This window comes from Coturnix japonica, chromosome 4 (assembly GCF_054131305.1).
Source record: "Coturnix japonica strain WE chromosome 4, WE-NBRP24, whole genome shotgun sequence".
Lineage (NCBI taxonomy): Eukaryota > Metazoa > Chordata > Aves > Galliformes > Phasianidae > Coturnix > Coturnix japonica.
The window spans coordinates 29,088,058-29,376,415 of record NC_140666.1 but is presented as its reverse complement, the minus strand read 5'-3'; the positions used below and the strand labels follow the sequence as shown (position 1 = coordinate 29,376,415).

Sequence of the window (288,358 nt, the reverse complement as noted above, 5' to 3'; positions counted from 1 at the left end):
TGGTGAAAGTGCAAGGAGGAGGCACAAAGCTCAACAACTTTTTTCTTGTATCTGCCTACAGGATGCAAGCAGTGTGCAGATGTTATAACAGTGCTGCTTGCGCAGTCAAGACTGAAGGATGTTGTAAAACCTTGAATTTAAGCCCTGGTAAAATATTAACATAATTGTAAACAAGATTAACTACTGTAAGAAATGTAGCTCAGTAATGGTATGAGTAAGAGTTTTAAAATTCAGATCTATACTGACAAAAGGAGTAACTATTAGACAGTTATGTCAGCAAGAAACAAACCTGTACAGGTGCAGTTACATGAGAAGTGATCCTTTTGAAGGATCTGTCTGATTGCTTTATGAGTTATTCTGTGTACTCTTGATTTCTAAGATACAGATATTGTTCAATGTAAAATCCTTGTCTGAAAAACACAAATAGCATTCATACACAATAAAGCATCAGTCACCTTTAATTGTGTTAGCTACATGTTAATTAAAGTGGATTTCTAATCTATCAAATTTTAATATTCTGATTATTCTATTATTTCAAAATATAATGTCTTTTTGAAGTATTATGCACTTACCCATCTTTTTGACTAAGTCGAAGAGTCACCTAGTCCTACCAGAGGTGAGATTACACCTGTGTGTCTTGTGAAAAATGTCTTATTGACTGTCCATATGCCTGCTTTTCCTGTGCAACAGGTAACACTTATGCATCTGCCTAAATTTAAAAATGAATTCAAAACTTACAGCTTTTTCCATATGCAGAGTCAAATTCTTCCTTTATCCCATATGTCAATAAAGGTGATGAATCCTTAATGAACTTCCTAATAGATAGTAGTTATATACAATTAAAGAAGAGTTCTAATTTCTCAGTTTGCTACAGTTGATAAGATTTTTTGATACAATAGCCTATGAGTCAGAAGCTAAATTGATATATTTTGTATAGTGGTGTATCTTTTGTATTCATTTATTTAAGTGATATTTTGACATCAATCATAAATCTTGGACATTTGGCATAGCAAGAGAACATTGATCTGAACAGCCATACATAAAAGAAAAAATGCAGAGATTTTGATGATGGTTAAAGAGGAAAAAACAAACAAAAAGAATGAACTCAGAAGCAACTGGTGCATTTGGCATTATCAAACAACAGGGAAAATGTATTTGTTTAATTATCCATTTTAATTAACATGTAGCTAATAAAATTAGAGGTGACCAATGCTTTAGTGTGTATAAATGTTATTTGTGTGGGGAGTCATCTTCCAGTTCAGCAAAACAAAGCATTCATAATTAACCTGACTTTCTCACGTGAATGTCATCAGTGAAAGCAGACCATAGGGAGCTGGATAGATAGGAGGAAAATAAATGGGGCAGGTGCGGGAAGAAATGTTTGTGGTAACAAAATAACGACAAAGGTTAGTTAATACCTTAACAGAGATATTGGACCAGCCTTCACCATTACTGAGTGTTTAAACAGAAACTGTTATAATTACCACACTCGAGAAACAGCTGTTGACATTTTAGTGAAGACTAGCAAAACTCCAGATGTTTTTGATCAATTTTGATGGCTTTAGAAATCCAATTAACTTGGAAAAAATAAGGAAGTTCAAAACGATTCAGAGTCAGAGCTGGTTTTCAGTATTTGTATAATGCTCCTTTGAGTATATTTTTCAATAAAATTGTAGAGAAAGTAATTTAATGACTGGATTCTCCAGAATTTTTATTTTCTTGAGAACTTAAGAAAGTGGATCTGTCAGACTGATATGGCTTGGATTTCATCAGCAGATTCCTCCACAAAAACGTTTGTTGATGTGAGATGACTGAAAAAATGAGGAACTAACAAGTAAGGAGTAGATATGGCCATATTACGTGGCCATAGAAAAGATGAAAGAAAAATGTGAGACTGAAAATTAAAAGAAAAAAATCAGTGTTTCTTGAAGAAAGGCTTTGTAACTTCAGAGGTTAGACAAAGGCAGAATTGAGATTAGAATAAGAGTTATGTGGAAGCTGGTGAGAATGAAAGCCATCATTGTAAGTGTTACTTTTTCCCCCTTTTTTGCTCTTTTTAAAAGATCTGTATGCAGTTTTCTAGTCTAGTTTGCTAATTGGCAGTAAAAAGAAATTGGCATGTTCCTAGCATTTTGATAGGAATGATAAAATGAAATTATAGAAAAATAAGAATATGGGAATGGTAGAAATAGAAAGCAGACACATATTTTACATACCAACATGCCTGTTCTGTTGCTGGGGAGTATGCTGGCAATAGAGTGGAAATGTCCTTCATGACAGTGCTTGTATTTAATGTGGGTTCCTAATGTTTTTGCAGAGGCACCCCCCTAACATACTGACGCTGCTGTCATAGCTGTTCACTTCTGAAACTGATCTGTGGACTTGACCCTGTGGATAATGCACTCAACCCAATAAGGCCTTAGAAAATCAGCAAAGGCACTCTACAAACTGAAAGAAAAAGAATAAATCTATTTTAATTAAAATCTAGCTCTTTAACAGGCAGAAATTATTTGGTATCATAAAAGGGTTTGACTCAATCAAATAAAGTGCAAGGGTCAAAAAATGACTTATGGAAGTACCACGTTTACAGTTCCATTCTAGTTATTGTTCTTATTACCGATGAGTAACTACATAGGCCAAGCTAAGTAAATACAATCTTTGTAAGATATTAACTTTAGAGCTTTGTGTTAATGTAGTGGAACATAAATAATTTGTTTCAGTTATATTTCTAGTTTTTAGTTTTTTACAGCTATCACATAGTAAAAGTAAGCCACAACACCACTTCTTTAGGAAGACTTGTGTGAATATGGACTTCTTTGCTTTAAATTAATATATACTGAACAAATGGCAACATTATTAATTAATTTACAGTATTTTACTGTGTATAAATTATATACATTAGGAATTTATAAGTATAATGTTATAAATAAATAATAAATTTATAACATATATATTTTAGTGTGCTTGCTATAAACATATTCCTCACTTTTTATTACATAAAAATACAGTAATAAGATTCAGGCTGCATATTAAAAGTGAGTTCACATTACAGAGGAAGATTGTACTAGAATGGTCTAGACTAGGACTAGAGTGGTTGTACTAGAATGGTGTACTAGAACCATCATCATTAAAGAAATTCAATATGATGGCAGCTGCTGCTGTTTCCATAACCTCTGCTAACTGTTATTTAGTTCTGCTTTTTGGCAGGTGTTTCAGCTTTCTGAATATTGAAAAACTGACTTCTTACCATGGCATCAGTTGCTGTAAGGTAGCCAAGTTTGCTAACTTCTAAATGCCATCAGCTGGTTTGGAGAATTACTGCCTGCAGAGTCATGTGCTGTAATGGGTTGGGCACCCTAGTAAAGGAGTAAACTTATTTGAGTCTGCTTGGTGGATTATACAGTGCAGGTATAATGATGAGCTTGAGAACTTAAGGCTGAACTGAAGCAGAAAAACAGATAAGATAGAGGGGGAAAAAAGGGTGTGAAAGGAACTTCTGGAGAAATGCAAAGAAGGCAACTTTAAAGAAAGTTGTTAAAGGTATAAGTAAGAGATAGCATGCATGTATCAGTGGGGATAAGGATAGCCTTCGGGCTTGTCTATCTGCAGGTCCCCAGTTATCTTGGTACATCTGGAGTTCAGAGTGGGTACATTCAAAGCTACCGTTTGTTGAATCCTGTTCAATTAAATTAATTTGTGCTCAATACTTAGCAAAATATGACTTCAAAGCGAGTGCATTAGATGTTAACAGTTATTTAAAAAATAGAATATTATAGAGAAGAGCTCAAACTTTCTCTGTTGACCGTGCTGTTCTTGCAATTAATGTTTGAGTAATGCTTATATTTGCTTATTACCTCAGTAAAGAAATAAGACACCAATGTTAGTGAGTCAGCAAAGCACATAAAATTGTTTTTGCTAAGTCAAACAAGAAGTATTGCTATAGCATTGTTTAAAAAAAAAAAAAGTATTTTTAACCTAAAACTGTTAACTGTTGTTAGGTTAACTGTTTGTTAACCTAAAACTGTTCTGTTTAGGGATGCTTTCTGTTTGTAGTAATTGCCAGGGGCATGTACCTTTTGTACCTAATTATATTTGCTTTTTCTTCCTGTTCTCTGGAGCTTGTAACTGATATTTTTAATGTGTCCATCTGTCTATAACTTTGCTGTCTACAAATCACTCTGTTATCACAAGTAAAATAATTCTACAGAATTAATTTCTAAGTGACACTGATAACTTCACAGTAATAGAGTGAAATTTTGCTTCCATTGATGACCTGCAGAAGCAAACTTAAATGTATTTTTTTTACATATATCAACTTGAGAGCCTCATAAATTACAGTATAGAAGAGTCAAATGTCAAAGCTTGAAGGTTTTTATATTAAATTCTGTTATATGTGTGCTGAGGATATGATTATAATTTCTGTCAGAAAGGCATTTTTGTGCAAGAATGTGATGATAAATAATTGCTATGTGTTCTATTACAAAGGAAAGACATATCCAACGTAAAATCTGAAGAAACAGAAAACATTGTGGAAAGGGAGCAGGGCTTCCCTTTAAGTAGTTTAGACAAGTGCAACTCCAAAATCTGAAAGAAAAGTCTTGCCAAATTTGAGCCCAAGGCTTGCAAATAATCTCTGTCTGTGAAATTCTGCACTCTGTATAAAGCAAGTGCAGGATTAGCAAGCAAATCCAAAAGTTATCCGTAGGAGAATGCCATCCTCCTCTGTCAAATGTCTGCCTTTAAATGGGAAAGAGATCCTGCTGCTGGCAGCCCCAGGAATACAAACCAGTACAACCATCACACACAAGCTGCAGAGTAGGGGTCAGCTCTGGTCTGGTAAATGCTGGTGTACATGAGGGCATGATGTATCCCAAGAGTGGACAGTGCGGCTGGTCCCAAGCTGAGTGCCAGTAGCACTCAGGCTGCCAGGCTCTTTGCAGCAAATATGCTGGTAGAAGACAAGGATTTCTTTAGTACAAGCAAAGGAACAGTATTACAGCACTGTATCCTTTAATCTAAGTGACTGGTTTGGTTGTTTTGCACGTTTTTTTTTCCAGCGTTGTATTGATTTTATATTAATAAATATTGAATTTTATGTGTATTTATTTGTATCAAAGGTTTACAATTTTTTTCTTTCTTTTAAAACAGTGAATTGAATAGGAGACAGAACAGTTTTCTTTCAGGAACATTCAGTATTTCAAGGCAGGCTGAACAGGATATGACTTCCCCAACATTTCATTTAATGACACTAACAGAAGTGTCATGTCAAAATACATATTTATTTTTGTCAATAAAAAATCTAATTTTATAATAATTGAAGTCTCGGGGAAGAAAGAGCATCAAGATGATGATGAAAATCTAAATATTTTGTTTTCATTCAGAATCTGAACCTAAAAAGTTAGTTGAAATATCCAGATGCTCATCTGTTTGATCTTATTTCCTTTTCCTTGTTAGCAATAATTAAAAAGCCTTTCTGATTCCAAACCTTTCTAAGAAGCATATGGATATCTTAGTTTCTGGATAGCTGTATTTCAAGCAGAGTTTTCTGTTGACTCAGTCAGCTTCCCCAAGGGAAGCTTGACTATTTTTAATAAGGTAATTGAACAGCCAAAAACTGAACAGCAGTAATATTTCAAACCTGATATTTAACATTGTTCAAGTTTTCTATCTCCAGTGTAAATTTTTGATTCATCTTGTTTTGATATCTTTATCACCCTCATTGCACTGTGTTAACCATGTGCTTTCCAACCAGTAACTGTTGTTCATCCTCAACCTTTTCCTGAGGTGAATGGTGCACATAGCAGAGTTAGAGTAGGGCTGTCTGTTATCTCTCTAGACATGTTGTTAACACATTCCTCTTTAGAGATCTTGTATTAGGGAAGTAATTTTTGATAAGATCTTTGGTCCCATACACTATCTCTTGGGCTGCATTAAGCAGAGGAGACTAAAACCAAAACTTGGGAATCGCGAAAAGAAATATTTATGAAGTTCTGAAGATTTGATTTTCATTCATTTCTAAATACACCTGTTATTTATATCTGTGGCCATATCAGACAACACACATATTATGTGTGAGATGTTAAAAGGCATCACTTTCCAATCCAAGTCAGTGCTAATTATTCATTAATATTGAAAGGATTGAATATAAAACTAATTTTTTGCAGCATGCTGAAAAAGATTTTGTGGGCACTTAATTTAACCCTTTTAATGAAGACTCGTTACTCATTATTTTATCAAAACCAGGATGTTTTATAGTGTGTTTCATCAGGAAATCTGTATACTACAAAAAACTCAAACAATTTTTTTTTCCCCCCTTTTTAAAGAGAAATTAGCAAATACTGAAATGCTAACCTGATAATTTATTAGGGGAATAAAATCAAGCAAACCAGAAAAATGAAGTAAAGGGTTTTTTTTTCCAACCTATCTCATCTGGCTATTTAATTATATGGTCTGTATTTGTAACAGTTATCTTTGCATTTCTAAATCAGATGACTCCATACTTACTAGCATGAGTGGGAAGGCCGTGTTGCAGATTGCACTTAGGTTCCTCTTTTTGCTTTGTTGTTGCACAGATGTCAAGAACTTGATTTTTCTCACAAACTTGGAAACTTAGGACATTTTGCAGCAAGGCAAACTCTACAAGTATTTGAACATTTGCATAATGCACGTTTACAGATATGTTTTCATAACCACATGCTTGTTTATTTGTGAAAATCATGCACTGCTAGTATGTAAAAAGTGGTATTGGAATTAGTAAGTAGACATGTTGTTTTTCATGTTTTTTGTAACACTAACATGATTGGATAGACATAGATGGGGTAAAAAAAAATGAAGTAAGATTTATATGATCAAGCTCCTAATTTCAGTGGTATGGAAAAGGGATGAAGTTGCTGGAATTGGCCAGTGATGAATCCTTTTGTGTTGGCAAAGGACAGTGGAGATAACATATCTGCTTCCTGCAGCCTCTGCTGACAGCCCCAGCAGCTTTCCTCTGATAGATCTATAGGCAAGCAATGCCTTTTTACCATATCTGAACAGTATGACATCTGCCAACCTCTAGCTCCCTGTTCTTCCATTATAGCTCTCTGGATAAGCACACCTTTCAAGTACCCTCATATACTTCTGCTGAAGGACAAAAATTTAGTGTTCAGTTTTGTCAAATAGAAGACAGTGAAGAAAGCTCTTTGTGTGATTTAAAATGTCTAATAAGAATTTCTGAAAATTATTTGGACTTGGATAACAAATGGGATGTGCTTAATGATTTGAACTTACACTGCATGTGTGCTTCTTGCATTGAACACCTCTTTTTCTATACCTCGTTAGCACATCAATACTGAATTTGCAACTGTCTCCAATTCTGTGAAAGATTAAGGAAATATTTTGGAAGTTAATTTTATACTTAGTATGATCCAGTCTCTAGATATCACTATTTTGATAATTTAAATTGTGCTTGCAAATGAATAAGAAGGGAGCACTATGATGTATATGTTCCTGAGTGCTTACAAAATAATTGTACAAAAATGATTTCGTATAAAGGATCATCTACTCTTGCATTTACTATTAGGCAGGAGAGTGTCTCAGGAGTGATAAGTAAAGTAACAGTTGACATAAACATCCACTTTGTAATTTTCTCAGAATTCCAGAGCAATCTGCAATTACTGCTATAACAGTCTTGTACTTTGACGGGCTGCTATCTCAACAGGAAGTAACGAGAGTGTTTTCCTCAGCTGAAGGCTTAAAAGCCTTCCCCTCAATACTCAAAAATCAATCTATGGTGTTTTAATGCAAACATACAGTATTTGTCTTTATGCAGCTTGGGACAACCTATCAGTTTGTGCTTTCTTGCTTTCTGCTAAGCCTAACAGAGGGAAACATGCATGTTCAAGTTAGTGAAACAAAATCAGAAGCAGCACCCAATTATATTCTACCTGTGCCTCCATGTTTTGCATGTAGTCTATTGGAGTGCTTGGCTGCACTAAGACTTTGCAGCCATTAGAAATGTAATTCAAATAGCAGGGCTCCAGCTTGGCGCCAGCTTTTACTGTGCTGCTGCATCTCAGATGGCTGTCTGCTCTCTTCTGTCTGAGAAAATAATAAATAATCTATACAAAAGTAAATAGATGATGATGTTTTGACATAGTTTCTACAGTAAAGTCGATTTTCAAGGTACTTTTTCAATTCACAGATAAAATTACGTGCAGTAAGATTTTTAGAGTGGTTCCTTTAGAACTAAAATGGGAACTTAAAAGTAAGCTAAAATGGGAAATGGTAGAAGAGTACTTCAGAGCTTTCTGGTGAGAAAATTTTCAGTTCTGCTGTGAGGAATAACTTTATGGAGCTGATGAAATTCTTTTTTCCTCCTTGAAAATCACATCATCTTAGTATTAACTCATTTGAAGGCAGTACCTCAGTCTACTGTCTCTAGGATGGGTGTCCCTGGTTAAGAATACAAAGTATTTTTTTGTTCTGTACCAGGTTGCTTAGAATCAGCCTTTGACTATGCCATTGTTTTTTGGCAGTATGTAAGTTTGTGAACAGCTGTTCTCAAGTTTTAAGTACAAGAGGATTAAAATTTTGTTTAAAATCTCTGATGTACATCTCAAGAACTAAAGGTTTGCAACCGCTTCTATTGAACCAGACCCAGCATGATTTTTACAAAAACAAGGTCAAACATCCCACAAGTTTTACATTTTTGTAGCTCTCTTTTTTTATGTTTGATAAAAACATTTAAAAATAAAATAAGTTTTGTTTCTTATATATTGATTCTCCTTCTCAGGAGACATTCAAGACACACCTGGACGCTTGCTTATGCGATCTGTTATGGCAGGGGGTTCGGACTGGGTGATCGATCTCTGGAGATCCCTTCCGACACCTATAATTCTGTGATTTACCTTATAATAATATATATATTGTATGTGGCTCAAGATAATTCCTCTTTAATTCCTCAGTGTGGCACAGGCAAACCAAGATGTTGGACATTCATGCAGAGCTCATTAACAGTGGCTACATGATACAAGTCACTCTGAGATGTCCATATGCATCTCTTCTCAGTCTGGCATTTGCACTAGCACTGTGTACCATATGCAGTACCTGTGACTGCAGATGGCCAAACCAAAGTTGGTTGGGATAGAAAAGCTTGATGTTACCTGAGCATCGACGTGTGGTGATCAGCTGAAAGGGACTCATATATTCAAGAATCCTTTTCTCTGCAGTACGTAATTTCCATTTTCATTTAGTTTAAATTTCATTCAGTGGATGAAACTTGGTTTTGCAGTTGTCTGTTAGAGAGTCAGTTTTTTTCCTTGGGTTTAACGTTTGAAAGGAAAAAGTAGGAAATACTAGAAAAAATGTTTATTCGGGATTATTGAATTTCTTAATGCCTACAGACCTTGCTGCATTTGTTTTTCTTGATCTTTACTTAAGGAATGAAATTAAGTTAGACAAACACGGTGATTTTTTTTCTATTTGACTGAAATCAGACAATGACATTTTAATTATTTCCAAAGAGGGAAGAGACAATTTGGTTTTAATCAGAGGGTGTATTTGTTGAAGATTTTGTTGAAGTTATTCTGAAAGGCACATTAAGAGGAGATGTGAATGAAAAAAAAATAAAATAGAAGCAGTTGTTGAAGAGTTCTATCCATACTTAAACACTTTGTCATTCTTCCAAACCAAAAAGGTTGCTTAAAATACTTCATAAATTCAATTTTGTGTATTACTAGAACATTCCTGTTATTGACAACAGGTTCTCTTACTTCCTGACCACCTGGATTTTCAGATTTTTTTTTTAAGGTTTAATATTATTCTCATAAATGTCTTATTAACGGAAGAATACTCAAAATGTTTATGTTGACAGTCATGTCCTTACATGTGTTTTCCTTCCCAACTTCCAGACTGAATGTCTTGGTAATAGAACAGGCGCAAAGATCCTCAGCTTCTTATACAATATGCAGCCTGGCTTCAATCCCTTTGACATTCACTAACTTCTTAACAAAGCGTCTGTACTTAGAAAGCAGCCCTCCAGCCTAGTATTTAAGAGAGATTCCACATTCAGTACGTTATCACCAGGGGGAGCCGTTGTCAATATCATATTCCGACACTCTGTGTATGATTTTACAGAGCTACTTCAATCGTTCAAGAGAAATGTTAAGTTCTGTGCACCCACAGAGAAAATTACTGGGGAGGAAGTTCTGGAAATCTTAGAGAATAGGTGATGGGGGTGAGGACATAACCCTCACACAGTACAATAAGAAAGAGTAAAACTTCCAGCAAACTTGCAGTTTCCCAGCACCATCAGAACTACAAAAGTAGTGCAGAGAGAAGATGCTCAGGGATGAAGGATGTTAAATCTTATATTCTTACTGTCTTGCAGCAATAGATTTTTATACTGCTTCCATACTTCTTCAAATACAGAATTTTGATAATCACAGATGTAAATGGAGGAGGTCCCAACAGGAAATTAAACAAAGAATGTTTTTTTTTGTCTGGATGTGCATATAAAAATATCTCAGTACTCTTATATTACTCAGTATAATATATATAATATCTCAGTACTCAGTATATTACAAACAATGTGAATATATATTTATTATACTTCTCAGTATTTACAGGATTGCTTAACCTAGTAATAATCTTCAGGGAACTCTTCCTTTTTATTAAAACACACATGATAATAATTTAAGTCTTATCTATTTTGTTTCCAAGCTAAATGTAACTCTCTCACTAGCATCTGCTATTGGATAAAATCAAAATAGCCATAATAACCTGTTCTTTTTTTTCCCATGTTGTTTCATATGTATATTCAAACAAATGAATATAATGATTTTATATTTACAAACAGTATCCTGATTATTTAACACTACCCATTCCTTGCAGAGCATAGAATATGCAATTTAATTGCTCGGTTCAATAAGCTGTGTCTTTAAATGTTATTTTACAGTAAAAGGGATGGACTGCTATCAGTTCAGAGCTATTACTTGTCTTCTCTTATGGTTCTCTTTAGCATTAGCCTCATTGCTTTTAAAACTTCTTGCACTGTCTCCTGCAGAGGTGTGTTTGTAGAATCTGTCTTCTCTCCATCCACTTTACTTCTTTGTTCTCCACCTGCTGTTATGTTTAGCCCCTTGTTTTCTGACTTTCCAGAGGTAGAGTAGCTGCAGTTTATAGTTTGAAGCTTGTTTCAAACTTTGTAGTTTAAAATGTGGTTTGAATGTTGGTAGAGAAGTACTTTTGTGAAGGAGATCTTTGTAAAACAATAATCCAAGGAAGTACACTCTGCCAATGCTCTTAAAGAAAACCAAGTTTTCTTCCAAATATTTTGGCTACTGTAAGGAATGTTTCACAGCTCGATGTTTACGTTGAACCATTTTTTATTACCTTTTCTATACAAAACAAGTGTTTCTAAGTTACGAGGCAGGAAAATAGGCCGATTTATTATGGTTGATGGGAAGAGCTCAAGATATTTGCCAGATCTGTAGAGAGGCTGCTATTCAAGGAATCTTTAAGGTCTACTGCCCTTGATAGCTTACCTGAAGGGTTTCTAGGACCAGATGTCTTTCCTAAGCTTTCTAAACCAGTCTGTTGACTTCAGAATCCCACCTCTTGAAAATAACTTGAGCTCTAAGCAGACTGATTCGCAGAATTTATGTCTCCTGAAAACCTGAAGAAAACCATAATTCAACTGGCAGGAGGCACAGCATTTCTTCTGTGTGAAAGATTATCATGGATGCCACAGTTTATCATCACAGTAGTTATATGTAGCCTTCAAAATGCAAAAGTTAGGATCTATTAATTTATAACTTAAGAATCTTCATTTCTCCTTTTGTCTCCATGCCTAGAAATTGATTGTCTTAGCAAAGTAATTGATTATAAAAGAAACCAAATTTAGCCATCTCCACAGTTTTTCTTATGATATCTACTATAAACGATGCGGCCTGAAATTTCTAAGACAACAGTTTCCATGTTGACTCAGGAGAACTCAACTTTTCAAGCAAGGAATTGTAGCAAATTGTTAGGAAAATACCATCATTCTCTTGTGCATTAGCTGCTTGTAAAAATGATGTGTCCTGTGACTCAAGAATGTATAGTGTAAATGTGCCTGTGTTTATGCCTAACTATGCCTAACTTTTGTTACATATTCCAATAGATTTTTATGTTTGCTGTTAAAGATCCATCTAGCAAGGTCACTCATCTTCCACTCTGAGAGACTTTGTCCCCAGCCCCCTTTAATGTAAAATCCTTTTTCAAGTGTTCCATCTAATCCAGAGAAGATAACTTTCAAACTAGAAGAGCACCTTCTGAGACAGGTTATGTGTGAACTGACTTTTCATGTAGGAAATAGCCTTGGAAGCATGGTTGAGCATTTAAGTAGGTTTGAACTGAGCTCCCTAGATTATTTCTTTTTCTAATAGTTACTCTCATTTTCCTGTTGTTAAGGAGATTTTCAAGGAGTGCAAGCAAAGCCTTTGTACTGGGAAATCATAGTGAAAACCTTTATGAGAGATGAAGAGCTTTCATTGTATGGGGATTACCTTTATGTCAGTAGGTAGTTAGTGATTTTCATTTTTAAAACTAAAATGAGATCAGACATCTGTGCTGCATGGGAGCAAGCTGAAAAAAGGAAATATCAAGCAGATCAGTTCATTGGCTTGCATAAACTAACTCTTTTTTTATCCTGTTTGTGTCTTTTATTCTTTTAATGTACAAAATATATTTTGGGTAGCTTCCATATTTTAAACAGAAATCAAAGTGGAAAAAGAGAATGTAGTTGTGGAAGAGCCATAGGAATACCACATTGCTCCATTAATTTTCTACAATGCATTTTGCATGTCTTGCATTTTTTCACGACTTCTGGGAAATAGAAGCCCCAGATAATATTAAAATGTGCATATGACTTCCATAATTTCTCAATTTTTAATAATTTCTTTCAACTCTCAAAAGTGTCTCATTTATACTTGAAACTGTCAGTCCTGAGCACCAGTTTGAGTGCTGGGATTGTGATCTGTGACACGTTTGGCTTGTCCACAAGGGTCCATCTTACATCTGAAATTTACTAATTTGTAGGAGTGATACATCAAAGAGAAGAAAAGGGTAGTGTTTTACGTATTAAACCTGTTTCGAGTTTGCATTTCACCCAAGTTCGATAAATATTCTTTGGAATCGTTTTCTGTAGATTACATACTGGGGTGCAATAAAACTTTGACATTTGAGCTGTTTATGAGCTAGTAAATCAAATGAGGCCTAAGCTGATAAAAGTTCAACATATGTGATTAACCCATTATAGTATGATACATTTGTGGTTGTCCAGATCTTTCTTTCATCAGGAACTGTATTTTATAAAGGACTTTTAAAAAAGGATCACTTACTGAGGAGCAGAATTTATATCTGGAGGGGCACAAAAAGACTGTACAAGCCAATTTTCTTGGTTATTTCTCAGTCCTGATAGTAGATTCAGGATGAAAATCTTTCTTTTGTGTTTAAATCTCATTAAATAGAAGCATTTCATGGCTGAAAGTACTGTCCTTTCAGGGAAGATGTGCTTGACCTCAGCTGAATTAGAGATTTATGAAATATTTTTTTTGAAATTCTTTATGTTGTTGACTGGAGAATAATCTGTAAGTGGAGAGACTGAGAAAGGTGTTGTAAGCTGCAGCACTGTGGAATCTTTATCACATGGCTTTGATATCATAGAATCATAGAATCCATAGAGTTGGAAAGGGCCTCTGAGGGCCATCCAGACCAACTCGCCTGCAATAAACAGGGACACCACAGCTAGAAAATGGTCATTGATCTAACCTTCTTTCTATATCAGAGAAGGAACAACAGTCCTAAAAACTGAAAGGCATTGTAGGTGTGAAGTAGAGGAGGAAGCAGACAGAAGTCAGCTAGCAATACTGCTTGGAATGCAGCAGACAAGGAGGGTCAAGACAGGGGGAACAAAGACTGTTGCTGGGAGGCTTTAGTGCTTCAACAGTGTTTTGCAACATCAATTTCTTTGTCCATTGTGGAAGAAAGCACTGGAGGGCTATCTTTCATCAATACTGCTTACAGAATCATTCAATCTTGGCATTGTGATCTTTACTGAAAGAAAAAAGTAAAATATGGCTATTACGACCTTTAATTCTCTTGAATTTCCATACATGATAATGTATTTTTCAAATGAAGTAGAAGAAAAGATAGTAAGTGATTGTGAGATGCTTGGATATTTCACTCTATTTAAAGAAAATAAACAACAAAACTATTGGTCTGGAGTGAGAGTTTATATGAGAATCACAAAATCATCTGGGCTGCAGAAGACCTCCACAGGTTCAATGATGGTTGGACCTACTGAGTCCCATACCTTGTCCCACAGCCACACAGCTCTTTGAATACCTCCAGAGATGAGGGCTTCACCACTTTCCTGGTCAGCTAGTTCCAATACTTTACCAGTATCTCCATAAGGAAATTCTTGCTAATACACAACCTAATCCTCCTCTGGCACAACTTGAGACCATTTTCTCCCTTGTCATCTGAGAAAAGACCAACATCCTCCTCGATACAGCTTCCTTTTAGGTACTTACAGAGAGCAATAAGGTCTCTCCTTCACCATAGTTCAGTCACCTTTTATATAAGAGATGTAAAAATAGTGCTTTTGATTTTTGAATGCTTTAATGTCAGGTTAAAAATGAATGAAAGAAAGAAAAAAGAAAATGTTCCACGGAAAAAAAAGAATTCCATTTTCTTATGTCTCACATAAGGTATCTGAGGAAACGATTTTCTCACCAAGATGTACTTAATCATTACCCTGACACTTCTGAATTGATGGAAATAGTGCAAAAATCATCAATAATGGAGCACACTTGCAGCTGATCCATTGCTGATGCTACTGAGGAGATACTATAAGGCACTTTATTTCTATGTGAGGAAAATGGTGGGATGTTAATATGAGTATAATTGACAATTTAAAATGAAATAAATAACAAATTTCTTTCTATGTACAATAGATTATCAAGTTTTAAAATATTAACAACAAAACAACTTTGTTTTTCTTTTCACACTTTCACACAACAACAAACTGAGGGCATCGGCTTCATTGTTTAATATTCATTCTAAGGCAAGAAAATTTAGTGATACAATTTTTGTTACTACTTGCAGGAAGTGATGCTGTTAGCCCCTGTTCGGGTGTCATGATAAGTTTACTTTTATATTTCCAAAATTATCATGTTTAGTAAAGAAAGGCTGAAGAATTAAATTAGCTGAATTTAGAATAGCAGTGCCTTCATTTAGAGAGAAAATCCATTTGGTGGAAAATGAAAAAAAAATTGACATTCTCAAGGAGATACTGAAAACAAGTAAATATTGAATTGTATGCCACTTTAGCTAGACTTCTTGGGTATGACTTTACACTTCCTACTTCTTTTCTACAAAATATGCACTGCCTCCCAACTAGTGTTCATAAGGTGGGAGTATTTGGATGTAAAATCTGATCTTTTTGCGTGGTAACTTGAGGTAGAATTGCAACATTAACACACCGTCAGGTAATTTTTCAGACAGCTTTGTGAATTGTCCTTACTAGCAAATTCTTTTTGCAATTGTCCAGAGCACAGACAGATATGGAATAGGCAACTACAGCTAAATGGCTAACTATGGATAAATTTTCTGTTCCTTTTACTTCTCCTCAAGTGTCGGACTTTTTAACCTGTATAACTATTGCACTGAGGGTTTACTTGTTTGGAATAAAAACATTTCCTAGGGGTTTATATTCAGAGGAGCACAGGCTGGGTTTGAGTGGTATTTCAACTGTCCTTACTTAGAAGGACCTGAGTGCCATTACCATTAAACTTGCTCTTCAGTGCTGTGCCTCTGCAAAAGGGACAGAGCCAAGCAGCGGCTGGAGTTCTCGGTCACAAAGTGGCTCTCAGTTTTCCTAAGAAAGTTTATCTCCTGCTTAGAACCAAGACTAGGATAAGGCTTTCCCCTCTTGTCCCAGGAAATTTATGATGAAGGAATTAAAAACTAGAAGAAGAAATATGAAGGAAGTGACCCTTCAGCCTCAAGGTGAACCTATTATCTCAGTGGTTGGTCTGTGTCCCAGCCCCTGTTATGAAGGGGAGAGCTGTTTGCCTCCTACCTCTTTGAACTTTGATCTGAATCAAATGGGAGATGCCTGCTTCACTGGTTCCTAAGGTGCAGAGCAGGGCTTTTTGGCAGAGCTTGCTGTGGCTCTCTTTTGGCCATGTCTTTCAGATTCCTTCCAGAGCATGGAGTTAGCCGTGTACACAAAAGTTTTTCTTTGTGAATGAATTGGGTACTGACACCTGATCTATGGAGGTGTGGAGAGGTGAAGAAAATGAGATTTTGAAGCTGCCTCTGCTGCCGCTGCTTTGTTTACTGGTACTTAAAATTTCCACTCTCAATAGAATCTGTAGCAAAAGAGAAAACAAAAGTCTTAAACTAAGAATTATAACTATATTTACTCAAGTCTGTTTATCATTTCTTTATGATCTGTACAACCTTCTATTTGAATGAATGCCTTTTATACTGATTTAGCACTGAAGCACACAAGGAGAGCTCATGCGATCCATTCCATTGATTTGGCTCTGCTGGAGAAATGCACACTGAGAAAAGTAATGAATAGGTTGAGCTGATAACTTCTGAGTTTCCTAAGCTATGATTATCAGCTTAGATAGAATCTGACTTCTTAGATTCACATAATATGACAACATTTGCCAGAACAGAGGTCTATATTGTGTTTTGGAAAGCATCAATATTTTTCAGGAAGGATACAATTGTGCCATTTACGGAATAATGAAACCGTAGAACCATAATATGTTATCCCACACACAAAAAAGAAAGAAAAATGGTTATGCTACTAATAGAAATATTTTATATCTATGCCTGTGTGGAGGAGTTTTGAGTGTGGGGGAGATGACAGAAACATAATACAGATGTTCAGCTGAAGGGCAATGACCAAAAGAAAGGAAGATCACAGATATATAACACAAAGATTAATAGTAGTGTAAAGATGGAAAGGTCTAACTATTGTTATTATAGTCAAACAGAAAGCATTTTTCTTTCAGGCTTCTCCTTTTCTGAACACAGAGAGAGTAAGTCTTTTCCTAGCCACTGCCACACAGGATAAAAAATTCTTTTTATCAACTTCAGATCCAACTGATATATCCCTTGCAAACTTACTCCTTGTTTGTGTTCTCAGACGACAACACCACAGTGCACAAAATTCTTTTCCAAAAGAATGACTTTTGGAGAGATCAAGTGGGAGATGCCTTTTGCAAGCTGAGATCAGCTCAGCTTTCTGATTCTAGGTCAGAATCAAGGGGTGTTTTTGTTTGAATAAAATAAAAGAAAATATCATTGTGAAAAGGTCTCCTATTGAAAATTTATTGTTTTGCAAGTTATTAATAATTTAAAATTTAAATGTACTGGCTCAATCAAGTTTAAATAATACCTGTCAGGAAAAAGAAAAAAATATTTTGATGGTGAACTAGATATTTGTTTGACTTGTTTTGAGTGGTCTGTTACGTTTATTTACCTGAAGTGAGGGGACAAATTGTATTTGCCCCATAAGCTATAGATCATAACTCTTAAAAATATATTCATGCATCTGCACCTTGTAAGTTATGTTTTTTATATTCATTTGGATATGTTCTTTGAGTACAAAAGACTTGTGCATGAGGACCAAATAAAAAAGCCTGAAAAACATTTCAGTATTCCTGTGTAAATCAGATAGTCATAGTATCATAACTTGAATGTTGAATTGCATTTTTACTTTTTTTTTTTTTTTTAATTTCCTCTTGTTTTTACTGAAGTAGATATTCTAAATTACCTACCTCTTTCCATTACACAGAGTCAGAAGAGTTCTCCTCTGATGACAACGAATTTAATTGAAGGAATACAATTGCATTAGGCATAGATAATGTAAGATTTCAATCTCTTAAACTGTAAAAGACCAGCCATATTTGATTTTGTGGTCTGTACTTCTGGAGTAACATATCGATCACATATTACTGTAACTCCACTCATTTGAGTAATAACAACAGATGAAAGGGGGATTTTAATTGTGGCTGGGTCTCTGAACTTTCTGACTGAGGAACTAAAGTAAAAATTCTTCACACCCCTATACTGAATTGCATTTTCATTTTAGATTCCAAGAGGACAATTTTCATCATAGTAAAGAGAGTGGCTGCTGATCCAGGCCAGTACGTGGTAAGCCCATTAGAAATCCTTTCAAGCTATCTGTTGAAAAATATAAATATATATTTTATTATATAATGTTTATTTTTGTTATGTAATATATTCAGAGATTCTCAAGAAATTAGAATTTTATGAAGTAGTACCTAAGGTGCTACAATAATTCCCAGAGACAGATACACACTACACTGAGCTTAGGTATCCAGGATAAGACCAGATGAATCTTACACCCCAGAGCAAATGAGCCTTTGAGAGATGTTTTTAATTGTCTCCTCTGGCATTAATATACTAGAGTCAAAATTTTATATTCTTTTGTTTTCAACAAAAAACCCACTAATCAACAGCAACACAAAAAGTCACTCAAACACGATTTTTGTTATCACCAGTTGCAAGTGGACCACATGTATGAGATCTGCTCCAAAACTCATGTTTCCCATTTTATTTTGTTGGCTCAAGATGTCAGAGGCAGATATTAGTGATATGGCAATACCACTAGCATCCAACAGTACTCCATTACTTTTTGTTACTGTGGGATAGATGGCAGCAGAGTAGTTAGGAATTAGAGTAGTATGGTTTGATTGTGGTTGAACTTGATTTTGAAGGATCTTTCCAACCTGAACTGTTCTATGACTATGATTCGATGATTCCAAAATTCAGATTTTCTTTTGTGAGTTATGTTATGATCACTTGCTTGAAAGGAAATACACTTCTGTCCTCCGCAGTCACTCCTAAATTCCTAGTGGGATCTTGTATACAATCTGAAGTCAGAATAAAGGAACAGTGGATCTCTTGCTGTTGATCCACATAACTACCACCATTATTTTCTTGGGCTACAGAAAAAAACACAGCTTGCACTTTAGTCAAGACTGAAGTGCTAGACAAAACAGATGTGTAGGATGTCAAGTCTGAGACATGATGATAAGTGGGTCTATGTGCATGTATATTTCTATATATATAAAACAAAATAGTTTTAGAGTATATTGCATGTATGTACAGGCAAAAAGGACACAACCTAAACAGACACCACAGTTAAGACAATGCTTAGTCTTGAGAGATGAGGATATTTAGTTAGGGTTAGCGATGGTGTTCAGGGCCAATTGCTGTTCTGACCTGGTTCAGCAGTGTTTTGACTGGAATACAAGCTCACAGAGGCTGGGAGCACAGCTATATTCAAGGATGGCACATCTGGATTTCTGTGAAAGTCCTGTGTGAGGATAGTGACAGGACATCATTACAGTGTGCCGTACTTTAGGTTTTAGTAGTGCTATTCTGTCATGAGTGTTTAATTCAAAAATATCATTTAAAAAATCTCCAAAAAATAACCTCAATGGGAAGAGGAAACTGAACAAAACAAGAGAAAGGAAGTCTGAGATGATGAAGAAAGAACCATATTCTTCTGAGTAATCTTGTCAACTCTTGTTTGCAAGATAATGAAGAACTTTTTCCTAAATACTTCAAGTTCTTTTTTTTTTTAATCTTTTTTTTTTTTTTTCTTTTGAAGATTTAAAATATCAAGAAAAATCAGAAATTGGTAAGATACCATAAGATTCACAGAATTCCTTCTGACACTTCTATGGAGGAAAATAGTTCATTCAAAATATTTATTTTGGCTCTGACAGCACAATTTTTTATTGTAATAGTATAGTTATTTTTGGGTGGTCCCTCACAACATCAAATAATGTTCACAAAAGCAGGCACTTTTTATTGATGGCAGCTTTCCAAATAGGAATTCAGTGCTTGGAGAGCTTGTTATGAAGTGGTAGGCTGCACAATAACAGAGCAGAGTCAAACAGGTTTTCACACCTAGCTGCAGAATAAATCTGTAAGTTATTCTCTAACAGATGTGAATCAGATGCTGTCAAACTAGCCAGTGGATACTTCTTTAATTCTTATGTTTTTCATTAGACTAGATTTTATTAACGGTGTCTTAATCTGTGAGGGAGAGTCTGCTATCTGGGATTGCTTTTTCCTGATGTTAATTATGTATGGAGTGTAAATGGCACATCAGTGACATCCAGTGGCAGCATGTATTTTTCACAGAAGTGCTACTCTGATGCATCTTGAGAAGTGAATCCTTTCAATTTCCCTCCATTTTCTTGAGAAAGAGTCTGGGGAATTCAGTACATGCACACTGGGTTCCTTGTCCACATGCCTGCAAAACCCCCTGACAGTGTGACCCCCTGACAGCAGGGAGAGGGATCTCACATTTCTCTGTAGGAAACAGAAAAAGCCTCATGAGAGCTTTGCAACTCTGACAACACTGCAGATAGAACTGAAAGACCAGCATCAGTCAGCTGCTGTACAGGAACAGGGCACTGAACATTTTTTTAAGCCAATGGGTGCTGTGAAATCATGCCGTCTGTGCCTACTGGATAAAACCAAAATTACTTCATGAGAAGGACTGGGAGATCATACAAATCATATTTCATTGCCTTTTTAATATTTCAATATAAAAATTGTTTGTGTGTTTGTGTGTGTATGCAACAACTGAATTATTGCATCATGAAAAATATCAATGCAAACAGTACAGAAATATTTCCTCCTTTTTCTTTTTTTCTCCAAAATGAAATTTCAGTGATAGAAATACTATCTAACCATTTTAGCAGTGTCTTCTAGCTTGAACAGTAGGTGGACAGCCAGTCATTACAGGATCATTTGGCCGAAAGTAAAGAATGAGCAAGATTTAGTCTCAATTATCTGCAACTATTAGCTAAAAGAATAAGCCATCTTTACTTAGATGGTAACCTTGTGTCATCCTATGTGATTTTTTCAAAATTACTTGAGCAGAATAATTTACCAGAACATTACTGTCAAGCAAAAGAGAGACACGAGATTTACAGGCGCAAGGGAAGCAATGAACTATGCTAGAGCTAAGAAGTTATTTGACAATATATGTGGCAGAATGTTTTTCCTTAACAGAAGCATTTCTTAAATTGACAATCTAATCTTGAATGTTGAGCCTAATAGTTCATTATTCCAACATATGCTATTATTTTTAATACATAAAATTTAAATAGCTTCATTTGTCATACAGTGATACCTATTGTAAGTGCAAGATATGGCTGTATTTCTATCAGACTTCCTTTCATTGCGATACAAGATTTTAATTGTAGGCTCTTCTGAATTCCTGATTTCTTGTTGAGAGGAAATGAAGAGTAGAACAAGGAAAAGTCAAACTAAGTTATTATACTTGAAACAGTCACTCATTTTCAATTAGCACTAATTGAAAGCAGTGGCAGGAAATATATTTAATGCAAAATATGCATTTGAATGTTTTATTGGAAAGGTTTCCTCCTGGATACTGTTCTTGTTCTGTGTCAAGTTCATTCCAATCTTAGAAAGTAAACAGTGTGAAAAAATATTTAAGTGTAGTAAATTTCCAATGCAAAGTGTTGCACTGGAATGTTGACAAGTCAACATATTTCAAGAAAGCATAGATTTTGACACAATTTTAAAGGGGATTAAACTAAAAGAAATGATTCTGTAGCAGAAATACTAAGACATGGCCTGAGCCAGTGATGGAGCACCTGGTGGGAGGGCAGGGCCAACCCAGGGGAGCTCAGGTGTGTGCAGTGCAGCTGAGTGACTTCCCAGACCTCATCTAAGGGTTGTCTGAGATCTCTACCTGTGGCCTTCTGGAGGTAAGTGGTTTTTCTTGCTTTGTTTCTGTGTTTCTGACTGCTGCATGTGGGCTTGTTTTCATTTATAGTAGCCTTGGATTGTGCCACCCTGCTACTTTTGCTGTAATTTCTGTCACATTATAGCATTACATATTGTGATTTAATGTTTTCAAATTGAAATGTGGATTTTTGTTAATATATTTTCACTTGAGTAGAGTTGTTTGATTTTTTTTTATTTATTTATTTATTTTAATAAGTTTGAACACTTTTGGTATTAAAAACCCAACAGTTTTAGAATTCCTAGAATTTCTTTCTTCAGAAACTTGTTTTAGAAAAAAAACATAGTTCATAGTTGGGCGGGAGGGGGCAAAGAATGTCTTAAATTGTTGTGAAGCAAATCCTATAAGTTTCAACAGCTCTTTTATGCGATCAACATGCAGACTCCTTGTTTTCATAAAAGGATGCTGAAAACCCATTTATGGAACAAGCTCTACTTCACTAGGTGGGTTCAAGGTAGTACAAAAGATAGCTGCAACGTGGAAGAGAAGGTGAAAGAATGAGAACACAATAAAGGACAGGATAGTTTTACTGTGTTTCATCTGTTATTCTTGTCAATACCAGGAAGGAAGCAAGCTCATGAAAGTTAAGCAACTTTCTGATTTCTCAAGAGAATTCATGGTCACATTTGTTCCATTCTTGTACTATGAAGATGGATTCTCCTATTCTTCTGTGACAAATGACTATTTCTGTCTATTTATAGGGAAAGCAGGTGCAGTCAGAAGAAAAATTCCATGTTGTAGCTGCATTTGACAGGTGTTTTGTTTTACTCAGGTTTGTGTGGAGCAGCAAGGAAATAGTACCTGATACATCTATATGGATAGGAAGTCATGTGAGGATCCAGAAGAAGAGAGAAAAGTAGGAAAAAAACCAATTAATTCTGATAGATCCCTTTTTGAGGAAGCTTTTTCAGGGAGCAAAAAACTCATTAAAGTACTTGTGAATGTGTGTTAGTCCATACTTATCTCCCTAGAGCAAAGAACTCTCTATATTTTTTTCAGGTGCAGGGAGATTCTCCCAATGACTCTCCTGACTGATTCATAGATATTACTACAAATGCTTAGCATTTGACATTTTTACTTTTCATAGGCTGTCACTAGGGTTTCTCTACTTTTCTCCCTGCAATCTTCTGAATTGATCTATATCCTAAAAATTAAATAAATAAATATTTTTTTTTTTTTTAAAAAAAAGGAATTTTAAAGGGCTCATTACTACAACAATTTAGTTGTGAATGCTCAGAATATAGAAATTCAACTTTTTGTTTCAACTTCTTCACACTTGAGCTCATCTGGGCTTTCTGGCCTAAAGGAAAAGAGCTATTATTGGTCATTTCTTTGTAGAAAGCAATAAACACCTTCACTCATGTATTACAGCTGAATTCCTTGCACTTTCTAATGTGAAAACAAGCTAACTCTCTTCAACTGCCCCCAGTAAAGGTATTTGTCTACATTGCTTCTAGAGCAAGTGGGAACCAATTTTAACTCCTCTTTACCATTTTTTTTTTTAATGCTTTTTTTTTTTTTTTTTCCTGTTCCATATGGTGATCAATATATTGTGATCCTGTCCTTTGTCACAGAAAGGTAAAAGCTGGAATAGCATAGACACTTTTGTTTGAAGCTTGGTTTAAGCTGGATCTGCAATCCTGCAATCTGTAAGCCTTTTAGAGATAACAAAAGTGGCTAAATGATGAAATTTGGCTTCACTGAATGCACCTGCTGTAGTAATAGCTAGAAGTAGGAAAAATCATAGAATTGCATTTAGATTTACCTATTCTATTTCTTCAGTAGCCAGAAAACATGTGGTACTTGGAGTGAGAGAAGATTATTTTGCTTTCTGAAGGAATTCTTTAGGTAGAATGCTTGATACTTAGTAGTACACTGTCATATGATTTACTTTTTGCCTTGTCTAGATTTTCTAATGCTTTTTAGATATAGGCTGTAAAAGTAAAGTATTTTCTAAACTGAAACTATAATACAAACAAATGCATGCTTTGAGGAAATAATAATGGAAAAATATTTCTTATCATGGGAAAAGGTAGATCATTTCTTAAAAAAATAAATATACAGGTCTTGATTTCCAGAGAGGCTGGAGTGTTTCTGTTAATTTTGAATAATGCTAGATAAAGTCTCCCTGTTGGTTTAAGGGAACATTTCTATAGGAAATGATAAAATGTGTATCTGTAAAATAGAGGTCACAGAGAAGTGGAAGTCAAACCTAAGTTATTTAAGAAATCTCATTTCTATTTATTTATAGCTCTTTTCTTTCTAAGTCTTAAGTGAATAATAGATTTGGGAACTTATTTGCATTTTTCTCCATCTAATTTTCATTTGTCTGTCCATGGTTGTGGTGAAAGGTCACTTCTTTGCTGAGTTTCTAAAATAAATGTTCCACCGTACTTCATAAACCTGAAGTTTAACAGATTATTCTGTAATTTACTTCCTCTCTTCTAATGTTCAGGTTTTTGGAAATAAAGTTGAGGTTAGAAGCATCAGGAAATACTGGCTTTTGCATTGAGTATTCACATGGAATGCTTGAATGTAACATGAATTTCTAGACTCATTCTTCCTCTATTTCAAAAGAGTAGCTGTGATATATGGAAAAGTAGTTTCTCATCTCTCTGTACTGCCCTTTGTACTAATAATCAGAAGACAGTAAGAGTGGGAGGAAAAAAGTTTTTGATGCAGCCAACCATATTTTTCCTTATTTGAGACTGTCAATATTCCTTGGGTAATGCTTATGTCACTAAATAGTCCTAAGTAGTTTGCTTTCTAGTAATAGAATTAGATCATAGACATAGATCCAAAATATTTTGAGATGGCAATTTTGGTGAACCTAAGTTGGGTATCTTGAGAATAAGTCCCTGGGGCAAAAACTAAGTAGATGCTTTGAGACTTAAAAACTTTGACTTGCTGACCTTGACCCATATGTTGTGAATATGAGTGCCTCTCCTAACTTAGCTTACCTTTGGTAAAACAGGCTTTGTAAAGGCAGATCTGTGAGTTTAATGTTTCAAGGTATGATGTGTGTAGGCTTCCTTGTAGCTAGGATGGTATTATAATTTAAATTTAAAATAACTGTTAAACATTTAAAACCATTTTCTTTGTTGCTCGCTATGATATCCCTTCTAGTCCCACCAAAGCGTGGCAAAATCCCATTGACTTCAATGGTATCAAGAGGAAGCCCTGTGATTGTTCTAAAAAACATTAGAAATATCTTACATTAATATGGCATCTTTAATTCTACAGTTCCCACAGAGCTTTTCTGAACAAAACTGTTCTTTTAAAAAGGCATGAACAGAGCAACATGATGATATGTAACCTGCAGAGCTGGAAAGAATTAAACTCTATGTGGCCGTGACAGTATAATAGTGCTCACAGCTAGTAATGTGCAGTAGATTCTGCTACTGCTACCCTAATAAAAAATGATGGTCATCTCCCCTAAGCGCACAATGCCATAGCAGAGCAACACAGTCCTTCTGTGTGCTATGAGGAGACCACCACTGCATTAACCAAGCAGCCACAGGTACATCAGTAATTGTGCTGTGGATAGAGCATCATCTCTCAGCTAGTGCTATGTACTTACACGTTTGCAGTTTCTATAAGCTTCTTAAGGACTGTAGCATATTTGAAGGCACATGAGCATGTGGTGAGGTATATTCAGAAGGGGCCAAAGTTCCTAATGCTCTGCAGAATTACAAGGAAAATCAGTGTGTTAACTTTCACTGAGAGAGAGTAATATCTTGTACAAAAATAAATTGAAAATGGTGAATAAAATAACAGAAATATTTCCTAGAGAATAAACTTCTTGAAGTTTTTTTTTTTTTTTTTGGTATAATTAGTAACTTTTTGATTGCAGTAGAGAAATGTACATTTCTTAAAACTGTTAGTATTTTGACATTCTTTTTTTGTTTTTATGTAAATTGTCACATGCAAGTATGAAATACTGAAAGGAAAACAGTCCCTTTATAAGTATTATCTGCATGCAGAAGGTTAATTAATGATTATTTGATTACTAATGCTGCTATCAGATCCATTGATAGACCATCAAAGTGCTTACGGGCAATATTAAGCTGAAGTTAGTCTCTGTGCGTCAGTTAAGAAGCAAAATGTAATGTAATTAGGCAAAATGTTCATTTAGTAATTTCAATTGTTTGTATTATCCTTGCATGCTGTTTCTGGATAACATTCCTACAACAAAATTAGGATCTCTAGGGAGATCTCCTTGCTGCCTTCTGTACTTAAAGGGAGTTTATAAATAGGAGGGAGACTGACTTTTTACATGTGCAGTTATAGGACAGGGGGAACTAAATAGGTTTAAACTAGAAGAGGGGAGCTTTAAAATTTAAGGGGAAAGTTTTTACTCAGTGGGTAATGTGGCTCAGGAACAGGCTGCTCAGAGAAGCTGTGGATGCCCCATCTGTGGAGGTGTTCGAGGCCAGGTTGGATGGACAGCCTAATCTGACGTGTGGCAGCCCTACCCATGGCAGAGGATTGGAACTGGGTGGGCTTTACAGTCCCTTCCAACTCAAGCCATTCTATGATTCTACGAAAACAGACATGGATGATTTTCTATATTTGTTACTTGGACAGATCCATCTATGAGTCACTGTAATCCTACTTGTGATTATCTCAGAATGTAAAGCTTGTTTTTAATAGGGATATTATGGACTTTATCAAGGGGCTTGTAATTTCTGTGAAATAGCAGGTATTCTGAATAGCATTTCCCAAACAAAGGTCAACTAGATAATGCAAATAATAGATTGCATTTCTACATACATCATTTCTTCTGGGGTAATCCCTCCCATGAAAAGTCAGAGCTACTAATAGAATAGTAAAACATCTGTTATATTTTTGTTATAAGAAGCTGCCAGAAACTTACCCCAAACCCAAATGTTGCTCTTGGCTCAAAATGGTCTCAGAGGGAGTTAGTTAAAATAGCAGAACTCTTAAATTATTCTGAAACTGATTTATACACAAATCTTTGCAGCTGGGAACGCAGGTCTCTATGGCAAGAGTTGATTTGTGTGTAATTAGTTCTTCAACTAGCTTTCTGAATGAAATGGGCTAATTTTTCCTCAGTCTGAAGTGGATGTTCATGAAAATACAGTCGGGGAGGGATTGGGGGGGGATTGGGGGGGGGAGGAATAAAATCCCACTTTTAAAATAGAAGAGCAGGAAAACAAATAGCCTTCAAAACTCACATGGTAGAAAGTCTTTTCTGAGAAGCCTGTTGATTTCTTTTAAAAACGCCAATTTGTCATTGCAGTAGATGTTAAGTATACTGTAAATAAAGTTTGTTATATTGACGTGTAGCTTAGAAAAGGTCATAATAAATTATTACCTGGAAGGGCTTTGATACCTGTCCCTAGTTTGTACTTTGACTTGAATTTTTTTGTCAGTTTAAAGCCTGAAGTCAAAATAGAGCTCAACATGTCGTCTCCTGAGAGACAAAGCTAAATGTGTGTGGTTGTCATTCAGGAAGTGTTCTTCAAAATGGCAGTATTCATATCAGAATCTGTGCTGCTGACTTTTGGAGTGAGTTTTCAGACAGACTCATGTTTGCTGATGCAGTCCAAATATCCTGAATGTTTCTAATACGTATTTCTTAGTCTTGTCTACTAATTCATGCTGTATGAGCATGAGGACTAGGAGAAACAAGTTCTTTACCAGCTACCCCAAATGAAACAGCATGCTCCATTAATGTAAGTTTGTCTCTAGGCTCATCATGTTGTCTGAGTATTGAGAATGGTATTTACTTTTGGAAGTTGGGTGGAAAGTATCCTTATGTTTTTGCTGAATTGAAACCTTTTGAAAAAGGTTGACACTTGAAGAATACAAACTAGGATTATGTTGACAAATTTATTCCTGGCTTGTCCTCACTAAGTTTCTTTTTATATCATTTTATCATGTATTTGTGTGGCTTTTGTATAAACACTGATTGAAACAAAATCAAAATAGAATGGCTGTCTAGTGATTTTACTGTAGTGTTACATCACACTAAGTCTTAAGCCCTAAAGTTAAATCAGCAATATGCTTTCACCCTATTAAGAATAAACTGGGATGAAGTATTGTCACCATGTGTAACACAAGCCTTATCTGTCATATTAAATATCTCATAATTTGCCTTTGAATTCTATGAAAAAACCTCTTACAATGTAGCAGATTATTTGATTCCACAATGTGCTTAATTTTTAGTGTGTGCACAGATTAATGCCTACTCAGCAAAGCAAAGCTCTTTTCTAGAGGTTCATGTAGCCAAAACACCTAACAGTCAAGTGCATGAGGTTGAATGTGCTTTAGTATTTTGTTCAGGAACACACAGACCTAAGCACTCCAACTAAGGATTTAAGGACAACAGATAAATGCTATTCTTTGGTAAGACTGGCAAATATGGTGCCTACAAATAGGGGAATAGAAGGGAGTGCTCTGAAGAAAAATGGTGTGGAGGAAGACAAGATGGGCACCCTGACTGTTCTGTTTTTATGGCAGCACGTAGTTCATTTTCACATTAAACTTCCTATTAAATGGATGATAAGAGGCAGCTTACAAACTGTTACAATGTATTAAACCAACTAAACCACACTGGAAGCCTCATAGTTTTGCTTTCTAAAATGTAAACTGTAATGACAGAGTGATTAGGTAATATAATCACTCCAGGCACATCTTAAAGCACAAATCAGAATAGATGAGATATTACAAATCCCATCAGCAACACCATGCTAAGTCAATTGCAGGGTGAAAATTTTAATTGAAAGTGAGGGCAATACATAGGCTTTATTGAAAAATGAGTGAACTTATGTTTTGACCTGTCTAGTTGTAATCCATTGTTTTAATGTCTCATTATTCTTCCACAGGGGACATCGAATGTTTTTATGCTGCCATCGCTTCCAATAGATAAAACTGCAGTCATTCATTTGGAAGGTTTTATTCCTTTGTTTTGATTGATACTTTCTCCAGTAGCCTCCAAATCTGACATATGCTTCAAATGTGAATCTTTTTCATGGTGAATTCTTACATAAAAGTTACAAAATGTGAGTTCTATTTAAACACTGAATATGTTGTCTGGCTAACCTCAGAAGGTATTAACAGAGCGTTAAATGGGAAGTGTGATTTGGTGGCCAGAGTAGAATCTATCATCTTGACTCTTTTCTTTGAAATGTAGTGAACAGCCTGTTCTTGCTAGAGCTGAAATGTCTAAATCTTGGCACGCTGCTGGAGAGAAAGAAATCAATGTGCATTTACTAATAGCCCTCCTGTTAGCTGTCATGTGAAGTACCTTATGTCCACTTCAATACAAGTACATTGGTCGAGCTACATATGCAATAGCTAGACTAGTAATAGGAGGAGAAATAACAAATTAGAAGAAAAGCAATGGGGAAGGTGTGCACAGAGTAGCAAAATGTTAAATCAAGTTTAGAATGACCCAGACTACTGTTACCATTATCTTTTTAGTAGCCCCCTTCACATTTATCTCCTTTCTAAACTTCTTCACTACTAAGCACATTCTATACTTCCACAGTCTTAGTACATCTAGCTTTCCTTCTGTAGTCATCTTAGTTCTTGCTTCTCCCCACTTAACAATGACAGCCTGCTTCCCTTTGAAGCTCCTCTTGTTCCTTCTTGTTTCCTTTTAACCCTAATTGTTTCGTACCTTTTTCTGCTATCATTTTCCAAATGTTCCTCCATGTTTCCTCTTACTTTTCTCATTTCCCTTTCTCTGGACTCTTTTCACCCTCTTCCTCACTCTTTTTTTTTTTTTTTCCTCTGCTCTTTTATAATGGGTCTTACTTCTTTTCTGACTACTTCACCAAGCTTCTGCCTCTTTTCCCATCTTCTATTTATCTCCTTTATTCTTTACCAACCCATAAATGTTGTTTTTCCTTGTGCTATTCTGTCGTGAGAGTTGCTTGTTCTCCTCCTCTTTTCTTCAGCAGAAAATGCCACTGAAATATGGGACAGTATTTATCAGCACAGTAGTGTTGCAGATCTGATCTCTAAGTAGTCATTTCCATTTTAGCATACGCAGCTTTTTACTACTAATTCCTTTGAAGTGTGAAATCTGCTCTTGTAAAATGCTAGAGTATTGCACTGCAAGGGAAAAGGACTGTCTGTAGAGGAATTTTAACTTGCTAAATCAAAATCACAACATCAAAATACATAAATAATTATTTATACTAATTGTCACTCTACCTTATCTAGGAAATAATTCTTAAACAATTGTGCCTGGCATCCTTTTTGATATGCAATAGCTGTAAAACATTATCGGTGTCAAGAACTGTACATGCTCATGTCATTTATTTCAGTGGAGCTGAAAATGCTGGGAACAAAGGTCTACAGCAGTTACAAATCTTCATCCAATTAACACCAAGTTTGAAGTATGTTGTGCATGAGAGAAACTGTGCAGCCTTGTTTCTCACAACTCATAAGCAAACAAGGAAGAATTTGTAGTTGAGTGGAAAAAACCCACCCATATCTCTAATGTTTTGGAATTGACTAGGCTTGTATCCGATGGTTTGCAGACATTCTTTGTGTGCATTAGAACTGAGCATTCATAGAATTTTAAGTGCATTGCAGCAGTTTGCTAAATATTTGTTGTAGCAACATTTTCCTTCCTTCTATTTAAAAAAGAACTGCCAGCAACCATAATCTAGGCGTTCTGACTCATCTTATATGTTTGCAGAGACTAAAAGGTTGCAGCGTTCTAGGAACATATGCTGAGAATTTTATCATCTGCTCCTAGTTTTCCTCTTTCCTATGTCCGTTTACTTCTAAATGTCCTTTTATCTGTATGAAGCATGGTAAACCTCTGTTAAACAGGCTGTGGAAAACTATAATATTCACTTTCCAACTGGTTGGAAGTGGTTACTGCCAAATGCATACATGGGAACAGATCCTTATGTCTGCCTGTGGAAAGAGTAGGGGACATCTTGGTTTATCACATCTTTGCACGTGAGATGCATTGATTGAGAAAGCAATCTGTGCTGAGGAGGAATGTGTCTGGATGAGTTTCATGTCCAATTGCTGCACTGAGCAGCAAAGCAGCTTCACATTTCTGCCATTCCCTGCTCAGTAGCCTGTTGGGGTTTATCTTGTTTTAATGGCACCAGCAGTATCTGGTTAGGAAACGAAGAGGTAAAGAGACAAGAACAAATCTGCTAATTTCTGTTAAATTTAATAGGAAAGTGAATTTGAGTGCAATGACAGAATTGAAGGTGGAGGCTGTCCCATTCCTTAGTGCCAGCTTCATCTTTAGCAACATCTAGATGTAATACAGTAAACTTGGTGTCTTATGAATATCATGTGTTCCAGGGAATTCAGATTGAGGTGGATCAATTCCAGAAGTCCAATGCAATTTTGAAAAAAAAGAAATATATATGTGTATATATATATGTGTATGTATGTGTGTGTGTATATATATATATACACACACATACACACACACATATAAATATATCCTACTTAAGTAATTCAGTTTTTTACTCATACTGTTTCCCAAAAGTTCTGCTCATGAAGCGAAATTAAAATGTCACAAAATGTTCCTCTGCTTTCTCTGTGGATATTTTGTGCTCTAAGATGGAGGACTAAATCCCTTTTTCCCTTCATCTGCTGCAAAGATGCAAGAACACCCTGAAGTTCAGGTTGTTTCCACACATTCTTGTAGGAATGAGGACTTAAAACTCCACAAACTCTTCTAGGCTCAAAAAAGGATCTGTTTGTGTACATGTATATGTATCCTCTGAGAAAGGAATTTGAATGAAATATTAAAATGGGTTATTTTTATTTGCACTGAATAGAAAAGCCGTCTAAGGCATGTTTTCCTGTTTTACACTGCATATATTTGAGACTTCCAGTGATTTCTATGGAACAAGGTATTGACTTTGGTCTATTCTTGTCATTAAAAACTTAGTACCTTTTGGGCATGATTTCAACTTTTATCCTCCTTTTGAAATACCCTCCATGCGTTTTTTCAAGTGCCTTCTGCTATATGCTAGATAATACACAGCATTATGAATCTAATGACTTCATCTGCCCTTTCTTTCCTGCTGGAAGTAGGAGACAGAATTGTTTTCTTATTTCCTAACTTATGGTTGATGTACCATTTTGAGAAAGTTGCAGTTATTATAGGAAACACAGTAACTGTAAAAAATAAATAAATAAATAAAAATGCATTGCTACATTCTCCTTGAACTTAGCAAGTAATATAACCTAGATATGCTGAGAGCACTGTTTTTCTTGCTAGCTTATATTTAGAATGGAGAAGAATTGGAATTATAGAAAACGCATGTGAAGTTCTAGCTAAAAACTGAAAGATACAGAATTTTTCATCTGTGCAGAATGGATTCTCTCTTCTGCTTTCCATAATGAATCATTACATTGCTTTGCTGCTTTTTTTAATTTCACAAGATCCCACACAAGCTTGGAAAAATAACCATGAAGGTGGGGGGGGGGGGGGAAGGGAGGGGGAAACAGGCAATTTAAATGACATATCCAGGGCTTATTTTCCAACTCCTTTTGCTGTGAAATCCCGGTGAGAAAAATATGTACGAGCAGTTGTCTATAAATCTTATGCTAAATAGCTGTTAAACAAGAGAAGGAAAATCTTATGCTAGAGAACATGCAAAGATCCATAAGAAAATACTTGTCTCTGGGGGGTAGGCATTCAAAATTTTTACAAGACTCAAGGAATCTTTCTAAAGTTATGAGGTATCTACAGATAGAAGTACCTTCTTGGAGCATCCAGACAGCTGCTAGGCAGCAGATCATAAATTAAAGAATGCATAGATTTTCAGTCCTCACACCATTTTTATGTCTGGCAGAATAACTCTATCTGTTATATCTACTTTCTACCCATGGAGATTTATTAAGGTGAAAAGCACTGTATCTTTATTGACATTATAGCAGAGTACACTTACTATATATATGGCCTATCTATAGCAGTTTATATTTGCGCAGGAGGCTTACACAGTGTATTTTATCTTGACTTGTGTGATAAATTTTGGAAGTCTTCAAGAATAATGATCCAGAAAATGTGTTTTCCCCACAGGCTCTAATATTTTTTTAGCTAGCGGCTTCAATATCCCATAAATGGTACACATTTTTAGCTGGTATAAAGCATTTTATTTTTTTTTAAACTGACTGCTAATGGCAAGTTAATTCATTACTAGATTGATCCATCTTGCATGCTTTTTTTTCTTGAAGTTTTAGGAATTGATTGTGATATTTTACCAGTGGCTCTGAAAACGGAACACAACCGAATCACAGTCCATTGAATGAGTCATTAAGGGGGCAGCACCAAAATTAATCACAATTTTGAAGATGCTGTTCTGCAACAACAAGGTTGTTTTCTAGGAAAGAATTGATTATTCCTCTTGTGCTTTATTATATGTTGTGCATAAAATCATTGGCCACAGCTGTACCCATTCTTTCTCTTTTTTTCTGCCTTGAAAATGACCACTGAAATAACGAATTTTGAAAGCAAAGGATACTTGGAACTGCTATTGAAAACAGAAGAAAACAAAACCAGTAAAGCTTGTATGGATGTTAATATGAGGTGGTTATTATGGTTACAGGACTTGAATAAGATATGGTTTTATTTTTTGTTTTTTGTTTTTTTAATTATTTGAAGTACTTTATTTGATAAGGAAACAAAATTCCCCATCTTTTACAACTTTTCGTCATGCCTTTTCATAGAAAATATACTTATCTTGCTGATCCTATTTTGTAGGAGTTATTTAGCATGAAATAAAGAAAATCAGAGAAGTCATTGCATAGGAAAAAAATGAACAAATGAGGAAAAAAGGAAACTAAAACTTTTATTTCTCATACAGCTATTTTAACTGCTGATGTAGTTAAATCTGTTTCAAGAAAACCTTTTGTGTGTTTGCCCTCTGTACACACTCCAAATATAACTCTTCTTTGGTATCACTTTTATTGATATTTTTGTCATATAAAGCACAGTTGTACTGGGAAAAAAAAAAATAAAATACCAAAAATATCTTGAAGGAATTCAACTTTTGCAGCTAGACAAATGTGCTTCCTGTATTTTTTTTCCAATGTACTTCTCTTTTGAGAAAATGGGAGTGTTAAACAGTAATAACAAAAAAGCCTTATGGAATAGCTGTCTCTGGAATTATGGTTGAATACTTTGGCCCGAGTTAAGTATTGCTCTAATATGTCTACAAAAACCAGCTTCTCTGAAATGTTGCTACCCACCAAATACAGCAATCTAGGAAATAATTTTTGCTTGTTGTTTTCACCCGAATGCTTTTAGGGATAGAATGAGAGCAGAAGATCACAGAAGTCTCCAAAATTCTTATTTATAAATTCAGTTGGTAAGAGAAAAAACTGAGTTCCAGGCCTATTCCAAGCTACACTCCCCACACTTCTCCAGCATATGTTATAGTGAGAGTAAGTCGAAGATAGACCTTTACGTGGATGTTTTATTTTGAAAAGTGATTTGGTGTGAATTTTTTTCTAGAAATGTAATACCTGGTCTTTCCAACATTTTATTTTCAAAACATATGTTCTTAAGCTTTATTACTTTTCAGTTGTTAATTTCCTCCTACTATGCTATTGCACTTTTGCCTTTTCTGCAAATTCAAACAGCATTGATGGTCACACCAGCCCTCTTCAGCCATAAACTGTTCAAAACTCCTATTTCAGAGAATGGTTCTTCAAATACTTGTTATCCATAATGCATTTTTTGTCTCCTTCTACATATACATCTGTTAATTAAAAAAAAAAAAAAAAAAAAAAAAAAGAGCAAAGATGTCGGTATAAGGGTAATTAAACTACAGATACATTTGTATACTTTCAGATGTAGCAGAAACATAAAACAAAACCACACAGGAAAAAATATGGATATATATATAGGTTTTTTTTCTTTATCTTCCCTACTGCTTCACCTGGAAAGTGGTGGAGTCTCCATCCTTGGCAGTATTTAAAAGAGGTGAGAATGTGGCACTTAGGGATGGTGTTTAGTGAAGAGGCTCTATAGGTCAGGTTGATGGTAGGAGCTGATGTTCCCGGAAGTCTTTTCCAACCTAGATGATTCTGTGATTCCTATCAGCTGTCACTATCATGGTCCTTACATATTACAGCTATACCTTCTTGATATCCCAAGGGTTTAAATAATATCCAAGTTTTTAAATAAGTGTCATGGATGTATGCAAATGCTCTTTAATCAGAACTGGTTTATAAGGTGTTATTTATCAAAGTTTCTTTCAAGTTGTTCATGTTTCACATGTCTAAGAAAATTGCCTACAGATCTGAATTTTGATGTTGGACTCTTTTTTAAGGAAACAAAGGTTTTAAATGTATGACAAATTGAACATACACAATGTGTGCAAATCTGTGATCTGTTCTTAGATCTGATTCTAAATTTGTGCATTTGTATACCAGTAATTAATAGCAGAGGCCTCTCTGAGGCCATGATTACTTCATGAAAGTACAAATAGTTACCTACATCTGAATCAGTGGCACATATGCTGAGATACAAAAAAAACCCCACATAAGTTATCAGACCTCTTCACAGACTAAAGTTATGATCAAAGCCAAGGAGGAGGTCATATTTACTGGATATTGGTTGCTTTCTGGACATTTTAAAATGTAGTGTTTTGAAAAAATAGAATGTCTAGGCTGACATTCTGTAGGACTACTGGGAAATGTGCTGCAAGCTCAAAACTATTTCATATGAATTTCTACTAATTTCTGATTTCTTCATTTTTGAGTTATGCTTTTCCTTCTTTCGTACATTTTATAAGTATTGAGGTTAAAGTTTACTACTGACTGTTACAAGAAAATATGTTAAAAACCATTAAAAAATTTGAGAATTACTTTACAAAATAATCAATTATTCTGTTCTAGCTCTTACTGTATTATTTACTATTTCTTTTGTTTCTCCAAATGATTGGTGTTTTATTTTCTGACCACTATTTATCACTTCTGCATTTGCTACTTCATTCTGTGCTTTATACACTTACAGCTAACAAAAACCCTTTTTAAGACTTGCCGACAGAAGGAGCATAGACAGAGTGTTGTGGCAGGAGCCTCAGCCCACCTGACCTGACCTGGCTATCTTGAGAGGTTTCTTGCTAGATAAGGCTTTGTGCCTGTGACTCTGTGTAACCTTTTTGTGGTTAATTTTCCTCCTTGTTCATGTGGACACCTATGATGATGCCAGGGGAGAGCTTGTGCTTGTAATGAGGGACTATAAACCCCTGGACAGGGAGGAGAGGTGGAGAGAATCCATCTTGTTTAGGTGGAGAAAACTGAGGGGAAATGGGGAGCATTTACTTGCAGCTACTCAGTGTGTACAAGGTCAGCAAGATGGAGCCAGACCCTTCACAGTGGTGGACATATGTTAAGAAAGGGTTTATGCAGTCTCTGTTCTGGAAAGCTTTCAAGGCTTGTGTGCATAAAGCCCTGAGCCACCTCACCTGCACCTATAGTTCATGCTTTTTTGAGTGGAAGGTTGTGCTAGAGAGGTTCTTCTTGCTACCTACAGTGCTACAATCCAACTGTGAGCCTATGTACCATGTAGCAGTAGTAACTGAAATGAGATCTGTGGAATGCAGTAGGATAGAGATGATCTGGCATGTCAAGTTATGTTAGCTTCATTTGTCTTGTGTTGTCATATCACAATGAGCCATAACAAGATACGACTAAGACAAACCAATACAGTAGCTACGATTCACCTCACAACGTGACACATTTGATGAAATGTATGAAATCTGACTGGTTTTCTGAAAAGTGAGAAGCATGTTTATAACAGCTTCTAAATTCCTTCATAAACGATTTAATGTAATAAACTGAAAATAAAACAAGACTTTGTATTTTTTGCAGAACTAATGTTGCAGCTATCCCAGTGTAACAGGTTTTCAGTCCTGGTTTAGCTGCCATGAAGCTTCTGTCAACATTTCCACTAAACTATTAAGAATACTATAATTCATACATTTTATTCTGGCTAGAAAAAGAGACACTTCTCAACTAGTAAAAGATTCCTCTTAACTCTACAAGCAAAGTGCTAAGTAAACTAACATTTGGACTCCCATAGGGAAAAAATTATTGCCAACTTTACCAATTTCACAGAAATATAGTTTGGGTGTAATGTCGGACCTATTGAATCAATGTTACTCATGTTCCCAGAGTTGTAAAGGTAGGGCACAGTACAGTTCCTGAAAGCAACCTTGAAAATGGAGTATTGAATAATTTTAATTTGTTTTACTTAATAAAATTGTAAAGAAAGCAAGAGCTGAGGTTTTTACATTACATTTAAGTTTGCTTTGCTTAGGGGAATTAAAATTCTAACCAATATAGTGAAGCCTGTGTTTCTCATCTGTGGGGAGAAGGAAGCATGAGATCTCAGTTCATGACTGATTTAAGCAGATCTAATGACTTGAATGCTCATAGCTTTCAGCATGATAAGCTGAACAGGTGGTGTACAAATATCGTCTGGTCAGCTTAGGAAGTACTAACCACAGCACGAACACACTCTCCTTTCTGACATTAGATGGCTGAGGGGCTTTGGCATGTAAAAAAGATGATGATTCTATGTTCCTGTCCCCTTGCTGGAATCAAAATTGAGTTGTGCATACTGGAAAGACTAGAAGGCTTATCTAGAGACTGATAGATAGATCTTTTGTGTCTGTTTTGATAGAATGAAATATCTTTTTCTTTCCACGAGCTATGATAATATGGCATTTCCCTAAAAATTTTACTTTGCTGTGTGATAATGTATAGACATATATGGAGGGGTGTGGTGTTGGAATGTAAGGGATGTAATATTGGAGCTATTCAGACAGGATTGTGAATATAACAGTCAGAATTATCTGTAGCTCCAAGAAGCAGTTCTGATGATTCAAAAAAACAGCGCATATACAAGCACATTGTATCCTATATGCATAAGGCATTTAAGATACAGATATTTCAGCTAAAACAGATCAGTGTACCTGGGTCTTATATGGATGGACAGAAGATAAAATAAGTCTTGGAACAATTCAAAACTGTGTTTGGAATTCCTCTATTCATTCCCTTGTTCCAATTTGGAGTTTTAAAACATACAAAACAGAGAGTTTATGGCAGTTTATCCTTCTATGATACCTGAGTTTATAGGGAGTATGTTATCTAGAAACTGACTGGATTCTTACCAAAGCCAGAGCATACCATGTCATGCTTTGTGTAGGAATGATGAGTGTGTGGCAGATGCATGTTTTTCATATTCATTACAGTTCCACCAGCCTCAAACAATTCTTTGACAATCTCAGTGCACCCACTCACACCTTCACAATACCATGTTGATACATAACATGATTAATTAGTATATGCTTGTGTAAGTACCAGAAATGCTAAAGCTCACTTCTTTCCTAGGAGGGAGCCTGTAATACACTAGGAAGACTATCATATCTTGGATGATAATATAGCTGTCTGAATGTTGGGTAGGTAGTGAAGGGACAAGGGAGAACAGTTTTAAGCTCAAGGATTAGATTGGATGTGAGGGGGAAGCTCTTCACAGAGAGAGTGGTGAGGTGCTGACACAGGCTGCTCAGAAAGGCTGTGGATGCCCTGTCCCTGGAGGTATGAATACCAGGTTGGATGCAGTCCTGGGCAGCCTTGTCTACTGCCAAATCTGGAAGCTGGTGGCCCTCCCTGTGGCAGAGGGATTGGAATTTGATAACCACTGGGATCCCTTCCAACTCACACCAGTCTATGATTCTATGAATCATTAATGAAGTACCATGTGATTGTAGACTGTATTTCCATGTTTCTCTGCGATTTGGAATTTTGTTGGAAAATCAAAATGTGATGCAGCTTTGGTCTTATTCATAAGCCTGGTGAGAAGTCCAGATTTCTGTAATATGCACTGAAGTGCCCCAGTCATTTACAGGAACAGAAACAGAATGACTCTTCCCGTGACAGCTGGTAAGCAGATTATGATGGTCTCTGGAGGCTGAAAGCCTTGTTTGCTGTCAATGGCCAACCTGTGCAGGCAACCCAAGGCAGGAACAGCTATCCTACACTTGTGTCTCCCATTTTGAAGCAGAGAAAAATCAAGAGGCTGTAAAACTGCAGGGATATGGATCAGTGAAACTTCCACAGGATAAGCAATGAAAATTTGTTAAAAATTCCTATTCTTTACTTCAGTATTTCTCAGAATCGTATACTTTTCAGTCACTGCATTCATTAATCCTGACAAATACTGGAGTTGATCTGCTGGTGTTAATTAGCATGGGGTGGGTAAGCATTTGATGCATGTTAGGTTTTTTGTGTTTATATAATTATGAAAGATTTTTCTAGATCAGTGCATTCACACTAGGGAGCTTAAAGAGTCAACAACAAGGCTGGTGATAATTCAACCCATCGTTCATGAAACTGAATCATACTTATTCTTCTTCAAGGCAACTCCCCTTCCCCCCTATATTTTTCTAATCAGCCAGTTTAGAACAACACTGGAGAGATATTTTCAGGAAATCTCAGATAAGGTGAGTAATAAATTAAAACACTTCAGATATGCTGTTGTTATGACAATGGAAAGGAAAATAAAAATCTCCCAAATCCTTACATATTTTTTGCTTATAAAACTTTCTGAATACTTTCAAAGCTTAATTCAGAACTGAAATTGTCAGCAAGTCTTAAGGTCACCATTAAATGTTGATATTTGGAAAGTGTTTGGGGAGGAGACTCCTGTATACTCTCAACTCTAGGTATGGAGCTTTTCTAGTAAATGCTGCTATATTTATTCTAAAAGACTGAGATCCTAGTCACAGAGATTGCCGGACACCATAATTGAAAACTGATGGGGATGGTTCATAAGGAAGGCAAGTGTGCTGTGGACATTTGTGGGAAGTTGTTTGAAATATTTGCTGTACGCCTTCAAGACTAAAAATATGTTGGTTATCATGTGTTCTGCACTAGGTTCATCAAAGCACCATACTGACTTCAAGTTAATGAAATGCTTTTCTTGCTTAATGATTATCTCCTTTAAGACACTGTGACTTGCATGATTTGGCTTATTGAAAAGTTCTATTGGTCCTTGATGACCTAGCACTATAGAGGGAAACAAGTCTATACCCTCAGTCTCACTGCAAAAGTCCATGAGTCTGTGGAAAATGTACTGTCAAGATTTTCCAGATAGAAAACACTCAAATCTCACTTAAATGTCTAATAGTTAAATACTGAAATGTACATTAATTCTCAAAATTGAAAATATCTGTGAATATTTAATAATATTCTCATTATTTAAATTTTAATATAAATAAAAAGGGAAATTCACAATAGCCCATAATTGCTGGAATGTGTACAGATGTCAGAGTTAAATCCCTTTTCTACCTGTTTTATAGTAAACAGCTTAAGAGTGAATTTTGCATTTTTCAGGTAAGTGTCTATCTGTTTGCAAGGTGTTTGTTGTTCTTTCTGTATGTAACAAAGGAGTCTTTGAAAGGACGAATTCTTACTTTGATATGGAACAAACTGTAAACCAAATCAGCCAAACTTATGATTCCCTCTGTAGAAGAACCACTGCCAAAGTTACTCCTGTGGACTCTGTTGCCTTTTCAGTTTCTCTTTACACAGATGTTTCCAGGTTCACTCCCAAGATGCTGGCAGTTCAGTGCTATATTCTCCCCTGTTACTGGAGGGACTTGTACTGCTGAATCCTATGTGCTGGCTGCAACTGATCACTCTGTACTTGTGCACTGGCCTCCCCTCTGGCTGCAGCACACCCAGTGCCAGATGCTAGGTTTTGTCTCTTGCACTTGGAACTATTGAAAGCATTCAGTTCAGCTACCAGATATTAGGAAATGGGAAAGCAGTATCTGGAAGACTTCTACCCTTTGTGAAATTTTATTTAAATTGACTGTTGGGTTTTTGGAATTTCATGGATTTCTGTGTGAAAAGGTTTTGTAATGGCAAAAAATCTATATCTTTGCTTACCTTTTTTATCTGTGCCCTATGCAGTAGGTCTGTTCTGAGACATTCCCCTGAGTGATGGAAACATGAGGACAGTGTTGGAAGATTGTTTTCTTAATCCTACATACTCTGTGGTACATTTTTTGTTAACAAAAAGTTACTGTTGAAAAGCTTATGAAAAAATAAGCACAATTCTCATCATTCATGGGAAGTGTGATCTGGTGGTAGGGGAGGCTGGGGAAGGGGATTTTCCAACATGTACACTTGGACCATCTCAAAAGCTAAGAGTTTCCTTTAATAGATGATGCAGTAGTCCTTCCATGGAGTAGTAGTCATGGCAACTCAATTGCACAGGACTTCTAAAAGCATAGAGCTGAATGAATTAATGCAAGACATCTCTATACAGTTGTTAAGAGCATGAAGACAAGAATTTATTTTTATGTTTCAAAATTAAGATTCTAGTACAAGGGCTTTTCTGAAAGTATTGGTCCATGACATCAGAGGTGAATGTTTGTGGGATGGCTGTAGAGTTTGAACCTCCCTGCCAGTATCCCATTACATTTTGTTGCTGTGTGACAGATGGCAGTGGGAGGGCAGTCTGACCAAATGGCATCTGACATGGAAGTCTGTCTGAAGCAAAGGTATATCACTGAGTTCCTCCATGTGAGAAAAATTGCACACATTAACATTCATCCATATTAGCTGAATGTTTATGAGAACAACCAGTGGGTGTGAGCACAGTGGTGTGGTCAGTGGTCACTTTCATCAGTGACAACAGTAAAAGTATTTCACCTCCTTTGGTGCAGATTTTTATGAGTGTAGCATGCAGGCCACAATGCTGATGAAAATGCAGAGGTAGTGGTGGTGGCTATGTTAGAAAATAGTGTTTGTAGCTGAGAATTTGCTCTGTCAAATGGTGTTCTTGTTTGCTTCTTCTTTGTTTCCGTGGTTTCCATGGAAATAAATATGAAGCATTAGTTTTGGAGGTACCTACATATTTTAAATGCTATATTAGACATATGAAGAGAAGTTATCATATGTTACTCTAACAATATTTTAAAATGTTCCTGGTAATGTATATTCTGACATTTGTTCTGTCAGAACTTGATTTAGTTTAAACTGTGTTTAGACCTGTCATGCAATGGAAAAAGGAATTGTATTTGCAAGTTACTGAACTCAGTTATCTGCCTATGACTATTGTGACTCTGTCTCAGGATGTGTCTCTGGTAGCCACTGTTCTGTATTGTCCAGAACATCTGTGATGTAAGCTTTCTGTAACATAGACCTTTTATTTGTCCGTAAGATGCTCTTCCATATGAACAGAAAATGCCCTTAGTCTTGGCACAAGCCAAGAATCTGAATAAGAAACGTGCCTCATTTCTGATTTCAAGAGTTGTCATTAAAAAGCAGCTCAGAGGTAATCACACAAAGTAGTTTTATTTTTCATGGTAATGTAAATTTATGTAGCGTGAACAGGGAAAAAGAAACAGTATGAATTTGGTAGTTCTGATAACCCTTTCTGTTACCTGTCTAATTTTTTCCTGATTACCTCCTGCGTAGAACAGAAAAACCCTTCTGTATTTTATTTAACACTGACAGTTCCCACTGATGGAAACAAAATTGCAGTCCCCTGAACAGTATCCACATTTCAGTGTAAAGACAATAAGTCAAATCCGTGAGGATGAATTGTATTTCTATGAGACATTCTACATATCTTTAACTCTCTTGGGGTCAAGGAGTCATTGCATCTTCAGTGCTTAATTATCTTTATAATCTAAAAGCAATTTAAGAAGAATGTTACATCATTTATTGCTTGAAGAAGCAAACAAAATACACAATTTTATGCCTCGTCTACCTGAAAATTTTCTTGAAGTTATTCCTTGTAATGGGCCAAAGACCACTCACTGTTTAAAATCCCTGGCTTCTATTTTTGCTTCCTTAATAGTCTTCAGAATGTTATTACTCAAATCTTGAAGTAGAGAACAATAAGGAATAATTTATTGTTTGAACCCCTCTGGTTACAAGCAAAGGATTGGAACTATCAGTATTCTATCATCTTTCATCTGTGTCAAATGTCCAATAAGGATGTTTCTGTTCATATCTCTTTTCCATACATATATCCATTACATTTTCAATTTACTTCCTCGGAACTTTATGAGAAGAGGAGGAGGAACTCACGTATGCAAGCAGTGGCTGCGTGGAGTATCTGTATTGGAAATGTAAGATCTCACTTCTCTGCATAAATACAAAATTATTCTTCATTTTGGAAAGTGTGATTTCTAGGGATAAAAAGGCTGTGGTCAGTGTCAAGCTGTGTCGTCTTCTTTGTAAGAGCAGATGTAATGTTAAATCACTTGCTTTGACTATTTTAACATGTTCTATACAATGGTGCTTGTAGGATTCCCACCAAGTTATTCAGGAAAGGAAAATTTGCAGGGAGGTTTGTGGAAAAACTGCTGAGCTTCTCCAAAATGAATCTGGTTTAAATATATATATATATATATATATATATATACGTACTAACCAACAGAAAACAAGCTTGGAACTGGGTTGTAAGTTACAAAAAATATTTGATATGTGCTCATCTGTTTACCAAATACAGGCACTTCAGAGTTCCTCTTGAATTCAGATCAGAACCTGCAGAAATATCAGAGAAGGGGAGTTTCCTTAAAGTCTTTACCTGAACAACGCTGGTCACTGTTTGGTAAGCAGCAGAAATTGACTTCTTTATAAATATTTACATTGTAATATCACGGAAGTCTCCCACATAGCAGCTTATGGTAGACATTGAAATGTATTTCTTGTCCTTGATATTTTACAGACTAAGTACCAGATTGTGCAGTCAGATCCATACCACCTGAACCAGACTTTTGGCACAGAGGGTTTTGTGCAGTTAAAGCAGTGTGTGCCTGTGTGGATCTGATTACAGAGTCTGTGGATCTGATTACAGGGTCCATGGCTCTGAAAGTGATAAAAGCCAAATCATCTTTCACATGCAGTGCCTGGATATCAGGGCAGGACAGGAGGCACTCTCTGTAGGATGGTGGCACGGCCTGTGGGCATGGAGGTAACCCTTTGACCATCTGCTTCAAACTTAGAATAGTTACTGTGACTACAGAAGCTACAATTTTATTTTGAGTCTTTGTTATAAGAGGCTGCAATTCATTTTAACCTGCACTGTGCTAATGCAAGTCGCGTCTTAGCACTGACCTGACGTTTACAAATTCTTTTCTAACCCTACCTGATTTCATTCTTTTTTAATCAACTGTGAATGAAACATTTTGATTTGATAGAAAATGTGGCAGTGCATTGGTGAAGCTATGCCTGATAAAATGATTTACATGGAGTGAAATCCCAGCAGGGTTCAAGCTTTTATCAGTTTGGTTTTGATAAAATATGATTTTCTATGTCTCCCTTGATTTTTCCATCACAATGAAAAATATAGATCTTGAATTTGCTAGCTGGACCCTTTACTCAGACTGTGCCAAGGACTTTATCTACCACTATGATTGAAAGTTCTTCCTTTCTGCCTTAGGGCTTCTATGCATAATTTTGACAGCTTGTACTTTATCAAAGAAATTATGTCAATAGTTAAAACCACTGCTTCCCTTATTTGCTTGTGAGTTTTGAATATCAAATTCCAAGAGGAAAAGAAAAGCAATGCGAAGAAAGCTTTCAAGGGAATGTAAAACCAAAGGGAGGAGGTATGTGCTTTTATTTCAGGTCTTCGCTAGCTTTGCTCTGCAATGCTGCTTTGCCTTTTGGTTATAGTTTTTTAAGCTTCCTTGGAGCTGTGCTGATGCAATCTTCTCAACACTCTTCATGTTTTCCTTGTTTCCATCAAAGGAAGAGAATAATTATTATGCTTCACATCTGAGTTGGCTTAAATCTGCCAGATGCTCCATCCATCTCCTTTTTAGTGGGTCCTTCTCCCTAGCCTCCTTGCTCTTGACTCCCTCGTTACAAAGTTGCTAGTGAGGCTAGAAGTAATGGTTTTAAGCCTAAAATATTTTCCTTGGTCTGGAACCACACACACCATGGTACTGTTACTGGTGTGATTAATGTGCACCAAAGAACAGCAGGAAAATGCATGTTTTAAGCTGGTTCTTAAGATGGTACCTTTTGAGGAGGCATTGATTAAGGCACTGAATTTTCACTCATTTTATTGGAACATTTCCTTCTGAAACAAGGAAATGCTCCCGAATTTGAGTGGTTCCTATTCTCAAGTAGATTCATGACCTGGCAGCCAGCAGGGTAGTTCAGACAATGTATAATTTGCCTGTGAAAAGATGGCCTGGCTACTGCAAGTATTCTCACGACAGCACAGTGGTTTGTGCGAGTTAATTTACTGCATCGTTCAGAACACAAACACTGAAGAGAAAATTTGTTTCTCTGAAGTTCTAGCCGGCCATTGACTAGCTGCTTGATGCCCGAGCTTGTAAGGTTTACATGTATGAGGTCTTGACTTTCAAACTGTGCTTCAAAAGCAGCTTAATGAGGAGGAGTTTGTGGGAGAAGGCTAATATGGATGTTAAGAGATGTTCTTTAATGTAACAGTTTTATTCTTATTACTTTTTTTTTTTTTTTTTTCCCTATAGTGCACCTGTTTTATGAAATAGCTGCAGTGACACTGCACAGTTACTGCTCCTGATTTGGTGATCAGGAGTGATTTTAAAAGTTTTCAGGTCACTCTTGGCCTGGAATTTTAAAAAAGTTGGATCAAAACTCCAAAAAAGCTTAAATGAATTTAAGGGAAGACTGAAAGTTATGTGGTAGTAATAACTTTTCTTCATTTATTGAAATAACTGTAAAGAGTATATAATGATTTTCGTATTCAACCAGAACTACTAACACCAAAGACAGTTCTGTGTATGAATCACATGTAACAGTATGTTCCTTATATGTATGTTTATACACTAACGAAAAGAACGATGTACAGAAGGCAGCTGCACAATTAGAACAACTGTTCTGCCCTTTGCCAGATAACAACAGATGTAAACTCAAAGGGAAGAGATGAATACTTGCAGATAGAGACTCACAAAATCTTTCAAAGTCCACTTTTAAACTTGTCCCATTTCCTTAGACATGTGTCTGTTAAATCAGATACCTACTGAGGAATTTATAATAACAAAAAATGCCTGTGACTTTGTTTCATTTTTGCAGTTTTTTTCCCAAAAGAGATCTTTGAATACATTTATGTTGAAGGAGTAGTGATGGGAAAGAGAAAGAGGGTGTCAAGTCTTCCTAGGTGCAGTCTTAAGAATGCTTTCTCTTTGTATAAAGCTGCATAAAGTAGGCTACATATCTTAAGATTTTTTTTCTTTCTTACATGCAGGTCTGGCATATTTTTTTGTTTACTATTCTCCCAGGCATGTGGGAAGTTCTGATTATAGTAACATTAAGCTGTTTAATTCCCTTTCTCACTTATAGATACCATAACAGAAACATTTTTTGCACCATCCAAAGTCTATTAGAAAGCTGTGGAATTTTCTGCAATCTGACTGCCCATGCAGGTATGTTCCATATTTCTCTGTGTATTGGTAGCATGTATGCTCATGTACATTTCTTGGTTTTTAATGCCACAAAGCAAATTTTAAGAGCAATTTCTACTAAAGAACTCAAATTGATATTGGAAATCAATATTTGAAGCATTTTTTAGTTTTATTGTTTTATTTTCTTTTTCTTGTAGTCATTTTTAATATCCTGTTGCATTTCCAGCCTGCATGTCCTGAGTTTTCTTTTCAACATTGTACATAATTTCTGACTTGTTATAATTCAGGGTTAGTTGTTGGTAAACACTAACTATGCTTTTTTTGCTGATGCAGTATGTAGTTTTTAGTAGGAGGACAATCCTCTGACAGAATCACCTGCTCCTTGAATGACTCCTGTATAGGGACAAGAGGGAGAGAGAAATTCCTCGCACAAAAGAAGCTAATCTGTTGTGACAGCTGTCACTGTAGCAGTGCAAACCACACCACTTCAAAGCTGAGATGCTATTTCCCATCAGCATCACTATCTGTGCTGCTGGGCTTTCTCTGGTCACTCCACAGGGAGAGGATAAATACCTGAATTCTCAAATATTTTCTATTATTTAAGCTTCCTTCTGGCTTAGGTGAAGATATGGTGCAAAGCTGTTATCTGCAGTCCTCTTTCAATGACGTAGCAGGTCAGTTTGCAAGGTTAGTCTGTTAGCTAGTGATAAAGGCTGTCTCTGGGCAGGCAAATGAATGACAAGTCCAGGACATAAACACTAGTAATGAAAAAAATTTAACCGAATAGATGACGATAATAGTGTACATTCAACCATCTAATTCAAAGCACTCCCATTATGACACAGTTGCTATTTCCATTCTTATTTCTTGGAGGAGAAAAAGCACATATATTTGTTAGCAATTGGGTCTTTGGATGATTCTCCCCATCTTCAAAATTGTGCAAATATGGCATATACTGTACAAACTGTCTAATTTGTGCAGTGATCCTGGCTCTTTTTGTCTTCTTGTGTAACAACGTTATCAAATGAGAAGCGAATAATGCAAAACACCTGAACTGCAAACAGTGCAGTGAGCACATATCACAGCATCTTGCACACTTTTCATCCACAAGCTTCTACTTGTAAAGCACAAGAAATTGGGAGAGACACTGGGTGCCTGTCTCTGCTCTGAAATAAATCAAATCTCTGAACATTGCTGGTAGCATAAAAATAGATTAATTATGGAAAATGGAAAATTGTGATTGAATCTTAGCTAGATGTGTGGCTGAACATTTCCCTGATGTTTGTCAGACCTAGATATTTTACACCATCATTTTTCAGCATTTTCAGATCTATTATGAGTAGACTAGGTATTCTAGGACACCGGAGATAGACATGGAGGGGAAGAAATAAGCAAAGGAAAAACTCTGATTTGGAGTTAATTACTAAAACTTACAAATGTAGAAGTAGGTCAGTATGACTAACACAATTCTTACACTGCAGAGAGTGAAAAAAACTTCAATGGCAATAGATATGGAAATCTAAGATGATCTGAATTAGCTTCTGTGAGACATACTATTAAGTAGAGCAAATATTTAAAAAACACACACCACTTCATGCAGTGAAAATCAGTATGTATAATGCAGGCATTGTGAAATTATTAGTTCCTAGTGTTATTTCAGTTCCTAGTGGAAAAACTGTGTAGATGGTATGTACTGCCCAGTTCTTGAGACACTCAGGCTATCTGACTTTATAAGTCTCCATGTAATAGTCTTTGTTGTATCCAGCCTTGGGTCAAGGATTTCAGTACCCTACTTGTGTGTGTTGGCTTGAGTATTCCTACACCCAGTTCCTCCCATCCTTTCAGTTCTAGTGGAAGCATGGAAAACAACTAGTGTCTCCGTACTTGCTCAATAAGTGTGCAGCTGCAGCTCCAAGAATTTGATGGAAAAGTCCATCTACGCTTGTTGGAGCTGCCTGTGTTAGTCTGCTCAGAGATGTTACTTGGAATCTGGGTCATAGTTATTTTTTCATCAGATTAATGATGACTGTGAAATCAGTCACCAGATGATACGTATTATAAATAAAAATATTTTCTTGTATCAAATGTTAAGAATCTAACTTTCCTGGATTATTGATACAGGAAAACATACTTAGGGATATAGAGACTGACTTCCTGTGCAAAAACCAAGTATCTAAGGTCAAGCAGTTTCTCTATGTTGGCCATTCTGTACAGAACTGTTTGTTTCACTTTGCCTATATTGTGGTTTAAATAATACACTTTGAACTGTGTTTTTTCAGATTATTTATATTGAAAATATGTTGGTTTTGAATTTTATTTCTTAATGGTGAAAAAAAATAGCTAAGAACAAAGTGATAATTTTCTTCTATACCACTGTTTTCTTCAAATCCAAAGGATTCTGCAGTTAGAAGTGTAACATGATTATTCATGTTCACTGGAATACGTGCTGTGATCAAAATACAGTCTTGGAAATGCATACAGGATTGGACTGAAGAATGTGTGCCTGTTACAGGAGTGGTAGGCTGGAAAACATCCTTCAGTAATGACTTGCTTTCATTTATTAAATATAGCTGTCTACTCCACATTTTGATCTTTTTTGTGAAGACAGATGATTGAGTTATCTTGAGCAAATATGTCATGCAAAACGCCCCACTGACAGTATGCTAAGTGTATGTAGAGCCTGTATATTTTGATTGCTTTTGACTTTGAATCAAAAGCTTCTCTTGCCTAGTGGATGAAACAAGTTCTTCATAGAAAATAGGCTGTGTCCCATTCCACAGCAAGGAGCAGGCCCTCCCTTTGGCCTGATGAGGGCAGAGTTCCTACCTACAGTGTATCCAGGGATAAAGATTTCCTTCTGCTACCTGGTCCGATCACTGTGCTGATCTTGGACGTCTGAAGGGAGAACACAAATCTGATCTCAGAAAACTTTATACAGTACACCCTACTTCAAGTTTCTAGCACTGGTTTAATGTAATTTCTTCAGGAGATCAAATCTAACAACAACAGCAACAAAAAATCCACCCAAAATATAGTGAGGAAAAGAAGATATGATTATTAATTAATTTATTTCCCTATGACAGCATAAGATTCAAAACACAATCACGGTTTCATATAAGTTGTTTGTATGTTGTTTGCACTTTTGCTATTTAGACTGCTTTATAGAGTGGCAGAGTATTATTGCTGCTTAATCTAGAATTCTAATCATGGCAGTAGTACAAGTAATCAGTAGTTGGTGATGAAAGCAAATGCATTTTTCTGGATTTGTTGGGGCAGTTTTGTCAGTAGCTATTGTTCACTGAGCAAGACCTATGTTATTAAAAACTGATTCACTGGGGTATTTTCCAGGTACAAAGATGAAGTTTGAGTTAATTAAAGTGCATAAGGAAATGCAGAGAGGGAAGCAAATGAAAGTTTCTGCTGAAAAATATGCTTCCCTAACCTGCTAATGTGTTGTTCAGAAGCAGAGCTTCTAACAAGTTTAGCTGCAAATGTTACGTTCCCCCGGATTAGTTACTGTTTTCATGGTGTACTGTATCAGCTATTTTCTGGTTATAATTTAATAAAGGTAATTATTTCATGAAGGTATTATAAACATAATTACACCTAGGTTAATTTTAAAATACTGATATACTGCTATTTTCAGAATCAGTAAATTTTAATTTGCAACATTGGAATTGAAATTACATGGAATTCATTTTATAAATTAATGTACTAACTAAAGTGCAAAAATCACCTCTCATTTCTGTAAAAATATATCTGTTAGTTATCAGTATCTCCTTTCTGTTTTCCAAATTATGCAGTGTAAGTTTCTGCTGCAGCTTGTGTATCAGTGTAGCTTGCAGATATTTCTTAGCTTACACTTAAACCTTGCCAAAAGAAACAGATTCTACAATGTGAATGTTTTGAAGCAATTCTTAGTTTAAGAATAATATAAGTTATGCAGGCTTTAGTTCCTAGCTCTTAACTAAGATATGAATATGTGATAAAATTAAGATGCTTAGCTTGGTATCCTTTCTTGTTTCAGGTTCTAAGGGACCCTAGACAAAGGATATTGTATCTATCAACATTTTGTGTTTTCTATGCACAGTTTTTTCCCTGGATCTTATTGAGCTGATTGAGATAACTGTATGATCCTAAAAAAGAATGAGAATGTTTTCTCTGTTGTAATGAATGAGATAGAAATAAAGGAAGGAGTATGGGCTCATGAGCTTGGAATCATTTCTTCTTGGCAGGAGGTGGGCTGTCTGCTACTAGCAGTCATCAGAGGGTTTTTCCCGAAAGGCTCTGGTGATCAGTGTGACTTGGGAATTTAGAGGATAGCATTTCCTCTGTTCTCCTAGATAAGAAGCTTTCTTTGTATGGATTTGTCTGCTGTATATTTTTTATGTGAGAGATGTGATCTGAATGTCTGTATAGCAAATAAAGTAGCTATCCACATGCACTGAATTCACAAGAAGTACCGAAACAAGTTTTTAAAGAGATCTGAGGCCATGTATGGTTGTTATTGTACACAGATTTTTAGTAAAGTCTCTTAAGTCTTACTGTAAGAGCTTTGATTGTGTTTTCTGTTTGGCACCAACATGTGATTTGTAGCATCCTTGACATATGCACAAGAAGTTACTTAATTTTTTATTATCTTTTTTGCACAGATAAAACATGTTTAATCTTCATTTTCAGTTTTTACAGGTTTCTTTTCAGACACCAATCTAGTCTCATGCTGATTCAATTGTGTGAAAACACCTGATATGAATGACTGAGTTTGCTTCTTTCTGTCAATCAGATCTTGTCCTTGGTAGGAAAATCAGAGAGAAAAACCCAGGACAATGAAATATCACTTTAAAAACAAAACCAGAAAACAGAGCTTAGTCATTAAAGCCAGAGGTGCACAATACCAAAATCTTCTGTAAATTTACTGTAAAAGCTCAATGAAAAACTTGGTCCTCCATTCTGTGGAAAAGCAACTTCATACTCTGCCTGCATGTCTTTCAGAAGAAATCTAAGAAGTCATCTTTTTGTATATGAATGATGCAAAGGCACCAACTCACACAAGCATCCTTTTTTTCCTCTGAGATTCTCAAGTTTTATATAGATTGCAGATAAGGAGATACATTCCCTTCATGTATAGATTTACAGTTAGGGAAATATTTAAATGATACATTGCCTGGCTTCTGGCTTCTCTTTGAAACATTTTCTTTGCTTCGTTTAAGAAGTACCTACCTCATTTCAAACTCATTAACTTTTAGATTAATTTTGTTTAGAATAACAGAGTTAGAATGTTGGCATCTTTGCAGTACAACCTCATGTAGACGAACAATTTCCACCAATTTCTTAGGCTTTTTGTTTCTGCCCTCCCCCCACCCCCCCACCTTGTTTGTTTTTTAAACTTGCCAAGTGCTCCTACTTTCATTTTAGTTAGTTTTGGCAGACAGAGCTTACCAACTATCATTCTACCATCATCGTTTTTGGCAGTAATAAAAGCCTTGCCAGTGCTTTTATACCAATAGTTCCAGTATTTCAGCATTTACTGGCTAGCAGCTGTCATAAAGTATGTTCCAGAAACCTGCAAGTGAATTATTTTGATTTACTGTCTTGGCCCAGTGTGGATGATGCCTACTATGTCAGAACTGACAGATGTGTAGGAGAAGGCAGTAAATGATCTTGACAGAGAGTTTAGAGCTCTCTGTTGGATAGAGATACAACATTTTTGTTCCACGTTGGGTAGGAGCCCAGCAGGAACTTAATACTCTTATTAAGAAACAAGTGAGTTTCATTCTGATAATCCTATTGTTGACCCTAACAATGGCAGCGAATTTTCTCTATTGGTTTTAATTCTGACATTAATGGACTCATCAGAGACTTTACAGTAGAGTGGATTTCCTAGAATTTTTTAATTGTTTTAAAGTTAGGATGGGAAAAACTTTCCAGAACGAAGAAGAGATAAACATTTCTCTGTGAGAATGCCAAGAAAAAAGACTGTTTCCAGAATCTGATGTGATGACATTAGTTTCCAGATAGTTCAGCACTCTTGGATTTAAAACTTTTTCATATTATATGCAATTTCATTTGCAGTCCCTTATGACAAAGTACTTACAAGTTGTTCATATTAAGTATATGCTCTTTAGCAGATATAACAACTTCTGAAGCTGGTGAGCCAAGGGTAACAACTCAGGGAGCTCCTTCTTACATGCAAATGCCCGGTAGTACTGAGAATTTGATCACTATGAAAATTCAGATTTGCTGCAATGAGCTTATTTGCAACCATCTTGTTAGGCAGCCTTTTTGCTGATGTCTGTGACAGTTAAGGCAGTTCTGTACAGCTTCGATCCTGGATAGAACTCAAGAAATTCTAGACTGGCTCTAGTTCTCAAATACCAGTCTATGCACCATGGGCAGACATAAGGGAAAGGGGCTTAGCAGTAGAGCTACCTACTACCAAATTCCAGTGCTTAGATCTGTATTATTCTTTGTGCTGCACCTATCTGGAAACATATTCAAATTTGGCAGACAGAAGATGAAGCATTTCCAACTCTGAAGCAGGCACTTTCAACCAGAAACAAATATTGGTCAAAAATGAGACCCTAGGACATAAATAGATCAGAAAGCTGCTATGATTTTTGTAGTGGGGAGATTTATTTATTTTTTTTACTTATTACAAGAAGGTGTAATCTTTACAGCTGAATGTACGTTAATGGTTTTGCAACAACCATGGCAGCTAGTGCTGTAATTTAATACTTCAGTCACGTAAGTCTGAAGTTGATTACTAAAATCAAATGCTATTGAGTTATTTGGATTCATGTACATAAAGTTGTTTATACAAATATGCATTCTATTATAGCCTTAAGAGATACCAGGGCAGAAAATCTGTAGCTTGCAACACCCCTTACATCTGGGAGTTTTCATGCTGGAGGAAAAAGTCTTTCACTACTTCTCAAAACAAGAGAATACAAAATTCAAACCCCTGAAATGTTCCAAAAGAATTGAAAGGCAGAAATAACAGAGTTAATAGGTATACATTTATGTTACTACATAAAAATTATGTAAGATTCTTATAGGAATGACTTACATTAAATCATTACCCATTATGTGTTGGCTGATGCATTTGTGGAGGCAGGGATGGGGAAAGAGAGTAAGGCTGTGAAACTATAGCACAGAATTAAAAAGCAACTCTGTATTTGCAGTTATTTTGAGATCAGATAGAGTAGATGCCTCAGAACAGTTTAATTTTTTTGTGTGTGTGACATTTTTTGATGGCATACACTAATAGAAAGCAGTTATGAAAGTGTTTGAAAATCAAAGTGATTGCTGAGCTAGCCATAAACAGTTTTACTGTCAGAACAGTTTGAAGATATTTCAGTTGATGTAAGAATTAAACTCAAGAGTTGATTTACAGTCTAGCTCATAGTATTTATTTCATGAGACTTGAAATAAAGTACAAAGGCCAAAAGTTTATTTCTAGAGAATCTGATTTGTCATCTGAAGAAGGTCTGAAGTGGATGGAGGAAGTAAATAATCTGTATCCTCAGGTCAAAAAGGGGTCTTCCTCTTAGGTGTATGAGAGTAATTTGGCATCTCATACAACTACTGTTAGAACTCTGACCTACATATTTTCTGTCAGTGGGCCTAAGAGAACCATGTGGAGAAGTTCATAAGCAATCTGTGTTCCGCCAGCTGCCATGTGTGCTGTGTTAGAGAACTATTCTCATAAAGCTAAATGACAGTAGCTATAAAAACTTGGTAGCTTTGTATCAGGAAGACCACTGCATTTAACAGATAGAGGATTTGCTCTCCTTTGCTCTGGATAGTAACTTTCAACAACTGGGTTTTTCGGATGTGTATTTCTATGTTTTGGGGATGGGACAAACAAATAAAGTGTCCATTTCCCAAAAGAGTGCTTATCAAATCACAGGTTCCCAACTTTTGGCATAGATTGGAATTCTAATTTTTTGGCAAAAGGAATCCCTGTAAAAATGTCAACAAAATGATGTGTGTGTTGAATAAGTTGGTTATCTGACTATATGCACCTATTTCTCTCAAGGATGTATTGTGAGAAAAAGATTTTCTGTCATCTGTAGTTTCTCAGTAAAATTGTCAGAAAATTACATAAATTGGTTACAGATTACTCCAAAGTGATTGATACAAATGCTGCGGATTCCAATCAGTAAATGTCGAAACCTGGACCAATTGGAAATGAGCTAAACAAAGTTAATTACCAGCCTCATTAACTGGGGTGATTTGGGGAGGATTGTGTCCTTGGCAATGAAGTTTGTGAATAATTAGCATGATGAATGGACCTGATGGAAAACAGTGCTTTGACCACTTTGTATTGTATGTTGGCTATTGTGGTAGTAGCTGATGCCTCTTTTTGTGGTTTCAGATTGATCTGTGCACTAACAATCAAATGATTAATAGCTCTGTGTGAGGTATCTGACACTTTTATTTGATTCAAGACCATTAAATAAACACAGATAAGCAGCAGTTTTGAGGAAAATAAACCAGTACAAAGATGTTTTGCAGTGGAGTATATTGTTCAAAACAGTGGCAACACCTCACAGGAGGACCAGAGAAGCTTATTGAAGAGGAGTAGTATAGTTTTGGTTGACATGAAACACTAGCTGAAAACCTGGCATTTAGTTAAGGAATCTTACATGCTGACATAGGATGTTCTAGTTACATGGATAGCCATGGGGGGCTCTTTATTCCTCCAGCTGCTTCCTGAGCTCGTACTTTTGTACATGTTCAAAGCAAAGGAACCTAACCTTGTACCCTTGTGATTTGGGGATAAAGCTTGATGTGCTGTAATAGGAAATCCAGTTTTGATGGTCTGTCTGTAGAGCCTGATAGAGTGTCTGTCAGTTATCTGAGGATCTTGTGTCTTTCGTCTGAATGACAGCCCATTATTCATCCTTTCTGCTAGGTTCATTGGCACAGGAAAACACTGACACTGCATGCACGTCCTGGAGCAAAAGCAACAAGAAAGAATGTAGAAATGTAGACAGAGTGGTAGATCTGAGTATTGTTCCACCATGCAATTATGTTACTCCCTTCCCCTGCACAGCCCATTTCCCCCCCCCCCCCCCCCCCCAAAAAAAAACCCCAAAAAAACCCAAAAAACCAAAAACAAACAAAAACAAAAAAAACAAAAAAACAGAAGAGTCTTAAATGTAATTCATTGGCCAAAATGATACTCATCCTCCTCCAGACCATCTGCAACATCTCAGATTCAGGCTGCTTTGAGTAACAAAACCTGAATTGACTATCTCATCCAGTACTTGTTTTAACCCTTGTAAATTGTGACAAATTATCTTACCTCTGCAGGTTAAAATGATAAAAAGCTTAAAAACTGGATTTTAAGGTAGGAAAGGAAGAGAAAAAGTACTATGCTGGAGTTTCAGTTGGTTGAATAGAATAGTAAATGCACTGTAGTTGTGAATGTTTTTGTGAGAATTTTGTTTTTCAGCACATGTTTTTAATTTACTTCTGACTTCTAGATATGAACTAGGGGACACTAAGTAGCTAACATGAGCCAAGCATTAATCAACAGAGATGTTTTTTATACTGGTATTGGAACTGATCACTGATGATAACTTGGAATGAATTGTTGGTTTCCCAGTATTAAGAGTTTAAATGTACTGTAGTATCTTTCCATAGGCCATGATTGACTTTAAAATTTGTAACACTTTTATTACTATAGCATTAAAGATTCTGAAGAAAAAAGACAATGACACAAGGACACCGTAGCTAATATATTAAGTAGAGCTATTCATGGAAATTTGTAAAAGGCATGTGTATGGGAAATTGGTAATCACAGCCTGAACCTCTGATTAATCGACTGAGGCAAGTGTTGGGTCAGCTGTGGGAGCACAGGTGAGAGTAATTTAGCTGTGCTCCCAGAAGGGGTGGAGCTTGATGCCACCTCCTCTAGACCTCATTTAAGGGCTGACCACCACTAAGGCCGCATCTCTTGGAGACTGCTCCTCAGTGGAGATTGCCTCAGCATTTCCTGGTGAAGGCATCCATATTGGTGAGTCTTTCCTTATAAATAACCTTTTGAATATCTGTTATCATCTTTGTTACCATCTTTGTATCCTTTTACCTTACAGCATGCTACTAAATAAGAGTTCTGTATCTTTGAAAACAATCAAATTGCATGAATTAAACCCAAAGATACAGTAACATTTAGTAAAAATTTTGAACATTTTTGAATGAGGCTGATGGAGATTCTAGGGATAGTCCAAGGAGTGCTATACTTGTAAAACTATGTATGCCATTTATGTACCAAATTGATTCTGATGTGGCAATGAAAGGCATTGCACACAGCAGCTGAAGCACAATCTGGAAGACAGAGACAAAGGTTCTGTAGTTCTTTACAAAGTATGTTATAGTGGAAATGCTAAGTCATGGCCTGAAATAGTGATGGAACACTGGGAAGACAGGGCCAACATAGGGGAGCTCTGGATCCACCCCTTCCCAGATCTCATTTAAGTGTTGCCAATGGAGGTGAGGGTATCTTGCTGGAGATCCCTGCCTACCAGAGGCCTTCCAAAGGTAAGTAGTTTTTCTCTTTGTTTCTGTGTTCATAACTGCTGCGTTTGGGCTTCTTGTTTACTGCAACTTAGTATTTTGTCTCCCTGCTATTATCACTGCACTTTCCATCACATTATAACATTACATATGACTTAATCTTTGGTACCAAATACATGTAATAGTAAATTATATTTTATATTATAATTGATATAAATTATATAAACAGATACTGTAGGCATGGCAGGTTTTCAGTTGTAGGTGCTATGGCTACATATAAAACACCCACTTCAAGGTATTCTTACCAATGGAAGAGTTGGATCCTGATGGCCAGTTCTCTATCTCTTTGTTTTAGAAGATTTTTTTGTACTCCAGGGATTTTGGTGCTAACCATTGATCATTGTTTTATTCAGCAGGTTTAATGCTTTGTTTCTTCACATGAAAATTTGATTTTTTCTTCAGGAGCTCTGTATTAATTGCTGAACTAAGCATTATTTCAGATGTTCAAGATAAAGAACTAGTATTTATGGATAAGCTGCATTTGACACCGCAAGACAGTGTAGGGCAGTGGCACCACACAGAAGTATTTATGTGGAGAAGTGAAACAACTGCTTTCTCCCCAGTGTTTGTACCGTTGGTAGAAGCTTACACTTCTGTTTCTTTCTTGCTCTCAGGTGCTATTATTTTTGTCTAGTTATTTCTCATTTAATATGGACATTGTTGGCACAGACCTTGTGTTTACTGGTTATAGTCAGATCAGTAGCCACAGGTTTTGGCATTAATGGTATACTCCATCATTTCAATCTGAAGGAGCTCTCACAGGATTATATGTACAAGCAGCAAACTGATAAACTAGAAAATGCCAACCCAGGCTTTCACTTCTGTTTGAGACTGAGTTACCACACTGACATGCAATATGGAAATATCGGCTAGATGTGTAGAAGCATCCAAGTAGAGAAAATGAAAGACTATTTTAATATTCATATCTCCCATCCCACACTCTTTCAGAATATTGGGTAAAGAGCCAAAGTGTTGGAGATGTAATCTTTACAGTAGCCAAGGTACAGACCTTCACATTTAGCAGAAGTACATTACAGTCCAAAATTTGGACCTGTGGGGAAATGGTTCTTTGCACATATTTGTTAGAGTGCACAGTATATGTAATAATAAGGAAAAAAAAAGCCAGAATTGAAAACTTAAGGACATGGGGCATCAGATATATATGACAAAATGAAATAGCCATCTTTAGTGGATGATTATATTTTCTGTACATCTCATGTAGGTATGCAGTACAGTTTATTTTGTGTCTGTCCAGGTATTGGCTTCTCTTATGGACCAGTTTGCATAGTCACCACTCCAATTTTTTTTTTTTCCAGTGGCTTTGTGCATTTTGAATTTTTACATATAGTGGCAGAGTTTTAGTGTTTATTTTTTTTCTACAAGTGCACAGTCCTTTTTGGCAGATGACATTTATGGACTTAAATACGAATCATTGTGTAGCCTTATAAGCAAAAATTGCTTATTTTGTAACAATAAAAGGCAAATGTTCAACATTCTTGAAGGTTAGGCTCTTCCAAAGCTACTTTTAGTCACCTACTACTTCACTTACAGAGTCAGCATCTACATTCAATGAATAATTTAGGTTTTCCCCAGCTTGCTTCTTGAGAAAATGATATAACGTAATACATAGTTCAGAGTGAATGCTAGATGCCTCTGTTTTTCTCTTCAAATGTTATGCTTTCTTTCTTTCTAACAGTGTATGTTTTATACTGAAGTAAAAAATCAGGAATGTAAATTTGACTATGTGCTGCATATAGAATAGCAACGTAACACTTGCTAATTTCTCCCATGTTGGGAGGTTTTTGTATAGATTCCCACTACTCTCAAGTTGCAAGTCATTTGCATCACAAATAATAGATTGAAACTACATTAAGCAATAGTTACTTAGAATAGACACCCTGCAAAATCTCATGGTGCAAATAAAATTAATTAGTTCTTGTCACCACTGTGCTCTACAGTATCAAGACAGAGTAGAAGATTGGACTGCAAGGGGCGATGTTTCCTTCGGAAGAAAAGCATCCTAGTCCTTGGACCAGAAACAATGCTTTCTGTATTGATAAGATTTAATTCAGATATCTAGGTTCTGGAAGTTCTTTAATTTAATATGAGACATTGTAATTCGCTTCTGACAAAATAACCGTAGTATGGTAATTACACAGATGAATGAAAAGGAAGTAACTTTCTCTGTAATTGAGTCAGTATAGTCTTTATCAATTTCCATGCTTCTTATCTGTCTGATTTTTTTTTTTTTTTTTTTTAAAGATGTAAAAGAGCGAATCACAGTTTTCAGGATGGGACCTTGAGTTATGCGTATTTTAATGTATGGATCTAGCATTTTAAATTCTTCCCTGTGGTCTCATCTCTGTGCAAATACATTCAGAGAAAGAAGGAGTTTGCTCCTGTAGGTTTTTGTTTTTATGCTTACAATAAATGTACGATATGACAGAGAAGCTTTAAACAAACCAATGTGCAAATATTTTCTGGCAGAATATTTTTCATATGCAGTTACATGCCAGTTCCTTTTGAAAAGATGACTGTAATGTGATTGTGTTAATTTTCTGCATCAGTTATTTCTGAGACTGTTTAATGGATAGTACGTGTAGCAGTTGAGAGGTGTATATGTAAAGTAGAATGTTCTTCCTTCACTAAAAGAGAAACACCATCATTCGTATTTAATGAATGACTGCCTTGTTTCTTTTTCAAAGCAGGAACTTTCTGTTGAGTATTTAAGAAAGCTTGTCCTTTTAGTCACTGCCTGACATGTTCATTTGGAGTCAAGCTGATCTTCTTGTTTTAGGCTTATTGCCTAGCCCTTTTTATCTGCATTGTGTCATAATTCTGGTTTACTCAGGCCTGTCTAGATAGCATTTGGATAAATGAATGATGTGTGCAGCTCTTAAGGTGTGCCTGAGAGTAAGTACTGCTCCCTTTTCTACCTAGTGGATCAGTCATGACTGGGGGACTGCTGGTCTCTCTGAACTGCTGTGTTCCCCTACATTGAGGCCACTGGCAAGTCTTGTCACCCAAACCTCATTTATTTGTGAAGAATGGTTTCGGCTTACAACAAAGAAATAAATAACAACTTAAAAAAATAAAATCAAGCAAGGCAATTTTGAAAACAATTCTTTGTTGTAAATGAAGAAATCTGGTTGATAAATAGTGAGTAGTGCAACCAAAAATTAAACGAGTTTGAGTCAAGAATAGCATTCACAGTCTCAGACACTCCATAGCCTGAAAATACCCTGATAAATTTGTAATGAAGTGTTTATTAAATGTCTGATGTTTCTTCCTAATTAAATATTACTGCTTCATTGTTTGATTAGATCTCAGATCTGTTTTTGACAAAATGTAAATGCTGCTAATTAGTTAATAATACTGTCAGTTATTAATGAGTTAGTTAGAAAGCAGAGAAAGAAATTAGCAACAATACAATAGTTAACATTTGCTGTGCAAAATAAAAAATATTCAGTTTGGGTTGGAATCTCCTTTTAAGCTGTTCTTACATTTTCAAAAACAACCATTTTTCCATTCTCCAGTTTTGTACAATTTTAAAAAAAAATCTGTGTTGAAACATAGAAAATATCCCATATTAATAATAGAATTCATTGTACATTAAAGGAAAAATGTTCTAATGAAAAACCATCTATTTGCTTTGAAGCAGTGATCAAACATGCTAGAAATGGGTGGTAATAAACAGTGAAAGCTTATCACTTCATCACTTCATGAAAGAATTAATTTATTTTAGCAATTAGTCATCTCAGGGGGCAGCTGTAACTCATTTCTTAAGATATTTTTATTTAAATATAAATTGGTTAGAGAATGATAAGATATTTTGTCTGTGCACTCATATATTCCTCATCCATAGGCAATACACAGAACAAATGTAGTTGGTTTTTTTTTTCTCTTAAATTGTTTAGGAATTGGCTGTGGTTTTTGGCACCAGAATGTACAATTTCTGGTCTAGATTGTTTTAAAACTGTTGTGGGCTGACAATGGCCAGCAGTTAGCCATACGTGTGCTTGCTTATGCAATCCTCCTAGTCAGAAGAATGGTGAGAGATAACAGAACAAAAGCAAGAAATCTTGTGCGTTGAAATAAAAACAATTTAATAAGTGCAGGAAAGAGGGGAAAAAAACACAAATGATGCAAAGGCATCACTGCTTCCCACAAGCAGACCAATTCCAAGACAGTCTCCAAGCAACAGCCACCTTGGAAATCGAACCCCTCTACTCCTCTGCACAAGGTAGAGAAAGGTATGTGAAATGTGTTGCTAGCCTTTGAAATGGTTGCAAACTATTAGAACTAGTTGATTTCAATCAGCATTATATCTGGTCATGGATATGTTATGTATTAATCGAAGATCAAAAGTCAATGCTTGATCCTTTTGTACAAGTAGCAATAGCATTTGATTTCTTAATAGAAGATTTTACATACGTGACAAGAGTAAATGTAGCTTGTTGGTAAATAGATGACAATTGGAAAAAAAAATCCTTTAAGACAGATTATTCTATAGTTTTTAAAAGATTCTTACAACTTCCTAAGAAGAATTTGGTACTCGTCACTAGCTGAATTTAAAAGAACTGTGTTGCAAGGTTTTATGGTAGTTGCTTTACTGTAACACATAATGTTTGTTTGTTTTTAAAAAATTCATTATGAGTGGCTGAGTATCTCTTGGGTTTAGATGTAAATTAATGAAAAATCATTTATTTTCATATCGTTTTCCAGAAAGGGGCAAGAGACAGCTTTTACTAGGCCTGCAAGGCAACATACTAAGGGAGTGCTCATTATAGCTGCTTGTATGCTACAAAACCAGTTGTATATTTTCCAAGTTAAAAGTATAAAGTTAACTGCCATTTCTGATATTAATCTTTTTTCTTTATCTTGCACATTACATTACAGTATAAATGCATTTTTGCTACTTAAACTCTGATGTGTCAGATTCTATAAATGTGGTCCTTTTTTAACTTCTAAGGTCTTAAAGTATCAAGTATATCACCCCACTCAAAATTGCTTGCCCTACCTCCAGCAAAAATCCAGACAGCAGGTGACCCTCTTGGCTGAGTATTGATACTGCTCACTCTTCTGCTCACTGTAGAAATGGCATGAATGAGGACAGTTGGTCTAAGTAGGAAGGGGTACCTAGGGGTCAAGCCTTGCCCCTGACTGCGTCAATTCTATATTGTATAGAGTTACATGGTAGTAAATTTTAAAATGAATAGAATTATTGTTGTATGAAAAGTAAATTAATGTTCTGTTAATTTAGAGATAAGTCAAGTAAAGCATTATTTACCTCACTTCTGATTCCTGTTTATCCACAGAAAAATCAGCTAAATCTCCAGGCCTACTGTCATCTCAAATAAGGGAAAAGCAGAACTTGTATTTTTTTTCCTACACAAGACTTTTTCTCTGAGAAAGCAATTTGAATTTTGTTCAATTTTGAGTTCTGAGTTATGATGGCAATTTTTCAAGTTGAAGTCTTGGCTTTGACGCCAAGATTTTGCTTTACGTACCCTGAAAGAACTAAAATTTTGGCTTGATTTATGAAATCTCAAAATTGTATGAATCTGACTTAGGACTGTGAGTCACTTTTTTTCCCCTTGTATTCCAAGTAATGAATAACTTCTTCTGAAGGTCTTGTGTACTGGTATTATAGATAGCATTTAAGGATCAAAAGGCATTCATGCTGCATAAGAGAGCTGTAAGACCTTTCAAACAGTGGTGGAGCCTGGTTTCTTTATTGATACTGGATCAAACACAAGAACTCTGTTCAATCTTACAGCAAGCATTTCTGTACTGGCAGTCAGGTTTCCTCTTTTTTTTTTTTAATTTTAACCATGCATTTTGGTTATTGTTAAAGTAGTTAACAAATGAGGTTAAGAATCAGGCTAAAAACTGGGCAATTTGAGGGGAGGAAGGTGTATAGAGACTAGTGATGCAGTTTGCTCATGTGGACTAAATCGCAGAAGCTAAATACTAAGTGGAGTGCCAGGATCCTTGAAATAAACATTGCCTGAAAAGGGTCAAAATTGGTGGATGGTGTCATGTTTCAAGCAAGAAGAGGACCTTCATTTGTGAATGTTAGCTATCTGAAGGCAAACTTCTGCTTCTCAGAGGAAACTATGTTATATAAATATCATGAAAGTGTGACCCAATGAATTAGAAGTATTTAATCACGTGAGGTAGCTTTGCATTCTGCAAAAGGGCTCCATCTACTTTCCTTTTTTCAAGTAAATTTCCCAGATAAAGTATTCCCAGGGGACTCATCCTTTCAAAGAGTAGTCTGCCACTACATAACTTAAAATTTCAAGCCTTCAGGTACTTATTTAGAGCATATATACATATATATATACATAAAACAATGCAGATTTCATCTTCGTCTCTTCATTTTAAGTTTTTCCTCTTCATGGAATTTGAATAAGAAGCTGTCATCTTCTAGAACAATTACGTGCATTGTTTTATATTTGTCTTTTACTTCATAAAATCTGAGACAACATAAATAGGGTGACTAGAAGTAGCGTGTTCATATTTTTTTATTCCTTTTTAATGTCTTAAAGGGTTATGATAGAATGAAAGTCTACACAAAGAAAAATATTTGAGAGAATGTTTTAACATTTGAATTTGGTTCAACGGATAAGTTCCCACACAATTTACCACAGTTTTTAATGAATGTAGAAGCTTCCCACTCTTATAAAGTGTTACATTAATTAAGGGGTCTGTTGGACAACTAATTTCCTCCATAAAAGCTGCTAGGAGGTGATGGGTTCTCATGAGTGTGAGAGTGGTATGATGTGAAGCATGCTAATATTTCTAACTAGAGACAAAGACTATTACTTACTTACAATAATGTGAGCTTGACTGTTTAGTATACTTGTATAAATTGTCTTCCCACCTTTCAGGTGTTGGGAAAGAAATACAAGATTTCCATGACACAAAAGTTGTACCCATATCTATTATCACTTGAAGTGTTTGTGGAAAATGTCAACTCTGTTGACAACCATGCAATCAAAACAAATAATGCTAAGAGCATGAGGCATTTTCTCAAAATCAGTATCTGTGAATATCAGTTACCATGCAAAGTAGTATAACAAAGCCAACAAGCATTTAAGCAACTAATGTTTGTTTCTCAAGATGTATTAAGCACATGGGCAGGCAGAAGACTGGCTGCAAATACTTAAAACAGCATGTGCTATGAAATACAAAGTAAGTTTATCTACTTGCCTAGTGAAAAAAAAAAAAAAGCTGTAATTTATGCCATGACTGTAATACCTGCAAAATTGGTTCTACATGGTCTTTTTCAAGACAAAAAATGGTGAATACTTCAGCCAAAGGCTCTCCCTCTTGCTGTAATGCTATTGATAGTATTTTTTATTTTGTCCATGTAGTTTCAAAAGTTCAATTTTGATTCTCCAAGATGGAGCTTCACATTGTGTAGGATGTAATCAAACAGAAAGTGTAGCATTGTTAAGAAGCCTTTCCTTCAAGGAAAACTTAATTACTGTGTCTCAGAGCAGTGAGGTGGTAGATCTGGAACCTTACTGCTCAGCTCTGAGGAAGAGTTCTTCTTAATCACACTGAATTCATGATACATCTTTGTGAGCATCCTGCATTGACTTGTATTGCACAATTAGGCCTCTGTATGATGTTAGATGTAGTTACATATTTTGAAACAGATTTTTTTCTTATTGGATTGCGTTGGGCTATGTAATGCTCAACACAAACTAAATACAAACTACAATATAAACACCATATGAAAGTTAGTTCCTGAGATCTAAAGCAATGGCTTCTCTTTCTAGAGAAAATGGAGCTACCACAAACTTGCAGAGTGACCAAAGCTCATTGAAACTATGTATGTATAAATGCAGTTACTGTAAGATCCTTCTGCAGAATTTCTTTTGTTAAGCTTTTGCTTTCTACTGAGAGACAAATGACTGTGATGCCTGAACTAGATCTTTAGGTACTGCCACATTTAAAAAATAAACAACAACAACAAAACAGAAAAGCAACAGAGAGAAAATATAGAGAAGTTTGGTTGCAGTGACAGTTCTTTGAATTAAAACACACGTGTGCTGGTTCATTTTGAATTAACTTGAGAAATAAGAATTTGTTTCCAAGAAGCTTGCATAAATTATGTATCTACATCTTTTGAATCCTGACTGATTGCTATTAGTTCCTAAAATGTATCTTTTAATGACTTTCTGAAGTATCATTAGTGCATTAAGAAAAACTGTAGAACTTAAGACTGGGTAATCTTTGGATCCCATTAAAAACCACATCTTCTTGCTTGAGCCCTTGTTCCTAGAAAATGTAAAAGTTAGAGTTCTTCCTACAAACCTGCAAAACAGGAAATAGCTTTGCTGTTATATCACCCTTTCTGTCACCTGTTGTTCACAATACTTGCTTGGCCATTTATCTCAACAGGTCTTTGGGATACAGAGTTCATATCAGGTCACCTGCCAAAAAATTTTCCCATGACAAGTAAGTAAAAATCTCAGTTGATTCAAACAGTTTCATTACTTGGGGAGGAGGAGAAGGCTAGAAGAGCATGTTTAACCAAAAGTAATAAAATACATTTCTTTGTAACTTCTAATTATTTTTTGAATAAAGTGGAAAGTACATGAGGGTAAACACGGTGAGGGTAAACTTGTGCTCTCTTCACAAATTACTAAACCATAATAATATTTCCAAGAATATCAAGAATATTGTCTCAGTCACAGTAAAAAGGTTCTGATGATGAAGCTAAAGAATCAGACACTGAAACATCTGATTGAGGAGAGTATGTTTAGGCTTCAGAAACTTGAACAAAGCTGGATTCAAGTTTCTGACAAACTCAGCATCCTATCTGTGGCCTTCAGTAAAATTCAGAAAAATTGGCAGCCATCCTCTCACAGTCTTAATTTCATTGAACAGTGCCTGCTGTTGTCTTTAACCACCATAGTCTCCCAGTTTTTATAAATACTAAAAATTCCTTTGGAAGACTAAAACATAGCACCTGTCCCATCCTTTCCAAATATAACCTTTGCCTGCCCCTCAAGCTCTTATTACTTTCGCCGCTGCCAGAAGATAGAATCATAGAATGCCTTAGGTTGGAAGGGACCTTAAAGGTTATTGAGCTCCAGCCCCCTGCTGTAGGCAAGGTTGCCATGGCGCATCAAGTGCCATAGAACAACCTCTATCTGCTGATAACATCTTCTGTTTTCCATGTGAACTTGTGAAGAGAAAGCAGTGTGAGAATCTGTGAACTGAATTCAACTGAACATGTGTTTTTTCTTCTGTTGTTATTACAAGCTGTACAAATTTGCAAAGCTGGATACTACTGATTACTGGGGTTTTTTTTGTTTGTTTGTTTTTTCTTCCAAAGGCTTTTGACTTATTTTGTTGGACTGTTGTCATGTATTGAAATAATATGAATTAATAGTGGCTAACTGTGGATTAAGCAGAACACATACTGTTTGGTTTTTTTTGCTAAAACTTTGATATGCTGTTCACATTAACCAAAAGGGAAGCATGTTAAATAATTCAAGTTACATGAAATGTCTCAGTCTAGAAAATTTACAGTTTAGGGCAACAAAAAGTATGGAGGCGCACGAAGTTCCAGCAGCACAGCCTAACCAAGCAACTTTTAATATCTACTCCAACACAACTGGCTGTAAATGTGAGTCGGCATTTAACTAGGTAAAGCATTTTAGTCCTGCTTATCCCTGTGAGCAAAGCATGATATATGAATGTCTTTCTGTGGGTATTTGAAGCCACAGTTGTCATCTTTATGCTTTGAGGAATAGTGATTCGTTCTGTGAAAATGAAAAACACGTTTCTTTTGTCTTAATATCCAGCTTACCTGAGGCTTTTGCCTTGATTTGCAAGGTAAGATCATTGTGTTTGTTCTTTAGTATGTGCACATTCAGCCTCCTAGATTTACTTACATGAGTGACATTACTGCAATCAGGCAACAAGTGTGGGTCAGGCTGACTTTTCAGATAAGTTGTTATTTTTTTGTGTGTGTTGTGTTTTGAAAATGATTGTCTCCCACAGACGGTGAGTGAGTCTTGTGTGGTATAGGAGGAAAACTGATCTTTAGACATTAATAGTAACTGGAGATAGAATTCAATGAAGAAACACATCTGAGCACATTTAAATAGGTTATGGACTGAACTTTCTTTTTTGTATCCTGCAAATTCAGCAGGGTTTTTCTTTTAATGTAGACTTGTGTTGTTAGGCTTGACTAAATCTTCATCAGCAAGTAAAGGTGACATAAATTTTTAATTAAGTGAAACTTCAATTAATTACTTTTAATCCACTTCTTGTGCTTGGAAAAGAGCCAGTGCAGTTTGTATGCATGTACACATGTGCAAGTTCACATTCATACATACTCCCAGAATTATGCTATCTACCTCAATCTTCATTTATGTAAGCAGTTGTATATTCAGTCATCAATGATTAATTCACTATCTTAATAATTATATTTAAATGGTTTTCATAGTGTGAAATAAGAAGTGATTCCTGTTATCTCTCAAATTTAGAGATGTTAGTAAGCCACAACATGAATTCTGGATGGTAGTTTTCAAGCTTTGGTCATTACTTTCTTAAAAAGAAGAATGAGGCATGAGAGAACATATTACAGAGTTACGTCATCAACGAGGTATGTTGAGACTGATGATTTTACTGATGCTAGGAAGAAAGACCCCTGTTAATTAAGAACAACAAACTGTTGTAATTAATTGTAATTAAGAACCTATCAATTATAAGTTCAGTATCAAAATGAAAAGCAGCATAGAAGACCAGTTTATTCATATATCTATGCCAGCATGCTGACTAGGAAAGAAAATCTGAAAAGATGACACACTGGAAATAAAATAGGCCATTTGATAATGGCCCATTGCCAGTACAGCTAGAATATCCACTTCATGGGATATTTGAGCATCTTTAACTCATGTGGAAATGTGGAAACTAGAAAGCAACCAAGTGAACAAGATCAGAAGTACTTTGCCCATCTGTGCACAGTACAGCAGTTCTAATTCAAATAAAGTTCACTGGGCCAGACTTAGACACTGGAATCAGTCTTCCATGCCTGAATGAATGGGAAGCTGGAGCATCCCAATAGAGAGTTAATTCTGTCAATGTGAGCGCTTGAGAGAACAATGCAGTTGCAGCAATTGCAGATGGAATTTGGGTATGCATTTGTTTAGCATCTCTAGCATAATGCCAGCCTATAAAGAGATATGAAGGTTCCTGTACAGCCATTAATTTATTGTTTCAAGAGGGGAAAAAAAAACCTATTGATGAGATTTGAGTAGGATGTGGTTGTAAAACACATTTTTATAGTGATGGAAAATGCCTGTACTGATTTAATAATAAGAATGAAGTTTATATTGCTGCTATGGTAGGTTGCTGTTAAGCAGCTGGCGAACATATACAACAGGCCATATCCTTGATACTTAGAGGAACAAAATACGAAGCTTGGAAGCCACTTAAAGAATAGCACAAGAAATGAGACAACCTTGTTTTTGTTCTAAATACTGTTTGGATGGCACGGGGTGGATTCGGATTATTATCACCAGAGTCTGAAACACTAATTAAGAGAAGCACAAGGAACAAACAGAAGAACTTTTTGTGTTGAATTGCTATTTAAAAACTGAGAGAAGAGAAAAACTTGATATGTGTGTACGTACTATTCTTGGGGAGCATAACAGGTAAAAATAAGATGCCAAGATAAATATGGTCCTGCTTTTTGGATGATTAAGAACTCCTCATACAGGGACACAGGTATCAGAATTGGGGATGAAGATGCAGTGTTGCAGGTCCTGTGAAATTGTAACAGATTTTTTTTTTTAGTGTCCACATGTTGTCATTTGAGAAGAAGGGAACACCACCACAGGGCAATACTGTGAATCCAGGATGCTTCCTGGATAGCTTCTCTGGTCCTTTTTTAAAAACGTAGCAATTCTTTGTATGAATAAGAACTTAAGCATATTTTAATTATAGTATCACAGAGTTTTTAACTGCTTATGAATGTGCCTTTGTCTCTTATAGCTTCTAAATCCCACATTCCTCTATGCATGGAAGCTAATTTTGCAACTAGAGAAGCTGCAGATAGAAGACTTATCATGATTTCCTGTCCAGGGATACTACTGATAATTAATTACTCCATTTATACAAAGAACACTGTAGTATTGAGCAAACAGTACATTTCAATCCATTGTGTTCTTTTCTATTCCTATGATGTCCCTTTTCTGATACACTTTGACTCTCTAAGGTACTGAACACTATGTAGAAGGCAAACGTGCATATTGCCATAACTTAGTATGGCAAACTAAACATGACACAGATTTGATATTAGCACAACAAAGTAACTCACTTCTTTTCATAACAGAACTTGTGATTTAGTACACAGCAAATATTTCCTGTACAAGATATCCCTTAGTCCTCGGTTTGAAATGCTTTCATTTACAACAGATCAAGGTGTTTGGCTTTCAGCAGACACTTGCAGAGTGAAGAAAAACAATGTCTGCATTCTACAAAGTTAACAAAACCTGATGCTACTAACAGCTTAATATATCAGTAGTCTATGGAACAGCATATTGCTACTCTGTGTTGCTTTAAGATGAAGGAATGAGGGAAAGGAATATGTTTGTCTTAGGATGAAATGGCAAAAATGCATAACTGGAAACAAAATGCAGAGGGTTAACTCAAGAAAAGGATACTAAACACGTACTTTGCGTTGGAAATACTTTGAGTAGTTATCTCCCCATTCCAAGGAAAATGGTGAGCACACCCATCAATCATTGACAGGCGTAACGTTATGGTATTGGTTACATATATGGAGAGACCACTTGCATGATTTGTCCAGCTGTCTTGTTGATGGCAAATACATTCAAGGTGAGAAAGTTAAGGCACTTCTTTTTAACTTGGTTAGTTCAGACAATGGAAAATATGAATTTCTGTTGCTGAATGTAAAGTAGGAAACATAACTTGAATTCTCCTAACTTGGTTGAGCTTTTTACACAGAGGAGAGAAAACAACAAGGAAAATAACATCTGTCGTTTCTCTATTGTATCTGACTGGTAATTCCTGAAATATCTCTACCTTTCTGTCTTCTCTGTTACTACCTCCTTATTCTGAATGCATATGAACTCATTTCTTATAGTCTAGCAGCAAAGCAAAAAGCAGGCTAGGGAAGAGCTTCAGTAAAACAGGAATAAATGGCTGTCTGGCTTCTGTGTCGTGTTTATATATTATTCTAATATATATCTTTTATCCAGTCTTTGAGATGCATATTTCTAGCATTGTTGCACCATGGTTACCTTTTATTCAGATTCTAGTGTCGATTCAGACATGCAAAATGAAGTATCTTGAAATGAAGAAAATCTGCAGTGAAGAAGTAATTACAGTGGAAATGTAATTATTACATATTAATTATTGCTATGCCAATTCTTAATAAGAAAGAAGTAACAAAGAAGACAGGTATCACAGAATCGCAGAATGACCCGGGTTGGAAGGGACCTCAAGGATCCTGTAGTTCCAACCCCCCTGCCTAGCAGGGCCACCAAACATACACATTTACTAGATCAGGTTGCCCAGGGCCCCGTCCAACCTGGTCATGAACACCTCCAAGGAAAGGTAGAACTATTTCAAGAATGACCATACAGATACAATTGCCATACCAGTTTTTAAAATGCAAGTAATATACATTGCAGCTGAGCTGTAACGAACTATGAGGAACTACTGACTTATCTGTCTTATTTTGAGCCTTTCTGCTATAAAGTACAGGTAGTTAGCAAGACACCTGTTTTTGACTTAGTGAAACTATGTCAGCAGTAAGAAAGGAAAGCAGTGCATTCAATAATACCATCAGTCTTTGTCAGGAAGATAATTGCTTCTACTTGTGTGCTTCACAGATGGCTTGAGTCAGTGTAACCACATTTCTGCTGGAGGCTTTCTCTCTCCCAGACCCACAGGCTAAGTTGCTGTCCTGAGGTGAGTTCCTGTGCAGCAGTCTGAGCACTGGTGATTGGTGGCAGTTGGGGAGGGGAGGCAGAGATGTAATTTTATAAGCATCCGGCTTTGTTGGCAGCCTGGTAGATAGACTTAACTTGCTTAGTTCATCAGCCATCTATTCATTAATGTGAACACCAGGAGGCTTATGAATACCTGAAAGGAACAGTTCGTTCTTTTGGTTGTAGCACTTTACTCAGGCTTGAACTGGCAGTGTAACCACATCCTGACAGCATGGTAAAGTCTCAAGTCATTAAGTTACTGACTGTTGAATAGGAGAGTGGTATTGTTTCTATCTTTCATTTCATGGATTGAGTCTGCATATCCTGATTTAAATTTGGTAATAGCATTGGGAAATCTAACTTGCTCTCATAAGTCAATTTGAATCTCATTACAAAAATTATCATGAGGTACTCATTGTAAGACTTCCTACTTTAATTCCCTTTCATAGTCGTAGATTATAATTTGCCTTAAATGATGTGCATAGCACAATTCTTTCTTTCCTCCCTTTTGCTTGCCGATGTTCTCCATGTTAAACGTGCTGTGCTTTTGTTTTTTAACCTGTAATTTGACATACGTTTGCATGTGAATTTTGTGACATGTACCTGTAGAAATGTTTGTTGTCTTATTGCTCTCAGAATTAAGAGAGCGTTGTAAATGCAATATTCATCTCTGATATATGGGAGGAGAACTTGTAAGAGTTTAGCTGCATATCTAAACACTATGATCTTGAACCCATAAAGCTACTGTTCAAGACCTTGGTCAGCACAAACTCTTCCATAATTTTACAATCTCCTTAAAAGCCCATGTGTGCCAGTTTGCAAGAATGCTGAACCTTGATGTCTGAAGCAAAAACGTTCAGGTATGGTAAGTGACAAATGCAGGCATCTTTTGGTTTTAGTAAAGTGCTCAGTTGTGCAGTTCTTGGTCTTCATAAGGAAGCAGTGTAACTGCAGTTGGAGTTGTTATTTGGTTGAGTGTACAGCCGTGGCTCACTTACACTAACTCACAGAAATCCAAAAACATTTGCAGCTCTGTCTAAGCTAGTATTTTCCCAGTGTTAACTCATCCAGTGTAGCAATTACAGCAAGCCTTTTCCACTGCAGACTGATGTTCTGCTGAGAAATCCACTGAGAGGAAATCAGTCTGCCATGTTAAATTGAGACAGTTCTTTATATGAACTTATCTCAAGGAATTATTTAGTCCACATCTTCTTATTTCTTCAGTTAAATGTTATTGACCAAACATCGCTTAGTCTTATGCTTGTGGCTGCTTCACTGTTCACTTAATAGCAGTTGACTTTGTGGATTCAGGGTATTTTTTGTCTTTTAAATTTCGTGCTTCATTTAATGAAATCATGGTAGTGTCATATTAAGCTGAAATGGCACTGGAACCATGAGTTCAGTAGCCATTACCAAAACCAAACAATTAGTCCACTTATCTGATGCAACTAGCATAGGCTTCAGGCTGCCTCTGCCCAGGGCTTCTGGATCCCAAATGAGAAGGATTTTTGGTTGTTGGCTTTTTTCTACTGATCCAGCATTCATCATTCAGAGAGATAACAGCAAACAATGCCTGAACACTTCCTTTGGAAGGGAGGAAATGATTGATAGGTTTTGATGCCGTGAATGGTAATGCCGAGCAGCAATAGTTAAGGCTGATGTGGCTTCATTTTCAATTATGCTTTCAAAGTATACATTTTCTGATATAAACTTGATTAGGTGAAGTCCACGATAAAGTAAAACAAGATATAAAGTTTGAATACAAGTGAAAATGTATCTCCATATAGCTGAAAATTAAATAATTTTAAACTAATGCCAGCAGGCGCTGACAGTTTTGAATGCTTTATTTCCTTTTCACTGCTCATCAGAAAAGGAGATGTATAACAAGCAGATACAACTTTAGAAAACCTGACACATTTTGATCTTTGGATGACGTCCCAGAAAAACACCAGAGTGAGTTGAAGCTGTTAGAAGGAGCTGTCTGGGTGCGAGTCTCCTCAGAGTGCTTCTGTCATGTGAAGGCAGCTCTCAGTCCTGCCTGTCTGTGTCTTTGACCAGAGAGCTGTGTGCGCCCCATCCCTGGAGGTGCGCAAGGCCAGGCTGGATGGGGCAGGACAGCCTAAGCTAAATGGTGTGTGTATATGGGTGGGGGCAGCATGGCAGGCGGTTGGAACCGGGTGGGCTTTAAGGTGCCTTCTACCCTAAGCCATGCTGTTGTTTTCTGTGGACTTCTTGCAGGAAGCCTGTGGTTTGTACCACTGTTTTCCACGCCGCAGCTCAGCCCGAGGATGGCTTTCTCAGCGGGAGGCTCGAGAGCACCTGGAGCTGCCCAGGGCGCCGCTTCGAGCCGAGACTCCTTCCTAGCACGCGCCGCGTCCGACCCGTTCCCCCTCGGCTCCGCGCGGTTCTCTCCCTCCGAGCACGCCCCGTTCCGAGGGTCGAGCGGCGGGCGGGGCCGCGGCAGGTGCGGGGCGGTCGGATGACGTAACGGGGCGGGCCGGGCCGGCGGCCGCTCGGCGGCGGGCCGGGGCGGACGGCGGAGCGCGGGTGGTGGTCGTGCCCGCTGGTAGGCTGCCGGTGAGTGGGCGTCTGCGGGCCGCGCCGCGGAACTCGGGGCTTCGGCGGGCGCTCGCAGGGGGCGGCGGCTCCTATAGCATCCACACCGTCGGGCAGAACGGGCAGGGTGCGGGGCTGAGGGTTCCGCCTGGCTGCTGCCCCGCGGTGCCGAGCGTCCCGCTGCGAGCGCGATGAGAGCGGGGGGCACCGTCCTTTGTTCGTTGTCAGCTCTCCTGCGGCGCTGCTCCGCGTGCGTGCGGGGAGGGCGGCAGCAGCAGCACCACCCTGGTAAAACGGGAGCGCAAAACCTGTAAAATCGCGAAGAAAGGCGTTCGGAGTTGCGCTGCTGTCAGTGTGCCGCCGTGCTGTAGGTAGCCCGGATTTCTCGTCATCCTAAATTTGTCTTCACTTGCCGTGTGTCCCGTGCGCTCTGCCCGCACTTCGGGGGATATCGGCGCTGGACGCCGTCTCTCCCGGCCCTCCCGTTCGCCGTGCCGGCACGCTGGCAGCCCGAGTGGCCGCCCCGAGCGCAGTGTGAATCGGCCGGGTAGCACGAGGGGCAGCGCACTGCCTTGGATTTCCTCTTTTCTGCTCGTGGTGCTGCGGAGATCAATCGTCCCGCTCCACGTGGAGGTGCCGATAACAGTTGCAGCGCGTTTTCTCAAATCCCTCCGGTAATTACGGGAATTGATGTACGTAACTGATGTATCGCCTAGGAGAAAGCTTATCTTGCGTGGCATTTGCTTTTTAATACGGAACAGCTAATGTGGACACAGCCACAGTACTTCATTAAAAAGTTGGGAGCTAATTAGCTGTTTCTTGCAGCCAGAGTTCCAGATTTTAATTAGAGTTCCTGTCTCCAAGTTTAAACTGATTAAAGCTAAGCCAAAGCCGCTTCGGTTCTTTCTCAGTGTTTGTTTAAAAACGATTGAAAAAGGAAGAAGTAATTTTCAGCTCTTTGAACTTCGTGTTGGAAAAACAAACCCTTCTGTTTGGGGACTGTCCCTGGCTGTGCTGGCCTGCGTGTTGTGTGGTTGGTGTTATGGGGAGGAAGGAAGCTAATGATGGTGGCAAAGTGTGTAGCTTTGTGGCTTGCAGGACATTGCAAGTTTCAGTTGGAAAACCATCGTTTGAAAAAGAAAACTACCAAAGGTAGCACTGGGTACTTAGGAGTCGTATGGGTGCATTTCTCAGCACACAAGGTGTGTGTTTGGAGATGCAGTGATGATGCTTCTAGTAATACTAAAAACTTTCCTGCCGACTAATTCCTGACCAAAAAGTTCACCCACGTATAAATGAAGCTGTCTGAATGATTAAATATTGCTCTCTTTACTTCCTCATTCATCTGATGTGCGTACTTACGTCTATTCTGTTGAGGAGCTGTTATTTGCTCCAGAATTTTTTAAAAACATCCCTATATGGCTCATTCATGAGTACCCTGCTATGTTTTTAACAACTTTTCTACCCCTTTGAGGTGTCTGAGAGACTTGCACATTGCTAATTCCTGAGGGAGCTGTTATGCCGATGAAGCTTACGTAGCTGGTTTATTCTGAATATTTCACAGTTCTCTTGATATCTTCATAGGAAGAGCTTAATATGTCTTTTTCACACTATCTGCTGCAATGATGCTTTGCAGTGGGTGTGTTAAAACATTAGAAATATATATATATATATGTTTGGAAATTGCATGCTAAGTGATTGAGGTCCTTCTAAGGTGCATGGATGGGTCAAGCAACAAGTGCCTTAAGCTCTCCTCTATGGGACAGCTGAGCTCAAATCTGTGAGCTTGCTTCACATTTGTGTTCAACCCAGTCGGCTAAGTAATATTCATCTGATGATAGAAACTGCTCCTTACTTCTAGCATTTAAATTATTTTATTATTGTTATTTAGTAGTAACCAGCTTTTGTGCTTTATTTTGAATGCCTGTGTAGAACCTCCTACAAGGACAGACAAAGAGACCTGGGGCTCTTCAGCCTGAGGAAGAGAAGGCTCTGGAGGACCTTATAGCAGCCTTCCAGTACCTTAAGGAGGCTTATAGGAAAGCTGGGGAGGGACTTTTTAGAAGGGAATGTAGTGTCAGGACGAGGAGAAATGGCTTTAAACTGGAAGAGGGTAGACTAAAACTAGATATTGGGAAGATATTCTTTCCTGTGAGGGTGGTGAAACACTGGAGCAGGTTGCCCAGTGAGACTGGGGATGCCTCCTCCTTGGAGGCATTCAAGGCCAGGCTGGATGGGGCTGTGAGCAACCTTATCTAGTGAGAGGTGTTACTGCCCTTAAAGGGCCCTTACAACACAAACCATTCTATCATTCTAATTTGGCATTGCAAGGTATTGACAATCAAGGTGTTTGGATGTTGTGGTGTAGACTTCATTAGCTGGTAAGCCCAGGTATGTGATATAGGAACAAAATTGCCTAAATGAGCATTACTACACTTCCACTGTGTAGAGCAGGGGAACTGGAAGTTTCTGTAGCATGCCCAGTCTCACAAGATTGGTCAAGCCAGGAGCTGCTTCATATGCTTTTGTTTTTGCAAGCTCTGGATATCTGCCTGTGCTCTTGGTTGTTTTTTCCTTTTCTAGCTATTGCTGGCTGCTGCTGCTGCCGCAGCATGTTGCTACCAGGTGCTCCTCTTCCGTTTTTGTTGCTTTTTGGTTTACTACCTTAGCACTTCATGGTTCTCAAGTTGAATTTTTTTTTTTGTTTGGTGTCCTTATATATATTATTCATTCTTTTATCCAGTAGATTCACTGTCGTGTAGTGTATGTGACAATGAAATTATGTGCCTTTATAGTAATATCCCTAAACAGAGAAACACCTTATGTGAAATGAAATCCAGAATAAGCTTGTTTTCTAGTAGCAGCACTAATTCAAATAATGAGTTAATAGAGGAACCTAAGCCTTTTATGGGATGAGAACAACCTGGTTAATTACCAGAGTTAATGAGGTGTGATCCTTTGAAATGAGTAGAGTGATCACAGGCCAAAAAAAAAACAAAAAAAAAACCACCAAAAAAGCAACAACAACAAAGAAAACCACCAACAAAAAAAACCCCAACTCCACAACTAGAGAGTATTTTTTCCAAATCATTGGCAATTGAAAAATTGATTTTCTTCCAGGCAGATGTGAGGTGTTATAGCAGTTCTCATCACATTCTTTGTAAAAGAATAAAATGCCTGTTAAAGAGCAGACTGTGTGATACAAACAATCAAACCAATGTGAAATGGTCAAAATAAGGAACTTGTTTTGTGTAACTGTCCTGTTGGCTCGCTGTCTTTTCTTCCAAAGTCGTTGGCAACCAAACAATCACTGAAATGTGGATCTCATTAGTTGGAGCGCTGTTATTTGCAAGGAGAAGGGAGTTTGATAATTCTGCACACTCCGTGTTGTACTACACCTCCCCAGAGTATTTCTCTGCTACTCATAAATTCATCCAGGTTGTCCTGCTAAATGACCAAGGCATGCAAGGGAATTTAAGGTGATTGCTCTGTACCATGATACTGTACTGGATATGAGTGTGTAAATTAGGTCCTGTGCTGTCAGTGTGAGACTGAGGGATTCGTCACTGTCGAGCAGTGGAAGAGTATAAGGTTAACTTAAGAGGAGATGACTATTGAGTGAAAAACAAATTTCTGATTTGCTAGTGGATATGATGCTATATTTATAGCTCTTTTATAGTCTTAGAAAATTAATGTGGTGGGTTTTTTTTTGGTTTTTTTTTGTTTTTTTTTGTTTTTTACATGAGGAGTACGGTATTTAAGGTGTTGAGTGTGTTTCTGGTAGTTGATTATAGAATCATAGAATGACCTGGGTTGAAAAGGACCACAATGATCATCTAGTTTCAACCCTCCTGCTATGTGCAGGGTCACCAACCACCAGACCAGGCTGCCCAGAGCCACATCCAATCTGGCATTGAATGCCTCTAGGGATGGGACATCCACAGGCTCCTTGGGCAACCTGTTCCAGTCCATCACCACTCTCTGTGTGAGAAAATTCCTTCTGAAATCTAACCTAAATGTCTCCTGTGGACCCATTCCAAGAGCTCTGTATCCTTCTTGTGCTGTGGACCCCGTGCCTGGATGCAGTAGTCCTGATGGGGCTTCACAAGAGCTGAGTAGAGGGGGACAATCACCTCCCTCTTCCTGCTGGCCACTCCTCTTTTAATGCAGTATATGAAGAGTTCTGCAGTTCCTGCCTGTGTGATGTCCCATGGGAGTTGCTTGTCTGCTGGAGATTTCTTCACAAGCATACGATCTGGAACAGGTCTGTGGCTTCCCAGGGTCTGTGAGCATGCCTGCTCTGGGATGTACTGTGAGGTGTAGCACCACAGGAAGCCTTTGATGCTCTCTGGAACAGACTGGGGCAGCTTGGAGTGTACTGTCAGGAGCCCGCTGGCTGTGCCGTGTGCTCGGGGTGTGCCTACACAGGCAGCTCTGAGGATATGGTGAGGGTCAGTGGTTCTGTCTGAACTAGGGGAACCATTAATGGTGAGAAGTAGTCTATTTTGAGGGTGGGGGAAAGGATGGTCAGGGACTGTAGCATGAACAAAAGGTTCAAATAGGAAATATTGATTAATATGTTGAGTCATCTGTAACACTGATGTAGCCTGACCCAAGGTAGATAGATGCCTGACCTCAGGGACAAAATATTGGCATGAGATCAAGTAGCAATAAAGTAAGGACAACAAACACTGCTGGAGCTGTCCTCTGGCAGAGGGATGGTGTACATATGTTGTGTGGTTAGAATTCTAAGGCAGAGAGTGAGCTCAGTTTAAGGCACTGTAGGACTTGATAACTGATAAAAGTAGTACTGGGAAAATAATCTTGCTCATGGAGAGCAGCGTAAATCCTGGTATGTTGCTAGAAGTGATTGGCTAGCTGCCTTTTGCATAGCAAATGAATGGAGGTGAAATCCAGCTCTCTAGCTATCAGGCCAAGCCGAGTGCAGTGAGCTCTGTTGCTCAGCTGTTTGAGGACCTTGTTGCCATCACTTGGAATAAGAAAAAGTCTTGTGCAAGAGTAGGCTGTGGAGTGAGTCCTCTTTGTTAGCAGCTACTTCGGTGTGTAGCAGAACTGAATTTGATAATGCTGTCCTGATTCTGGGCGCTCTTGGGAAGGGGTTGGGTATGGTCCCCATGGGAAGACCTGTCATGCATGCTTCAGCAATCTCAATATGTCAAATTCTCATCAGGCTGCGTGACCAGATGTCTGTCCTTGCAGTGTGATCCATTTACACAGGCAGAGTCCTGTCCCAGCTGCTGGCAAGCAACGTGCTGTTTCACTTCTTTACTGTTTCAGAGCAAAAAGTGTCTTAAGGTTTTTTTTTGTTGTTTTTTTGGAGAGAAACCCAAAGTGTTGATCCTGAGTACCAAACCCTTTGAAGGATGTATGCTGTCTCCTTGCAGTGCTGTCATCTTTTCCTTAAAGCCCTTCCACTAGATGCAGCTGAACACAGGTTGGGCAATGTGAGATAATTGTTTCTCTGGGGAGTGATGATAATTTCAGTGAAGTGCAGAAAATTCCTCTACGTAATAATAGTATCAAATTGTCCTCCTCTGTACTAGCTCTACATATGGCTAAGCAGTAGTAAAAGGGTCAGCTGATGGTTATGAGTTTTTATGTAGATGTGCTTTACTACAAGGCTGGTAACGATTTTCAGTCCTCTGATGTTATCTTGAAAATGCATTTGCCTTGTGTAGTACTCTTTTAAAATCATATAGGCTAGTAAATGCCCTAACAGAAAAAATGCAATAGTGAATTTGCTAAAAAGCCAAATTAATTTAATCTCTGCTTACCCCTTGAATGCTGGTCTTCCCAGTCAGATAGATGCAGTATTCTGTGGAGCTGGAAGAGAGCGGTTGACTGTTCGTATAAGGCAGAATGCTTCAAAAATTTAAAAGCTTTCTGATAAACTCCTGCTAAAGAACTTAGATTTGCAACCACATGGAGATTTACTAAGGCTGTAGCTTGAGGTAGAACAAAGCCTGGGAACTGAATTTGTGGAAAGAGAAGTGTGTGAAAGTGGTCTCCTTTCTGTAGCCACACACAGGGAAAGAGGGAATAGAGAAATAGTTAATCTTAGGATATTTTCTTGGTGGGTTTGTTACATGTGTGGTCTCTCTCTTTATGAAAAAATCTGTTTTCTGAATTTTTTGACTCTTTTGAACTACGTTTGTAGTAATAGTCTGTAGATTTTTATTCTGTGCTCCTATGAAAAAAAAAATTGACTACAAACCCTGTTCACTCAGTAAGTGTTTGAAAATAACCATGTTTTATTTAAGTGCAGAGAAGAGTGCCTCAATTGTATGTGTTTCTCTTTGAAGAAAAGCAAAAGGTGACGCTACAGAGAATGAATTTTGGCAAGCAGGAAGAAAGCTGAAGAAAAATGACAGACTGTATAAGGGGCAGTTTTTATCCCTGCTGAAAAGGATGTTGAAGAATTTAGAGGAAATGATAAAAAGAATTTCATGAAGAGGAAGATGAATGTAAGATTATAGAAAATGGAGAAAAGCCTAAGCAAGCTGGAGGAAAACAGACCTTCAAAAACTGAGGTGGGGGTAGGGTGGAAGTGAAAAGGAGGGGAGGAAATATCTGTGATAAGAGAAAACTGATATGAAGTGAGTGAAGTGATCTGAGTGGGTAATAGTGGAAAAAGAACAGAATTGAGTTATAGAATGAAAGATGATGATCATTGTATATGGAATGGGAGAAGAAAAATCTCATTTTAAGTATGCGTTACGTTCAACTTTTCAAAAGACTTGTGCTAGGCGTAAATGCCAAATTGGAGCCAGGAGCTGGAAAGAGGCGAGGCAGCCACAGCTGTGCGCATGCGCGTCTCTGTTCCTCCTCTATTTCTCACAATTACTCCTCCCCAAATCATGTAAAACCACCCCTTTCCTGCCTTTCATTCATTTTATATCCCACAGTAACCCCTGTACAATTCCCTAATGCTCTTCCCTGTCATCTTATAATATGTCCCGTACCCCTCAGTCTAGAAGTTGCTCTGACACTGGCTTATCCTACTCGGTTTTGCTTCTGGAAGGGGTCTGGATACGATGTCCCCCCTCTTTTCCCAGCCTTTGCTTTGGGTTCTTTCCCATCTCTGCTCTCTGCTGGCCTTGTGAAGGTAGGCTTTTGGTAGGCCTGGGAGGAGCTGGGCAGGGTCTTGTTTGTGCTTTCTTCCTGCCAGTGAGCTCTCTGTGCTCTTTTGCCAGGCTGTGGATGAACTTCTTTGAATATAACTTAATGCTATGCAGCCATCTTCATGTTCATTTTTTCTACGGTTATTTCGAAGAACAAGCTTGTGATGAAACTACTTTGTTAAATAATATATAGGAGAGAAATTTTGAAGTGACATAGCAGCTGCCTGCTGCCTCGTCTGGATTTATGCTGTGGCATACAATATGTATTGTATGACCTGCTGAGTCTAATGAAATTAGATTTATATTTTAAATGTGAAAGGTGTTATTTCTCAGCTAAAAGTCTAGTCAGTAGCAATAAGTTGCAATGCATGTTAAGATCTACTTAAAACATCTGTGAGGAGTCCAGGTAATGATGATATATATGAAACAAAACCTGAAGGATTGATTATGGCTGCAACTAACGGGATGTGGCTGATTGGAGTCCCCTTTGCCTCAGCTGTGATTATATAGTGGTTTATGTAGCTGGACTTAAATACATTCTCAACCTTTTTGATGCATCATGTTGTTAGGTGGGATCTTGGCTTCTTGGGATACAAGGGAAAGTTGACAGGAGGAATGTGCGCTCTGTAAATGTATAGAGATGAACATAAGGAAAGAGTTACAAAAGGCATTACTAATGGGAGAGAGCAAAGAACATACAGACTGAATAAATTTACACTAGAAATCAGAATAAGGTTTCTAATTTACCAACCAGCGTTACAGTTGCAGCAGTGGATTTCAAAACATCTCTTACTGCATTAAAGAAGAGCCCAAGAAATTTAAGATTTTTCCTTTGTGAAGATGATAAAATGCCTGCCAGAGCAAGGAACTAAATCTGTGGAGCAAGGCAACTCTTTTCTGTATTATTTTTCTAAAATGAAATTCACTTGACGTGAATGCGTCAATATAAAGAAAGCAGAATTGAAGTATATGGTCCAAAGATGAGTACATTTGACAGCACGTCTGGTTCTTTCTCTCTGGTATAGAGAGAATGGAAGTGATATGAAGAGAATTTTTGCAAACAGAAACAGTGTTTCCAAAACAACAAAGCAAAAGCAATTTGGAGGTAACAGGATTTTCTACTGAAAGGCAATGGAGATTAAACCTATGAAAATATGAAATTGATATAAAAAACTAGAAACTGGCTAAATAGTCTAAAATAGTATTGTGGAAAAACTTCTGAAATAGTTGAAAAAAGAACTTTGTATAGTCTTATGTGATAAATCATGCATGCTCTCCTTTTACCCTAATAATCTGTTTACAGTTACATTTCTTTGACGTAAGACACTGGTCATTGTTACCTGTACTTTTTGCTAGGTATTAGGTGTGCAGTGTGATGTGTATCAGTCTATGAGCAGAAATTGTTGCTGTTCGCAGCGAGGTTAGAGAACTGATCTGGGAGAAGAAGATAAACATAAAATTGCTGGAAAGTTACATGCACCAATGCTTTATGATGGGGCCTTGAAACAAAATATTTTTGTTCTTGTGCAATGAATGCACTTCTCCCCCTGCTAAGGAGACTTATCCATTTGTGTAAGACAGTAGACATTGAAAACCACCTGTTCTTGTACTGTGAAGTCTTAGACTTTATTAGCTAAAACCACTGTAATTTTTCATGACTGAGGCAAAGCAGGACTCTGAAAATATGGATGTGAGTCACTTGAGCTGTGGGAGATCAGGGGTTTGCAAAGCCTTGCTAGGATGGGATCCAGAGTCCCAGCTGGAAAAGTGAGATGTACTTGAAAAGAAAGTTAAAAAAAAAAAAAAAAAAAAAAGATGTGGCTGGGAATGATTCAGATGAAGAGGGGAAGTGACAAGGAGGTGGTTCAGCAGAGTGTAGGCTCAGCAACACCTGTACCATTTGAGTGGGGGAGGCAAGTGTACCTGTTTGCTGTTGGCATGGATCAACAGTCCCATTGATCTGGGCTGTTGATGGCACAGGTAGTGACACCTTGGCACTTGGAATAGCACAGCAAACCTCTGCTGCTCTGCAGGTTTTTTGAATGCCTGTGAGTATGCATTGCAACTGTGCTGGTCTTTCTTCCCCTTCTCTCTGCAGAAGTATTGCGTGAGATTCTGATGTGCTGGGGATAAATCAGAGTTTTAGACATTTTTATCAGTAGAGCTCTAACCTTATTTTATTGTGCATGGTGAATGAGCAGGGATTACTAGGGGAGAAATGTAGTTTGTAGGTAGCTAAGCGTTGCTCAGGAGATAAAGCTTATATCCTTTCTGCTCACGTAGGTCTTGTTTAATATTGCCCGGAGTATATGCAGATGTCTTTTCACTGTATATTCTTCTCATTTTCTGGATACCCAATGAAGAAGTCAAGATTTAATCAGCAGAAGATAGAGTTAGATGCTTGCAACGAAGTTGAAGGAATTTTAGTGCTTGTTTGCTGTAGGCACAACACTAGCTCTGCCTATTAGTATCTGGGGATTTTCTGAGCCAGGTGTCATGCCTGTGTATTAAAGTAACCCTCAGTATTCTTTAGGAGATTGTGCTATGGAGGATGGCTTTTGGTTCAGTAAAGGTAATGTAAAGAAGAATTCTACTCTTAATAATTTAGCCTCAGACTTCTCATACTAACATGGAGTAGTATGAAACTGACTCCAGTTCTCCTTCTGCTTTACTTTGTAGCAGCTGTGGCCTTTGGAGGACCTTTGCAGCTGTGTGAGCTTCATTTTTATTCTCTTGATACAGCTAACATAAAGCTGGAAAGTTCTCCATGCCTTAGTGCTGTATTGGGTATGCAGTTTCATGTTAGTACTTCACATATTCTATTGCCTGATTACTTGTGCAACCATTGCATGTCCTGCTGCATTACTTAAAAATGCAGAGTGAGGATGTAATGCATTACTAGAAATAGGCAACAAAGTAGCCTGTCTTTTTTTGAAATATATTATTTTTCCATTTCACTTGTAATTGAATAAGAATTGAAGCCTATTTTTGGATCTCTAAATTATAGCGATTCTCCCGCTCCCGAAGCGTCAAAAACTCTGTTACTGCAAGGCCAATAAATTACACTCTTCTGTGTGAACAAACTAGCTAGAATTGCAACAGGCAGTTTTGTTTTGTGAATAATAGGAGAGTTTCTTAATTTCCTCAAATAATATATCAGATATCTCACAACATGCTAATTGAAAATCTCAGAAAGTTTTCTTTTCCTCCGTGTTATAAACATAAAGGAAAAATAGTAGTAAAGATTCTGTTTAGAGTATAATGAATATCCAGTACATTATTTGCACCCTAGATACCTTTATGTCACTTGCAAAGTTGAGAGATGTCAACATTGATGGAGACACTAGGTAGTGTTTAACTGCCTATAAGAGGAACTGTTAACCTGAATGGTCCTTCAGCATTATAGGAATAAAAAATGGCATAAAATAAATAATTGGTTGAGATTTACAGGGATGAGGACAAAAAGATAATATCTACTTATTTGCCTAGGCTGAAAAATGATAAGTTTAAAGAAGATGCATCTTCCCTAGATGAGTGCATTTAACTTAAATTTCATGATCTTATTTTCCCTTTCATATTAAAACAAACAATTAAAATTATCCTATCATCATTCATCCTTTTATTTTTCCTTGGTAAGATAATTCCTGTAGCCTGTGTTGCATTAGATAATGCTCAGCAGTGCTTACTATAGGCTGGGAAGTTTAATAAAATATTTACACCAACATTTAATTACAGGACCTAACTTTTAAGATTTAACAGACCACCTGCTCAGCATCTCCAATAGAGCAATTCTGTTTTCACAAATCAGTGTTGTTATTCATGGCCAAGGAAACACCCTGGGTAGAGCTCCCAAAAAACTGTTTTCTCATCCAGTTCTGCTCAGCCTTTAAAAAAGAATTCCTTGAGAAATCATCAGGCTTCCCCAGGAAAAAGAAGTGTGGGGGTGGGGAGTAGAAGGGAAATGAGGAGAAAGTATTCAAGAGAAGCATCTCAGCTTAGAATCCTAGAACATTTGCTCTTAATGCAGTAGACTCAAGGTCGAACCTGTAACAGCTCTGCCTTATTATAATTGCTGGCTAGTTTAACACAAGAGTTTTTCACCTGGTATTCAGAGCTGTCTGTGCTTAGCTGTTATATCAAAAGCAAGATGATGCTCAGTTGGTGTGACTGAATCCAGCTTGCTGGCTCTGTTTCATGAGCCTTATTATCAGCTAGTGCTCATCCTGGATTTTCATGTTTTTCTGCGCTAAGGTGGCATGTGTTAAACTGAAGGGGAAAGCAGAGAAAGTTAGCACTCCTGTATCATCAGCCCACATAATTCTTTCTGTGAGACTGCAGAGATTAGGTTTTTCTGCTGTTAGTGGGATGTGCAGATGCTTAAATGTTGAATATAGAGGCTCTTCGGGCTTCTGTCTTCGCATTCCAGAATCAGGAATTCATACACGCGTGTGTGTGTTTATATCTTCTTTTTACATTGTGGGATGTATGGGAAATTGGTAATCACAACCTGAACCTCTGATTAATCAGCTGAGGCAAGTGTCGGGTCAGCTGTGGGAGCACAGGTGAGAGTAATTTAGCTGTGCTTCCAGAAAGGTAGAGTTTGACTCCTAGACCTCATTTAAGGGCTGACCACCACTAAGGCAGCATCTCTTGGAGATTGCCTCAGTGTTTCCCAGCAGACTGAATGCTTCCGAACAAGTGAGTTTTTCCTGTAAATAACCTTTTGGATATTTACTACTATCTTTTCATTATTGTCACTGTACATGGGACCTTGCTGGGTATCAGGAACCTGTATTTGTTAAACTACTGTAATTTAAATTACACATGGTCCTATTTGATTATTCCTGGAACATAATCCTGTGCTGGCATGCAGTTGTTGAAAAGTAAGTGCTTTAGTATTTAGTCTCTATTTGGAACTGGAAAAGAAAACTGCCTTGTCCAGTGCTCTTTGAACCTTGAGCAGGTCAGTTTAACCCATTTTATTTATTTATTTTTTCCCCAGGATTAATATCACACACATGCTGTTGTAAATAACTTAATAAAATATGCATAGAATGCTACTTGTTGACATCTGTCGGTGGCTCTATAGTTGTACGCTGTTGTGTTTTTACTGAAGAATAACATAATAAAAGGCAAAGAAGGCAGTAAGGGAAGTTTTCAGATTCTTGCAGCTCTCCACATCAGCAAAATAACTGGTCTGCATAGCAGATTCTGGTGAAGTTTTTTTGAGGTTGCTTTTGTTCCTTCTTGTAGACAGTCAATATTCTGTAGAAAGACTATTTCAAGAAGAGCTGTTTTAAAAAAAATCATTAATTAGCCACCATGCTTCTAATATGCTGGTGTACTCCAGCAGTTTTTTAGCCCTGCCTCTTTGCAAACCTGTGAGAATATATTCAGATTGCTTTTTTTTTTTTCTTTTCTTTTTTCTTTTCTTTGGTCATATGCCTTTCCCTGAAACATTATAGTTGTGGTTGCAGATATTGTTAAGTTTCAGAGCTAAAGGAATTGCCAAATACAGTGGGCAGCAGTTCTTTGCTTCCAGGCTCACAGAGCTGGTATGGCTCTTCTTGCTGTCCGTTTAAGAGTACATGAAATAAATGTCACCTGTTGTTATGACAAGAAATATCACTGCCTTAACTGTTGGGATTTTTCTTCTAACTATAGAAATCCAGGAGCAGACAAGCATATCAAAATAATTTTTAATGTAACTGTTCCAGTAAGTACTCAGTCTGAAATAAATAGATAGATGCATCTTTCAAGTATAGCATCAGATGGTGATTAAGTGCAACATTTTGTCTTGCAGGGGTTTGAGATGCTTGTTAGACACGGTTGTTGCACTACCATTTTTGCATTTTAAAATTGTTCCCATCTTTCTTCAGCCTATGACAGTGGCATGGCTTATCCTCCATAATTGTGTCTTGAGCGAGATGAGATCCTCCAGGTTATGCAGTGAGTGCTGTTTCAGTGGCGTTCACACAATGCATACCTATCTGTGGGTTCTTCTGTCCAAACAGGCAATGAGGAGAGTACTGTAGAGGAGTTCCACAACTGAAAGAGTCTGACGAGTTAAATTACCAAATACATGCCATTGACTAACAAACTGTAGATGCGGAATTAGGAGCCTAGAAGTGGTGAATTTTTATCTGAACTGCTACAAGCTCCTTCTGTTGTGAACATTTTCCTGTAGAATGAAAGGAATTGTTCTCAAATAGATCTTAAAAGCTTCTTTTTTCACAGATAAGGGATATAATGTTATCCACCTTTTAGGTCCATGTTTTGTATGCTGAGGCAACCAAGAAGGTGATTTCCTCTATTTTAGTATGCTGGTAGTTGTCACCATATAGTTACCCCTAACTGTTATATAGCTACTTTGTTAGTACCACATACAGTAGTAACTATATGATAGTAGCTACCGCTGGGGAAAGACATCTGTCATACTCTGCAGGAGGGTGCAAACCTTGGTTAGTACTAGAAATTTGCTTCTCTCTGTGGACAATTGTAGCATCCTCACTAGACAGATATACCAAGTTTTACTCAGCTTTGAGAGTGGACAGACTGGGACAAGCTCCCACAGCTTGCAGGACATGAACTGAATATTCATTGTTGTACACTTGATACTGAAAAAGTGAATGTGCTGCCACAGCTCTCATTACCACAATGTCAAGATTTCAAGTTGAAACAACTTGCTTCTCATTTTTGGCATAGCATCCTAAATGTTGGGAATCTAGCCATTTTTTCCAGCGTTAAGTCAGCATTTTATGCTTAGTGTTTGTATTTTTCCTGTTACAAATGTTATAGGATTGCAGAATTGGCAGGTACTGCAAGTACTCCAAAATTACAAATAGAGGCCTTTTCAGCTAGCAAAAGGTTTGACAATTGTATGATTTTCTGCCAGGCATCATTGCAAGCATCCAATTAAGGAAGTTTCTGTGACAAGAATGCCCTGTTGTATCATTTTTTATATGGGTTGGAAATCACTTTTTTGACACCCCACCTTGTAAAGAAAGCAGAAACTAATGGTTAGTTCAGAGCTTTGTTGGAAAGTCTAGTTCGGACTGTTGGTCTAGTTGCCTTTCTCAGTATCACTGCTTGTTTACTTAATTGGCAACCTGAAAATGGATTTAACATTCAGTGTGACTTACCTATTTCTACTGCTAACTTGTTTCTCTGTTTGAAAAGTTTTCATAATTAATAATAATAAAACAATATTGGCTCAGAAGGAATCTGTCTCCCTCAATCGTATGTTTGTTTTTCTGGTTTTATTAGTTTATGTACTAAATCATAAGTTTTTTTTGAGAATGTGAGTTCTCAGAGTAGAGGTGTTAAACATGAGGTTTGATAGCTGTTGAAAGTATGTGCAGTATATAAATTGTAATGTATATGTACAGCTGTGTGGAACCTTTGAGCAGAAGGACTTGGACAGCAACTCAGAGAAAAGTAGGGAGAATTATGTGAAACTGACTGTACTGAGCCTCTTAGCATTGTTATTCATTTCTTGCGGCAAGTAGTTTTTAAGCTAGTTTGGTGATAGAGGTTCATTCCTCTATGTTAAGTTGTATGTTGGATAGGGTTTGCTGTGCTACTTTTATATTCCACTGAAATGCTTTTTCAGCTGATAGCTTTGTAACTCTGAAATTCTGAAATGTGTCTTCAAATAATACTTACTGCTATTGTTCACACATTTAGTAATAATAAAAATGTTTTAGGGGGTTTATAAGTCCTCTTGGCAATTCCCATTGGGTAGTGCATTCCATTCTTACAGTTCATGCAAAATTTCTGCAGTCAGTTGATTCAACCTACACTTAACTTTAAAAAGTCAGTTCAGTTGTTGAGGAAGACTTGATACTCAGAGCTGGAAACCAGACTCTTTCATTACCCATGGGACATAGCAATGCACCTACAAACTCCTTCAAGCAGCTTCAGTACCTCAGTGCTTTTGGGATTGAGCTGCATGAGCTGGGATCTTAATTTTTGATAGTCAAAAGATTTTGGCTTCTTTAATGAGATTTCTAAGGAATTTGTGTGGTTTGTGATGGCTGGACTTTAGTAAATCCTTTTTAGAGATTTGTTAAAGGGTTGACATGAATGATATAGTAATGGAGGAGTGTGTTCGAATATCAGCAGCGGCAGAAGGGTTAAATGAAAGACTTGTGTCACTGATGAAGAACAGTGCTCCAGGATACTATTCCCAGTGGTAAAATTCAGAGATGTGTTAGTTATGTCAAGGCAAGAAGACTTGTGCTCAGACTAGACTGCTTGGCAGATGACTCACCAGGGGAAGCTTGTCATGTATAGTGTTTCTTTTTCTGCTAACCCAAGAGCAGGATAGAGTATATACAGTATTTTTTTCAAAATGAGGAAAAACAGGGATAGTGGCTTGGCCTAAGATTTATGGAGATTGAAGTAAGTAGGATTGTGAGGGAGGTGACTAGCCTGTAACAGCTGCTTGTTCTTAATCACAACAAAAGATCTGTCCAAACACCAGTTGGGTGTTGCCAGTCAAGAAGTGCAGAGATACGGTGCAGACTTGAGAGCTGAGCCTGTTGACCTCTTTGTCATATTGGTGATTTTGGTCAGACCACCTGAGCATATGCCATTTGTGTGTGTATATGTGAGGCTGTAAGCAGATAAGTAGGATATTTGTAAATATGTATATGTAAATATATTTGTAAATATGTGTCCTCCCCTTTCATAAGAGCTGGCAAAAGAAGAAATTAAGCCATTGGTCATCCCCAGATGGGAGCAGCTTGCAGTTTCCATGCCAACCTAAGAACTGTCAGTAGGATAAGGTGTTGCCAGAGGGAGAAATGGGCTAAACTAGTTTAGAGTTTTGAAATATCTTGTGGGACAAGATTCCTAAAAAGTAGATGAAAAACAAGTTGGAGGCAAAGGAAAAAGACAGGATATAGAACATTTGCTACCGAGTATCCTATTAGGCATTTTGTGTTTAGCATCAGCATACATTTGTAGTTTTATTTTAATACATCGGTATTAATATATTTTTCTAAATTGGGAATGTTAATATATATGAATACAAATATTATTTTGTTACACTTTCCTATTTGTTGTTTTTTATGTAAGTGCTTTTAAAAAGGATGCATAGGATCCTTAAAGGCATCAACTTCCTTAGATTTGATGAACAAACCCTGCAAAGCCTTTGTCCATAGTCATTTCTGCACCAAAAATGTGATACTATTACTATCATGGTTGCCTCTATTTGCTAGAGGTGTGTTATTGCTGATGGTAATTTCAGGCTAGATGGTAAGGAGGAAAAACAGGAAACAGATAGGGGACAGCAAGAAGCAGCTGTTTTGTAGAGTTGAGACAGGCAAAAGCCAGGTGAGCACGAGGCATTTTGTAAGCCTGAAGAATAGCCATGTGGCACACTCTGTGTTTTGTGAACTGTGTTTTCAGCCTGAAAACAGGCATCAAGATAAACTTACTTCTGTCTATATGTGAATTGTGTTCAATACATGTTCAAATGTACTCACAAACAGGTGGGAAGGGTGCATAAGAGAAGAATTGATTTACTATCTAGGAGAGATTTCAGGTTATTTTCAGTATTTAAAGCAGTTTGTTATTTGCAGTATTTTGTATGCTCATTTGATGTTTAGTAGAATACAACATGGAAGTTCTTGTGCTTAGAACCTGTTGTTTCCTAGAGTCTTGCATTAAGATAACAGCAGAGTTCTGGGGGAAAATTTTGGGACTGAGCTTCTTTAGAGAGCTGTGTGGAACTGTAAGAATAGTAGAAGTAGCAATGTACCTGGTTGCGTTATGTGTACCTATAGTTTCACTGAAAAAGAGCCTACATGGTTAAATTGAGGAGCACTTCTAAAACAAAATCAATACTGTCCTTAAAATATTTTCTGCTGTTTTTCTTACTAGAAGCCCATAGAGTAATTCTCAGCTTTTGTTTTGTTTTGACTTATAAAACAAAATAAAAAATTGTAGTTGATTAAACCTCCTTGATAATATCCTGATTTTTTTCAGACTCAATTACTTCTGACATCTTTTCCTCACTGCTTATGTAGCAAATGTAGTTTGTTCAGTTGTGCTCTTTCTGAATTTTGGCGTCTGGAAGACAGTGTGGTAATTTAACTGTGTTGATACTTTATTTGAATTTTATTTTGTGTATAGAGATGCTCTGGATTTCTTAATTGCTCAGGGAGAGTGCAGTTGAATCCATTTGCTGGGTGTAATGAGAAATTCATGCGTTATTTCATGCTGGCAAGGTGAAGCTGTTGTCTTGAGTTTTCCTATTGAGCAAATGGTGCTTTGAGCATCTACCTTTGACTTAAACTGAGATTGAACAACATGACCCAAATGGTGGGTATGATTCCATATGAAACAGATTAAACTGGATCAAAAATTTTGTCATCCTGAATCTATTTAGTGCAAGTTGACCTTGCAACCATTATTTTCCTTCCTGTTTCTAAGCAACAGGAAACTTTTCTGCATGATGACTATTTAATATCCAAATCTGTTCTTGAAGTTTTTGTACCTAAAGGGGAACAGATGGTTTAAGGATATTTTGTTTGTAGCAGTAGAAAAAGGAAATAGCTATAGGTTTTTTTTCCACCCTGATTTTATACCCTATTGTCCTGTGCATACCATTATAGAGCATCTTGTTGATAGCAGCTAAGAACTTCTGTTAGGAACAGGGAAAAAATAGCAGTCTTCAGATGCTGCAAGTTTCTTTTCTCTATATGATGCAAAACAGTGGTTATATTTGTACAATCATGATTGTGTCCCTTATACAAAGTGCTAAAAATGCGTAATTGCATTCTCTAAGTGTTGAGCTCTACCTTAGTAAATGAAAAAAGCATTATCTCCAATGTAATACCTGTGAATTTTTATTTGGCATTGCTTACTCTCAGAGTCATGTGGGTTTTTTTCCTCCTTTATTATGGATTCCAGAGTCTCTTTATAGTTCAGGAAAAATAATGTCTGAAAGGTTATTTTTATGTGACATGGCATTCATGGAAAATATCATTTAAGTTATTATATATATACTGAAATGGGAAGGTTTGAAATGCTATGTTGTGATTATTTTATTATGGGTTTAGTGAAGAACTAATTCTGTTTATTTTTCTACTGTCATGAACCTAAATTCCAAAGAAGCAGGCTGAATATTTGTGGAGATTGGATATTCTTGGTCTTTTCCTCTGTGAATTTAAAATAAGTACATGAACCTTGATTCTTATTAGTGCTGTAGTCTGCAAGGGACTCAGCAAGAAGACCTGTTCTTTTCTAATTGTTCCTCAGAGTGCTGAATGGCATGCTCGCCTTGTAGCTTTTGAAGATCTTTGTGCAAAGAAAGTTAGGTACCACATTACTAAGTAGCTGTCCTAATAATAGGCCTGTTATGATGCTTGTGAACACCTGACAGTAAATTCATCTGGCTGGCTGTGATTGCTGATTTATCATGGAGATGCTTCATTCTCTGTAAGGCCTGGTTAACAGGCAGAGACATGAGTTATGCTAAAATGCTGCTGTGAGGTATGTTTAAACAAATGACGTGTTCGGCACTATGGCATGGTTCTCTTAAGCAAATCATATGATAACTTTTTTTAACTTTGTTTACTCACAGTGATGAGCAGAGTTTGAAGGAGCTTGTTCTTGATCCCCGAAGAGCCCTGTTATACACTATTTGCAACCTTATTTTAGGAGCTAGCTTAGAAATTTTTGTTTCGTGTGACAGAACATGTCATCTTTATTTAATTCCATGGAAGTAACATCCTTCTAACTTGATTTTTTAGATGTATTATTTTTAATATATATTTTCAAGTGGAAGTGAACTGTGAAACTTTACAATCTATTCTTCATCTCCAGGGAGAAGCTCCTCCATTTTGTTGTGCCTCTTTTTCTTGAATTTTAACTGGTAGTTCTGAATGAGAGCCCAGTTTTGATGTAGGAACATCACATGTCTCCCAGTGAATGCTTCCAAGCACTGAGTTTCTTCTAAGGGTCAGAGTATCTGAATCCAGAGACAAGTGAAATATGTCTTGAAAAATTGTCAAGGTGTCTATAAAACTCCTGAAAGAAGAAGGAATGAAGGTGAGAAAAGGTTAAAGTGGGAGATGTTTTCTTCTGACACCTTTATTGGAATTTTTAAAGAAGAATGACAGGAGAAGTGAAGCTTCCTGTAAAACTTGTGCTGAGTTCATTCTTTATGAATGCTTTAATGCACAGTACTCAGCAGATCTGGATAGCACAAGTGGCAGGGTATGTCTGCTCATCTGTTACGTTGCCATTCACTAATATGAGGGCTTCTCTGAAAGTAATGCCTCCTACTGTATGAATGTTGGTTCATGTTGGTGATATGGAAGGAGAGGCTGAACCTTCTCACCAATATCCCTTTACCTTTTGTTGCTGTGCAACAGATGGCATTTGATGGGCAGGCTGACTAAATGGTGTCTAATGTGGAGCAGCGTATGACACCTAGGTGTGTCGCTGAATTCCTCCACATGGAAAAAATGGCACCCACTGACATCCATTGGTGCTTGCTGAATGTTTATGGAGACCAAACACTGGATATGAGCACAGTGAGGCATGCGGTGTTGCATTTCAGCAGTGGCAGCAGTGGGTCACCTCCACTAGTGCTTCATGAGTACAGTATGCAGGCTCTTGTTCATCATTGGTGAACATGCCAATGGTGTCTATGCTGAAAAAGTATTTTCTAGCTGCTAACTTGCTCGATTAAAAAGTATTTTTGTGCTTTTCATATCTGTGGTAGTTTCCATGGAATTCAGCAGGAGGCGTTACTTTTGGAGCAACTTCAGATACATTTCACAGTAGTTTAACTGGATTGCAGAGGTTACTGAAGGAGATTAGGATTCTAAGTGGGTCAGTGCCTGTATTAGGTAAGAATTTACTGTGACTTCTATGAGTAGTGTTAGGATAGTCTACTAATGAAGTCAAATCCATAATATTTTGAAAACTGAGTAAATCAGCAAGTTTGAGCTGTTTTTGTCAATGTATGTGACAAAATAATTGAGTGTTGAGAAGGTACTTAAGTTTTGGAGCATGCTGGTGAGGAAACGCTGATCACTTAACTTTTCATCACAGCCTAGTACTTAATGTTGTATCAGATTCTAAATGTGCTTCTAAGGCACGAGATTAGTTTTCTATATGCACAGGGCCCTTCTGTCAGTTTTTCAAGTGCTGTTGCTCTTTAGTATTATGATAAAATATACACTGAGAGATATCAGCCCCATTGGTGTACAGTTGAATCTAGATCAGTTAACCTTACCAAAATGATCAAGAAAGAAAGAATGTGGGTTGATGGGACTGTTACACCTAGAATCCGTTAATTTTCTTCTCATGCATAATATAGCAGTTTTAATGCATAAGGTAGCACTTTCTTGCTTTGCTTATTTTAGATTTCTTAATCAGGAATATAACCTACTCCTACTGTCCTCAATAAAAATAACCTGATGGCGTCACAGTTGGCTTCTTGAAAGCTGTTTACAGTATGTAATCCATTGTAATATAACTCATCTGTCACGTTCTTTTACTAACATATGTCAGCATCTGTTAACTGGTTCTCAGTAGACGTCATTGTAATGGACTTCAGGTTCCTTAGTTCATAGTTCATCTTTGTGCATCAGCCAGACAAGGATTATTTTGGTCTTGGTGAGCATTTTGCCCAAGAAGAAAAAATCTAGCACTAGCGAATAATTAAAAAAAAATATGTATTTCATTGATGCATTTCTGCTGAATTCATGTTGGAGACAAGTTTGAGTATATTCTACTACATTTGAACTCTGTGTATGTAAATATCATTTTACAAAGCTGTTTGTTATGCCATTTGTTTTGTAATTTCGTTTTGAAGCTGCCTCCTGGTTTCTCTTTTCATTCTTATGTCATTGCGGCATTTGCAGGGAGATAAGCTCATGTAGTCTTTTGGTCTTATTCACGTGTGTTTGTCTTCTGTTCATGCATGGCTGTATTTTCAGGAAAATGGAAAATTGCATTCCAGATAAATGCAGATTGCCTATAAAGTTAGATGTGGCAAGCATTTGTTTTAGTACAAATGCATATGAGTGGGCCATTGAGTATGGAAAGGCAGCATTTTCCTGCTGTGAAATTTAATCATAGTGTTAGAAGTATGTAATGCTCTGTGGGAAAGAAGTTTTTATAATTCAGAAGCCCCCCAAAAGCTTCATGTCTGAAGTGTACCTGTGTTATCCACTGTTGTCTATACTTTCAAAACTTCTGTATCTTGCAGATGTAAATGCAGTGTGTCTGGTGAGGCTGTATGAAATAAAGCTGATTTCCTTAGATTTCAGGCATTCTATTCCAGCTATGAGAAAACTGAGGTATTTGTAGCAGCTTAGTAGAGTTTTAGAACTAATGCAAAAACCTTTAGTCACACCCTTGTTTTTCTCCCTGCATAAGATTAAATAGATTGTGGTTTACAAGAAAGTTTATTTTCCTAATAAGAAAGAGAACAAACACCAAAACTCAAACACCAAACAAAAAGCCAAAGGTCCCCAAACCTAATTCATCAAACGTTCCAATTTTTCTTCATATTTCTTAATCTTCAGTGAGTTGTCTTCATTTTCTTATTTCTTCTGGGGAAGAGGGCAAATCCAGTGCCTCTGGCAATATGTTTTTGGTTTTGTTTGGCTGTCATTTTGCAGCAGTTGCTCAGCTGTCTTCTGTGAACACCCGCAACAATTTAAATTCTTTAAGCATGTCAGAATTCATGCAGACCCACACAGAAACTTTGGGTATGGTGTGTCACCTAATCCTTCTTCTTGGTTTGGCTCCAACTTCCTTGAGATTGTATTTCTCTCTTCTCAGTGAATAATGATGGCAGGGACAATAAGATAAATGTGTGGGTTCTTGGCTCATGATAGCAATTGATCAGTTGCCCTCTGGGATATTAGCCTGTACATAATGGGTTGATTTTTATTTATTTATTTTTACAATTAAAAAGCTTAAAGTTTGGAACATTTAAAAATTAGTGTAGTCTCCTTCTTCCTCATAGCATTGTGATGTGCTTTGTGAAGCCTACAGAATGTATGGGAAATGTGTTAAGAAACATATTCAACATATAACAAATCATAGAATAATTCTAGTTGAAGAGCATCTGTGGTGGGTTGACCATAGCCAACAGCCAAATACCAACCCAGCATCTTGCTCATTCCCCTCTCCCATGGAATAAAGATACAACAGAAGGAAAGAATTGCTTGAGATAATGATTACTTAATAGAGAAAACAAAAGCCTTGTGCTCAAATAAAGCACAAAAATAAATGAATTCTCTACTTCACAAAGGCAGACAGATGTCTGGGCACTTCTTGGAAGGCAGGGTCTCAGCATGTGTAGCTGTTACTTTGAAGAGGAACATTGTAACCACAAATGTCTCAATTCCTTCTCCTCCTCCCCCTGAGATTTCACTGCTGAGCATCATCTCATGGTCAGTGGTGTGTTGGCTGTGGACCCCTCTCATCACCAGCCTGCATTGGTCCTGTGCTGGCTCTGTTTTGCCATAGCTAAAGTTCAGTTGTGCTGCCAGTGCTGTTTTGGCCACAAACATGACACCAGAAGTGCTGCTGTGAAGAACTTTTCCAGACTGGCTAGCCCCATATAGTCACCAGCTAGCATAATTCCAGACTGTTTCCATACTATCTGGAAATGATCTGCTGCAACTGCCTTCCCAGAGCAGAGCCAAAGGGACGTTATAGGCTGTGTCCACTTGTTCTGAATGTTTTCGAGGGTATTTTCAGTTTTTCAGAGCATTCTGTTCCAGTTTTAATGACTCCTGCATTTGAGATTTTTTTTTTTTCCTTATATCTAATCTGAATTTATTTTGCTGTGTTTAACATCTGTTGTCTTCTTTCCAGTTGGACTTGATGATCTTGAACTTGGACTATTGTGATTTTCACAGTAATTTCCTTTTGCTGAACTTTTCCCAGCAAGTCTGTTTGTTTTAACATAGTAGAATACAGCGAGAGGGATTGAACAGTCTGTTCTCTCAGTCTCTGCTTAATGTATCCTGGATGCACGTAGCCTCAAACCATTTTGTTGTCTCTGCGCTGTAGGAATTTTTTGATCACTAGTATAAAATATGACATTGAGTGCTGAAGATGTGGCCTTACAGATGAGAGGGATAATAATATCCTTGCTTTACTTGATGATATCACTGTAGCTGGTGCAGTCTGGGTCTGGTATGCCCTTAGCATTCAGTTCTACAGGGTTGCAGTTTTGATTCAGTTTCAAGTTGCCTGCCAGACCATGCCTGCTTATTTTTGATTAGTTAGCCCCAATGCTACACTGGGCTGTTTTTTTGTTTTGTTTGTTTTTTGTTTTTTCCTTACCCCTCCCTCCCCCCTCCATTTCCAGTATTCTGTGGTCACCTACTGTTGGTGATGTTTCTGTCAGCCCATTTCTTTATTCTGTTGAGTTCCTTCTGAGCCAGAGCCATATTCTCTAGTATGAGCCCCTTGTGTGTATTGGTGGCCAACTTGCCAAACTATGTTCATCCCACCACCTCCAAATCAGTAATAACGATGCTAAATGCCATTGTTTTAGTGATACTGCTCATCCTGTGCTCTTACGGACAAGCAACTGGAGGGGGTGTAGGGAAAGGGGATTTTGAGGTTTTGAGACTGCAGTTTGTTGTGCTCTTTGAATGCAGTCTGTTTCAAAACAAATGGCAGCTTAAAGGTTTAGATGTCATTTGGGTTTAATTTGTAATCAAATGGCTGAAATAAATCTGCAGTACTCGTTCTGCTGGGAGATATTTATTGCCTGGGGTAAGGGCAGTTGATTGCAATATGGTTACTAGTGAGGAGGTGGAAGAGGGCTGTGAAAGTCTGATGGCAATGGAACATCTTTCTGGGACAAGTGAGTGTTCTGGTTATGGCTCTTCACCTGTTATCTGAGCTTTAGAATCATAGAATTACTCAGGTTGGAAAAGACCTCAAAGATCATCAAGTCCAACCTCAGCCTAACCATAGTACCCTAACTAACTCTGCTGAATCATATCTTTGAGCACTGCATCCAAACAGCTCTTGAAAACATCCAGGGATGCTTTAGCAAGTCTCTGTGCTTCCAGTATTTGTGTTGTATATACTTTGCTTAGTTTCAGCAGAGATATAAGAATAGGTAAAATACTTAGGTTCAGCCTGAACAAATTCAACTTCTACCTACTTAAGTTAGCCAATGACAGCAGAGGATTTTGACATGGAGTGAATTAAGGAGAAGGTTGGAATTGTGGTACTTTGTAACTTTGTTTCCTACATTCTGTTTCTCTACAGAAACTTTGTGTAATATTTTGAGACAGTTACCTACTCACCTTAGAAAGCCCCAGATAACCTACAGCAAGTTGGAGCATAATGGGTATTAAATTGTAAGGTTAAACGTTTTGTAAAGTAGTTCAAATTTTGTCTGTGCTCAGAATTTTATTACTGAAAATTGGACAACTCTTAAAGAATTTCTTTAAGAGGCACTCCAGATCACCCACAAGCTGTGAAAGATGCTGCATGACTGGTAGATCATCTTTCAAATATGAACCTACTGCTGTCAGAAATTCCATTTTTAACTATGTGCAGTATAAAAATAGTTTCTGTATTTCACCTCTACTTGGCACAATTTAGCTTGCGGCTAAAAACAGTTTGTTTAGGGCTCCAAGCTATTGTTAGAGATGGAATTGCAGGAGTGCTGCAGTTACTCTGATTACTGGTACCATTTAATACAGAGAAAAATACTGGGAATTAATCCTTGAATTTCTTAAAACCAACAACAAATGAAAATACTGTAACAAAATCAGTATGTAACTGAAAACACAAGCTCTTAAACTTTCTTTTCAGAAGTCACTGCAGTGTATACACAGTTGTGATCTTTGCAGCCTGTTAGTAGGCTGCTTTTCTCCATGTGAAAGTATTGGAGAATTGTAAAGTTGAGTTAGAAGGTATGATAAGAATGAGCAAACTTGGTCATTCTTTTAAAGTCTACTTGCTTATATCTGTGTTGGTGTGTTTTCCTACATGCTGTTTGTGCTGTACATACAATACAAGAACGCAATTTAATTTTCAGAATAAGAAAGATCAGTAAAAGTAGGCCTCTAGTGAATTAATTGATTTGCAAGTGTTGTACTGACAGGAAGTTTAAGTTGTTTCTCATTTTCCTATGTGTAATTGAGTTTTGATATCTTTCCTAAATTGTTAAAGGTTCTGATCTGTTTTCCGAAGCCCTTATTAAAGCAAGGGTTCTGTGTATTGATGGTAGGGGAGTTTTGCTGATTCCCAATAGAATATAGCAGTAGAGTAGGATAAAGCAGTTGCAATAAAACATTTGTAAAATTTAATTGCCTTTAGTGTTGATTAAATCAAATTTGATGCACTAGCAGAATCAGCTGAGTTTTAATTATGTCCTTTTAAACAAGGTTTTTTTTTGTTGTTTTGCGTGCTGCTTTTTGCCAGACTATATAGAATAAATGAAATAGTTGAAAATGTTTTCTTACTTCCTTTGTCACTCTTATTAAAGCTGTGTGTTTATTAGTGCTTTTCCTCCTGTAAGTTCTGTGTGGCTTACCAACCACTTCACAGTAGTTTTGGTGAGTTTGATGGCTTAGATGGTCTTCAAAGTTGAAGAAATTATTTAACAAGCAGAAATATGCCATTTCTTTATACAAACAATTTTATTAGTGTATCTTTCAACACTTCATTTATTTATATATATATACACACACAAATATATATATATTTGTAACCATTTTTCAGAAAGCAGAGAAATCTTACTTTCAGTAGTTCATAAAGAGCTTTTCAGTGTTAACTCTAAGCTAGTTTGAGCACCTAAAAATAAAGACATTGACAGAAATTTTCTGAAGTTCTGAGGTTACTTAAAAGCACGCAACCTGTTGAAAACTGATGAGCTCTATTTTCCTAAATCAAAATAAAGTTGTCTTTTGAGTTGTATGCTGAAGATAGAGCTGAAAATTCTTGAGTGGTTTAATTAGTGTAACTGATATAAAGAGTGAAATTAAAGAGCAGAATGAATTTTTGGTAGGATATTTTGGAAAGTTCACAAGTATTTTTTGAGGAGACCCTGTACTGGTTGTAAAGTATTGGCAAATATTGTCTCTGCAGTTCTGTATCTGTGACTACCTCAGAGTTTCACTGTTGGTTGCTAACTGTACTTAAGTAGGAGTCTGAGAAATACAGCATTGGTATTTTCAACTAATTTGCATATTTGCACTCTGAAACACATTGCTTATTTAAATTTTGAGTTACACAGCTGTAATATTGACTGACCCCAGGTATATTTTTTCCCTTTCTAATGACTTAATCTCTCCATATAGTCATTATTAGCCTAGTAAGTTCTTCCTTTACTACCACGGCAAAAACAAGTGGAAACGTACGACAGATTTGACATCTCCTCATTGGACACCAGCATCTGGAACACTGTTGTTACAGCTACTGATTGCTCTGATGCTTTGTTAGAAGGTTGAGGACAACTTTTCTTTGCTGTATTTCTAAACTGTAAATGTCTTCCTGAAGATAACATTTCTCTCAAGTCATAGCAATTATATTAAGTTGCTGTGCATGCAGCAATTCATTTAAGTCATTTGATTTCTTGTTGGGTAGTGAATGCTGTAATCTTATTTACAAAGTAGTGTGCAGCTTTCACATTTCTCTTGCAGATGTTTTCAGAATTACAGAATAAATCTCTTCTTGATTCATCTGTTGAGGGACCAATGGATCCATGAGTATAGAATTTAGTGAAAACCCAGGTAGTATGTGTTTTTGTTTGTGTATGTACAGATTTTTATTTGCCAGAATTTTTAATCAAAGACATCTTTTCCTAAATCTTTGAGTGAAATAAAACTTGACTTCTAGAGGTCTACCAGGTAAGCCTTCAGTTGCTGCCTCGCATTGTGTTTGTCCAACCTTTATATGAAATCTGTGTGGGGAAATCTGCAACCTCATGCAATCAAAAAGAAAAAGACAAAACCTCTCAAAGAAACCTGTCAGATTTAGTGTGTTTGTTCGATTATTTTCTCTTTCCTCTTCCCTGCTTGTTTCTTTTATGTCATGTTTCCAGCAGTGCAAACTATTGCACTTGATGTTTCTCTTTCCTTTCTGTTCTCACTGCCCATGAAGCTTGTTTCCCTGTAGTGTTAACTCCTTCCCCAGACAATTTCTTGGCTTTTCCCTCCTGATTTTAGATATGCTTTGCTCTATCCTGTGTTTCTTCTATAGTATTAATTTTGAGTGATGTTTTTGTTTGAAAGTTAGTTGCTGTCTTTAGTTACAAGCTGCATATCTTCTTCTCTGTAAGTGTGCCAGAGATGTAATTTGGGGTTGGGAGGGGGAGGGCTCTCCAAGCACTTGTGCCGATGCATGCTGTAATTTTCTGAGATTATTACAATGTGAATATACAGAGTTGTCAAACATATGACTAATTTTTCCCTGCAGAGTATTTGTTGTGTTTTGGCATTTAGAGGCCTATTATTCATATGTGTGTAATGTGATATAGCTAAGTTCATAGTGTTGCTAATTTACTTCAGCATAGTTTTTGGGAAAGTTTAGATTTTCTTATTATTCATTTGTTAACACTTGTCTGATGGGAGGATGTGAAGGATTGACATGGAGGCAGAGGTAGGCTTTGCTACTGTGTGTATTGAGCATTAAACAGTGGTTGCATTTCAGTGCAAGCGCTTGAAATTAAAGCAAAAGGTTTATGCTATTTCTTGATTTATAATAGAAATTTTGTGAAATGAAAATTTTTTTGATCTGCTATGTATGGAACTGGTGGATTTACTTTTTGAGAAGAAGTTGCATTTGAGTCCACTGTTGATCCAAGCATGTGGTTGGACTTGATGAGCTGGGAGGTCTTTTCTATCCCATGTGATCCTGTGATTTTTTTTTTTTTCTTCTCCATCATGGCTTCAGTTTTATTTTGTTCTAAGAATGAATTCTGTCGTTCATTGTTACAGTGTAGTTTTACAACTAGCTAGAAAACAGACTACCTTTTGGCTTTTTCTAAAAGGTGTTTAAGATATATGTCTGGACTGTATACTTGGAAAGCGTGTAACAGACAAATAATGTAGCTTGCATCTCTTTCCTTGTCTTTATTGAATTGATTCTTTAATGTTTCTTTTTTAGTCACTGTTAACTGTAACTTGTTCCTGTGATTTCAAAGGAATATGGGGAGAGCGATCTTGAATGCTGCTCCAAGTTGTTAAAAATTTGTTGATGTTATGATGAGAGTCAAATGATAGTCTTCTTCCTTCCTTCACTTGTGAAGCAGGAAATAATACCTGAGATATTTAAAAACATAAAAAAAAAATAAAATTAGAAAGCTATATTTTATAGCAGGAAAAAGTTTAGAACTGACTCTGTAGCATCCTATCTGTTTCATTCACCTTTTTGTCGTGTTTCTTTAAGGCTTTCTGGTAAATAGGATATTGGTTTTATCTTACAGGAACAAAATGCTGCTATGTGAGCAGCTGTAGAGTGCTTTAGTCATATACCATCTGCATTTCACAAACTACATAAGAGAAAATCAAGTTGCTGTAAAATATTTTACAGTTACAGCCAATCCCTTATAAACTACCTATGGAAAAGGTCAAAACCTATTTCATAGACATTCTTTTCATGCTGCTGCAAATTGATTTAATAAGTTCATTTAAAACTGGTTTGAATATGACGATATTTGGGAGGGTGGTGATGGGAAAGAGAGTCATAAGACAGTGAGAAGGATATACCATTGACAAAAAGTTATCCTTTTCTAAAGTTTGCTAAGTATTAGCTGTGAGGTGCATTTGTCTATTTCTGCTGTCTTGAAAACTGTACTTCTAAGTTACCGTAACTCTAATTTGCATGGAAATAGTCTTGCAGGTTGTGTTCCTGGAGACATGCTGTCTGCATCTCTGTAGTGTTTAAGGGAAAAAAAAAAACACCAAACCAACTACTAGTCTTTTTTATTACATTGTTATTGGAAGCAGACTTGCAGTTGAAGATGAAACAGGCCGTGCTTTCGCTAAAGATTAATTTTGTTTTCTCATACAGACAGTGGGTTCTCCTAGAGTTTAGACAAGCTCTTTAAAACTGCTCTGTGGATAGAGAAAACCGAGTAGATGAAATAAAGCATTCTTACCCTTTCATGTAATCTAAAAAGAAAGTATCTGCTGGCAATATATTTTATACAAAAATCAATGCGTAGAGTTGTGGAAGAATAAATTGATGTCTAATTACCTAATGCCACAGACGGAGAACAGAAAGAGCTTGTTCTTTTAATTTACCTTGTGTTTTAGTACTAGAAAGCTGCAGTACTTGTTATCGATATGTGGTAATTCAGAACAGAACAATATTCACATGCTCTAATGACTTCTTGTTTCCTGTTAGTTCAAGTTGTGGAAACTTTCAAAGGTTAATGAAGCATTAGGCCAGGGAAATTATCTTCGAGGGTTTCACTGTGTTGACTACCAATTGTCAGTAATCCATGCTTGGCATTTTTATTGTTTATTGTCTTCCAGTTTATTTTGTTCTGGTTGTACTGTTTTCAAAAAGAAACTTTGAGTTTCCTTGGTGATGGAATGTATAAGTAGAACAATATCTGATGCTGTGTCCTGCTGCTGGGTTCTACAGACATCAAACATTGTATCGCAGATGCTCCTCCAGTGTGCAAGTGGTTAATGCAAGACATTTTTGAATTATTTTTTCCAATAAACTCTGTAACTCTGAAATGCTGCTGTAGGCTAAAGAAGTTGACAACTGAATGCTAACATTTTTTGGAAAAATAAGGATTAGGACTCTTAGGAGTAATTTTAAATTAGTTTTTTTAAATTCAGTTCAGTAAATAGTTTTCAAAATAATGGATACAACATTTATTAAAAAATAAAAAATAAAATCAAGTATCGGTGGATTAGGAGAATATTTGGATATCTAACTTAGGAGGAGCTGTGGGCCAGAGTGCCCTTTCTTGGGGATGCTGCTCCCCTCCTTGTGTAGCTTCTTCAGGATCTCTGGGCTAATTACAGTGAGCTGTGCAACAAAAGGCAGTGTGGTTTGCTTCATTGAAGGTCTGCTCAAAATAAGAGTTGTTATATTTCCATTCTGGCAACTATCACGTAAGTTTTCTGGATCAGGACTTGCCAATTACTTGTAAGAATAAAATTATCTTTGAAGTTTCTCTGGACACAGCAAATGAGTTGTTCTGCTTTGCTGCTTTCTTTGAGTCTGTTTCTTTCTCTGATTTCTCGTCAGCATTCTTAGCCTGGACTGGGCTGATGTTACCTGCCCTATTCCCAATTATGTTCAGTAGTTACACTGCTGACTGGAAAGATTACTGTCTCCATACAGTTACCTTATTCTGCCTTAATCGATTCACACATACTCAGGTATCAAATTCAGTTGTGACTAGTGTGTTGACTACTCCTAACTTCTTAGTGTGATAAATAAAATAGTTTAGAATTTGCTGGCAGGCAGTCTCTGTTCTGTGACAAGTTGGAAATTTTCCTCTAAATGAAGTTATGGAGCAATGAGCTGCTGTGTGTGCATGCTGCTAAGCTGGTGCTCTTTCTGTGTTTTGCAAAGGAGGAGCAGCAGTCATCTTCAGGTCTTTGCATGGAGTACTCCAAGTGCAATTGTGTAGCGAAAACACTGTTATGTATGGAGATACAGCTTCACACAATGGTTACTGGCCTGCAGTGGAGCACTCAAAGCTAGGTACTCCCACAGCTCTGGATGGGCTGGAGGCTTTCGTGGACCAGGGCAATGCTTACTTCAGTTCAGATCTTCATACTGACTTACAGAGCATTTCTATCCATTTGGGAAACACTCGTGTCTGGATTCCATTTACCTGATGGTTAATGAATTCTCTAGAATAGTAAGTGCTTAAAGATAGCATGTAGTAATGCAACAGAAGCCCAAAGTCTTGCTTTATTATGCATGAAAAAAATGTTAAGTTTGTTGATCTACATCTTGTGCTAGGTTGTTTTTTTTTTTTTTTTTTCTAATTTCCTGGAATCTGTCACGTGCTCTTTGAAATGTGTGAGTTAATCAAGCTCTCAATGGAGTTCTCACAGTCTAATTATGGTCTGTTTTGTGTTAATAAACTGGTTTGCTATAGTGCTTTAAGCAGCTGACCTGTGTTAGACAAACTGGCTGAAAAGTTCACAGGAATTGGCTGATTTGTTTTTCTTTGCTTACTTACAGGCTTTCTGTTAAACAAAAATGTAAAAGAGATCATACTGAGAGTTACTGTTCTCTTGGTGGCCACTAGCTGTCTTTATATTAGTAAAAAATTTCTTAAAATATGAGTGAAAGTACTGTAGGGAAGGACTGAGAAACACTTAAGTTTTACTTTTTGGATGCTTGTGTGTAACAACAAAAATAAAAGGAAACTTTATTGCACTGCTCCGTCTTCCTGCTTTTGCATTGCTTTTTAACAGTTGAAAGAACTGTGTTTATTTCCATGGAAGGACAAATACTGAGGGCCTGTCTTTTCAGTAGCATCTAATTCACTTTAGGTTTCAATTTCATTTTTTCTCCACTGGTCGAGCTTCTTCAAAGGATTTATTCTCAGACAACAAAGATTCTGTCAGGTAGGTACTTGTACTCTTGACCACTCCATCATCCCTATTGTTTATGTCTGGAACATTACACAGGTAAGATGTATTCTGCAGCTACTTCCAGATTCAGCTGCCAAAATTTTTTCCTGCCCTGCCTCCCACGCTGTTTTTTCCTGGCATTGTTACTGTGACAAAATGTCACAAATCTTCAGTAGTAGCCAATAGGGAGAAGAAAGTTGTTATGGAAAACTCTAGTGGTTTCTCAGAAACTTCACATTTGTTTTCTCATAATCAATGTTAGACCTTCCTAGAAATTGTAAATGCTAATTTTTGAAAGCTAACACTAGTGTTAATCAAACATTAATTATTTAATGTTGTAAAATTTCTAGTTATTGTGTGGTGATTTGGATTAATGGCCCAATGAAACAATTGAAATTGACTATAACATTCATCATAATAGTCTAATTTGCCATGTTAGAAATGGAGAATGTGTATTTGCGTGTGTCTGTGGGGAGGGGGATGGGGGAAGGCCACGATTTTAAAATTAATTAAAAATTGAAAATCTTAATTTTTTTTTTATTCTTTCAAACTATTCCATTAACTTTATAGTACTATACTCCAAAGAAAAGTAATTTGCTTTGAAATCACATGGGAAGAAGGTAGTGAGGAGTATGGTTGTTGGAGTCACTGACTGTGGTGTGTGTGTATGAAGTCATTCTAGGGTCTTCAGATGTGGGAGGAAGTGGCCGTGGAAGTTTTGGGAGCCTCATTTCACACTGTGCTTAGGATGATGTGGAAGTGTTCACTTCATCTCTCCATAATACTGGAATAGAAGTGATGAAAGCTGAGCCTAAGCCTGAGAATTGGGTAGTTCTGACAGTGTGGTTGTCTATTGAGAATGTGTAGATGGAGATATTTAAGGACTCAAATCAATACTACATGGTTAGACAGCCGAGAAAAAGCCTTAATTTTTATTTTTGGCATTATTGCCTGTGGGACAAACTGCTGAGAAGTTCACGCTGTGCATTCTCGAGATGAATGATGCAAGAAGGCTGATAGAAGTAACTCAAGCTTCTGATTTGGTGTAGTCCAATTGCTGCAAGTTTCAGAGCATTCAGCCAATGGGGGAATTAGTTCTTCCATCATTTTAGCTGCATGAGTAAAAGTATTAACTTCACTGCTGTATGGTTCAGTAGCTAGTATCAAAACTATAAAAGCATTGAACTGAAATGGGGGAAGTGTGGTTTGTGTGCAGCATGGGAAGTGGTGCAATGACATCAAGCTGCAGAACTATCTGGGTAGGGTCTAATTCCATATGATATCCCTTAAATACGTGAATACTACTGCTTCTTGTAAATGGCATTTCTTTGTAGCTCTGTTTTCTAGTAAGTTGTGTGTGAATATTTGAGCTTTGTGTTGTTCTTCATAAACTTAAATAAAATCTTACAGTGTGAAAAAAATTATAGTGCGTTAATCACCCTGCAGTCAGTTTTGTTCCTCCTTTTGTTAAAATCAGATATGAAAGCCAATTAGTTTTGAATATTTCCAAGCTAGATGCTTAGTTGCCACTATTTTTAAAAATGTGAGAATGCAAAAAGCAAAGAGGCCTGAATATCAGAAAAATAAGGAGCAGATAATGCTACAACAATTCAATCAAGGTATATTATGTATGTTATGAGAAGGAAAAGTGCTGATTTTCAGAGAAAACCCTACCCTTCTAAAGATAAGGATGATAGGCTTGAAATAAAAGAATCATGTAGTTGGATGTGGTTAACTTTATGATATGTAATCTTTGTGATGTACCATATTTTCATGGAGGTGACTGGAAATTTTTTCCAGTTCTTCTGTTTAGGTGTCATATATTCTATGTACTATTTTTAGTGTTCTAAGCTAATGAAGATCTCTGTATTTTTGCCCGAAAAGTGTTGATATAGAACTTTCTGAAAATATGCGTAATAAATAGCAATAATAAAATTAACAATTGGAAGCTCCAATGATAATGAAGAAAATAGAAAACTCAGATCTGTTCAATATAATTTTAATTCAAATAAAATGGTTTGATATTAGTGAACGTTGCATTGTGCAAGAGTTCCTGGGAAATCACTGGTTACAAATCAGAATTGTAGGTCATTATTGATTTACTGTCTAGTTAATGGAGCAGACTTATGTACATACTAAAAAACATTGCTCAGTATTTAAAAAAAAGTACTTGTAAACTCATCTTGAGAGCAGTAATGCTCCAACCAGATTGATGTTTCTTCTCCAATTATGCAATTTATAATCTTTATTTTTTCTACTTTCTGAATTTTTTCATGATTGCTTCTTTAAAAAAAGTAGTGCATCCTGAAAGGTGTAAATTGTGTTCTTAATAGAGAAATAAATAGATATTTACCTGGCTTTTTTGACATCTAAATTAGTCGTGACAGAAGCAGTTCTAAAAGTTTGGTAGTGTTCAGAAAACACAAACTGCTAATTGTTTGGCTTCTTAGGAAATCCTGAAATATACTGCAGTTAGTTATGAGTGGAACTGAATCCTTCTCCATTTTCGTTGCACATAGATCTATTAAATCTTCTCAGTGGTGTAAGTAGACATTGGTGGAAGCTATTTATGGCTTAATCAAGAATAAGTAATTGTTTTCCTAAAACGAGTGGGAGACTAAATACTAGCGTGCTTGTAGCTTAATCAAAACAATTGGTGGGCCACTTTTCCTGTACTGAATTTGGTGGGTTTGTTTATTTGACCAGTCATTTCAAATCACAGTAACCTTTGGTGCATGCAGCCTCCTACATTTACACGGTAAACTGGAACTGTTATTATACAGATGTTTTGGAGGTAATTAAGTTCGTCTATAGTCTCGGTCATATTAGTACTATCATGAGAAGCTATATACATTCGTAGAAGGAAATCAGTGTTTGTGTAAATGTTTACACCTATGCTATCAGTTTCAGTTTTCTAATTTCCTGTTCTGATTTGTAACTGTTCTATTTAATTTATACATAATGTATTGAAAGAACATAAGAACGTGTCTGGGCACATAGGACCATATTTTAATTTCAGTGACTATCAAAATGATGATAGCTTTCAGCATCCATAGGAGCAAACATTATCTGAAAACAAATATCTTAGGCTTTAAATGTTGTTTTGATATATCACAGAGAGATGTACCACAACTGTACGAGGAATGCTAATAACATTGCTGGCCCAAATCTAACCTAAGAAAGTTCTTCACAGGTTCAATGAGCTGCTGATTGGGTCAGAGGGAATGATAACTACCTTACAGTTTGTAGTGTGATTTCATAGTAGTTATGATCCTTTGAATGAGCTCTGGAAGGGTTTCAAAGTGTTTTGACTCAGTTTATACATTAAACACATTTGGTCTGGGCAATTAATGTTGCGCCTTTAGTGCAAGATGACTGCTCTGTACATATTCTAAGTATTACTTAGAGAAATGAGTGGCAGATGTGTATCCTGTCTGCCTAGAGCACCAGCAGGCAGATTTTCTGGCCTCCATACTAGAGTGTGGTGTCTTTTTTTTTCAAATACAAGAGTGCATGTATATTTTGAATGGAATTAGAATGCATATAATGCTATGACATATTTTACTTTAAAACTTCTTATGTCATGTGACTGACAAACCTCTTTGTGTGTTTAAAATGTGTAGTTATGCGTCCATAACTACCAGTATTTGAGAAGAAAGATGAATTGAAGGAGGAAAGCAGGGGAGAATGTAGGTAGCAAGAGGCTAATTTTTACAGTGTTAACTTTAAATGTCAAGGATTTTATCTAGCTGTCAGAAAGTTTTTCTTCAGAGTAAAGTCAATATTAAATTTTGACAAGTCTTTAGATCGGGGATTGGGAAGAAAACAAAAAGGATGAATCAGAAACTTATTCTGTTCAAGAAGTCTCTAGTAGTCTACTTCATTGTGTTACTTAATTCCTGCAAATCATAATGTGCATATGAAGTAAGTGAGTTTACATCAATAGTTTATGTAGATGCTTTAAAGTTTCTCAAAGTAGTCATTTTTCATGGTAGGATTATTAACGTGTTCTCCATATGTGTATGGCTTTTGTTCAACCAGTAATTGATGGGTGAATGGATTTTAAATCCTTACCAAGATGAAAAAGAGACATCATGTATATTAGCATATTATTGATATATATGCTCTTATGGTTATTCATTTGTTACAACATCGTGTTTTCCTGCTCCTGTATAGCAGTTCTGAGTTTTGAAATACGTTGTCCTTGTATGAAGTCTGTGTGTTGGCTTCATGTGTATAATGTTGTTATACAAATATCATTAATTATAGAAGCACCTTCTAACTTTTAAAATATGCTTTCCCAAGAGATTAGAGGTTAGGTTACTTAGCACATCTGGAATTGATTTACATTTGCAATGCTAACTTGATTCAATTTGTTTGGCTTAATAGAGATGAATGTTAGTGGTTCAGTCTCCAGTTGTAGCAATTAGTAATTTTATAAAGGTGCAGTAAGGATTAGCAAGCTTTTTAGTAAAAATGAGATATCTGAAAGTAAAAGTGTTGATTATTATTATGTATTGAGGGTTGAATTTTTTGTGCTCCAACATTTCTGTACCCAAAATAGAAAAGAACACTGAAAGACAGCAAATAGCAGTAGGTTTCTGTCGCCAGAAACTAGCTTCATTTGTCATTTGGTCCCAGAGGAGCTGACCTATGTAGTGTTCACGGTAGGATTGTGAATGAAGGTTTCTGGCCACCCGCTCTCCATCATTTTTATCTCTGTATGATTCTCAGAATGTGCACTGGATGAAACAACTTGAACAAGGAACCAAAATGAGCTTTTAGGTTATGGAATCTTAATGTAAGAGGGGGCTTTTCTTAAGGTCCTCCTAACTGTAACAAATTATGGTACAATTAAAGGCTGAAAAGCTGTGCAAACAATATGTAATTATTCACTTTAATTGAAGCTGATGTACCCAAGAAGTTAAACATTTAAATACAGTGGAAATTAAAGGTCCCTTTCTGTTACCAGTGCCCTACATATAAAAATTTCAAAGGAAACCAATATTTTTAAAAGTAATTTAAGTTTCTTATAAAGGCTTTTTTTTTCTTTTTTTTTTTTCCTTCATCCAGGCAGCTTTGTAATATTTTATATCAATGAATAAGTGATATATTCTAAGGTTAGAACATAAGGATTTTTGTGCTGTGATTTTTTAAAAAATTTTTTTTATTTATTTATTTTTTCCATTGATGTCTCTACTTAGAGCGTAAAGAACAGTATTCTTTATCCTCAAGGGCATTTTCAATATTTTTATAAATGCGTTCATTCTGGATGATCAGGGGCATGGAAACTTATCTTTGAGAATGTGCATGTGAAGCTACAGCTGTTTGATGGTCGATAGTACTTGTGAAATGAGGTCATTCAGTTGGGATGACAAGTGCTGTTTTGGTTTCATTTAAAAATTGTATTGGGCAATTTTTTGTCTCTCTGGTATCCAAATGAATGCCTAAAATTTTGTCTAATATGTCAAAATGTGTTTTTGACCAAAATTCTGCAGTGACCATGAAAATTTTCCTGATTAAAGCCTTACAATTGGTATTCTGGCTTGAAGTAACTGTGTTTTGAGTTAACCCAGCAGGCAGCTCAACACCACACAGCCCCTCACTTTCTGCCCCTGCAGCGGGATAAGGGAGAGAATCATAAAGATAAAAGTGTGAGAACCCGTGGGACTGAGACTTAAGACAGCTCTCTATGTAAAGCAAAAGCTGCTCATGCAAGCAAATCAAAACCAGGAATTCATGTCCTTCCCATCAGGAGGCAGATGTTCAGCCACCCTGAGGAAAGCAGAGCTTGTCACATATAATGGTTTCTTGGGAAGTCATGCGCCATCACTTGGACTGTCTTTTCTTATCCTTCTTTCCTTCAATTTGGATTGCTGAATGTGACACCATACAGTATGGGATGTCCCTGTGGTTAGTCTGGGTCAGCTGTTCTGGTTCTTTTCCTTCCCAGCAACTTGTTTACCCCCAGTGCCTCACAGGCAGGGTGATATGAGCTGAAATGACCTTGCCTCTGTGCAAAACTGTTCTGGAGCAACTGAACATCAGTGTGCTGTTGCCATTATTTTTTATCCTAAACCCATACATTCACATTAGCTACTAGGGAGAAAAATAGTTATATCCCAGCCAAAATCAGGACAAACTTATATTTTCCAGTAAGATTTAATTAGAGTGGGGAAATTCTCAGTGTTTTGGAATTTAAAGTATAATTAATATTGTTGATTAGAATTGGTATAGAGTGAGCACATGCTTAAATCATGTGTACTTTAAAGCAGAAAAATATCTTTTCCCCATCTGTTTGAATTATTTGGTTTCATATTTTTCAAATGCATATGTCAAAATAGGATCCCATAGAATTTTTTTACTTGAGCAAGTCAATGCTTCTTAAATGCAAAATATGTTGCAATACATTTTAATTAATAATCTCCTTTTAGACAAGCAGTCCATCTTGCCCAGCATCTACATGTGATTGTTGTGGATGCCTATTGGGAAGACTGTTTGTAGCAAGTCAAATGTAGCCCTTTTCTGGTACAGTTTGTCAATAAGATTTTGGCATCTTTTACTTATACAACGCGCACTGAGAGACTCGCATTCAAATCATCATGTCTAGTAATGATCAGCTTATTTATCCTTCATGTGTTACGATTTATCCATGCTTTTGAACTCTTGGAGTTGTTGAGCATGTTTTTTTTCCTCACGGCGGTAACACAATGTGATTATGTCATATGTGAAATTAAAGAATTATGTTCGTTTTTAACCTGTTATCCAGTAATTTGCTGGGAAGCTTACTTGCTGTCATGCTCTGAAGGGTACTGCAGCCTTACAGGTGGCTGCCATTGTATTTTCCTGTGAAGACAGCAGTTGGCTGTGTGATGACTGGCCCTGCAGCCAGGCTAAAGGAGCAGAGAAGGCGTAGTGATGATCAGTGGGTGTGGAGGGAAGGTACTGTTGAAGGGAACTGGGGAGGAGGGTTAATGGCTTGTGGAGGCATCAGGAGTCTGTGGAGGTCCTGCTGATGCCTTCCTGAAGGTGAGGGAAGCAGCCATAGGATGGACAAAGGTTGCTCTAGGGAAATTTTTTGTCTAGGAGGACTTACGTATTGGGACATCAGATTGCTTTAATGGATCAGGATCAGAAATGCACAGTGAGGCTCCTCAGCTTCTCCTCTAGTACCAGAAGTTGTTGTGATACAAGCCCAAAAGAGTGGAGGAATTTGTAACTCTGTTTATGTTGTAGCAAGGGGAAAAAAACCTGTCCCTGAAAAGAACACATGGGAGAGGAGAAAGAAGGAAGCCTGTTAAACTTAAAAACATGAGAAAAGGAAATTGTCCAAGAAAATGGGATTAGTGGTTTTAAAGACTTGTCATTTAGTTATTCTTCAAAATGGCAGAAAGTGGACACACCATTTGCAGGCTGAAGAGGGGTGGACTGGAACAGCATATAAATTTGCTGTGGTTGCATTTCATTTAACTGCAGCACAGTCTCTTTCAGGGAAAGTGCTTGGGCAGGGGGATTTTTCCCTTTGTAGTAATGCCCTCCTTTGCTGGCATCACCAAGAGAGCTGAACTGCTGTTTTGTAATCAGCAAAGCAGGAGAATTGTAAAGCACATCACATTTGAAAAGGTAATCTTACATGCAAGGAAATCAGCTTGTAGTTGCTGCTACATCCTGTGGATTGTCTTTATTTGTAGTCGTTATGTTTTCTAGTTCATAAAGGTTTACTGAGTTGGTGACTTGCACAGAGCTTAATGATGAGTGTTGTATTTTGGAAAGAGGAAGAAACTACGTGGGAGAAATATTTTCCCCCATTAAAAAAAGTTCTGAAATCAGTAGTTTGTTCAAACTGTACTTAAGTTTCTGAAATGTTGGGTCCACAGACTACTACTAAAGTTTCTAATATTTTTCTTTGTCATATAATTAGCTCCGCCTACAGTTTTAAGATGGCAATCCTTGGCTGGCAGTACCAGCTCCTCCTCACCTCTCTTTAATCACACTTCCTATTTATTTATTTTTTTCTTCAAGAATGTGTCTTGATTCATATTCACAAGCTGTTTGTTATGTTTCAAGCGTGAAAATTGTTTGTGGGTGTCATACTTTCTTTTATTGTGTGCCTGTATCAGAAATCATCTGTCATCTGATTTCACCTTCAATTTAGTCGGCACAGTATCTCAATTTAGAGAAAATTGGACTCCATTATGAAATACAATCCAATAAGATTATGGTTTTATGGTAATGTATGTAATTTATCATTCTTCTTATTATGCAACAGAATGTAGAGTAATGTTTTGACTTATTCTTTTAAAATTGCTTTGGAACTTTAAAATGATGATACTACTTTGATGTGCTCTTTTCATTTTCTCTTCCAGAATTTGATGGAGAGAGAGAGTAGTTTGAATTTCCTGGATAACATTATAAGGCATTCTCTAAATAGTTTTGTTACTATGATACAGGTAAACAAGGGATACAGTATTTGAGCAAGAAATTAGAATGGGGGTGTTTATTCAGTAATAACATGAAGATCATTGAATTAAGTTGTATTTCATCTATTTTTATTCAGCAAAATTTGGTACTTTGCAGTGTAGTTTTTAAAGATTCCTTGTCTTTGAGCAGATTTAATGGTAAAATGGTAAAATTTGCAAAAGATGTAAAACAAAGCAAACTTCCTTTCTCAGAACAGAATAGCAATTTAGGAGATATGGAACTATAATAGCAGTTCTGAGATGGTAAGAATTTGGAACTGGGGCCTTATGGACCTGCAGATCCTCAAGGATTACATGACCTGGGATTATAATTAATAATAATAACGAGATTGTCAGTTGTTGAAGTGAATTTTGAAGACAGTAATGTCCATAAAGAATGGGATTGCAGTTAATGTCATCCCTGAGAAGCTACATTCTGGACCCAGTAGGTCTAGGTAGAAATTTTCATCAACCATAGTACTAGTATGCGTATTTCCTGAGAGGCTGAATTCTGTCCATTTGGATTTGCAGTTTCTCCTTGAAACACTATACCTGTGCTAGTGTCAATGAGTTCCTCTTCTCTAGAAGGGTAAGGGCTGAATTTCTCATGGCTGTTGGTTAACTGAAAACCTCCCTGCAAAATAGGCAGCTCCCTTCCATTTTAGAAATGTGGTTTGCAATGAATGCCAAATGTAAAGGTTCTCTCTGCTGTTGTTGGTGATCAGTTTTACTTCATATGTCTGCTTTATTCCATTACCAGAGTACACTGATACGTCCCTCTCTACTCTGCTCTTGTGAGGCCCCATCTGGAGTACTGTGTCCAGGTGTGGAGCCCTCAGTACAAAAAAGATATGGAGATTTTGGAAAGGATCCAGAGGAGGGCCACAAAGATGATCAGGGGGCTGGAGCACCTCCCCTATGAGGACAGGCTGAGGGAGTTGGGTTTGTTCAGCCTGGAAAAGAGAAGGTTGCGAGGTGACCTCATTGCAGCCTTTCAGTACCTGAAGGGAACTTACTCCCAGGAGGGGAGTAAACTCTTCGAAAGGGCTGATAATAGCAGGACTAGGGGAAATGGTTTTAAGTTGAAGGAGGGAAGATTTAGGTTGGATGTTAGGGGAAAGTTCTTTACTAGAAGGGTGGTTAGGTCCTGGAACAGGCTGCCAAGTGAGGTTGTGGATGCCCCGTCCTTGGAGGTGTTCAAGACCAGGTTGGACAGGGCCCTGGGCAACCTGATCTAGTAAATGTGTATGTTTGGTGACCCTGCTAGGCAGGGGGGTTGGAACTACATGATCCTTGAGGTCCCTTCCAACCCGGGTAATTCTGTGATTCTGTGATTTACATACTCAGTTGTATTTAGCTTATGGTTTTGTTTTTGTTTTTTTCTTGAAGGGCTGTAATCAATATGTAATAATTTGAGGTTAGGCTGAAACTAATTATTTCATTCTTTGTCAGTTCTATTTGTTGCTTCTTTATGTAAGAGAAGGGGAACCCCAGGAATTCTGTATGAGCAAAGTTTAAGTCTAACTTAGGAAAATGAATTCTTAAAATGCTACGTTAATTGTTTTCAGGCATTGATAGTCTTGACCTCTGCAGAAATTGCTGCTGATAATCATGTACTGTGCAGTGTCCTGAATATATATGGTATATATGTGTGTATATATATATATGTATACAGCTATATATGTGTGTGTATATGTATATATGTATATGTAATGAATTAGATGAAAAGTGGTATTCTTTAAATCCTCATGTAGTGAACTCTGTGATGATGGTGTGAAAGCCATTAATTTTTTGGAGGAGCTCTTTTCATTATATGGAACAGCACAAACAAGGATTTGCAGGTGGGCTCTGATGATCACGGCCATTGCCTTGTGAAGGCAGGAGACCAGACAGCAGGATATTCACTTTGTGAGATGTGCTGCAGAGAAGGACAACAGCAGTGGGAGTGAATGCTTGTCAGATCTCCTCAGTACATCAGCAAGAATAGTTTGACAGGGTAAAAGTGAAGATATTGCTGAATGTTTCTGGAAGATTTTTATTTTGTTTGAAAAAAACAACAAGCAGAATTCAGTCTTAATCTCATTCAGATTGTTTTTAATTTTTTCCTTAATATATGCATTTCAGAGTATAGTGCCATGGCATACTTCTGCAGTAGTAGTCTTTCTTTGCTCTAAGCGTGTTTATTCCCTGAAAAAATGTTTGATTCTTTTGCTTTCTTGTACTAAATGCTGTCCCTGCCAGGATGGAGAGCAAATGGGCAGTAAGAAAGATATTTACTCAGATAGGTGGAATTAATTTTCAGTAACAGAGGTGAGCTGCGTAATATGATGCAGTGCATGCTCATGTACTGCAGCCAAGCTTTTTGCTAATTAACGTTGGAGCTGTTCTCTTGATCAGTAATTAACCTTATCCCTGAGTCTATTCTCCTTTAATAAAAGGAAGCTGAAATTTTCATTGCCAATCTTTTTTTGTTGTTGTTGTTTTAACTTTCAATTAATTTATACAGATTGTTTTGTTCGTATCCTCTTTTTTGGTACGGCAAATTATTTATCAGTTCATTGCTTTGCCAGTTTTTCAGCAATAGACTTTTTTTTTTTTAATTTGAAAATCATAAGATGTAAATACAGCTTTAATAGTGTCTTTCAATGTAATGGATTAAAAAAAAAAGAAGATTCAGGGGAAACTGGTACAAGCAAAGTTATAATTCTTTGTGCTATTTTTCTTTGCTTATCTAATGACAGCTTCTTCTGTGGAATACAGAAGCTTTTATGTCTCTCTGCAGCTGTATCATGTGATTGCTACTTTAAGCATATTTCTTGATAAATTTTCAATATTGAGAAATAGCTTTTGGTCTAGTAGAAAGGACTAAAGAATCTGTAAATGCCAAGTCAATTTACTGAGCATTTTTCTTTTTCTACAACCTGCTTTTATTTTAACCCAGGTGGGTAGTTTTGTCATAACTATTCTATTCTGGGGTCTTAAGTTTGATTTATTCTGAAGTTTGTTAAGTTTTTGTAATGGGCCAAGACCTCAAGAAACGGAAAGGTATAAAAACAAAACCAAGACAAAATGTAATCAGAAAACCCTGAAGTCACACCTCCACCTCTCGTGAATAACAAAATAGGAAGGAGGAGGAGGAGGACTTTCCCTGCTTGGAAGTCTTGCAGTAGAGACACGAATTGTAATACAGATTGAGAAGAGAGAACAAAGTGACAAGATGATGTTATTGATTTATTTTTTAATAAAAAGCAAAAAATCATTCAGTGATTTGACTGCTTTAACCTTATATGTTGTGATACCTTTGCTGTGGTTTCATGACTTGTTTGCAAAGTGTGTGGTATCTGGTTGAATCTCTTGTTCACTTACACAGGGAAACCATGGGGACTTAGACGCTGGAGGAAGTTCTCTACCTCTTGATGAAAAACTGTATCATTTGGTTGCCTCTGTGAATTCATTCCCAGTTAGCTTGTATTCAGTCATTCTAGTGCCATTTTTTCCTCCTACTGTTCTTTCTCTTCAGGGCTTTTAATTGCCTGTTGTTCTGCCTGTTGTTTCTCTCAAATTGTTTAATTAGTTTACTGTTGAAAAAATGGTTATAACCAATATAGGATATTATTCTCTCTCTCTGTTCTCTCTCTTTTCTCTCTATGTATATATTCATTTATTTTTTAAGTAAGCCTCAGTACATTTCTGTTCCAGTGAAGTTCTTGGTTTCTGAAAATGGTTGCTCAGAAAAATGCGTAACATTTATTGTGTTGTTTGTTATGCCATGTTTGATGATATTGAATTCCTTTTCTGACAAACTAAAAAAACCTTACTATTCTCACCTTATCCAGTCTTACTTTGAACATATCCAGGGATAGGGCATCTCCAGCCTCACTAAGCAGTCTGTGCCAGCACCTCACTACTCTCTCAGTGCAAAACATTTCCATGGCTGCTTGTTAAGTCTTGGTCTTATATACTGAAAATGAGTAACTGAAGGCTCAGTTTGGTCTTCTGTTATACAGGATTATCACGTTTCTCCTAAAATATGTATTGGGCTTTTCTGTGAGAGTTTCTCTCTTCTTTAGAAAGGCAATCAACAGCAGACTTGAGCAGGGATTTCCCAACTAACTTTGGAGAAAAAAACAAACCAAAAACCACTGAAGGAAATGTGCTAAGCACTGCTGATGGCCCTCAGCTCTGCAAGCAACTGCTTCCATTTATTTGAGATATCTTAGGATCTATGACAGAACTCTTCAGCTGCAGCCATTTGAATTTTAAATTACTTGTCAGCATGCTCAGAATTAGCTACATAATCAGACATACTTTTAGAGAAATGTATGAATGCTAACATGCAGATATTTTTTGCATATACCACTGCGCAGTGTTTAGGTTCCCCAACTGGAATCTCCTTACGATGATAATATAATTTTAGCTGTAATGGTGCTGCTGAAGACGTCTCACTAAGGATTGATTTGTTAAAGCTATATTAATAATAATGGTCCTCCTTTAATTGAAAGGGGCTGTTTAGTTCCCATCTGTGTACATGCCTGTGTTTTCCTGCTCTTTTGAACAAGAAGATACTGTAGGTTCTCATAGGAGTATTTCTATTTGCAGAAGACTGGAATTCTAGCATAAACTAGTTCAAAGACTGATGTAATTTCCCTCTTTCTATGTAGTCTTGTTTACAAGTATCTTCCATTGAGATACTGATATTTACTCTATTTTTCTGTCCTGATAAAGAGCTTGTGTGTCTGAAGTTTCTCTGTGGGTTCACTTGCTCCCCATAGGTGTAATCAAAATATTTTCCTCCTGCAAACTTTGTTTCTTAATAAAACACATTACTTGTTTTGGTAGGGTACTGATTTAGCGGTGTTGTTTTGGAAAGCATGACAGCAGACAGTAGAAAAATGTAAGCTTTGGGTGTGTTCAGTTGATTAGATTAATAGTTTTTTTGACAGACACCTAGTAATTAGAATTGCAAGTGATCTTTATTTTGCATTTTAATTAAGTTTTATTTCAGTTATTTGCTGAGAAGGTTTTCATAAGCTGTTGTCATAACTGTATTTCATACAGGAATGTACATCCTGGCCTTGTGGGCTTTCATGTGTAGAAGTTTTTGAATGTGTTTTACTGAAATTGTCTCTAAGATCTGGGTGCTGTGTATATATATAGTAAATTGATTTAAGAATCAATTTAAGCAGGGGGAAATAAACTCAGATTGTATGTAGATGGTCATCCTGTCCTATTACAATTTCTAGTGCTGTTTAATTACGTGAGTACAGTAACTGTGTTAATTCTACCCATGGTTATAATGAAATCTTCCACTAAAGCATTGTACTTCAGTTTATCCCCTCAGTCCCTGGGTTCTTAGGTAAGACAGATGGGCAACCTTTTGCTGTTACTCCTTTTCCTTGAAACGCTTGGTATGAGAACATTCCACTGATGCTGTTCGGTGACACTGATTAGAAGCTTATTTCTTTCTGGACCACTGATTTGTCTTGTTTAAAAAACAAATCTGAACAAACAAATGAAAAAGAAAAAAAGAAAAAACAAAACAAAAAACCAAACCACAGTTTGTAGGACTTGTTTCTCTGACCTGCTTTTCCTTAAACCTTGATGCGAGCAATAAGTAGATGCGAAGACCATTTTTATTGTGAAGGAACTGAGTTCATACATGTGTCCCTCCATGTTCCCCAGGGAGTATTAAGGTATTTACGTCTCTGTTAACCTCCTCTGTCAAGTTATGGCATGGCTTTTGCAAATGTATTTTTCTTATTCTTTTTTGAATTGCACATGTAGTACATCCCTATGCTCATGGATGCAGAAGAGAGGCATAATACAATGCATGCTGTAATGCTCTTACCCTGAGTCAATTTGTGATTTGCTTTCTTGACATACCAGGTTTTCTTTCACATTACATTTGAGAATATTAGTAAATTTGACCGTATGGTGTACACAAAATTGTATGGCTCACAATATACGCATTTGTGAGCACTACATGTGAACAAAAATCATGAATTATTTATGACTATCACTCATTTGAAATTCATATGTTGAAAGAGAGGTAAGGAGCCAGGTGCCTCTGAGCTGTGAGCAGGCGGCAGTCCGTTTTAATTTCTCGTTTGGTGCAAAGTGCAGAAGGTTAAGTGATCACAAAGACCTGTCTTGCATGCCTCAGGCTCTTCAGTTCTTTTAATGAACTCTTTCACTGTTGTTCTTTCTCATTTTGATTTATTTTGCTTTTCAGAAGTCATGGTGGTGGTGAGAGTATACAGTGAGTTTAGGGTGTAAAACATTGAGGAGCCTTTCTACTTTAGCAGTCCTTAGAACAAAAAGAAAACAGATTAACCTAGAAATCTGGCATTTAATTTGAGTTACTGTAGGAGCTGAGTGTAAGAAGTTATGAAGAACAGTGCTGGCAAAGAAGCATCTCTTCCGAAGTGTAAGAAATAATTCTAGCCTTTTCTTAAGGAAATCCCCGAGTTTCAGAGATTCAGAGTGTGGAATCTGACCTGAAGAAGCTGAGTCAACGGGGTGCATGCAGGACTCCTTAATCTGGAGTAAAAGGTTGGCTCTCATATACATCTTCAATAATCATTTTACTTTTTTTTCCCCTCTTACTTACTCATATCTAGATATGAAAGCAGTGGCATTAAGGAATGATCCTTTGGGTATGTGTGCTAATGGCTTCACATCTGTTTCTTTATTGTCTTTCAGCATTCTTTAGTTTGTTACTAACTTATAGGGGGAAGCCTGAACGTGAATTTAAATACAGCCATTAAACAGTGGAGAGATGTGTTGTCATCACAGACAGTACATATTTGCACCATTACTCAGAAAGCACTCAGTTTTCACCAACCAACGTGATTATTTTTATTTAAAGAAAGCAAATAAGAAAAAGTGTAACTGTATAAAAATGAAACTGTAACTGAGTCAGTTGACTACAGAGCATATAATACTGCTTGACAGCAAATAACCACATGCTCACAGGGGTACGGTAGGTGTTTAATTTAAGTTCTACTTTTGGATGTAAAAATCTATCACTTTTCTTAACAACAGAAGTGAAAAGGTATGACAAAATTTCTGGAAAGCTGACAATCAAAGGAGGCTGACAGGAATGTTTTCACTACAGCATCACTTGTCAAAAGGAGTAGTCTTTGCTTACACTAGTGTTTTCCTTTAGCTCTGCATTATCAGATGCTATCTGATGCTACTTAATAAACAACAATAACAACAAAAAGACATTTAATAATGTGATAAAATTCCAACCAACATTTTTACGAGATCTTAGTGTGCATACATATATTTTAGTAAAGTGTGAAATGAATGTATTATTAAGGAGTAACCCAGGAGAAGGTAACGGTCAGAGTGGTTCATGTTGCATCTCTCCTTACTACCAGCTTGCTCTTATGACTAGCTACATCAGTTTGTCATTAAGTCATCTGATCTGCACAGTTCATTGGTAGATGTGTGGCACAGTAGAAGTAAAATGTTTTAGGCTCTCAGGATGCTCCTTATTTGTATTGTAGATTATGAGTGACAGCCCTTAGTTATTCTTCCATTGTGACGGAGATTTATCCCTGCTAAACTGAAAGCTAAAGTGAATAATAGAACAGAAGCCCAACTAGTTAACATGAATATTATTTTGCAGTCAAATACAGCATTTTCTGACAGTTGAAAGTCTCCTGAAATATTTGGAAGTTGCAGCCAGTTAGTGGCAGAGAATATCAAAACTGGACAAGAGATTATATGGCTGCTTCTATTGGTTTTCTTTCTGCTTTTTATGATACATGACAACACAAGTGTTTGTTTTCATGTCACTAAAATGTCACGGTGCTCTTTTTTTTTTTTTTTTTCCTTTAGTCATTAACTGATGCTGCATCTATTCTGGCAGATATATCCATCTCTGGTTCAGGTTGGTTTTAGTATGTAGCTGTGATTTATGACTTAATTTTCAAACTTCTTTTCACCCTTTTCGGTTCATTTAGGTGTGCGATTCTTTTTATCATCATCTGAATATAACCTAAGCATTTTATTTTTTTATTATTATTTTTTAATTTCAAAGTTAAATCTTCTTGTTCCTGGAAGCTTCCCTTTGGCCTGTTTCCTTTTAGCTTTTAATCAAGCCTTTCTTGATAAGTGATATGCACTTACGACTTTGTTTTCAATACGGCACCTTCTGGTGATGTCCATAAGGTCTGTACGGATTCAATTCTTTTAGCAATTCATAATGTGTTCATTTTAATAGGCTGTTTTCTTTGTGTCATATTTCTCTTGGAAGTTGCACATAAGTCTGGTGAATTTTCCGGCTTTTGTATATCCTGTATCCATTTGTGTTATTAGTGTGCCTTTTCAACAGGCACATTCTGAACAAGACCCTCCATGCTATTCAATAATAAGTTTCTAATAGTTTCCCTAATCACCTGTCCATGATGTGATTTTGTGTCCCAATGCAACACTTGCTCATCATTTATGGGTCTCTCTCATTACAGTTGTATTTCAGTCCCTCGTTACCTCTTGACTCTCTTATTATGCCATGATTGGTCAGTGCCAGCATTCTATTAATGAAACTGATAAAACAGACCTTCTTTGTGCTCTTACATTTAGGTCCAGAAACACAGATTTACTGAAATCCTCATTCTCTCCGATGTTCAGTCAGAGACCAAGTATTACATTGGAACTTGACAGCTGAGGCCGTCTACTTACAAAACTTCGCTCAACTTAATACCCTGTTGTCATCCAATTGAAATAGCAATTTACCAAGTCCCAGGTCTTTTATTATGGGTCTGACAAGTGTGGAATTTCACAAGAAAAGGGCAGTACAAAATACTTCAAGTTTGTTACTATTCCGTTAATGTGTATTTTCAGTTTTCTTAACCCAAACTGTTACCATCTTCAGAGCTCTTTATTGTAATTGCATACTTATAGATTCTTGTTGTATTATGGAAATTAACAGGACTTCCTGTCTCTTTTTATTCAGATATCTGATGGTTTCCACACACTAGTTAACTCTTCATTTATTTGCTCAGATTACTGTCCGTTCAGAATGCCGTATTACGTCTAGTAATAGTTGACTGGTATTTTAATGCTAATCCATACTATTCAGCTTCTGGGATCAATTACTTATTGTTGTGGGACTAGAGAAATCAACGGTGTTATATTATAATATATATACTACATTATAACTATTTAAAACTAAAGAAAAAAATATGTTTGATTCCAAGAATAGAATGTTATTGTATTGCTGGCTACTTACTTTCAATATATATATGAAAGTTAGTTGTTTTTTTCTCTTTTTTACTGGGATCCATTTAAAGTGATAATATCGATGGTAATGATGAAAACATCTGAATAAGCTATTATGGTTCAAAACATTGAGCTTTTATATATTACTCCATAAAAACAGTATTTGCTCAACTAAAATTAGCTCCATGGCAACAGTTACTTTTTTCTTTGTATTTTTTATTGTTTCCTACATGTCTGGTGAAATTTTCAGGGTTTATGCATGAAAATGTTTTTCACATCAGGCTTTGTAAATGACTTGCATGGAAGTGCCACTTATTAAGTAATTCCGAAAGAAATCTGCTGAATTAATTGTACTTCAAATTAGACAGCTAATTCCACTCGTTGCAGAGACAATTTTTGCATTAAATGTGGAGTTACTTTGCTGTCTTAAATGAGGAAAAATGTAACCTTAAAGCAAGACAGGGAAGCATCCATCCTAATTTTTATCACAAACTATGTGAATATTTCAAAGCATAGAAACATTTTTTAAACTGCAAACATGCAAGTGAAGTGGTGGTAGGTGCTCTTAGAAAGCAAATTAAAAAAAAAAAAAGAAAAAGAAAATTCATCATTGTCTTTCTCCTGATGTAGAGATTGTAATAGTCTGATGAATCTGAAAAGCGTAATTGTTTCCTGACATCATACACATGATTTGAGATTATTCCAAGAACTAATGATTTTTAAAGTTTGAGAAGAGTGTCTATAATCACCATAGCAATCTGAATTCTTAATTAGACTAGTCCCTTGGGTCCTATACTCTATGTTTATGAATGTAATCAACCAGACACAAAAAAATACCAAAACAAAACCAAAACCCAAACTTTTATAGATACTGTCTTTATTTATTTATTTTAATTTACAAAGGAATAAGAAGTGACACACCTGGGGGGTCTTGGTTCTGTGATAATTAAAACATGCATCTGAGGGAGCAAAGGAAAAAGAAGCTATGCCTGAGATCAAATATTGGTTAACTATTGAACTGATATGCAGTGACTTTTATTTTGCTGAGCATTTATCAACTCACAGTAAACAATACGTGAGGTTTTGGTTTTGTTATGATGTTCTATGACACATCTATTCAGGACTTGAAGATTTTGAGCTCTGTATTTGGTATCGGAGACAAGCTCTCTACTGCAGGTATTTAAACTTTGAATTATGCTCTGGTTGTTATGTAGACAAATTGCCATAGGAGTTCAGGAGCTAACATCTGTCTGTGGTTTATTCATGCAGTTTATTTCTTTAGGGAGGAAGTTTGTGTGGTGGCCTTCTTGTCATAGATACAGAAGATGTAGTTTTCGGTTGTGTGCTGTGCTTGAACTGAAAGGTTGAGTTCATAAATGCCTGTAAGAGAGTTGTGATGATTTCTGTGGTAGGTCAGGAGTCCTATACAACTAGAGAACTCTGGTTTTACACAGATAACCTTTTCCTAGTGGCAGGCAATTCTGTTTTGCTTCTGCAGAGAAGCTGTTCTGTTAATTTATTCCTGAGTTTTTTTACAGGCTTATCTCTATACTTACACTCAGCCAGTGGCCACCTGAGGTTGTGGACTGAACCCTGACACTTGATACTATTTCAGATAAAGAGCAGAATACAAAATACAAAATTATTGTCTCAGAAAAATTAACTTTATTGTAAATATTTAGAAGAGAGAGAGACTTACAAGGTTACTTGTTTCTAACCCTGGATAAAAAATGGTGCTTTGGAAGCTCTTCGGTGTGAGCTATGAGTTCTTCTTTAATAAAGCCACCTGATGGCAGACTAAGAATTAGAGGTATTTCATTAACTTGGTGAGATCTGCTATTGTATGATGCCTGTTCCAGATCAGGATTTAGCCCCACGACAATGAGAAGCAGTATGCATACATGCGTGGATGTACTTAGTCACTCTTATTCTGTACATCTCCAGGACATTGAGTGGACTGTCTTGGAAGCCAGAAGCATACTTTTGCATATAGATCCTTTTTCTGTTATCATTCCTGGTAGGCTTGCCTGGGTGTTAACTGTTAGTGGTGGGTTTTAATTTTTTTCCCCTCTTTTTTTCCTCTTCCCCTTAAGGTCTGGTTTTCAGCTAGGACCAATAACAAGGTGATCATTTCCTTTTTCAGTTCAGTAAAATTTCAAATGAAATGTAATAAGAAGGCAATCTTCAGCATCTACAGATGATGTGGAAAAATACACTTGATAATGGGGACATTTATTTAAGTGCTACACAGTGATGGAGCTTTTAGATGCTGAGCTTTAAGATGCAGAACTTGATATCTGAAGCAATAACAAAAGTGCCAGTTTCTGCTATGGGATCTTTAACAGCATGCTAGTCATCATGTAATGCTTCTTTGAGGCAGAATCTATTGGAAGAACATCACAAAGTAGCAAAGAACACATGCTATTGAGATACAAGGAAGGAACCTGTAGCAAGTGGATGTTTCTCATAAGGATTTATTCAAACTTTTCCAAAATTGCCCATGTTTTTGACCTAATCAGTGAAGAGTCAGCATGTATGAAGGACAGCTGGTGGTGTTTGCAGCTTTCGGTAGGTTCTGTATCCTGTTCTGCTGGAAGGGGAATCAGCTGGAGCTGTGCAAAAGAGGGCTGCTTTTCTCCAGGTGCTATGAATTGGTTGAGTATGGATCTTGGGAAGGAAAGGGGACACAGTAACCACCTTGCAGATTCACCTGGAGAGTCATTTTGCTAGTGGTGGATGGTGCAGGAAGTGAGAGACTGTCACTTACCTTTCAGAAGACTTAAAACAGAAGTTATGATGGGCTTTTGAGTAACAAAGCGAAGTGTATTTTTGCAGGGACAAGTTGCAGTGTGCACAGATGGGAATATGGGAGGTTCCCTCTAAACACCAAGCAACACTTCTGTGCTGTGCAGGTGCTGAAGCCCTGGCACAGGCTGCCCAGAGAGGCTGTGGATTCTCCTCCTTGGAGATCTTCCAAAGCCACCCAGACTTGGGCCTGGGCAGCTGCTGTGGGTGACCTGGCTGGGGTTGGGCCTGATGGACCCAGAGAGCCCTTCAACTGCAGTCAGTCTGTGATTGTCTGGCAAATGTATGTTAGAAGTTTTCTAGAGGAATTACAGTTTTCATAAGCATTAGGTCAGTAATATCACAAGGACCCTTTTTTTGTTTATTGTTATTATTTCCCTAGTGTCACTTTCTTCCTTGTGCCTAGAAGAATTGTTGGAGCAACCTATTGGTGACTGAAAGCATTTGAAGAGACATAGGTTAAAATGAATTCAGCAAATTGAAAAGAAACTAATCACGATTTTCAGTGAGGAAAGAAAATCTAACTGGATTCAGAGATAGGAGGAAGATGTTTCAGAAAGAGGCAGAATATCTCCCTGCAACTCTATGAGGAATGAGTTTCTTAAATGGGAGATAGTATTTTGGAGTATGTAGTGTGTGTAATAATTCCCCATGTGGTACTTCCATGTGACAGCTTGCTGGATATCCCCTGACAGCAAGGTATTGTTAAGTATCAAATTCATGAGCTATGCAGAGCTGAATTTCCTTCATTTAAATAGTAGTTTAAGTGCTGGTTGAATATTCACAAAGCATTGAAACTCAACGTAAAAGAAGGTTACGGATGTATAACATACCATTTAAATTTTAAAAGTCTTTTCATAAGCATGAAATATGAAAGGAGAGGTACTACTAACTTCACAGAGGATTACAAGTGCTGAGAATACCTTCTTAAATTTGGAGTAAAATGCATGATCTTTTTTGTGTAGTAATGAGGGTGGATGGAACTTAATTGTGGGAGATATCAAGGACGAAACTTACCAGGAGTGGGAAAACAGCTGATAGTTCGAATAATTCACACACTAAAATCCAAGTATGAAATTGTTTTTGAAAGGTGGCTGAGAAATTGCAGAATATTGGCTCCTATAAACGCTCTATTTTTAATCTAAGGTATGTTTGTGTGCTTCAGCACAAATGCAAGGGAGGGACTGAAGTTTTGTTTGAAAATAGTTGGGCATCCGTGGTACTGATGAATCTGATGAATATAAGAATTGTCCTTTTAAAATAGCTAATAATGAAAATATATGAGTTCATTTGCTCATAAAGTCTGACACTGTGCAACAACAAAGTGGATTGCAGCAAAGTATTGAATAGGCACAATAATTCTCGCTGTGGGAGAGAAACCTCAAGCAGGTTCTGCTTTAAGCCGGAGCTTTTAGTTCTTAGCAGAATCACAGAAGAGTTGAGGTTGGATGCAGACTCTGGAGATCCCAGACAGACTAAGAAACAAGTGTGTATACTGCAAAGGGCTGAATTCTCACAGATGGCTTTTGGTCTGTTATTTTAAGGCTAGAACTGGCATGAAATTTTCAAGTACATTCACATAAGAACAGACTTTTAGGAGAGCAAGTGCAGGATGATGTTGCTCCACATATAAAAGATCACAGAATTTCACAAGATTAATATCAAAATAACCTTCTCCCATTGTTCTCCTTAATACTGTTGAGCTACTGATATTCTGACTATGATTTCCAAATTGTTATTATGCTAATAGGTGGATGGCATTCACATAATTTTGTTAGATACCTTTGCCTCAGCATTGTATCAATGTAACCTGCATGGGTTCTAAATTCGGTGACTTAACCTGTTCTGGGCATAGCATCTGTCTTTTAGATTATCATCACTGTGACCTTTGTCATCTCTAAAGCTTAGGAAAATGGTTGCTATTGGTGTATTTTATGCTTCTGAGTCAAGTTCTCATTCACCTGGATGTGTAGCAACTCAGTGGGGGACATGAATCTGTAAGAGCTGTAAGTTCTGCTTACTCTGGTGTGACTTAGGAAACAGCTTATGATTTTTCTTTTTCTTTTTTTTTTTTATTTTTTATTTTTATTTGGAAAGAGTAACCTGGTTACATTTGGTTCCAGTTCATGCTTTAAATCCACTTGAATTAAAATTACTTGTCTAAATGATCAGAATACAATCGAGAGTCACACCATGGTTTTAGTTCCTATACTTTCATTGTGACAGAACTGCAAAAGAAATATTCCCTCTTCAAAACAAGCTTTTGTCTGAATGCTTGTTGGCACCTGCCAATCTTTCTGTGAAATTTCATGGCAGAATTTATTTGCAAATCCTGAAATATTCTGCAAGCTCAGAGCCTTTGGGGTTTTATTGAATGTGAGATCATTACTTAGTCTATGGCCATGTAAAATGGTAGCCATGACAACTGCAGCATGTTGGAATGGAGGTGAGCAGGGAGGCTGCTGTGAAAACAGTTGTATCCTCTCACATAGAAAACAACTTCTCCAGGCGTCCTCTGGTAAAGTTATTATCAGGTTGTTTTATTCTTAGGGTCTTCTGTTGTTTTCTAATGTCATGGAAAATTGAACTTTCCAAGACTAGTCCTCTTCCAAGTTTAATCAGTACCACAGGTTTTAGAGAAACCTACTTCATAATTTAAGCATGCTAGAATATTCTTAGGGCTTTAAAGGCATTAAACTCTTAGAATTTAATGCAGCAAAACCCAAAGCTATGAGAATACTTGGCTTTGCATGCTGGGATTTCTTTAGTTTTATTTAATAAACTGGAAAGATCAATTAAAAAACAGGAGGAATAATTGCCTTTGAATTTTGAAAAAACCAAGTATGGAATAATGCTAAGCTAACAAAAATAAGAACATTCAAAGAAAGTGGAATATTCTTACATGAAGCTCGTGGGAGTCAAAAAGGTCTTCTGTTTCTCAAGATATTCAGAGATGGACAGTTTGCAAAAAGTGTCATTGGATTCTGTAGCAACATACAAGTCTTCTGAGAATGCCTGCACCAATTCCTATTGTATCAGATTTCCAGTTTTTCTGAGCTTTGTTTTCAACTCTCCACCCATAGTTAATTTCTATTCCTACAGCTTGATTTAATTTCTTGTGAGATGTCCTAGCGGTGCTGCTTCCATGTATAAGTGTTTTGCAAAAAAGTTCTGGGTGAGGAAAGTGCTGATATATAGAATCATAGAATCACCGATGTTGGAAAACACCTCCAAGGTCATCCAGTCCAACCATGTGTTGCTCTCTTCTCCAAATATTATTGTTCAAATATTAATATGATGCTGCTTTTATTTTTTTATTTTTGGTGGTAGTATAGGACAAAAGATTTAATTCTATTTTATATCTACATTTTCCTTCAAGTGTATTCTTGTGTTTCATGCCAACACCCATTATTTGCTCCAGGTTATACAGGAGTGTATCTTCATGGACTGCATGTAGAAGCAACAACTGATTTTTCAAATACAACTTTGTGTAATGCTGGGTGAATTTAGAAGCTTTTTTAATGTTCAAGAATTACATCATAAATGGAACATACTTGATAGCAAATAGATCTACTAACGAAGCTTTCTTTCCTTGCATATGGGGAAACTGTTGGGCACAGCCTGAACCTCTGATTAACCATCTGAGTCAAGCAGCAAGTCAGCTGTGGGAGCACAGGTGAAGGTAGTTCAGCTGCAGTCCCAGAAGGGGTGGAGCTTGGCTCCACTTCTCCTACATCTCACTTAAGGGATGACCACCACTAAGGCAGGATCTGTTTTTGGAGATAGCTCCTGTCTGGAGTTTACTGTGAGCCTCAATGTTGGTGAGCATTTATCGTTAATCCTCTTTCTACTATATAACCTCTGTTTATCCATTGACTTCATAACTGTAGAATTGTAACAATATGCCTTGGCAGACATTTCACTTCTGTCTGAGTCATGCTTGATTCTACTTAATGCAGATGTGAATGGAAGTGTAAAATGAATATAGCAGAATTTGATCTTGACAACTCAACAGCTGAGGTAGCAATGAAAATTTTTAGTTAAGGAATGTGTTATCTAATACATCGAAGACTTGAGGAGTGCTTAATTTTTAAGTTAGTGGCCCACACAGTATATTTTAATGCTGCTGATTCCGACTTCCTTGCTGAAAAATATAGCACCTGCTAGGTCCCAGGTATAAATGCTGGCCAGGAAGGCTCAAGCAATGCCACTAGGGCCAGTTCTTGTGTAACTGGTGTCGGGACTAAGCTGACGCTGAAGTGTCCCATGATAGAAACCACTGTATCCAAATATGATCTGATAAAGCTAGCCTAGTCTTCTGCAACACTTACCTTCTTTCAAAGTTGCCACACAGAAGAGGAATCCCATATTTTGCAGTGCAAATACTTGTCTTCCAGATACCTTCAACTTAGTCTGCTGCTGGAACAGGTAGTTTTGCTGTGAGGTCTGATTTTAGAAATGTGTGATTCCTGATGCTGACCAAGGTTTAAAAGAGAATTTGAATTTATCTTTTGATGTCTTTATAAAATTTTGGTTTCTTTTGCTGTTGTGCATAAGGAATAAGAATGCGGAAACTGCTTCTAAACTAAACACTTGTCACAATAATCTTTCTTTATCATATATATATATATTAAAAAATCTTTGGCTTTGATTTTATGGTAGCATTGAATTCCAGATTGAAACCAGCTAATGGATTTCACAGAGAAAAGGCATAGTTACTATGGCTACACAGCACCCTGAAAGCTTAAAAGGACAAAGGATAAATGAATACGGTAGGGGCTGCTTAGCCACTTCTGGAATAGATTCTAATAATTTAAAGGCTTTTATAGTCTTTCTGATACCGTCAGAGAAAGTAAGATGTTAGTCCTTAAAGATTTCACTTTTTATTCTTAGTTTAGATCATTACTTTTGAAGTAGCATATTTGAAAATTATTTTTCAAAACGTTCTCATCTTTTAGCCAGTTATATATAGTTCAAATTCATCTGTTGCATGTAATGAAGCTGGCTAGTCCTTATAATTTTATCACTGATATTTTTTACTATGGTACATTAAAATTAGTAGAAATCCAATCTTCGTGTGGAGAAGCAAAACAAAATAATTGAAGCTTGATCAAAACATGTAGCTGTGCACAAAGGACTAGCACTATAATTTTGGCTAAAATACTTGTCTTAAATGTGTAAGAGTAAAAGTAAGTTGAATGTAGTAAAGGATAATAGAACACATTAACTTAATGCAGTTAAGAAATTAAATTATTTTAGCATTTCCTTGGTGGCTGATAACAAGTCACTGCTACTTGCTTTTGCTCAAGAAATAAACTGTGGGTAGAAGTTGTCAGTAATTGCCTTCAATGTTCTTTGGCTGATTTAGTAGTAAAAAATCAGTGGGAAGGTGGCAAGTAGCCTTGCCTAAACAAGATTTTGCTTTTGTTGAGAGAGAGATTTCATGTAGTGCTCTTCTTGCAGGCCAGGAGCTTTTGGATTTATTTTACATTTATCTGCCTAGCAATGTTTGCATGTATTTATAAAGCCAACAGGACTTTCAGTTTATGCAGTAGACAAGTGGGGTGGTTCTCCTGTTGCAGATCTCTTCTGTGGTCTGTAGAGATGCCAGATTTGCTATGTAGTACGCAGTATTATTCATGTTCAAGAAAGGGAAAGAAGCCTTTCCATGGAAGAACATCGGAACTCCAGTACAGAGAACTTCACTGGGAAAACCAGAGTTCTGTATTAATCTGTAAAGTCTGTTTGGTTCAGATTCAGAGATGTGCAAATGAGAATGTCTGGGGAAAACTGAGAATAATGCAGGTAAAGGTATAGGTGAAAAGAATACATACTTAAAAATGTTGTCAGAGTTTGATCCTGTTGTTCACTTTGGTTTTGAGAGTGCATATACATATGTAGGGTATTATTAAAGTAGCTCCAAGTTACAAATACAGAACAATGGTGTAGAAGTAAGACAGAATCTATGATTACAGATAAACTCACCAGAGGTCCTGTTCCTTGCTGCTTCTGATCGCTTTGATTTGACAAACCTAAAGTACAAATATTAGACCTTAGGAAAATTCTGCTTTTGTGAAAGCTGTAAATTAATGAATTCAACAAGACTGTTTCAGCCTCACCATGAATGCACAGAACCCATGTACACAAAACTATCTTATGGTATTTAGCGTTGGTGGTGGTGGTGGTGTTTTCTTGTTTTTTGAGTTTTTCAAATGTTTTCACTTAAAAATCAATCTTGTATATGTTTACTACTACTTAAAATTGAGCAGGGTTTCTCTAGACAGCTTCTCCATTGAAATTTCAGTTATTTATGGGAAATTAACATTAATTGTATTAAATAAGTGTGAAATGTATTGCAGAGATTTTATTTTTATTTCTTTGATCATTGTAAACATGAAGATGGGGAAAAAAAATCGGATCACTGATACTTTGTAGATGATGTTTGTTGTCCCAGAGTAGGCAGAAATAGTGGGGTTTTGATTCTAAATCTTACATCTTACTAAGTGTATTCTTACTCTTTAAATCTTTGAATTGTATGCATAATTTGCTTTTCTATATGTAAAGATTTTGAAATTTTAATCAAGAAAAAGCTATCAACAGGTCACCAGTTATTTTCTCTCCTGCCCTTGCCAAATACGGCTTAAATGTCATTCTGTACAGAAATAGCTTGCTAATGCAGAACAAAAGCCCTAATTGCAGGGGTTATGTTCATGGGTGTTTCTTTCATTCATGTGTGCTTTTTCTTTGGTGAAGGACTGCATTTATTTCTTATTTAGTTAAGTACTGCAGAAAAAAAAAAGATGGTGCTTGAAATTCAGAAGTGGATCAGTTAGAGTGCTTCAGTGGAAGACTGGGACTGTGATATTTGATGTTGCTATGGGAAACTGCTTTGTGAGAACATTTGCAGAGCAGATGGACCAAGATAGATAAAACAGATACAGGTATTGAATAGAGATTGTGTAATGTTCTGTGAAACAACAGGAAAACATGAGTTGAAATCTGTGTAACATAGTTCCTTGATTCACCTTTCTTTTAATGGATATGCTGCTAGATAAAATTTGAAAACACAGCTCTTTAGAGCAAACTTGCTGTGTTTTTCTTTAAATCGTATAGTATATTTTCATGGTATTTTATTTTATGCCATTGAATTGAAACAACTGCTTGATGTGGATTGTTCAGCAGTGAAGGTTTCTCAAAGTTTTGGGCTTTTTAATGTGTCAAAGAAAATGGGAGAGTTTATCCACCCTATCTTTTGTTGTATGCAAAAACAGTCACATCCTGACTTTATTGCTGTTATAAATCCTTCTGTACAAGCCTTGGAAGTTACATCAGTACACAAACACTATGGAATGGAAAAACTTTTTATTTCAGATGTTAAAATTTTTGTAGCTTAACATACTCTTGGCTATTGAGAACTCTAATGTATCCTTGCACGCTTGCCTTATTTCCATGTTCATAAATAAATAAGTAAAATGAATACCTATCCTGTTTAAAAGTGAAATGTGTTTGGAATTGTTGGACGCAGTATTGGTTTCCCTAGCAACGTGGTACCCAAAGCTACCCATGTGATGGCATATGTGCAGTGTGCTTTTGTAAGAGCATATATGTGCAGAAATACTTTGTTGATCTAACATATATTCTCTTTGTTCTCTCTAGCAATGAATGAAATAGTCAAGTGCTATTTAATTCATCTCTTAGAAAAATGTAGAATTTGAATATTTTTAGTATCTATACCTTCTCAAACACTGGAAGGCAGGCTTGTTAAAAAAAAAAAAAGTGAAAAAAAAACCCTGTTCTCCTGAGAATTTATAATTTCAATTGCTGAATTTTTATGTAAATAATACATTGACAATTGAAAATAATAATTATATGTGTGTATATATATAAAAACTTTTAAGCTTTAGTGTATTCTTGATGAGTTATAAAACTTATTCCATGGGTTGATTTCTGCACGCATGCTGAAGCTGTTTGTTAGGTTATGCAAATGCAAACTTGTGACTGCACAAATAACCATCAGTGTTTTTCATTTGTGATTTTATTAAGAACTACCATACCACTGAATACTGTATAATTGATTCATATTTCTGGAGCATATCTTAAATCTTTTGAGAGTGGAAAGAGTAATGTTTGTTTGTGGGGGTATTTCTTATTATTCAACAAAATACATCTGATATGTTTGTTGTTAATCCATTTTAAATACTGCTGCTGAATATCTTCTTGAAGATATGTACTGCTGTATTTTCTGCTTTTTAAACATAGGAAGAATGAGGGAAGTTTGAGGCAGAAATTGTAGAGCCCTTGTTGTACAGTGAAATGGACCTAAATTATCAAAATTTCTTCTGTTACTTCTTCAAAACTCTTTCTGTGAGCCCAGTGTGTTTATAGTTATGCAGCTGCACCTAGACCTTTTACAGTACTTGTTTTTGTTTTCTGAGCTGTGAACATTAGTGGACAGGCCCTTCAGACTTCTTGTTTGAACATGCTGGTGTTTCCCAGAAGAGAGGTGGGAGAACTTTCCCAACATTTCTGCCTGGTAGGCATTTCCTTAAGTACATGGGTGCTCTCATGCTTGTCTGGAATAATTGAGAGAGAAAACTGCCACAGCCATGAAGTCAGTGCTTGCTGCTTTACTGATCTCCCCTGATGTCACTGTTTGTCTCACATGAAAGCAGGGGTGATAGTCCACAGCAGCCTTTCCATGACACCTTCTCTTCTCAGGAAGAAGCCATCTTCTCCAGGCCACAGGTTGGAGGCCAGCTAGGGGTCTTAGCATGGAGTTGTCTGTTGTGAGCACCCAGTGCTTGCTCCTGTATGGCTTGCGTTTGTTTAGCTAGTCTGGGTTTTATTTGTTCCCCTTTGAAGACAGCTAGTTCAGTTAAATCTTTATTATATTTCACTCTTTGTTTGGCAAGCAAATATGTGTAAAAACATTACTAGTGAACGAATTATGTATTTCAGTCTTTTTGTTTTATTAAGCTTTATTTATCTTTATTTACTTAATGATGTTTTGCAAGCACTATATATAGGTGTCTGTAAAAAGGCTTCTTCCACTAGTATGGCTAATAAATGGAAATATCACGTACAGTCTTCCTGTGCTTAGGGAGATCAAAAATAATCTCACATCAATCTGAGAGTCTACAGAAATATGAGTGGGAACCAGTATCTAGCATAGGAAATGATAAATGTTGTTTAAAACTTATGTTCAAGTCCAGAAGTGTTGTGTTAGAATTATTTGTACATAGGTTGCTTAGAAGGTAATGCTGCCTATTTCCTTGAAAACTACAACAGATACAGGACAGTATGATAGAGCAAATTCACTTCTACAAAATACTATCTTTCAACAAAGTCACCACCGTTATCTGTGCATTTTTCCACTAGCGATGTACAAGAGCCTGCATGACATGTTCTTGAAGAAACACACCACCCACCCTCTGCTTCACTGTTGCTCACATTTACAGTTTGGTCTCCATTGGTGTTCAGCAAGTGTCAGTGAATGTCTGTGGGTGCTATTTTTAACTCATGGAGGAATTCAGTGGCACCCATTTGCTTCAGATGCACTTCTGTGTCAGAAGTGATTTTGTCAGACTGCCCCTCTGCTGCCATCTGTCACATTGGTGGGAATGTTCAACCTTTGTTGCTGTATCACCACTAATGGCCTCTGGCATCATTGGCCAACATAATAAAATCAGAGGCACTACTTTCAGATTAGCCTTATATGATCTGAAAGACACTAGTATTTTTTCCAAAGTGTCACAGCATGATTTAAGGCAGTTTACATACATGATGTGATATTTCAACATAATATAGCTAGTTTCATATGACTTGTTTCTGTTTATTCTAGGAAATGAAACCAGGAAGTAACGTGAAGGGCCATGTGAAGCTCCTGCATAGCAGAAATTTGCTAGAAGATTGCTTTACCTGTAAGTTCTGCTTTTCCATTGTTAAATGCTGAGTTACATTCATATTTCTGGAAAAAAAGCATTTATTTTGGCATTTTGATTTGCAGCTTGATTGTGAAGAAAACCCTACCCAAATGTCTTGTGTTGAATCTGTGCCATTATTAATTGACTGCATTTCAGCAATATCACCATAGGGCAAATAGACAGATTTTTCTGTTCAGAATTTGAATGGAATGATTAAATTTTTCATGTTTTATCAGTACACATTATGCTTGCAGTGTAATGTACGCTAGGCTGCAGTAACTTAATTTTCAGAAACTCCAAATGAAAGATAGAAAATGCCTGAATTTGTATGAAAGCACAAAGCTTTGCAGTTGAAAAGTTATTTAGCAAAGATTGCCTTTGCAGATAGATGCCTGTAGTTAACTCAAGCCTGTTCTGATATGGTCGTATTTTCCCTGAGTTATTAAATGATATGATAGCACCACTTCCAGTCTTGCTATTTGTAGAAAATAATTTTCTTTGAGCTATGGAGAAATCATTTAATGTTTTATACATTACTTAACAAAATCCACTTAATGTAAACTTTTGTTTTCATCTTGAGTTTAGTTGCCCACATAGAAGTATTTCAACATACGAAAGAAGTGAACTTGGCCTCACAACGCTACTGCAAGGAAAATATTAGAAATTCCGTTTTACACAAAGAAACAAAAGCATTTGACTGAGTATGGATTTTTTTGCATTGATTGAGCTGAGAACAGAATTCAGAAGTTCTTAGCCTCAATCAAGAGTTATTATTCAGAAATAAATTATGCCATTGGGAAGTGAGATGGCTCATGCCAAAAAAGTACATCTTGAAGGAAATTGAGACTTAACAGAAAAAGTTAGCAATCTGGAATTTAAATACCATGTTAATTATAATCATTGTTTATGTAATTATTATAATTTAACCAAGCATAATCTAATAAGACATCAAAAACGGTGGGAGGGAAAGTAGCTAATAGTGTTTCAGAATTGGTAGTGTCTACTTAATACAACAAAAGTAATTGTCTTAATTCTTTTTTTTCAGTCTAGCACTCCCTTTGAAAGTAATGGCAGCTCCTACAGCTGGGGGCATCGTGTAGGGAATGCAGTTTAGTTGTGGGTTATGTTAAACCTAAAGCCTGCAACTTCTAGCCTTCCACAATTCAAATTTATGAAGTGTCAGAAAATGCTTTGATATTTATTTGTATTTTTCTTGAAAAAATTCTTGTCCTAGTGTGTCTTTATCATTCTATTATAGCTGTTGAAACAACCACAAATTAAATGCAGATGCAAAGATATCTGTTAGAGATATTAGAATCTGAATTCTGTTTTTTTATGTTTTAAAGTAAAAATTGAATGCTTTTTTCTTCATTCTATTAAAATTCACGCATTACTGGGAAACTTCAACCATTAGTCTTTTGGTTTCCTAAGTATATTGCCATCTTAAGAATGTCCTTTTGGTTTCATTGAAGAATCTGGAAGGGATATTCCAGGACATTTCTAGGAAACTTTTCACAATGAAGTCAGTGAAGAGAGAAGGGAAACTGCTGCTCTGATCATGCTGCCTTAATAACTGAATTTGTCTAATGTTCAGTATTGTTCACTAGATTTAATTGCTTAGCACTTCTTGGGCGAGTGGATTTCCAGTGTAACAGAGTTAAAATTTACTATAGCTTACTTTAACATCTCCTTTGAATTTCTCTATTCATCTCTTCACATCTAAGAAATATAATAAGATATTTTATATGTGTATCTATGTAAGTGAGCATCAATTATTTTATGTAGATGTAGGTTCTCTGGAAGTAAGGCAGTGGGACATGGGTATTGAATTGGGTTGAACAAGTCTTAGGTGAGAATATGCAGGAAAGCTGCTGGCAGGGTGCTAAAGCTGAGGGCTAAGTTGTATGCTGAACACTGTAAAGCAGACATGCAGCCTTCCAGACATAAAATGCATTTTTGGAAGTCCTGGAAATATCTGAATTTCCATCTCAAATATCTGAATGCATAGAACTGATGTATTATTTTAAAATTCAATATTAATAGGAAAGGCAAATGCATTTCAGTGATTTTTTTAATCTGGAATTCTTTTACAAGATAGCTGTTGGAAGATATTAAATGTGGATATGACCTTTTTCTCTAGCAGTGCATTATTGTCCATTACAGTGTATTCGAGTTGCTTAAATGTGAGTCTGTTCCATTACTTTTTCAAGACACTGACTAGAAAGAGATGTTAGAGCTGACTGGGTCTGTGTGCTGATTTATTAGCTGAGCAGTTTTTCTCATTCTGCTTTTCTTAGCTTTGCATGCATGTAAGTAACATCAGCTACTTATTTATGCTTTAGGTTTTGTATTGAGCTTAATATGCCCGCAGCCTCACTTTTAAAAGTAGCTTGGGTGTGTTGAACGGTTCAAGTTAGGTGATGTGGATCTGTGCTGTTAAAATTTTAGGAACTTGCCACAAAAGGGAAAACAGAATCTGGCTGTAAACAGAATTAAAGTAATTACTTTTTTCATTTCAAATATTAGTTGTCTGTTACTATATAGTGATAGACAGTTCTGAGGTCTGGATAGAGAGCTGGTAATATGCATGCAGATGTATTTTCTTCTCTGCCTTAAGAACTGAACCCGTATCTACTCCTACCAAATGCCTGTGAACTGGTGTGTGTTATGGTTGAATCATCACGTGCACAAAATTCTAGCAAAGTATAAGCATTCCTAAAGTAGAACAAAGGTGTTGTAGTCCTAAACTCCATTACCATCGCTTTTGCTGTTGCACAAACCATTGTCCTCTGTGTGTAACTTCACTTCAGCAAGAGTGTTGAAGGTATTTGTATGCTTAATGTAAAGATCCTTCATATGGTACTGTTCTTATGTAGAGTAGCAGGTTTCTTTGAAGACTGGAGATTTGAGAATTACAGTGGGCTGCAGTGCGGGTAAGGATGGCAAAAAACAAGCTTGTACTCCTTATTCATGTGGGCAAAGGAGCTGTGTTTTGTAGGAAGTGCTGCTACAGCTTGTGCTTCTGAAACCTGCTGCACTGGGAATTAGTGCTTGGTACTAGTGACCATTTCTCCATCTTTAATCTGCACACTTAGCGCTTGTGCATTCTGATGCCCTGGCAAGTGTGAGCAAAGGTTACACTCCATCTCCTTGCTGGCGCACTGACGTATTCTTCTGTGCAGCTGGATTTTATTTAGGTGTTATGGAAAGGAAGATGTACTTCTGTCTCTGATATATTTATATTGAAATGCTGTTAGAAATTTAATTTCTTCAAAGATTGTCTATTTGTGCAACTCTGACTGTGGGCATTTAAAATGCTAAAGATCGTGTTGAGAATTTCTGCAGACAATTCGTACGGAATAACCTGAACAGGAAGAGGCTTGTAAGTAGTGGTTAGATAAATGCACTAGCAGTTTTCTAAGACTGACATCAGTCAGTACAGGCTTTTGGTTAAGCTTTGGATGTACCGTTTTTGTTAAGTCTGCCTGCTTTGACAGCATGGTTCATAGAAAGACTGGGAAGAAGAGGAAAAGGGTTCTGGAGACTGACTGTTGATTTAATAAGGGCCAAGTAAAAAACGTAATAATGCAGTTTCTGTTTGGAACAACTTCTGACTGATACTATAGGCAGACCAGAAGGAATAGCGTTCCTTATTTAATCAATTAAATCTTGCTTGGAGAGCTGTAGATAAGCAATTCTGGTTCTGTTTTCTTTGAATTCTCTTTTGAATTGGTTGTCAATAAGTTAATGAAGCTATGGCAGCATTCTGTTTTTTCACAGATGGCTGGACTGGTTTATTTCAAGTCCTTCCATACATCTCTTTCTTGGTGCTAAATCTGTTTGCTTCTTGTTAAAGAAATTGTGAACAATATCACACAGGCATGTCTCAAAGCAGCATCTATCTATGCGGCTTTGTTCTCAAGGCTGCAACTGATTCTAGAATTCACGTATTCAACCATCATATTGATATAAAAAGAGAAAAGACAACATGGGGGAAAGGAAAAGGGTATTATGTATTCCGAGCACAAGTTGCTGGAAGAGAGAGAAATTAAACATTATCAAACATGAGGTAGTTCCAAGTTCTTTGTCTTAAGTCTTTTTGCCAGGAATAATACCATAGTAACTGTTAATTGTGATACTGATTAAAGTATTTATCATACATTTATTGTATCTGGTAGTAACTCAAATGAGTTAATCAGTATTGTAAAACTGCCTTTCATTAAATACAGACGAGTAACAATACGACTTGCTGATATTGTAGATCGTAGTGGCAATTAATTCATTATGATCACTTTTGTAGCTGTTATATTTTAATTCCAAGGGAAATTTGCATAATTCCTGTTAATGCTAGTTGATGAACAAATAAAAAAACAATCTTTTTCTACTTTGCATAACCCTCAGCTGGGTCTTCTATGTTTAGCCAGTGACTATTAACATGTCTGTCCTTTGAAATATTGAATCTGTTGATATCTTAACAAGCTGTATGTAAAATAAATAGTAGCACAGAATGTACTTGTACTTTGCTTACAGAAACATGGCAATTTCTAAACATGACAGCCATTCATTTTGATAGAACTTTAAGAGCCCAAATGTTCTGATTACATAGATGAGATTGTAAATCATTGCTGTCCATGAAAGGCGCCTTTTCTGATGCAAGATGAGTTCATCATTTTCTCTAAATACCTCTCTTCCTTGATCTCTGGAGCACTTGTTTTCCCCCCCACCATTCTTCTTATGCCTTGTGAAAAAAGCTTTGAAACACCTCTTCTTGTTTCTACTGAGAATACAGGATTGGCTTGCTTGCTTGGAGATTTTGTGGAGAGTCCAGTGCATCCTACACAGAAGGTGAAACTGACCACATGAAAAATCAAAAATATAGTATCAAAATCAGTAGAAAGACTTTAAATTGTATATGGTAGTAGTGAAGAGATGAGTAGAAGATTGTGATAGATATTCACTGTAGAAGAATGTGAGTCCCTGGGAGTATATTAATTTCAAGGAGTGTCTGCATAGCTCTGATCAAAGTTTCAGTGATTGTTAGAGATTAATCTTCCTCTGCTCTCCCCATGCCTTCCTTTTGTCTTTCTCAACTAAACTTGTATTTGAACTATGATTGCATATGCTACCTGACTTACGCTTTTGTGTCTGCTACTGTGAATGTATTCTGGGTGATACCAGTTTTAATTATAGTGTTTTTGCATACTCTAATGATCTTCCTGATCGTCAGATAGTATCTTACAGAATAGGGAGAATAAAATTACTGCAGAGTTCTTTCATCCTTTCCTTAAGTACTTAGGTTTTTTTGTTGTTGTTTTTTAATAAAGGATCTACTGAGGAAAGTTGGTATTTCTAAACTGATAATATTAGGAAATACAGCACCTGTTCCTGTTGTTGCTTGTTAAATTACTCTGCTGAGAGATAATTTCACGCCTTTTTAGAATCAGATGGACACAGCTACAATTTGCTGAAGGTGAAATAATGGCACAAGCTTAGGAAAAAAATTGCTTTATTTAAAACATTTGATACCAGTTTCCACCAGCAGCATTGAAAACTGCAGTCAAGAGAAATGTCCTACAGTTTCAGTGGGATGATGTGCGACAAAAGTATCAGTGCAACTAAGTAAAAATATATATTCTTTGGGTCAGCATGCAGCCTTAGCTTTGCTTGAGATGCAAACTTCCTACACCTGGTGTAGTGTCAGAATGCGCATACAGTTATTAAAACAGTGCTAGTGAGTTTGTAAACAGCATTTATGAGCCACTAGCCATGGCTTCGTTAGCTTCTGAACATAAGGAAAGCTGGAGAATTTTGCAGCCTGCCTAGCCATTCGATGATTGCCAGACATGTGCTTTTCTCCTGCTTTGCTGTTCTGCTGTGCACGCTGTGAAAAAAAGAACTCAGGTTCAGCTTTTATTGTTGTTGGACTCAGACATATACCAGAATAACAGTAAATTGTACTGCATTTGTCCCCATGCATCAGTCAGGATTATTGATGCAAATGTTTCTGCTCATGGTGCTGGAGACATACAGATCTTTGCAAATGTGCCTTTGTTCCTCATGCACATTGTGTGATGCTGGAGATAGGGAGTGGACGTGAGGGGAGGAGGAAGTTTTTCTCAAAAATAATAATACAGTGCAAAGGGAGGTATTTCTAAGTTTCCAAACTACAGTGACATATGATAGAAATGACATTTGTCCATCTTAGCTTTTAGCTGAGGTTTATATCTGAGAGGTTCCCTTATTTTCCAGTATTGTAGCAGCTGTTTTCTTCCTGTATGCTGATGTGGCATTGTGGATGTCAGTCTTAGGAAATAGATTTCCACCTCGAGACCATAATGCTGTTGACTTTCCTTGCCTTCCTCAAATCCCACGGGAATAATTATAAGCATTACCTTAATGTAGTGGGCCAAAGCCTCCACAGTTTTTCTGCTCTGATTGACGAAAGAATGATCTAAAGAGTATTTATTTCTGCTGCCACTAATGCAGCTTCCTGGAGAAAGTATGATTTCTTGGCTTTAACTTGAATGGGAGAGGCAAATTCATGCTCTGTAACTATTTTGGTTGCACTTTATCGTTGCAGTCTATTAAAAAAGAAAGAAAGAAAAAAGACTGCACTGCATGAGTCATAAGAATTTACTAGCTTGAATTCAGAGTTAAAATGTTCAGAGGTGCTTTTGCTCCACAAATAACTAGTTCTCCATAGATGTCGGGTCTGTGTGTCTGGAATCTTTTCTGATTCTTTTGTGTATTCATTGTAAAAACACTGCTTTTCTACTGTGCAGTAATCTCTGGTGGGTGGCTTGTACGTTCAGATGCAGTATGACTTCTGTACTTGTCAGATTTTAATGTAGCAGTTTTTTGTTGTTGTTTTTTTTTTTTTTTTACAAGTCTTTGTAATATTTCAAAGTGGCCATGACTATGAACGGGAGGTTTATTTAAGCAGAAAATAAGCTAAAGAAGAACATGTGAAATAACTGTTCAACTGATGAGAGGGCAGTGTAAATACCAATGTTTCCTGTATGTTTTTATTTATTACTATTTATTAACTTCTGTTGCCCACAGCTTCCTTTCAACCATGAAATATTAACTGTTAGCAACTTTTTTCCCCCTTGAGTAGCCTGGCAGCACATATAACACATATAGTACATATTATATAGAGGTAGGCACAAGATCTTGGGAAAACAAGGTTTTGTGTAAGATTGCCACCTCCTAATCTGACATAGCATAGTCCCAGGCCTTCCTTCTGAAATCTTATACATATGTAAATGCAGCGGAAGATCTGAACTGAGAGGGAAAACTGCCAGATATGTCAATCCTGTCCTAGCTCAGTGGCCTTTATGGCTGGTTATAAAGTGGCCTTTATGGCTGGTTGTGGATTGGGCTGGGAACGGTCTTCTGCACAGGTAAACTCTACTGAGACTCTCAGGCAGTGGAGCCGCAGGCTCATACTTTTTATTTATTTTTTTAATGAGCTGAAGGAAAGAGAAATCCCTTGCTTGTTACATCTTGTTATATCAATACCACATGTGAAGGCATGGTGGTTGCATTGCTGCAAGACAGCTTTTGAAAAGATTAATGAAGAGATGATGTCTCTGCCACTAGTAGTGTTTGTGGTAGAGGATTACATTCTGGTAGAATTTTCCTACAGTGATGATTCCTTTATAACATTAAAGTTTGCTCTGTTATTTAAAACAGAAGACTATTAGGAATTGCAGAATGAAGAAGTGACATCTTGGGAGGCAGGGAAGAGGGCAGATGAGAAATGCCTTGAGCAAATGTCAGGTAAAGTCTTGGTCAAGCAGGTTACTGATGGGGCAGTGTCAGGCGAGCATGCCAGCTCTGTTTAAATACAGCTGAATATCTGAGATAGGGAAGACTTAATGCAGAAGCAGAATTTTAAAGGGAGAAACAAATAAAAAGGAAGTTGCTCTTTTTTTCTGGGGAAAAAAAAAATATATAATTTTCAATTTATTTTTTTTTTTTAACAATTGACTTAAAGCAGTTTTTAAAGTTGTGCTCTAACAGGGTCACCATGAGTAGTAGTTTGGTTATTTGAGATTTGAGCTGTGTGTTTCAGTACATCTGTAGTAATATTTTATAATTATTAATTGGAATGGTACTATATTAAAATCTTGGAAACAGGCAGATGTGAAACTGTACAGATGAGTGTATTCTTAACCAATAATAATTAATTATTGTTTTATAAACTCTCAGAAGTCTGTCTAGGACCTAAATTTGGACTTTGCTAATATTTCTGAGAAACTCTGCTTTTAACTGAATGTGTAATCATTTGCTGACTCATAATGTCATTGTGGCCTTAAATGCAACCTGCAACTGAATTCTTTTATGTATTATGAGAATTCCATCCTTTAACAATTCATGATTTATTTTAATTTTTATTATTTTTTGTCTTCACAGTTTCATTTAAGAGGCCTTTGCTTTCCTGGTTTTCATCCTGACGAATTTCATCTACTTCTCTGTGCCATTCATTGCTGTATTTGTTTTTGTTTTTTTTTTCTTGTTCTTATTCATCTCCCACAGTTAAATTATCTGTCCTTCTCATCTATATTTATACAGATGAAATTCATGGTTTCTAGCTTCTAACTATGTAAGTGAGCCTAACAGATAGAGTTCATAGAGAATCTTAGTGACTGTGACAGTTGTCTATGTGAAACAGTTTCCTCAAAAACAATGGAGTGAGAGCTTGACAGATTTTTTTGTTTCATTTGAGATTTTTGAGTAATTTTTGCCCATTTATCTTCTCTAGTTTCTCTTCCTTCTGTTAATTATGCAGAGCTTTGATGCAATCCCGTTAGGTTGTATCTGCAGTACACTTTAATGTGATTCATAGCTGTGGTCTGCCCAATAGCCCAATACCTATGATTAATTGTGGTCTCTGATTGGAAAAAAGACTGCTGTTTGCAGACATAAGTTGAACACTGTTATTATTGCAAGAAGTGGGAGGTGGAAAGGGTTGTAAATATTCTAATTTGCTAAATATGACATGCATGTAAAGAAATAGTCTTTTCCTGTGGGAGTGCCTGCTGTCTAAATGTACAAAAAATGCATGGGCTGAAAGTCATGTTTTACTATGCTGGCATTTCTTTTGTACTTATGAACTTACTTCCTCCATCCATTTATCTCTTGTATCAGGATTGAAAGAATGTTTCTTGAATAGTAGCTTGTAAAGAAAATTGCTATGGAGTGGTGATTCACTGCAAAGAAATCATAACAGGTGGCTCTTGAAAGCAGGCAGTCATACGTGTGTGATACGTAGTCATCCAGCTTGTTGAGTAAACAGGTCCGTGTAATTCATTCTTTGCAGCTTTTTGTTTTCCATCGTTTACCTCCGAAGACTTGTGCTCAGGGGGTGGTGGGGAATTTCAACACTTCTCTAAAGGAAACAGTTCCCAAAATTGCAGTGGCAGGGCAACTGTGGATCTTATCTAAAAACAGATTTGTACCTGCTTTTAGCTGAATCTGGGAGTGGGCTCCGCAGCCTGCAGATGGAAAGGGAAAATTTTGTCTGTACAACTTGAATGTACTGAAAGTCTTGACCCACTGCAACTAATAGCTGTGCCTTTGGTGCTACTAGTAGCTACACCTTGGGTGACCCAATCTCATGGCAGTGCATTTTTAAGTTAGTAGGTCAGCCCTGTCTCCAGGCTGTGAATAAGATTTCATTCTTCACTGAGTAATAGCTGAGAACAAAACTGCTTCATTCATTTCTTCATGTCACAAAGGCATCTGGTTTGTAGTATTTCTGGTAAATGCATGTTACTGTATTGTTATTATAAGTCTTATTCTCTGTGGTGTTGCTTCGGGTTTCCTTAGTACCAGCAAGGACCCTTTATTTTTTTTCTTCATGTGTGTCTGAGATGAGAATTTTGGTGGGATAAGAGTAATGGCTTTTCATTTTAGTTAGTTGAAACTTACTGTTTACATTGGAAAAGCCAGTGTGAGGAGATGTGGGTTATAAAATATCTTGATAGGCAGCTGAGGGTTATTGGAGGAGGTGAGCAAGAGATAATTAAGAGAAAATTCTAAAAGCGAATAATGAAATTGATTTATTTTTTTTTTAAGGAAATGATTCTTCAAGTATCATATGTATGAAGTTTATCAGTGGGCGATTAGAAAAAATAATAACCAGAACAAGTTGTGCCTTGTTAGTTTTTGTGAATACTTAAAGGTTACGCGCTTAGTTCAAGATGGTTTGAGACACGTCTGGGAAATATTGAAATGTTGTGCGTTGCATCCTTGCCTGATGGCCCCGCTCTGCTTCAAACTATTGTTTGACTGAAATGGAAATCTTGTTAGTGTGAGGAATCATTTGGTTTTAGCTTAAAAAGTTTTTTTTTAGGTTTCTGTTACATTGAATGAACTGGTTCATTGATGTCATTAAGCATGTTTGATATCTAATGTATCCTTTTTTTATGGTAAGACCAAAATTCAACTTAATAATGAGGAAAACTCAAAGAGGAGTTAAGAAAATCTTCCAAGGATATTTGGAAAGTGATAATGCTTTTATTTATTTATTCATTTTAATACTACAGCTAGCATTTGTTTCTTATTTGGTGCTTATTAAATGAACACCGTATCATCTAATAGCAATAGTGTACAAAGCTTTTGTTCATTTCAGTTATGTTGTATTTGCCACTGGTATATTCAAGGCTTTAAAATGAACACTTATGTGTATATGCCTCATTAGTCAAAGCACCACACTTTGAAGAAATGGGTTTTTCACACATTAGCTGGAGTCCCTGTGATGTGGTCTGATGTCTGTATGTAGTGCCTACTTTGAGACAGAAGATGTTTCTGTGTGTCTGCCATACAGATAATCATTGTGGTCCTTTCCAGTCTGTTCTATGGCTCTATGATTGCTGGCCCATGTTGAATCTTTCATCAACTGTCATACCGAAATCCTCAAATGAGAGTAACTCAGGGTTGCTCTCAAGCCATTCTCTGCCCAATCTGTGTCTGTCTTGGGACTGCCCCTACCCAGATGCAGGACCTTGCACTTGGCCTTGCTAAACTTCATGAGGTTGGTGTGGGCCTACCTTTCAAGCCTGACCAGGTCACTCTGGATAGCATCCCTTCCCTCTAGTGTGTCAGCTGCACTGCTCAGCTTGCTGTAGTCTGCAAAATTGCTGAGCATGTGCTTCATCCAGATGTGAGTTTCTACTGTCCAGTTTCCAGATTTCTGCTTAACCTTGATGCTGTCATTGTGAGCTACTGGAAAACAACCTTATTTTCCTGATTTCTTTTACATGGTATAAGTTGCATCAGAGCCATTGCTACTGCATGGAAATCGCTCTTCTGTAATTTGAAGGACTGTTAAATTAAAGCTACTCTTTAGGGATGTTGTCATCTTACACTTGTGAACAAGGACAAATTTTAGCCTGTAATGAACACAAAATGTTCATGTGAAGAAAACAATCTGAAGAATTTTGTTTTCTGTTGTCTTGTTCTATTAACTGCTTCCTGACCAGAGACTTTAGAGGTTTTTTAAGTGTTATTTTGTACCCTAGATTCCTAGTGAGTCTTAGAACTGTTCTGCTTTGTGATAATGACTAATGTGGTAAGATATTATACATTACAAAATAACCTATTTAAAGGATGTGCTGTGAATAAACTGGCAAAGAGGGCAAACTAGTCAATCTCACTTATTTTAATACGATCTTGAAAATGAATTTCAATAGTTTTCAAGACAGAGATTGACAAATCTGACCCTTCTTAAATTAAAATTCTTCATGACCACTTCTAACTGCCGTTAAAAAAGAAAAGAAAAAAAGCAATTTTTTGTTGAGATGCTATGTTTGTTTTGTCTAATAGTGTTCTTTGGAAGGATGTCTTCAGCAAGTGTAGTGGATAGTAGCTTTTTTCCTTATTGATGTGGGCAAATGATGAAAAATCCTGCTCAGCAAAGACAAAGCAGCTGAGCAGGGAAGCTTGCCTCTCTGAAGTGCTTAGTGAAACTTAAAGAATGTGACTTTTCAGATTGTTTTTTACCCTAGTGCTGAGGTATTGGTGTAATTAAAGAGCAAAGTGGTTTTCTTGTGTTGTCTTCATGCAGGAGTTCACAATAAAAACAGTACTTTTGTATGTTATTGAAGAGTATTCAGTCTTAAATTGAATCTTGAACGAAAAACAAATGTAGTAGTTCATCTTCGTCTGTGAAAGCAAATGTCCAGGTAGAGGTAAGATAAAAGTATAATTACATTACTCTTTTAATGCTTAAAAAGCCAATAATGGGTATGTGAACAAATAACGTGACTTAAGTCTGTGGGAGAGTTGTGCTATTTAGTGGCTGGAGAGCTGTGTGGGGAGAAGGGAGGTGGAGGTGTTAGTGAGCAGCTGGCAGAATATGAGCCAGCAGTGTGCCCAGATGGCCAATAAGACCAATGGCATCCTGGCTTGTATCAGAAATAGTGTGGACAGCAGGAACAGGGAAGTAATCATCACAGTACTTGGCGCTGATAAGGCTGCATCTTAAGTACTGTGTTCATTTTTGGGGCCCTCACTACAAGGAAGCCATTGAGACCCTGGAGTGTGTCCAGAGTAGAGTAATGGAGCTGTGCTCAGTCTGAAGCGCAGTCCTTATGGGGAGTGGCTGAGGGAACTGGGATTGTTCAGTCTGGAGAAGAGGATGCTTAGGGAAGACCTTGTTCTCTACTACGACCTGAAAGGAGCCTCTTGTACCAAGTAACAGCAAATAGGACAAGAGGCAATGACCTCAAGTTGCTGTGAGTTTTAGGTTGAATATGAAGAAAAGTTGTTTCTCAGAAAGAGTGGTGAGGCTTTGGCACAGGCTGTTAAAGGAGGCGGTGGAGTCACCATCCCTGGAGGTGTTCAAGAACCATAAAGATGTGGTGCTTAGTGACGTGGTTTAGTGGGCACAGTAGTAGTGATGGATTGATGATTGGACTAGATGATTAGAGAGACCTTTTCCAAACAGAGTCGCAGACAGTTGTCTGACTATTTATGTTGAAAGGTGCTTTTACTTTAGGAAGTAATCTTATTGTTCATATCCATCCCCCTGCCCATGCTCATTGTTGTATCTCTGACTCCATAGGAAAGTAACAGGCTCTTGCAAAACTCTTGGTTTGTTGACAGTGAACATCATATGACAACCTGTAGTAGTTCCTACTTCAGTGTGCCTCTTCAGCAAATGCTAACAGATCTTACAATGACATCACATCAGACCTGTCAGTAGAAGTTTGAGGAATTTGTTTTCTGAATCTGAGTCCCTTAAAAGTAAGATGAAACAACTCTGTTATGGTAGTAAACTCATGCAGCGTTCATCTAGAAGTAACAAATAATTACAGAGTTATGTAAGTATCATAAAAATTATATTTTCTTAGAACAAAATATCCTTTTATTGTTATGCAGCTTAGCTTTTGGTATATATTTATGACTTTTATGTAAAACTAACCTTCTTGTCTTTTGGCTTGTCATTTATAATGCTTTAGAATTCTTTTCTTTTCTGGAGAAAATAAAGAGAAACTAAGAAGAAAAGGCTTGCCTATGTCAGCATGTGCAGTAGCATGCCTCTAGTGTGTGTTTCTAATTCTAATTATCGTATTTAATCAGAAATGTCTTCCATTTGTTAAAGAAACAATCTCTTCTGTTTTTGTTAGGCTTCTCAGGAATGTAGTTTCAGCCAGGGAATGTGCTTTGTTTTGAACTCAGTCAGCAGCCCTTAGAAAAACTGTTTAATTAACTTTTTGCCAATGTCAATATAATTCTATTATCCTCCGAAGGCTGGATGGGCTCCCTCTGGTGGCTCATTTGCATTGAAGTTCTTCACTTTAGTTACGGATCTGTGTACTCAGGCAAACGAGGCTGCTGACCCTATGTATCAGTCAGACATCAGTTCCTTGTGGGCTTACTTTTTAATTGAAAAACATCAGTAATTTCCTTACATAATGAAACACCAGCATTTAAATTCACAGCATTTTCAATTTGTTAGCAAAAGAAATAAGGAGATACTGGGTAACAAAGTAAGCAAATAATACTGAATTTATCTCCTTCAAAGTATAAATTGCATAGTAGGCAGCAATAATCTAGGAGTGGTACTGACTTATGATGGGTCAGTTTAGTCTTAAATTTACAAAATATTTGGAGATTAAAGACAATTTTTCAAGAATATGAAGTCCACATTTTAAAAATTATTTAATCCTATACCGGAAATACAATTACATGTGAAATGAATCTCAGTTTTAGAACTTAATCTGTTTTATAGCATTACAGAGAAGCATAATACATCTCGCATGCAGTTGTTTTATGATGATGAAGCTAGGAGATTTTGTGGGTCAGAAACACCAGTGAGTTCAAAGTGAATTTTCCACCTCTGTAATGTAAATTTCCACAGGTCTTTTTGAACTCCATGCTGTTTTAATTTAATGGTGTCTTTATCATAATGGAATGAGCCATCCTCTCTCTGAAGCAGCAGGAGGAGCCTCAAAGCCAGACAACACACAGGCTGGACGTAAGGGTGAAAACTTCCTCATATAGAAGATTTCTTTTATTGAGCTATTTTCAATAAAAGCTGATTATGGAATTGAATATCAAAAACAGAAAGCAGAGAAATGATGGTTTTTATAATATGAATATTTAGTCAGGGTTAAAGCTCTATCCAGACATTTATGAAGAAGGAGGGCTGGAGGAAGGGGTCACTGCAAAATGAGAATAGGTGGAAATGGCAGTATTTTAAGTTATAAGAAATAATTATAAAATAAAGGAAAAAATGCAGAGTAATAAGCAATAAGCACCTGTGGGAAGTTGACAAAATATAAAGGGTGCTTTTAATGAATATTCTTTTGATATTTATAGTTGTCTTGCATTTATTTCAAGTCCCTTGAGCATTCTGGTACTTGAAGTTGACAAAGCAGTTAATGCTCAGCAAATATGAAAGATGTTATCTAAAAATAAACTTTTAATATTTGCTCAGTTAGATCTGGTTGTAAGGTTTTAGTTTTGCTCACTAATTGTGAGTGTCTTTGTCCTTTGTCAAACAGCAACAGAGAGAATATTGATATCATAATCACAGATATCCTGTGCACCTGAAAATGCATTTAAAAACAAACAAAAAAATCCCAATACTAGAAGCATCTTTGGTCTTAAAATCTTAATATATGTAGCCAGTAGCAGATGCAGGTGGGATAGCAAATAGAAACTTCTTGTTGTGCATTTTTTTTTTAAGATGTCTCTCACTGTGTCAGTGTCACCAGCTTCAGGACGCTGATAATTATCTCAGAGAGTAGTGAAAAGTCTAATGTTTGAGGAAATTACTGGTAAAGTTTGTTCACACAAATAAGAGTTTGGAATAACTTGCTCTGTGCACTGTAGTGCATCTTTACAGCTGATGGTAATTAGCATTTTGTAATCATCCTCTGGATGTTCTTACTCATCTGGACTAATGGCTGCTACCATCCTTTTTTTTTTCCCTCTTCTACCAGAGCTGTGGCCTAATGCTACTGATCATGTTTCTAATGCTCGTATCTCAATTTTCAAGGTCTTCCCACAGGTCACTGGCCCTGTGTCGAGTGATAGCTTTGAATCTTGGCCAAGAACTTAACGTCCAGTGTTTCTAAGTAACCCCGTTACTTTTGAGCTTGCTGGTCTCAGTTTTGCAGCATTTGACCTAAGTCTAAGCAGATGGATTCCATTTCAGTGATTCTGTCATAACCATTTTGAGTGCTTTCTGAGAACTAAGCTAAATTACGTTTTACAAGAGTGTAATTAAGAAGTTACCTAATGAAGAACCAAACATACTGCTATGAGTGGCAGTATCTGTATTTACGCTCTACTCTTCAGTATTTTTAATTTTTTTTTCTGTCATAAGCGTAACCCAACTACATGGTAGTCACTTGCCAGGCAGCTGGGCTCATGTGCGAAGAGTTCTGTGTGTTGACCATGGCAAAACCAAGAATATAGAGTCATACAATAAAATTTTATGAAATAACATTGTCTTTCTTTTTATACTGCTAAGGCTCACTAGTGCTCCTAGGGAGTGCTATGGTTGTGAGAGCAGTGCTCATCATGAAGGTGGGGCTACCTGAACTGGAGAGGTGATAGGACAGACCTCTATGGACATATACACAAGTTTGCTGCCACAAGTTAGGTCTGTCTGTGTAGTGAGTAGCTACACATCACTGAAGTATAGTAGCTTCTTGAGTGCTTTTTATTTTATGATATACATTGATTAGAGAAGGAGTCTCCCATTCAAAGTACAAGTTTGTCATTTAACTTTTCAGGGTTTTTTTTTTGAGGCATAGTAACATGTAGACGAATATTTCAAGATGTTGCTATACTTTGTGAAAGTGATAGGCTTTTTAGACAGCTGGTACTTTGGAGAAACTTCTGTGCAAGTCTTCCCTTGTTTCCTGGAGTCACTGTGCCAAGATGAAGGGATAGTGTTCTTTGTTTTATTCAGATAAGATGAACTTACAGTGCTAACACTATCTTAATGCAGGTATCCATTTGAAAGATTTTTCTGTTACAGTACAAATCAGTTACTGCTTTTAATTCAACTATCGAGCAGACACAAAAATAATTGATTTTAAGAGCTAGGAGCAGCAATCTGTTTCAATTTATCATTGTTCTGTTGTTACATATCTCACTTTTATTAAATCTAGCCTGCAGCTGTAACTTAAATAAACTTTTTGATTCTTTGGTTACAGTATGCTTACGGAGCATTTTGGAGAAAAAAGAATGCCAGAAACTTATGAAGTCTGCTGAATAGGTTGTCTTCTGAGGAGTCTCAAAATTTATGTGCGTGTTGCTTTTAGTACATTTTTGATGTGTTGCTATTAACTGGAAAGGTTTCTGCAGCGAGTCCTGACAATTTGTTGAATGGTGTTCCTGTACTGTGTTGCCTTAAGTTTTACATTATTTTCTAAAACCGCTTTATGTACTTATAGAAAAAGTGTAAATGATGAACGAATTCATCATATCACAAGCCTTGACAAATAGAAATGTAGAAATCTCTAATAGGGAAACATCCAGAGCTAGTTGTTCCCTGCAAAGCAGAAGAGATGGAACAGTCTCAGCTGCTCCTTTTGATATTAACATTTGAAGTTATGTATTTTCTGTGCAGATGTGTGAGAGCAACTGGCAGGCAGTACCTGTGGTAGTCTGTGACTTGAGGGAGGCTGATGTACTGAATACACATTATTTCAAGTGCATGTCATTTGTAGGTGTCTGCCTTTAGCATAGCAATGGTAGGAGGCAAAGGCAACAGTGAATCTCAATGCAGCTTTTAGTCCCTGATTCTACTTGTTTATGGCCCCTCTCTCGTTACTGCTTACTGTCATATACATTTTTATTTCCCTTAGTGTTATCTACAATGCAATTTGAACCACTCCTGGTCATAATTACCAAAATAAAATAATGTATGCACCTCTTAAAAACTGAAGCCATCTGCAGCCTTTCAGGACCAAGATCATATAAATCTTCATGAAAGTCATGGGGCACTGCCAGTTTCTTTGGTGCAGGCACTTAATGAATTTCTAATGTAAGTTCTGTAAGTGCGTTTATACTCTTGTTCTCAAATTTACTTACAGGAAACTGTGCTGATAGTGTAAATTTTGTTTAATTGCTGGAATTAATACATATATGTATTTCACCCTAGCAACAGTCTGCTGGTTTGTTTACTTCAAGAGGCAGATGGTAATAATCCAGTCTCTTGTCAGCTATTCTTTCTTGATTTGCTTTTAAAATTTGTGTCCATGTTTGCCATGTTCTTAGTTGAAGAAAAAGATCAATGCTTAGTAATGCTGTTAGTGAAATGATATGTGATACTGCATATTTCTGTACAGGTATTCATACAAAAAAAAAATCTAATCACATTTATTTGTTTTAATGAATTGCTTCTTTAATACTTTCAGCACAATGTATTCATATTACACCAAGTATTACTTCTCAGCACTTAACTCAGTTATGATCCTAAAGGTGGACTGGAAGGGCAGCTACGTAGGTGTCTGGTGACATAGGATCATAGATTTATAGGATTGACATGATGGCTAAATTCAAGTCTTGGCATATCAACTCAATGTGGTGTTTGTGAAGTGACTTCTGATAGGACATCTTGCAACCATTTGATGATCTAACTTGCAAAGATGTCAATTTCTATTCACTTTGTTTAAACAGCTTCTAAATTGTGCTTTTTATGAGGCTTCTCTTGTACAAGAGTTTTGCGTAAAGCTCTCATTCCTGGGGCATCTCTGCTGGAAGCTAGCACACAGTATGATGGTTAAGACTTACTGGTCAGACAGTAGAGAAGAACAAGTGTTCCCTTTCAGGAAAATTAGAACAATTAAAAATAATCTCCTCCGTTATATTTTGCTGAAGATATCTTTCATGTTTGCCCTAATACCAGGATTAGCTTTTCACTGCAGTAGGTTTTAGCTTTTATTTTCATTCTTTTTAACTCTGAGGGATGGGAGATCTAAGGCAATTTTTCATTTATCTGAGAATTTCATTTGGTTCTGATGTGATGTAATTTGAAGATGCTGTGAAGCCCAAGGGTTTGGTTTACACTGGTCTTGTTTGGTCTGTTTTAGATACCCACTACCTGCATTTTTAATTTAGGTGATAGAAACTTTTGCTTGTGACAGAACATCATCCTGGCTGATCATTATCTGGTGTAGGTATCCACTTCCACAGGTACTGCGATGATCAGACTTGCTTCTCTGTACCTAAGGTGCAAATGTGGGACAGACATAAAGTTACAACAGGTACCATGAATAAATGTTTCTAATAAAGATGAGATTATTTTCTTTCTCCTCTCAAAACTTAATGTAAGAGAAAATGCTGTGTTGAGGAGGGGAAACCACACTATTTATTTGAGTGAAAATGATCTCCTTTCTGTCTTCCTCTTTCTAGTATGACAGTAAATTTTAAATTGATCATACGTGTAGAAATTACTTAATTCTGAGTTTTCTGTAAAAGAGAAAAGAAAAATATTCTCTTTAGAGAATGTTATTGGAAATACTTACATTTGTGTGTGTTTAGTAATAAATACATGTGTATGATTACATTTTTTGTATGTAAGCTTAAGTCATGGCTGTGTGCTGATAGAGTGTTGTTAGGCTGTAATGCTGTAGACAGGATTCTTTTTGTTAGCCTCTATTTATAGATTCTAAATGTACCTCTTCTGCTAGATTGTCATTTGATGGTTGGACTAGATGATCTTGATGGTCTTTTCCAACCATAATGATTTGATCATTCTTTAACAGTTCTTATCATTAACTGTCTGCAGTTATATGCTTGACCCTTCTGTAATTTTGTCATCTGTGCAGATCAGAGGTGGGATCTCAGTTGATTTGATGCACTTGTTAGCGTGAGACAAAAATGAAATGATACCATTGCAGAAACTGTTTTACAGACAGTTTTGTACTTCATACAGTGATCTAGAAATGCTGTGCATCTGCCAGCCTCTTTTGATAAAACCACACTATTTGTTGTTTCCTTAAATAAACTTGTGATGAGAATAACTGAGATGGTAGAGTTATACTTATTGTAAATTTCTTATTAATAAAGTAATGGTACTATAGTTGTGGTGGGTCATATATGTTCAAGAGGCCCTTGATGGCAGTGGAGATAGAGAGACTAGCTGTCAGAGATGTTTGAAGTGTGTGGGGAACATTCTAATATGTATGGAAATCTTTGAGGGAGCATTATCTCCCTGCTTAGGTATTAAAGGGAGCACAGTATACATGGTGTAACTTTTCTGCACTATTTCTGGGGACCATGCATCTTATTGCTAGATTTCAAAACTATTGTCTATAAGTTTCTACCTTTTCTTACATCTTGCATTCATAGCAAATGTTCATTTGTGATTACTTATACGCAGTCTACTATACCAACATCTAAGGACTTCTATAGTCCTTCTTCTATAGTTGTTAGTGGCATAGTTAGGTTCATTGGGAGGGAAAGGGGCCACTAGACTTAGTAATTTTAAAAAGAACTAAGCACATCACACCCTTTAAGGTCTTTATTCTGACTAACTCAGAAAGACATAGATGAGATTACAGAGATTACTGGCTAACCTAGAAATCTGATTTGAACCTCACATTTAGATGATTTAAAATGGAGAATTATTGGCACAGTATTAAAAGGCAGATTGACTTTTTAAAACTTTGCTAGACATGAAAACACATTAACAGAAAGGTCGTTTTGATACCTCAACATGCCTAGTTTTTGACCAGTGATTTTATCAAATAGGTAGATAATTAGCATGACAAAGCAGAGCCAAGTTCAAGGATTCTTAATCCTCTTGTTCCTCAGAGGAAAGAAAAGAGTTTATCTGTAGCTTTAAAACTGTTTGTTACGCTAAGAGGGAGTTTCATTTACATTATAGTACAGTTTAAGATCAATAGTTAAACTTTTCCATTCTGTGATATGGCATTTCTTGTTTTTGAAGGCTGTCAAAGATACAGTTGCTTTAATAATTGGGTACTTTTATTTTCTTTCACCCGATTTATATTTAAAATTCAGAAAAATCTCCTTTCGTTAACATGCATTCAGGCTAACTTGGACATTAACTGCAAATCAATGTCATTAATATGAATATATACATCAACAGTGCTTTAACTTCTCCCCATGTTTCTCTAAGAAAAACCTAAGCTGTTTGTGTGCAGTAATTACTTGGGAGAATTAAAAATCGTAGAGTGATAGAATTGCTTGGGTTGGAAAAGACCTTAAAGATCATGAAGTCCAACCACAGTTTAACCATACTACCCTAACAACCCTCCTTTAAATCACGTCCCTGAGCACCGCCTCCAAATGGTTTTTAAACACATTCAAGGATGGTGACTCGACCATGCAAATGCATGAAAACACAACTGTATAAGGCTGGAATTGAAGATGATTTATCCCAAGACAGAGAAATACTTTTTTCTTAATTGACAACATATTACAACATAGTTGGTGTTTACTCTGTTTATTTTTCCTTGCTTTCATTCCTGTGTTATTTATACAGTGCTATGAATTGGTTTTCTGATCTTAAATATATCTTCACTTTTTCTAAAATTAAAATCAGTTTTGCATGAATTTGTAATTTTTATCAAGACTAGTTGATATGTTAAGAGGTACAAACATTATAAAAACTTGTCTTCTTATCTACTTTTGCTACTCTGCACCTTGGATATTCTTCTGTATTTCTGGGGAAGAGGAGGTGGTGAATTGGTTTTTCAGGGGGTTTTGCTTTTTATAACAGCTGTTGGGTGGGTAAAGTTCATGTAAACTAAGTGTTCAGTGCAGGTGAATGCTGTAAAGATGCGGGTCTGCCTTTGGCTCCCATACCAAGCTTGCTTCTGGGATGTCTCAGGAAAACAAGAGCCCAGCAAAGGGTTAACATTTTACTATCAGCTTCAGAAAGGCACATTTGCAATTGCTCCCAGTCTTGTCTTCATTTTTACACCTCATTCACTCACTGCTGCTCTTCACTCAAGGCAGATCCTTTGACCTAAGCAGATTATTGTAGACGCATGAAGGACACAGCAAGCTCTCGGTGCTTTTGAAGGAGGAGATTTTGGCTCCAAAATAGGGCACTAAGCTTTTCAGCCTTATGCTGCTTTACCTAGTCAGCACAACGCGGTGCCTCTGGGTGCTTAGCGGACTCCTGTGGAATCAGATGGGAAACAAAAGCAGAAGTGGCAGCCGCTGCAAATGTGGGAGTCTGTGCCATTAAAGGGAAGCGATTGCTAATAAGGGCCTGCGAGACCTAGGTTTCCTTGGTTTCCATGACAGTTATTAGGTAACACAGAAATTGAATCGTCTCCCACAATGCTTTTGAGGGCTAGGGGGGAAAGGGGTGCTCTAGGGACACGACAGAGGAGTTACAACTTACAGCAACTCATCACTCTGAGAATGTGAAACTCTGGATTATTACACCTTCTTTGCTTGCTGTTCCTCATCTGTGTTTTCAGTTTGCTTTGCTTTACATTTTTTGAAGGAAGACCCTGGCATATGCTACACAGTTTCTCAAATAATATTTTCCCGTTTTTATTTAGAGCTGAGCTTGGCAAAGCAAGGATATGAACAATTATACAGGTGGGCTACTCAGGGGGAGTGAAGATATAAGGCATCCAATCAGGTATTGGCAACCTGCAGCACTGTAGAAATGCCCCTCCAACAGATTTCTGTAGTTCCAGCGCGGGAGACTGCCAGCAATGGGAGAAGTTCAATGGGCAGAAACAAAGAGAAGAGCAAGGAAGTCGAGGTAAGAGAGAGGCTTTACTTTGGTACGGTAGAAAAAGTCTGCCTTTTGTAGCCAATGTTTCTGGCTGCTCAGCAGGATGCATTGTGCTGTAGCTGCAGCCTGCTTTAGCACGCTGAATCAAGCTCCTCTGAGAACATCTCAGCTTTATGAGAAAAAGGAGCATGCTGGAAGAAAATAAAAGAAGTTACAAACTGCACTGGGGAGTGGGGAGGTTTTAACATTTTTGTTTCTGTGCATGTAGTCCACTACTGCTGACAGTCATTGTTCCTTAAAGGTTTCAAGTAGCAGTTGCTTTATTACTGGTTAGATGAAAAAGTAGCTTTAATAAGACTCCTATCTCTGCTTAAAAACAGCAAAATACCATGTTAAAGCCTGCCTTTCTGATGCATGTATAATTCATAGCAAATATAGGCATGAGCTCAGCGACTTACTCGTTATTATCATTTAAAAAGCATCAGTGTTTTTTGATTCATAAACATATGAGTGTTCCTTCAGTAAGTATTGTGTGCTGTTGTTCCAATTAAGAAATTGTAGGTTCATATTACATTAATGGTTAAAATAGAAAGTACAGAAAAGCCAGTGCCATTTTCTAATGGTACTTTTACAGGTAGAAATTTCTTTTTCTCTGCATAGTTTGAACATACAAGACCAAAAAGAATCTCCAACAAAACCAAACATCCCTCCCCACACCCCTGAAAAAACAAGCAGCTTGTTTCTATATGTAGCAGTAGATGTACATAACAGGCATCTGCTGTTTCTTGACTCTGGTATTTTTTTTATTTATTTATTTTCTCCCTGCTGCTGTATGGAAAGTAAGAAACTGCAAAAAATAAAAAATAAAAAAAAATATTTTTTTTAAGTATTATCTTGTGTGATTAGGTGGTAAGCTGCATCCCTGTGTTTTAACTTATCGTATGGTGTGTTTGACCTTTGTTGCGTTCAACACGATTGATACTCCTAGCATGTTTGATTGCAGAAGAATATTGGTAAGCTTGCAGACTTTTCATTTAGCATGCCTTCCCACCCCCCCCTTAAAATATTTGGCTCCTACAAGTTCATGGATTGTGGTTATGCTGTTTGTTTGAACACCTATGTATAAACGTTGTCCTTCTCTGGAAGTAGCCCCAGTTACTTATTGATAGTACTGATATCAGAATGAATTGTTTCTCCATATCTCTGTTCTGAAACAGAAAGCTTTTGCTTTATCTTTTTTCTTCTAGTGATTGGTTAAGGGTCAGGGTTCAAGTGGCAACTGTGCTTTGTATTAAGACTTGACATTTGAAAAACAGAAGCATAAAACATAGCCTTAAGAATGCATGCAAAAATATAAAACATGCTCATGGTTTAAAATTGTTCTCTGACATTGTGGCTTTGGCTTGATCAGTAGACTCATCTGGGGAATACATGCAACATGTGTACAGATCAGATAGGTGTGGTAGTTAATTTAGCATGTGTAGGGGGGAATTGTGGAGCATCTGAATCAGAAGAATAATTTCATATACTTTTATTCATTCCCCCCACTCCCCAAGGACTAGGTTCATTAATTTCATTAATACTTAAATATCTCAGTGTACAGTTGTACAATAGTACAATCAATAGGTAAACAGAGATTTAAACAGATGTTTCATTAAGAAAGTTTATCGTGAAGAAAAGATAATCCATAATAAATGGAAGTGCTCACCGATGTTGAAGGCTTGCTGTAAACTCCACAAAGGAGTGATCTCCAGAGGAAGACATCCTGCCTTACTGGTATTTGGCCCTTAAATGAGATCTGGGAGAGGTGGAGCCAAGCTCCACCCGTTGCAGCTGAATTACCTTCACCTGTGCTCCTGCAGCTGACTCATTGCTTGTCTTAGGTGGTCAGTCAGAGGTTCAGGTTGTGGTCAGCAGTTTCCCATGCACTTAGAAAAAACCCAAGAGTCTTTTCTCAAATATTTTACATAGCAAAAAAATAGCAAAATGGCCTGGTTGGCTAAGCTCGTGGAAGTTTTCTTCCTTTTAGAAGAACAATATTAAATAACAAACACCCAGCTTCCAGTTTGCCAAAGTGACCTCTGCTGGCAGAGCTCTATCCTACTGCACAAAATCATGTTCCTCCCTTATGACTATCAGTTACAGAGTGATGGACAGGGTAGCGGAAGTATTATACTGTTTTTCACATAAAACCTACGCCTTCAGTAAATTATGAAGATAAAGTTGGTTTTGTGGATGTGCTTTTGGAATAGTGAACAAGGCTTCTTACTGTTCTGAAAGAATTTCTCAAGCCTATTTAAATAGTCTTCTATCCCTGCCTTTCTTGCACAGCATGCTTCTCACAAAGGAAAACTTCCTTGCTTATACTCTGCGTTTCTTTGTGTTGTTGGATATACTGCTTTTCAGTTGCTCTGTGTTCATGTTATTCACTGATCCTGTTTGTGTGAGTACCTGCTTCCTCCGCCTTTCCACTAGTAGGGATCCTGAAGTGAAAAAACTAGAGAAAGAAATTAAATGATCATCCTAGGGTGGTGAGAGCATCGTCATGTGGAAAACTGAAGTATTTTCCAATTGCTAGGATAGCAGTTTTTAGGATTGTGTGCTAATTACTATTACTGCTTGGGAGTTTTACATGAGATATCCCTACAACAGTTTTAACTGTAAAGATGTGTTCATCTTCTGTCTAATTGCAAAGCACTTTGCAGAGAATGGTTCACCAGGTTCACAGTGAATTTCATAGATTTGATTGACTTAAGAACCTCTGTTGCATATGATTCATGATGCAGCTGATTTTATAATGCTCTTCTGTAATTACAGTTGCTTGCATACATGCTTTATCTGAAAGTTTTCACAAGGGGCTTCACACTTTTACCAACAGTCGCCAAATGTTGAGAATGCTAAGTGCAATATTTGTTATGGGCCACTTCATTATTAATTATGGGCCATAGGTGCTTATTATGAAAAAATGATGAAGATTAAGAATGCCAATATGATAATAATGGCTACATGGAGCTTCTAAAAGTAGTCCTTCTATACTACATACCTTGTTTGAGAAAAAACTTTTAACTAGGGTTAAAGCTAATATTTTCCCTAAATCTTATAAACCAGTTAAGAGATGTTGACTTGATTTTGAGAGAGCAGTGGTAGCTCAGTGTTCTTAATGAGAATATATATTTTTTAATAGGTACTCTCACATGATACTTGCTTAACTTCAAGCAGATGTAATGACAGATAACATTATAAAAGACATTTTCTTGCATGCTACAAGAAAATACTTATACATCCCTATGAAATTAGTTTCGTGGCAATTGTGAAGTGCAGCGGTATTTGATACTCAAAACCTGTCTATAATTGGAGAAAAATAGTATGGTTTTACACATCTTCCTTTTGTTTTATTGTCTTATAACTTAAAGTCGAACAACGCAATGGATTTTTTAGATAGGGAAGCACACTGTTTTGTGCAGTTAAATTTGTAAATGACTTTGATTACATTATCAGAAAGTAAAATCAGAGTGATTTGCCAGAATTTCACTGATATCAGTGCTACTATATTTTCATTCATTTTCTTTTTTTTCATGTCTTGAGGACACCGAATAAATATCTTATAATTCTAGGAAATTAATGAAGTAATTTTTAATACGGATAATAGATGTTTGTGGTTTTGGTGATGATTGCCTTACATTCGGCTCTTTAATTTTCATAATTATAATTTAACAGTTGAATAGGTATGGTCATCTATTACCTAACACACAGTAATGTTGTTACAGGAAGTGTAGGGATGTTTGTTTTCAAGTATAGTTGTGTCTAAAGCACCATGTAATTCTTGTCTTTAGGAGATTTAGTTTTCATTCAAGTAGAGATGTTGAGGAAGGTGGGGAGTCACGACTTGAACTCCAGCATACGAATCTGCTTGCTGACACATACTTTGACATACTTTTTTTTTTTTCTGTGTTTGAATATAATGCACCTATTACTCGTGATTTTAAATACAATATATGACAAAATCTCTGACCATGTGTTTGACAGTATTTTGTGGTATTCTCAAGAGACATAGGATGTTATTCTTCTTTTCTTGACGTGACCACTGTTTGGACAACCATACTCCACTTGCCTGGAAATCCACCTGTATCTGCAATTATAACACACTTAATGCTTCCTTTTCTGTAATGCTGTGATGATAGCTCTTTGCTGTTTTTAACAGATTGAAATATTCCCCAGAAAAGTATAGTTCTAAGTCTATTCGTAAGGTCCTTCAGATGCTTTAAAGAAGAAATTAGCTATGCCTTCTGACATAGCTAATTCAGGAGCTGTTATTACTTTTAACTGGCAATTTCATGACAGTAAGAGAAAAGAAGTGTTACTTCACACAGGCTAGGTTTGTTCTACTAATTTGGGGTCCTTTTATCTTTTTTAAATTTCTTCTGCTGTCAGTAAGAAAACAGGAGTTTTCTTGGTGTGCTTGTAGTAGCTTACTGTAAGATACTGCCAGTTCTTTACAGTCTGCTCTTCCTAATAAGATTACATAAATGATACTGATTGCATAGAATGATTGTCAGGCCTTCTTTTCATTTAAAAAAAAAAAAAAAAAAAAAAAGATGGTAAGCGTATTTCAGCAACTTGAGTTGCTGTGTATCGACTGTGTGTCAAATAGCAGTATTGATTTTAAAATTGGTCTTCTCACTGATAAAGGTCTAGAAGCTTAAGATTTCATATCTCTGTAACTTGTTTCCTGAACGTTTATAGACAGTACTTAGAATCTGCTGACAAATGTGTTCTGGTGCTGATGAATTTTGTCTATAAGAAAGTTGGATGCTCATAATTCTTTTTATCTTTGAAATTCCCAGTTCCAATAAATTGAAAATACAAGAAGTGTGAGTGCACTTTCCCCTCTCCTTCTCAAAAACTGTTTTCAGTTCCAAACACTAGGCTTCAGTCTTCATTTCACTTGGATTTCCTTCTAATGTTACTTTGAGATTTTATGAAGGAAGCATTTGCCATATTAAAAAGTTAATGTAATTTTCTTCCTGCCAAATATTTGTTGTTGTTTTTTAAATAAATAAATAGGAAACCTCAACAAACCAACCAAATAAAAAAATCTGACATCGTTTGCAATTAGCAATTGTTGTCCTGTCTTCAGATATAACCTTCCATTCACTTGAGTTTCATGACTGAATTAGAGTTCCTCAGTTGTGTTGAAGTAGTAGTTGGTTTACTAAATCAATTCCTGTTTCTAAGTCTGGTAGCTGAATGGGGTTATCTGGAATTGGAAACAAATCAGAAAGCAAAAACACTGATAATTTGCTCCAGGTACGATTCATGCTGACTTTTATTATGAACTGTTGCAGATGATGCAATTCAAACAAAAGTTATCTGGGATAGGGCTTAGTAATCAATAAAACCTGTGTTCCAAGTCTCCTTTTAGAGGAATACTCTCAAATCTAAAGAGCATTTTAGCATGCAGCTGTTGTGGTCATGTATAGCCACAAAATCTTGTTCTCATTAAAGGCACCTTACTGATGTGGAGATTCAGATGATTTCAATTATTCATTTAGTTAAGGAACATCAGGAAGGCTGAGAGACTGTGAGTGTACTTCCACCTTAGCAAAACTTGTGATGCCAGTACTACAGGTATATCCATTTTGTCTAAGCCTTGCTATCTGAACAAGAAAAATTTTAAGGAAAAATTCTGAAAGTTCTGGCTTCTTTAAGAATGTAGTCCATCAACATATAGATTTGTATAAAAATATTTTTATGCTTATATTTATTCTTCTTGATGATGGACAAAATAATACTGAATTTGACTAATTTCTAAGGTAGATCAGATTTTCTGTCACAAGATTTGAATTGAGCTCATTTTAACAGTGAAAGTGAAAAATCCTTTTCTATGTAGCACAGACAAAGCTTTCTCCTTTAGTTTTGAATTGGACTTTGTTTGAATGGAGTTCGGTCTGCTGTGTTCTGCATGCATGTGACTCTGTGCTGGACTTCAGCACAAGGGACAGCGCCCCTGGCCTCCTCTCTCCCATTTCTTAGCTCTTGGTTGATAGGTTCATGTGAAAGCTTTATTATTTGGGGAGGTTCTTTCTTGAGTTTTGTATTACTTTGGTTAAATGAGAACAGGCAACGTTATGTATTGAGGAGTGGAATGTTCTAGATTGGAATTATTTAAATAAGAAGCTGGTTCTTAATATACTTTGAAGTAGTAGTAGGTCTCTGCACTGTTTTCTAGGCTTTGCAAGAGTCGTGATCATTACCTTAAATTGTGGCAGCAGTAACAGTCTGCAGCCAATGGAAGCACTTCCTTGTTCAGAGTGTGGTTGTAGACTGCATCCATATTGTGTAATAAAACCTTTCAGTCATTACCATTAAATCTGTACCTTTAATCAAGCACTTTTATTATCCAAATTTGACCAGCTATACCATCTTGAGTTTATAGAAAGGTGAGAATGTTTTAACAACAGTAATTAGAAAAATGTCTCTTAAATTCAGACAATTCATCTACTTGTTCTATATTTTACATCACTGTCATGCTGAAACATTTTAAAGCAGTTGTAGTGTAATGCCACCTTGATTTTAAAGTTTTGTTTCTCTTCTTTGATTTTTTTTCTTGTTGCATCCTTGATTTTAAAAGCAAACAAACAAAAAACAACCCATACATGCTAGTTATGGTCATTTTTCTCAGAAAATGATGTTCTGCAGAACCTTAAAAGGAAGCTTCTCCAGTCTACTCTGTACCATTACTGAAGCAACCTGTTGCCCTGCTTTCACTGGTTTGTAGGTCATAAAGAAGATACATATTACATTTCACCATCTTGTTACCTGTTACAGTTCTAAGCAAGAAAATTTAAGTCAGGGCACAACTTAAATTTCAAGAACCTGCACCAAGTGCAGTTCAGGTTGGATGTTAGGAAAAATTTCTTCTCAGAAAGAATGGTGTATTATGGGCTGATTAGAGAAGTGGTGGAGTTGTTGTCTCTGGGGATTTTCAAGAAAATAGATATGGCACTGAGTGATGTGGTTTAGAGAAGGAAGCAAAGTAGTGGAGTGTGCTATATCCCATGATAGATATAGCCAGGGAAGGTTGCGATTGGACAGTGTACAAGGACCAAACAAATGTTGGTTCGGTTGCTAACGAGGGATGTAGTGCTGCATGAGAGAGTGGAATGCATGGAATGGTGTCTGCATGGGAGTTGTGAAGGCTCTCTTACTCCCTCTCCCAGGCTTTTGATCAATTCCAGCCTGTTGCATAGAATACAGGAAATGTGGTATAGGTGTGGGTGTGAATGGGTCTTCCCAAGCCCCGTGTCAGGGCTATCACACTTTGAGATATGCGGTGCCAGGAAGGCGTGTTAAGAGCCTTGAAAACTGTTGTTTCTGCCTACAGTGCAGAAAGGAGGCCACAGCAAACATAGAGATGATACTGCTGTGAGCTCAGCCTAATGGCATGCCTTGCCTAAAGTGTGCTTAGAGTCTTGTTAGTGAGTAATCCCCACTGTAAGCTAATGTCTGCAGGTAACACTGTCTGGCTCTCCTAAGCTGTAATGATTATTTGAGTCATTCCTGGCTCTTTGCTGAATTTATTAAAAAGTCTGCTACAATGAAAAAACAAACAAACAAAAAATATATATCCAAAAACTATAATATATGTGTAAATGGTCACAGATTGCATTATCAAGCTAATTGCAAGACAATAGATTTTCAGAGAAATTTGACATTTATTCTTAGGAACACTCCCCTTAGAATGAGCTTAACTTTCTTTATTCTGAGATTTTGTAATCAAAGCATCTGTTACCAGTAAGGCAAATGGAAAATTTTGAATTATTTGGAAAAATGACAACAACAAAAACACCACAAACCACAGCAAGAAAATGTTGTTTTTATTCTGCAGCGGAGTAACCTTATGAAAGCTTGATTTCACTTTGGAGGAAGTTACAATGAGGAAAAAACACATTTTCTATGACCTGCTGTGAAGTTACAGTGCAAAGTTTCTTTTCCTGTTTTTTCTGTGGCCTTACTAATTGTTCCATCCTCCAATTACTGGTTAGAAACACTAAAAGTTGGAATACTTTAAGAAAGAAAATATCACAGAAAAAAAATACAGATTTTTTTTAAGGTTTCCTAACTCAGCTTACTCTGGCAAGTTTCAGTGAATTCTTTAACTGTGGAAGTTCACTACTCCATTCAGTGTCTCTCCTGCAGTTGATAGCTTGATCTAGAAGGGGAATGTGCCATGGGGTAGATTTGGGACTGACTAAACTGATCTAACTGCAATCCAATGTGTGCTGTAGAAGAGGTGGGTATATAAACATCTAAATGCTAACAGGTGTTTCTGTCGATGTCAACTGTCTTTTTTGGGATAGGTACAAAAAGAATATTGAAGTGCAAATCCCTCAGCAGGAAAGTAATATAAGCATTCAACTGACATATTTAGGTTAAAGGTACATGAATATAAATACAGAAATATAAAGATATATATACAGAAATATAAAAGATAGATGAATATTCCTAATATTGAATATTAATGCTTGTGTTGCTGGTCTTTCTGGAGAAATGATCCACCATGTGCTTTAGCTGGGTGCTAGTTAATTTCAGATGAGATTTAAGATGATTTAAGAAATTAGTGAGGCACTGAGCATTTGTTATTTTGTTCAATTTGAATCCTAGTTGATATTTTAACTAAACCCATCTTAGCTGAAGGTAGACTGAGGTTTTCTTTCTGAGTAGGAAGGTTAAGGAGTTGTGTTGGGCTGTAGGAGACAGGTCAGTACAATACTTCAGATCTGCATATACTGAAATACCCACATTACCTAGGTTCATCTTTTGACTTCTCAATCTAAAATTTTTTTTTAATTTTTTTTTCCTCCCATTTTTTTTCCTCTAGTGGGTTTTATCTGCTTTACATCATTGGTATCTTGACTTCATCAATGCGACCAATCATTTCAGGTTATTAAGTGATGTGTAAAGGAAGTGCTTTGGCTGTAAAATGAGTTCTGAAAAAAAAGTGTTAAATTTATTATGTGCTAAGAATATCATTTTGGTGTGGCATATAGATTGCTTTTCTATCTATTTGAGCTTCTTGTAGGGTCTTGTCCTTTATGATAATCCCAAAAGGGTTTTATTTTATACCTCCATGCAGCTACCTGGTGATAAAACTTCAAATTGCAGCTGTCAGAGATTAAATAAAAGCACCTATAGAGTAATCATTGGTCTGTACAAATACTGTTGTGAGTGACAGTGTCTGAGAAATTTTGAAGAATTTGAACCACTTGAATAGTCCTGCCCAAGTTTATTACAACTTTTGATTTAAAAAGCAAAAAACAAAAAGGTTTTGCATAAACTGGGGAATGGTGATTGTTTTAGGATAAAGGATGTGTTTTACTTTGTGCATGAAACAATATGGTGCTTTTACCAGATGTCCTCATAAAGTTAGTTATAATTCATATAGTGTTAAGGCCTCCAAAAAACACATTATGAAACATTGGCCTTCACTTCTGCACCTGAAAATAATGTCTAACGAGCTATGATTTGTCATGCATGTAAAATTGTGGGTATAAAAACAGTAGAGCGTGTCGTAATGAAAATCAATTCTAAACACTTTGAGCACTTGATAAATGTGCCATAAAATTCACCTTACACAAAAGGAAAAAAAATGAACAAAATGTGTAAAGTTAAAAATTCCCCCTCTGGTGAGCTAAGCAGCTCCTGGAAGGTACCCCTTGACATCAGTGGCCATAATGAGTGTATGTTACTGTACGCTTGTACAACTTTAATGGCATTTGGAACTAAAAATCTGTGGCTCAAAGGTACCAGATTAGTGAATTATATGTGTATATGCCTGCAAGTCCCCAAAGTCTGAATTGAGTACATAGAAGTCTATGCCATGTATAGTAATTATCTAATATAGTTACTTTTTCATGCTATTGTGGACATTTGAACATATTTCTGCAATGGCATTTAGCTTTTATATATATATGATAAAACTGTAATTTCAAGCAAGTCTGAATTGTGTATAACAATTAAAAAATAGCTCAATTAATAATTAAGGCTAGATCAAAAACCCTATTTCAAACAAAAAAAATGTTGAAGCTTGTGATCAAGCATTTTAGTATACCTGCATTGTTTTTACCTAGGGCACATGGAATTGATGTGTGGGAAATTATTTGCAAAGATTTAAGTCAAATTATTACATATTGCTCATTCTGCTTACATGTTCCTTGTGGTTGCTTAAAGCCTTTACCTATTTGGCTTTTAGAAACTAAACTTTCTAATACCTAATACTCTCTTACTTTTCAATTCTGGAGTAAGAGATTCACAAAGTAAAAGAACTTATATTAAATCTAAAATATTACATAGCTGTTAAATACAGAGATGAAATACAGCATGCAGTGTTATATTTGCAGAATAATAATTAATATTTACAATCAAATGATGTTTGCTGACTGCACAACTCTAATAGGGAAATCTTCAGACTTGAAATAGGATGAAAGTTCGCTGGATCCTTGATCATTGCTCTTGATGATCCAGTCCAGCTCCCTTTTCTCAGAATGGTTTAAAATGAGATGATGGCTGAGAGAGCTCTTTATCAGCACTTTTTATTGCTGTTGAATGTAGGTGGTCAGCCTAAGTTGTCAGTTGTCTCATTGGTTGCATAGCCCCATCTAATCTCTGTTTTTTTTCCCTGTATATCTAAAGCCACATAGTTATTGTTACATGGGTAACTATTACTTTCTGGTCTTCACTCACGAATTTGTTACAGTGATGTAAAGCCACAGAACCTTCTAATTTAGTGATTTGGGTAAGCTTCCCAACTGTTAGCTGTGTTATCTGTGGCAGTTATGTTTGTTTTTTGGGCATGTTCAGACCCTGTGTTTTCTGAGAAGTGCCTTCAGATGAGCATTACCCTGTGTATACAGGTATGTGAATTTATTTATTCCTTTTAAAGAAGATTGGTAACATGAATGAATCCATTTCAACAGATAACAATATCTACTCTTACTGATGCTCAGTGCTTCCCATTTTGAGGATATTTTTAGCTGCTAATGATTTTGCTGATCATTAAATGTTTGGCCTAAGTACTCTGTGCTTTCCATAATACTTTCAGAATACACCTTAAAAACTTTCATCTCGCTCTTGCCAGAGTTTGTTATTCAAAAGCTTTAAACTTGTTTTGCTTCCAAAATGCAGAAGACTGTCATGCCATTTAACAGTAAACAACAAAAATATATTTGGATAGGTACACCAGCAAAATTTACAACCCCAGTAAACTGAGAACACATTTGGCAGTCTGCTACAAGTTTCATTATACTGCACTGGGAATGTAATACTGTAATCCTTGCATCAGTTCCTTTTCATGAGTCAAAAACAAAATAAACAATAAGAGAGAATTCAGCATCATGCAAGATACTAATAGAAGGCTTTAAATCTTTAAACTAGATAGGATGAAACTTTCTAACCAGATTAGACTTCTGCACAAAAAGTACAGTTTCTTAAATCCCCTCACTGCTTTTTCAGTGTATCTAATGACAATATAATGTTGATACTGCAAATGTTTTCAGCTTGCTCATTTATTCGTAATTACTGTACATAACTAGAATGACACCAAGAAGTACAAGCAGTTCTTGCTGAGGAACATAGTGGAAACAGATGAAGAATGATGGAAAAGATGATAGAACAAAACAAGCAATTTATGGAAAGTGGATCCATTATGGCAGTCCATACAATTTTATATATCTTAGTTTTAATAAAATCCTTTTTTTTTTTTTTTTTTTTTTGTTGTTTTCCTGTGTACATATAAATGTGCATTTGTGAAGAAGATCCAAAGCACTTGTACTAAGTACAGGTTTAGATAATTTTTTTGCAGGGATTTCTACTTTTCTATTTAACATTGGATTAAAAGGACTAAAAAGACCAACAAAACTTCACTGCTGAAAAAATGTATTACAGATGAGAAAAGAAAAGAGTGTTAAGATGACCAGGCCCAGAGAGGATGGTGGTAAATGGAATCATGTCCAGCTGGCAACCAGTAACGAGTGGTATTCCCCAGGGGTTGGTATTGAGGCCTGTCCTGTTCAGTGTCTTTATTGATGACTTGGATGGGGATGGTAAATGCACCCTTAGAAAGTTTGCAGATGAAACCAGCTGGTACTGTTGATCTGCCTGGGGGTAGGAAGGACCTACAGAGGGATCTGGACAGGCTGGATCTCTTGGCTGAGGCCAGTAAGGTGAAGTTCAGCAAGACCAAGTGCTGGGTGCTACACATTGGTCACAACAATCCCAGGCAATGCTACAGGCTTGAGGTAGAGTGGCTGGAAGACTGTAGAGGGAATGGACGTGGGGGTATTGGTAAACATTCAGTTGAACATGAGCCAGCAGTGTGCCCTGGTGGCCAGGAAGGTCAATGACATCCTGACTTATATCAGAAACGGTGTTGCCAGCAGGACCAAAGAGGTAATCATCCCCCTGTACTCCACACTGGTGATGCCACACCTCGAGTACTTTTTTGTACTTGAGGGGCCCTTCAGTACATGAAAGACTCTGAGGCCCTGGAGCATGTCCAGAGAAGGGCAACAAAGCTACTGGGGGGGCTGGAGCACAAGGCTTATGAGGAGCAGCTGAAGGAGCTGGGATTATTCCATCTGGAGGAGAGGATGCTCAGGGGTGACCTTATCTCTCTCTACAACTATCTGAAGGGAGGCTGAGGTAAGGTGGGGGTCAGTCTCTTCTCACATGTAACTAGCAATAGGGCAAGAGAGAATGGCCTCAAGTTGTGTCAAGAGAGATTCAGGTTGGCCATTAGGAAATAATTCTTCTCTGAGAGAGTGGTCAGGTGCTGGAATGGGCTGCCCAGGGAGGTAGTGGAGTCACCAACCCTGGAGGTATTGAATAAGTGTTTAAGTGTTGTTACTAAAGGACGTGGTTTAGTGGGAAATATTGTTGGTAGGTAGATGGTTGGAATGGATGAACTTGTAGGTCTTTTCCAACCCTGGTGGTTCTGTGATTCTAAGTTCAAGAATGTCACTTCCCCTCACAAAATATTGAAGTCCCGCTGGAACTTATAAAAGTTGAATCATAATTAGTTTGTTTAATCTTAACACAATTAACAGGGTTCCCTTCTTTCTCTATACACAGAAAGCAGTAAATGTTTTGAGATCAACATCCCTGGCAGTCACTGGCAGCAGCAACTTTTTCATTCCCCCATGGATAGACAGCATGGTACTGAAAATGCTGACTGAAATGAGGGTGTTTTCTGTAGATCCTAGAGCGTCAGAGTAAGTAATAAATAGAAAAAGGAAGGAAGCATTATTTGACCTTTTGTATGTTTTCTAGTTAATTTCAATTTGATTTGCAATTTGTAATCCGTAATAACTTATTTTCTCAATAATATCCCAGTTTCTAATTATTATTAATACACTACCATTGCTGTATTATTTTTAACAGCATGTGTAACAGCTTTTTGTTAACAACTTTTTAGTTGTTCCTGAAGCTTTGCTGCTTGTTAAGTATGATTGCCCATGTTCCACCTGCTATAGGACTGTATTCCCTGTGTCACTGTTGCTTGTAGCATAGCAGTTCAATTTTTTTTCTCTAAATAAGGTAAATGGAGCCTTGGCTCTTTATGATTGTGTGACTGTACAGTCAATATGAAGTAAGAGAGCAGAAAAATGCATGTAAAGCTATTACAGAGTTCTGCTTCTGCAACCTGACCAGGATCACTGAAGCCTAGACTTTGAAAGTCAGAAGTTTGAGCCACAGATGGTTTCCGGACTGCAGCCAGCACAGTTGCTTTACTGCCTTATTTTCTGAATGTGATTTGACCCCATAATCTGTACAATAATTATGATGGCAGAATAGCAAACCAATAGCAAGAATAAACTGGGCCTGCAGTAGTGAAGATTACAAAGGTATCATTTAACTTATTATTGCTAAGTTATTGCACCCCATTTTCAAGAACTTTGGCTCAGATATACCAAAATACCTTGGTGCCCAAACTGATCTGATGCAGGCTTAGCTACTGAATCTCTTCAAAAGTCTTGAGTGTGAGGCACAGCCATAGAAATTTAAAGATGTTTTATAATAGTAGTTAAAGGGGTAGATCTTATTTCTGTTTTCTTTTTTTAGGAAGCAATGAAGTGCATCTGATAGAGATGTCCTACAAGCCTAACATTGTTCTTCATGTTTGCTAGAATTTTGCAACCAGAGAGCAGGAATAGAGTTAATTATTTAACAAAAGAGTACTGTTTATCAGGACACTAAGTTCTTCATTTTAAGGTTATTGTAAAATACATATTTTTTTTTTGTTTGTTGAAAAAGTAGTTTGGAATGTAGACTCTGTATTGAATGAGTATACGGAGAGGATTTTTTAAGTAGGAAAAACAGTAAGAACCTATTTTAATTGGCTCATGGTAGCAGACTTCCAAGAAACTAGATTAGGTATAATTGTCTTGGGAGGTTAAGCAACCCTCTTATCCCCATTAGTGTACTTACATAATGCATATTTTAATACCATCTCACAGTAAGACTATGGGTAAACCATATGAGATATGCAGATTCCCGGTGTTGTTTTTTCTTTATAAAAGTCTCAGAAGAGTTATCACATTTCCTGGAAATATGGTTTATTTCCTTGCCCTCTTTTTGATGTAGCATGTCATAAACAATTGTAATTTTCCCACTGGCTTAGCCTCATGTATTTGGCTATTCTAAATGGAGGAAAAAGGTACTAACTGTTTTTTGTTTTTTGGGTTTTTTTGTTTTTTGGACTCTTGGGAAGAGGGTTGCTCAGCTAATTAATGTATGGTTATTCTGCTGGCAGAAATCAGAAGTAGGAAAAGAAGGATCATGATTTCATGGATTTTCTGTAGGGGAGAAATTGAGATTTGGGATAAATATATAAGAGAATTAATTATGGCTCTAACTTTGCTACTAAGGAATGTATATAGATAGAGTCTTAAAATAATTGAACAGGTAACATGAGCTAACAAAAATATTTCTTGAAAAAGTGCATTATTCCTTCATTTCATCTAATTTTAGGTTAAATTCACTGTAACTACATGTTTGGCAAAACACTTTTATTTGATTCTAGGTTGACTTTTAAGAAAACTACTGTGGGATTTTTTTTCCTTTCTTTCTTTTCCTTCCCCCCCACCCCCGCCAAAAGAAGGGTTCAGTTATTACAGTGGGTCAGTGTTTTCTGTGTTTGGAGGTACTGCGTTTATTGCTTCAGAATGCAATATTTTTGTGTGTGTTTGAAGTGCTCAGAATATATATTAAATAAACCTTTTGGGACACCACTACAAGGAATTTGTTTGAAAACTTCTTCCTTTGATTTCTTTCATTTACTTTGTTTTTACAACATATATTTCAAGAAGAAAAAGTTCTGTTTTGGTGAGTTCACCTCTTCCTTAGGGGAGAAGGATATTCTCCAACCATGTTTAGATAAGAAAAAAATGTAAAACATGAGGGTATGGGTTTTTTGAAGGATGAGAATAAAATATCAAAGATACAAGGCAGTCTGTTTTTGATGTTTTTGATGAATAAGATGAGTTATTTCTGGTGGACTGCATTTTTAAAGAGGGATGTACTAAATGAAAATATTGCGTGAGGTCTTACCAATGACTTTTTGAATAACAAACTTGTTTTTTTGAGTAGTTTCTTTGTAGCTATGTGCTTTGTTTTGTGTTTGAGCGAATAAGCTGCATAGTGGTCATAGTAATACTAATTTTATTTCCTTTGTCAATATTAATGACTGTGAAAACAACATAAAAGCCCTATATCTTAAATATAGAATTTAAAAAATACCATACAGAAATATCTATAAATATTCTGAATAGTTAAAAAAAGTTTCATGTATGTGTTATGACCTCTCAGTCAGTTGCTTGCCTTTGGCTATAAGATCATTATAAACTGAGGCTCATTTACATTGGCATATGCCAACAGATGAGTTTAAACACAGAGCTTACGTCTATGTGTTGTTCTTCCTACTTTCGCAGGGATGACTGCATCAATATGTCTTCCTTAGTGTTCTCCAGTCTATATGTGCTCTCTCCCTTACTTGTGAACTCTGCTATTTGTTTTACACAATAATTTATTGTTATTTCATAGATCTCTTATTTTTTTCCCCAAGTTTTGTATTTTCCCAGACTATGAACTCACGTAGAGTAACACCAGGTTTTTTACTTAGAGAAGTTCCTTATTTTTTATTCCTGTTCATTTCTTTCATTTGTGCTGCTAAAATGTGAGGCAGTACAAAGCAATAATCGTGATTCTATTCCTTGTGTGCAATTAGTACTGTTTTACAAAATTCCGGGCACTTTCATCCGTGTGAGAAACAGTAGAATTGCAAAGGTATGAAGAGAGAACGCTATGTAGCTTGTGGATTTTTTTGAATGATAGATGAGAAGACAGGAGCTCATTTTCAAATTCTAGGCGGATTTGGCAGCATTTACTTTTGGTAAATGTGTTGTATTCAACATTTCACAGTGAACACTGAAAAAGGAATTCTGAGATCACAGCACCATTTTTACTTGTTGCAATTGCAATACAACTAAACTCTGTACTACTTAACTATTTAATTCATGGTGCTTAACTGGGCAACTTCACTGCCATCTGAATGGTTCCAGTAGTGGAATATGGCAAGTGGAGAAAGTAACTGAGTATTTTAAAATATTACTTTCACTGTAGAATTGGCTCGCTGCTGTCAGTGAACCGAATTCAAAACGAGATTGCAAGTTGTAGGGTGCGTTACAGATCCTGTTTTCAGCAGTGTTCATCTGCTGCTGTGAAAGTATTAAATAAGTTCTGTAATGGAGAGTGATAGGCACACTGTGGAAAGTTTCCACGTGGAGACCACTACCTGAAAAATGACATGCTTTTTCATTTTTGGATTGGTCCCTTCCTCTCCATGCCTTACAGAATGTTAGGCAACATGCTTTCACACAGCACTTGCTGTAAATTTTACCAATCTGCTGAAGTACACTTGTTTTTAAAAGCTTTTTCCTTACAAAATTGTTTATGCTGTTGTTAAAACTGCTGGAAAAAAAAGCCAGGCTTTCCCATACGCTCTGATTGTTATTCCTGCTCCAACCTCTTATCGCACTGTACGTAGACAGAAGTGTTCTGCTTCCATCTCATTACTCTTTGCCACTGTCTTGTGTCCACCTCTGTGCTTTATGTTTCTTTACTCCTAGGGTATTTGTGGGCATAGTTGTGAGCAGAACATAGCATATGCAGTAAGGAAGGAGATCGGATCATATATACTGTTCCCGATTCCTCTAAAGCTGAGCCTCTTGGCAAAGTATTTGTTTGCCAGGCCAGATTTCAACTTGTTCTTCATTTCAAGTCAAAGTTTTTCTTCTCTGAAGAGCTGCTTTCCTACTGGATTGCACCCTCCTTCTGTCGGCTTTGAATTTGTTGAAAAATATGCCACAAAAAACTATACTTCATTCTTTTATGTTTTTGCAACCAGAATGATTTCACAGGAAAGAGCTACCTGCCGACATTTAGTATCAGCTGAACAGGTAAATATTTCAAATATTGAAGACTGTTTTTTTAAAATAAAACAAAGCATTTACAATTAAATATTTTAAATATTAAAGCTATAGTTTTATAGCTTTAGCTAATAGTTTTATTTTTTTTCTTTTCATTTGAACAGTAGTTCATAACATGTAACACCTCTTGTGTGATGATAATTTGTTTAAATTAGTGTAGGTGGATAGGTTGTTGATTTCTGATTATAACACTGATTCTTCTGAAATTTAGAATGCAATGTCATCTACCATGTTCTCACTCTTAAACAGGGAGGGATTTATTGTTCTTTAGTCTTGCTAAGTCTTGTGGTTATAGCAGAGAGAATATGGAAGTCCTTATAGAGAATTTTGTTCATGCAATGTTAGTTTTGTCCCACTTTCACACAAGTTTCTTTGTATTTTTTAACCTGAGTTACGCAAAGACAGTTTTGTACTTTGTTAGAAATCTTTAATCCTTCAAATGCCCCTCTAATGAAGCAGTGAGGTAGTGTTTTACTAATTACATTGCATGCAGGAAAAGGAAATTTTTTTATGAAAATCAGTTATCCATTTTCAGTATTCGATCAAATAAATCTCTAGCAGAAAAATGAGGTAAGGGAGGTGTGTCAAGTGAGAGGCCATCAAAATGACCTATTCATTTCTAAATTAGGTTACTACAAGTGCTAATTTACACAGAGGTGAACATAACAGTGCCATCATAGTAAACATTTTGCTTTTTTTTTTCTTAAACATGAGCTGAAATCAAGTATAACAACAAGTATAACATTTATATAGGCATTTTTGTCTGTTTGAGAGACTGTGATACATGGTAGTTTGACTAATTAAAAAAACAAAAAAAACCCAACAACAATAAAAAAACTGTAACACTGGAAACTCTTTCAGAAATCATTTTTTTTTCCCCAGTACAAAACTCTATACTTGCTGGGAAAACATTCCTCATATTAAAAATTTATTTAACTGTTATTGATGCCAGAGACAAATCAGCTTGGTTATTGACTTTATTTTTTTCTACTAAGCTGAGAAATTTCTTGACAAAATGTTGATTTTTTTTTTTAAATTATTTTATTGATTTCTGGAGCAGATGTTTGTTTTCTGTATGAAACACAAATTGCAGGATGTGGTAAAGTTGATGAAGTTTACGCTTTCCATAGCCTTCACAAGTTGTGGTAAAGTAGCACCAGCTGTGTTCCCATGGGATTGTCACTAAAATGCCCTGCTTGGATGTACATGATCCTTGAAAGTCTGGGTATGACAGATTTCAATGAGTCAATTCTGAAATTAAATAATTCGGATTTGCTTAATTAGGTGAAACATAATCTTGAAATATGAGATTTTTACTTTTTCTCAAACTCACAGAAATCCTCCTTAAATGCCTAAGCCCATATGTTCTTCATGCTGTGCAAAACTGTTCAGAGGGAACAAAGCCAATTAAAACTTCACAGATCAAGTGGAACTAGATAGCTGAGTAAGATGCATGATTCCATGGGCTTTCATGAAGGATTCCTGTCTACAGCCAAGGACTGGTGGGCGTTTAAACCCAGCTGACTTTTTTTTCTGTTGGCTACTGGAGAATTCTTGGCAGTTCAGGTAGGATGTGGCAGTGCTGCAATCCAGGATGGACAGAGCTGTGGTTAAGATACTGTGCTGTGGGGATGTGACAGCACGAACCTTGTGTGAGCTAATGATCTGCTACTGCAAGTCTGGCAGCCCCTTCCAGGCTTTGTGAATTATGTACAGGACTGTTTTTACCTCCAGAATATGTTAGGAATAGAAAGGCAGGAATGTTACTGTGAGGCAGATTTCTTTCTCTTCTATTACAGTGTCGAATAACATGTGTTGCAGGGGAGAAAAACAAAATGATGCTATATATCTGTGAAAGACTTCAGAAATAATGCTCACGGATGTAAAATGAGTGCTCTAATAATAATTAAAATCTTGTTAAAAGGTAAATATATATATTTTTTTTCATAGTAAAAGAGCCAGAGTGAGAGAATAGTTGATGGAAAAATTTTACCTTTCTATTTCTGGTGGCTTGCATTGCAGTGAGGATTGCTCATTGCATAAATCCTGCAGGAGTATCTATCAGAAGCATCTTCCCTTGAAAAGGGAAAAAGTAGTAAAAAGAGGTAAAAACCTGTATTTCACAAGAATCAAAGTGGGGAAAAAAAACAACAAGAAGTTAATTCTAAGATTATACATGTACAGGGCATAAAGGGAGCTGACATGGAGAATTTTCCTGTTCACTTGAACTGATTCATACAGGAATGCTTGAGTGTTTTTGCACAAAATTTGATAGTACTTTAGGTGAGGAATTGATTTTGCTCAGGTGAGTTGTGGCCTCAGATGGCTTTGTTTGTTCCTGCTATAGCTTTGTTAGCAGACCTTTACAGACTGTGGGTCCTGGCTTTTTCAAAATCACTTCCATGTAGATTTGCTTACCATCCATTTTATTCTTGTCCTGCTTCTTGACTTGTAACCCATGCAGCTTCAGCCATCCTGTACTTCAACAAAAGGAGGGTGCTGAGAATCAGGCTGAGAGGATGGCTTTGTGACAGCATCTGACATGCAGGTGATTCAACACTTCTGTGGTTAGTGACATCTGGATGATAGAGACCTTTTTGTGCGTCTATTCATCCCACAGTCAAAACTATGATGAAATAGACTGGTTTTGTTTTGTTAAGTTTTGTGGGTTTTTTTAGTGTTTGTTTGTTTTTCCCAGTTTGTTTGATTTGTCAAATTCAGTGGCTGCCTTCAATCAACACTCAGTAATTTGCAGAATTGAAAGATCACAGTGTAAAAACTTGGAGCTATACTATTTCCACACTAGGAACAGTTCCTTTATTCCTGTGCGCTGTTGTACACCTACAATTTCCTTGCAACTGAAGGCTTTGCAGGTTGGTTGTGAGTAGTTACTTAAATATCTTTTTCAGTAAATAACAATCTAAAGAATGTATCTCCAGCCTCATGGCTTACTAGATCCACAGTGAGTGAAGAAAAATCGTCTTGTGCAGCATATGCATGTTCTCTGAAAGAATGTATTCTGTTTATTTCTGTGGAAACAACACCAGATACAAAGAGCATAATTACACTATTTGATAGAGCACATTCTCAACTACAAAATACCATTTTTTTTCAGTGTATTCACCACCATGAACTGTGTGTTTTTTACCAGTGATGAACAACAGCCTGCACATTGCACATGTAAAAATCTGCATGGCCATCCAGAACATGGCTTGTCTTTTAGACTGCTGTTGCCACTGCTGAAATGCACCACCTGTCACCTCAGTGCGCTCACATCCACTGTTTAGTCTCCATCAGTGGTCAGCAAATGTCAGTGGGTGCCATTTTTTTCTGCATGGAGGAACTCAGTTACTCACCTTTCCTTAAAAGCACTTCCATGCCAGACACCACACTGCTGCCTTTGTCTTGTGGTACCAAAATTTGGCAGAATGGTGGTGAGAAGGTTCAACCCCTACTGTCAGAGCATCTTCCTTTGACATTGTGGGCCAGCAAAAGAGGATAGGAGACATTGCTTTCAGAGCAGCCCTTGCAAAATATATGATATTGTTTGTATTTAAGTGACAAAGCATTTTTTTCATATTTTTTTTTCTTAAAATATTTTTAAAAAAGAAAACCATGAAACTAATGGGTTAATACCTTGTTTTTGTGAAGCTAAAATGTCTCTCTGGTTCTGTGGCAGTGACTGGAATTCTCAGTGAGCTTGGGAGGTCTTAACAAGTGATTTTTGACCCCCATGCCCTGGTTTCAGTTGATGCTGATGGTTTGGATGTTGCTGAGTGATGAGTGTATGCCCACAGGCACTTCATGGTGAAGAGCTGCCACTTCTATTGTGTGGGCATAGGGCGGGCTGCATTGCTATACATACTAGGCAGCGTGTGGCCTACGGGTCATGGGTTGGACATGCCTAGTCTAAAGTGTTTTTAGAGAGTCCAGGCAAATAGTAATTTCTCTTCTGCATTTGTTTTACTGTTGACTTTCCTCCAAGAACTGTAAGGAGTTAGAGAAACAGGATTTGTCTTGCTGGAATTCTGTCCATTCATCTGTATTACATCACAGTTACCTGTTTTAGTTTAGATTTAGCTCATTCTGGAGTACTTTTCTCAGTAATTCTGGAGATCACTGCTAGTGTTTTTTCTAAAGGGAGTGACAACACTAATTGCTTAGGTAACCTCCAGCTTTTACATGAATCCCAAGAGCCAAGGCTGGCTTTCACCTCTGTATGAGTTCTAACTAATCCAAACCATATTATCCAGTAATGCAGAATAACTTCATTACTTGCAGCTTTTGCTCCTTACAAATGTTGTTACACCTCACTATTAGCAAATGATACTGTCAAGTGAACCTATCCCAAATGTTTAAAGCCACTCAGAGTAATTTGCTATTAACTTGAGATTCTCTGCCTTGTAAAACATAGTAGCCATAGTTTACAATAAACTTAATGTACAATTGTTGAAAACTGTACTTTGTAATGTAAATATTTAGGTATGCTGGATCTTCAGAGTTGCAATAAGCATGTCTGAAATTTAGATTTGTAACAACAGTAGCTCTGTTATGACTTGATGTGAAATGCTTTTAGCATAATGATTCCCTCAGCAACATGTAGTTCTTCAATTCTGAATACATGATAAGTTCAAAATGTGCTAGAGAGGTGTCTGGAGGTGTCTGTGGGGTGTTTCTGAAAGTAGCTTAAACATTTTGAGAAGATCCTGTTAGATTTCCCTCCAAGGACAGTCATTCTTAACCAAGTAGTCACAAAACAGAAATATATAGAAACAGTTAAAAAATAAACACCTCCTTGGGGCACTGTTAGAGGGAATAAGAATCTTCCTATCTGGCCTGTTAACCTATCAAGCAATCTTGATTTGGTTTCACCTTCTTGACACAAATTGGAAGATTGAGCAGCTGCTTCATTTTCAGAAGAATATTTGACATATTTATCTACTTCTTGATGAATGGAGAGATGAATTATTCTGTGAAGCATAGTCTGAGTGATGAGTCTAAACTATTAGCAGGGAATTTTAATTGATGCCATGCTGAGAATGCTGCGGGTTGTTTACTGGTAGTTCTTAGCTTGGGAGGAAAAGATTTCAGTGTTGAGGCACATAATTCCTGCTCCTGTTTACAATTTGTTTCCAAAGGGAGGGACAAAAACCAGTGAGCATGAAATATTTCCTGTTTTGGGGAGTGCATTTAGTTCTACTGCCATACATTTTTTATTGTAAGCCTATGATAGCTTTCTGCTGATCTGATAAATTGCCTAGACTGATTAGTAGTTGTCAGTAAAGTGTGTCTATGTAGTGTTGTCTTAACATCTAATTAGATTTATATAACCAGCATCCTCTGACATTACTTTGTTAACTGTAATGTAGCAGACTAATTAGTGAACTCCCATAGTGTTTAAAAGGAGTGCCTGAGATTCTTGTCAGTACATTTTGATAATTTTGCCAGTTTCTGAATATGAAAAATACACATTCTAGTATGCTGAGCAGATTCTGTACCCTATTCGTATTTCAGGACTCATTCTCCTTTTTTTCTTCTTTTTTTCCTCTTTTTCTAATTTTTAAATGTAGCAGTAGTTAGTCTGAGGAGTAAAGAAAATGTGTAATTTTCACACCTCCGATAACATGCCACTTCATACTTGATTCTTGGTGTTGTTTCTATTTCGAGATACTTTTATAACTTATTATAACTTGTTATAACTTGAAGGACTAAGTAAATGCATATTTGGTAAATCAATATGTACTATGTGTGCGAATATTCCCTCCCTTACTGAGGACACGGTGTCATGGTGTTGTGTTGACATAGATAAATGGCTTGTCATTTTATACACGCCAGAATGTATCTTCTGGCAGCCCAAGTGGTATTGACCCTTCTAGTTCTGAAATAGCTTCAGCACAGACACAAGATTAACTAACAGACTATCTGTTCTTTGTGTCTTAACTTGACCAACCCATGAAGATTTGTGAAGTGGATTAATGAGTGTTTAATAAATGATGTGGAAGGTCAACAGCAGAAACAAAATGCCCAGAGAGCACTGTCATGTTGGATTATTATGACTCCTGAACCCACTACTCTGCTTTTTTGTATAGATTGTCTGTTTCCCTGTTCCTCACATCACAGACTGAGTGGTTTGACCCCACTATCTGATCATTCTATCTGTACCTTTCTGTTTGTCTTTCACTTGTTCCTGTCCATTTCCACATGATTATCAGAGCTCTGACCTGGATATACTGTACCCCATTCTACTGCAAAAAACTCAGAGGAGAGCAGTCTTCATTTTTTTTTTCTTGGGGTCTTCTAAATGAGTACTTCAGTAGCAGTAACAAGCAAGCCCGTGTGTGATTATTTTTACCTACGCTTTTCCCCTCAAGACTTCTCCAGATGCTCCTTACTTTTGTGGGTGCCTGACCTGCAGTTAAATACAACTCATACTTTCAAAATTAGTTTCTCCCTGTTTGGATTTCTGAATAAGTGTTAAAGCTGAATGTAGGCCACCTACCTACATGTGCTTTTGCATTCATCTCTTTTCCATTATTTCTTGTTTCCTGAGGCAAACTTGGTTTCTGTGGAACTCTATACATAGAAAAGGTCTTTAATCAAGTCGTATCTGTTGAGCCTGTGCTTAGCAAGTACATTCTTCTGCATTTGAAGAAGGGAGAATGGAATGACATTGGCAAGTTGTATTCATTCCCATTATTTAGACATAGAGCATGACGTGTTTTAAAACTGTAAGCAAGTATCCTGGTAATGTAGTAAAAAGTGGTTTGTTAAAATTATGTTGGTTTGTAGATTAGCTTTTATGAATGTTTAGTAAATTTTGTAATGTGTTGTTTATAGCAGGTTGCCAGAATTTTGTTGTTGAAATTCATGTTTACAAACTTTTTTGACAAAGAATTCCTAGTTTAATATATTTTTCTGAAGAGAATAAAAACATTAATGTCTTCAGCAAGGAAAGATGCTCTCACTTGCTTCAAGTAACAGCAAGCCTTCATGATCAGAGATCTTCTAAATAAATAGTTTAAAAGAGAAGAAACATCCACTACGAATGCTGTGAAACATTAAAGCAATAAAAATGTGTGAATTCGGTGTAAAATGTGTAAATGTCCAAATTACTAAAATTAGACTTCAAATAACTGTACAGCTTAATAAAGGAGACATAGCCTATGGGCCAGCTCAAGAAGCTGTTTAATGTATGTCACTGACTGGAACTAAAAGAGTACGTTGATTGGTACAGATTGCAGAAAAAGAGACTGTAAGGAGGGAGTGATTTCAGAAAAAAATAAAAATAGTGCACTGAAAAAGCAGTCATTTCTACCAGGCTGCGTAGGTGAACAGTTTTGCCTGTCTAGTCTGTGGAAGGCTCTGCGTCCAGATCTTGTGGAATCAGAAATATGGTTATTCTTGACAAGGAGCCGAGTGAAGGTGATGAATGGTGGAAGGTATCTGTGGAAAGCTAATGTTTACCTTTGTTGCATTCCATCTGTACGCTTATCTCATAGGGACTATGGGAAAAACAAATGATTCAAAATTTTGGAGTGCTCAGGCATTATGGGCTAAGGGCCCATTAAATACAGATAGCTTATTATTAAATGACACTGCAGAGCTTACTCAGGCCAGCAGTGAGCTGATTTGGGACCCCATGTGACTGCTTATGGAAGTCTCACACTGCTGAGAAGTGGTTCCTGTGAGGTCAGGGCTTATGGCTTAGCCGTGGAGTTAAACAGCTTTTAGAGCAGTCTTTGTTGCAGGATGGCTCTCCGTTATGTAGCTGGGCCAGGTCACATCCAAAGCTGCCTGCAGCATCTCTGTACCATGCCATGCTGCATACCCTTGTCTCAGCCTCAGCATTCAGCACAGTGCAAACCTACCCTCCAGTAGCACATTTGGAGGAAGTTGTAACTGCAAGGCGGTATACATCAATGGATAGTCTGAGTTACAGATCTGACCTTCTGGGTGTCACAGGATGGGACACTGCTGACTAAGCTGTCTCACCATAGTGGTGTAAGACTTGTCAGTCTTTGTCTGTTCATCAAGGCACTATAGGGAAACATGGAAAAATGCTGCTCAATCACACATTTTTTTTTCTCTTGTATGAGCAGGATGTCATAACAGGAGAAGCTGGTTCTGTGTATTCCACAGAAATTACCAAACACAGCAAATAGAGTGTCATAGAATTTCTGAAGGCTTATAAGGAGTGGCATGCTACAGGTGTGATGCATGTACAATCTGTGCAAGGCTTAGCTCACTGACAGCCATGGGTAGTGCAGTAATAACTGCAAATTGTGCCTTGTTTGCATTTTTTGAGGGCTGTTGCAAAAGTAATGCTCCTTATTTTGTTCTATTAGCTCACAATATCAGTGGTGGATGTTGGTGGTATGGCAGTAGGGGTTGAACCTTCCACAAATATTCTTTTACGTTTTGTCTCTGTGTGACAGGTGTCAGCAGAGAAAGCGTGACAAAGTGGTGTCTGACACGAAGTGTTTTTAAGGAACAGTAACCGAGTTCCCCCATGCAGAAAAAAATGACACCCATTGGCATCTGCTGACCACTGTTGGAGACCAGGCATTGAATGTGAGCACACTGAGGTGGTGGGTGGTGCATTTCAGCAGTGGCGACAGCAGTCTAAAAGACAAGCCATGTTCTGGATGGCCGTGCAGATTTTTACATGTGCAAAGTACTGTCTGTTGTTCATCACTGGTGAAAATGCACAGCTCATGGTGGTGAAATGCTGAAAAAATTGGTGTTTTGTAGTTGAGAATGTGCTCTATCAAATAGTATCATTGTGCTCTTTGTATCTGGTGTTGTTTACATGGATATAAACAGGAGACATTTCTTTCAGGCTGACCTACATATAAAGAAGCAAAATCAATATTCTGTATGGAAAATAATTAGTAAGTCATTATGGTCTTGTATGATAATGTCTTTGGTTTTGTTTAGCTGTCAGTTCATTAGTCATTTGCCTTCATAGTCCTTGAGATAATTCTATAACGCATTATTGCTGCATTGGTTTCTGGTTGCATTTAACTTATTATTTTTAATACGTCAGGCTTGTAACAAATTTAATCCTGCTTATCTACCAATACAGATTTTTAGCTATTCTGTGGCTAATGAATTGTCATAAAATAGTTCTTCTATTGTTCTTCTAACACCTCCCACCACTTCTGATTTATGTTATGACGATCATAGCTTAGGATCTGATCTCTTCTAGCATGAAACCATGGCAGATGGCCTCTTCAGGGTTTTTCAGGGTGAATGGATTCCAGTTGTTTAAGTTGCAGTTACTGGTAACATCTTGAATAACTTCTCCCTCACATGAATACATTATCTGTTAGCCTAAAAGTGAATAGGCCTTTGAATTTTTGTAAACTAAACAGAAAGACTGGTATTAGACTGAAGGCCTACATTAAAGATAAGAGTCCAAGAGCTATAATATTACTTTATTTTAATGGAGTTCTAATTAGACGATAGTTACTGGAAACAATCTTGTTTGTCTGGCAGCTGTCAAAAAGTAGATTGGTAACAAAGGAAAAGAAATTTAAGGTAGCCCTTCTAGTTTTTATGTTTTTTGGTTAACTTAGTGAAATAAATGTGTTTTGCTGAAATTAGGTAAGAATAATATTGAGACCAGAGTTGATAAATTAACAGTGGCCTCCTGATATAGCCAATTATAAGAGCAATAGCATCTAAACAATCAGTGTTTTTAATTCCAGCACTAATGACCTTTGTCTGCTATAGATACAGTATGATAAGCCTGTCACAGAAACAGTAGCCAAATTGCTCACAAGAATGAGGTTTCCATATTTAGGGTTGTCAGAGAAAGATGGCTTATGGCTACCCCAAAAATAGCATTTGACAGAAGAACTTCCATTAAAAATGCTTCTCTGACTAAGAAGAGATGTTTCTCCTCCTGGACCAGCTGTGGTCCAAAGAGGGATGTATTGTTGGACATTTCAATGAAATATGATTTTCTCTTTCCTTAAAAATCCATTTAAATTCAGTATCCATTGCCTGTCATCTGAAACAGGGGTGTTTGGTGGTTTAATTATGCTTTTCAGACATCTAACCTTTATTGGACTGAAAAATCTTTTATTTCTGTCATTATTTTTTTTAGTCAGTCGTGACCTCTGCCTTATTCAAAGTGGCTTTTATCTTATGCAGTAAGCATGCTCTTCTAAATAAACCATGTAGTAAAGATTAGGAATTTCTACTTTTGCATATGCCTTCTATGCCTTCTGTGTTTGGATAACTGCACACATAACTTTATTATTTCATAGAATCATAGAAATTCCCAAGTTGGACCCATGAGGATCATTGCTCCACACAGCATGGCCCAAAAATCAGACCATATGACTGAGACTGATTTCCAGTTGCTTCAGCAAGCTCAAAGCCATGACAGCTGCCCCGGTGAGCCTGTTCCAGGGTCTGACCACCCTCTGATGAATAACCATTTCCTGATATACAATCAGACCCTCCCCTGACACAGCTCCATGCTGTCTCCTCGAGCTTTGTTGCTGTCACCAAAGAGCAGAGGATAGTACTACCTCTCCATTCCCCTCAGAAAGAGCTGTATGCCACGATGAGGTCTCCTTTCAGGCTGCTCTTTTCTGGGCTGAACAAACTAAGGAACCTCAGCTGCTCTACATGTTTAGTCCTCTCTTTGCAGCCCTCCTTTGGACATTCAGGAATATTTTTATGACTTTGCTGTGGTGTCCAAAACTGCACACAGTGTTCAAGGTGAGGCCACACCAGCTCAGATCAGCGCAGGGCAGTCCTTTCCCTTCCCTGGCTGGCAGTGCTGTTTTTTATTCATCCCAGGGTATGGTTGGCCTTCTGCTTGAGCACACTGTTGACCATGTCCAACTTGTTGTCAACTAAATCCCCCAAATCCCTTTCAGCAGAGCTGTTACTCTAGCATCTCAGCTCCCAGTCTGTATGCATAGCCAGGATTGTTCCTTCCCAAGAGCTATGGAGATCCCCACTAATGACCAACCACCAGCCTTATGTAACCCATTTTGGGCCTATGGGCCCAATTTGTCAGCCAATTATTCTCTCATCACATTATATTTCTGTAGAGCTGTATGCTAGACATTTTATCCAGAAGGATATTTTGTGACACAACACTGAGAGCTTTACTGAAATCCAAGAAGATAACAGTTAATGCTTTACTATCTGTGTTTTCTTAATGTTGTACTTACTCCTGATCCTGTGACTCTCCTGAAGAATGTCCATGTGCCAAGCATTCAGTATGGTTTTTTTTGCATTTCCCAGACGTGCCTTTAGGGTTGATTTGAAGCTTTGGCTTAAGCAGCTTGGCAGTTGCATGTGGTTAAATATATGCAAACTCGCAAAGCGAAAACATGTTATTTGTTCTTGTTCTCAAAGCTATGTTTTTTTTCAAGACTGTTTTTTTTCTTTGTGCTTGGGAGTCAGATGCATCTTGAAATTCATGCAGGGATCTTCATGGATTAGGCAGCCTTTTGTCATTCACCTGTAGACAAAAACATGTAAGGAGTGCATACTGCTGCTTTGATTTTGAAATCTCTGAAGAGAACAGTGACATCTAACTTTTGTTGAACAAAATATTCCTAAGAGTTATTGTGAGCAAGAACCTGTAGAAAAAAAAAAATGTTGTATTTAATTAAGGTGCAGAGGTTGCTTATTAAAATGGTTTCAAACAACAACTAAAATTGAACTCTGTGTCGAAAAAATACAAACTTGGCAACATATACATACGTAAAGATATTTTGCATATTATAAGTAGCCAAAAATAGTCTCCTTCTTCTAACGTGTTGATATTCTTTTGCAACTTTCACAAATGCAAGGAGGTAGAATTATTATGCTGAGAACATGCACAGGAGAAAGAAAAACTCTGTTACAGTTTCTCTAAAGAGCCTTGAGTGATTTAAAAAATGCTTTCAGCTGCACTCAAAAGGTGTTTTTCTTTCTGCCAGAAAGAGTATGTGGACTATGGAGACAAACATTCCAACATTTTTAGGTCTTTAGAGAACAGAAAGCTTTCTTTAAAAACCTTTAAAGATTTCATGTCACCGACTGGAGGTAGTGGTTATAGTCAAAGGAATTTTACCTGCAATAATATTTACAGGTGTATTTGCATATTAAAGTCTACCATGGTAGACTTTTGGGTAATGAATGAAGTTTGAATCCTTTATTATGATCATTCAAGGATCTTGAAAGGCTGAGGGTAACTAAAATCGTGACAGTATGTAACAAAAAGTACAAATCTCTGGATTGCTCAAAGTTGGAAATGATATTGTCAATTTTGGTAGAGAGAAATTAAAATAGTCACTCTCTAGCCACTTAAAATTGATTAGATATCATTTAAAATTTAAGAAAATGCTAGTTGATTAATTGACTTAAATAAACAATTCAAGCTAGTTCTGGAAAAGTTTATAATCTTAGAGTATGGCATCTACTTTAGAGGTGAGCACTGATTCTGTGGTTATATTTCTTAGGGCTAAGTTACACCACAGCTTTGTTTTGACGTTACAGATGGGAAATGCATTTACTTGGGTATAATTGTTTCCTTTACTCTTCATGTAGTGCTGAAAACTGTCATTAAGAAAAATGAGAACATGTTTGAATTCAGAGCCTTGCATCTGCTTGGTTCAGAAGAGTTTGACTGTGCATGTGCAGTAACTATTCAAGAACACTGATACAGGTAGACTTTAATTGGTACCATCTTTCTGGGTGTCACTTGAGTTATTTCTGGGCTTGTGCGCAAGCTTTTTCTTGATTTCTGCCGAATTATATTGAACTGGAATACAGCATTGGGATGATCACATCTAATATGATTTATTAAAAAAAAAATTCAAGCTTGAATTTGAGCTTCTTATGTCTAAAAACACAGACTTAGTCATTATGCTGTTAAACTATTGTTACACTGAATTGTTCTTGCCTTACACAGCAGTTGTAGGATAATACTGACTAGTTAGTTTAGTAAAGCCTATGGCTTCCTCGTGATACAAAAGCAGCACAAACTCCTGGAGCTTTCCAATGCCTCCAGACCATGAATTTGCATTTTTATTCAAATCAGAATAATTGATTGGAAGTCACAGCTTGATAAGACTCAAACAAGCAATGCACAGCGAACAACAGGGACTGTATTTCTCTCGCCAGAGCTCTGCAATTGAAGGCTATTTGCATTTAAATATTCCTGCAGCTCTGCTTCTGGAATATTTTTCTGATATGCCAAGTCATGCAGCGTGTTAAGGTGCAGGACAAATACCATTACTTTGTTGGTCTTTGGACTCTTCAAACACAGAGAATAAAACAGTTTAGCTTAGGTAAAGAATAGAATGTTTTGTGCTTGATTAAATTCTGGTTTTTGGAAGTTGCTAGATCCTGGTAAACACTGGGAAAAGCATAAACATCTTATGTACTTCATCTTAATTCAGCCTTTATTGAGGCCTTTGTTACGTGAATCTAATTGTATTCTTGTTAAGTTTACCATTTCTTTACCCTTGTAAGATTAATGCACTGTTTTGTTTCATGTAACCAGTTACTTTCTAGTAAGTCATACTTAACTAAACCTCTATCGAATCTCTAATTCTCTTTGTCCTTTTCCTTGCCAGAATTCTAAGTAAAAGTTGTTTCCCTGAGGAAATATGTATTAAGTAATTTATAGGAACTGAATTAAGATTTTTTTCCAGGCAATTTATTTGCAGTCGTTGTTCTTCAGTTGAATACGGAAATGTAAAGTCCTTTCAATTACAGTCTTTATGGATGTAGACATCAGTTTGACTTGTCAAGGCAAAAGCAAGATTTGCAACTATTTTGAGTTATTCTGTGTCCTCGGAGGGACCAGGATAGAACTGTGGATTTAGTGAGAAGATTCCCAGTCTTCACAAGTGCAGGTAACAAGTGTGGGGTTTGATGATCTTTTACTGAGACATGATGTTAGTGGTAGTTTTTAGAATGGTATCCTTGCAGATCCTTGGAATGAGGCTTTGCTGCAGGTGCACTGCTGCCAGACATCCACTTCTTGCTACAGCTGTGGCCCACATAGACACTGCGAGCTCTAAACATCTGTTTTAAACAGGTTGTAAAATTTCCAAGAGCCTATACTTCTTGCCAGCTGACATCATAGGGGAGCAAATTGTTAAAATGTGATAGACTTTTCACAGCTGTGTAGAAATTCATAACAGCTTCAAGTAGTTACCTTTGTCATACTGAACTACAGCTGTTGTTTATGGTTTATGCTCCTTTGCCAGTTTTAAGTACTATGGATACCCAGCTGTGCAGAAAGTCATGTTGTAGAATATTCCCCATACTACGTTCATCTGTGATCAAATCAGACCTGTGTAGTACAAAATACTGTATGATCATATGTGGTATGTGGAATTGTATTCTCAGGTTAAATTGGATCATACTCACCCCAAGTATGGCTCTAGAGGTGGTGGATTTTGACTTCACACTGACACTTCTCTGGGAGAATTCACTATACATTGAAACATGAAGTAGTATAGGTTTGTTTCTGCTAAAAATTTACTTGAGATTTGGTAGGCAACAGAGGTTTGGAAGCAAAGAAAGTAGGCTGATACAAAAAGCTACTTTAAAATGCAAGCCCTAAAATAAATATATGGTAATAATTAATAAGAAATAATAGAATATTAATAATAATAATTTTATTATATATAAAATAATAATAATTTTGTTAAGTTTCAAGTGGAATGTAAGTTTGACTTGGTTTTCCTTCTACAGATTTCACTTTCTGATTGTATATTGAGTAATAGCTCTTTGCCTAGCCCCAAGTGCAGACATAAACAGAGCAGCAGCAGCTCTTCTCTTTTCATCCAGGTTGAACTGACCAGTATCACACCTCATACAGTATTACAAATCCTCTCCTTCACTTAAAAACTTCACTTATGTGACTGTATGTTAGGATATGCCATGACATATTCCATAGCAGCAGAACTAAATGGCTCTTATTTTGAAAACCTAAACATGACTAAAATAGTTTCTACTTGAAATTTTGAATGAAAAGCAGGAAATTCCAGAGACATCAAAATACTTCCTCAGGCATTCAATTTTCTCGGAAGATTTTGTGTTCTCCAGCTAGAAAAAGGTGAAGAATAAAGACACTATCAGTTGATAAATAGCCCAAACCATGTAGAAGTGAGCTAAAGTATATAGCAGAAGCTTGAAAAAATAAAAATTGGATGCTTCTTATTTACTGCTTGGTTTTGCAAGTTGCACAGTAGGACATGTGCAGACATTTTCCCTTCTGTTACTTGTTCTCATTCTCTGGATTTATTTTTATGATATGTTGGCTATACAGTGAAAAGTATTTAAAGCAGTTGGTATGCAGTGTTCTGCTAGCTCTCTTCATAAAGTCGATGAAAATAAACAGCCTCAAAGATTGCAAGACAGTGGATGCCCCAAACCAGTGGAAGTGGAAGCTACTGCTAAATTGGTGGCAGTGAGTTTAATCAGTGCTTCATTAGACCTTTGCTGGTCTGTACTCCAGTCCTGAAGGACTGAGATCATGGAAGTCTATGACTGAAATATTTTGTAATTGAAAAATCGATTAAAAAGTTCAATTACACAACACTGTTCACATTAAATAGATGCTACTTTGCCATGTAGGTTCTTTAGCATTGTGTTATGTACATTCCAGATCTATTCAGACTAGTGTTGAAGTACTAGTCAGTCAACCTGGTAGGTTACTCATTTTATTTACAATATTTCATGATGTTACTGAGTTAAACACTTGAATTCAAACTGTTATAAACAACCAGATTACAAATGCTTCAGGAGTAGTGGATTAAAAAAACACCAAAAAACTTCAAGTTACATTTTGTAATTAAGAGTGTTTTGCTCTGAAGACCTGCATTATACATTATAACTGGAAAACAGAGATGGTTGCTTATGGATGTTTCTTATATTTAATAAACAAACATCAAACTTAGTAGTACGGTAGATCTGGAATGTGTTAGTGTTACTTAAAAGGCATTTTATTACTATTACAAACTAAAATGTTCTCATGTAACTTACAGTTGGCATGTGGCATTTATTGCTCATGTGCATACATCACTTTTGGCTATTTTCAGTAATATATCCTAGTTTATCATTTCAAGAAAAGGCAGGCATTGTGCTTTGTGTGGGCACAAGTATGTACATATGTATTTTCACACTGTTGTTTTATATTTAATATATTCTACTGCTTTTGTGCTGTTTGTAGTGGTTTCAGATAACGTGCGGTATTGCGTTAAAATGCTGTATGGATTTAAATGTGATGTGATTTTAAGTTAATTTGAAACAAACATCTTTGAAAGTAATAGAAAAGTGACAATAGAAAAGTGACAAGATCAAATGTGGAAAGAAGGCACTGAATTTGCTGTCACTAAAACAACATTAATATGTGTAACCTGCGCTAAAAGTGTATAGCTGTCTCCTAACCTGCATGGCATAACCCTTCAAAGTACTTAAAATAAACATGTTCTAAAAATGTTTATTAGCCTGTTTAGATGCAACTTTAAAAGCTGCTTTTTAAAGGCATGCATCCAGAGACAAGCACACAATAAATTCAATGTTTCAGGGACTCTAAATTATTTTCAGAATTTCAGAAATTGAGAAGGGATAAGTGGAAGGAGAAAATGTTGGGCTGGTGCCAAGCGATAGCTCGTAACCCTCACAGACTTCCAAACAGCACAAGAACACCCGAAGTCTCAGGTGATGCTTCGCATAACTCTACTCTGGTGAGTGAAAAGTTGCATTTTATGATGGTTGCATGTACAAATGAATTTCAGAGGTGTTAATTATTTAAGTGTAGTATTTGCCTCTGACTGCATTGCCTCAGTGCATGAAGCCTTTTAACATTGTCAACATACTCTCTCCATTTGCTGTTTCTTCATCTTTTCTGTTATGTATGGTCCATTCTGACTTGCATGCTATGTTTATAAGTCAGTATTGATGTTTCTTTGAATGATAAAGTCTTTATGAAGGAAACAAACTGACTTGGATTGCTTAGATTCTTTGCCATCCTAATCAATGCAATGCAATTTGGTTCCTGATTTACATTATCTGCAGGTTTGCTCTTTGCTCCTGCCTGTAGCAGGAACAAAGTATGATATGTCTACAGTTGTCTTAGAGAGATGGAGTTTTAATTGATCTTAAAATATTTCATGTGATTCCACAGTAGATAGTGAGTGTTCTGCATGCAAAACTATTGATAAAAGACCATATTTTGACAATACTGAAATTATCTTGAATTGTATCAAGATGAATAAATAGCCTCGCTGATGATAAATTAATCCTGCAGTTTTCACTCATTCAAGTAAATTCCTTTACATCAGTTGACCTTTCTCAGGTGAGTAAGCAGTTATTTGTAAAGACTTCAAAGTGACCCACATGTACGAGCAAAAATTGAATATTTGTATGCTTCTCTTAAACTGTATTGAAATTGTCAGTCTGTACCAAAGCCACTGAATATTTTCAGTTAAATATGCCTCATCCAGTTCATTACAGACTTTAAAACAGACATTTAAAAAAAAGGCAGCATTACAAATTGTAAATTTTAGTTTACTTAACATAACAAACTATTGTTATTATAATTCATTTTTATCTGGAATTATTTACTTTAAGATAAAAAAGGAAGAGAAAACAGTGAGTCACAAAGTGAGAAATTTAATGTATAATATCCTCCTATTTAATTGTTCTTTTTAATTTTTTTCTTTAATCAATAATAAAGTCTAGGTAATACTAGTAAAAGGAGACTGCTATAATTAAATTAAAATATGTGGAAATTTGCATATTTTGATTTCTGTGTGATTGCTAGTAACTTACCTTTGTCTGGTATTCCAGAGGTAAGCATGCAAATCCTCCAGATGAGATTTAGCAATGATATGCTGGGAATACAGTTGGTAACAGTTGAATCAGTGGATTCAGCATGTTTTAATGTTAGTAATATAAGGGTAATTCTAAAACTAAGTTATGTGAAAATCTAGATTGCTGCATAGTTGATGAAGTGCCTAAAAAAACCAGGGTGTTAGACAGTTGAGGATAATAAGATACGTCCTGTAATGTCCTGATTCGTTATAGAATAACAATTTTCATAACAGAATATGGTATTTCTTGAGGCTTATCAGACTTTCCTCTTCACTTTCTGCTTTCTCAATGATTATTCCTTCTATATTACACTTTGTCATTATATAAATGACTTCTATCATAACCTTTTTCTGTCAGTGTCTTTCTAACTTGTGGAATGTAGACTGAAAATCTCCATTTTACTCATGAGGAACTATCTTTTCAATCTTCTCAATCTTGTCTTTTCAAATAAGTTTTTATTCTGGTTAGTTGTAGACTTCCATTGATTTTTTTTTTTTTTTCCTTTTCTGGTTAGATGTGAAGATAGACTGTAGGTGACAAGGCTGCTTTTGCTGGGAAGCAAACTTTGACCTCTACCATATTCCTTTTGTGTATGTTTCTGATTAACTAGAATTTCGTCTACTGGGCACATTTAAAAATGTTGCATTTTCGCCAGAATTCATTCTTTTAGTCTCACTGCCCTTGTCACCTGGTAAAATGTTGTTTCAGGGACTGGATTGTTGTAATTCTTGCATTTCCATCCAGTTTGTCAGAATTGCTCTTCTGCTCTAAGGATTGTATGGTTTTTGAATCCTGCAGGACACTGAACGTAGTAGTATAAAAATAGACTGTAAAAATGCTACAGTTTGCGTGTAGTATGAAGTGTTGATAGAAATGGTAATTACTATTCACCATGACAACAAGCTTATGCAGTTAAACAGAGGTGAAGCCATATGTGCATGATTCTGAAAGTGTGATTCTAAAGTATGGGTTTTCAATAGGTGTTTCATAGTAAAACTGGTTTTAACTTTACCCACCAGTTAATAAATACACTGTTGAGTAAAAAAATTAACAAAAAAACCCAAAACCAACAGTTTGTGTTCAGCATTTTAAACACAGAAGAAGTCTTTCAAGCTCCTTTTCACAGCTTCTGGTAAGGCTTTTCAGAAAAAAATTTTGATTCCATTTAAGCATAGAACCCCAAGTAGTCATTTTACAATGGCACTTTCACAGAGGGTAATGATCTGATAATTGCAACACATTTTATTGAATTTTATGAAAAGAAATATTTTCTGTCATTGTGAAAGTAAGAAGTCTCATAGAGAAGGAAGCAGATTGTGATCATTAACAAATAGAATTAGCTAGTTTTTTAATTAAGTAAATAACAGGGGTGCTGAAAGTCAGTGCAGAAGTGGATAAGAAAAGGAGGTTACGCCATGATGTCACCGACATCACATAGAGTTCAATAAAATCAATTATACCATCTCAATTTAATTGATGTTAAAACGTTCTGTCTTTACTCAAATCAAATAAATTCTGAAGTATTTCAGAAGGAGTCAGTTAAATATTGGTGGAAACATTTTCCATTATTATTCAGTTATTCTTTTCAAAATGAACAGAATATTATCCTCAGACTTTATAACTTCAGTGTAATTTATTTGCAGATTGAAGTCTTTGTGTTCAATTCTAGATGGAACTCTGTATTCAATAGAGAATAACAGGCTGATTCTGAGCTATTTGTTCCTGCACATGCTTTTCTAAATTTTAAAAGTTTGTCTTTCCTAATGTCCAAAATGAGATTTGCTGGGGAGCTATGTTGTAGCACTTCAGCTTCTCATAATAATTTCCATATTCATATGAATGTCTTAAAAGATCTGGTATGTTCCTGCTCAAATTTGAAAGAGTGACTAGTTGTAGACAGTATTCCATGTCAAGTCTTCCATTCCTAACTGCTGTGATACTAATTATTCCATATCCAGTAACATACCTATCATACTGAGTGGGTTTAGAATCACTTTATCAATAAATTTATATAACTGAATATTGATTTAGAACCAAACCTAGGCTATGATAAGACTTGATCAATGCACAAAGGCTACATCCGTTCTCAGTGTATTTGCCTCTCTATTCTTTCACAATCATTATTTTTTACTTTTAGTATTCAAGAAGACCCTTTTCTATTTAGTTTTGTTTTAAAAGATTAATTTTTGTGGGTTTCTGTAGTTTTTGTTTGTTTGTTTGCTTATTTGGATGATTTGTTTTGTTTTCCTGGTAATTACTACTTTGTATTATACTTCTTAGTATGTTTTTTTTTTTTCCTTCCATTTTTAGGATTTTATCTACTATATTTATCTTTTCTGAAGTGTGTTTATTCACACAAACGTAAAGTTTCTACAGTTTTTCCTTTTCTTAAATGCAAATTCATGTTTTTCATCTTTCTCTGACTTTTGCTAGACTGTGAAAAGAGTAATGTTTTCTTCCATAATTGTAAAGATTATGGGTCTTCAAAGCTCATTATTCTATGCTATAATATTTGCATTCTTTTTTGTCGTCTTTTGAAAGATTAATAGATATGATTGAAAAATTTCAATTTTAAATACTTTATTCATGAGTCACATCTCCATACTGCATGTATCTTTTTATTCAGTGATCCTGTAAGCTTATGTGTGTATTACTAGTTCAAATGAGTTGATGGAGATAGATATTTTTTAACTTTGGTTAAACAGTTTCACTAGGAGCAGAGCTGGGTCTTTGTGTGTATACCTTTGCCCAGTGTCTAGTGTGTATTCATATCCTAACTCAGAACATGGAGAATTATCAGAATATATGCTCTTGATACTTATGTAAATGCTGTACTGGATAGGGTATGTACTGGTCCTTGATTCAGCAAATTGTGTTAAACACATGAAACTAATGGGACATGAGCATGTCCCACATAAAGCTGACCTGTATTCATTAGTACATTCCACTTCGCCCTATTGTATTCCCCACTGGAATTAATGGGTGAATGTATATAGATGGGTAATCGTGTAAACAAATAGGTAACTTATGGTAGAATATGGAACTGTGTGAAGGTTTTTAATCAGTCAGCATTTATTATGGTATTCTTAGACTAAAAATTCTTTTTGCCATTTTTCACTATTTTTTTATTTATTTCACTTTTAATTTTCTTTCCTTGAATGGTCTTGAACAGGGTGTTCCTGAATGCTGGCTTCTATTTCAGAATACACTGGTGTTATTTATTCAAGTAACACTTTATTTAGCTTATTTACTTAAGCACAGTATTTCTGTTTTCAAGGCATTAAGTAATCCTTTTTTCAAACATTTTTTGTTCGTGGAACTTGCAAGTTACTTTTTATTGATCAGATTACAATAAGAAGGCATTTGTAATGTATATTTGTTAAATATCTGTATAGCTGGTTCAATGGAGTGCATTCAGGTCCTTTACTCTTTCACCAATATATATAGTGCGCTTTATTTCTCATAGCAACATGCAGTCACAAGGTTGATTCAAATATCTTTCATATCAATTATTCATGATCAGTTACTTTTTTATAGTTGAAGCTGTCTAGTTAGTCTCTTCCACTTAGGAAATAGGCTCATCTTTTAAGTGTGGAATTTTAAATGTGCTAACTTTTTGTAGTTTTGGAGAGAAGAACTATGTCTCAGTACAATAGAATTGTTTTCATAACTTCTGACTGAAATCTCAGAAATGATTTTTTTCCAGTGATTTTTTTAATACGTTCATAAAACATTTTAAGTTTGCTCAGAAGTTCAGAGAGCTCCAGATTATACAACACAGTGGTACAGATGCTAAAACAAAAAGAGTATTACCGGGTCACCATTAAAGTTTTTATCTGGAAAGTAAATTCTAGAAAATGTGAAAATCGGACAGGGCCAAATAATTCACCTAAATTCTTGAAAAGGTGAAATGTGTTGATCTCAGTTTAGCTCTGTGAAGCCTTCAGTACTGTTATTACCTGAATACCTATCTTGCAATGGGGAAGCCTTATTTATGGGAAGCATCAAATAATGCAAAAGCATTGTAGGTAACTTCCATGTAAGTTTGTGAAAGTCATTTCTACTTTATTGCTTTAGCCTCTGCAGTATGAACTAATGGTAACATCTGGGATAAAATTTCACTTATGATTGTAAGATACTTAACTCCTGCAAATACAAAGACATTAGTCTTATCATGGTTGTCAGTGGAAAAGTTAAATAAGTTTGGGAAACCAGTACAGCAGAGAAGATAGCACAGTAGTCACAGTGGTTTTCTACACGTGAAGCTTCACACAGGCTTTGGAATTAACAACAGGAACTAGTAACTAAAATGCGTATTCTCATTATTGATTCAAATCTTTATCTGTGTTTGTAGGAAAAGCTAATGCTATCAATTAAATTATAAATAGATATCTGGTCAAAGATTGTTGTATTGCATCTGTTGACCCAATGGCCTAAAACTTGAACACAGGAAGTTCTGTACTAACATGCAGAAGAATTTCTTTACAATAAGGGTAAAGGAGCCCAGAAACAGGTTGCCCAGAGAGGTTATGGAGTCTCCTTCTATGGAGATATTTGGGACCTATCTGTCTTCCTACCTGTGTGACCTACTGTAGGGAACCTGCTTTAGCAGGGGATTGGACTGGATGATCTCTTGAAGTCCCTTCCAATCCTTGCAATTCAGTGCTTCTGTATCTGCTGGATGTGAGAGAAATCTGCATGACCTCATTAGGCTAAATACATCTGAGGTTAATCCCCATATCCTTTCATAAAGTATGAAAGAAGAGGAGTAATAGGATGAGATTAAGAGGGGAAAAATTAGGCTAAACGTGGAATCTGGAATGAAAACATTTGTGTGTAATATCTCTGGTACCATTTTACTATTCCTGATTTTCTTTCCACGTGTTTAGCTATGTTGTTTTTTTTCCCAACCACCTATTCCTGAATGAAATATGTCCTGGTTTTTCTTTCCTCAAAATGATTATCATTTCACTGGATTTTTTTTAATTGCACTTTTCTCACTTTTTTTTTTGCTTCTGTGAGAGGGAAGATATTTATTTTTATTTACTTTTATTTTTGCATTTGAACAACATAGGAGATTTTTTCATAGTACATTTTTTGTATAGTTTCACTTTTTTCTTCTAGAGTATGACTTCACAGTGTCTTGAAGTTCCAATGAAGAATCAGTACTCCATTGCAAGGCTGTCCAACAGCTCATAATTATCATTCTCACTGTAAACTGCTGGGAGAAATATTTAATGGGAGTGAAGGTGTATTGTAGAATAAATGTGATTATGAGAATGCATTTAATGATTAGACAACTAATTTGAACTTTTCCGTTTCCCTTAAAAAGAAACCACCCACAGCAAAGAAAAAAATATCCAAGTGTGAAGTAGCTGCAGAATTGCCTCTGCTTTTGTTTCACACAGAAGCTGCTGAGTGCAAGCAGTGTAAGTCTGAGGGTAGGGTGAAGAAATTTGTAGTAGTGTATAACTTACTACTTATATTATAACTTATAACATGTATATCTAATGGATTTCAAACCTACTGTAGGTAAAGAAAGATAAGGCATTATAGGTGCTTCTGGGAGCTCTCAAATGTTTCTGTTGAGTACGGGCATGTAGTGCATTAAAGTGATATGATCCATATAAATTATATGGACTAAATGTGTAGTGGAGAAATAGAATTTCAGTTATTCAGATTTAAGCATATATTCTTCTCAGCAAATGACATTAATTTAGACTACCACATTTCCTGATTATGAAATAATTGAATTTATTTTTTTATTATGAAAACCTGAGTTTACTTAATCATGGTTGATGTTTGTTTTCTCTGGGTAATACTATTTCAGAATTTACTAATTGCTTCTTGTAATCTTTGTAATCTATAAATATTAATGCTCATGAAATGTTAATAACAGCTGATAAAAACAAAATGTGAAAAATGAGCAATTGAGTTAATCAATTTATACTGATTTTATAACTGCTTAGATAATTACTAGATTGTCAAAACATCAATAATCTTTCCTGTTGAACTATAGTAGTATTAGGGAAATTTGAATATTTTATAGAGAATAAATATTATTTTCCTTCAGTTTCTTTGCATATGTGGTTTAAGGCCATTTTAATTAAAACTGAGATGATAAAGTCTTGAGGATTGAAAATTATGTGCTTAGCATATCTGAAATTATGTTTGAGTTTGGTGATTTATTAAAGTGTGATTTTTAGGTGTAAAGTCCAAATCAGGATTCTGCAATGTCAGGAACTGTTTGAAATAACATTATTCAGTCGGGTGGTTATATTTTCTTGTGTTTTGTTTTTTTCCTGTTAAAAAAAACCACACAACTGATCCTTTTTTTTCCATGTTTTTTCCCCAGTCATTACATATTCACAATTCAGCTTATGTATTGAGCAGTAGGGTTGGGCAGTACCATCTCAAGGCTAAATATTCAATATGTTGATACTCAAATCTAAATAGGTTTTAGAAATGTTCCTTGAGAGCCTATGCTCTCATGGTAGTATAAGTTTGCATATGCAAATACCTTTAAAACACACTGTAAAAAATGCAAACTATCATCATTAATTAATTTGTTGTTTCTGAAGATCTGTTGCAAGGAACTTTTGAGGACAGGTAGTCATCTTCCTCCTAATTTCTATGCTTTAATCATAAGATAATTCCTTTTCCTGCTTCATATGAATGTTCATTGTGTTTATTTTCTAGCCATGGATGTAATCACGCAATACAACTTAATTAATGTAAATGTATTTCTCAGTAAACCTTTTTACCCGTGGCTCTGAAGAAGTGATTAAAAAGTAAATAGTTCAGCTAAGTGTAACAGTAAAACTTCGTTTCAGTGATGCAGGTAATCTATAAGCTTTTTGTTTATGTACATGCTAGTAATATGTGTCTATGCAGCAGTGGCTCAAAACACTAAATTTAGTACTAATCTTGAAAGTAAAATCTACTTTTTCTTTAAAAAAGAACCAAACAACAACAAACAGAAGAGCTTTCTTACCTAATTCAGATGGGACAGAATGTCATAAATATTTTAAAAGTCTAACTCACACCAGCAGCACTTAGCCATTCCACAGAGTCTTGTCTGTCACTGACAATACTGTGTCTTCAAATTGTGTAGGGAGGATTGCTGCATGGCTCTTGCTGCATTCTGTCACGAATACACTGCCCTGATTTTAAGCTGGCACAAAGATCTCATCGACCAACTGCAATTTCTTTGGAATTACTTAATGAAGAAGATGTAGGGGTGTAGGTGCTGTGTTTTTTTTCTAGCTCAGTTTTTAGCATTTATAGAACCATTAGCAGAGTTGTTTTTTATATATATTTTTAAATAATAACATGAATGGCAGTAACATGAGTTAATGCTTCGGTCAGTCAATGCCTGTCAGTAAAAATGTATTGCCTAACAACTTCTCAGATGTATGGGACTTACGATTAGCCCTGTAATTTTGTGTATTTAGTCTCAATTCAAAGCATTCAGTAAAGCAATTGGTTTCTTGCAGATAAAAAAAAATAAAATAAATTGAAAGGAATTTATGTTCACACATGAGAAAATTCGGTGTGCTTTGGTTATCTATGTATTCAGTTTATTTTGGGGAATATAATTAATTGCATAAAGACCAGCTGGAATAGTATCTGTTCCTGTCTATCTCTTTGTCCTTGTGTTCAGAAATGACTATCAAATCGTCTACCCAAGATAACATGCTTATGTCCAGAATGTACTTTAAATATAAAAAAACCCCACAAATCCCTACAGGCAAATATACACTTTTGTTTTTAAAACATTTTAGACATCTAGAGATCTACTCATGTTATTGTGAATTTTCTTTGTAGGGGCCATTGTCTGAGGTGGTTCTTGTTTTATTTTTCACTTTCTAATTGTGCAGTATAGGTGAATTGTTTCTTTACCAAAATATGCATGTAGGTTACTTTCTGTTTCTGAAAATGTTACTTTCTGATAGTGTAGAGGGGATCAGAATAACTTCACTGGTCTCTTTTTGTTGGTGGTGTTTTGGTTTATTTCTGTCTGCATTCGGAGCAGAATAATGGGATGAACGGCATGTGTATTGTTTGTTCTAACATAAGAGACTAAAAACCTAGTATTTGTATTTTCCTTGTTATGACTCTGTATTTTGCTTAGACAGTACAAACTGTCTTTGTCAGAAAAGAAACTAACAAGCCTTCCAGCCAGCTTGCAGAATTGCAGCATGACTATCTCAGGAAAATAAAATGGAACTTCTAGTTTAGATGTGTTAGAACTTTAAAAAGCTAATATATTTACTGTTTCCCACCTTTACCTTATTAAAGCTACGCTCATTTGAATATCTTAGACAAGGGAATTAAGCTGCTGTTTCATGTGCCATGGTAAAGAATGATGAGAGGATAAACTTTTTTTTAATGGAAGATGTAGGGAGAATCATCTATAAAACAGAAACATAAGATGTTATGTATTTACTCCTTTCTCCTTCAACCCCAATGCTCCAGTACTAAGAAATGCCAGGTTTTAAAAAGTATTGCCTAGAAAGCTGAGAGTGAAGACTGAATATGTTTATTTCAATGCATTTGACCTACGGGTTATCTTAGAAAAAGAATATTAAAGAAAAAAACAGATTCAGAAGTGTGTATGTGAGTAATGCCTGTTCTAGAAAGTTATTACTGTTCTCTGATAGTCCTCTAGCTGCTGCCTTTAGCTTTGGATGGTCTGAGGTAGTTAAAAAACTACACATTAGAAAAATATTTGTCCTGATTTGCAAAATCTTTTCTAATTTCCAGATTGGAATAGATTTGGGCAGTACCAGGGCATACAAAAACCAACTGCAGAAGATTTGGCCATTAGTATTAAACAGGATCAGTTGTGTAGTCATCATAGTAATGCACAGGGAGCTAAGATGGGAGGTGTAACAAAAGATATTTATTACAACTTTACCAAGGGCCATCTTTTTCAATTGATGTTATAACTAAGCACATTCATAAGAACATTCCTTAGCTATAGGCACTGTGTCCCAAGCTGAGGATTGCAAAGAATTAACATACTTGGGCCTACCTGATGTGTATGCATTTATTTATTTTTTCTCCCTGTATTCCTTCTCTCTATTCCTTTCACCTCACTGTGGAGGAGCAGTCAGTACAATAACAAAGAAAATCAGTCCTGTATAGGTATAATGTCAGGACTTGGGCCTGGTAAGAATTTAAGAGATTAGCAGTATAAAAAAAAAAAAAACCACAAAAGAATAGGTCAAAAAACAGGTAGCTCTTTTCTTGACAAGCTTTCATTTGTTTTTTTTCCAACATATCCTGGCTTTGTATGATTTTTATATTTATCTTTTAAAGGAGAATTGTTTGTAAAGTAAAATTCATGAAAATACCATCACTGCGTGCCTCAACACACAGCCATTACAACATTAATTTTCTAGTTTTCATGTTGCATAGTGGATACAGCCTTTATGTAAGCTGTAATAACGTAAATACTTAGGATGCAATAACGACGTAATTCCAAATTAACGTACTTCTTGCTGTAGTTGCAAAAACAGTGTTTTTCTATGAGGTTGAGTAATTAAATCAAACAATTCACTGTGTTTCTGGTTTGCTGCAATATGGCTGAGGTTGGTATTATTCATTGAACTTCCAATGTTGAAATAATATGCTTCTCTTAGATTTGTTTTCCTGTTTTGTCGAACAGTGTTGAACAGTGAAAAAGCTATGACAAAATTCAAAACTGAAGAGCTTGTATCTATATAAAAGATATATCTTTTATCTATATCTTCTGTCATCTATATAAAATATAAATATATTGTCTTTTATCTGTATAAAAGAGGTGGACATAAACATGGTTATCAAAGCCAGATTCATTCAGAATAAATTGATTTGGGTGGCCACCAGTAGATTCATCTAGCCCATTGTCAAATCTCCTCCTACAATTGCCTATAGAAGTATATTCTATCTTTGATATGCTCTTCCAGTTTGGGGATATTTGCAGTCACAAGTCCACCTCATGGAATATCATAAGATGCTTGACAGCCCTAGTTAAATATTTTTGCTTTCATTAATTCCTCCAGTTGCTTACCTTTCAATATCCATCAAATATTAACTTCTAACATTGCTCAAATTCTCTGACAGAATTCCAATGTTTAACTACTGATTGTGTGAAGAATTACTGCTTTTTATTACCATTAACTAAATCCCTGGGCTCCTGCTTTGCTGTGTATTGAAATAAGTTATCAAAACTGATGTAGGTTCTTTAGAAAGATCGCTCTTAATGCCTCCTTCATAGCCCAAATTAAAAAAAATAATTGCAAGAGTCCCAGAGGGCGAAGCATACATTTGCTCATTCGCTGTTTCTGAACAGTTCTGGGACTGTTTTGTGAATTTTACGAAAAACAACAATCTTATAAGTACTCTATATTTCATTTACACTGATAATTATAGTTTCTGTAGGTGCTGTTACCACTTTTCAACCTTTGAATGAATTGTAATTTTAAAAAAAATAAACTAGGAAATTTTATTTATTTTTTTCCTGTGAGAATTGTAAAGAATGTGAATTACCTTCAAAAGCACACGAAAGAAGAGTGCTACTCCTGACTTCTCGTGTATCCCCAAATAATCATATCAGGAGGAAATTTGATATCATGTGTAAAGGTGCTGCAAATTCATTAAAAGGAGAGAAGGGAAAGTGACATTCACTGTTCTATTCTGTCAGATTCCACTCTTCTTAGGTCTTTGCAATGTGCCTGGCCACTGAGGGAATGAGTGGCAGGGAGATGGTGGTGAGCAGATGAAAAGCTTAACCTAGATCCCCATTGAGGTGTACGCATGCCCCACCTTCAGTTTCATAGTTTACTCTTTTGTTACTTCATAGAATCATCGAATGGCTTGGGTTGGAAGGGACCTGAAGGATAATCAATCTCCAACCCCCCCTGCCACAGGGACAGCCACTTCCCAGAAGCTATGCTGGTGTTAAGGGATTTGTGAATTGAAGTAGAAGTTTGGTGTAAATAAACAGCTGACTTTATAATTGATACTAGGTAAGATAGAAGCTGTTATAAGGAAGGTATGTTGTAACAGTAATTGTGAAAGGTCTCAGAGTGTGTGTGAGGGAGGAGGAAAATGTTAGCCAGGATTTCTTCTGTAGGCAGCACCTGGGTAGAAAGTTTGTTGGAAGCCAAAGTTCCCAGAGAAGTGGGTTAGTCTGGCATGAAGAGGTCTTCTCTGAATAAATGTAGGAAGGATTTTTGGTCCTAATATAGTACCCACAGCAATTATTTTATACAATTGGCACAAGAGTTGTTATTATCAGGCATAAGCATAAGTGCCTAGAGCTAAATCAAAACTGTAAGGCTTTTGTTTCTAAATAGATCAACTGAGAGTATCAAATGTGGAGTTAGGTTTTTATGAAAAGTGTTTATGAGACGGATCCTATGTTGTTTCTGTAAATTCAGCAGTGTTAAACAATCATACATGTTTCAAGAGTGATTTTGGGATGCCTTGGAATTATATATCTTTGACAGTGCACTAGATTATTTGGCATTGCATAGTATGGTTGTCTAAATAGAAAATGTTGGTGAAAGTATGAGGCTGAATTTGGTCTGTAACACATGCAGACCTTCTGCAAAATATAAATGCAGTAACACTAGATAGACATTTGGCTTTCTACTTTAACTCCCATAGTCTGATCTAAATCTTTCCCTCAATTTCATTTCATAGTTATTTTTCTGCCTGACATATTTACATGGGAAGAAGGCTTTCATCTGTTTTCATGAATTATGTAGAGAACTGAGTTAGCATGCAAAGGTGGAAAAAGCTTTATGTTCAAAGACTTTACTGCAATCATGTGCTAACAGTAGAAGCTCTCTCATTGGAAAATAATTAAATTTTTGCTGTGATTTTATTGTGGTGAAAATCTAAAAGGGGGAGATCAAGGCAATCAGTTCTAAAACGGGGAAGGGCTCTGCAGGCTGGAAGCAAAGCAGCACAGAGTGTTGTCAGACTTGTTCTGGAGCTATTATTGCACGTGACCTGTTGAGTCTGCACTCTGTAACATTTTAGCTCACACTTGGGAGACATGATGATATATTCTTTGGCAAAAGGTGCACAGACAATGAGCTTGACAGTTGCATGGAAAGTTTTCATACACTTCCATATTATATGTTATCTTTTGTGCCTGTTATCAGTTGTGCAGTCCTTTAAATTGTGCGCTTATATTTAGAAGTAGTTATTTTTTTATTTATGCCTTCTGTTACTTGTGCACATACTTTTCATCTTTTTCATCTTTTTGTTATCCTATACCAGTAGCCTCAGATTATTTCAAATTAAGATTTCTAAGTGGGATGTTATATCCTTAGAAATGAGACACTTAGCTTTTATAGGAGAATCTTGAAATATGCATGAAACATTCAGACTGTTTTAGAAATAGCTCAGGGCTTTACAGGTTGGGGTGAATGTTAAATGTCCTTTTGGTTGTTCTGTGATATGCAGACTTTAGGATGTGTAAATGCAGCTTGTTCAAGCAGCTATGTGGCTTAAACTTGGCAGCAAACTGTATTTTTATGATTTTAGTTATTCTGAAATTATTTAATAATTACACATTCTATTGTATGCATGCTGTGCAGAAGTGTATGTTAAGGTGTGTCAGTTCTTAGTTAAAATTCTCAACCATTGTTAAAATTGTTTAAAATTTATCAGAATAAGGTATTAATTAAAAATATATATATATTCTAGTTACTAAGTGAATGAAAAAAAGGGATTGGGTTCCTGCTAAATTGTTAAATATCAATATATATCAGGTAGTTTGTGTAAATGAAAATGTTTTTATGGTGATATGGGTGCTACTTCCAGGTGTATGATCAAGTAGGTTCTATTTAAAGTCATCTGCTATTTCAGTAATTTAAAAATACCACCGTACATGGATAAACTATTTGAGTTTGTGTTACTTCTCTTTTGTTTTGTTTTTCTAATGCTCGAATATTTAAGAATAAGCTGAGATACAAATTCTGCATTGTTTACAGATAATGGGAAGTTTACAAGTCTCCCATGATGCCAGCAAGAGCATCTGAGTTCCCAAATTTATCCATGAAAATAATGAATAATTTTATTGTATTATACCCCACTTTCTTTAACCACAGGAATTTCCAGAGCAATTCAAGTAAATGGAATTTTTGAAGAAGAAAAATAACCTTTGTCGAAAAAGGTAAACTAGTATAAAAGGTCAACTTTTTTTTTTTTTAATTCTTACTTGAGTGGCTATAAACATGCCCTGGAAGTTTGGCAAGGAGCTGAGGGTTGTGCAGGGTAGCTTCTTCTTTTGTTCTTAAAACAGACTTAGACTTCAAAATAAATCTGCTTTTCAGAAAAAGGTGATGTAGGAAAATGTTTCTAATAACAGGGTAGCACAGGACTTGTAATGAATGCTGGTCATAGCTTTTACTGGGACCATCAGCAGGCACATTCTATTAATTCTTGTATTTCCTGTATTACAATAACTTCATTACAATTATGCAGCTATGTAGCCATACCCGCATAGCAGGTTTCAATTTATGTGTGAATGGAATAAATGAAAGCAAAATAACCATCAACTCAAATCATTCATGCTGAAGCTTTACATGCAATGTGCAAGTTTGCATTAATGCTTTTTATATTGATACTCAAATAAATGGGACTTTTGCATGTTGTTTTCTCTACTGAAAATAAAGTCTGAATGAATAAACAGGGGCACCATTGCATTTGGTTGAAAACAGTAAGCAGAATGCTGAGCACAGATTGAAGATAACACACAGATGTACAGATCTTCACATGTCCTGTTCTGGAGTCAGTGGCACAACAGTCAGTTTGTATCAGTACAGTCTTGCACATAAGCTAACAAGATTTTCATGGAAAATATGAAAACATATTTTCTCACTACCTTTTTATTTGTAGCCAAAGGAAGACATATGATCAAATCAGAATGTGCTTCTTTCAGGTGCTACAGCTGCCATGGAGCTTGTCCATTTAGTGAAGATTAAAGCATGGTTTTCTTCATCTTTCCCCTCCTCAACTCCCCCCCCCCATCCCCCAAAATTTTGTTCTGCAAACATATGATGGTCTTATGTCTGATGTGGGGTAGTCCAAACCATGCAATTAGACAAAAGCTTGTAACTTATAGCATACTAGTGAAATTCATGGTGTTACGAAGTCGAAGGAGATGTATATATTTTTTCACCTTTCAGTGGGACATTGTCTAACTACTGAGAACCCTGTGTCTTGCATGAATTTACTCTGCATATACTTTAGGCCCCCAGATTTTGTGCAAACTTTGGCATATCTCAAGTTTTCCCATCCCTGGTGATCTACTGCAAAAGTATTTATACTTAGTAGATATCCCATCTCAGACTTCATTTTTGCTAATCTAAAGCAGTCAAACTCTTTAAGCCACACTTGGAAAGCACACTTTCCATTTCTTTAATGATTCTCCTGGCCTTTCTGCCCTCATTCCAGCCTCAATTAATATTTCTTATGTGACTGTCCTTGACTGTGCCATTCTGCATGTGATCTCATCAGGGCACAGAGCAACAAGGATAACATTCTCCTGATACTTTTCAAAAAGCATTCATCTTTCTTTTATTACCATTTAAGAAAAGAAGTATAAGGAAAACAGTCTCTGAAGATTTTGAATTAAAAGTTGCTTATACAAACTACTGTGCAAAAATGAACGTATCATTTAATAAGAGAGGAATTGCAATTCTAATCTTGAACAGGAGGAAGATTTCAGGAAAGTAAAGAAGCAAATTTTTTAGCTAGAAATTCATTATTTTGTGTAGTAGAGATGGAAGCTGAATGTTCAGTAGTGGTTTTCTACCTTAGGTGATAAAAAAAGTAGTAAGACTAGTACAAAGCCAATTTGTTTACCACTGAAAAGTACTGAAATGTAGCAGTAGACCATACATAGTATAAAACTATCTCTACTGAAAAAAATGGCCAGTATGATCTCACTGGGAGAATCAGAAGGCTCTAAAATCAAGTTAGTTCAGAACTCCGCAGGAAAGGAAACTAGTTTTTGGAAGTGTACTGTGATCAAGCCTATATCTAGCAACAATAAAAATTGATTCCCTGTTCAGTGTTCAGAATAGCATAAAAACAGGACTTTTTTTTTCCCTTTCTCCCCATTCTTTCTCATTGCTGTTGCTTAACTGCCTGCAGAATAAGATCTGCTGCTTTAAAAATCTGTAGCTATGTGTGTACACAGAAAATTAAGGATAACATCTGGGGGTTTAGTTTCTGGGCTTTGCATCTCAGAGCTAATACGCTTATTGTCTGCTACTTTACACATATAAGTATTTTTAGATGGCAATATACAGAGCAAGAATATGATCTGTAAAGTGATATCTTAAGCAGAATGTGCAGAGATACTAGCTTTGAAACTTGGTAAAAGCTTTAAGTGTGAAGAGGATGCTCAGGTGCTATCAGAACTCTTCTGTTATTGGTCCGAGTATTGTAAATTGGGTGTTATTCTGTTTCTTATTGGTCTAAAAAATGTTTTAAATATCATATGACTACAGTCTTGGATATCTGTGTGACTGTGTTTTGTTTTAAAGAAAGGTACATTTGAATTCTACCAAATTTCTTATGGTTTAATGTGCATTCTTTTCTCCACTTGGTAAATGAAATGCATCTAAGTATCAAAGTGCTTAAGTAGTGAGGTCATGCTGTCAAAGGTGAAGCGTCCTGTGTTTGATACTTAGAAAGAAAGAACAAAAACTTCCCATAGATGGGTTTAGAATAAATGAAAGGCTAATTTAAATGACAGAAAGATGAGCTAGTCAGGCACTAAAACAGTTATCCAGATTTCTGCAAAGGACAACAAATTGGTCAACTAAATTTGTTCAAAAAATATAGACAAAGATCAAATGCCTCAGAGTTATATTGTATGGTGTGTTTACTGCCTTTTAACAGTTACTGTGTCTTTTTGCACAGCTTTTCTAATTCATTGAGTTTGGTTTGTTTATAAATAGTAATTTTTCAAAATAGAAAAATGAGAAAAGAATGAACCTCAAGAGTTTTTCTTAACTTGTTCTGTGAGGAGTAGAATCTGGACAAAGCAGTGGACAATGGTCTAAATTTCAAGTCTTTTTTCCAAGTGTTTTTATACGCGGGTTCTGTTTACTCACTGGGAATTTTCCCAAATATTGATGAATTAACAATTTATGATTGGATCACATTGATTTCTTCTGGATCTAACCTTCAAGCAGCCTGAATTCATGACAAGTTTTGACATTTACATAAAAAAAATGATCTCATAGTTTTCAGTGCTGTTGAGTTTCCAGGAACTATTATTCATGCTAGTGGGAGTAGTAAGAGCCGAGTCCATCCCAAAACCATTGTTTTACATTTGTCAGGATGTCTTCAAGCGCTGAATTAGTAAAATGTTAAAAGATAGAATGCTTGTACAGCAGCTCTGTTGAGTGATGCAAAATGTTCTCACGTATCCCTGTCTTGGTTATCGAAATGACAAATACCAATTTTATCGTTACCCATTTTATGTCTATTAAAGTAAGGCAAGCCAACTGATGGCAAATTGGAAGGATGGTGTCGAGGCAGTGCTTATTTAACAGCCGCTTACAGTATGGAACTAAGACATTTCACTTGTTCAAACTTTGAAACTGTTGCCAACTAATTCGATTTGATGTTCTCCTGTTCTTTTACTGATTGGTTGGAGATTCATTTCCTATCTGCCTTGCCTCTTATGGCTTTTTGTTCCTCTACTGCGTTTTGCCTCTGTAGTCCCACTTCCCGTTTGAACAGCTGTAGTTTATTTAACTGTTTTTTGTGTGGGCACCCTTCCATCTAATGACAGTACAAATTTTCTGGTAGGATCTTGATCTCCATGTGGTTGAAGGAAGAAAGGAATTAATGTGAATGCTAATTCATTTTGCAAGTTGCTGCTTGTAGTTACTTTTTACTGACCCTATCTTTTTATGTATATTCATCCAGGGAGTATATTTCTTTGTATTTTCGACACACAGACCTAACTTAGGCTTTTGTCTTTTCCCAACACAGACGTACTGAATGCAATATAAAAAGAATGGAGTGGAAAATTCTGAGATTCTCAACTTTTGAAGTGTGGGATAAATGCCTAAGTACTAAGGCAAAGAAAAAGCTCATCTCCAACAGCTCTGTGAGCCAAGATGCAGAATTCCATTTTGAAAGATTTGATCTCCAAAGAGATATAGGTGAATCTTAGCTATCTTCATAGGGATTAATGTTATTATTAATTTCTCTTCAGTTTTGAAAATGTTTATACATAGCTTAGAATGATAATGCTTTTTCTAATATTTGGGTTTGACTGTGTGTACCAATATGAAGAACTGCAGAGGTGCAGTCAGGTCACCAGCAATCCTAAAGCAAAATACAGAGAAAGAAATTAAAAAAGAGCGGCTTGCCTGTGCTAACTTAATTGACAAACTGTCTCACAAGTGACTTAATCATAGGAGGAAAAGAGGACAATAATAAGATAAGAAGATGCATTTTTCTGTGGTGGCCACAGATGAATTTGAAAAGATTATGGCAAGGGACCTTTGGAAGGAATGTGATTTTCTTTCAACTCCACTATGAAAATAGAATACAATACAGTGCATATATACAATACAATACAGCGCATTTTCTAGAAAGTCTTTGTTATGGCAGTTTATAATACATTGCAAATGCATAATTAATAAACTAGTGATACAGCAGTGAATGTTTATGTGACAAGTATGATTGTTGTCCAACTAAATTTATTGAAACCAGTAATTATATAAAACCTTTTAGTGGTAACTCTTTACTGCCAGATAATACCTACGGTGGTACATATAATTTTCATCCTAAAAATATAACGAGTTCTTGATTATATTTCTCTTTATTTCCTTTTTATGCTCTTTAAAGTGTGTGAGAGTAAAAGAGGAGAAGAAATTACCCTTAATTTACCAGATTTTTAATTGCCAAATATACAACTGTGTTTCTGTGGAGATCAGCACACAACTGATTCACTCACTGCTGCTGCAGATCCTGAGAAGGGAGCACCTTAATGGGTTATTGGGTGAACATTTGACTATACTGAATAGTTAAATAAGGTATGGGGATCATTTATTTTTGGCTGCAGTGAAGGTTACTGGTATCATAATGTTTACTCTCAGATTTCAGTAAGGATTTGTAAAAGACTTGCAACTTTTCATCCTCTGTTCATGCTTCACGTCATGTTTTCTCAGTGCGGTAAAAATACGTGTACCAATTACAGCCCCTGGAGAAGCACACTGAAAAACTGAACTGAAAAGCTAATGTAAATATGAACTCAAAGCTTTGTGCCCTGTGGCACACAAGGCTGGAATTTAGCTTGGAATGCAGTTTAGATTTGATTTGTGAAAAGGTGTTGCTTCTTTATAATTAAAGTGGAAGACTAGATCCTTGCTTCTGACAGGGTATCAGCTGTAGCATGGGGAGATCTTCCTTGCACCTTGCAGATCCTGCAGCTGGCTCAGTGCTCCTAGTGCTACTGATTTTTGCAGTGAAAGAACTACAACTGATTGCAGACAACCAATGACTTGTGTATGAGGAAACAGAGTATGAGAGAGTGGCTGCAGGATTATGAATATGAATGTCTCCTTCTCTGGAGATAGACAAGACCTGTCTGAACATCTGCCCTTATGACCTTCTTTTGGGAACCTGCTTTAGCAGGGCATTGGACTTAGTGATCACTGGAGATCCCTTCCAACTCCAACGAGTCTTTGATTCTGCGATTATGGCATTGCCCATTGCATGGAGGGAGAGCTGAGACATTTATATGGCTTTTCTCTCTCAGTTGCTTTGTATAAAGAGTACTTTGCCATATAGGTATTTTACATCATGTAGGTCTGACCTATTTTATCTATATAATACTTAATGTTCTGTCTTTTATCTAGATCTGCTGAGCATACTTTAATTCAATTTATCTAGGAAGCATAATCCAGGGAAGGATAGGATCTCACTCTGTGCTTACCAAGAATAGTGCAGGCTGATATAATTGGAGTGGCTAAAATGCCATGTTCACCAGGAATGTGATTGTCTGCCTCTGTGTGAACTACAGAGAGAAAGCTGCCACTGTCCATTCCAGCTAGATAATGGGTAAATCGTACTCACAGTTTTGTACTTCCCATTTGTTGCAGTCCCGTAAAACTAGCAGTAAAAAGGCAGAAAACAGTAACAGGATTTTATTAGATTTAAATAAATAAATATGTAATTTCACGTTAGTAAGCATCCAGTGGTTTTAAAAGAGAAGTCATCAAGTAACTATTGCAATTAGGGATTAGATTTTCCTTTTTTATTGTTAGTAAAATTTCTTGTGCTAATCACAATATAAGTTTATGTTCCTCATCATAGTAGTTGACATCACATTGAGAAGTTCTGTCCATTTGTCCTTGTCTTCCCTTCTCAGTCTCTAATGTAGCTGAGTTATGTGCTGTAGCACCTGGCTGTATTACAGTTCAGTGGCTGTAGCACAATCTACTTGCTTTGAATGCAAAAGGTTAATTTTGTTTCAGTGTGAATTAAATCTAGATACTGACCTTTACAACTGGGAAAACAGATAGAATTATAGCTTAATGAACCATCCATCCGGGATACGTATTTGAAACGTGCTCAAGCAAGCACAGATTTTTTGCAGTACTGGGAGCCACATAGGAATAGTGTATCACTGATATCCAGAAATATTATAATTATTCAGAATTAGATGAAAGAAAAAGTATATTATTGAAGTGATGAACCATATAGCTGAGCTTGGAAAGAATGAAATTTACCTTAAATTGTAATACTGAAATTATGTCTTCATAATTTGTGTTTATTGTGAAATGGGAACAGAGGAGAAGATACTGAAGTTCTTTGTTTCTCTAATTACATTTTTGGTGATCTTTTCTGCTTCCTGACTCTGTAAGACAGTGTTAAAACTATGTTCTTTGAAATTAAGGTGTATGCATCTAAATCTTACAAGAAACTCAACTTTGGAAGCAAGTGAAAAAATTGGTTCAATACCTTTAAGCCTGAAATTGAATGTCTATTCCTTTACCTGAGGCTCTTCTCTCTAATTTTTCTTCCCCAGTGTCTCCGATTGTGAAAGTGCCAATTTGCTTGTTTATATCAATAACAGATAAGAATGCTCTTCTTGTCAGATGTGAAAAAAGTAAATTGGAGCTAAAGATGTTTTTTAGATCTGGCAGTCACTTGGATGCCATTTGCATTCTTATGGCCATGAAAGACAAGGTAGAACTGGTTCTCAATTATGTGAGAGATGCATGTTGTTGAGGATGCTCTGCATGCTTCATACTGCAAACTGTGGATCACTGCTGGAGATGAGTGAGCCAAATCTTCAATAGAGCTGGTTCATGGTTGAGACTGCCTAAGTTATCAGATAAATATCTGCTTCAGGTATAAATGACAAAGCGTCATTTGTTTTCTTGCAATAATAAAACTGTACTGGAAGTCCTTTCCAACACAGCCTGCTAGAAATCCAAAAGCACTGTCAGGCTAAGAACATAGAGCATTTATTATGCTGAAGATTTGTCGTTCTCAAAAGAGAGAAGGTATGGTTGGTTAGAAAACAACAATAGTGATTTGTATGCAACTTTGTTTCATACTACTTGTGACTAAGTGGCACTCCTTGGTGAGAAAGTACCTAAGAGAATAAAATGGGATCAAACAAATTTCATTGTTGCCTGCAGTAATGAAAAAAAAAAGAAAAAAGGCAAAGCAGAAGGTATTAACTGATATTAAAGACGATAATTAAAATGTTTCCTGAATGAGGGACTAAATTTCAGCAGTGTTTTTAACAACTAGAGCCAATGCATACAGACAAACATAAATGCATAGAATATTGTGTGCAAATACTGGAGTAAATTACAATGTCAGGATGTTGCTCCCAACTCATTAGTTTAAAATCTATGCAGTAATTAACAGTTATGAATAAAATAAATATAGCCTATTCTATATTCTGGGAAGTAGCTATTTATAGCCACTCTGGGAAAGTTTGAATTATCGTCTGTCCTAATTATGCCAAGGACTTTTTTATTAGGTTTGAAGGTCTGACTGGGACTAATTAACAACTGCTTACAGTGTCTTTACATTATAGCTAATCAGATAATTTGGCAGAGCCTCTTTTTATATTTCAGTTTTATTTTTCTGTTCTTCCATTTATTAGTCACATCTGGATTATTAAATAGTGCTATCAACAGTAGAGTCTTCCCTTGTCTTAAGTAAGGCTTTTTCTCTCTGTAGAGCAGTCTTCTCATTATCTCTTTCCCCCAGACTTCCTTTTTTTCTTCCCCTTGGTGTTTCTCTTTCCATCAGATGTATTTGTCAGAAAGAGGTGTCATGTACTTGCCTGTCTCTTAAGTCATCTTAGAGATGAATATGTAGGTTTCAACTGTCTGGGAGGAAAAGCTCCATAAAAGGCCTCTGTTATGAACATTTCTGACTTGCTGTTCAAGTCTGCTTAGAAATATGTGTATTATAAGTAGCATGGGTTCCACACTTGTTTTTATTTACGTTATTGTAAGTAGAAAATAAGATCAAAATTTAGCCATTTAATTAAACATGAATGTTGCTGTAAAGAAAAAACATCAAAAAACAACTTTGTATAATGTTTTCCCTCTACCCTCTAGCTGAATAAATGAATATAAATTACTAGGCAGGCTTTGAGTGCTAAGAATAAGCCCAATTTGGCTGTAAATTATCCAACACCCCTTCACTACTGAATATATGGAATGTTTAAGGAGGACTAAAAAAAAGACAAAATGAAATAACTATGGCCTTGATGCTGAGCCTTGCTGACATAAAATAAAGAATGAAATGAAAATCCAGCCGTTGTCACAGCAGCTCTACTAAGTAGAGTGTGAGTAGATGACGCATTTCTGAGTTTTTGCTGTAGTGACCCTGTATTAGTTTGTCACGATATTCTTTATGACAAGTTTCAGTAACTTTACAGATGCCAGTCAGATAGAGGTTTCTTGTAACAAAATAATTGTTTCTGTAATGGAGTTCTGTGGTGACATATATGGAAAATTCCTGGACTGAAAGTTGATTTGTGGCCTGTCATTTATGGAGGATCAAATAATGTAGAAATAAGATTTGAACAAACTTTAGAACTAGTTCTGAAGCAGAGGGAAATTCATTGCCTTTTTTAATCTGAAGCTGTCTGATTCTTCCAAATGTTTCACATATTGGTATGAATAAGTGTATCATTCAGTGAGCTTTCATGAGGAGCTTTGTTGAAAATAAATATTCGACAGATCTTTGTCATCCAAGCACAAAACGTATTTTGCTTTGACATTTAGACAAGGGGTTGTAACATTTAAATTTAAGCTGAAAATCACAGACTATCTAATTGAATAAATGAGTATATAATTAAACAATGAGCCACAAATTATCTCTGATAATTTAGCTATTAACCTCAGTTAATCTAACATTAAGATGTACGTTGGGATTTACAGAAGAGAGAGGAAAGTTGCTGATAAATCAGTCTGTGAAATCTATGTGCATCTTGGATTCATGTGGTATGACATGTTCTAATATTTTTTGTTTTCAGTTTTTTTATTTTAGGGTTTCAGACATACTAAGGCTGGTGTGGTGTTTTAGGCCTTTGAATCTAGGGCTACAGGTACACAATTTACTCAGCTGGTAATATTTCTGATTTTGTGGCTGCCTCTGGCATTCACAATCACCAGGGCTGAAGCTAAGTTCTCTTAATCCCACATCTATTTAATGTCACTGTTTTCTGTGAGCTATTCTTACAAGTCCATCTAGATTATGAGATGCAAGTTTGCTGCATGGACAACATGTCACAAGTGAGATCTGTAATAATGAGTAGTTTGTTGTCCAGTTCTCTTTCTGTTGATTTTTTTCGTAGCACTTAGAGTAGAAAAATACTACTTTGTACTTAAGCACATCCACGAATCTACATTCTATCTTTCTGGTTTTGCCACGGGCTCCTTTTAAGGTACTATAATATGAAGAATGGAAGTGCACTGGAATGCTTGTTATCATATATCACTTATATCCTTATTCCATCATAGTATCTTTTGAGAGGATGTAGAAAGTACTGTTCTAATTTATATAAGTGTAAGTATAGTGAGCCAGTATATAAACCTATTTTTTAATTTTGTTTTGAAAACTGTTTTATGCAATCTTCTGATAGTTTATTCCTGCAAAGCAATAATGTATAGTTTGCCAGGAAAACTAGATTTCTAACACTGATAATAGGTGTAACTAAATTGTTCTTGCCACTTATGGAATTAGGACTCAGACTACTGCATTTTTTTACATTAGTGTGACTGAAAGAAGAGGTTGGCCAAGATGTTGCATATTAACTCTAATAATTATAGTTTGAGTTAGCTTGGGGGTAGCAATGTGTTATACCTCAAAGCATTCTACAAATTAGCTGGAGAATAATTTAGAAATTACAACTTCTTGAAATCTTGGGCTTAAGAACACCAAAGTGCTGCAGCAGCATTTTGTAATCTATGTATTAAATCTTAGATCAAGAACTTAATTTTCTTCATAGTTTTTTTTCCAGTTCTTGTTGAAGTTTAGCCTGAATACTGAGTTAGTGTGGTCAGTGATTATAATAACATGAGACTATGAAAGAGAGAATACTTTGACATAATGGAAAGGGAATGGGTGAGTTGAAAGACAAACCATTTTGAATTTTTATGGAAATAGTATTTATGCTGTAATGTGTTAAGATTCTGACCTGTCACATATGCCTAATGTTTGTGATATATAAGTACCATATATCAATATACTGTGTTCTGGAATTAATTTCCATGTTGTTTAGCTCATTTCCATTCTTTTTTTTCTTATTCTGCTGTCCTGGGCTACCAGTACCTATTGAATGTCTAGACAGCCTTAAGAGGACTGGGAAAAATGTGATTTCCTTTCATTTTCCCTTTTACTTGGGGAAGTTTGAGGTTACAGTTTATAGAGACAATGATGACTTAAAACCTGTAATCAGATAAAAGACATATAAAAATGGTGATAGATGAACATACAGCATGTAAACAAGGCATTTCTTTTATAGCTCTGTTTTAAATTAGCTACTTTCACTTCGTATATTTAATTAGTATCTTGTCCTTTGATAAATATTTGGCTGTTAGACAAGTTCTTGGCCAGACGGAGCCTTTAATCTCTGGTATTAATTGGCTGAGATCCAGCAGATCACAGTAACTGGCAGCCAAGATAGTGGCCTTTGAATTCTGGCCTGTGGAAGAAATTAGTCTATCTTTTCATTAAAGAATTTGAATATATTGATACTTAACAAATAAAAACTGGAATGCATATCATACTGTGAATTAAAGTTTGGATGACATGGTCCACAGACAATTGTCTGTATCTATTTTTAAAAAAGCAAAAAACTAAAAAATTTTGGACTTACCACCAAAAGTGTTCATACAAGACAGGATCATTGCATGGACCAGATGTTTGGGGAAACATTTCAACAGATGAGGAATGGATGTCTTACATAGATGAAAAAAGTAATCAGCTTGATAATTGAATTGCCTTTGATTGGAGTTCAATATGGCAATGAAAAGATTGTCATCTTCATCTTAATGAGGGAGCCCATGAGTGAGCTTCCTCAGTCATACAAAAAAGCTAAATTTTATTATGTACTGTGAGCTTTGGAAAATACAGTATCTATAATTCAGTTCCTGATAGCAATGAATAAAAATCACTGTTTATTGATCAGAGATGAAAATGATTAAATATGTTATCAGTAAGTGACAGAAATATGTGTAAATAATAGATCAAGAATGCTGCAGTGAAGTTTGTGTTGCATTTTTGTTCATCATAGAAGAGAGATAAACTGATATTTTGATCTCATTGTGAAAAGGATTCTGTTTCACTTTCTTTTTCCATAGGTCAGACCTAATTAAAAGTAATTATATAGTGTGAATATAAGTGATAAGTAAAAACTTGCCTTATTTCATTGTCACATTGCCTTATTATTGTCACTGGACAATATTTGAAAGAGATATGTTTAGTAACATGTATGTCACACCTATGTAGCAGTGATAAAACAACATTGAACTGACAGTCAGGTATTAGGAAAACAGAGTGGCTGACAGTCAGGTATCAGGAAAACAGAGTGGCAAATTATAAGCTCCAGACTATTTGTTATATTTGTATGCAGAGAGGGGGAAAAGAAAAAATAAAAATGGTGGTTGTCTTCATTTTCTGTAGCTGAGTAATACCAAGGAAAAATGATTTTAAAATAGCATTTGCAATTTTCATAGGTGAGATATCTTTACCAACAATACCCAAACACATTTCTCATAACATGTCTCTGGTAATAAGTGAATGTGAATCATGTATTAGTGCAATCATGCAGGCTGTATATCATTGCCAGGTGATTTAGATACTAGCTACCAAGTAGAGGGTGGTTTTGACATGTGGAAATCTTTCTTAAATTCTATCAGTTATAACTGAAGCACTCTGATTAATATAGTAAAATGATAGACATTAAATAGGCGGTAGTTAGACACTGATATTATAATAACAAAACTCTCTATTTTTGCTGAAGTATCAGCAAAGAACAGAGTAACAAAGATGTTAGGAAGGTGTCTGTAGCATGAGATTTAATTGTAAATGTGACAGATGAATCTTCTATAGAAACTATATATCAGAGAAGTTAGAGTCTTGTATTGGAGTATGTACAGACTCAATATTTTCTGGCCATGAAGTGGCAGTAATGAATTGATGCAATTACTCTCCATCCCCGCAGAATACTCTTTTGAATCTAAGGAGCATAGTCTTTTAAATACTTTTATGCATAGGGAAAAATTTACTTTTTATGTCATTCCGTATCGTGACATGACAGGTAAAATTAATGCTATTTTTGTACATTTATTGTTTATTTTATCTCTTTTACTTTTCTCTTTAATTTGCTTTTTACTGTTTTGGTTTTTTTTTTTCTTTTTAAGAATAATCTTTATTTAGCTATTAATAAATAAATAGCTTCTCCAGATTTAGTTAGTTACATGATCTCTCACTGCATTTCTCATTTAATTCTATCTGTAAGTAGTATTCCATTCACCTTTACTGTAGTTAGGTATAGTAGATTAGATGTCAGGGGGAAGTTCTTTACAGAGAGGGTGGTGAGGTGCTAGAACAGGCTGCCCAGAGGCTGAGGATGTCCTGTCCCTGGAGGTGTTTAATGCCAGGTTGGATGGAGCCCTGGGCAGCCTGATCTAGTATATGATTCAGTAGCTGGCAGGCCCTGCCTGTGGCAGGAGGATGGAACTTGATGATCCTTAGGGTCCCTTCCAACCCAAGTAATTTTGTGAATATATGATTGCTATTGCAGCCAAAGGAGTCAGGGGATATGGCAAGTAATGCATCTCTACACGAGTCTTCTGAATGGCAACCCAAAAGCCCACTAATAGGGAAGTTGCTATATGATGGCTAGCTACTCTTCTACCCATATGTATGCTATATATTGTGCAGATAGAATGGAAAATAAGCAACTTATAGGATAGTACTTCTAGGTAACTGCTTTATGTCTTTATGTCATGTTGGATTAAATTGTTTCCACAGATGATAGTCAGAATGGCATGTCTGAAGTGCTTTTGGCTTCCTAGGAAACTTTATTTATGATGATCACCTGTTTCTGTACAGCAGTGGTGTATAGTATAGACTGTCAGTCTGCTAATGTTAACCTTCTATGTGGGCTTTTTGTCTAGTGACTTTGTAGATGGTTTGACATTAATGTTGAACTTCTTAGTGAATAAATCTTATATAATTTATCAAAGTAGTGAGTTATTTGCTTCAAAAGAAGAGAGATCAATTATTTCTTACATTAAAAAAGAAAGGAAAGAAAAATTGATCTTTTTTTTTATCACTTATTTCCATCCTCTCAATATATAACCTCTCAAATGTAAAATAATACTCAATGTATGGGAAAACAATCTTTATTATCACTGTTTAGCAAGCCTGCAAGAAAAACAATCTTCAGTGCAAAAAGTTATTCTTCACTGATGTTAAGAAGATAAATCAATTGTTCTTAATGATATATTTCATAAAAAGAAGTCATTGTAATAGAAGTGCACAGGCATTCTTTAAAGACAAAATTTCAAGAGAAATAACTGTTCCATTCTGCATTTTCCTTGTATGAGCAATCATGTAGCTTCATTGTGAAAGTGAATGAGGAATTCAATCTTCAATTTGTGTTTAGTTCCTGCAATTTTTATTTATTTATTTTATCCTCCTTGAGATAAATTGCCATGAAATGCTGGAAATGGAGGATTATGACAAAAAGTGTTGTTGTTTTTTGGTCTTCAAAGAATGCCAGCATTCTTTCTCTCGATTAGACCATTCAGCAGATGGCTGGTACTTTGCAGTTTGGATGCTGGGAATTGTCAGTTGGAGGATCTGGAGCTTGCTGCAACTGAAGTAATGGAGATATATGCCATAGTGAAGAATGCATCATGTGAAAATCCTGGAGAGCTGCAGCCAGGGAAAACAGAATTTAGAAATGAATCTTTGACAGACAATTAAAAGAAAGGAAGTTAGACTTTCAGAGTTCACAACACTGTCAGAAAGTACAAAGTATTTCTTCAGCCTTAGTGATGGAGGATAAAGATTGCATACTTCCAGCTGGGAGTTTCTCAACTACGAACCCCATCCATATTTCCTAGCGGTGAAAGGGGAATTAATTTCATGGGTCTATAACTTTGATTATTTTGAGCTCAAATCTGAGCTTCTCTGAACATTAACCCAGAAAATATGAAGTATATTTTTAATGGATATATATGAAGATATTCAAAAGTGTATATATTGAATATTGTCTAGGAAGTATAAGAAAATGATAATTTATTACGCATATATGCCAAAGCTACAGTGCATAACATATCATAGAAGTAACAATAAAATGAAAGAATATGTCAGGTCAGGAATCATCTGGTTCAGTTTCCTGCTCAAAGCAAGGCCAACCTCAAGGACAAGGTAGAATGAATGCCTTATAACTTTAATTTTTCCTTTCCAGGAAGAATTAAAAAAGAACAACAACAAAAAAAGATACTCTTGACAGTTTAACCTGAAAGTGTTTAAATCCTGAGAAGAAGCCTGCATATGAGAATAAAATGAGGAATGATGTATGGTCAGGTAGTTCAGTGATGCTAGTTTTCTGAGAGCACGAATACGTAGTGCTACTTACTGCTAGTGAAGATAAAGTAAAAAGAATGAAACATATTAATATCTCCTGTATAAAAGATCGATGATGCTAAAGGATGGAACAAAAACGTAAACTGCCTATGGTCTGGAGGAACAGAAACACAGTAGATAAATATGAAACAGCAAGTATGTTTGAAATTTTCTGTAGAGACTAATAAATTAGTGTGCAACTGTGTTTGTTTTTCATTTCTGTGTGTGCTTACTGGGGTTTAGATTGAAGTAACTATTTTAATGTAAAAATAGTTTACTAAATACTTTACTGATAAATTGCCTAAGCTTTTTTTTTTTTCCTTGTTTTTTCTACTTTTGTGTAACTGTTCTGTTCTACAAATTAACAGGGAAATGCCTATTTGTAGACCAAAAATGTGCATTAGAAATGTAGGAAATTTAAATGTTTTAATGGGCAGCTCCTGTATTTTTCTTTCACTCTTTAAATGAAAGATGAGGAGAGATGAATCATTATAAGGGTTTTCATTGACGTATACATAGGAAATTACTGCCTTATTTGTCTGCCTGCTACAGTGATGCATGCATAGTGAATTAAACTGCAAGGGTGAACACTCTGCTTTGGTTTTTGTGCCCCTCTCCCAGTACATAATCTAATAGTCTTGGATGAATGATATCTGATTCAACTAGGTAAAAATACATCATTTTGTTTTTATAAATGTTTCTCTTCAGTGCTTCAACCATATTTTCATTGCTGAGAGAAGCATTTCTATAATTATCATAAGATGACATGAATTATTTTTTTAACTGAATTAGTATTATTATTTTTTAACTGAAATAGTAATATATTCAGCTGAAATACTGAATTTATTGTCGGAGAAGCATAAATATTGATGATATAATTGTACCACTGCTTCACTTCTTCATTTGAATTACCAGAGAGAGCTGGGGGGGAGAGGGGGGAAAGGTTGTGCTGTAGAAATGTAGTTATTCGACATATACTTCCTTAGTGGATGTCAGACTCTTGCTTTGCTGTGTGTGTGCAATTTTTGTGGAGATGAGAGGATGGAAGAGTGAATGTTAAATTGAACCATATGTACCAGTAGCTACAATTTTTGTTCATCAAATATGTCTGGCCACAATGTCATATATAGTGCTGTTTAATCTTCCTGAATGGCAAGTTCAACTTCTTGAGTAGGTCTGTGTCCAATGTAAGTTGGTGGATTTTATTATTTGTCACACTGTGTTTCTGTTAATACAAGAGTAGCAGTTTTCATGACAGGCCACGATGATGCATTAATCAAAATGCTGTTTAAAAAAATCACAACTACCAACAAAAGAGGATGACAGTAATTAGATGTTAACATTCCTTTCTTGCAGCATGTCTTTCTGCTATACTGGTGTAAGTCGCCTAAATATTGTAATGGTTTGGGTGTTGAACTGTCTTCCTGTACAGTTGGTGACCAAACAGAAAGCAGAGAAACTGTATATTTGCAATCACAAGAAGAGTACTTCTTCTTAAGTAGAATTTGCATGGCATAATTTTTTTCATCTAATCATCTTTTCCAGAATGACAAATCCCCAGGGCGTTCCACAAGTCGATCAAGTAATATTTCAAAGGTATGTGAAATCTCTTGCCTTTATGAAAAATTCAAAAACCGCTAAGTAGATTAAACACAGTATAGTACTCTATTTAACTATATATGCATATTCAGATGTATTCTTTAGAGATGTGAAGTTTTATTTTTTTGCTGCATACTATTATGATTACCAAGTAAAATCCATCATAAGGAATAAATATCCAATTAGTCCTTACTGTGGTAGGTAGGACTAATAAGTAAATAACAAGTGCATTTTTTGCCTCCCTTCTTCAGTTGCTAAATCTTACATTAACACTTGGCTTAAGGCAGAATTACCTGTTGATGTTTCTCTCTCTGCTCCACCCACTCAAATAACAATATGTGTTATGTGTGAATTCTGAATTCCTTTTACAGGGATTTGTGCTTTGATGAAGTTAGGACTTTATATCCAGATGTTTTTAGTTTCTAGGTAATAGAGAAGGGAAAACGTAAGGAACAGTAAAATGAGATTTGGACCGCAGTCCTTTGTAATCCCATTTTTGTGTGTTTTTGGTTCAGATGTGGCTTAAATCTATTCCAGAAAGCCAGGATTTAGAGGAGGTAAAAGCTCAAAACTTACTATCTTGGAATCCCAATCTTTTTATCTGCCATGTTTTATGTTCGCATTTGAAGATGAAATATTTTGCCTCCAGTGTAATATTTTGCCTCCCCTACAACATTGTCAGCAGGGTGCACAGGAAAATGTTTACTTTGCAGAGCCCTATAAAGAAAAGATTTCTTACCTAAAGAAACTAAGGGTATCTTAGGTTCTGCTCATTTACACTGAGAAGAAAGAAGATTTTAAAAAGAAGGGAAGGATAAATGTGATTATATCTAGTCTGCTGTAGAATGTGGCTAAATCTCCTCCTGACTTGCCTTTTTTAAAAAAGTATGTATACTTTCAAACTTGATCTCAGTCAGTTATACGTGTTATTTTCAGTAAGAGTTTTAAATGCGTGTCTATAGATTTCAGTGGTATATGTTACACTGTACCAAATCATATATATATCCTTGCTAATATGAGACACAGCAGTGTCATTTATTTTGAAGTATCTTCTACAGAAATAAGTGTAGATCCTTATTAGAAGTGTTTGCAGCTTTTTACGTGGCATTTTAACGAGCTGGATTTTCATGCATGCAGTTAACTCAGTCTACTTCTGTCGTATGTGAAGCTACCTACTAGTGAAGCGTTTCTAATCACAGTATCACAGTCTCGTGTGGGTTGGAAGGGACCTTAGAGATCATCGAGTCCAACACCCGTGATTCCAGCCTCCTGTGTAGCAGAGCAGCACTTCTACCACTTGCGCCACAGGGGGTTCGAACCCGGGCCTCCAGTGTTGCAAAGTGGTGTCTTTAACCACTCCGCCACCGGAGGCGCACAATGTTTGATTGGAAATCTAGTTTGTAGTTTATTGTTTGATTCAAAATGCCTTTTTTTTTTTTTTTGTATGATAAGAGATTATGCATGTACGTGTACCTGGAAACATTTACTCTTTCAGGTTGCTATTGTATGTCACAAAATAATAGTAATGAATGCTGCATCCCAGAAGGATTCCAGATGATACAAGCTATGTTGCTATTTATTTATTTGTTGGTTGCATATGAAGTTCCTGGTCCAGAGCAGAGTAGACATTCCTTGTTAACACCAGATTTTGCATTACCCTATTTGTGAAACAGAATATAGCAAAGATTCTGCAAATACCATTTCCTATTTGATAATGCTCTTAAGCTGTTTGTTCATTCCACCCATGTTTTAGCTTTAGTGAGACACCCAAGGTTTGTAGAATATGCTCAGGCAATTCTACGTACTAGGTACATTAAGTCTGAATGGCATGGTATTACAGATTAAACTGAGTTGAGGGACACTGGATATTTTATATCTGGACATAATGAGAATGAATAGCTTTGGTTTCGTTTGCCATTTACCAGATACTATTTATTATGTACCTATTTAATCCATGGATTTTAAAATCCACCATTCCTCATGATGAGTAAAAATATCAACACTTAAGTCTTACAATTCACTTTTGCTGTCCATTGGGAGTGCCAGTATAGGATGTTTTGAAGACATCCCTGATAAGAAATTTCAGTAATCTAGGCAATTATGAGGATGGATTCTAATATGTTTAGATATAATTTCAACACATGATTATTTGCAAAGCCCAAAGTAAATAAAACAATAGCTGTTTTTATGCTCACTTTGAGTATTGGAAGGGTGCCTTACTAGCACTTCTTTATTGTGGGAGTTAAAGCATTTCTCCAGATGAATTTGCTCGTCTATCTCTGTGTTCTCCTCCAGCACATTTCTTTGACCACTTGTGTGGTAACCACTGAGTTGACTGCAGGCTTTTGAAAGTAATCTCACACAATTTTATACTCTCCATACTCTGCCTCTGCCATAGTGCTTCTGACTGACAGGCAGGTGTGGCTGCCCTCTGTGAATATCCATCTGGGATATTCACTCATTATCTTCTGCCTACACCTCATTAAAACTGCCCTAGGATTCCAAAAGCAATTCCTTGAGTTGGCTTTCCAAGCAAAGATGATAAGGAAAGTGTGTTGATGTCTGGCTTGTTTTGCACTTTTGGTAATAACCTAGACTTTTTCTATGGTCTCAACATATCAATAAACAGGTGGTCTTGCCTTCTTCCTGGCTAGTGCTGGGACTGATGGCTTGTATTTGGAACTGATCTCCATTTCATATTATCTTTCAGTGATGTGGTGGAACCTGAATTACTGAACGTGGCTTTCAAAGCTACCTATTGTAAAAGAAATAGAAATATTGGATGTGTGTCATGAACAAGCTTTCTTGGTTTATTTTTTTACTTTCTCTCCCACCCATCTCCCAGAATTAGTCTTAAGGACTGTTCTGAATTTCTGAATTAGAATTATTTTCTCTTGTTCATTAGCTCTTTGCCATTGGTTAGTCCTTTGTATTGTAGCTTTTCTCAATAAATTGTTTACGTGTAAGTAATTTAAGAGGAAATCTAGTCTAAGAAGGATCTGGTAGATTCATTTTTCTGTTGTGATTAACAAGTGGAAAACTTGTTGTGTTTGAATTGCAGCCCATAGAAGTTACGCTTGCATGTGTTTGTGAGGCTGCCTGGTTGCTTTAAAATCCTTTCTGGAAGAAACATTTCTAGCACGTTGTAATTATCTTTCTGCATGTAAAGTACAAATCAAGAGCTCTTTAGAGGAGAATTTCAAATTTCCAATTCTCTGTTGAGAGCTTTAGGCTTATTTTTCAGCAAACCTCAGACTTGGAGCAAATTTTTGTTTAAGCTCAAGTGTTTCTCAAAAGCAGGTGTCAGTACACTTCTTGTTTACCAGTCTCTGAAGCAGCTATGTAATAAAATTCAGTTAATTTACGTCAGTGAGATGGTTGTTTTGGAATAGTCATTGTTGTGACATTCATTAGTCTGATTTAATATATGAAAACCAACACAAAGTGAAAAAGGGCAAGAATTGGTTCCAGTGTATGTTTGTCTCCACTCTGTGCAATGATTTCTTATGTCGGGTCTGGCTACTCTCGGTGATATGAAGTTTTAGATGAAGTATGTATTGTTGCCAGTTTACTGTTTTGAGGTGCTCAAATTGTGAGAGAGGACTGTTCCAGGGTAACTGTTGGATGATGGAATCCTAAAGAGTAATAGCATGGCCCCTTGCATTTTTGATACAGAGGACTGTACAGCTGAAATCAGATCAATTTATACCATTCTTCCTATTCTTTGCCAGTCTCACACCACTAGTAAGTGGCGATTCTCTTCAGATTGCCATGGATTCCTTTTTTTCAGTCCTTTCAGAGTGTAACTCCTAGTTTACTCTTTATTTACTTTATTTTAAAATGACCTGGTAAGTTGGTATAAAATTGATGTGATGTTCTATCTTAACCGAACTGAGAGAAAACAGAGCTTTTAAAAAAGAAAATAAGCCAAGAACAAACAAGTCCTTATTCTTGTAAAGTGCAAAATGTCACCCTTCAAAAGCACTGTTACAATGAATAATATAATGTATACTGAACTGGCATTAAAATTTGAGTGTAAATGTTATCTTAGTCATATAAATGATTCCTCTTGCTCATAAACAAAATCATTATTTTCAAAGGTGGAGACTTGCTTAGCTCTTAACTCTCATTATGATTCTATTACTGTAGAAAACAACAGTGCAGAGCAAACAAGTTAGTGAAAAGTATTTTGTTCATCAAAATATAGAGTGGAAAAGACAAAAACAAGAATGAGATGCAACAGCTTAAAATTATTGCTGTTTTTTTCCTATTATATGCAAATGTATGACTTCTTTGACAACAATGCTTTGTGGCTTGTCCAAGGAATTCATTGTCAAGTTGCAGTAAGCTTAGTGAAAGGATACGGTTGACCTGTTTTAAACTAGTGCTCTAGTGAAAAGGAGTGCATGCAAAAAAACAGTGTACTATTTCATACAGATTCTGCTTTCTTAAGTCATAATTCTTACCAGTAGTTTGCACTGGATTTTCCTAAATGAACCTCACCAGCTCATCCAGATACAACTGGATATATATTTGAAATGTGTTAAGAACTGCACATTTTATGTCAGTACTGGTGTTCTTCGTGCATTATGCCTATTTAATTTCCACTTCTGTAGATGAAGAGGTGACAGTGTTTTGTAACCAATTTCAGCCCTGTCTTATGCAATGCAGTAACAGATAGATGAAGTAGCTATGATTTGTTTCCATTAGATATGGCATTCAAGTTATGAGATATGCTTACTGGCCAGTTTTTAACAGGAGCTACGATCTATAAATACCAACTCTGTATGTCCTGGAATTTGTTATGTCATTTATTTCTTTCACAGGGGGTGGCACACAGAAGCACATTTCAGGGCTATGTCCTGAAAATAATCCAATTAAGCAAACTTTACATCTGCGCTGACATGAAATATTCTTTTGCTTAAAGTCTGAGGCTTTTTGTACTGCAAAAAATATGGTGTCTTCTGTTTTTTAAAATGGGATGTTAAGGTTTCACTATCTTTTGGCTTAGTCATATAAATATTCTTTATGCAGCTCTTTCGCTCTGGGACATTTAGATCTCTTTCTTCTGTAGGGCCAGAATAAATAAATATTACATAGACACACCAGGTTGTTTGAATATAATGATGATATCCACACATGCACACACATGGGAGAATTGCAGGAGTGCCATATGATTGAAAGCTGTTTAGTTAGCATACAGAAATATTTTGAGGCTTTATGTCCTGGAGGTAGAGGGATATGTAGAAATGTACGCTCTCTTTGGAAGAAAAAAATCTAAAATATTGGCTGCTTTGGAAGTAAAATACTATAAAATCCAGTAGCAAGGAGGTGAATGTTTTGTGCTTCACCTTTCCTTGGGCAACATTTGTACTGAGCTCCTTGCAGACGGTCAAAAGCTGCTGGCTTCAGGGCTCTGCACCTTTTACAAAAAGAGCAGCTCCCTTTGGGGTTTCAGTTGCATAAATCAGTGAATCAATGAATAGTGTTTTTCTAGGAACTATATAATATTTTTTCTTAACAAAGTAATAATGCCTAAAAAGAATGAGGAGAAATACGAATCAAAAGTATTGCAGAACTGCAGTACAAAGACTTAAGCAAACTGTAATCCAACTGATAATTCAAAGCCTATGTTACCAGAACTTCTGGGAAGAATGACTAGAATTGACTAGAATTGCTACCTATACAATAAAGGTCAACATAGCTCAGTGAGACAGAAGAAGAAAAAAAGAGTGGAAGCTTTTTGAATCTGCAAGTCGAATTTGTAATTGCCCTTACTTAGTTTCATTTTATTTATTTATTTATTTTTTAAACAACAAGGTAGACTTTGCACTTGTGATTTTGATTTTACTTTGGTGGCAAGTAAGTCTGCTTTAGTGGTTTAGATTTCAAACCGTTCTATAACAGGATCTCAGTGAGTTTCAGAGGAGCTGAACAGTTTCAGTCAGCACAATCATAACTATATTTCATTTCTTTCTTTCTGTGTTACTTTTTATTTATTCTGTGCCTTCAGAGGCTGATGGAAGGAGGGGAAAGGAGAAAAATAAAATACCTAGAGAAGAAGTACGCCAAAAAGAACACAAAACCAAACCTTGTTGTGAAAGTAAATGTAACAAATTGAGTTACCAGTTCCTTTAATGGTTGCTGGAAAGCCATCAGTCAGACAGTAATGATGTCTAGATCTGAATGCAGGAGCTCCATTCTGAATTACTGAAGGGGGAAAGAAAAAGAGCATAAGTTTCAATTCCAAATGGAAATGGGATCTCAGAAGACATGTTATAAGATACACCTGGCTGTAAGGTTAGGATTTGAGCCTGAGTTATTTCAACCATGTTTTTGATCTTTTTAGACCTGAGAAATTACCTTATTATCTTACAAACTTTTAAAAGTTTATAAACTTATAAAAGTTTATGAAGACTGATGTGTTATATAAAAAGCTACACTGTTTACCAAGTAGGATTTTCAGGTGTAAATATGCAGACTGGATCTCCTGCTGAGCTTTATTGCTGTGCAAACTGCTATAATCTTCTAAGGTATCTGTTCCTTGGGGTACCATTATTTTAATAGGATAAAGCTTCAGCTTTTTAACTGTATTAGCAGGTGGGATCTGGAGGATTCTGTGATGCATTGCTGCTATAAAGCACACTTAGTGCGAGCATAAAAGCATTAGTCATGTTCCCTGCCTGCCCTACCTCCGCCAATTTTCTGTGACTTTCTACCCAAGTGGTGCTGTAGGCTGAGCAGCTTTTTGAAATGCCTCTGGCCTTCCTTGTTCAGAACAGAGGCATTAGAAGATTCGTTAACCTTTCGGGGGGGTATTTGTGAGGCCATTTGATGTCAGCTGGATTGTTATTTTAAAGCCTACCTCTGTTCAGACACGAATGCTTTGCACTTGTAAAACATCTCTTTACTGAGCTCTTCTGTTAGTTGCAAAGAGCCCTTTGCTCATAAAGAAGAGTACAATCCCTGTTCCTGGTCTAGGTTCAACATGCAGTGCTAAGCAGTAGTTGGTCAGTAAGGACCCTCATTGTCTGTTATTAACTGGGAACTTCTATCAGATTCTGGATATCCATTACAAGGCAACATGGGTTTTTGCAGCATTCCTTTAACACGGAGACATGAGTGTGACATTAGATTCCCATTGGGTGAAATGAATGATTATCTTGCTTGCCCTGAAAATGCCACATTTTATCAATATTGTGTTTGAAAAATGTATGTCCAACTTCTGTTGAACATATTGAAAATAATTATGAATAAGCACCATCACATGTTTATTAACTGGATTGCATATCCTTGATGCATCTCAACTGGCCAAGAAAGCAGAAAGCGGTGACTGAAAATATCTACCGACAACATTTTTGAATTGCCAAGCCAAATCAGCTGGAGTTGGATTATTCCTCAGGTTTCTTGTGTTGGTGTCATAGAGAGATGAGATGCCTTTCTTACAGCATTGTGAGACAACTTTGTTTTGAATTATCACCCTTAATTATGCTGCTGGTATAATTTATTTATAATAAAACTAGTACAGTGCTAGTTTAGTTTTGCCATTCTAATGAGCTGCACAGTACTGCTGTCTGAAATAGACATCAGCTCAAGGAATACTGTTTCTAAAAGAATTCACTGTTCAGTCTACCAAGTGGAATTGGAATCCACAGCATCAATCTGATCCCTCTATTCAACAAATACAGTATCTGAAAATATTCAGTGAGCTAAATAGTCATATAGCAATGGGATGGAGATTCTGACAATGAGATCTGTGTGCCTGAGACTGTTCCCATCATCTGTTATATATGCATTCCCATAAGAGCTCATTATCTAGATGGATACAGTATGAGCAGACCATATACAAATGATCATGGTTTGACCGATACACCTGTAAAATAAACTTGATACCACATACAGAATTTTGTATTTTGTTACTGAGACCAGCACTAAAGATGATTAAAATACAAAAAGCATATATTATGAGTGGGGGTGATGAACTTGTTCGGTACTGCTTTTTGTAGCAGCACAGTGCATCAGGCAGTCCAAGGCAGCAGCAAGTTAATGATGTGTGCAGTGCTGTGCTATGTCAATGCAGGTCATGCTGTCAGAATGTGGGTGGGTTGAAAGTGCAAAGAGATTTGGGGTAAAGCTCTGGAATGGTCTTCCAGCTGAGCTGAACTTCACATGTTTTTCAAAACAACTTAAGTCCTTAAGTGTGATTACAATCATGTGGTAGCGCGGGCAGACTTGACAATAACAGGTCTTTCCAATTCTATATAGTTTAGAGAGATAAATCTGGAATTAGATGTAAAATAAGACCCTTCCCACAGTGCCTGCAAGGCACAAAGGTTCTACTTGTTAACATTTTCAGTTTTGGAAATCACTCCATAGCTCATTTTACCATAGCTTCTAAAGCTATTGTAAAGTAGATAAAATGATTTGTATTTAAAAGTTGTAGAAGCCTGCTGAACGGAACATGATTTGAGATGAGAACCTGAGTTATCTCACGCATAACTTGGCATGTTGGAGTTCTCTTGCTTTGTTTCTGAGTATTGAGTCTGCCCATAACCTTTCTGCCTGCTCAGACATCAGGTTTGCTCCAATATGGATTAAATAAGCAAAAAGCATTCATCTCTCAGGAATTTGTTGAAAATTGTTTTAGAAGAAAAGAAACCGTTCTTTGAGTTACGTGCAACTGAACAAAATGTAATTATGCCAGTGCAGGGGAACTAGAAAGTAAATGTGACTGAGCAGGGCTGAAACTGTCCAGACCTCTGTGCAGCTGAGAGTGAAATGTAAGATTTAAGCAATCAAGCTGCTAATGTAATTTTTGTCATAAAATAATTAGATTTCCACCTGTCTCCAGCCCCAAATAATAAGTGTAAAAGCTTTTCAAACAATTTGTTTTAATTCTTGGCTTGAATCCAACCCTCTTAAGGATTGCCAGACTGACTTCCTGTCCTAATAGCTGTTGGAACGTTCTTGAACTTATGCAGAACTACAGTACAGTTATTGTGCTGTTTTGATGTTCTCTGTATCCATTCAAAGGGTAAATCTTGCCTTTATGGTGTGGGCATAACCTGACCACTACTGAAGATCAAATTTGAACTGTATGTAATACAAATCCAGGGAGAAGCACTGATAAAGCCCTGCAGCTGCAAAGTAGAAAGAAAATAAAATGACAAACTAGAAAAGGGGAAGTAGGGATGAATTCAGTACTCCACCCTTGACTGGGGCTGGATTTCTTCAGCAGTCCTTCACCTGCTGTTTATCTGGAGGGGAATTTTTTCAAACTGTATCAGCATGTAGTCCAACAAGGTAGCTCTGATGCTCGTGCCATCTTTCCTCTTTAAGTAGCTGTGCAAACAGCTTAAGGTGTGCCTAATCACTTAAAACAGATTACAGAGGCTAAAGTGGAAAAAGATTATATGTATATATGTACCAACCACACATATTCCAATTGTTCATAGTGTGTATAATCATATTCCTTCAGGGAACATGAAATGATACTTTTCTTGTTTAGAAAAGGATATTTGTATGAACATATTTTTTTCTCATTGCTACTTGTTCTGCAGACATTCTAGTGTTCCTCCATTGCCTGGTGGACTAAAGCATTGAAATGCATTCTGAATATTGTGCCCAAATGCTTTATCAGTTTGATTTTTCATGTTAGTTTCATTTTCATACCTCCAAGTTTCGTTTTATGTATGTAGTAGTAAACAACCGGTCACATTTTTGATGTTGTGATAGCACATCATGAGGTAAATAAGAGTGCCTGAATTCCTAAAGCTAGATTATTTGAGTTGAAAAGCATTGCTGTCAAGTCTCTGATGGTATCCTGATCAGACCATTCTTTTGTCTCCATTTGGTTGTGGCACTCACAGTGGCACAGAGTTCCATACAGAAAGCTTAAGTCCTTATGAATTATATGAATGCTATTGCCTTAATAATGCAATACACTTCCTCACAATACTGTACCAGGTGAGTGAAGAATCACAAGGCTTTGGATTAAAACTTGGATTCCGTGCAGCTATGCTGCTGAAAAAAATGTGAGACAGATTGAAAGAGTTTTCTGTTAACGCCCTCAAAATAAGTTTCCAGCAGAAGTATTGAGCAACAGTTTGCAATTTGTAGCAACAATCTTAAGAGCAAAATGTCATATACTACACGTGTTCTCTCTCTCTCTCCTGCTATTTGCAAATGTGATCAGCTCTGTAGAGCTGCAGCCTGCACACTGGTCTTTCCAGGCTCATCGGTTTAATATTTTTCAGCTCTTCTTGAAGATGCAATTGCCTTAAAAACCTTTTAAAACATACTTGAATTTTCTTGATGTTTCCTCAGGCTGCTCAGCATAGGTTTACTTTGTGTTCTTCATCACTCAGCATAATGTAGAAGCTCTTTATTTTGTTTTGAAAGGAATCATCATGATTGTTTTACTGCATGAAATAAAACCAGCATCCCTTCCCATCAAACATTTACGGTAGATAGAAACCAAATTGAAATCTCAGATGTTGAAAGCTGCTTCCTCAAACAGTGACAAGAAGTAGTCATAAGCAAATGACAGCTGAAACACTTCAGTCATATTTAGTTCCACAAATAGGTTTTGCTTTTGGTCAGGCTTCCTGTATTTTTGAACTTGCATTTGTTCAGCAGTACGCTATGAACAGCAGCAGCAGTTACTTTAATTTTGTAATCATGTGGCAAAGCAGTAAAATATCTGCAATGTATTTCATGGACAAGGATTCCAAACTGTCTAACTTATTTCAACAGGCAAGCAGCCCTACTACAGGAACAGCTCCCAGGAGTCAGTCACGATTGTCTGTCTGCCCTTCCACTCAGGACATTTGTAGGTATGTGCTGAGAAAAATGTATCTAATCAGACTGATATTCCTTTGTTATTGCCTTTACTAAGTAACGTGTAGAATATGTAGTTCTTGCTTCTGCATAACACTGTTCATAATTTCATAGACTTTAGTTTTTTTCCTTTTGATCTGTTTTATTTCTGTTTTGGCTTTTCAGTCTCATATCACAATTCATGTTCTCCTTTTCATCCCTTTTTTTCTGATTTCTCTCTTGCGCTTTCCACCCACCCATACTATTTCCATCCCTTTCCTTCGCTTACCGCTTTGTCTAGATCTACTACTTTGCATGATTTGTCAGAAGATGAGCTTGAAAATGCAACCCCTGTCATGGTGCTGACCCCTTCCAATAGGGAGTCTGGTAAGAAACAAGTGAAACGAAGGTTTAGGCGGAAAAGAGAAACTGGAGACAATGGTGAGCATGCAGAAAAGCAAGGAAAGGGGAAAGACTGCAAATTACATCCCGAGGCTGCAAAATTCAACTGGAATGCACCTGATTCATCATCATCCTCAGATGAGAGTCAGTGGGCTCAGGCTAGGAGGAGAGCAAGAGAAAAAGCCAGAATGTCCAGGAAAGGGAGAAAGAGTAAGGGATCATGCAGTAACCACGATGGGTCCTCAAACAATAATGCTGTTGAACTTGTCACTCTGGAGACAGGGAAAAAGAAGCAGGATGCACCTGACACTGAGAATCCTACTTTAAATCATCACAGAAGAAGGATTCCAAGGTTTAAGGAATCACAGTCTTCAGCATCATCTCAGGAAGCGAGGATTTCCTCACGAAAATGTGGAAAAAGCAAAGGGAAAAGCTATTGCAGAGATGGGCAGCCTGCATCTTTGTGCCTCGGACGCAATAAAGACATCAAGGACTGCTTTGCGGAGGCAGGCTCTGGCAGTGACGCTCTGGCTGCCCCAGACAGTGGAGCACCTTTTGGGGCAGGGCCCACAGTGACAGACACTGCTCAGAAGCCTCCAGTGTTGTGTGATGACTGGTCTGATGATTTAGAAGTATGCAGGTTAGTCCTTGATAAGAAAGATTTTACATTCATAGAAGGAATTTCTTACTGCTGTGGACCTTCTGTCATTGTTTCTCTGTCATAAACTGCTAGACAGGCTGTAAGAAGTGACACAAAACCTCTACAGAGAAGTGAGCAGGTATTAGTCTGAAGGTGTACTTCCCTTATTAAAAACCAATAATTCTGCAAGGGAACCAAATGTTTTCATGCATTAGGTTTTTCCTCAGGAGGATGGACACATTGTGTGCTCTGACAATATTATTGTTTTCATCTCCAGAGAATAAGGAAGAGTGCCAGGTAGCTCAGTGCAATGGGATATAGAGTTTTTCACTCTGAGATGATTGGTTTGAATCCAGCTTTGCTCCCTCTGTGTCATTTTTCATTGACTTATGTGGAACAAATTTCTGGTCCTGACTCAGTGCCATTACACAACAATCTGATGCCTGCAAAACAGTCTTTCCAGTCAGGCCTAAGTTGTGTTGTTACACTGCTGAACACCTCTGCACTGTGAACATGTAGGGGCTCATAGTTCATTAGTCATCACAAAGACTGGAATGGTACGAAGGATGTTTGGGCAGAGTAAATGTTAGAATAAGGTTTGAGAAAGAAAAAGCAACACCAGCAGTTCTCTTTAGAGAAGAATTGGTATCTGACAGTTTCATATCCTTATAGTGAAACATGCAATCGAAAGGTGTGTGCTTTCCTTGGAAACGAAGGCAAGCTGCCCACTTCTGAGCAAATATCTGAATTTGGATTACAAAACTATGTGGATGTGAGTTACGCAGTCAGATGGTAAATGAAAATGTGCTGTCCAACTAGTCTGACAGAATTGAAACAGGACTGTGTTCTCTTTCAAAACTTGTGTGCTAGCATTAACTCTACAGAGTGTAAATCAGGATGAGGCTTAGTTTGTTGATGTGGTAACCAGAAATGTCCTATTTTCTTTGCTGTGAAGAAATTTGCATGAAAATGTAAGCAGTCAGGATGAGGATGTTCAGTATACCACGGCATGCAGTTTCAGGGTGTACTTCAACCTAGTAACATGCTTTAAAGATCCCGGTGTTGAAAAGAAAACTACAGGCAGACATTGTGCTTTTTCATAGCAAGAGATAGAAGCCCTTACTCATACAGCTAGTTCTGCATTCCCTGTAGTTGTGAACTATGTGAACTAATGAACACTTACCAAGTAAGAATGGGCCTTTCAGTTGTCTGGCTGGTGTCTCCCCTGGTAATTTAAGAGTGTTCTGAGTGAAGTCCAGCTGTGTCTGTACATGAGCTTGCAAAGTTATAACACACCACGGGCTTGGGACCTCTTCACCTTACCACCACTGCTGTGTCTTTGTATTTCTGTAACTGTGTTACAGATTTCTGAAGCACTTGAAATATGTCTGTCTGGAGTGATACAGAAGTGGGCAGAGATCACAACTGCAGAGTTGTCTTAAATTTCTGAACCACCAAGCGAGCAAGTATTGAAGATATGATTCTATCATCCAGTGTCATAGGTACAGTACATATATAATAGGACCACTTAGTCATTAGTAACTGAATAGAAATATTCAACAAATAAAACCATTTTTTTTTAGTGTGGATCTTTCTGCAGGCTTGACTACAACACTAAAGATAAGGTCACAGCTTTCTAACTGTCGTGTGTAGTTTAGTTCTGCCACTTAAGTCTCTAAACTTAGACTTTGCTTTCAGATGAAAGTGAACTTCAGAGTTTGCATAAACTCACTGAATTTCATTATAATTATTCAGGCACTTTTTTCAAGAGGGTTGAAATTTTGGGGTGTGCATGCAAACCTTTCAACTAGGCTCTTGTTTAGTAGGGGAAGATTGAAAACTTTTAATGGGGAAATGTTCCTGTGCTCGCCATCATTCAAGGTGCTCTTTGGACAACTGGAGTTAAAGCTGGCACAGGGGGTAACTTGACCTGCTGTGCAAAATTTGTCAAGAGTCATAATTGCTCTTTTCTTCATTGTCAGGGATAATGATTTATTATTTGCTGTCATTGCCTGGTGTATTGTAGTGATGAAAATACATTGAGGAAGAACATTACAGAATCAGTAGAGTGTTAATTTTTTATAGCTGCTAAGTTATCTTAATAGGGAAAAAAAAAAAAAAAAAAAAAAAAAAAAGATGTGTTTTTATGGCTGTAGGTTCTGTTTTTCAAGTCAGGTCCACACACTTGGTTAACTCATCTGTGGCTTTTTTTTTTTCTTCAGATTCACAATCTCTCTGCTTCCGAAACAAACAACAAAATTCATTTTAATAGAGATGTGCATATGTACAGGAACCATTTTTTTTCTGCATAAGTAATATAAAAGGCTTTTTGGTTACAATTGTTCTAAGACTGGAATTAACGTAGCTGGTTGTGATGTGGAAATTTTATTTTCTTTAAGTGTTTCTGAAGGTTTTCATCAAAGATATTCCAGTCTTGTAATTGATGTGACAAAAAGAGGAATGTCTCTCACCTAAATGAGGTGTGTGAAGATACAGAGCAGGCTTAAACCTACCCTGTTGCCAGTTGTTTTTTCTTCAAATGCTTTGCTTTACTTCCTCATCTGTTACTGGCAGTGAGAATACATTTATACATGCAGGAAAGAGTATAAGCAGTTTCTTCTATTTGCATTTAGCTGTATTTGTAGGAATGTGACAGGAAGACAGAAGTATAGTACCATGGTGCAATATATACTTTAGCTGGTCTGACTCAAGCCTCTTGGTCATTTCAAGTGAGCCATTTCCCCTTCTGTATTGCTCTTTCTCTGTTTCCAAAGTGATGAAACAATGACACGACATTAATGATGTTCTTTACAACCTCTTCCCTGAACCTATTTCTTTCTTCTTGAGTCCATTAGAAGGAATGTTTCTCTGTGATTACAGACAACTATATAAGTTCTGTCAATTCTGAGTTGCTATAGCACCTTCTTTCTATCTATATATGAGATTCACAGAGTAGGTTTTCTACTACTTTCAGCTTTTCTACTCTGCCCTGTTTCTGAGATTCTCATTGTGTATGGAGATTGCCGTGTGGATTAAGGAGCAGCCTCAGAAGTATCTTTCTCTAGTTTGCAGGAGCGTTTGTCCCTGAAGGAGGAAGCTGTGTGTGGGACTTGATGAAATGAATGGATTGTGAGGATTTAGTCCTGTGGCTTTTCAGATAGGACTTACTAAGCAAAGAAAAAGGATTAGTTGATAGCATGCTAATAGTTAGTGTATTGTAAGTGCTTTGTGTATCAACTCTGAGTTAATTGTATGGTATATTTCTTATTTATGTTGAAAGAATTGAAAGTTACTTTGTTTGACTTAGATTTTCAGTGTAAGATCTTTCTGCAGCGGTGATGCAGTCATGTCAGCAATAACACTGAAACATACTTAGCTGTAAGAAACCACACACATTTAGATAAGATGGAATTTCTCACTATTAAAAAAAAAAAAAAAGCATACTGGAAGTAGAATGCTGATTACTTTGAGCTCCATAATGACTCTATGTAGTCAGGTAGAGGAATGCCCTTATTAGAGGAGTAAATAGCACAGCAGAGCATAAAAGGACTGTTAAGGATTGCCAGAGGTAGTAAGTGGATTAATGAGATTGGATAATGAAATCTGTAGAATATACTTTATCACTTTTGAAAATCATCTTTAAATTCTAGGACATTGATTAAAGAATAGTTAGAGGAGTGGGTATTTCTATGTGTTAACACAATCATAGATAGAAATGGTATGCATTGCACTATACAGCAGACCATAGACTGAGTAGTTTATCTCTGTGAAATCAAGTTTTTTAACACTTTATTTCATACTATGAAATAAAGCAGAACCTGAAAAAGTAGTATAGCACATTAAAAACCCTTAAATCCTCTGTTACTTGTACGGTAGAGTGCTCTCAGACTTAACAGACAAGAAGCCTCTTGGGAAGGAACAAGTCTTCAGAGGCTGGCCTTGAGGAAAGAAGATAAACAGTGAAAGATATGTAGACTCAAATACTACCACTGAAATTGAACACTCATTTGAAATATTTATAGTGAAACTCAAGTTGGATTCAGTGAATAATTTAAACTGTAGTGCAGAATATATAGACTTGAAATACCATATAGAGTTCTCCAGAGTCACCAGGAACTAGAGGATGTTGAACTGCCACCTCTCAATGCTAGGCTGAAGGGGCTGTTTAACCTATATTCCTTATGTTCATAAGTTGCTACATTCCCTTTTATGAACCAAATCTCTGAATCTTTTCCCACCTGTTGGCGCCTCGTAAGAATTACTATTGCGGTTTCCATTCCTGATTAAAGCTTTCTTGTTATAAGTGACGTTTCAATAGGAATCTCCTCATCTAGATAATGGTGGTTCATCATCCTTTAAATCAGTATCAAATCCTGGTTAGTTTTCTTCTCTGCCTGATGGCTCGGAGTCCCACCTGTCACCTGCTTAGCCATCTGGTTATGCATTATCTTTTGGGAGTTCTCCATGGTTCAGTACAATGCAAAAATATCTGAAAGAAGGCAAGCAAATTTTTGTTGTGGTTAAGGTCACATATGGAGTAAGAAATGAGTCCTGTTCCTGCTTCTTTCTCTCAAAACCTGTTTTTTTCTTTATCTAACATTTAGTTAATGAAATAACACAATTTCCTGCCAGAAAGTTTGGATAAGAGGATGTCTGAAGGGTCCTATTTGTAAGTACTTAAAGACTTAAAGTGTTCCATAGGCAATTTTGTTATTCGACTTTAAATAGGTGAGTAGAAAGAAATCTAAATCCTTTTAAGATGCAGTCCTTAGTTTCTTCACCTTGTATCAGTGCAGTAAATCTTGTCTGACATGTATGTTGAATTGTATTGACAGTGCATCTGAGGCAGAAATTACTTGTAACTTTAGATGGTTAGATATCCTATTTATCACCTATAATGGAAGATTAATGGAAGGACCAGAAACGCTGACAAAATAAATGATTTAGTGTACTTTTGCTAATGTGATTTGCTCTTGGGTCTCTTGCAAATTTTGATCACGTTTACAGAAATCAAGAGAAAGCTTTGCTTAAACTGTTATGAAATTACACTGGTGTGGTGTAACATTTTCAAAATGTGTTTTTCTCTAGTCAGATAAAGGCAGCTGACTGTATAATATAATGGAAGGGCAGGAGTGACAGGGAAGAGGTATACAATTTGATTACATTTGGTATGCAGAATTAATGTGCTTCATTCAGACTGTTTTTAAATGGAGAGGAAGACCGGTTTACATTTCGATCACTTTAAGATTTAATAGTGGAAAAAAATGGAAATGAAATCAGGAACTGAAAACATCAAACCAAAACAAAACAAAAAACAGCCTGAAAAATAAAAGCAGGAGAAACATGGCATGCTGTAGTTAGTATATTGATAGGTGAACATATTTAGTGATTTTTTTTAGTGTTAAATTATGCAGGAGCAGAGTTTGATATTTTTTCAGTTTCTTTAATAATGAATAATTCACTCATTTTCTTTGAGTTGTTCATAAAGTACATTCCATTACAGCATTAGGTTCAAACTATCTAAGAGCACTATATGCCCTATATAAGCTTGGGGAAAGGGAGAACATTCTTTTTCTTGGACACATCAGATTGTTTTGTTTTTTTAAAAGTATCAGATAGTAACAAGAAATTCTAGGGAAGCTTTTGCAAACCTGTGGAGTTCAAAATAAGATAATCATCTGCATAGTTCTGATCAAAGCCACAGATCCACTTGGCCCAACATTTTACAGCTATTACAATTGATCCCCCTGACTAAGCTGTCTTCAGTTGCAGTTAAATATTGCTATGAGATGTACTCTCCAAACTAGGTAATGGTCTGTCATTGCATAATCATTATCACTCCAGACATGTTTATCTGTGATGGGAAACATTTTGATTTTTCAGTCTCTTCTCACCAAAAATAATATATATATATATATTTATAGTTAGTTAGTTAGAATAGACACATTTTTGAGAAAGTTTAGTAAAGCTCTCTGTGCTTCCTTTCTGCAGCAAAACCCTTTGTCAATATGCAATGGCCAAAAATCCTTAAACATTTTATTAACCGCTTGGATGGCTTCTTAATTCCCTAATACGGAATCTACTGAAGGAATTCTGGTAATGCAAAATTGCTGCAAACTTTTTCCCAGCTGCCAATTATGACATTCTTACATAGCTTGAAGCTCTAACAGGGACATGCTGATTGATTCTTATCCTTAATCAACCCTCTCTGACAACAGTCTACAGAAATCAGCTGTATAGATAATGTTATAGAGGAGTGCTTGCCAAATAATTTTCATACTGCACATAAGACTCCTGCAGAATATATGCACTTTCTACTTGGCTATTTTCTTAATTACCAAAGAGTAATGTGGATTAGTGAAAGACAGGTGAGGATAACTGCTGTTTTTTCTGGTGTGAGTAGGGATTAGCAGCTGTTCTCTTAAGCAATATTGTCACCTTGCATGCAACGAGAAAGCTCCAAACATGTTTAGATCTATTTGAGTCTCCTCTAATAAGCATCTCAGGTAATAAGCAACCACATAAGGTTACCTAGTATTTCTAGATCATAATTTTGGTTACTGTGATTTTGCCAAACGAAACCACTGTCATGAAAAACTGAAAATTTTCCATCTGAGCTCTTTGATTAATACTTATTTTAGCTGACCTTTTAAACTAGGATTATGTAAGAAGTGATTATCTGAATGAAAGAAACCCCACAACTTACTTTGATGAGATGTGAAGGACGTCTGAGATGTTACTTGCTTTTTTTTCTGTATATGAACCTAAATCCAATTTATATATGAATGTCTGCAAAAGGTTGCCATCATTTCATACTCTTCTTCCCATCTCCTAACTTTTGCAAGGAAACAGGACTGAGGAAAGAATGGAAAATAGTTCACTGACGTGGATTTAAAGATAGTACTGAATACTCAAGATGCCTAACTTCTGAGTTCTTAGTTTAGCAGTATCTCACGATTTGAATAAAATCAATTTCTATATATGCAATATCAAAATGCCCTTCAGTGAAGAAGGTGATAGACCTTAAATTGTTAGCAGCTCCTTTTGCGTACTCATTGTGGTACAAAGTTTAATATGTCACACACAATCAAGCACTGTATTGTCAGTGAAATTTTCATTATCATTTGGGTGATTAATTGATTGGACTTATTTGAACCAAAGGGAATGCTGAGAAATCATTTTAAATTGTTTCTTCTCAGTAAACTTTTGATTTTTGGAGCCTGGCCTCAACACAGCCATAGCACTCGTCTTTTTCCCTAGACAATGCATGTAGGAATCTTAGCAGCGCTCAGCTGCCGAACCTGAAAAATAAATAAATAAATAAATTTGCAGGCTCAGTGAATGACTGAAAAGGGATTCTAATACCAGGGTTTCAGTCAGACAGCTGTCTTCGTTCCCTCCCTTCCTTTGCCAGAGAGTCAAAAGTATTGCTGTATAATGAAGGCCATTTTTCTAGCTAAGGATTAGAAAGTTCAGAATAGCTGAACACACAAATCCTATAGGTCTGTCTGAGCTATTAATCAGTGCTGCACTACAACTTGTACATAAATCTCCATCACCTCACTTCTGAAGGATGTAAGCCAGTGTTACCCCCAGGATGAGTTCAGGCCTTTAAAGTCTCAGGGGTGGAAATTTTGAACAGCTGTGATGATGTAAAAATAGGTGACTAGAATAGAAGTCCTCTGCTTCCCACCTGCTTTAGCTACACTTCAGATGAGTCTATGCAGTGTATCCCCACCTCAGTTAACACAGCAGATTTTTCAAAGCCACTGTTTATAATGTATTTCCTGTGATGGTGATAATTATGATGCACATGGTAAGTAAATATAGCAAAGAGCAAAACCACAGGAAATTCTGTTTTAGTGCTCATTCTTAGTGAGATATTAAAAGTTAGTAAAAGTCTTTAAAAAAAGTAAGCACGTACCTTTTTCGGTCACTGTCAGCACCCACCTATCTTTTAAAGACTGTGTTTCTGAGTTTAAGCAGCACAGGTTTCTTCTAAGCTAATTTCTTCTGGATAAATTAATAACAAATACCTAAACTGCACCAAAGAGCATTCAAGCTAATGAAAACCATGCCCTTGGTTGTGTTCTCTGGACTTTAATTCCATTTGAAGTTTATTTTTCTTCTCATTACATATTTCTTGGTTAGAAAGCTAGAAGAGATCTTTAGATTAATTAGCTGGAACCTCTGTATATTGTACATACTTAACATTACCTTGTTATTTATATATTGAGCTTGTAACTTATGTACAACACAAGCACAAATAGAATGTATAATTCATATGCTGTTTTTTATATAACTATTTCTACTGAACAGTGCTTTTATTTATTTCAAATTTGCAATGTCACTTTATCTAAAGATCCCAGTGGAGTTTTAGGATTGTATTTTAGTGCTTGCAGTAATTTAAAACAATTCTGGCAATAGTAGAAAAAACACTCTTGGGTACCTGGATCAGTTGTATAATTTCTAAACGGTTTAAATGCTAAGCCTGTAAAATAAATTATGTATAGCTTGAATTTAAATGAACAAAGAATACTAGCTTTCCTTTGGGAAATAGCTTTAATTTAAAAAGAAAATGATGTTTTTTTGTGTAACTCTCAGCTGGGAATGAGAATTTGTTGAGAAATAACTATTCCCTGTTTTGACAAATGTAGTTCTACTGCTGCAGGTTCAATAAGAAGACAGCATACAACACGTTTCTGTGTAAGAACTAAGCCACTCTGCATTTAGCTGCCTGAGACAAAGACAAGATTGCAAATGGAGTTCTTGTAAAGTGTGTCTCTAAACTAGAATGTGTCCAAGGCAGAAGTGGCAGATCTTTTCCTCTCCTGCTCCCATGGGTAGAAGATGCTTATGGGCACCAAGTCAGACACTGAAAATCCTGCTTTTATGTACTATGTTTGCAGAGCTTCATTTTTTTTCCTAGTGTTTTTCTCTCCTGCTACAGATCTAGCAAAGCAGCGTTGTTCTGCTTTCTCATGAGTGTGAATTTGTTTTCTCCTGGCTTTAGGCTATGCCATGAAAGAATAGTGAAGCTGCTATTCTTGATCCATAAAGTTTTCCGTTACACCTTGAGTCCTCTTCCTCATACTTGTGGGATCTTTGCTGGGGTGCCTGCTGTGGGCCCACTGCTATGGGTGAAACAATCACCCTCCCTCCTGTGCCCAGCTCTAGGAAGGCTGATTCTCTCTGCAGGGCCCTCCTGAGCTCTTTTTGTACCCCAGGAGCAATGTAGCCATCCTTCCGCAGCTGCTCCTCAGACCAGCATTGCTCAGACTTTTGCATGCATGTATGTGAGCCTGCCTTTCTGAAGGGCTAGGCTGAAAGTTTTGTTTGCGTGATGCAAGTGTCTGTGCTGTTGCTATTACTTCCCTATTTTGAAGTAACAGTTTTCAGACTCCCCCCCCCCCCCCCCCCCCTTCCGTGGCAGTCTGACTTTTCAGACATTCATTAAGCCTTGAGTGTTTTGTTGTTTTTTATCTGAAATGTAGATGGGAGGGACTTGCTCTTCCCTGAGGTAGACCCTCCTTCCCTTCAGGTGTTTGATTAGGCCTCATGCTTACTGCAGAGCTTGCTCTGTCCTCATAGGGATGCTTACAAATAAAGTTGATGTTGTGTTCTGCTGTGATCAGGGGTCTGTCTGGAATAGAGGAATATTAACCAGATGTTTGGACATATGTCACAGGAAAAAAAAAAAAAATCAGATTGTAATGTTATGACACTTATTGTATGTGAAACTGCAGTGTGAAAAGCTCTGTATCCCATTACAAGGTCATGACACTTCTGAGACCACCATCTGCCTTAGGGTCTGCTTGCAGCTGTATTAGTTTTTTGTTTTCCCAGATAATGCAGATATCTACTTCTGAAAAGTAGACTGAAAAGGGTTATGACTTTCTAACACCTGCCTCCTAGGAAGTATGTGGATGTGTGTACGCATGCTATAGGCACTACTCCAGAGTGTGCTCAGAACTGTTCTCTAATCCTTTTAATTGTGTAACTATCAATATGTATCCCACGAATTTACTGTACTTTTCATACTGGATATTTTCAGTTTGGCATTAGATTATGCTGATTTGGGGTGTTTTCTTTCATTAATTACAGACCAAGTGTAACTATCAATATGTATCCCACGAATTTACTGTACTTTTCATACTGGATATTTTCAGTTTGGCATTAGATTATGCTGATTTGGGGTGTTTTCTTTCATTAATTACAGACCAAGTGCTATTCAACTCTAACGTTAAGAAAGAGCACAGATATTTGTCTTAAAGGTTTTGCCATGCAGAACTGGAGGACAGTCTATTCCTTTTGATTCACCTTCAGCTCACATAGCAAATTCAAAGGGAAATAGCTAAATGAAGAGAATTTACTAAGTGACAGAAGGGAACAAGGAGTATGTTCACGGGCCTTAATCTGAAGGGTCATATACCTTGTGTCTTATAAATGTCAAGTCTTAAAATGAGAGTAAACCAGTGCCTTTTCAGTGCTGATTTGAAGGTTTCCTCACTAGTTCTTGCTGTCTGCCTTGTCAGGATCTGTCACTGTGAGGGAGATGATGAAAGTCCCCTCATCACACCGTGTCGCTGCACAGGGACCTTGCGCTTTGTACATCAGGCCTGCCTGCACCAGTGGATTAAGAGCTCAGACACACGCTGCTGTGAACTCTGCAAGTACGACTTTATAATGGAGACCAAGCTCAAACCTCTTCGGAAGGTATGGTGCTTTTGAAATTAATTACACTGTAGTGTCAGCTGCTGGCTGGAATGGCTGCACAAAGTGCCAGTACATTTGCAGAAATGTCTAAAATGTCTTTGTATTTGCTGTTATTAAATCAGTCCTAGAGATTTTTTCTTGTTGTTGTTGTCGTTGGCATATAAGTGAATTATTTTAGATTGAATAAAGGCACTCTTTCCACATGCATACATTATAAATGTGCAAATAATAGTTTTTCGCATTTAGAATATTTGTATTCTGCATTTTGCTACAGTTTGATTTGCCTATTTTTAAGCCAGAAAGAAATCTTACTTATCACATTTTACTCCTGAATTACACAGCTCTCTTTGGCCATTAGTTCTTCCATTGAGGGCATAACTTCTGCTTGAGAATTAGGCTTATACTAATGTGGAGATGGCAGTTATGAAATAACACAGTCACTTTACCTGCATCTGTTTTAACTGTTAAAGCTGTGGGCAAATTAATCACTCGTATGTTGTTTAATTAATGGCACCTAAACTACAGGGAAATCTTGCATCTTGAAAGTCAAGTCTGTGTTATCTGTACTCATCTACTTTCCAGGATAAATCAACTTAACGGTACACGGGTTGTCAATATGGGGAAAGTGAAGGGTTCGTTAAGCATATGCAGCTTTTGTTCTCTTTGGCGTAAATTTCTCCTGTACGTTTTCTATAAAAATACTTTCATCCATTTTGGATTTTGCCACATATTTGAAGTATGAGTCAATCTAGTACATGGCAGCTTTTGACTTAAAATTCAGAGTGAGATGCCTTGAAAAACATATAGATTCTATTTGCTTATAGCTAGTATATGCATATGTGGTGGTGTTTTGAAGGCAGAAGACATTTTGTCATGTCAGCCTTGCATTGGTAATACTCAAGAGAAAGTAAAGCTAATAGAATGCCTTGCTCATTTTTCATCCAGAGATATTGTCCATTAAGTTCCTGATGATAACTGTTGGAGAGAGTGCTGGAGCTGATTTGACAAGCAAAACCTTGCCGGGTAGAATGGCAATCGAAACTTATGTAAATCAAAAGATGATGGCTCAAAACTTAATTACATTGACTCAGTTTTTAGTAATAACAGATAAATTTTAGATAATGTGTCAGGAAGGAGATAGTAGTATAAAATCCCCTGCCTGTAGCATATCTTTTTTGCAGTAAGCAGTGTTTTAAGCATTATGTTAGGTAATTAGTGTCCTAAAAATTGGGAAATAAGACGTATAGCATCCTACATGAAAAGGAGAGAGAAATGTGCATAACTATTGATATCACAAGTGCTGTTGATACCAGAAGTAGTAACTTTTAACTGTGTGTTATCATTGCAGCCCACCCACTTTTTTATCTTTTTTTCACATATGACTAAATTAGTGTAGTACTGGCTGATTTAAAATGTCATTGCCATTCCCACAAGTCTATATTTTCTTAATTGAATGATTAGCACATCATTAAGCTTTTCAACCACATCTTTTTAGCACTGGTTCTCAGGTAATGTTTTGATTTCCAGAGTAGCAAATATGAACCTCTTCTTTCAGAGAGAATATTTTTGTTTTGGCTCAAGACAGTGCTGTAGTTTATCTCACTTGACAGTAAAAAGATGGCAAAATACTTCCTTCAAACACATTGCTAAAAAAAATATTTTTCAATACGGTATGGAACCAGCATCTAATTGCAGAGTCTGCCTCATAACTAGAATTTGGAAACTTTTTCACTGTTTAAAGTTAAAATTGATTATGTTATTTACATTTATCGCTTTCCAAGCATGACAGTTTTCATGTGTTAAACTAAATGTATGATCCTTAGTAAGTGTATGCACTATCATCACCATCTTTCACAGATTTATGAAATGCTATCCAGTTTATGAGAAGCTGTTCGATAAAGCATGCAATTTTAACAGATATAGCAAAAACAGGTTAAGGGGGAAGAGAATTTTAGTAAGAATTACCATGAGAGCACAGCTGCCTAGTAACTTTCCAACAGAACATCTTTTTTAAAAGTCATTAAAAACTCTGTTTTGTTAAATTTGTGTATATATTTTGCAAAAAGAGGAAAATTCTGTTGAAACAAGAAGTTTCTTGCTCATTCATCATGCAAGCTTTTTTGGAGCCTGGGAGTCCAAAATGCCATCTGTGGGGCATTCCCAGTAGTGCCTAAAGACTGCCAGAGACCACAGAGCTGTGGGACTGGCAGCTCATAAAGCTGAAGCTCTCCACAAACTTTGTTGGAGGATCTGGAGGTCACTAAGGCAACTCTGGACTTCCAGGCTTTCCTGAGAGCCGTAGGTTTTGCCAAGACTTGACTTTGTACTTTGAGACATTCTGAAAAGACATTTCATTTCAGTGTTTCTCTGACAAAAGACCACAGGTATAGCTCTGAGAGGAGACTGATTATTTAATTCCCCATGTAAATCATTTTAATTAGCGGGGGAAAAAAAAAAAAAAAAAGAAAAGAAAAAAAAAAAAGAAAAAAAAAAAAAGAATAAGAAATAAATTTTCCCTAAATTGAAACTTTCTGGCCAGCTCCAGAGGTATTTTTCCATGGCCAACAGACCTGGGTTTTGGGTTTGAGGTGGCATTTTATAAAGGGTCATGTTTCCTAACCAATTTTGATTTTTTAATTCCTACCTTACTTACAGTGTGAAACTGTGGAGTTAAGTTCTTGATTGTACGTTGCTTCATTCTGATAAATTAATCACAGGATCATAGAATGTCTTGGATTGGAATGGACCCAAAGAGTCATCAATTTCCAACCACCCTGCCACAGGCAGGGCCACCAACCTACATATCTGATGCTAGCCAAGCTGCCTTGGTTCCCTTCCAACCTGGCCTTGAACATGTCCAGGGTTGGGGCATCAACAGCCTCTTAGGGCAGCCTCTTCCAGCACCTCACTACTCTCTCTGTGAAGAACTTCTCCCTGCCATCCAGTCTAAACCTTCCCTTCTTGAGCTTCATTGTAATACTTCTGTAGTGCTCCAGATACCGGTCTGCTTAAAGAAGAACTTACAGAACTAAATAACAGATACCTACACATTTTGGCAGTATTACAAAGGCAGGAATTAACTGTAACACAAAACCATTTCAACTCAACTGGTGAATTACCATCTTTATTCATGCATCCTCAACATTTTGTAACTTTTTTTAAAAATCAAAGTCTCGAGCTTTATAATAAAATCCTTTTTGAATATCAAGCCATATGGCTGTTAGCACCCAAAGGTGACAATGTGCAGTGTATTAGGTTAATATAATTCAATATATCTCCATTAAAATCAAAACCCTTGTCCCTATATGGACTAGTAATCTAATTACAGAGTCACTGAAAGCATCAGATGTCAAATACAACTTAGGTTAATCATTTTACTGAATTTTTGCATTGTTATAATCTTTTTAAGTAATGATCAACATGCAGTGCATGTGTTTCATAAATTTTGGGAGGTCTAATTACTTATCTGAATATCAATTTAGAGATTAAATATTAAGCACTGCTTAGTGTGTCTGTTTTTATTTCTCCTGGTCTCAATTGTGACTATCTATGGCTGTATAAATAATATGGTTGCTGTATTTTTTGGATTTGCAATGCATAGTGCAGAAATTCTTGTCTATAATAACCTTATTTATCAAGCGGGGAATTACAAAGTGACAATAAGCTTGTGTCAGTTTCTTATTGAACTTCCTCAGGTAATAGCTTCATCCTGAGCAAATCACTTTTTCATTAAAAAGGATGAGATCCTGATAAAGTAGCACCTGCCTTTTCTATCTCTTGCATTTGCTATTCAAAGCAAAGAAGAAACAGGAACTGCTTCAAAATATTTGAGTAAGAAATGGATTAAAGCACTTAAAATGCAGAAATACATTCATATGGAGATTTTTCCACCATGTCTTGTTAAACTTCTTCAGAATATTTTTTATATTTAAATTTGGCAGTCTGGTATCTGATCTTTCCCTTTGATGGCTTATCCCAGCAGATTATTGTGGGGTGTCAGATAGGTCTGTTTTCTCTCCTGATTTTGTTTTCCCTTTGAAGTGGTTTGCAGGTAGTGCCTTACATATATCTAGCATAAGTAATATGGCATTGCTGCCATGTAGTAACTGTTGATCATTAAGAAAGGATAAGTCATTATTTTTGTTTAGGAAAGCATAACATACCAGTTAATGTACGTTGTATTTCTGATTTGGAAAGGCATCTAAATTTACCTCCTTTAAAAACAGGATTGGGGGTGTTCTTTGAGAATTCAAAGATAAGTTTCTGTTAAATTAAACAAAAGAAAAGCCACTCTAAATCTACTGATAATGCAAGAAACTTATTTTGAATGTATATATTCCAGGCTGGATGTGGCTCTGGGCATCCTGGTCTAGGGCCTGAGGCAGGGGGTTGAAACTGTGTGGTCTTTGAGTTCCTTTTCAACCATTCTAGGCCATTCTATGATTCTGTGTATCTTCTAAGTATTTTCTCCCCTTGCATTCTGTATTTTTATTTTATTTTATTGTGTACTGATAAATAGCACTTCTAAATATGATAAAAGATGCATAAAAGATGCATTTCTGTGGGTCTTGCCCCCTGAACTGTGTGGAATTTCTCGTGTCCCCACCTGCTGTCCTTAGAAGAGAAGGAAGGAATGCTCTCTCTCTCTCCTTGGTACCATTTAAAAATCAACAGCTTGAAATAAGAGTGATCAAGATTCCATGCCAGCTCTGACTGCCACACAGCATTCAAGAGTTGAAGTCTCAGTTGCAGATATGTGGTTCACTGCTCCCCAGAACTGGGTATGTAAGTCCTGGAGAGAAGTCAACCGGGTCAGTCATATCAGCACCTGGATTAGTGGTCAACCGGTTAAATTACCTTTTATTAAGGATGATGTCAGCTGATGGGTATGGCATGGATTATCTATTGGATCAAAAGCAAATACTTTGTTTTAGCATAAGAGGTTAGAGATATTCTGTTTGCCCCAAGGTCATCAGATCAGAGAAGGAGCTGTGTAACCAATTAGGTTTTGAGCCAACAGGCAATGTGTGGTGCAGGATAGTGCTCAAATGTAACAGAGAAATCAGTAATTCTGAGGGCTCCTTAATAAAAGGTTGATTACCTTTAATTAGCAGCAGAAGAAAATCAAAATTGTGCTTTGAGTGCTGAGGTGGATGAAAGTCCCAGTGTCCTGTTTTTCACCCAGATATTATGTACAGGGGCGCGTCTGCTTCTCTTTCCTTTGTCTGAGTTAAGAGAGTACAGGGTGCCTTTTTTACAAAACAATTGTCACCAACAGTACTGTAAATCTAGTTTGTAGAGCTCTTAGCTAATGTTAGCAGATTGAGCTCCCTTCCAGGTGCTTGGTGCAATCCTGTATAAAGAGTAAATCTTAAGAAATATGTCTGCCTGCAGGGACTCATTCAGAACTGGATGCTGTGTGGATAAATCTTTATTTGAAGAAATCTGCTGGCATGTGTGATAAATTCGGGGAGGGCAAAATATGTTAAGGGAATTGATTTATTTTCAGTTAAAAACTTGGAGAGTTTGTATTTATACTTTTTAGTTAGGAATATGCTGCTGACTGCTGGAAGGGAAGTAGCCTGCAGGGACATAGTTGTGAAATCAGGTCTGGTCACCATTAGAAACCACTCCTGCCTCCAGCGCAGACCCTCAGAGCCAGACGTGACCTGTGGTCTCCTAGGAACAAATGAAACTTGGAGCAGTCATTACTGTAGAGCAAGTTGTTTACTTCTTACTGCACTCAGCAATGAAGTTGTACCATCTGGCTTTGTCATCAGTTTTCTAATAAGGCTTATGATAAGAAGTGATAGCTAATATTGCATAGGTCAGGTAATGTTGACTTGCCGTGGGATTAGTTCACTTTTAACTCAATTTGGTGAATACTTTGCAATGATTAACATAGCAGAAGATCCTACATTTCCTTTTGATTTCTTGTGTAACTGCACAGTGTCGTCAAGGCAACCTGCTTCAGTGTTTTCTTTTGCAGAATAAACCATCTCAAAACATTGCTAGCCTCAAATAATTTCTTGTAATATGCAGGGTCAGATACTTCACCAGTATGCACAAAGGCACAAAGCTATTACTTTCTTATTGGCTATCACGTCACCGTAGTGAATAACTACGTGCTTGGGGAAAAAGTGTATATTAAAGCCTTTAAGGTTAAAATAAATCTGTAACACTGTGATGCCTTGAGGATGTAAGGAACTACTTTGTTCAGACAACTGTATGTGTAATATTTGAGCGTGTAATGGAGCATTACCGCTAATTTATCTGTATACAGATAACATGCTGTAGTTCCTAGAGTTGTCTTGTATACTGTGCTGTAGGGACAATAATATACTTTACCATGCTTGTGATGGTAGAATTTGTTTAGGCTTGCATCACTATATTTATTTCCCTTTCATTCAGCACAGCTTTTAGTTACACAGCTATTCCAGATCCCAAAGGCTGAAGATGCTGACTTGAGCCTCATGCTTTGAAACCATCATAGCCTGCCCTTGAGCTTGCAAAAAGCCATCTTTCTGTGGCACTTTGTTGGGATGTTGGCCAACAAAAAAATCTTACACCAGAGAATGAAATGAAAACTGTTTCCTTTTCTAATTAACTGCTAGTGTCCAAGTTTGCTACTTCTGCTGCTCAGTAGCATTTACAAATGTAAAGAGAATTCAGGAGATTGTCCCGCTCTAGGTATTACTGTTGTTATCCACTTTTGCACACAGACATGAACATGAGCTCTGGGAGGTACAAATTCTTCAGTGCTCTCTGGAGTTGCAATAAATAGCTTTGGTCTGAGCTCTTTTAGAAATGCAGCTTGCATCAGAAGATTTCACGTCCATTTCATGTAATATGAAGTTTAAATAACAGAATGAACCCAGGCATTGACTTAAACAGTCATTGCTATTCATGCTCTAATGGGAGCAGGCTACTATTCATGATCTGGTTAATGTGTCTATTAGTCTCTCACTTAAGTAACCCACACAATTTTACAGTGGTTATTTGCATCAAATTTATTTTATGTGAGAACTGATGATATGAGAATGATCCAAACTGAGTTTTAGTTCATAAGCTGATGCTTACTGCTGGAACGCATACAAAACATGGATTCTCTTGAGTGTAGCAATTCTGTGTATGGTACTTGATCAAAATTGTGATCATTTGGAAAAATTGGCATAGTTTATTCCCCAAACGTATGATTTTGTACTGTTAATTGATTTTTATTCCTGTGGCATTTTATTAAAATTACTTGAAATTAGAGCCTTCTCCTCCAGGAGTTTATATCTTTAATCATCCGTTCTAGGTTGCATGTGACAAAATTGGAATGTAGGGTGTTTGTTGGAGTTCTTTCACACTGAATAGGTTCCCTCAGCTCAGCATGCCAGAGCACTAGACTGTAGTTTTATGTTAATTACTGTAGCTTTTCCTCAGCGCAAATTTCCTGTATTTCATTTTTATTTAATTGGATCAAAAGAGTGTATCTTGTGGGAAAACTAAAGTAGAAAAAGTAACTGTAGTTATTCCTTTGGAAATCAGCAGTATTTGAATCATATTTAGAGATTATGAAGCATGTCAGCTCCTTTTTTTTAATCTTGGGAAGTGGCATATCAGCCATATACGTACATAGTGTATACCAAGTTGCAAAAAATGAGGTACGTCTAGATGTATTTAAACAAAAATAAATTTAACAGTGCTTGGGTTTTGGTACTCAGGGGTATAGAAGGCATATTTTTGTAATGGTACAGACAAAGTCAAAGAAAGAGGTTAAGTTGCTCATTACTTGCAGCGTAGGTCAGTTGCTCTAAACTTTGGGAAATGACAATGGTATAACATGCTTAAAACAGCAACAAGAAAAAACGCCACCTCATTGTTCAGGACCACTTGTACTACTTAGTGGGTGGTAGGAGAGGAAAGGAAGAATTATGAAAAGTTTATTTGATCTAAATGAGAGAAGGACAGAAACTGAGATGTACAGCTCAGTTGTACTCCTTAAAAGACTCCTTCATATGCAAACTCATCTCTGTGCCCTTCCCTCCCCTGCTTACTACTATACTTATCTCTCTCCGTCTTATGACATGTGATGCTGAAGGGACTTAGACTGTAGAGGTTTAGTACATGTTTTTGTAGCTCAAGTCACATATAAGTTCTCCTGGTAAATGACATGAAGGTTTTATTCTGTGAGATACAAATTAGAACTCTAATGAATTTATACATACTGGTAAGAGTGATTAAATTACAAGAATGGAGGACATGATCTGCAAACAAAAAAAGCCAAGTGCCTGTTGTACAAGGCAGTAACGTGAATTTTCATGCTTGCAATAAGAGAAGGCAAACAAGTGAAAATATTTTCTAGGTGGACTATTCTGTTGTAACTTCTGGAGAAGGCACTGTGCACCATTTATAACTACAGCTAAAGAAAAAGCGTTATTTGTTGATTTCGCTTTTCAGTTGTCATCAATTTTATTTCATCAGCTCTAATTTTGAGATGCATGTTTCAGCAGAAATAGGGAGGTGATTGTCCCTCCCTCCTCTGCTCTTGTGAGGCTCCATCTGGAATACTCTGTCCAGGTATGGAGCCCTCAGTACAAGAAAGACAGAGAGTTGTTGGAAAGGGTCCAGAGGAGGGCCATGAAGATGATCAGGGGGCTGGAGTACCTCCCCTATGAAGACAGGCTGGGCTTGTTCAACGTGGAGAAAAGAACGCTGTGGGGTGACCTCATTGCAGCCTGAGGCGTTCAAGGCCAGGTTGGATGGGGCCCTGGGCAACTTGATCTAGTAAACGTGGAGGTTTGGTGGCCCTGCCAGACAGGGGGGCTGGAGCTTCATGATTCTTGAGGTCCCTTCCAACCTGGGTCATTCTGTGATTCTGTTTTTCAAGATATTTCTCAGCAGGCTAGACAATTAGGTATCAAGGAAATTAAGCAGTGTAATGAATGTTGAATAAAAAGCTATTCAGGTAAAGACATCTCATTAACTAACTTAAGGTCATAAATTAAAAGTGTATGCCTAAGGGAACACAATGAAGATACGTTCTTCTTGGAATTTTCTAGTAATTGGAAAAGACTGAAGAAGCTGCAGAGGCATATAATAGCATGTTATGGGATGTTGACCTCTGGCATGTTGCCATGCACTTCTAATTTCTTTTCCTATTTCTCTCTTGCTCTGTTAGCTTTTTCTTGCGCTATTTAAGACCCAAATGCACTCATATATGTGAAGACAGCCCATGGTATTTGGTGTTCAGAGGCAGAGACCCTGACATGAGCTGCTGAGAGGTGGTTTGCTATGGCTGTTCTACTGGAAGAAGGACTTGGGTCTGCTTTGGTCGCATCACGCTCTGTCTTGAGTCCAGCACTGGACATGTCACAGCTGTTCTTCAGTCACCCATAGAGCACATACCACAAAATGCAGTACCCTCAACTGCTTTGGCCAGAAATTGTAATCTCATTTTAAATGGCCTTGAAGCAAAATTATAATCAGAATTTTAATTGAAATGCTTTTTAGCATGGTAGGTAGGTTGATCTTTATTTTGGTCTAAGTTAGTTAATGTTTTTTTTTGAAGCCTGGACTGTGATTTTATACTTATGCAATGAAATGACAGTGGAAGGAACAGAATCAATTTTAAAATAAAAGCTTATGATAGCAACAGAGGCTGGTCATATAGACCTCTATTGAAGCAGGTTATGTTGTTTCAGCATTCGGAAGAACGCTGGAAAGTAAACACTTCAGAGAATACATTTACATTCTATGTAGTAATGTAAATTTCTTCCTTGTGTATAGGAGCTCGGAAGAATCTTGCAGTATGGAGAGCTTATGGTATAGTTACTTGTGGGGTTTCTTACACATTTCTCTGAATTATCTGTTGTTGGCTGCTGTCAGAGACAGAATATTGTATGACAAAGGTCTGTTAAGGTGTGGCAACTCCTGTATTGCCAAAATGTGATATTTCTTCGTTTAGTTTGTGTTGGAATGATTAGGATGCAGGTACTGAAGTTCTTCTGGTTGGTAAATGACAAGTATTCTCAATGGTACTTCCAGATTGCAAAAACAGCTACTTCATTTCAGATATAATCTTCTCAAATTGCTTAATATTCCTACTTTGCACTTTTTAGGGGTCTGCTAATTGACAGCATGCATAGTTAAAGATCCCATAAGTTTGTGAAGTGTGCTCACTGATTATATCACTCAAGTCCAGCCCTATTAGTTGTTGCACTGAAATAGAGGACCATCTTCATTTTGATAAAGCTGAGTTACCAGTTCTATGTGGGTGATAATCTCTAAGTAGGTATCCAAGTGAGATTTTTCATTAAGTAGTACTTTCAATAGTGTAGGCATACATATTGCTCATAAAAGGGAATTAAGGTGTTTGTCTTTAGAGATGCACCTAAGGTTTAAACTTTTTTAACAGTTGTTTAAAACTCAACACAGGCATTAATTTGCATTCCAGCTGGGTTTGTTTAGTGTCACATGGGGGACAGAAATAGATTTTATGTAAACTTGAGTCACGTTTGCCAGAGAAGGATTTGTAGCAGTTAATCTAACGAGCTAACTAGGTCAAGGTAGGGCTGTGCATGGATATGGCCAGACAATACACCAGATGACATGGGGGTTTCTAAAATTTGGATTTATTTTATTGTTGTGCTTAATGGTGGGGCTCTTACTCTGGTCCTTACAAGATTTTCTTCTCTGGGATGCATCTTTTGACAAAAGGTGATCACAAACGTCTTTTCTGTGTCTTAATGAACCCACTGAGCTCTTCCTCTCTGAATGCTCTCTGGAAGTGTTTGGGGAACAGAACAAGGAGGTTCCCTGGCCCATTCCTTTCAGTTTTAGCCAGGAGACTTGGTACATGCTGTTTACATGGCAGGTACTTCATTTGGAACAGGATGCAGGGGAGGCACTTTTTCCTTCTCTACAATGCAGTCCCTCAGGTACAGACTATAACCACATATTTTTTAAATAGCACAGTGTGCTCCAAAATGCTTTTCCTTAAATTACAAGGCTTAAAGTATCATCACGGATCAATACTTCAGATCTACATGAGGCTGTTTTGTTCCTCTGATGTAGGGAACCGTGTAGTCTTTCATTACTGTTATTTCTTCCTCTTTCACCCACTACACAAATCCCATTCCTGCAAACTACCATCGAGCGTCTTTCCTCCAGCTGTCATTTGATAGCAGTGAGGCTGAGCCAATTAGCACTGCAACAAGCCACCAAAGAACCCTCCCCACCTCACAGACAGTAAGTAACTCTAAGCTGCATGTTCACACTGCTGACATATCTTCCCTGCTCAGCTCACCAATCTGTACGCTGCTCCAAACTGTGGGAGCTTGTTAAAAGCACAGCCTGGATCCTTCAGGCCTGTTTTGAGACAAGAAAGGTGCTTTTCTGAGTAACCCTAACCTGTGTGCAAAATGCAGTTTCTATGACGGCCCCTAACAAATTAGCCTATGTTTTGCATAATTATTTCAAGATTGAGGTTGGTTTAGAGTCTTTCTTTAGAAAATGCTTCATGACTTCAGCTGTGGGAACAGAAGGAAATCTGTTTGCATAACATCCATTGTGATTTTTTTGCTAAATAGAGACAGACACCCCTAGCAGGAGCTAACACGAAGACACAAAATTGTTAGGTCTACAGTGTGACAGTGGGAAAAGAAATACAGGCAGCAAAGCTTGCAGAGAGTGATTCTGTGGAACAGGAACAGCATTGTGTAAATGGTGCAATGCTGTTGCTTCTGCACTGGGGCACCCTGACACTGCTTTGTGGAAGGCTCGGTATGCAGGAGAGAACTAAAACTGTGGGATCTGCTTCTGTCTTTAAGAAGAAAGGCTGTACTGGTATTTCTGGGATATGAAGCAGCATCTTTGGACCCTTGGGCAATCATTTTTCAGAGGATATTAAAAAATATCCCAATTTATTTGTTGCATATTGGTTAAGTGAGGTTTTATCAATGTCACGTGGGGTGGCAAATTGCATCCTTCAAAACAAACATCAGGGATTTTCTCAGGCTGTGTAACAGGAAGGGGAAGTGGTTGACAGCACATGATTTAGATGTTTCTTGAGTATGAGGCTGTTCACATCTTTTCTCTCTCTCTCTCTCTCTCCCAGAGGACTCATAACTATAGTTTTAAATTGCAAGAGTGAGTTATGAAGCCAGCAACTGTTTCCTTTAAATTTCTGAGTAAGGTGGTTGGTAAGGAGCAGAACACAACGTAGAAATCTACAGCAGGGCATGAGCTTATTACAGACTTCTTGACAGTGAAGCACAGAACTCAGGCTCAGTTGCATGTCATGTTTTAGAAGTAGCTGTAAGTGCCGATTGGGCTGGGAAGAGCACAGCAGGGAATGGTTTGGTTTTCTGACAGCCAGAGCAATCCCGTTTGTTTCCCTTGACACTTGGTTTGCTTCAGTCTTCCACCGCCCTCCAGTGGTTTGCAGAGCACATTGCAAGCTTCCTTGGGATATGTGCTTCCAAGGAAATTGCATTGACGCTCTTATTTTAGTTATTAGTTAAAATGTGATGCAACTTCGTGTAGCTGTGGGAATTGAGGAAGCTGGGAAGTACCACAGAGCTTTAGTTTAATGGGAGTCAAGGAGGCATACCTATGCTGCGTGATGTGGCAGCTGCTGCCAAATGCACCCATCCAGACTTAGCGTATATGGAGCCATGGACAACAAATCACAAGTAAAAGGTTGTGATGCTTTTACTGTCCAGTATATTGTTGCTTCAAAGCCTTTGCTATGGGCTTTCAAGCAGTTTTTACTTCCTCTGTTTTTGCTTTTATCCAAACAAGTCTGTGCTAACATTAACATTTAAATGTTAGATTTAAGCCTACTGCAAAAATCCTAAAATAGAAAATTGCTCATTTAAATTGCTAGCAGATCACTCATCTAGCAGAGAATGACAACAGTCACAACATTCTCTGTTCATCCAAGCTACAGTATGTGTTTAAGACAACAAAATAACCTCATCTACCACAGGGATCACCAGGACTACTGTACATATGTTATAATTTGACTTGCCTGTCTGAGCTCAGACTGCAGTGACTGGAGTAGAGGACAACTGGGACTACAGCTGGAGCCAGGCGGACCAGCAGCACTGCCTTGGGAGACACTGAGCAGCTGCAAGCTGCTCCCAAGTACTCACATCCCCCTTGCATCCATTCCAGTGAGCAAGATCCTCCCTGTGCCCTTCTTTTCTACTGCAGTTGAGAGTAGGAGGTGCTCTGTGATGTTCCAGCTCTGTAACCACCCAGTGGCCTCTACCATTCTGTTCTCAGCCTCCTTATTTCTGGTGTGGTAACATGGTTATAAGAGGCACACAGATATACTTTCTTGTGGGAGAAGAGGCCAGAGGAGAAGCAAGATCTTGACCTGCTGTGTGGCCATATCTCGGGTATTGCGTTCAGTTTTGTGTTTCTCACTACAAGAGAGACATTGAGGCCTTGGGGCATGGTCAGGGAAGGACAGTAGAGCTATGGAGGGTCTCATGAGGAGTGGCTGAGGGTACTTGGATTGTTTTATGTAGAGCAGGCTCAGGGAAGACCTTATCACTGTCTACAACTCCCTGAAAGGAGGATGTAGTGAGGTGGGGGGTGTCCTCTTTCCCGTGTAACAGCAATCAGACAAGAGGTGATGGCCTCAAGTTGTGCCAGGGGAGTTTCAGGTTAGATATTAGGAAACATTTATTCTCCGAATGAGTGGTGAGGCACTGGAATGGGCTGCACAGGGAGCTGTCACTGGAAGCCTTCAAGAAAAGGGAAGTTGTGGCACTGAGTAACATGGTCTAGAGGGGTCATAGGCATGGGTTGATGGTTAGACTAGATTATCTTATTGATTCTGTGATCATGGGATGTTAGCAAAGAAGACCTGCTTTAGCCCATTTCTGCTGTCTTGCTCTCCCCTTTCTGTAAATCTCAGCAGCAGCTTGACTAACTCCCCCCCCCCCCCCCTTTTTTTTTTTTCTAAATCTATTCTGCCTGCTGTCAATTTTTCCACCTACAAAATGTTTACATTTATATTAATGAGATCAACATTCTTCTTTTTAAACTTTCAAATTCTGTATGGAAAAGACTTATTTGACTTTGCATTCAGATGAACTCCCAAAGGCTTTTGACTGTATTACAGAGTACAGAAAGGCTATAATGAGCTGCTGATATGCATGGTAATAAAAAATTCAGCATAGAATTTTCCCTCCAGTAGAACAAAACTGTAGTATAAGAGATGACCGAGTCAGTTTAATTACCAGTTCATTTTTCTTTGAACTTCATCTCTTCTTCACCGATCTTCCACAAAGCATCCAAAGCTACATGAAGTGTTGAAGTAGTGTTGTCCTTTCTTTCTTAAGGACAAAGACAACTATTTCTATGGCAAGAAATCCTCTTGCAAGGCTCAAACTGAATTTTTCATTGCAAAAATGATCAAAGTCTGCAGGTCAAACGCTGTGTAACCTGGTCACTGTTAAGATACGACTGTAACGATAACATTTCTAACCACTGAATACTACTAACACAAACCACATGACCTAAAATTCTGTTTTTAATTAGCTTTTTAAATGCCTCCAATTGTTCTAGACTTATATATCAGTTTTCACTAAAGCCATAACAGGTGGAAATTTGACTAGAGTGTTCAGACTCTGAGAGCAGCCAATTAGACAATTTGGTTTAGCTTAAAGATCTACTTAGCTTAGGATGCCGTTTCCAACAGTGGGTGTAAGCAATTTGGGAAGTTTGTTGCTTCCCCAAAACAAAACTTGTGTGGGAATCCCAGCTGCAGCCCAGGTGAGCATTTGCATGACTGGGAGATGGGTGGCACTGTTGTACCACACTTTGCATTTGCTGTGTTCCAGCTAAGGGCTGCAAGATCATCCATCAAAATCTAGGCATTGCGCTCATAAATGTCATATTCTTCTGTCTGTTTTCAAAGGCAGGTATTTTAGCAGGGAAGGTTTTGTTTTATAAAAGTGCTGATATAGCAAATGCATTCACAAGCAAGATTTAAAAAAAAAGTCAGAAAAGTCAGAAGTTACATTGTTCAAATTCAGAGAATTGCTTGTTTCACCTTAAGATGGCCATAACTTAAGATAGAATTTAGTGCCATAATTCACAAGCATGTACCTTGACTTAGTGCTGTAATATGCAAATGTATACTTAGGTTATTTAGGTTACTGAGATCATTTCCACATGATCATCTTTTCAAGTGTGTTGAATTTAATCCTCAGTGGAGCTGCATTTCTTCAGTTCTTATTTTATGGGAATGCTGCTTCACCACTGTGTTCCTCTAATTGTAAGCAACTGAGAATATCTGAGAATAGTTTGAATATTACAAGCTAATGTTTGTGGTTTTTTTTCAGCTGTGAATCAGATAAAGTTAAAATAAATGTTCAGCTTTTGACTTGTCTATAAACAACATGTGGCTGTAGTGCAACAAAATGACTTGAGATGTCATTCACAAACAGATCAAAAACAGAACTCTTCTTCCTCATTTTTCATTCCCGTGAACCTATGAAAATGAGATCATTATGAATTTCATGGTGACAGTGCACACATCACTGTTAGGTATTTTACTGAAATGAAAGGATTTGTAAAGTCTATAAAGGCAGCATGGCCTAATTAGATTCTTGTCATATTTCACTAGTCTAATTTTCTTTCTTTCTATCATTTTTATTTTTATTTTTAATTGTAGTGGGAAAAACTACAGATGACAACAAGTGAGAGGAGGAAAATAGTTTGTTCAGTCACATTCCATGTAATTGCAATTACCTGTGTTGTCTGGTCATTGTATGTCTTAATTGATAGAACCGCCGAGGAAATTAAACAAGGCAATGATAATGGTAAGTGTCTTTCATCTTCTTCTATCTTGTTGATAATGCAGTGGATGGATGTGAAATGTGGCTATGTAACCAGTCACATTCTGTTCTCAATACCTCAGATACACGGCTACATCAGATACTTTAATGCAGTAATGAACACATCTGTGTTAAAAGCTTATGTTATGCCCCTGCAGAGAGATCTCAACTAAGTGTAACCATTAGAGATGGCTTAACTAGCCTACTGCTTCTACTTAAGTTAATCTCCGTGTATTGAGAAAAGCTTACACAAGGAGATGAGTCAAAATCAAACAGCTCAGTGCAAGCTCAGTTCACAAAATAAGAATATATTACCCAACTGAGCCTCTGTATTCTGTAAATATATATATATATATATATGTATATATATATATATATATAAATTATATATAGATAGATATGAATTATATATATCTAGTCCACATTTTGTTTATGTCTTAGTCTATTCAATCTCTGATTCAGTTTTAAATATGAGGAGGTTGATTAAACAATTCTCTTTTTGTGTGTGTGTGTGTGTGTTCTGAATTGACTTTAAGAATTAGACAGTAGAGGGTCACACACTCAAGTTACAGGGAAAGTGAAACAGGCAGAGCCTTTTGCCTTCCTAGTTAGATAAATATTTAATACGCCTGATGCTTGCACTTCTGACCTATGCAAGAAAAATATGTAACAAGCCTCACTAAGTAACAGATAAATGTATAATACAAGGTCTTGGTTTGCCATCTTTCTAATGCCCTGAGGATAGACAGGACTAGGAGTGGCTTTGTAATACCTACTAGTACAGCATTAACCATCCCATTTGTTCAAAAGGAGAAAGGTATGGGCTTTGAATTAGCTGAATTTACACAACAAATCAGCCGACATGAATTTACATAAAGTGCATGAGAATTGCATTAATTAATCTTGGTAGGCTCAGAAAATATTTACAAGTTGGATGGAACTCACTGTTTGCCAAATGTTTATGGATGATTCTCCACACTAAAAAATGAACAGAGAGATGCCTGAGAGCTAGTTACAGCACACAAAAATAAGTGTTGGTGAAGAGTGCTCTTTTGCCCATGAACTTGCTTGCTGGGAGGAGAAAAAGTATTTCTGCAGACAAATGTCTGTAATGAGTGAGGAGAGAGATGTGCAGTTTACTTTTCCCTCCTTTCATCATTTCTGTTTCAGTGGAGGAAAAGAATGTTAACTATGTTGAGGAGGGGAAGAACTTAAAGCTCAGGACAGCAATAGTATTGTTAATATTGCATAAGTTTAAAATTCCATGTTCAAGTGTATATCTCAAAAAATATTTAAGCTTTACTTTTCTCTCTACAAATGCTAATAAATAAGAGTACAAACCTCTGAATTGGTAAACCTGTCATTGGTTTGTGGAATGGCAATCTGAAGTATATATTTAAAACATTCTAGAACTAATAAGGCACCAATGCTGGGTCAACTTTCAAATGAATTTGCTCTGCTTGAAGAAACTGGCCTGGGCTTACCTGAGCTTTGTCTCTTCTAATAAAGCTCAAATCTTAGAAAATGTGGCAATCTTGGAATATAGAGGTGTGGAACTCACTGTGTCATACTCTGGCTTAAGCAAAAGATGATAGATCTTGTGTTAGCGCGTAAGAAACAGTCAGCACATCCTTACTGCTGTGGTGTGGAACAGACTCTACAGGAAGGCTGAGCTGTTTATTCATCTTCTGTATTTTGTGTTCAGGTCTCCAGCTATGGCTTGCTGGTTCTAAATGTCATAAGCCACTGGCAGGTCTTAGACAGATGCAAACCATGCTGCTTTCATTGTTAAGAGCAGGAAAGTGATGATGTTTTCTAAAAGCAATTATTAAAGATGTTTTTCCCGAAAGGAAAAAAAAAACCACACCACTGGTTATGCTACCATATAGATTTGTTAGCAAATTCAACAAATCTAAATAGATTTTTTCACCTTAAGTTGAACTAAAGAGAGTATGTGATTAGTGAGACACAAAATGATTTGCATCAGCTTTGCATGCTTTCATTTTGCTGCAAATTTCAACAATGGTCGACACCATCAGTTAATACACTAATTAAGTAAGAGGTATCACATGAAGGCTGATCCAAAAGTCATACCTCCTGTTTTATTATATTGGCCCACAGCATCAGAGGTGGATGTTGGTGATATGGCAGTAGAGGCTGCATCCAGTATTCCATAGCATTTTGTTGCTGTGTGACAGGTTGCTCAAAGCCTGACAGCTTAATAAGCATTGATACAGAAGTCTAACCCTCACTTATAGTATGCTGATCACATCTTTAATGTGGTGAGGCAGTGTGCAATGGAAGTAGCTGTTCCTTTACATTATGCTACTGAATGTTTGACAAAAGCAGATGTGGGGACACAAATTAATGAGCAGAAGGCTGTTCTTAATGCAACAGCAATTCATTCTGTTAAAATCAGGAGATCACATGTAGGTCAATGCAAATCATCTTAACATTTTTCATACCAGATCCAAGTACAAATGCTTTTGTCTCTAGCTCTTTAGTGTCAGCATCCTTGGATTTTTTTTATCTGCAAGTATCAATGTGATTGCTGTTTATTCATGTAATTGATCTGATAAAGATCTGATAAATAATAACAGATAAACCCAAACTATGATGTTTTACTGCATCTTTTTGACACTGGTGAATTCTGGAGGTTGTACAAACAGAATAGCGGGAAAGAAAGGAAGGCAAAGAAGACAGATCAGGAAATTGAGATATTTCCACAATGTTTTTTACTGTACCCTGGATTCAAACTGAAGCTGGAATTGGGTAGAAACACTGTAAATGTTGTCGTCCCAGGTACTGTAACACTGCAATGTTTCTAGGATTATATAAAAATAATTGTTGGTGAAGATGTGCATAGTATTTTTAGGTGTTCAGTAACCTCTCAGTTGTGGTATTTGTATTCTTGGTTAAGTAAACACACAGGGCTAAACATGTTGGGGTTTGTTTAGTCTGGCTGTATCAAGCATAATGCACCTCTTGTGATTGTGCCTCAATTTCTTATCTGACCAAATTGTGGAGAAATCAGAAGTGGGAGTCAGGTGCAGTGCCTTGTCTGTCATTCTAGCTATGGGGAACAGCTGCTGTCCCCTTTAGCAAAAATTGCCACAGGACCGTACTTGTATTTGGGAATGTTCAGCAACTGGCTTCTTTTCAAAACATTTTACTGATATTCAGTACTTGATGTGCATTGTTTAACCATGGTAATAAATGTAGATGTTTTATTTCCGAGGTGTCCTCGAATGGCCGTTTTGGACAAAACTCGTCGTGGTGGCCATTGGTTTCACAGGAGGCCTCGTCTTCATGTACGTGCAGTGTAAAGTTTATGTTCAGCTGTGGCGCAGGCTGAAAGCCTACAACAGAGTGATCTTTGTTCAGAACTGCCCAGACACCGCCAAAAAACTGGAGGAGAAGAACTCTTCGTGCACTCAGAGCTCAGACATGAAGGATGCAGTGGTGGTGCCAGTAGCACAGACAGGTACAAACTCTCAGCTGGCAGCTGAAGAAATGACATCTGAGGTCATGCCAGTTTGACAGAGACAGCATTGTTTCTTCCTTGCAGAATAAGGCATAGTGTTTTCTACACTACAAATGCTGAAAGAGAGTAGAAACGACTGTGCATTTTTTTGAGTAAAAACACAAAAATCAAATCCCTATGAGGAAAATGGATCCAGCAAAGCAACTTGTTACTGTATGGAATGTGACCATTTGTGAAGTAGTTTCTCAGCTAGTCAGCAAGTGTAGTGAAAGTGGAAGTGTAGAAAGTGCAATAGAGAACAGGTTAAACAGACAATGCCAAACTAATGTGGTGAGATTATTATTATTATTTTTTAACAAATAAGGATTGGGTGGCTGGGCATAGTAGACACAGACCTGCTATAACCATTTTGTTTACAGGAAAGAAAACCAAACCTTTCAACTGTTTACTACTGAAAGTTGTATTTGCTATTTACCTTCCTAAAGATACACTTCAAAAGTGTACCATACAAGATATATGCATTAAGAGAATCAAAGGATAAAGAGCTGTACTGCAGTGTGCACTCCCTCTGCCTCATGAAGTAAAAGACGTTTGTGTGACTCCAGCGGAGTCTGAATGTTTGGGCAGCTGTGTCAGCTGAGGGTGTGTGAAACATGTGAAGGGTAGCACTGCTATTGAATATGCCTGCATTTTTTACAAGTAGGCAGTTCCAGCCAGTTTAAACTCGTGTCTTGATAGGCTACAGATATGTAACTGCAGCTGTCAACAAAACTAGTACAGGAAGGAGAAAAATCATAATGATGTATTTAAAGCAGCAGCTCGGCTGTTTATTTTGTTTTGTAAAAGTGAATTCGATTTATTTTTTTCATAAATTGGATACACAAAGTTAAAGTTTTGAGGCAAAACTATAAATTAAAAATGCATGCAAAACCATAGAAGTGAATTGCTCTTAGCAAAGGTCTGTGGAAGGATTACATCAGGAAGATGGAAAGTGTTTTTTCATTTCAAGCTTGTCAGATTTGTGATACCTTTGAGAAAGGTAGACATGAAAGAATATAAATAGGTGTCTTAAAGGAATGTTAGTTCTTATTCCCCTGTTCTGAGAAGTTAGTTTTTATCTTTCTGACTGCAGAAATAAACCACTGGTTTCTCTCTGTACAGGTAAGCTTGAAATGTTAGATATTCAACAGTTCAGTTGTTAATTTCATGTTCTGAGCATTCTCATATAAGAATGAAGTGCGGATAGCATTAAAGGGTGCAATAGATAAATGAATGTAGATGTAACACTGTGTCCAACAGGCTGTAATATGTAAAGAACACATTTTGTGATTTGCTTCTCATATCAGTGATGTTTACCATCAGGACAGGGCAGCAAGGATTGTCTTGGAGTAGTAACGTGTTGGCTTAGACAGGTATATGGTTTGAACTTACGTATATTTTAAACGTAATGTTTAAAGGTTTGGGGTTGTTTTTTGTTGGTTTTGTTTTATATTTAGCAAAGCAAGAAAAGCAAACAGGCAAATAAACCAGAGTAAAGAGAGTAAGAAAGCACAGGTTCATTCGCAAGAGGAATTTGCTGTATTTGCCATGTACTAGTCTTCTACAGAAACTTTGCAATTTCTAATGGTAAATTTCCTCTTTACTTGTTCAAACATCTCCAGTTCAATAACAGAATCATCACATTCTCCTAAATGCAAAGGGTGCTGGGCCTAATCTGTATTGGAATTCATCTGTAAGGTATTCCTTTGTGACTGTGTTTCATGGTGTAAGGCTCAGGGATCACTGGAAATGGCAGTATTAGTGAGAATCTTTTCTCAGAGCATTGTATTCCTCTTTTAGAATCACTTGTGTAATGTGGCTGAGACTAAGTGCCATCTGGCTAGACAGGACACAAACTCTCAGTGCCTGAATAGATCTGAAGTACGTATTAATTTTTGCTCAGAGTTGTTCCGGATGAGTTGGATTAATGTTTAAGTCTTCATATAAAATAATTTTCTAATTGTACACCAGCAGAATTGGAATTATAACAGTTTCCACTTGAAATCAAATAAGTGAGTACACAAATAATTTCTGTTTATTATTGCAGTGAAGACTTTACAAGTTCTGTAGCAAACAGTGACAACTACTAAGGACTGCCTCATAATTGCACATGCTTAAGGTGGTTTTCTAATAGCATATTACTAAAAAGTAAATCTCATGATACCTGAAGCAAGTCAGACACATAATAGATGCATCTATGCATTTGGAATTATGTCTACAGTTATACCTGATGAATCACAGTACAGTTGGTTGACAAAAAGAAAAGCATTATTACATAAGTACTGGAAAATGTTATGCTGTCATCTAAGTGGCAGTGACCTCACTACTTCAGGCAGCTTGATCCTTAACCCGCTGTAGTGTCATACACCACTGAAAGTGCCCCAAATTTTGACAGCTTGGAGATTAATTCACTGTTATGTTCTTGAACAAGCATAATATTCAAATTAAAGAAAAATAAATACTTCAGGCTTCTGAAAGCAGATCTGCACCATCCAGTAAGATTGCTGCTCCTTTTTTATTGTTATTATTTTTTTAATACACTCAAGAGTCAGCAACAGAACCACTTGCAAAGCCAGCTTCAAAACACCATTTTGGCACTCAATATGTGCAAATGAGCTTACAATTCAGTGTAAGAATGGAGGAAGGCTTTGGTTGAAATTCCTCCACTCCCTTTGAAATATTTATTGGACTGCAGGAAAAGCAGCAGAAGGAGACACTGGAGCAAGAGAGATTACAGCAGCTTTGAAACAGTGTTTAAACTCTGTTAAGCATTACAGTATTAGTCCACGCATTCCCTTCTCCTTCGGTGCAGTGGATCTTTTAGAGCTTTCAGGGATTTCACGCTGGTTTGGAATTCGTTTGTGTAGCAGGGTGAGACCTCTGCAAGAGGGCAAGGAGCAGATCGCACCAACATGCCTTAGGTGCAGGTGTGATGAGTAACGGTGGTGCACGAATTCAGATGCTAGACAGCTGCTTATCAACCAATCAGTTCTCTTTCCCACAAAAAGGGCAGCTTTCCAAGCTGCAAAAACAGCATCCTGAAACTTTTAAGAGACGTTCTGAAATACATATATAATTTGTAATGAAATGAGATATCAAATACAGATCGGCATCAAGCTACCTGTGTAGCCACTGTACATCTCAGGCAAACACCCCAACAGTGGAATTTATCTTGGCTACAATCCTCCAAGGGCTGAACCTTGTTCTAAGCTGCCATTACTGAGAAGAGCCTGATCTGCATTCCTGTTTAAGTGAAGCTTCAGTGAAGGCAGGTGGAAGTAATCTGGTGTGAGAGCTCAAATCTTAAACAAGATTCTTCTAATCTGTAGACATGCACGTGTCTTCTCTTGGTTTAAGTTACAAGCATTATGAAGTTTATTTCAACCTGGTTTAAATATACCATTTTTGACTATCATTAGCATTATGAAGATTATCAACTAGTCCAATTGTGCCATTTGCACACTGCTTTATCTGAAAGCAGTGCTTATTTTTATTGTGTAGGAAGAAATAGTAAGTTCCCCATCACCAGGACAAACCATTTACAATTTCTAATAATGTGATGAATCTTTATGATGAAAGTATTTTACTGTGTATAATATTTGGAACTACAAGTTTGTGTTACTTGTCCGACTCCCTCTCTTTTGCAAAAGAAACAAAATGTATGTTTTTTGTGGGTGAATGTGTACTGAAAGACAGAAAGGAAGGGAAACAAAAGTAATATATCTGATTATTGTTGTGAAAAAAAAAATGTATTTGTATTAAACAAATGATCCAAATTTCTGTAGTATCCTACATTTGTCAGTTTGTTTTATAGAGCATCACATGTGGGACATGACTTTGGCAACACGACACTCTGGCAAGAAAGGTGAACAGTATAATCAGCTTCACACTTACTACTGATGAACCTGCTGGACTGGGGTACCCAGGTACAGGTACCACACTTTGGCAGAAAAACATCTCGCTGCACAAAAACAAAGGGGAAGGAAGATTGTGAAGGGTAAGGTACATAAGAGTAGGCTTCAACAGCATAGTAATCTGTTTTTAGAGCCGTAGCGAAATGGACAAGTAGTACTGGCTTTCAGCTGCAGCAAGGGTAGGAGGGTGAACGTTTTCTTAGGAGCACGGTGCTTTGGAATGAACGGTGATATGTAATTCTGTAACATCCACCACAAGAAACTCTTAAAAGTGAGTGGGACAAATATTAGAGACTTAAATTGTTTAAAGCTAATTGTACCTGTCTAACTCAATAAACAGTTCCAGCCAAGCTACGTCATTTGTTTTCTGAAGAGGATTTCATCCACCTACCACAGATAATTGTTGGCAGCTGGGAAGGAGGTGGGCTGAGTTTCCAATCTTCAGTGTTCTAGCTGGAATAGGTCACTGTATGGCTGCTGCCTGCTACAGATATAATCCAAACACAGGGAAAGTATTCTAACAAATCCCATTCTCTACCTCCAAGGCCAACAGATTGGTCATTTTGTTAAAGTTACTCTGACAGTAGCTCACCATTTAAATCAGATATGGGTTCATGAATCTCTACAAGGTATAAAAAAGAAGGAAAAGCATAACCAAAACTATCCTAGTAATAGATATATAATTGTATGTTAACATATACAAAAATACTATCATGTTTATTATTAGAATCTGTAGGTATAAGCCTGCTACATTTTTTTGCATCACAAACAAGAGTTAGAATCTCTTGCTCAAGTAGAGCACCACTCAGTAATGCATCACTTTTGTGTTCATTTTGCACTCTGTGTACATGAAGAAGGGTGCTAGATGGTACTTAACTCCCCCAGTAAAATATTGAGGCTATTCTGTAAGCCAAGATCTGAAAGGCAAAAAACCTCACTGAAAAAGTAGCTCACCCACAGTACTTTGTACTACATATCCACTATGTATGATACTGTGCTCAGAAAATAACCTCAGATCAATTTAACGCAGTGGCTGAGAACAGAAAACATTAGAGATCTGCTGGAGAAATCCATCTGTCCTCACAACCTACGTTAATGGAATTACAGAATTTTCTTTTGTTGTATTCTTCTGTTATTTATATACAAATAACAATCAACACTATTCCAAACAAAGAAGACAGAAGATGATTATTATCATTATTAAACATGTAAGTATGTTAGATAAACCAAGGCTTATTTTAGCGATGGATAACCTATCTTGGGAAGTGTATGGGAAACTGTCCCATCTGTTTGACACAAAGGATTCTCTGTTCTGATTTCTTTAGTTCAGTAAACAGCATGTTATTTCTTTAAGCAGAATTGTTGCATAGCTAATACAACCATTAGATCTTATGCAATGTATTATTTGAGGATGTAAGGTTAGAATGAAGCATGGCTCCTTTTATCTACCATGTCTATGTCTGGGAGGTAATCAGCATGTTCTACGAAGTTTGATGGTAGCTCACAAACAACACGTGAAAAGAAAATAATGAGATTTTCAATGGTTTTATTAAAAATAAACAAACAAAAAACTTAATAGGTCTCAGAAGCAGGAGTGCTGCTTCCAGGAGACCCAAAGAAGGCAGCAGTCAAAAGAGCAAATCAGCTGAAGTTCTGGCAAAGGCTTTTGCGATTCTTCCTCAAGTGCTGCTTTGCCTCCTGGTCTGCCAGCACATTTCTAGAGCTGGAGGGTTGGGGAAAAGAATACTTCATTAAAAATCTATGGAAAAGAACTTCTGACCATTTCATGACCCAGAAAGAGGTACTGTTGCTTAGTAAATTTTTAAATCAGCATGTTGCTGTCTTAGTTGACTACATGTGAATCTACTTGCACGAATAAGAGCTGCTATTAATAGAATGCTGCTGCATTCTATTAATTCCTCTTACCATAGAATTACCCAGGTTGGAAAAGACCTTGAAGATCATCAAGTCCAACCGCAGCCTAACCATAGTACCCATCTTTCTAGTAAATGACTGTTTCTAAAGTAATAACAGCACTATTGTCTAGTAAATTTGTTCTATTTTTCATTTGTTAACAGGTAACTTGCAAACTCAGCTATTTCTTTTAAGAGAACAGGTTTGTATTTGCCATTTGAGTAATTAAGCTTTATGGAATTCAATTGCTGGACTACTGCAGAAAGTCTCCCGTAGTCAGCTGACTTTGAGAGTTTCATACTAGCTGCGCTTAAGGCCATAGGTTAAATTGCAGAACAGCTCATTAGCAATGGAAAACGGAAAGGTGATGTATGGATCATATCATGCTGGTAATGATACATCACTTAAGATCAAACCAGCCCATCTGGTGTACTTAAGAAGTACGATTGCTTGCCCTTTACTAGAAAACTGAGCTGGGAAGATTCCTGAAGCGGAGAACGTCTTTTCTCCTGAGAAAATTAAAGAAATCCTTTTTAATTACTCTTTTACACCTGGTTGGCTTTTTTTTTCCCCCCTCAAGCTGGAGTCCAACATTTTTGGATTCGAGATTCTGACTTCATATATCTGGCAGTGTCAGTACAGTGAAAAAACTGTGTATGATGTAATTCTCAAATATATTTCTTGCACTATCTATCTAGGAATGGTGTAGAAAATGATTTGTATGTATTGCCTTTGTTGCCTTCTCGGCTTGTCGTATCCCATTGCACATACTGACATCCCACAAAGGATCAGCATGTGCTTTGGTAGAGGGAAAAAAAGTGAAAATACTGTAACAAGCAAGGCTAACTGCTTAACTACAGGCTTGTTTTTCCACACCAGAAATGTTTGCAGTCTCATCCCTTTAGAAATTTCATTGCAGAGCAGACTGAAAAGCCATGGTGAACACATCCATTAATTCAGTCCAATGTGTTTCTAACACTGAAGAGCTGTCAATTAATTCACCGCAAGAAGCTATCCCTGAGAAGGGTATTCTTTTCTCTTTCATTTCATGAATCAACAGCCAATGGCTATTTGCTTAGTGTATGTGAACCAAAATCCAATTACTACTGGAACCAAAGCCAGCTAGTTCTTTCCAGCCAAGACCATCAATATGATTGGCTCTAGAATCAGAACACAACAGCTCTGCTGCTACTGAAAAAATGTGAATGTAATTCATCTAGGTCCTCCGAGAAATCTTGGCTCCCCAAGGCTGTCAGGAATAAAAGAGTACCTAAGGAAGTATGCTGCAAATTGCAGTGTAACTAATTTAAAAGTACATTTCCTTTGAAAAAAACAAAAAAAAACCAGCAAAAAAAAAAAGTTCTTACATACAAATTGGCTTCTATGTTAAAGCACTACTTTTTGTATGAATTTGTTTATGTTTCATTTGAGCCCTGACATTTAAAGAAATTGAAGTTTTAACAATTACAGCATTGCAGGTCACACTAAAGAAACAGAGAAGTGGTGAAGCTGTATCTGACCCAATTAAGAAAGAAGTCTTCCATCAAAATAACCCAACTGTAATAAGCATTAAAACCAAGGAGTTTCACATTAGAATGTATAAACCTTACAGGTAAACAGCATTTCAAGGTATCTCCTACAGCAAATTCATAAGAACAAAGAACTTACAGGAATATTTCTCAATTCAGCTGAATTGAGAAAAGCAACTGCTTTCTTTTTTAAGAAACAGAATAAGAATGCAGAACTCCTGAGAGTATTCATCCTGTTTTCAACTGAAGAGAAGAAACTGTACCCTATTAAGACTCTTAATAGGTGACTTTAAAAGCACGGGCATGAGAGTATTATGAAACTGATAGGAAAGATTCGATTACCTCATCTGTGTAACATGAGGCAAGCCTCTCTCTTGTTCCCCTTCTCCAGGCTTTTCAGCACAAACATTCCAAGTGCAGAAATTTAGTATATAAACAAAAAGGTTTTCTGTTTTTGTTTTACCCTTCTCTGGTTTCTCACAGCTACATTAAAATATTGCACCACCTAAAGGCACCACAGCCACTTCCACAAAAGATGCATAAAAGCTGTCTCCAGCTGAGCCCACTGCTCAACAGGGTACCTGTTTAATGATGTACTAAATGATGAATATATTCTTGCAACTACCAGGAAAAGGCAAGGATCTCTCACTGCAAAGTACTTCCAACAGGTTTCTGCATCCTGATTGCTCAATGAGCAGAGAAGATGCATTGAAATGGTTAGGATGCCAAGACATAAACAATTTGTTTGCTATCGTAGAGTACTGCATCCTGAAGAGCAGGTATAGAATGAGGCATAAGGACACAAAATATTGAATCTGATCTATATTCAAAAATTGTAACCCAATAATACGCTAGCTGAACGTTCACTCTCTAGCATAGGTGCACAGCAAGCTTATAAAAAATGCAATTAGCAAAGCCTTTGCAAATATAATTAGAAACACTAGCTTTATTCTTCATTCTGAGACAACTGAAATAAGTTTCATACAATTCCCTTCAGTTGTTCCAGCTCTTGAATCTTCATGATGCCACGTCTTCTGTTTTATTCAGTTCTTTTTCAGCTTCTGTATCTGATGTCTCAGACTGAATGCAAACAGCATCCCTATATGACAGCTTTCTCATTTTGATGTTTGGCAGCTTCTTCAGATCACCATCCCACTCCCTTAAAAGAAAAACAAAAACAGTCATGAAAAAAAGCAGCAATAGAAATAGCAGGAAAGAGAAGCAGAATTAGTTAACCTTTTTCAGAAGTGAGGCTGCTCTCAAGTGAGGAGCCTCTCAAGTGAGGCTGCTTTTCTACATTATATTATCACTCCAACTGCAGTATGAACATGTTTACCTCATCTTGTACACTACAGCAGCTGTGACTTCTTTGTGAAGAAAAAAGTACTTTCAGATTTGACATTCTGGACAAAGAATCAGAAATCACAGCCTATTTCTCTCCTCAGTTACTTTAACATATTAAACCCATGGTCTTTTAACTAATAGAAGAGCAGCTTGAAGAAGTTTACTTCATCTGGATGCTTAATTTGCAAATCTAATATCACAGGTACTTGAAGTGCTTTATTATGAATTATGATTGTTAATATTTTGTATGACTTTAGGCAATCTGATCTAACTCATCCCTGCCCATGGCAGTGGGGCTGGAACTGGATGATGTTTAAGGTCCCTTCCAACCCAAACCATTCTACAATTCTGTGACTGACTTCATGGAGACACAAAATGTTAGTACACATTAATTCACACTGGAAGTATATTACTTCAGAAGACTGCAAAGAAGATGAAGGGGTCATTTAAATATCACAAGACAAATCCTGTGTTCAATTAACAGAATACTTGCTTTTTCTGAAGGGCAAAGAGAGTATTTGCCAATTATAATACAGACAGTCTTGGTTTTGTTCTACCAAGGTAAGAAAACAACATTTACATTAGATATCCCAGTAAGGTAAGTCAGCTATGTATGAATAAACAGAACAGCCAGAGGTCTTATCTTTAAGATCTCTGGCATTATTCTTATATTCTCTAACTGTGACTTCCAGCTACACACAATTTCCAAGACATGACCATGTGTAATTTCTTCCAACATAAGCATTGGTAAGTCTTTTTTTTATTATTATTATTTTTATCTTCCATTAAAGTACCTCATTTGCTAGAGCTGCCAGCAGGAGTGTTCATTCAATCCATTAACAAGGTATGTTGGCTTGCTGGCCCAGAGATACTGGCAGCAAGTTCTACAGATTCCAAAGCATTGCCTGGTACGGCATCAATGCTCTTATGATTTTCAACTAGTATATGTGAACAAACACTGCTGCAGATTGTGGTGCACCTGCATCTCATTGAAACCAAGGCTAAGAATTTTTTGCTGCTTTGGTTACTTAACAGTACATTTAATAAATAACTTAGTGTGTTATGTAACTACATTTACCATCCAAAATCACACTTCAGGTAAGAAAACAGTATTAACAGTATTACACTGTATTTTCATTTATCAGTAAATCTAGGTCTTGATCTTTAAAAACTAACAATGAGTGTTAATCCTTTTAGTGTAGATCAGCAAACAGCTCAGGTGGACAAAAAACATTCTCTGAGAATAGCCAAGAAGAGATACTTAAGTTACAGAAACAAAACACTAACTGTTGAAACTTTCTAACCCCTCCAATGTCTTACTGATTAGCTGTCACTAATACTTAGCCTATAACAGCTAAGAATTGCAAAATTAGAAACATCACACCTTGTCTAGTTTTGCAAATGACAGACTCTTTAGCAGTCTCCATATATTATTTCTTAAGAAAAAAGACATACAATATGTCAAATTCAAACACAGTGTGTTGCACAAACAGTTTAGTATTGGGATTACAAAAAACTTACCTGAAAAATTTAAGGTGTTTGCTGTTCACAATGTCTGGGATTTCTAAAGGAAGTGAAATTGAATTCTATTAGATGTGCTATATTATTCAAGTGAGTCTCATTTCAAAGAAAGAAAAGTGAACTAAGGGCTGGACGTAGTCTTTCACAGGATGAGAATAAGGAGTCATACTAGAAAGCTCCTAGAGAAATACATAAATAGGAAGACCTCTCATTGGCAGTAAAATTATACTAATGAACTACTCCAGAATTCAAATGCAGCAATCACTGAGAATTCAATTCTAAGATATTATTATACGAAGAGCTTGATCTTCTCTTAAGTCACATATCTGAGAAATAGTGCAAAAGTAAGCATTTAAAGTTTGCATTTAAAAAAAGGCCAACAAATAAACCAGAAAGATAATTAAGTTATTATTTGTTCTAAAAGAGTTGCCAGAATCCTCAACCAAAATCAAGCTGTGAGTAGTTTTTAACATTCATTCACATAATAAAAAGATAATTCTGCTCAGCAGAACTATGAAAACAGTAAGAAAGCTTAATTCCAAAAGCATCCTAAATACACAAGTACCACTGCTAATTAGGCAGTACTAAGGTTTCTGTATGTATTTTGAAACATCTATAGAAAAATAATTTCAAAGCACTTAAGTCACTGCTGTAAGCAAGACAGATCAGTAATGGAGTTAGGAAAGTACCATCAGTCTGAGGGAGCAAACCTAACAAGCGCTTCAATGTGCTTCTCAACATTTACCATGTAGAAAACTATTTGTATGCGTATATAAACACTCAGAATACAGTAACTTCTCAGGTGCTTGAACAGAACATGTTATTGGGTTTTTGAATATAGTACTACTTCCTTCCACCTGCAATGAGACAGTCTGAAAGCAAAGAACAGCTGCTGTTAGACGTGCTCCAAAAACCACTCCTGCTATTGGGAAGCTTCTTGTTGCTGAAATGACTGTCAAATGCTTCACTACATGCAATGTAATATTTATAAAGAATGTTGACACCCATCTCTTCTCATGAACCAGTGTTCCTCTAAGTAAAATAGAAATGTACACTGATTGTTCTTTAGGCAGAACATTTTCATAAAGTTGAAGTATCTTTCCCAAACCAACTTTGAGAGAAATATGCTGACTGCAAATCTTTATTACCTTTGGTAGTAAAAAAGAAAGATGGCAAAAAGCACAGTTCCTTATGGCACAGATTTTTACTTTTATTTCTCTTTTTTTGCTCCCTGGGAATCTATAATGTTCCTACCAGATGTGTTACTTGTAACTCATGCAGAATTTTACCTAGAAGGCCTACACTGCTTTGCTTTGATTCAGTGCCATTTTCTTCTCGGCCAAGCCCAAAATATTGTATACGACCCATGCTTAATATCATCATCGCTAACTTATAGACATTTAGAAGTCTTGAATCTTTTTTTTTAAAATGTAAAATAAATCGTATAGTTAAAATAGACTGTTCATGGGCAGTATTTTATACTGTAGGTTTCACAGCCTGCAAGAAGAAAGGCTGCTTGCTACCTCTGAAATGTTTAATCCACTTTACTATTTTAGCTCTTAAAAATATAATGTTTTAGGTACATCTTACATTGTCCTTCAGCAAGTCCTGAACATACAGTTATGCCTTTGTTCATCTATCAGTGCTCTTGGGTCTTACAAAAATAAATCGGATGATGCTATCAGTGCAGGACTATGGATGGTTTTGCTACAGAATGTAGAATGATGATACCTACCACTTATCTTTGTGGCCAGACAGTCTTTGCAATTCAGAATAATATCTTTTCCCTTTACATTGGGTTACAAAGTTAGCTGATGACTAATAATGTATGCAACAAATCTTGATACCAATGACTTTGACTTTTGCAGAATGCTTCTTGGTAAACAGGAATAGTGATAGAAATCACAGCTGAGTACAGCAAAGCAAAGAAACATATACCCAATTCCTTTGGTTCATTTCTGAACTTAATTTGCTTTAAAAACGTTAAATCACCAGAGTTAACTGAGATAAAAATGGGAGAAAAAAAATGGCAGATAGAGAAACAGAGCATAAAAGCTAGTGGAAAAGAAATGAAGGAAGTATTTCAGGGAACAGATACCGTCTGGCATTTCTATCATGAAGTATTCAGCAACTTATTTGCAGCAATGAAAAGGCAGTAAAAAATGTAAGTATTTTTTTCCACTTTTCTGACACTCTCAGCTACTTTGTTTTACTGATTTTTTTCTGAGGAAGAACAAACTGTGCTAGCTCTCAAGTTTTATCATGAGGATGGGAGTCCTAAACACCATTTTGTGACAAGGCACTGAGCTTAATTTCTAACAGAACTTTGGAGAAATACTGGTAAGTCATCTCCTTTGTAACTGATTGGATGAAGAAACACCAGAACAGATTACTTCTAGTTCCTATGAGCACTGGGAGTCAACTGCTCTCAGCTGTTGGTCTGAACAATTCTGCCTCTGTGGACATGCTTGAACTGGAGACTTTCTAAAACATAACCAGAGAAAAAGCAGGTAGAGGATGCAATCCCAGTGTCAGAGTGTTGTCTCACAGCACTACTTTCTACCAAGTGGAATCATGGTGTGTGACAGTCTCCTGAAATATTTCATTTCCTTCCAGAAGTACATTCTCATAAAAAAATCATTTTTCACAGCACTATTCTCTCTCCAAAAATGAAGAACTGCACAAGAGACTTACCTAAATCTCAGAACTGAAACGTCACTGCCCTTGACAGAGAATATAAGCAGTATATGTATAATATTCTTTAGAACTATCATACAGAGAAACCATGAAGTCAAAAAATGATCTTGCAGTCTGAGATTAAAAAGGTAAAAAGACACCAGAAACTGTAGATGCTCTTTAAATGATGAACCATTCAGTTACAGAACCATGTTGGCATGCCTTCCCCTCAACTTCCTCCTTTGGCTTGGCCTCTCAGACGGAAGACTGTAAGGAAGAGGACTGAGGTAATAGTAGATTACAGGTGATTTTCCCCTTAAAAAGGAATACTTCTTCAAGTTACAGCTACTGTGGAGACCCCTTATACCTCAGCGTCAAGACATCTTTCTGATACAGACCCATAGTGATTAATAGTTTGTTTTAAACTGTTAGCTTTGCTAAGGTTATATTAGACTGACTGTGCACATATGATCCCTTATACATAAAACACTGAGTTTGGGATTGATTCTAGCTGCACCTAGGCTTGTTTCTCTCATTGAAGGAGTTTAGAAAGTAATGGAGTCTGCTGCAAACTCCACTGCACTGAACCTCATTCTCTATACAATAAAAAATCAAGTGTATCTAATCTTCTCAAATCTTCTCAAGAAGCTGGCTTATTTATAATTAAGTTTTGTTAAATTACTGCATTAGATTTATATATTAGTATATCCCTGCTTCTCTTTGATTGAAATGTGTAGTATAATTTCTGCCCATGATAATGATTGTTACAGAGAACAGCTATCAGTGTTGCAGGTACACTAGTAGATACATGCTAGTGATACAACTTCCATTTAAATTAAAATCAATTTCCTTATATCCTGAAGTTTCAAGAATAGACTAAGAAAAGTGGCACATTAAGCCTTAAAGGCTGTTCTTCCCCAGGACTACTATGCTATTGTAAGAGCACGCCAGTTAAATAGAAACAGATAATCAAAAATGTACAATCTTCAGATGAAATAATTCTGATGCTTTCCAACAGAAAGTGTACTAACGCTGAGTTCCAAGCACAGGCCACATAATGCTTTAGGATTCCCTTTCAGTAGCTTTCCTACAAATACATATGACCAGATTTGACACAAATGGTGATACATAAGGAGGAAAACAGCAGTAAAACTGATTTAGATGCATCTAAGGAATAAAGGAGTGATAAGGAACTGCTAACAGAGACTGAACCAAATGTTCCTTGTGTAGATACCCTTTTTTTTCCCCCAACACTAAGACTTACTGTGCTTTTGGATATCTATCAATCACTTTTGTAAACAGCCAGCAAGAAGTAATTATTTCTCCATTTACATGTATCTGATATGTACATCAATTTCTACGATCATTTCTTCAATATAAACAATTCATATCGTGTTGCTTGTTCATAGCAAAAGTGCATCTACAAGAACTGAATTCAGGAATGGGTGTAAAACCTCAACAAATACTGTTACAAAAGCTCCTCGCGTTACAGCTTTCAGTGACAATAATTACGTAGAAGCATAAAAGCCGCTTTCAGCTGATTCCCATTTATCCCCAATCTGTAATTACAGTATTTAGCAGCACTATTTTCTGTGAATGAATACTGCCCTAGACAGAGAGCAAAACCTGCAGCAGCTGTTCTAACAAATAATGAATAATTTGAGAGCATATTTAATATATGAAGTTGCACTGTGGTCTCTGAATGCTTTACTTACTAATACTATAATAACCTCCAATTTTGCTTACAATATTTCTGGATTCTTCTTCATTTTTATGTTGTGCTTGTGCATTTGATGTCTTTCTATCTAGTCTTACTTGTTTTGTCAGCTTTCCACAAGGCAACAAAGGAAAAATGGTATATCTGAGTTATTTGATAACATTCATAGCATCTATTTTCCTATGGCTTTTTCTGTCTTCTAAGTAAACAGTATGGTTTTCCATTTGGCATTAAGTCATACAGATATTCCTGAATTCCTATATAATGCTTCTAATATTTTGAGAATGTTCATTTACTTTATTGGTAAAATAAAATAAAGTGGAAAGGGAAATATGACACACAATCCAAACCCTGCTGTCCTTTGTATCTAAGCAATTTTGATTAGCCACTTACTTTCACTAGCTGGACTGACTGACTTTGCATAATACTTTAGCATTAATGCAAAGTTCATCACTTGCCTCTAACGGGAAACTGGCTGCCCGTGGCCTGGACAGGTATACCCTTCTTTGGCTAGAGGGCTGTGCCCAGCAACAGATTGTAGTAAGAGGAGTTAAGTCCAGCTGGTGAACTGTTGCAAGTGGTAGCAGTGGTAATGGGAGGACAGTTGGACTAGATGATCTTGTAGGTCCTTTCCAACCTTGTGATTCTATGATTCTCTGTAAGGTACGCCATAAATACCTAGCAGTTAGTTAACTCCTTTGAGGAGTGAAAAACTTCCAATACTTAAAAATGTTACTTTGATTTTGGCCTTGTTAGTTGGAAGAGAAGCACGACCACAGTATTATTTCTAATGCTTTTACATACCTATCCCATAGCCTTCATAGAGCTGTCTTTCACGTTCCATGGTCTGCCTGATGATGGCTTCCCTTGATCCATGCTGTCTTCCCTGTCTACCTCTAATACTGTTTCGTAATTCAATCTGCTCCAACTCAGCACTGAATCGTTCCATATATCTGAAAGAAATACAATTCATTTATGCTAAATGCAACCATGAAATTTTTTCAGACCAATTACTCTGACAATCTAAGAAGATATTTTGCCAATCTTATTTTCAAAATGAGTCAGATATGGTTCGAATCTAATAGAAATAAGTTTAATCTACTAGGTAGGGGTTCCATTTAGAACAACATCTGGATCATCTGCTGCTTTCAGAAAGGTGTTGTGTTTTTCTTTTATTTAATTTGCTTTTGTGTTCAAACAGTTTCAATGAAACTTTCACATCTGCTCTGCAAAACCCCTAAGTTTTAATTGCTGAATCTTCAATTTTAACAAGATTAACTACTTGGTATAATTAACAGGCTTATATACCAAGGAACCCCTGAGTCGCTATAGAGACCTTATTTAAGAACATTATTTTTAAAGGCAAATAAAGCTCTTCAGCTCTCTTTTAAACCCAGACTTACTCTTCAATTAGTTCACAAGCTTCCTTCTTTGTGTAGTCAGTTTTATTGGGGTCAAGGTGACTCTGGAACCATTGCAGTTTTTCTCCTACAAGAATGAAGTTAATGTTAATTATATCATTATGGTAGCACCAGGAAAGATTAAAGTTCTTCAGTTTCTGAAATAAACCTGAATGGCATCATAAAGATCTGGCTGGGTATGAAGGCATTGATAATAGAAACATTATCTTCCTTATGGAAAAGAGTTTTGATGCTTTAATGTAAAACACTGGAAATGCGAGTCTAAAATATCATTGGCTTAATTACTTAAGATTGCAAGTAAGGAAAACAAAGAAAAAGAAATCACAGTAGAACAAAGTCTGAACAAGAGTTCCAGTTACCACAATTTTTAAACAGACTGAATTAAAAAGAAGTATTACATATTGTGTCTTGAAGTCTTCTATTTACTTCAGAGCACAGAATGTCTGTTTATCAGTATCTATAGCCTTCTTTACCAAACATTTATGAAAACCATGGAGACAATTGCAATAAATATATATATTCAAAAGCAGATGGTTGGTTTACATTGACCCGTTATAAACAAGCTTAATCTTTATGTAATCTTTCTGTAAAGCCCAATCTTTGGTCAAAAACTGAATTTCAGCTCCTCTATGTACTACTTCAGAGAATGTGTTGGGTACTTCAGCAAATCTACAACGTCTATCCTACAATTATAGAGTCAGATTATAGAGAAAGACACTCCAATTGGAACAGCTATAAAGGGAGTAACAAAATTATATCATAGAAAGTTGTGTAATGTATTTGGTAATAAACGTTTCTGCTCACCAATAATACTCAAACGTAAAGCTTTCTCAGTCTTCAACCTAACGGAAGAAAACAAACATGTTAGCCAGGAAAGAGTACAGTGCAAATAGTTATCTTCATTTTCCTTCTTAAAAAAAAAAAAATATTACTTAGATGAAAGTCAAGGTAAAATTACAAACAGAAATATCTGCCAAATGTAGAACAACAAAGCATCATACTACTATTTAATAAACTTCTAAATAATTAAAGCTAGTGCTTAGTGAACAGTAAAACACTTAAGTGAGAAGTTAATGTGTTAAGAAAATGAAACTAAGAGTTCATTTCTTAAAATACAAACTATAAAGAAAATTAATCTGAAAGTATTTTTCACTCCACCTCAGTATGCGGTAGGATAATGAAGCCTTCTGTATTGTGTAGGATGTGTTTACACAATTCAGCTTGGGATCAGTTCCTGTCCTACTAAGAAGTTCTCAGAGACAACAAGTTTTCTAACAGGCCTTTTGCATTTAGTCCTGGAGCTCTCAAACTCATTTTGCAGCAAGGAATGTTGTCGAATTTCACTTTACTTCCAGAAAGGAATGGAATTGACAGCTGGGATAAGTATAAAATTTGCTGCTGGAAAAAAGTATATTTGCATGTTCACCATATATATTCAAGGACTTGATATATTATTAAGACTTTTTCTGTTATTTAATAAGAAAATCGCTCATGAATAAAATAAGGATATATTTTGAAAGGCCAACTATCAAAGTTCAAGACAGTTCAAAGCTACGTGCTTCTGTATTAAATTCTTCGTACTCTGTGGAATCTAATGAGCATTTCACTGAAGTAACTTAGTGGACAAAAATATTTCATCTGTTAAAAAAAACATATTCAGATCAAAAGAGAAAGTCCTGCTTCCTAGAAACCAGAATACTTAGCTCACTTGGCCATTAACCTACACTACTAAAATAAAGATTCGCTTTTTCAACTAGTATTTTATTCTCTGAAAAGTTCCTGAAAGCCACATACAAACCAATGCGCCTCCAAGTTGCTAAGATTTTCACTAACACATTAATGGGAAGCTGCTTTTTCTTCTCAACTGTTACAGATGCCACAGCATCTAGGATAAGATTTTTTAAAGTAAAAAACATACAGGAGACAAATAAGCAGGATGAGTGTTATCATACCTGCAAAAAGCTGTCTGGCTAATGAAATTTAATGTTTAACCAGAAATGACATCAGGGTTAAAGGACAGATCTGAATGAGACTTTGTAAAAACAAAGGAAAAAGGATTAAGATTAGAAGTGAGCTGTAAAATTCTGCTGTAGGAGATTTCTTCAAGATAATTATGGTTGATATCCCATGGAGGGCTTACAGCACACAGCATGGAGTTTTGACAGGTCACAGTGTGCATGGAAAGGATTTGTATTTCCATGCAGTAGAGCTGCACACCAGCAGTCTCAGCTGTGAATATGGCATGGCAGCAAAGCGAGCCAAGCACATCTGCAATGAGTTGCCATGGAGAAAACTACAATGCCATCAAGAAAAGCTCTCTCATTCAAATCATAAATAACACCATCTATTTATGGTTTACAACACTAAAAGCCACCATTTGGACCTGCAGTGCTCAATGGATCACTTTTTTGTCTAGGCAATTATGTACATAATCAGGCTTATTTTCTGGCAGAAAAGCCTTCTTTATTAAGGAGTACACAACTTATCTCAGTATGAGAAATACGAGAGGATATGATCAGTTACTGCCTCACTGTACTTTTCCTAAGAGCATTACCTCAACACCTGCTAGAAAAAAACAGGGAAGCGAATCAAATAAGGCAAGGCAAAGACAGTTCCTCTCATCTCCTTCCACACAATGAGTAACATCTTTTACTCAAGGGGAAGAGAAGATAAGGGCAGGATTTCAATCTTGCAGCAAGCTCTTAACTCTGAATGAAAGAAAAAAAGTAAATGATACGTTTAGACACTGATTATGGAAAAGGATGATGAAAGGTTTTCTTGAGGTTTAGTAGATATTGTGTGAAGAGCAACACAGGGAAGAAAAAAGTGTGATTCAAGTGGACAAGTTGGCTGAAGACTGCAGTCAATTTTCTCAAACCAATTGGTCTGTCACACCTTATTACGATAAGGGCTGGTCTTTTGTAGGACAGATAAAGTTTCTGGACAAGCTTATTATTTCCTTCATACTTCACTGCGCATGCTCGCATTGAAGACTATTTGGATGACAGAGGCGATCAAAGACTTCTGTAACTTAGAGAATTTCTCCTTCCATCTTCCCCAGTGTCACACTGTAAAACTGAAATTGCATGTGCAGGTAACAATGGGTAATTCATTTGTTTGGACACAGAATTTATAGACAGAACACTCTGCTATAACAATAAGCTTTGGATGGCCCATGTTGACACACTACTTCTGGCAGAATAGTTTCTGTATGAGAAACAAAGGGTTATATTGATTACCATCAGATTAAAGAACTTGCACCTGAAACAGTAAGAAAGCTTGGAAAAGGCAGCAATCAAGACACAGAGCCTAAGACAGCAATCTACATCCTCTAATCTTGAACTGTTCAGCATGTCTGCTTATTAAAAAATAAAAATAAAAAGCTTTTAGCATTCAAAACAAAGAGAGCTTAAGGGAGAAGAAAGCCCTCTACTCTTTCTAATCTTAAACTGAGACATTCTCTGAAGACACTAGGCTTCCCTGATATTTAACAGAATTAAGGAGGAAGCAGCTGCTTTTTCACTGACTTGGTTGAAACACCCTTAATTAGCCGGCTGGGCAGCCAGTACTTAACGGTTTTCCATAAAATGGTGCCTTTTCCTCAGGTTAACCCATTACACATATCAAAAGGGGTCTGTCTGTTTCACTTGGAAGAATACTGCTATGACCAGCTCCTTTTACTGCACTTCAAAAGAGCAGAAAGGCTAATTTTGCTGTTAAGTCTCTTAAAAAGGAAATAAATCCTTTTATAAATAATTTTATTTCCTTTATGTGAAATTCCTTGTTAAAAAGCAATTACGTTTACAAAATGAACTTTTTCATGATGAAAAGTAACTAAATGGTAAAACAAATGGGAGAATGCCAATTCCAGTAGGAGGTAGATTGTTTATTATTATTATTTTCTGCTTCTTTCTGTTCTAAACAGAAACAAACAAAGCACTTAAACAAGAATTTCTTAGTACTGGTGTCTACATCAGAATAATTCTACCCACACAAACAAATCAGAAGAAGATCTGATTAAGTGTGCCACATCACAATGAATAATCACAACATCCTTTACACACTGAGTGTTTTGTGTACATTTTTGCTTTCAGCGAAGAAGCAGATGTAAGCAATGAAAATCAAATATGATTTGGTTACCTTTCATGATTAAGCTCTCTAAGTGGCAGTTAAGAGCCAAGAAGAGTTTATCTAAGGGACGAGGTAGTCAATTTAGCACTTAAGAAAACATTTATGATCACTAATAGCACTCAGTTGAAACCAGCAGTCAGACAGCACAGACAATATAAAGCAGCAGGGAAGACTTCTTGCATGCTAAAAAACTGCAGGAATTTCTACATGTGCTGCTTGTAAACTCTTGTAGCAGCTCTGCTGAGGCAATGTGACATAGTTGTGCTTGTAAAGGGCCCCTTCCCAGGTACAAAAAGGTACATATTTGTGCTGTGTAAGGCTGTACATCCATCCCCAACCATAAAAGTTGCACAGACTCTGAGGAACATTTTAACTGTACCAGGAGCTCCCAGTGCAACATCTTCAGACATTTAAGTATTTTTGTTTAGTGTTCGTGGTCCTTCCAAATTATACCTTGACAGAAAATGCCTGAAGTTCACTTGAAGAGCTTTGTACACAATCGTAGCGAATCAGTGTTCAAGGAGCTGGTCTATGCATGAGAGAGACCAAGCTGAGACAGACTGGAAATTGAATGCAAGTCCTGTATAGCTATCTCTTCCTTCTGCAGAAGGGGAAATGAAAGCTAAAAGAAAACTGAACTTGCCATGAAACAGCAAAACATCATCCAAAAGGTGTCAAATATTAGGTTCACTTAGAAAGCTCCTGCTGGCTGGGGCAGATACCAGTGAGGTTGTTTTCAATGAATTCAGCACAAGAAGGTAGGCCCACGTAAAACTTGGAGTAAAGTCAAGCCAGGTGACTAAGCTTCATTTGATGTCACTAGCACAATGCCATTGAGACTACAGTAAGCAAAATACTCACTTGCAATGCAAAAACCTTGCTTAAAATGCAAAAATGCAGTAGTTGAACTACATACTTCAAGATTTTGTGTATATAGTTGTATGGGAAATTGGTAATCACAGCCTGAACCTCCGATTAATCAGCTGAGGCAAGTGTCAGGTCAACTGTGGGAGCACAGGTGAGAGTAATTTAGCTGTGCTCCCAGAAGGGGTAGAGCCTGACTCCACCTCCTCTAGACCTCATTTATGGGCTGACCACCACTGTGGCAGCATCTCTTGGAGACTGCTCCCTGGTGGAGATTGCCTCAGCATTTCCCAGAGAAGGTGTCCATATTGGTGAGTTTTTCCCTATAAATAACCTTTTGAATATCTGTTATCATCTTTGTATTATTCTGTCTTACAGTAATTATGTCATTTCACACAGCCTAGCACTGTTATACAGATCTTTAAAATAAAAGCTTTATTGTACCAGTCTCTTTTCACCAACATTCCCAGCTAAAACACACACTGTCCTTCAGCATGTATGTAAGTTTACCCAGTACTTACTTCTCTTTCTTATCCTTTTTGTGTGCTTCCCTAGCGAGTTGTGCAGCTTTCCTACTGTAAGGATGGACAGCTTTTTTCTCTTGCTTCCCTCCTTTGGTTTTTTGCAATTTTGGCTGAAAATAAATGAAATAAAACTTTAAAGAGAAGATAGGAACACGTGCCAAGTGAAGACCTAAAAGCTCATGCATGTACATCATCTATGTCCAGATGTGGGGTCCTCAGTAAGGAAAGAGGCAGATCTGCTGGAGCACATCCAGATGAGGGCCACAGAAATGATCCCAGAGATGGAACACTTCCTTGAAGACAGGCTGAGAGCTGGGGCTGTGCAGCCTGGAGAAGGCTGGAGAGGTAACCTGAGAGTGGCCTGTCGGTATCCAAAGGGGAGGGCTATGTGAAAGAACGGGACAAGCAGGGCACAGGACAAGGGGAAAGAGTTTCAAACTAAGCGAGGGAGGATTAAGACTGGATATAAAGAAGAAGCTATTTACACTAAAGGCGATACGAGCACGACACGAGCCCTCTGCCTGCTACCGGAAAGTCTTACACGATCGCGAATTAGCCGGGCCGAGCCGCTGCGGGCCTTTCCCCCCTCCTCCCCCCGGTCCCGTGCTTAGCAGCCGGCGGTACCGCCTTCCCGCATCGAGCTGCTCCCGGCAGGAAGGACCGCTCGCACCCACACACCCCGCACCATCACGCACCATTGCGAACGCGTTCTCTCTACGGCCACCGTCCGCACGGTGCTACTGCCAAAGAGATCCGGGCGGGCGGCAGTGCAGCGAGCACGCGGTTCCGGGGCGGGTCAGTATGTGGCCAGGTATATCTGTATAGCCTGCATGTGTCTTAAAGCACGAACCGCTTCTGACTCTGCTTAAGCTTCTGTCCAGCCTGAAGAATAAATCCTTATAACCATTAAAATGTATTGTTACGTTGTGCACTTGCAACGCAAATTAAGATAATAAAGAGGAGCTTAAGATATTCTAACTTTTTTATGTCTTCCATAGTGAATTGAGTTTGCTGCCCATTAAACTTTTCTGGTTATCTTCTGATCCAGATCTCTTCTGGATATTTCTGGATGTTTTCACTGTACACACAGTAGGAATGGAAACATAATAAAAGAAATCTTGGGCAATTAAGAAAATAGTTACTGAATTAACCCAAAGATTTCGTTTTTCTGTGGGAGAGAGAAAAAATGTGAAATGATGGAAATCTCATAGTCTTGTGTACCAGAGAAGTTTGAATGGGAGGAGATAATTATGTATATTTTGTTCTGTTGCTGATTCAGAGTGATCTCTTTCTTTCCTGTTTCTTTCAGTCTCTTTCACTTCAGGTCCTGGACCTGCTGCAACTGAAGCTGATGTGTGAACATATTGTATAATATTTTAGTTGAGGTAACTCTGGCAATTCTGTTTTATCTGAGATTCATGGAAACAAGTATCACTTCTAAGATCTTATGAGGCTCTCAGCATCTCCTCTAGCACGCTTACATATAATTTATGATTTAGTTATTTATACTGATATTTTTTTTCCTTTTTTTTTTTCCTGCTTTTTGTTTGTTTGTTTGCTCGTTTAACTTAGAATAGGCTTTCTCTTCACTGCAATAAGTGAATGCCACAGCCTCATGCATAGCTAAAACATACATATCTACTCATATACAACTCTGCTATTTTCAGTTTAAAATCACATAATTAAAACAAAAAAACAAAACACAAAAAACCAGCATTACACTACACCATATTACCATGAGAACTCGTCCTAGAATGTTTCTTTCTTATTAGATAGTCACCTTACTTTTGAGTTTCAAGCTGTAAGAGTTATGTTGGAATAGTCCAGGTAAATGTGCTCAGACGCATCACTATATGCCTACAGATGACAAAAGTAAGGTTCTGCTTTAGCTGAGTGCCTTGTTTTCCTCAGTAGACATATAATTTCCTTGTAAACATTATGCATTCTTAATAATTTGTCTGATTATCTCTGTAGGCTTTTAATGTGGAATCTTTTTT

General features: G+C 36.7%; 2 protein-coding genes and 1 long non-coding RNA gene across 13 annotated transcripts in view; 2 read left to right on the top strand and 1 right to left on the bottom strand.

The window, feature by feature from the left end:
- The first annotated feature begins 73,339 nt into the window (after positions 1-73,339).
- On the top strand, positions 73,340-268,582 carry MARCHF1 (membrane associated ring-CH-type finger 1). 11 transcript variants are annotated; one of them, XM_015860932.3, is made up of 9 exons: positions 73,340-73,412; positions 135,439-135,517; positions 191,840-191,979; positions 222,812-222,862; positions 233,621-233,700; positions 233,985-234,725; positions 245,261-245,441; positions 261,121-261,268; positions 264,522-268,582. In XM_015860932.3, exons 3-9 carry the CDS (start codon positions 191,878-191,880, stop codon positions 264,821-264,823), a joined length of 1,605 nt encoding a protein of 534 aa, XP_015716418.1. In that variant the 5' UTR covers positions 73,340-73,412; positions 135,439-135,517; positions 191,840-191,877; the 3' UTR covers positions 264,824-268,582. The 11 variants fall into 11 exon arrangements, with proteins under 11 accessions (XP_015716418.1, XP_032299851.1, XP_085400934.1 ...); XM_032443960.2 differs by lacking the exon at positions 191,840-191,979 and adding an exon at positions 157,537-157,745; XM_085544808.1 differs by lacking the exon at positions 233,985-234,725 and adding an exon at positions 157,537-157,745.
- A 4,507-nt stretch (positions 268,583-273,089) lies between these two features.
- TMA16 (translation machinery associated 16 homolog) lies at positions 273,090-287,092 on the bottom strand. Its single transcript, XM_015860935.3, has 7 exons — positions 287,057-287,092; positions 286,359-286,471; positions 281,647-281,684; positions 280,825-280,909; positions 280,226-280,374; positions 275,029-275,071; positions 273,090-273,322 (listed from the first exon to the last, which is right to left on the bottom strand). The coding sequence occupies exons 1-7, from the start codon at positions 287,057-287,059 to the stop codon at positions 273,181-273,183; spliced, it is 573 nt and encodes a 190-aa protein (XP_015716421.1). The 5' UTR covers positions 287,060-287,092; the 3' UTR covers positions 273,090-273,180.
- The window catches only part of LOC146761012 (uncharacterized), a 3,806-nt gene continuing 2,534 nt past the window's right edge, over positions 287,087-288,358 (top strand). The window contains exons 1-2 of the long non-coding RNA XR_014945237.1: positions 287,087-287,172; positions 287,671-287,746. This is a non-coding gene — a long non-coding RNA (uncharacterized LOC146761012). The remainder of the gene's footprint in view (positions 287,173-287,670; positions 287,747-288,358) is intronic.

What these genes read in the sequence shown, in the direction of transcription:
- MARCHF1 (XM_015860932.3), top strand. Translation starts at nt 191,878, where the DNA reads ATGTTGGGCTGGTGCCAAGCGATAGCTCGTAACCCTCACAGACTTCCA. An exon ending in TCCACTCAGGACATTTGTAG is followed by an intron (nt 233,701 to 233,984) that starts GTATGTGCTGAG and finishes CGCTTTGTCTAG; the next exon opens with ATCTACTACTTTGCATGATT. An exon ending in AGCTCAAACCTCTTCGGAAG is followed by an intron (nt 245,442 to 261,120) that starts GTATGGTGCTTT and finishes TTTTAATTGTAG; the next exon opens with TGGGAAAAACTACAGATGAC.
- TMA16 (XM_015860935.3), bottom strand. An exon ending in AAAAAGGATAAGAAAGAGAA is followed by an intron (nt 281,685 to 286,358) that starts GTAAGTACTGGG and finishes TTCTTCCGTTAG; the next exon opens with GTTGAAGACTGAGAAAGCTT. An exon ending in TTTACGTTTGAGTATTATTG is followed by an intron (nt 280,910 to 281,646) that starts GTGAGCAGAAAC and finishes TCATTCTTGTAG; the next exon opens with GAGAAAAACTGCAATGGTTC.